The 243,793-nt window shown below is 43.9% G+C and overlaps 1 protein-coding gene and 1 long non-coding RNA gene across 4 annotated transcripts; one reads left to right on the top strand and one right to left on the bottom strand.

Moving 5' to 3' along the window:
- Nucleotides 1-11,160: 11,160 nt before the first annotated feature.
- Nucleotides 11,161-230,452, bottom strand: PREX1 (phosphatidylinositol-3,4,5-trisphosphate dependent Rac exchange factor 1). The gene is made up of 40 exons (XM_083746110.1): nt 229,974-230,452; nt 130,816-130,887; nt 125,168-125,290; nt 119,254-119,358; nt 114,212-114,313; nt 101,174-101,335; nt 93,952-94,085; nt 90,097-90,212; nt 88,784-88,933; nt 84,830-84,977; nt 78,895-78,995; nt 77,641-77,744; nt 76,649-76,698; nt 73,385-73,460; nt 67,304-67,376; nt 62,340-62,482; nt 54,372-54,464; nt 46,042-46,190; nt 45,431-45,516; nt 43,906-44,042; nt 41,099-41,264; nt 38,484-38,671; nt 37,157-37,318; nt 35,574-35,784; nt 34,483-34,759; nt 33,986-34,189; nt 26,710-26,798; nt 26,195-26,277; nt 25,643-25,733; nt 24,932-25,060; nt 22,164-22,205; nt 21,531-21,748; nt 20,077-20,176; nt 19,316-19,459; nt 18,650-18,764; nt 17,781-17,847; nt 16,127-16,314; nt 14,957-15,059; nt 14,081-14,148; nt 11,161-12,668 (listed from the first exon to the last, which is right to left on the bottom strand). Exons 1-40 carry the CDS (start codon nt 230,160-230,162, stop codon nt 12,626-12,628), a joined length of 5,001 nt encoding a protein of 1,666 aa, XP_083602236.1. The 5' UTR covers nt 230,163-230,452; the 3' UTR covers nt 11,161-12,625.
- On the top strand, nt 85,217-94,042 carry LOC310848001. Of its 3 annotated transcripts, XR_014566120.1 has the most exons (4): nt 85,224-85,289; nt 86,684-86,813; nt 93,553-93,806; nt 93,908-94,042. It is a non-coding gene; the product is annotated as an uncharacterized lncRNA (long non-coding RNA). The 3 variants fall into 3 exon arrangements; XR_014566119.1 differs by lacking the exon at nt 86,684-86,813 and having other exon boundaries at nt 85,217-85,289; XR_014566121.1 differs by lacking the exon at nt 85,224-85,289 and having other exon boundaries at nt 86,523-86,813.
- Nucleotides 230,453-243,793: the final 13,341 nt, after the last annotated feature.

Below are 243,793 nucleotides of genomic sequence, written 5' to 3'. Positions count from 1 at the left end.
GTACTGCACTGTGTGTGCCGCTGCCTCCTGACATTCAGGATCCCAGCTTTGTAAGACAGCGACTTCAGCTTCCACCTAGGAAGCCATGACGCAGAGGCCAAAGAGAGGTCAGGTGGTGGATCTGGAAAAGGAGGCTTGTTTCAGGGAAGGGTGAGATGAGCTCTCTCCCACCACCAAGTGTTCTCTCCTATCCATCCAAAGATGCATTTCAGCCAATCAAAAACACTTAAGGATGGTGCAAAGCAAGAATGAAGACAAGGTGTCCCGAGTCCCAACAGAGAGGGCTGGAAGGCTGCATTTGATTCCTGAGCCTGATACTCCCTATCTGTACTCTAAACCCAGTGCCCTTAACAAAGGACAATTCCTGGGGGGGCGCCATTTCCTGGTTGACTTCAGGCAGCAAAATGCCTAAGGCTGGCCCAGCCCACATGCATCTCAAGACTTCTCCATATGATGGTCTCTGCAGGTGACTATTTGTGTCCATGGTAATCTTGGTCATGCTGGCCACATGACCTGGAAGCTGTCTGCGGACAAACGCCGGCTCCCTCGGCCTATAGAGCGAGATGAGCACACAACCCCAGAGTTGTTCGCAACTGGACCTAATGGTCAGGGGTACCTTTAATCTTGGGTAGAAGACAGCCTGTTGTTGTTGTTTTTAGCCAGGTAAATCCATGGATGAGGTGGAGGTTATCAGCAGAGTTCAGTCTAGTTTGGACCGCTATCTAGTCTTTGTAGCCCTAGATGGCTTGATTTCTGTGTGCACAAAATGCATCCTTAGATCACCAGCATTATTTAATGTGGCATTGTCTAAGTAATCCTCAAAACAACCATGGAAAATAGCCCTGTATAGTGCTTGACTGTGGCTGGAGTGAGGAGCAGGATGCTGAACTAAACGGACCTTTGATCCGAACAAGGAGGGTCCTCCTTGTGCTCCCATTTCTTTTAGCCCTGTCTTTTAGCCACTACAGTATTCTGTACAGTCATACCTCGGGTTGAAGTAGCTTCGGGATAAGTATTTTCGGGTTGCAAGCTGCGGTGACCCGGAAGTAACGGAGCGCGTTACTTCCGGGTTTTGACACTCGTGCATGCACAGATGCTCAAAAAGGTGTCATGCGCGAAAGCGGCAACCTGCGCACGTGCTGACGTGGGTTGCATTCGCTTCATGATGCGAACAGGCCTCTGGAATGGATCCTGTTTACATCCAGAGGTACCACTGTACTACACTGTGGTGTTCTCTAGTTGCGATTGTAAGCCTGGAAGGAGAGAGGACTCTTCAGTCTCCTAATCATTGTGCAAGGACCCTTCATATTATTAGTGTCATTGCTTCTAAGGGGGTGTCGTGTGATGAGAGAAGCTGTAGCTGGTGCAGTTTCCCCCTTGTACATTTTGAAAGTACTGGAACCCTCTTATGCTCTGGGCCTGTCAGTTCTACTCTCTGATTTGTAAAGCAATTCTTACAGAAATAGCCAGAAGAACAAAATTATTCCTCATCTCCCCATATTCCTTTAACTGGGTGAAAAAAAAGCTGGATTTTGTCCATGTGGCTGCAGAGTGCCAAATTCCAGGGGCTGTGCGCTAGTTTGGCAACTTTGACATACACAGATGGTTAGCACCATCTTCTGGCCATTCTGGGAGAAAAATGTTATCACATCCTCTCCAAATCTTTAACAAATACCTTGCCAGAAAAGCGGTGAAAAGTCCCTTTGCCTGAGTGTCTACCCTGGCTGGTGCGCTATATTTGTTATTAATTTAGTTAAAATATGTGCATGCCTCCCAGGGTGCTTAAAAAAACACATGATTCTAAGTCATAGGCCCACTGAATGTGGGCTTTTCATTTATCATTTATACGCGGGGAGACTCAGTTATGGAATGTTTGGAAATGGCTACTCCAACCATGAGGAGAATTTTTCAAAAATCCGGAATTTTGGCATATGTCGTAACTGTGCCTTTTATATACTCAATGTGTGCATTTTTCAAAGACGCTTGATTCCACCCTGCAACCTTTGGCCAATTTGAGATATTTAGCTTCAGAGTTTCTGTACCTCTGCAGGCTGAAAATAATCACACAGATATTGACTGCTGTGGGCGGGGAGGGGGTTGAGAAAGATAACCAAGGAGTGAGAAAGATAACCAAGGAAAGATGGTGAACTATTGTAGTGCTTAACTTTGCATGGAACATGTCAAATTCCACCCGCCCTGCTCAGCAGTAGTGCTGAAATAATAATAATAATAATAATAATAATAATAATAATAATAATACATTTTTATTTATACCCCGCCCTTCCCGGTTCAGGAAACTGGGCTCAGAGCGGCTAACAACAAATTTAAAACATTTTTAAAAATTATAAAATTTAAATTTAAATTGAAAGTGGCCAGTTATGTACTGTCAAAAGAGAATGTGGAGAATGTTATCACCAAAACAGGACGAAAAATGACATGGGATTTGTATATAATAAGCATAGGCTAAGGTATATGTATAGATGCAACTGGAGAAAAAAATTGCTGCACAATAATTACTGCAAAATTGCATGCAGTATTTATACTGCATGTTGCAATGTAAATAGAAATCTAATACATCTCATGCAGACTATTCCTATAATTAAGGGGAGCCGAATCTTTAAAGAGTGGCAAAGAGTGCTCTCAAGATACATCTGGCAGGGGAAAAAACCTAGGATTCAGCTCAAATTATTAACGGATATAAAAGAAAGGGGGGTTTTGCGCTGCCGGATGTGAAACTATATTATGAGGCAGTTTGCCTCTGTTGGATAAGAGATTGGGTAAAGTTAGTGAATAGGGAGCTTCTCGATTTGGAGGGCTTCAATAATAGATTCGGCTGGCACGCCTATTTATGGCAGAACAAAAGAAAAGTACATAAGGGATTTGAAAATCATATTTTTAGAGGGCCATTAATTGAAATATGGGAAAAATATAAAAATTTGTTGGAACCGAAAACACCACACTGGCTTTCACCCCCGGAAGTAATGATTGTAAAGACTATTAATATGAGAAGTAATTGGGCAACATACAGTCAGTTATTAACTAAAGAAGATGGGAAATGGAAGGTTAGACCATACGAACAAGTGAAGGACCATGTTTATGATTGGCTACACCATCTTCAGGTGAGTCAGATGTTCAGAAAAGATATTAAAGAAAGAGGCTATGCAGAGAAAGAGTCCAAATATCAGACGGAGATTATAAATAATGAAGAGAAAATTATATCTAAAATGTATAGAATACTGTTAGATTGGAACTTGGGAGACGAGGAAGTCAAATCCGTGATGATCCGCTGGGCAAAGGATGTAGGACATAGTATACTATTTGAGGACTGGGAAAAACTTTGGAAGGATGGATTAAATTTTACGGCGTGTATAATGATAAAGGAAAATGTCATGAAGATGTTCTATAGGTGGTACTTAACACCTATGAAACTATTGAAAATGTATAAGGTGGACAATAAGTGTTGGAAATGCAAGGACAAAGAGGGCTCCTTTTACCACATGTGGTGGGAGTGTGGAAAAGTAAAACAGTTTTGGGAAAAAATCTACATTGAACTAAAGAAGATCCTAAAATATACGTTCACAAAGAAATCAGAAATTTTCCTATTAGGGATACTAGGCCACGAGATAAAAAAAGAAGACTGTAAATTAGTATACTATGCAGTCACAGCTGCAAGGGTAGTGCTAGCCCAGATGTGGAAACAGCAGGAAACACCAACGGTGGAGGAGTGGAGATCAAAGCTGCTAGACTACGCGGAATTGGATAAACTTACAGGAAAAGTTAGGTATATAAGAGACCAAAAGTTCATCAAGGATTGGGGAAAGTACGTAGACTATCTGGAATCTATCAGTGAGGGAAAAACAACGCTAAAGGGATTCAGAGATGCACTGTGATAGACCAGGAGTTATTGTGTAAAGAAAATAGGAGATAGAGAAAGGTACAATGACAATATATGCTAAGAAATGTGTAACCCAAATCATTACTTCGAATGATTTTCGGGCAAGCTAAAGGAAGCCTCAAAAGGGAAGATTAGGTAATTTTGCTGATGTGAAAATTATAATTTTGTGTATCTTCTTTTTTATTTTTATTTTCCTTTTTATTGTTTTTTATTGTTATTTGTCTGTGTAATATTCTTTTTTGTTTATCTGTGTTTTAGTCTCTATTTCCTTTATGGAATGAAGCAATAAAAAGATTTTTTTTAAAAAAATACATCTCATGCAGGTGGGGTCACCTGTTGGTCTGCCTGCTCAGTCTGCTGTCCAGATGATGGGCAACTTCAAGGCTTCCCCCTACTCTCTCTTCATATGGCTCTATCTTGAAGCCAGACTTGGACCAGACAGCCCTTCAAACAAGGATGCCTTTCAAAGAGATTACCATCCTCTGTAGCGCTGCATGGATCTTTGTCACCTTACCTATTCATATTTCTTGCAAAGAAATTAGACAAGGAAGAAATGATAACTTTGACGGAACAATTAGAACTGCTCTTGTACAGAAAGCGCTATTCTAAGGTTTTTGTGTGAGCCCATAGAATCTCTTCTGCTATGTCGACGGGGTGGGGGAGAATACACAACGGCATCAGGACATAATCACACTGCATTAAACTCATGCCTTAGTGAGACGTTTCACAGGCTAAAGTTTTTATTGCGCGGTTTGATGAGGTGTTAGTGATGCCACCAGGGGGCGGGGAGAATGCGTTGTGTGGTTAGATTTATTGTGTGATAAACCATGAAGGAGCCTTTTATCCAGAATAGTGACTTTATAGGCCGCCCCAGGAGGCAAAATTAGTGTGAAAAACTTGGAAAGCAGTTGAAGTCTATTGAAAGGCGAATCAATTAATGTATAATAAGATAATTCCCAAAACCGTTGCTGCCAACGGGAGTGAATGGAAAAGGCATTACATGGCTAATGTTTGCTGGTATCAAGTTCCATTAGCAAAGCCATTGGCCACAATCCAGCGCAGAACCACATACACAAGTCAGATTGCTTTTGGATGGGCTCCATCATGTGTAACTGTACACTGAATTGCAACTTTCATTCTCTTACACGGAAACGTAGGACTGGAAAAGGGGAGTCATTTCTAGCTAATTGACATTTATGTCTCCTTAAATAATTGAGTAAGATCATCTCACCCCTTATGTATTTCATCAATCACTGCGCTGTCCAGGTGATAGCCTCCTACAGATACCATCTTATCAGGAGGTCAATTCAGCACAATGTAGGAATTCAGTGTCATGGCGCCTTCTCTTTCGAATTCCCTCTCTTTGAACACCAGACAGGTGCCATCTCTGTTGCATTTTTGGCATCTAGTGGAGAACTTCTTCTTTTACCATTTTAAGTTGATATCTTTTCTGGTCTACATCTGTAATGGAATCATTTCTCCCCCAGATCCTTTCAAGACATGTTTACTGTTTTAAAGCTTTATCACTTGTTGTTTTTTGTTCTGGGTGCCTTTGAGACTAAGGGCAGGATATACATTCAATACAACAACAACAACAACAACAACAACAACAACACAACAACAATAATATGAATATGAATATGATTGTATTTCACTGTGATAGGACGTCAGAAGAAACCCCATCTCAGCACCTCTGATTAATCTTGAGGCCTAGATTAGAAGACTGTAATACTACTTTATGTCATTGAAAAAGCTACAGGTGCAAGGGAAAGGGAGGTGGGCGCAATAGGAAAAACCAAAGAAATTTCGAACACTAGCCTGTATGTCAAAGAGGCTACATCTACAGAAGCGCTCTCCATACATTCACATACAAGGAGACAACCCCAAACATTTAGGAGTAGCACCCATAGCTTAGACTGGGGTGACTTTGAAACTTGAAGCACCACATTAACAGTAATAAGACAGTCACATAATACCCTAAAATAAACTTTTTCAAATCAACAACATAAAATTGATATCACATTTATATTGATTTGATACCAAGCCATATAAAATTTATATTAAAAGGTTGAACATCTGGGGAAAGGGGCAGGACTTGGAAGTGGAAGGGCACCTGTCACCTTTCTGATGATGTACGGTATTATATTCTTCTCAAAGGAACAGTTCAGCAAAAGTGGAGGAGAGGGATGCAATAGCCTCCTAAGCGCTGCATCATCTGAGTTTTAACATGGAAGGAAGTAGGCAGTGCTTTTTTTCTGGGAGGATGCAGGGGTACGCATACCCCTAAACATTTTAGATTCAGGTAGGTAGCCGTGTTGGTCTGATGCAGTCAAAATAAATAAAAAATTGTCCAGTAGCACCTTAAGAGACCAACTAAGTTTGTTCTGGGTATAAGCTTTCGTGTGCATGCACACCTCTTCAGATACACTGAAACAGAAGTCACTAGATCCTTATATATAGTGGGAGGGTGGTATGGAGTTTTTCTCAGGAGATGGGTGATTGACTCAACCTGTTGACGACTGCAAACATTTTGTGAATCTTTGTACTTTCGTCCATTTACTGTATTTATTTTTACCGATTTGAACTATAAAATGGTGATTTTCTTGAGTCAAAATGAGAGTACCCCTAAACATTTTTTTTAGAAAAAAAGCACTGGAAGTAGGTATTGAAATTAGTATTGAGTTACTCAGTTGTGACTCTACCACGGTTAGGCTTTGCAAAAAAGCATCTTAACATTGGGTGTTTGTGCATAATGTCTGAGAGACCTTTCCAGGAAGAGACCCACACACTGTCCTTCCATCTTTGCTTGAACAATGTAACACTTCATTGAGTGGAAAAGCTGGATGCGGAACCCAAGTGTTTCCTTGGGGCATTAATACCATGTGGGGTTCTAAAGAAACCATGAAATCCAAACACTGTATCCCACAGTGCAATAAGAGGGTAAGAAGACCTTGCTGGATCAGACCCATGGCCCAACATCCTGTACTCAAAGCTGCCAAGCAGACGCCAATGGAAAACCCTACGGTAGGACCCAAGCACAAAAGCACCCTCCCCTCCTTCAGAGTCCAGCAAATGGTATTTATAAGCATTGCCGCCTCTGACCAGAGGCGGAGCGTAGCCATTGTGGCTAGGGCCTTCTTGGTAGTGGCACCCTCCCTGTGGAACACCCTCCCATCAGATGTCAATGAAATAAACAACCTTCTGACTTTTAGAAGACATCTGAAGGCAACCCTGTTTAGGGACGTTTTTAATGACTGATGCTTTATCGTTTTTAATAGTCTGTTGGGAGCTGCCCAGAGTGGCTGGGGAAATCCAGCCAGATGGGTGGGGTATAAATAATAAATTACAGTGGACGCTTGGGTTGCGAACGTGATCCGTGCGGGATGCGCGTTCGCAACCCGCAGCAGCGCATATGCGCATGCACGGGTTGTGATTCGGTGCTTCTGCACATGCGCAAAGTGCAATTTAGCACTTCTGCGCATGCACGGCTGCCGAAACCTGGAAGTAACCCGTTCCGGTACTTCCGGGTTTCGGCGGGTGCGTAACCCAAAAAACCGCAACCTGAAGGTGCTGTAACCTGAGGTATGACTGTATTGTTATCATCATCAATCATCATCATCATCATCATCATTATAGCAGACACTGACAGCCTTAGCCTTCATGAATTTGGGGACAACATCCCCATTATGACAACGAGGGCATCTTTCTTTTTCTTCGCACGCCCTTTAAAAAGTTGTGGTTAAGTAATGGAAAACTGGGTGTGAGGATAACTAATGGAAAACAGAGTGTGTTACCCTGCCCACAGCCCTCATTCTGCTTCTGCAACACCATGTTTTGGGGCCAAGCTACAATCTGGTTTGGTGATGGAAGGAAGATGTTGTGAGGGTGCCAAGCCTTCACAAGCAAATGGCTTCTGACAGCTCAGAGGTTCCCACACAGACAGAAGCCACCCTCTGCCACAAACTGTGTTTGTTTCCCAACAGGAATCAGGCTAGGAGAGCTTCTCACAGCTGAAGTAAATTAACATACCCTGTACATACTGTTTTAATATCTACATCTGGCAAGTGATATATAGCCACATCAAACTGTTGGTTTTTTTTAATTATCAAAATAGCAATTACTGGAGATGTCATGTAAGTAATTTGAAACTAATGAAATAATTCTGATTCCCTCTGCTCAAAGGCCTCAGAGTGCTTCTAAAGCAAGCTTCGTTTTAAGTGGCGTCCAGAAATCATCCAAGCATTGACTTACACACTTATTTTTTTGAAAATCAAACATTTAGAGGGATCTGCACATATTTATTCATTTCAAATACCTCTGCACAGGTGGGAAGCAACTGTCCTGAGTGAACTGCAGTGTCTTTTGACACTTGAGGAGTACATTTTTTAGGACCCACCTTATTTTTGTGATTGTAAGTAGTTTTAAACTTTTTAATATTGTGTTTTGATGTTGTAACCCATCCTGAGACCTGAGGGTGAAGGGCAGGCAACAAACAAACAACCTGGCAAGAGGATGCAGACTGTTGTTTAATGGTCAAAAAATGTTCTTCTCAGCTCTGCTTATTACAGCAATGATGAAAATATCCAAATGCTTGGTGTAGAACTACATTTCTGAGAGAGGAAACTGTGTTTGCTTCTTTAAATCAGGTGCTTAATTCGCCTTGGCTCGGTGATGCCATTAGCATTTAATTATTAAATTATTAAATTTTAATAGTTGGGTAAGTTTTGCTTAAATTGGGGGTTGAAACTTACTGTACATTCATGCTCAGAGCTGCAATCCTATACTTACTTACCACTAAGCTCAATGGGACTCACTTTTAAGTAGCCATGTGCCACTGCAGGTCTCTCCATTGAGCTGAATGGGGATGACATTAATGTGCAAGAATAATGTACAAGGTGTGTATATAATTGCACACAGCCCCCTGATCTAGGCAAATAGCTGTAGATTTTCAATGTAGCTCTCCTGCCGTGAGTGATAAAGATACTTGCAGATCTGGTGAGAAGGGCTTTTCAAAATAAAGCTTAAATCTCAGTAATACAGCTTCTGAACCAAATGCCAGATCTCACACAGTGAGATGTTGAAGACCCATTGAGCTGCTAAAGCAGAGCTGATTTTTAATGCACCCAATCTGCATTCAATCACTGATAACTTTTCTGTTGGGTTGGCAATTCTTTTCCTAATGTGAATTTTTTTTTTTGCCTCCAGCATATCATTCTTTTCCACACAGAGGTTTTGGCAGGACTAGTTTTTGTTCTCTCCTCATGCTCGTAGAAGAATAAGGGAGTGAAAATGTGAAAAGGCCAGCAATCCTAAAGTGGATTATTATATGGGAACTGCTTTTTGATAGCAGTGGAACACCTGGCTTGAGATGTAAAGAAAAAGGTTTCATCCATTTCCCATGTAGCTTATTGTGAGATTGGCTGTGTGTGAAGTCTTCCATTATTTCTGTACTTCTTGAGGGGCCAAAGTAAGGTTGGTGTCAGGAGCTGGCATAGTTGGGACTCTGTCAAGACCAGTAAGTGACTCAGTGCCAATCCCTGGAGCATCCTGACCCTCTCTGCTCCTCCTTCTCACGGGAATAACAGGCTTCATTCGTGTCATTTCCAGGTAGGGCTGGAAGAGATCCCTGACTGATATTCTGGAGAGTCACCGCTAGTTAGTGCAGATATTGCTAAGCATGATTCAATATAAGGCAGTTTCCTCCGTGCTTCGCTCTTGCTGCCAGTTCACCTGCGCCCTGAGTAAACAAGCATTGAAAGGAACAAGGATGAGTGTGGCCCTTTACATACCTTGTCCTCACTCTCCAAGATATGGCGTTTATTAGCAAATAGACAGGCAGCAATATTGGTGTCAAAGGTGGGGTCCCACGGACGTTTTGACCAAGAGGACTCCCCTCCCCCCCACACACACAAAAAGAAAAACACTCCTTGAGCCAGTGGTGACAATAAAATATTGCAGGGGCCCAGGTAAGCTTTGCTCCCCCATAATCGATCACCTGATGCAGTGCACACACCCCAATTGAATGGGAATGCCCATCAGCCTTACAAATATTTTATTGTGGGGGCCAAAGCCCACACAGCCCCTAGGAGTTGGCTCCTATGCCTTGAACTGACATTGGATCAAAGAATGATTGCATAGGGTTAAGGAGAGGCAGAGCTTGTTTTCTTGGGAGATGCAACAGCAATGCTGCATCTAGGAGCCCATCTTGGAGTATTTGCTTTTAATCATAACAAAGAGCGACAGAAATGGGTCTAGTTGCTGAGAAACATGACAAACTATGCTTGACGTGACAAACCATCAGCACGGGTTGAAAATAAAATCCTGAACTTAAATATATGACTCAAGTCTTCACAGAGGTCTAAATGAAATGGAAAGAGCTGAGGTCAAGAGCAGTGCTCACTGGAAGGACAGATCCTGAAGCTGAGGCTCCAATACTTTGGCCCCTCATGAGAAGAGAAGACTCCCTGGAAAAGACCCTGGTGTTGGGAAAGATGGAGGGCACAAGGAGAAGGGGACGACAGAGGATGAGATGGTTGGATGGTGTTCTCGAAGCTACTAACATGAGTCTGACCAAACTGCGGGAGGCAGTGGAAGACAGGAGTGCCTGGCGTGCTCTGGTCCATGGGGTCATGAAGAGTCGGACACGACTAAATAACTAAACAACAACAACAACAAAGCAATATTGAAGATGGATGCAAATCTCTGATTCAGATCATGCTTTTTCCCATCCCAGCATTCAAAGACAGCTTCCATCTCCGCTTTGCACCTAAATACACGCTCCTTGTGATATCTTCTCTATTACATTTGTTCTCCTGCCGCTGAAGCTATTTTAAACCACAATTTTTAAGCTGTAGCGTCCAAGATGCGACAAGCAGGATGGGTACATTTGCTGGGGAAATGCAGCATATAATTCTACTAGTTTCAGCTAGGCCTCAAACTGTAGTTTGCTAAATATATTTGTTAATTCAGCCTTGCTAGAAGAGTTGTGCAGAAATTTCCACTGTCAAGCCTACGGCTGCCACCTAGTGGTTGCTGACGCCACTCCAGTCCTTTTTATTTTATTTTTAATGCACTGTGTTATTTGGAATCAACGAGATTGCCAGAATAAGCCAGGGTCTCAGGCTCATTTATTGTTGAATGTTCATTTTTTCCAGTAACCATTCTCCATCATTTAAAAGTCAAGGCTGCTGCTGCTTTAAATGCCTTCCTCAACCAGAGTAGGAACATACAGTTTTCAATGTAACACAATAAATGAAGGATTGGACTGTTAGGAAACATTGGAGTTTATTAAATGCCCTATTTTAAGCCAAAATCAAAATATCCCTCTTCTGTGTGCTAGATTACAGAAGCAACTCTAAGGAATTTCCATGCATGCCCAACGAAAAGCATTTCAGAGGAGACTATGGCTTTTTAGTCTATTATGATATAGAAGAATGTTAGTTTTGTCTTTATGCCCCTTAATTTTTTTTGTATCTGGGTCAACATGGATGATTCATTTAAGGCACTCACTCCAAAATAATGTTACTTCTGGCCTGAGATTGCTGATATTTTTCATTACATTGTAGCAAGTAATTTGGAAGCAAATTACTCTGCTAATGATAATACTGATCAAACAGAAAACAATTCTAAAACAGGGAAAAATAAAGTACATTATATATACAACCATGATTTCATTTTAACTTACAACCCACTGTAATCTATTTTCTTTTCTTTTCTTTAAAAAAATGTATTAAAGACTACTTAAATACTGCAAGGTTTTAAATAACGTAACAATATTTTCAGTGAACTGAGATCTACTACGTATCTGCCAGCATTATTGGCCCCATTTGAAACAAATACTTCTTAAATTTAAACCTTGTGTATAAGGAAAAAGTTCCAAAACAGATACTCCATTCCACATAAATAAGTATAGTTTTGTCCTTGCTTCAAAAATGCTCAGCTGTTCAAATTACTGGAAAACAGAGCTGTGGTTGCTTCCCCTTTCATCATATCTTTCCATTTCAGAAAGAATCCTTCATTGCTAAATCTCCCTTGTAAAATATTGTTGTATTTCCAGAATACATAATGGACCATTAGTAAAAAGTGTTAATTGCAAACCCTGAACTTTACAGTAAAAGTTAAAAGGAAATTCTCGTAGAAAGTCCTATGGAATGTGCACTCTGCGGAGTAGAGTCTGGTTCATACTGGGCTGAAGTGGAAAATGGCTCCTTTGAACAAACCAGAGATGTGTGCTATTCACAATTTCAAAGTGCAAGTTGGTATGTTTTTCTTTTTTAAAAGAGTGTTTGTGAGGCTCTTGTTCAAGGCCACTAGCCAACACTGTGCAGGAAACTGGATGAGAGTCCAAAACAGCATGACAGGTAGATGATGTGCTTCACTTAGATTTGCTAAGTCCACAATGTCCAGTCAGCACCGCAATCAATTCCTTATCACAGCGTTTTGTCCTCCTGTGATATCCTTCCTGGTACTGGGCAGAAGTCATTCCTCAGTTTCAGAACTCCTGCAGCAACCAACCGCAAAACAGGGCAACCAGGCCTGCCTATATAAAAAGGCAGGAGATGCGTGGAAAGGCAGTTTTAGTGCACCAGACTGCCTAGAAGCACAGAACCCACAACCCTCCTCTCTCTTCTGGACTCAGCACCATGGGCAAAAGGTAGGATCAGTGCTCAGGAAGCATCGCTCTCTGCTGAACGCTTCTGTGATTACAGGACATGGGAGTTTCCTTCACTTCTATAAATCTCCATCTGCAGGGGGTTGACACAACTTGTAGATTCTGTAAAGGCATGACATAAAAAAAAGTTGATGTTACAAAAGGGACGCTAATGGCCAATGGAATACAGTCATACCTTGGAAGTCGAACGGAATCTGTTCTGGAAGTCCATTCGACTTCCAAAACGTTCGGAAACCTAAGCACAGCTTCTGATTGGTTGCAGGAGCTTCCTGCAACCAATCGGAAGGCGCAGAAGCTCCGTCGGACGTTTGGCTTCCAAAGAATGTTTGCAAACTTCTGGGTTTGTGGCGTTCGGGAGCCAAAACATCCGAGTACCAAGGTGTTCAGGATCCAAGGTATGACTGTGCAACAAAAGCAGTTAAAATAAATTTCAAGTGATTTCCATCTAAGGGCAACAGTGACACTGCCAACACAAAGAGGAGGGTGGGAGTGGCGACAGGAAGAGGAGGACAGGCAATCCTCTCCACTCCAGATCCCCTAAGTTTGTAAGCCATGAGTAGTGGCTTTGGTTAAACCATTCTTCAGTCCTCTGATATTGTTTTGGGTAACCTTCCTTCAGTGCTTAAACATCTCTAAGTCCAAAATCCACGTGCTTCTTACTTCTTAAAACACATTTTGACATAAATCATTTTAATGATCAGACTGCTTTTTAAAACACTTGCTGTAGCCCATAGCCAAAGCATTAGCTTATGAATTATCTTTGCTTATCAGTTGTCAGTTCTGCTACTGCAGCATCTCGCCATTCCTCAGGCAGCTGACAATGCCCTGACAGCCGAAAGATAACCATTACAAATTTATTTTACACAAATGGAGCTACCCGTTGCTATTTTTCTAGAAACAGAGGTGCCAGAACTGAGTTCTGGCTGAAAACAAGCCCTGGAACTACCCAAAAGGGCTAGGAAGAGTGTGAGATGACTTGAAGAACAGCTATAAAAACCCTGCTGCAATCTGTAAAGCACAGTATACACTAGATTGGAGCAGTGTTAAAGCCTATGTAATATTAGGGATGGACTGAGTTGCAACAATCCATGTCACTTGTGCTCAACTCAGAGATCCTTTCCTTCCTGGTTTCTGCAGTTTTCTTTCTTTTCTTTTTTTAAGTACAAAGCCCTTCATTTAAGCTGCATGCATTTTGTACATATCTCTATGTAAGAAGTACATTTTTCAATGCATTCATTTGTAAAGCATACATTTTGTGTGCTTCCTAATGAAAAATACTTCTTCTTTTTTTGCACTGAAACTACACAGCAAAATATGAAAGAGCAATCCAACTGGGATTTGTATTTTGATCCTCAGGCAAGTCTGGGAGTATTTGTTGGGGTTCGCCTGCCGTAAAAAGGGAACTGAATGAACGTTTCCTGTTTCCCTAATATCACAGAATCATATGTGTGTATATACAAAAATCTGAAGATGCATTTCTTCAGGTGAAATCCTTGCTGTATAGAGTCGCCTACCGGGGTGCAGTCTGTGGCATCTGATCCATCACTTTCAGATTTTTTGCAGAGATTTCAACTCTTGGTCCCTAAAGAAACAAAAAACATTAGGTGGTGTGTTGGCAGTACGAGCGAGAGAGTGCAGCCCTGGAGAAAAACCCTGAAAGACAAATATATTACTTTTCTTTGAAAGCACTCTAGCTTTAGCTACCAGCTTTGGAAAGCACCAAGGTAGTCCATTAGTCATCTGTGTTTACTTAAGATGAAAGGATTCCCAAAGCACTCTGCAACTGCTCCAGCCCAACACTGTAAGATTATCACAATATATATGCTGTAAGCCGCCCAGAGTGGTGGGGTATTTATTTTTATTTTTATTTATTATTAGTATTATTAGTATTATTAAACAGAATGAAAACAAGAATATGGACACCATGCACAGGACTTTGAGTACAAACATGGTATGGACCACTGCCCCTTTAAGCATAAATATTTGCAATGGGCTTATTTTTCTACTATGCCTGTTTTTGGATACCATTAATGTAATGGACTAGCGGGAAGGTAAACGGCGTTTCCGTGTGCGGCTCTGGCTCTGGCCAGAGCAACGATGTCACGCTGGCCACGTGACCCGGAAGTGTCTCCGGACAGCGCTGGCCCCCGGCCTCTTGAGTGAGATGGGCGCACCAACCCCAGAGTCTGGCAAGACTGGCCCGTACGGGCAGGGGTACCTTTACTTTTACCTTAATGTAATGGAACATACTGACATTCTGCATATGAAAATCTAAGGGTTTAGGACTCGAGCACAATCTACATCCTTTGGATAAACACAAAAATGCCCCGTTTGAAATATTTGCAGTTCCTGTTTTCTTTTTTTGCATTCAACCCTTCATAAAGGCTTACTTGTTTTCTCATGATGTCTGTTGCCTGCATGATACACTTAGGCAGGAGTCCGTGACTTCGAGCCAATATAGCTGCTTGTTCCAAGGACACGCTCAGCGTACTCCTAAAAACAGAACATAAAGAATGTCACTTCCAGGAGTCAAATGCCTATTCATATAAAGTGGTGATCCTATGGTCCCCGGGCCACAGAACTTTTGGATCCCCCTATCTGAGGGTGGATAGAAAGGTCCACTCTCAGACAGGGAGATTTGACCTTGCGCCTACCTACAAACCCTCTTCTACATCCAGGACATCTCCACTCTCCACTCTGATGTCAGATAGAACAAAAAGGAGGCATGTCAGGATGGGCTGTGGATCTGCAGGTTTCAACAGCAGTGTGGGAGAAAAGCTATGCAAACCCTGTAGCTGGTACAGTTTATTTTCAAAGGACAAGCAGCTGCACCTCATTCTACCCTGTCCCTTTGGATTGTTCCGTCTGAGGTTGTTGGTTCCACCACCCACCCACCAGCAAAACCAATTTTCAAAACCGTTCTTTCATTTCAAAGGTCCTGCTTTCTCTGAGTTCCAGTTGAAAGCTGCATTGGTTTATTTCTGTTTTAAATGGCAAATCTTTACAGTTTATCATTATTACTGTTTTTAATCCTGCTTTATATTGTTTTCATGATAGTTTTCATGGTGAGCATTTTAACTTTGCTTGCAAAACGGAAACAAAAATGTGGAACTCTGGACAAATCAAGCGAAAGGTAAAGTAGTGGAAACAAATAATCATGTAAGTATGTTAAAGGTACTCCATGCATTCAAAGTTCAAGCAGGCCAAAGGTGAAGGTATAAACTAATTTATTCCAGAGTCACCTCCTCTGAGAAGCAGAAAATGAACCTAAATAACTTAGGTCCAGTGCTGAAACATGTGTCTGTAGATGGTGCCTCACATGATTTCTCCATGCAAAAACAACAAACCAGCAAACAACACAGAAAACGGGATGCTATATTCTCCCTGACATCCAAGTTTTATATACAGAGGGATTGTTTCTATTTTTGAATGACGAAGCATTCAGTCATGTAAATCCCCACTTGAAATGGCAGAGCCCAGGGATCTCTACCAGTAGGTCACTTTCAAAAAATGTTCATTCCAGAGGAACACAACATTTGTTTTGATTTAAAAGCTCTCACCTTTGCATTCCAGTGCCGCACATTACAATCTGGCAGGCTCCGAGGCGATAACAGAGCTCAGAGGATATAGGCAGCAGTCCAGCCCCTGCCACGTAACTACTGGAATATCCCGACTGGCTGCCTTTTGTGCTGACAAAAGATTTCATTAGTCTGCAAAGCTCATCCATTGCATTGATGGGACGGATAAGCTACAAAAGAATACAAAGGAAGAATGCAACAGTGAAGCATCTGTACCTACAGGCTCCCCTGCCCTCAGTTATACCCAGTCTAAATGCTTATGCCAACAACCATTCATCAGAGCAACTTCCAAAATGGCAAGTCGAAATTGTTGTTTGCCATAGGGGATTTAAGGCCAAACTATACATTACACTGGCACTCCCAGAATAGTTTTCTTTTTTGTAAAAGCAACTATATTAGGGCCAGAGCATGGGGGTGAGTTGGGGATGGTGTCTAAATCTTTCCTTGTGCAACATCAGACGCTATATATACTTTTCCTTGTTTATTTGTTCATTTTTATCAAAAACTATTTTTTAAAAAAACCATTGCACCCCTTGTTTACATTATTAGAGACATAAGGGAAAATTTACAAGCTTAAAATGTTAAGCCAGTAAGCTTTATTTCCCATAGCTATTAGTAGCTTCAGGAGGAAATCTAGATTGGGGCTGCAGCAAGAGTTAAGCCTCTGCCCCCAATCCAAATCAGGAGGCCTTGTAGGTTCTTTCACAAAAAAGAAAGTTACGTGGGGAGGTCCAAACATGGCAGTCTTAAGTAAATATAGTTTGCTCCTTATAAATGGGTTAATGGGGACTCGGGGCGGCATTTTACACAGGCACTGCAACAAACCTAAACTGGCAATTGAGTCTACACTCAACAGGGATCTGTGGCTACTGTTCATTTGTCAAATTTATCTTTTACCTTTTTAAATGTACACTTGAAAAACTTAAATGTGTGAGGAGGTCCAGAGGACATTTGAGAAACTGCAGATATGAACTAATGGGGTTCATATTAGATTTAGGGCTGCTGAAGGCAGATGGACCTCCATCAGGCGTGGCTTTTGCCGCATGAAGTCTGATTGCCTCTTTCTTGCTCCTCTACCATCATATATATTCCAGGCTCTGACTCCAATGTGGATTCCTATGACCCTTCTCCATGCTTCAGCCAAGCATAATCTCACGGTTTTAGTAAAACAGCTAGCAGATCCCATACTCCTGCAGCCTGCTCACCCCAACTCTACACAGAAGGATAGGCAGCCAAGAGAGAAGTGGCTTTGTGACTGCCACATGGGCCGGCCAACCAGCGCTGTGCACAGCCAGCTTCTCCTAGAAATAAGGAGCACTGGTTGCTCCTCACCTCAGCTCGGTTTGGAAGTTTGCACTTACAGCGGTACCTCGGGTTACGTACGTAATTCGTTCCGGAGGTCCGTTTGTTAACCTGAAACTGTTCTTAACCTGAAGCACCACTTTAGTTAATAGGGGCTCCCGCTGCTGCCGCACCACCGGAGCACGATTTCTGTTCTCATCCTGAAGCAAAGTTCTTAACCTGAAGCACTATTTCTGGGTTAGCGGAGTCTGTAACTTGAAGTGTATGTAACCTGAGCGTATGTAACCTGAGGTACCACTGTATTGCACATATGCCAGAACTGTGGTTTCTGTACCTGATCAATCTTCACAGCTGTGGTGTTGGAATCTGTAGGCAGGTTGGATCTCTCAAGGTAAAAAGTCCTGAAAATAAGAAATAAGCTGTATTAGCTTGTGGTCTTCAAGTTTCAAGCAATCCTAGATGTTTCTTCCTAAGGGGCATGGCTGAGGAACAAGTCAACGGAAGGCTAGATGTGGCCTATCAAATATGTTTCTGTGGCCCAAGGAATGGTGCCAGAATTATAAGACTCTTTACTTCTATTAAACATGGTCCAGCTCATAGTCAGAAGCTGTTACTGGCTTCTCCTACTATTTTAAAGGGTTCATAGTGTAGGGTTTCCCCACACAAAATGTCAGGTAAACAACTATGACCCCATTCGCACATTACAATCTTGGGACCAATAAATCATGTTTTATTGGCCTGAGAATGAGCTTTGCCCTCACTTTTCATTCTCCCCTCCGGCATCTGGCTTTCATGCTTATATCCTGGCCTTGTTAATCCACACTATGCAATGCCATCCAAATTCAGAAATGATGGTTTAAAGTGCTGTTTACAAACCAGCATATGAAACCAGAATCAGTTACTAGAACATTTGCGTCCTGTCTCCAATTGCTTTCTCTCTTTCTTTTTGTACTATGTACATTTAAAAGGTTCTCTTTCTTTTATTTAACACCCAAACAAAACCTGAATTAAGAAAATCTCAATTCAAATGTATGGATTTTCTCTCAAATGAACAGGCTCAGATGGCAAGCACCCTGGGGCAGGGACCGGCCTTCATGTATGCTACCATGTAAAGAACCACCCAGACTGATAAAATCCTAATAACAATAATAATGTTGAGTACAAAGGCTGCCAACAAACAACATTCTTTTTATGCCACAATACCTGAGTTTGCGATAATACTGCTGCACCTTCTCAAGAGAGGTGGAATTAATTTGCTGCTGGAGCTCTTCTAGAGAGGAACCATTTGGCTGGGACTGGCCTTCCAGATTTTCAAGGGCTGTAATGATTTTAATGAAAAACATCATGTATTCATTATAAAGCTCACCCGTTTCTTTTATTTCTTCTGTCACCACCACTATTATACAGTGTGAAAGTACACTAGACTTCTTAGAATGCTAAGTGGTTTACAATCCTGATCTTTACTCTCCCTCACCATGGCCCCATGAGGCATGTTGCCATTGCACCCATTTCACAGATGGGGTGCTGAGACTGAGAGTCCAATAACATGGAAGGCCCATGCATATGTGCAGATTACAAAATAAGCTCAATGTGCCTGACCTTATGCTTACCCTCATCCTGTCAGCATTGTGAAACGGTTTTCTAACTGGCATATTTTACCTGCTTCAGATTAGGTTTAAGCTTCCTTAAATTTAATTTACACTGTCTCAGACTTTGCCTTGCAGATTTAAGAAGCTGCCAAAGAGCCAAGAGCTGAGGGCAACATTCATCTTTATCACATAAGGCTCGATTACGAGCATCATCCACCCCAATTACATTATAGTCAGTGGCTTAAAGGGAAAAACTGAACAAACAGAATTTCGCCTGTACCTTTTGTGAAGAGCACAGCATGCAGCTTCAGGCTCCCTCCGTTCTGAAACCGGGAAGGCAGTTTGGAGAAGTAGTAGCTGTCTAAGTAAAAGAAAACCTTCAAAACCTGCCTGTTGCCTTCAACATGGTAGAAGACATGGGTATCTGGGGGAACAAAAAGACAGAAGAATATAAAGAACGTAAAGTGAGAAATTAAGGAAAACTTACAGAAAGGATATGAAGAACAGAGTTTTATGGTGACTGATGTATAAAAGACCTCCAGCGTAAACGGTGGAAGTCTTTTAAAACATTTTAATTAAGACTGATATTTTGCAAGATGGAAATATAAAATTGTATGCAAGTATAGATCTGAAATTGTTGTTTATGGTGAACACTTTTCTATTCTCTAAATTTCTATTTTTAACTTTTCTTTCTTCTTTTATTCTCTTTTTTTCCTTCTTTTTTTTGAATATTGCTTTACAGATGTATAAATAATTGTGTTCATGTGTATATATATGAAATCTGTTTCTTTATTTCTTTTCTTATTTGATAATCTTTTCTTTTTTGTATTTAATAAAATTTAATAAATAAATAAATAAAAATTACATTTAAAAGATTAGCAACGCTCTTGCTGGGTTTCAGCCAAAATTGCAACTTTTGCAGTTTTTAGTGCAAGTCCACAGTCTTTGTGGACTAAGTCAATGGGACACACAGGGGATATGTCAGTGCACTGCAGGAAAAAATACAGGAAAGTAAGGCACAAAGAAAAGGCATGAACTCACTTGCAACAAAACACTCATCCAGTTGCCTGAAATAAAAAGCAACTTTGTCCAGCTCTGACAAAGTGGCTTGAATATCTTCCAGCATGGTTCGTTCCTCTTTCTGATTGAGAAAATAAATAAATTGTTAAGTTAGACGGGCTGCAAATAAGAACACACATGCCCCTTTTCCGAAGGAACTGTGAGAAGAAAGATAGATTCCCCCCCCCCCAAACTTAAACAACACAAGTATCAGCTAAAGGATGTTTTCTGCCACATGATTTTGGTTAAGGCTGCATCTCATCCCATCTTTTACACTGCATATTTAATTTCCCTACCTCACTGTTCTTTTAAAATGAAAAATATTCCAGCAAAAAAGGAAGTATCAATCTCTGTGCAAAAAACATGATGAATATCCATCCTTCCAGCCATAATTTTAGCATCATTTTTCAAGGTATTCCATTTCCATATATCCCATCTATATAGCCTAACCATGCTTCCCTCTTTCTTCTTCCTGCTTTTGATGTGTACACACTTATTTTTTTTGCACACACATTTGATGCAACGCAAGATACAGCTTCTCGCCAGCAGAGGACAGAAGACACCACACAATTTCCCACCCAGCATTGCCTTTCCTGCAGTGCTCTCTACGCAGCACCAGTATTCAACCTTTTCAGACGCAGGGCCCACCTTTTAGTACTACCTGCAACATGGGGTCCACTTTTAGTCTAACCACACATGTACATCTATCTTACTTTTGTCCCAAAGCCAGACAAGACAGGCCTCCTGTACTTTTAATAGTTTCATGGAATAGGGAATTATGGGAGTATGTAATACGGGGGGGGGGGTGTTTTTGTTTTTAAAAGGTTTGGAATGTAAGAATTGATATATTCTTAATCAAACCATTGGTCCATGTGACTGGTGGCTCTCATGGATTTCAAACAGAGGTCTTCCAGACTTGCCTCAAAATGTCAGGTATTGAATCTGGGACATTCTGTATGCAAAGGACACACTCTTCCACTGATCTGCATTTACTAAAATTCCCTCTTAACTATGAAAAGTTAACTCTCTTCCGCTTTGCAGCTGGTCATCTCTCAGACAAACCCTGGACAAATAAAACGGTCGCAATACCACCCACCTCAGATTGGAATGCACGTGGGTTCTGAAGAACCACGTGAATAAGCAACATGCAACCCGTCAAAACAAATTCACAGGACGTGTACATGCCCATTATATTTCTCACATCTTAGGAGCACTAAAGCGAGTCGACACAGATTTTGAACCGAAAGTTGGCCCGGGCCTCCTTCACAGTAGCATAACAGAACATACCCAGGGCCCATTTATGTTTAAAGTTAAACAATAATATACAGCAAATAAAGGCAGTTCAAATTTCTCACAGCCTTAAAATGTATCCAGGACAGGCAAAACAACTTGGTCAGGAGATGGGTAAGAAGAAGACTGTAAAGTTCCTCCCTTACCACAGAGGGCGAGAGCAAAGACTGGTAGTTTAGCAACACCCCCGTGGCCGCTATCTGCTCCAACCACTTCTTGCTGGCTTCCCTGCTGCTCTCTTCATACTCCCCGTTGTTATTGTATCTGTAGTTGAGAGCCCCCAGTAACTGCTCAGAAAACGTGCAAATGGCAGCCACCAGAGCCTGGCAGAAAATCGCGTCTCGTCTCAGCTGCAGCTCAGTGTCTGGGAGAGAGAGAGGAGAACACACAGGAATCAGGAGTTATCATTTGCTTCATGGCATGAGCCCAATGCCCAGCAACGGTCCCATATTTCCTATTCCCTTCATGTGCACTGTGTAAGGTGCACCATAGTAACCCAAGCAACGAAAGCTTCCAATCTACATCCATGTTTCCCCCCAAAGGAATGCTCAGTTTCCCACAACAACACAGAGCACATGGGAACGGAAGGACTGTTGGCCTATAAAAGGGTGTCCAGTTATATGTCATGATATGCAAGGATAATAACTGTTGTTCTGCCAACACCACAGCACTATCAAATTTACAGTGTTTAACGTTTAATGACTTTTTCTCTGCACACCTGTCCCTATAGCACCTAAGGGGTCATTTGCAAGCAGCAGAAAATAAAGGAGCTGCTTTACCTGTACATTTCAGCAATGCCAAAAGCAGCTGGTTCTTGCCATCTAGAAAGGAAAGACAAAGATAAAACATTTTTTAAAAAACAAGTGAGCATAATCACATTCCACTTAGCTAAGTGCTAAGTCCCAGTAAGAAGAGTTTGGATTTGATATCCCGCTTTATCACTCCCCTTCAGGAGTCTCAAAGCGGCTAACATTCTCCTTTCCCTTCCTCCCCCACAACAAACACTGTGTGAGGTGAGTGGGGTTGAGAGACTTCAGAGAAGTGTGACTGGCCCAAGGTCACCCAGAAGCTGCATGTGGAGGAGCAGAGATGCGAACCCAGATCACCAGATTACAAGTCTACCACTCTTAATCACTACACAACACTGGCTGTAAGAGATGTTGAAATACAAGCAGACTTGGGAATGGCACCCCTTAGCCTAGAACAGAAGTTCCCAAACTGAGGCTTCATTTAGTTGGTCTGCAGCTCGTCAGTGAAGAGCACTTATAAACTGAATTCTGTTGAATTCCATATACAGTGGTACCTCGCAAGACGAAATTAATTCGTTCTGTGAGTTTTTTCGTCTTGCGAATTATTCGTCTTGCGAAGCACGGATTCCCATAGGTATTAACAGTTTTAAGAAAAAGGAAACAAACTTGCAAGACGTTTTCGTCTTGCGAAGCAAGCCCATAGGGAAATTCGTCTTGTGAAGCAACTCAAAAAACGAAAAACTCTTTCGTCTTGCGAGTTTTTCGTCTTACGAGGCATTCGTCTTGCGAGGTACCACTGTATTCCAATTGTAATACGATAAAATACAACATACTAAATTAAAGAAGCAATGAAAATGCAATTAAAAATCATGCAGCAATTTAGCGTGGCACATTGCAATTGCTACAGCAGGCAGAAAAAAACTTTTATGTGGTCCATCAAAACTCCCAGCAATTTTCAAGCGGACCATGAGGCTGAAAGTTTGGGGACCACTGATCTAGAAGGCCTTGCCCCTTTTTCTCAGCTATGCATGGGCTAGATATGGTTACTTAATGGGAAGGAGAAATTACTCTGCACATACTCTTTGAAATTTCTTCGTAAGCTTCCAGCATTCAGCAACTGCACCAAAAACAAGTTCCAGGTCAAAGCCCTGACAAATCCTGGCCCCAAGAAAACAATTGTTCACGTGCACAAACTAGGAAGGAGGCAAAAGTCAGACATCATGGGCAGCTCCAAGTGTGCTTAATTAAATCTAAAATACTGTAGCAAACTGTACCTATGAGCCCCACCCTCAATGTCCCTATGCATGCTGGTGGCACTTTAGATCTTTGTGCATTACAAGTTCCTGATCATGGGGAAGCTTCTAAGCATGTTCAGCTCAATGTGTGAAGTGGAGTCAGTGTAACAGGACCAGGGGCGGAGGAAGGGGGTGAGGTGGGTGCGGGCCACCCCGGTTGTCACCACTGAAGGCGGTGACAAAAGGCCAGGCGGCACTTACTGCAGGGCCTGCAGCGTGCCTGAGCCACACATCTCTCCTGGGAGAGACCCAGTGGCTTGAGCACGTGCAGGTTCCACGCTGCCTCCGCCTCTGGCCAGGACACCCCAGACCCCTCCCCTGTTTAAGCCCTTATGTATTTACTCTAATGTTTGAGGAGACTTAAGAAACTTGGGGAAGTGGTGGTCTAAGTCAGCGGTGCCTATCTTTCGTCCTCCAGACATTGAACTACAACTCCCAACACCCCTGAACATTGGCCATGCAAGTTGGGTGTGATAAGACCTGGACTTCAACAACATTTGGTGGTCCAAAGGTTAAACATCCCATCATAAGTATAGATAGCACTAATATTTTGGAATCAAACACACCTGAAGCTACTCTGTATTCTGATTTATGTCTCTTACCTAGTTCTCACCCATAAAGTGTTAAAGACAGGATGTTGGGTGCAAGACATGTCTGCATACCCAGCCCCCAATAACAGTTCACGCCATCAACACATTCATTTGGGTGCCTCAAGGGGGTTCTAGACTCAACAAACTCTTCAGCTTGAAGAAATCTTTGCGTTTCTTAATGAAAGCAGATCACAACTACTCTCCCTATTCAAACTAAAGCACAGACCATTTCCATGTCAGGGAAATGGCTCAACATGGGAACTCCCCAAGTTTACTTCACAATGTGCAAAAAAAAAATGAATGTAGTCAAGGGATTATGACATTATTCGGCAGCCAGGGTGCTTGTCCGGAACTGCCCTAGCACTTCTTCTTCTGATGGAGGATTTTGCTGGGGGAATTCACAGAGTCAAGTTTGAGCAGCATATTCCAATGAAAAATTAGATGGAATCTAACAAAGGAATTATTGTGAGCCTGACTTATGAGGTGTGCCAGTTTCACATATAGAATCATAGAATTGTATAAATTGGAAGGGATCCCAAGGGTCATCTAGTCCAACCCCCTGCAATGCAGGAATCTCAGCTAAAGCATCCATGACAGATGGCCATCCAACCTCTACTTTAAAAACCTCCAAGGAAGGACGTCAAAATATCTCTACTTGGATTGCCTATAGGGAACAAATCTTATCTGTTAGAACTCTCCATCTGTTAAACACAGGCCAATTATGTCTCATCAGAAATGTTTTCAGCTCATGTCAGTACAAAGGGTGAACCCACCCAAAACTAATCCAGTCCAATGAGTAGAAACCCAGATTTGCAATAAAAGTAGCCCAGATCAATCCCTGGTCCCTCTACTACCCTTTTCATAATACTAGAATAAACCAAAGAGCTTTCCCCTAGCAACTCTTTTCACAGACCTTCCACATATTTCTGTATGGTCTCCACAAGGTTCTTGATGCGGAGCGGAAGGTTCCAGGGATCTTCTTGGATGCTGATTTGAATCTTGTTCCTGCTCCGAATTGTGGTTTCTTCTTTCTGCTTAAATTCTGCAGAAGAAGAGGGACTTTAGGCCGGACAATTGAGCAATGCCAGAGTAGTTCAAAACAGCACCTGACTGCATACTGTGCTAATCCCAACCAAGCCCTCTGAAAAGTTGGCTCTGATGAAAAATTAAAGCTGCCCAGAGTGGCTGGGGAAACCCAGTCAGATGGGTGGAGTACAAATAATAAAATTATTATTGTTATTTTATTTTATTAAAATACAACATAACTGGGAGCCTGTACAGAGCAGCAAAACTAACCTGAGGTGAAGCAATGGAAACATATAGATATATTAAAGAAGTCAAATATACAACAGGGCTGGAAACTGGATCTTATGAGGAATTAACGGCTACCACTGAGACCAGCAGCTCAGTGTCTTTTCCTTCCATATGTCCCCTGTAACATGATGTGATGTCAGTCACATTCCAGGTTTTCCTATCCCCACTCTCAAGAAAGGAGGAGCGAATTCACACATCAAAAGGAAGGAAGGAGGAAGGAGGGGAACAGCTGGAGATTGAGCTAGTTGCGTCTGGACCTAGCTGAGAAAAGCAAGATTATCCTGGGCACATGATGTTCTGGCAAGTTTACCTTGTAAACTGTGGTCCATTGGAAAATGTTTTGTTTCTTCAAAAGCCTTGTTTATTACTGGTCCTTTGAGAAGCGCATTGATAGCATCCACCTGCAAAGAAGCACATTTAGTGAGTCTTCCAAAGAGATGTTTTTTGGATTTTTTCCCTAAGGGAAACCATGGATGGTAACACATCCCATCAGTGCAAGAATTTCTGCTTACACAGCTCCTTCCCCCATGTGTGCCCCATGCTCTCCCCAAATCACAATAGCTAAATGAAGCCTCCAAGACCAGAGGGAGTATATTCTTGAACACCAAGTGCTGGGGGCGAACAACCAAAGACAACCGTCATGCTCTGAGGCACTCCAGATGAAGCCAAGTAGATGAGCCATGGCCTGAATGAGCAACAGAATATTTGTTGAACCCCATCACAGAGAATGTCAAGAAAAGAGCATCCCATTGCTAGTCAACATTACTGGTTCCTAAGCATCTGGAAGAGCACGCACTCTAAGAGAGTATGGCAAAAGCAGTGAAGTTCCCTGTTCTACATCATAAGCGTTTGTGTCACTCACCTGGTTAAATAGATGCTCAAGGCAGCCGTGCAGCTTGTCTTGTTTGTCTGAAGGTATCCTCATGTCACTGGGGAGTTCATCACCTAATGGTGGGAACAGTAAAACTTTGGGCTTGTTCTCATGCAAATATATTCCAATGGAAATAATGTCAGGAGCAAATAGCTATCTAGAAATTTAATATATAATGACAACAGCAACTACTTTAGGCTGTGATCAACCACCCTCTTTCTATCTTTCTGAAGGGGTGAAAAGGAAAAAAGGAGAACTGAAATTGCTTTAAGAACCAAGATGAACAAGATGACCCAACTGATTTTTGAAGTTTCTCTTTCCACTTGGACATAGCGTATGACATGGGCTTTTTTGGTTCCATAAGTCTGCAAGGAGGGTGGTTGCTATGGGAACACTAAGAAAACACAAGTGAGCAGCTGAATAATAGACTGGCATCTACTGGAGAATTGGCTTATGGTCCGTTCATTTATTAATGGTTTCATTATAGAAGCACAGCATTCACTCACCTGATCCCATCTCATCACTGCCCAAGTAAGAGCTGTTACTCCGTACGCTGGTGTAGGAAAGCACAGAGTCCCGGTTACTGTTGCACTCACTGGAAAAAAAATGTATAAAAACTAAGAAACTCTTCATATGCAGAATTCCAGCTATGCATAGTTAGCACCTTTTGGGGGGTGTATCCAAGGGCATTCTTTCATTTCTATCCTGCCTGTCTCCAAGGGTTTAATGTGGTGTACAATGGACAATGGCCCTCCTAACTCAACACAGTAAGAGGATACTATCCTTTAGTGACAGCAAACTTTTGAACTCTGTCCTAGAATACTTCATCTTTCACTGATGAAGACAGATTGCAGAACTGTAGCATTACTCTTTGCTACCAGAGCTCATGTCAGTGACTAAGTGTTAGAAGTTCAAATTCTAACCCAAATTTAGTTGATTCTTTGAGCGCAGGGACTTTGTCATCGAGCTTCAATGTTCTAAAGTTCAGATTTAACTTAAAACCACACAGTTTTTTATTAGCATGCACAATGACGGAACACTGTTTTCGGTACCTGTTTTGTGACATTTCCAGGTGTATCCCTGGATGGTCACCAGGACAGTCACTCAGCTATTCTGCTGAGTCTAGACTTCCCTTAAAACTACCTGCCACTGCCACTGCCACCTTCTGACTTATAGAAAGGAGTAGGACTCTGGTTTTATCATCATACTCAAGTACATCCACACAAAGCATGTTGGGTGAGATATACTTGCCATAGAATCCATCCAGACCAGAACAGATTTAAACATAAACATACATTTTTATTAGAGAGCATAATCTGCAGAACCAATAGCAGAATTCGTAAAGAGTTCTAATTTCCTGACCTAACGTAACTATCCTGTCTTCTAACTTTCGTTAGCCATTCTTACTTTTTTACATAGGAGTCAAAATGGGTTGCATGCCAAGAAGCAAGAGTATGCATGAGTCAATCTAAATATGACATCTGTGCAATAGGTTCATTTCAAAACAAACCCCTCTATATTGTCCATCAAGGCGAGCAAGAGGCATTATGAGAGTTCAAGGTCACATTCTGGCCAAGCGAAAACACTTATGGAGGCCAAGACACAGAGCCACTGAGGAGTGTGGCCTGGGGAAAATCCCAAGGACCAGACAGGGAGGTCTGGAGGACCACATTTGGCCTCTGGTCCTGTTGTGCCAGAATGTTAACCAATCAGATGAGACTGAAGGCACCTTCTCTGAATAGGATATAATTTATGCAACATTGCAATCTTTTAAATATGCTCAAAACTACCCCACAAGAGAAGTCTTTTCTGCTCCCATGTTGTTGGTTGTTTTTTTTAATTCCTCCCCCACAACAAACACTCTGTGAGGTGAGTAGGGCTGAGAGACTTCAGAGAAGTGTTACTAGCCCAAGGTCACCCAGCAACTGCATGTGGAAGAGCGGAGAATCGAACCCAATTCATCAGATTACGAGTCTACCGCTCTTAACCACTACACCACACTGGCTCTCTTCTGCTCCCATGTTGAAAATGGGAAATGAAGGTCCAAGGAAGCACAAGCCCATGAGTCTGGTGATACCTGAATTCACATATGTGGGATTCAAGTCTGAAACTCCATACGCTGGGCTACCACAGGGGCCCTCTCTATGGAATGGACCCCTATGAGAACTTGCTAGCTCCTTGGATACAGAGACATACCCAGAGTGTTGGACTAGGACCTGGGAAACCAGGGTTCAAATCCCCACCTGGCCATGAAGCTCAGTGGGTTCACCTTGGGCCAGTCACTGCATCTCAGCCTTCCCTAGGGTTCCTCTTAAGAGTTGTTGTGGGGATTAAATAATGATGAGCAGGAGAATAATACGACATGATATTTTTGTCTGTGTAGATCTGCAAGCTGCTGCATCTTAACAGTTTAACAACAACACAAACAATAAATGCAGTAAGCACAAGATATCCAAGAGCTGTTTCATCTCAATCAAAACGACAAGGGTGAAGGAGAATGCTCCACTTGATTTCTGCTATCAATATATAAGTTGTTCTCAAAGGTATCTATTTCTCTTAATTTCTGAAAGGGATATACTACACTATGTTTAGGAATGTTAGGAAGAGACAAATGGCTATGAAAGATAAACTGATTGTCCGAATCAGATCTCGTGCAACAAACCATGACTAATGCCAGCTAAGTATCTTCTTAGCTGTGCTTTACTCATTCTTGTAAGCTCCGGGATATCCATTTTCTGACCAAAACCAATCAAAACACATTTGATTCCTTCTTGAATTGCTATTATATAGGTTATGTATGCTTAATCGTCTGAGTCTAAAAGAGGTAAGACAGAACAAACTCTCTCATCTTTCATTTAAATTCTGAAACAAGTGACAGCCCCACTGGGAATCTGCCTTTGATCTCACTGTGTCATCTAGGACAGATTAGGCTCAATTATGGAACCCATTAAACAAAACACAGCACAGGAATAAGAGTCATATGAAAAGCTGAATAAAATTACTTCTATTGCATTAATACAAATTCCACTGTGAGTAGGTAGAAAAACCCTGAAGATACACTGCCAGCAAAAGATTAGCCTACCACCCACCAACAGTTTTTCTATGGAACCAAAACTGAGGATTTAAACCATGCAAAATGTGCTTTTTACATGTTCAATGCTCGGCTCTTAGAGGAAATAAATGATGCTAATTCCTGTGACTAGGAAACTTGAAGTGCTAGAAATAGCACTTCTAATTGAATTGCCATGGCCTATTTTCTTTAATGCACAGGTTGCAAAACACGCTGGGGATTTTCTACAAACGTTTGACAGTTTTTGGCTACCGCTCAGTAGCTTTCTTTGTTTGGTTGTCATGTTGAGAGCTCTGCTTCACACAAAATTCCATCTCCTTTGCCAACAACACAGGAGAAATACTCAATGTACCTGGATCACTATGCTCACAACAATCCTAAGGCATGACATGTATGTGGAAATGAACACATGTTTAAGAGGAAGGGGTCCCCTGTTATTCCTCCCAGATCAGAAAGTCCAGTATTGGAGAAAGAGCTACCATCCGACTAGCACTTGAATCACTGCAGCAGGAAAGAAGAAGAGTTTGGATTTGATATCCCTCTTTATCACTACCTGAAGGAGTCTCAAAGCGGCTAACATTCTCCTTTCCCTTCCTGCCCCACAACAAACACTCTGTGAGGTGAGTGGGGCTGAGAGACTTCAGAGAAGTGTGACTGGCCCAAGGTCACCCAGCAGCTGCATGTGGAGGAGCGGAGACGCGAACCCGGTTCCCCAGATTATGAGACTACCGCTCTTAACTACTACACCACACTGGCTCCCCAGAAATACAGTTCAAATGTAGATTTTCTGATTGGACTTTATGCTTCCCTTCTAGCACCAACCAGGGTGATCTGTCAAAATATCACTATTTTGTGGTTTTATACTGATTCATCGTCTTTGGTTTTTTAAAATAAATTTTATATTATACACTGCTCAAGATTTATTTACACAAAGTGGTACATAAACATTTTAAATACCACACAGTTAAATTTTAAAGCTTGAACAGTGTGATATTTCACTAGGTGACATATATGCCATGAGAAGCAGCTGGTCACTTATGCCTGAAGACAAGATTTTCAGAACAAATATGTTGGATCTCAGTTTTCTGAAAAACTGAAAAATAAGAAAGCTGGGTAAGGGGGTGGGGAACCTGAAATTTTATTCTTTTACTATTTCCCCCTTCTGAGTCTTCTGGGAACACAATGTTCACAGACATGAATAGGAAAGGCTTCTCTATAACTGCAGCTACTAGAAGTGCTTCCAAGCTACCTGAAAACCTCTGTGGTTTTATAGTGCTATATTACAAAGGCAGAGGGTGGTGATGGGGAGTGAGGGAACCACGTTTGAGGAACTGAAATGCACAAAGCGATTTTTCAAACAGTCCTTACTTTCTACAGCAGTCTAATAGTAAAGTTGTTCAGTATTTGCTAGACTCATTTCCATAGTGACAGGAGTAGTCAAGAGATATTTGAACAGCCCTGAGTGCTCACTGGAAGGACAGATCCTGACGCTGAGGCTCCAATACTTTGGCCACCTCATGAGAAGAGAAGACTCCCTGGAAAAGACCCTGATGTTGGGAAAGATTGAGGGCACAAGGAGAAGGGGACGAAAGAGGACGAGATGGTTGGACAGTGTTCTCAAAGCTACCAGCATGAGTTTGACCAAACTGCGGGAGGCAGTGGAAGACAGGAGTGCCTGGCGTGCTCTGGTCCATGGGGTCACGAAGAGTCGGACACGACTAAACAACTAAACAACAACAACAAATTTAAGAATATATAAATATGCTCCTATATCAGGCTAAAAAGGTCTCTTTAAAATAGCATTGCCTGCCGAATGGCTGGGTGGAATTTCTGTTCTACAGTACAGGTGCCTTAGTTCCTTATTGTTGTGATCCACAAAGCACTGAATAAAGAGTATTTGAATTTTAGCTCTGGTATTGGATTGAAATCAATTGAGATGAAGAGCCAGTTCAAACTGGTTTGTTTTTTTACTACTATGAAATAACTCCCCCTGCCCCCAATGCCATAAATTACCTCATGTTGTTGGTGTGCCTGGCGAGAGGAGTACTATTGGAGGAAAGCCTTGTGTATCTTGGCCTAAATCCATTTTGTATCCTCTGTATTGCTGGAGCCTCATTTAGCTTATTTGCTCCTTCGATCAGCAATACAGAGGAGTGGGCAACTTCCTTGCATCTTTAGATTCCCGGGTTAGAACAAGTGGAGAGGGACCAAGCTATTCTTCACTTGTCAGTTTTCACCTTTTTTGGGTGGAGGGTATATGAGTCTCATAATGCCCTCATCAAAGGGCTATGATTTAGGCAGCAAAAAAAACCTCTAGCTGGTTGACAGCCCCTTCAAAAACAGCATATTCTGTTCTCTCCTATCCTTCTAATGTATGATCCAGAATTTGTTCCACTTAGGACACAAAACCACAAAGTCCAAAAAAAAAAGCGCATTACTTGAAATCTCTTGTGAGATCTTCCAAACAGCAGTGTTGTGGTTAATTCAGTCTACTTCCATGTGCCTCAGACTGGTGCCTGCTGATCTGAGTAATGCAAAAAAATACTGCTGTAGATGTAATCGTTATAAAGTCCAATTAGTCTGTGTTTTCTGTGGATTGTGTGTTTGTACACATAAGACAACAAGTTAACAGTTCTGCAAACAACAGCTGCAGAACCAGTCTGAAGCTAACAGGCGTCTACTCCTGAAAAACCCACAAAAGATTCCCTCTTCCCAGCTGCGATGCTTCACCGGATAAAGAGGGAAATTCTTCCCTCTGACCTCACCTGACCTGCCTGATCACTGAGGCCCTGCTGTAAGTTGATCCTGTGACTGACATGTGCACCATGTCAAATTGTTGTGAACTCTGGACTGGATGCACTTAAACTCGTACCGTGCAAGTAATGATTAGAGCCTGGCCCACGTCATATGTGCTCTACTGTACATTTGGGAACAGTCCTAAGTATATAAGGAGTGATGATCCATTTGTTAGCAGATTTTAAGCACAGAGTGCTTTTTAAGGAGAGAAGGAATTGGTAAGATTTAAAAACATTTGGATTTTAGCTTGTTAAGGCAGAATGAGATTAGAAATAGACCATGGAGAAAAGCAACTGAATTTGTCTGGAGTGATGGAATGTCCTTCCTACGAAGAGGGACAAATTCCTCCTACCCTGCAATGCAGATGTACTAAATGGTGAGAAGGTATTGCTAGCTAGTAGGTAGCTGTTGCTGTGAACATTCTGTGTCACTGAGGACAGCATTAGTCAAAATGCGACTATTTGGGGTCACTTCAATTCCCCATTGCTTTCCCCTTCATCCTGCATCACTGCACAAAACTTTTAACTTTTGTTCAAAAATCTTACAAGTGGCCTCCCATATGGTAAGTCGTACTAGAATAAAATGTGGTAATGTACAAACAACCAGCAAACCAGAAGGGCAATATATGGGTTATGATTCTGCTCTGTTATCAAAGTGCAAGAACCCTTTGAATAAGAATGTAAGATTGGTAGGTGTCTATATCTATAAGACAAAGGACACAATTTAAAGAAACAAAGGACACAATTTAATAAAGGTTAGCTGTGACTAATCTCCTAATTTAGCCATCATTAACATTTGCTGGAATGGATTCACAGATTGTGGCGCAACAAACATTTTTCTTGTGATGGCATAGAGAAGTAGGCCAGCCAAAAAGGCATCATCTTGCATGTAATAAGCAGTTCTAGCAGTGGTGGACTTTGGGTTCACAAATTTCAGTGGTGCCCTGTGCGATGCTTAAATTTGGCACACACACCCCCCACCTCTCATGCTCCATTCTACATCATTGTTGTGGCGCCCCCTGCAATACCAGTGCCCAGAACCGGTGGGACTACCCTAAAATCGCCTCTGTTTCTAGCTTAGTGCATGTTCTCAAATGCATTTATTAACAACTAGAACCTGAAATACAATTCTGTGGCATAGTCAGATAGAACTGCTGCTCAGATCTCTTTGGAAAGGGAAATTTCAGGAGTTGGAAAGAGAAAAAAGGGTGAATTTCCCCCTGCTCCCCAGGGATTTCCCCCCGCTGTGCCATATAGTCTGCTGGCCCCAAATTTGCGCATTTCATAGCTATATGGGGCGGGTGTCGTTCTGGAGGACGAAAAAAGGGAAATGAATCCTTTTGCTTTGCTGTCCTTCTGAAACCTCATGTATAGAGTGGGTGGTTATGGGGAGTTTTTAGACCTCATGGCCCACATTCCTTCCACCCAACTCACAATCTCTCTTCAAGGATAGTTATAACAAGCTGTCAGGAGTCCCTGGGTCACACACCTGAAACCCTCATCACCCCTCTTTCAATTACCCTTTTCATAACTTGTCAGGGGCTCAGGCAGTTTAGACATTTCTCTTTCTCTCAACTACCATCAGCACCCTGTATGCTCTTAGGATCTTGGTGCCAAGGGGCTTTATTCTCTGTCTCTGCTCTCTCGCTCTCTACAATTTTTCTTTTATTTTACAAATATACTTCTGGGGGTTCTCCAAGGATGCAAAAAACTTATTTTTGGGTGGTTCTTTTTTCACTTCCTGATTGGTACTCCACTATTGCTACTAGATTAAGCCATCAAGCAGAAGAACATGAGCATTCTTGATACCACAAGTTTTAACAGCAGTATGTGATTCATTTGATGATACATGGATGTATAATTCTTCACAGTACCCAAGTGAAATGGCTTCCGAGCAGTGCGCCTCACTGAACCCACCTGTATGAGTCTCTGTAACTCATTGTATCGTGTCCCGAATCTTCCTGGTCCTCCTCAGACACTTTGAAACAAACCTTCTTCATCCCATGCTCGACTTTGTCAATATCGCTCTCTTCCGAGACCAAGGATGTGGCAGGCATCTCCTCCATGGAGGGAGGCTCACATAATCCTGCTGCCGTGGGTTCAGTAATGGTGGACAAAAGCCTGCAGATGTAGAATGTATCATGGTAAGAAGAAAAACCAGCCAAGGGCTCCAGGAGCCAGAACTGTAATCTCTGCTATACATACATGGGGACACCTGTAGGCTGACGCTCTGTGAACCTCCCCATGCTTTTAAAACCTTAATCGGAGGCTCTGCATCACCCCTGCTCTAAGGCATACTAAAGCTAAGCCAAGTAGGGCATTGAGAGTTATAATTCAATCATAACTGATATTCTCTCCTCCCCCCCCCCGATTGAGCACAACGATTTCTAAAGGCAAGATGTTAACCAACTCACTTATTTATCTGAAAGACGTATTGTTTCATTTCTTTAACTGCTACTTCTAGTTTGTTGAAGAGCTGCAAGTAGGAGTCCTGTATCTCCCGATCTTCTTGCTTCAACAGAAAGGTGAGACCTCTCTCCTCCTGAGTAGTTCCTCCATTCTCTTGGCCAAAGCAACCATCATATTGTCCATGTGGGTTGAGGTCCCCATTTTCTGGCGCCAAACATCTCCATGATGGTGCAGCCATGCTGGCTATGCAGTGCTGAGTATATGAGACTGGATTTAAGCTTCCTGTTAAACATTTAAAAATGCTGGTTACGAAAGCACTTGTCTTTAAAGCTTCTTTTAAGGAGCAACCTCAAATTCTTTTATATGTTATTTATTGAACTGTTTTCCAAAAGGGGGAAGATATAAGTGACAGATGGGAAGAAATAAGGAATTACGAAGAATTTCCCTGCCCCAGAAGACCCTTTGTAGTCATCGTAGAGCAATCCTTTAAAATTTACCTAAAGGTTAGAACTATGCTTATGAAATTTATTTACTTATCTGGAATTATCAGCAGGCCAATAGCTGCACTCAAGCCTGTCAAATTCTGTAAATACTGGGGCAAGAACAGCAACCATGAGCTAGTCCTAGACCTTTGGCCTTCCTTTCCCTGTTGCCAGTATCTCAGTTGCTCCTTGTATTATCATAAATTGGCTCAAAACAACATATTATTTTAGCACAGACACCAGTGGAAGACCATTCTTGTTCAATTGCCTACTTACAGCTGCCAAGCCTTGCAGCCATAATTTGCATGGTGATGGATCTCTTGTTAAGTCTTTCAGGTTTCTTTCCCAGTCAATAAACCACCCCTTCTATACAGAAAAGGGGGGGAATTTGCTTAAGGCTGCTTGGCTGTCATGTGCAGCATGATAGTTATGCTCATCCCCACCCACCCTATTCCCACTATTACGCTGTGTCCTATGACAGAGTCAGATGCTCTCATAAAACCTTCAAAGGGGACCAGGCATCTTAGTAGAAGCATTCTTCTTGAATTTGGTCTTGAACAACAGCTGGGTGTTGCTCCAGTGGGTATGCAAAGCTCTTAAGAGATAGTGAGCACCTTGTTCTGGATCTAGGCCGATAATAGAAGGCTTCCGTCCGATGCGAATGCTGAACGACCTAGCCACCGAGGTAGTGTTTTTGGGATACGACACTTCCATGAGGTTAATGTGGCAGTTGGTGGGGCAGAAATCCATGCTGCTCAGAGGGTGAAGTTCTGTTGTGGCTCGTTTGAAGGATGGGCTCACCTTGGTTTTCAACTCATCTGCGAACTAGGGAAAGAAAGTTAAATGTTTCAATTGTACTAGCACACTAATCCACAAACTACTTGCCCCTGAGTTTATGCACTTATAAATAAATCGAACACCCTACCACAGCTGCTCCTTTTTTTTCTTCTTATTTCCACCCACAAAAGAAAAAAAATTATCTTGGTGGCCCTCTATCCAATAATTCACAGAAAATGTATTTCCTTATTAACTACATAAATCTATGTATTGTATGCTTCAAGATGTTCACAGAATCCAAGAGAGACCAGAAATGATGTAGAAATGCTATCCATGATAGCAAGTGAATGCTTAAATCCCATAATGTAAGCTGGGGCTCTGATCCAAAAGACTGTGCATGAAGCTGTGGGTTCTGGATATGTGCTACTCATTTATTTATTTTTTAAACTAGAATCATACTAATCAGCTATTTGATGAGGAGGGTAGATAGGATCCCCTTACTCCTGCTTCCTGTCTGATCTGCAGGCATCATATCTTGGCTTTGTAAAATGAGCTGTGTGCATCCAGTCCGAGTTGTCGGATTGGAAAGCCTGCTTCTGTGTGAAGAAGGCCCTTAACTGGATATGGTGCAAGTGTTTCACAATCAGGCTGTGACATTAGTCTGCAATCTCAATAAAACCAGAAAAGCCATCTAAAAGTTTAAAACACATAACATAATGCACACCTACACCCAGCCAACCTCCTTAAAAGGGGATTTGAAATCTAAAAGCATAATTGTTTTATATATATATATATATATATATATATATATATATATATATACACACACACACACACACACACACACACACACACACAGTGTGTGTGTGTGTGTGTGTGTGTGTGCGCGCGCGCGCGCATATATATATATATATATATTTGCTTTCGTAGATTTTCACGGGTACAGGAATGCAGGTTTTGGTGTCCTCGGGTGTACTTTTACACGGGAAGACACCCGAGGACACCAAAACCTGCATATATATATATATATATACACACACACACACACCCCGCCCATCTGGCTGGGTTTCCCCAACCACTCTGGGCGGCTTCCAACAAAATATTAAAATACAATAGTCTATTAAACACTAAAAGCTTCCCTAAACAGGGCTGCCTTCAGATGTCTTCTAAAAGTCTGGTAGTTGTTTTTCTCTTTGACATTTGGTGGGAAGGCGTTCCACAGGGCTGCTGTCACTACTGAGAAGGCCCTCTGCCTAGTTCCCTGTAACTTGGCTTCTCGCAGCGAGGGAACCGCCAGAAGGCCCTCAGTACTGGACCTCAGTTTCCGGGCAGAACGATGGGGGTGGAGACGCTCCTTCATAAATGGACCGAGGCCATTTATGCTCCAGTGTCATGATGTCGTTATGCACAATGATCTCACCTCTTGATAGCTGGCAACCCTTCTGCTGATGCTCTCCAACTTTGTGTCGCAAATCTGCCGGCACTCAAATTGCGGCATGGTGACCACAGCATTGCTGAGGGACATAAGCCTTCTGCAGTTCCTCACAAATAAGCTGTCATCTGTAGCAAAGGCCTCCAAAATCTAAAGCATTAGAAAACAATTACCTTGTTTGGTTGGAACAGCAGGCCACAAACCTCTAAGCAGATGAAACGTTGGAAATACATCAGCCAGGATCGCACAATTCCAAAGGCAAAAATGACAACTGGGCAGGTAGACACGCTTCCTGGCGTATTTCAAGGGAACACTTTAGAAAGTTAAATTGTAACGCAAGTGGTGACTCAAATTTTGTTCTTTGTTTTTGTGGAACCCTCATTCCACAAAAAGTGAGAGGGAAATCCTGCTGTTTCTGTGGAAAGTAGGCAGATTTCTAAAAATGTTTTGGAAGAGGTGGGGGTTGACTAACCATAATGTAGTAATGAGGTGTTGGGTGACAGGTTTTTCTCTGGTGTGTCCCCCCTTCCTCCCCACTGTGAAAAAAAAAAACCTTTGCCAGCTGCAATCTGCAGTAAGTTAGTCTCAACATCTCTGCAGCCATCTGACTATTTTCTGAGTTTCTTTAGTTTTATTGTTACATCTTCTTTTCCATACTATATGCAATAAATCTATTTGACTTCCCACCCCGTGTTTCATGACAGTTCTTTGTACATATTATTTGGCTGCATATACACTAGTTCTTCACCTAATTTTCCACACTCTCTTATCTTTTATAATGTCAGCTGTTGATCACAAAGCATCCCCTAACCTGGAAGTCATATTTAAGGTCCAATAAATATCCCCCTAGGTACTCCCACTCACTCATTGTCAATTTGTCATCTTGGTTTCTTATTTCAGATGTCATACTGGCAAGCTAGGCATATTCAATTAGTTTGCATATCCGTTGTTCTTTCCCTGGGATTTCTCTTAATTTCCAACTTCTTGCATATACTATCCTTGCTGCTGGTTGTTGCATATAGGAATAGGTTGTGTTCTTGGGCAATTCATTTGCAATTACACCTAGAAGAAATGTTTCTTTCTGATTTCTAAGGAAAGGTAAGTTTAAAGATTTTCTTTAACTCATTGTACACCATCTCCCATTAGATTGTCGCCCATAAACAAAGGGTCCTTTTTCATTGCAACTGAATTTTAATAGACTTCAATATATTTTAACACATTTCTATATACATTTGTAACTACTGAGCTTCAGGGACAGGGAAAAGTAGTGGATGCCTGGTTGATGCATTAAAGAGTAACACCGAATGGTATAAACCTTTGCTGTGAGGCTGAAGGACCCCTTGGGCTCAATGATCTTCTCCAGGACAAAGCTCCTGATCCCAGCAGTGCTGACGTATTCATACACGACGCCATGTTCCAGGTGAACATTGTCCACCGTTAGGCTAATAAGAGGAGTGTCTTCTCTGATGATTAACGGGGAGTCAAAAGTCTGAAGGGCCAGTTCTGCAAACCAAAGTTCAGTCATTAGAAGAGCACAGAGATGGAGGAGGAGGAGGAGGAGGAGAAGAAGAAGAAGAAGAGGAGGAGGAGGAGGAGGAGTAGTTTGGATTTGATATCCTGCTTTATCACTACCCAAAGGAGTCTCAAAGCGGCTAACATTCTCCTTTCCCTTCCTCCCCCACAACAAACACTCTGTGAGGTCAGTGGGGCTGAGAGACTTCAGAGAAGTGTGACTGGCCCAAGGTCACCCAGCAGCTGCATGTGGAGGAGCAGAGACGCGAACCCGGTTCCCCAGATTACGAGACTACCGCTCTTAACCACTACACCACACTGGCTACACCACAAGAGCACAAGCTATAGCATATAAAAAAAATTCTCAGGATCCCTGAAGCAGCACAAAAAGCCATTATGCACAGGAGGAGTGAGAACATGCCATAATTAAAAGGCCCTCTTGGCATTTATGAACACTGCGATCTTACTGAATTCATTAGAAATAAAAACAAAAACCACTCCATCTCATGGGTGTGTCCACTTAGCACAAAGGAGGACTTGACACTCAGGGTCCCTTCCAACTCTACAACAAATTACAGTCACAGGAAGAGGGTGGGTCATGAAACTACACATCTCAGGTGTCAAAGACCACAGTAAAGGCGTGTGTATGTATATGAAGTACAACTCCCATAATCTCTGGCCTCATGAAACCTGGGGTGCATGGGAGGTGGATGTTTAAAGCATTTGGCAGGGACTACAATGCTACCCCTGTTATATGAATACTTATTTGAGAGCGAGTACCACTGAACTCCATGGGGCTCATTTCTGAACAGGCACGATTAGGATTACACTGTCAATCATTCAGCCAAAGCACATGCCATCGCACTGCGAGTCAGCCAAGAGCACACAATGCAAATATGAATATTCAAAAGCTTTTAAAAACGTGATTATCACTGATGAACTTTAAAAGCCCTCCTCGCTTCTGCTCAGTCAACAAAATTACTTGAAATTCTGGCAGTGATGCTTCTGCCAATTATAAGCCATCAGAAGCAATTTTAAAGGTCTTGTAATGTCTTGGGAGAGGGGGCGACACTGCCAGGAAGTACTAGACACAACTGGTGGGGCTGGTTCTCAGACCTCTTGGGATCCTGTTGAGCAAACACTCAATCTCAATTTTAAAGCACGTTTTAATTTCATTCATTATTTTGCTGAAATATGGTGCTATGCAACATCCTATTAAGGTATTAATTTTATTTATATTTGCATCCCACTCCTGCTTGAAGAAACTCAAGGTCTCAACGCTATACTCAGTTTTATCTTCACAATAACCAAGTGGGGAAAGTTCGGCTAAGTTAAGCATACTTCCTTTCAAAGAGAAGCTACATAGGCAAAATATCAAATGGGACTCAGATGTCTTAATACTCTCATCTCTTGCCATCTTGGTCAGTCCCCGTGTTGTAGCTTCAGCCAAATATAGCACTGTCAGTAAATAGAATCCCACAATCCCCTTTTCTCAATAACATTCTCATTAAGAATCCCACAGTTTATCTAGATGTCAGTCACATCCAATTTGGGGTAACAAGTTGAGAGAAAGACTGAGCTGGCATCCTACGTGGCACAAGGGATACAAGTAATTCAGTAAAATATAAAATAAAAACATTGCCCAGTGTGATATATGTCAACCACAAGCAAAGGCACTGTGCAATTATGTTGGGTTTGTGGCTTGATATTGCAGCTGCCAAGTCAATTTCCCTATAACACTGCATCCAGGGGCTCAGTGATTTTCTCTAGTGCACAGCTAAAGAGGTCAATAAAAACAGATGTACTGTTTTGGAGATAAAGTTTGTATATATGAAACCAGTGTGAGAGACCACAAAGGAGGAGATGCAGGAATGAAAAAACATAGGCTTTTGCTTGCGGCATCCTGAGTGATCTACCAGATTCCTCACCCACTGACTCACACTTGTATAGCACATAGCAGGAAACTGGCACAGTCCAGGGAAATGCCCAGTCTCCAGTCCCTGTAATAGGCAACGGTTGAATGACAACCCTTGAAGACTGTCTGCTGAAGGCAAGAAAAGAACCCCTGTTCCAAATTAAACATTCACAGTGATTCAGGTATAAATTATTGTCTCTGTCACCTTGCCTGTGCAGAAAGGCACATCTAGCTCCCATTCTACTGATGCATCATACAAAAATATAAAACTGCATTATAATGAACCAGGTCATTAGTCTATCTAGCCCAGTACTTCAGATGGCAGTGGCTTTTCAAGGTCTCAGGAAAGTCTTTTATAGACCTACTATTTGAGGTCATTTCTAAGAAGTGGGGCCAGGAGGCCTTTTGCATGACCAAGTTATCCCTCCCCACCCCAACCCCACCAGAGGACAGCTACGGATCACTTCCTAGATCATTTCCCTCATTGGCAGGGAATGTCTTACCTTCGTCTTGCTGGCTGTCATTAAGGGGATCATTTTCCTCGATTGTAAAGAGATCTCCTTTACAAGATTCAGAATGACTTCCATTCAGGTATGAGTTGGAAGCTGACTGCCGAGCTCTGTCCTCTTCAGCGTCTTCATGCGTTCGATACACCCATTGATAAAAACCCTTCCAAAGAAAGAAGGGATGTCAGAGAGACATTCTCCCAAGTTTCACTGCACATTAGCTTTTGGATGGATTTACAGGTATCAGCAACCTGGTCTGCTCCAGATGTTCTGGATGAGCATGGCCAATAATGAGATGGGTATGGCCAATGATGGATGGCCAATGGGGGTGATGATGAACATCAGGCAGATGAGAAGAATGATAAACAGGACCAGGAAATGTGAGAAAATCTCATTTAAAATATCTGAAATCCATATAGTTAGAGAGAACATCTGAACAGAGCAACCACAACCCCACCAACATAGAGCCAGAATTACTCAAGATCAAACACCCGGTGGAAAAGGAACAGTCTTCACAGCTCTGTGAAAGGCTTACAATATGGGGACCACATGAACCTCCAAGGGGAGGGAGTTCCACAAGCTGGGTGGTACTGCTGATAAGGCCTGGTCCCACATGACTACCAACCATGCCTCATACTGAAGCAGGATGTGAAGCAAAGCCTCAGATGATGATCTTAATAACTGAGCAGATTCATATGGGAAAAGGCAACCCTTAAGATACTCTGGGCCAAAACTGTGTAGAAATTCTAACATGACCTTTGCAGCAAAAAAGGAGGCCTGGACTGATAGAAAGGGTTAAATCCCCACTCCCAACATTCCACAGTCCAGATCCACCTCACCTTCCCTCTGCAACTATTTAAATGCCCCTCCCTCCACCCATGGCTGCTATTCAAATAACAAGCCTGGCTCATTAAGTGCATAGAGGTGCTTAATGCATTGTCTGGTTTGACCCTGACAGTACCATGATATCCCTTTTTAATATAGCAGATGAAGAGAGAGCCTTGTGATGGAGGAGAATAGCTGTTTTGCTGACTCCTCCCTCTTCTGTGAGTTCCTTTTACTGTTATAAAGTAAAAGTTCCCACTCTATTTATGTAAACATATTTGGCATGGGGTGGGGTAGGGGAAAGTGATTCTTAAAATACGTTTTGGCAACCTGAAAATTATCTCTCTGTTCTTCAGTCCTTCTTCCAGCCACTTCTTGCATTGTGCAAGCACAACATGCAATACTCACCGTCGTGCTTCAGATGTAACAGATTAAGCATGTACTACGTTATATTTAAAACAGCTGCACATGTCCATTTCATTTCATTGTGGACGCAAGGTGGAACAGATGTGTGTAGCTGCTTCCAGCATGACGCTGCACACTGATTTTGTTTAGAACAGCAGCATCATTGAGAAGGTACTACTGAAGGCTGGGATACATTTATTTTCTTTCTTTCTAATACAGTGGTACCTCGGGTATGTACTTAATTCGTTCTGGAGGTCTGTTCTTAACCTGAAACTGTTCTTAACCTGAAGCACCACTTTAGCTAATGGGGCCTCCTGCGGCCACCATGCCACCATCATGTGATTTCTGTTCTCATCCTGAAGCAAAGTTCTTAACCCGAGGTACTATTTCTGGGTTAGCGGAGTCTGTAACCTGAAGCATCTGTAACCTGAAGCGTATGTAAACCGAGGTACCACTGTATAGTGTTTTAACTTGGTCATCTTTACAGTAATTCTGTGGGACTATGACTTTACAGTTGAGGAACTGAAGCAGAGAACTAGAGTGGTCCTGCAAAGCTGTGCCTGAGTAGGGATTGAGACCTGTCTTCCAGATCAGAGTCCACCAGAGTGCAACAAGTAAAGAGGCATTGCATTATCCCCCATCACTCTAAAGAATTTTCCCTCTACTCATCAGTTCCAGTCTTCTATTTGCGGACTGCTTTTTCTTCATCCTGTGGTTCCTGATGAAAACTGCCTCCCTCCAATGCTGCTGTTTGCCCCAGAGGGAACCTGATATGGGCAATAGCAGCTGTAGGGGGGTATATTTTCATTTTGCCTGTAGCATGGAAAAATAGGGGTTAAACCCCCACCACACCCAAGACAAATGCCCCACCGCATGCCACAGTCCCAATCTTGAACACTTCCCCCTGTGGCTTCTCTTCAAATAACAAAAGTCAACGGCATTAAATGCATACAGGTATTTCAGATATCATCTATTTTGGTCCTCAGTGAATACAGATAGGATTGTGCAGAAAAGCCCCAAAATGACATTTTTTGTTGGGATTCCCCAATGTTTAGGAAACACTGGCCTATTGGATAAATTTAGTCTACCCATATTTAGAGCCACAGCACAGGTTTTGGTTTAAGAGGGATAGAAGTGGAGTCAATTACTAAGAAATATAAAGTGCACTGAATTTCGTGAGAAGAATGTTAGCATTCAAAACCAGCTCTGCATCTAGAGGAGAGAGCTCTGCTTTTAAAACTTGGATGCAACAAAAGTCAAGAGATTTTATAAGGGGGGGGGGGTGTTCAGGTCTCAGAACCAAATCTAATTTAGTATTTGGTGTTGTCCCTGCTAACTAGACAGAAGCAGCTTTTTTGCCACCTGAGCAGGAATATTTGAGGCTAAGATAAATTTGCAAAGTTCTGCTTTCATGTGAATTCTAAGCACCCTCCCTCGTTGATGAGGAGATGTAAGTTCAAAGCACACTTATTCAGCAAAACAACTTATTCAGTTGCACAACAGCATGATACAGTGTTTTCTTACCCTCTAGAAGTATTATAAGAAAACAAAAACCTCCCTAACCAGTTTCTCACCAGATATTCCTGCTGCCTGTTCCTGTATGCCGCAAAGTGCTCCAGCACCTCAGTGTAATTTTCATTCATCACGTTATTCCCGCTCACTTTCAAGACACACTGCCCTGGGTGAAGGCCCACAGCACTTGCTACCGATCCTTAAGAGAGAATTGGACAGGAGAGGGGTTTAGAAAGCACAGCTACAGAGTAAGCAATAAAATAAACAAGCTATTTCTGGTCAAGTGAGTGGCAGATATGACAGATTTTCTGAAGGAACCCTAGATGGGCCATTGGTTCTTCTACCGAGTCAGACCTCTCCAGAGTTTCAGGCAAGGAACATTTCCACCCCTAACAAAATATGTCCGGGATTGGACCTGGGACCCTCTTTTCTACCCCTGAGCTACAGACCTTTCCCCCAAAAGGGAGGGAGAAAGGTTAGTTCTTTTACAAATGATCCTACAATCTGTTTAGAAGGCCAATCCTATACCCATTTATCTGAAACTCAATGGGACTTTATTCTGAGTGACCATGCATCGGATTGCACACTGAACTACTTTTTGTTTTAGATTGTCTACATTCAATAAGTTTATACCTTGCCTTTCCTACCAACAGTACTTTAGACATCATAAGACCGGTGGGAGCGGCAAGCTGGAACCAAATCTAGACCTTCCAATGTTAGCGGCTTTTTCTGGAATGAGGAGCCTGAAGTGGAGCAGCTATCCAGACATAGCAGACCAGGCTTCCAGTATTTATACCAGGCATACTAATAAAGAGGCAGCATATTGCCTGCTAATAGTAGGGATTGATGCTGCAGATATTGCAGAACAGTAGCGATTGACCTCTAGGTGCCTCTGTGCCTGACAAGGCCAGCTCCAGATCTGATTACGCCCTCAGCCAGGTTGACATCAATGGCCCTCTACCCAGCCATGAGCTTACCCAGCAAATGGGGCTTGAATTCTGGTGCCAATGCAAGCCCTGGTAGGATTTTGTTCCACTCCGGAGCTCCCAAGCAGAGTTGATCCCAGCCCAAAATGTGACTTGCAGTTGGTGCTGGATTTGGTGTTGAATGCAAGGTCCAATTTTCGGCAAGAAACTTTGCAGCTTGAATTCAAGCCACAGCTACACAGCTGACTCTTTCTTTGCAACTCTGGATTAAACTAAAGCCAAGGCCACAAACAAAGAAAAAAGTATCGGAAGCAAACCTACAGTTCACTCCCAGTTCTTCCTTTGAAGTGACTGACAGGTGGACAGCCCCACCCACCCATCACATGGCCCACGGAGGGTGGGCCAGATGTAGATCCAGCCCACCAATCAGGCCCAGTTCCTCATCTCTGATGTGAACTGTTGAATTTAGCACAATCCACTACATAGCATCTTGTTTTAATGTACCTTGTTAACAATTTTAAAAGGCAATTAGTGTTATCATTAAGACACAGGGCATGATTCATCCTATAGGTTACTCCTGTTTTCCAAGATACAGCTCAGCTACCTGTATACAGCTCCCCTATTCTGTGTTCAGAGCTCATTGCAAATCCCCCTTTCTCACCTCTCCCCACAGCATGAACATATGGTGGTGCTGCTCCCCGAATCTGGAAGCACAACTTTTCACTGCAATCTGGGATTTTGATAATCCTGTCAAAAATAAAAGGGATGTGGATGACAACAGTGCACATGTGGTTATTCTTCATCACTTATTAAGTAATGTATTGGGCTTGGATTCTAAGGGGAATTCTGTGACTATAGGCAAACAAACACAGCTCAGCAGTCAGATGGGGGGGGGGGGAATCATAAGGTCACATGAGAATAAAATGGAATCCAGCAGCTCTAAAAGCTCTTTCACCCAGAAGCAGGGATGTCACGCTGGGGAGTTTTTCATGACTGCTAAATTCATGTTATCCTTAATTCAGTATCATTTGTATGCTAAAGTTATTAACTCTGATGCATGAGGCATACAATGAACATTAACTATAAAAAGAAAGGTATGAGTTGTGATTTTATAATACATGGTTTAATGTGTACGTTTGCTCTCAAGACTGCACTAGAGTGTAGAATTGTAAAATGTTTACGTTGACTTCATTATAATAGGCATTAATATATATTATATTAACTGCTCAGAATCAGCTTCCAAGAGCAACCTGGATTTTTCTGGCGACTTACTCTTTTGCCTTGATTGCCACAAGAAGCCGAAGAGGTCTCCGAGAGCAGAAAGACTGGTTCAAGATGGTCTCCACCTCTTGAAATGGGCGCAGGAACACCAGATCCTCATTCATGGAATAAATCTTCCGCCCAACCTGCAATCCAGCCATCTGAAATGACACATGGAAGTTATAAACCACTCCACGCTTATCATTCCATGCTTTATCATTTAAGTAGCATGTGGCAGACAGTATGTGAGATAATGGATTTATAGCTGCGTTCTGGGCAGCCCAGGAGTTCCTTGGAAGCTTATCAAGTTTTCCTACAGGAGAATGTCAGGTGTTTCATTCTGGGTGTGTTCTAGATCACACAAGGTCAACTGCCGAAGAGTACTGTGTGTGTTTTAGGCCACATAAGGTTGGCTTTTTATTTACCTCTGGTACCCAGATGTTACTGAGCTACAGTTCCCATGAACCCTAACCCATAAAAATATGGTTTTATTAAGCCAGGCGCTGTCTATAAATGTACAGCAGAACCCTTTTTTATGAATCAGGATTACTGAATGTCCTTTCAAAGGGTGAGAGAAGACCTAAACAAATGTGAGTAATGATCTACAGTGGTTTCTGTATTTCCTCTGCTTTTGCTACTCTTTATAAGCAAGCACAGTTATCTGGATAATGAGATGCTGGCTTTGTGCAAGAGCTATCTATCGATTGGACAAGGGCCAACATGCTTTTGGATACAGATCAGCGAATTATCAGACATCTGCTTGTCAATTGTTCCTTCAAAGCATGGCAGTAAACATGCCTCCCAATGGAAGAATGCTTTTGTTGTTGCTCTGTGCTGATATGTTGTGGTTGTATCAATCACAAATCAGTTCCATAATTAAAACATGCAGAGATGAAGCATTGCAATAAACACAGAATTATACTACCATATGGAGCGAGAGTAGGGAACCTTGTTCAGCCCACGAGGCAAAAGGGTGTGGAGTCAGGGGCAGAAGTGGGTGGAGTAACAGGTGTAACTCTTGCCAAAGTTAGAGGTTTCTACCCACATGCACTTATATATTGATCTGGTCAATCAAGAGGCAAGAGCACTTGAGGATGGAGGATTGGGAAGGGTGGCCAAGACAGATGTGAGGGCCAGACAGAGATGTCTAGAGGGCCGCATTTGGCTCCCAGGTCTGAGGTTCCCCAACATGGATGTAGATAGATTTCAAATAGAATTAAAGCAATCTGTAGGAAAGGTCACCAACATGGTGCCCATGGGCACACATTTTCCCACCGTGGCCATATCTGATGTCCACAGGGTCCCCTCCCCCATTTTCCATACTGAAATTAGACATTAAACTGGCATTCTGTTGTGGGCAAGAGAATAAGTTGTGCTGCAGTTTCTCTGATTTGTGAGTTTGATCATGGTCCCAAAAATGGTTGGCAGCCCTTGATCCATGGACAAATGAAAAATAAGCATTTTGCAATTCAGAAAATGCGCAGAATTAGATTGCCTCTTTTTGTTACCATTGAAACCAGGACTGTTTCAAGGCTTGAAATTTTGTGGGGGCAATGTCTCTTGAAATGAGAGAAACAGAATAAGTTTAACAAGTTGACAGTCAGGACTTCAATGTCCTATATACTGTAGCTCCATAAGTAGCAAACTGCTTCAGGCAAAATTTACAAAACAGGAAAAATTTCCTGATTTGCATCATATTTCTGAATTTAGGTTTTCTTGATTGAGAGCTTTGATTAAAAAATCTTTTTTGGTATAGAATAACATCACATCCAATCTTGTGACTGATTAGTTTGGGTTAAAGGGATATATTAGCAGCAAGGGGCCAATTCTTACATGTCCCCTATTTTCCAAAGAAAGAATCAGGATGCAACATTCCTGCATTGCAGGGGGTGGATTAGATGACCCTTGGGGTCCCTTCCAATGTTACAATTCCATGATTCTAGGACATGAGCTGCAGCGTCCAGTTGTGAGTGAGAGATGCAGGAAATAATGGAACATTGAACCCTATGCCTCTATGCCCATCACTTTATGTGTGGTGCATATGAATACAGATGTGCAAACATTTTCATGTGCTGTTTTAACAGCAAGCATCAGATATAAACAGCATGGCCTATGGAACAAGTAGAATACTTAAAAGGCTCAGTTGTGAATTGCAGTCACTCACATTCTTGAATTTCTATTTGGGCCTCAGACACCCAGGGATAATAATATCTATGTTAATGGTTTGCTGTAAAAACTACTAAGTGCTACATAAATGCTGTTATTATCTTCACTGGCACCTGAAGAACTGCAAAGCATGGTCCAGAACTGTTCCAATTCAGATCCATGTAAGAGAACTTCATTTACCCATTGTGTCTGCCTGTCCAGCACAATAAGCTAGCGCATTAAGAAAAAGCATTGCTTTGGTTAAGCTCTTTGTGGGCTTCCAGATAACCATGAGGCCTGCCAAAGTTCCAGTTTTTAGATTAATCACTTGCATCTGCAGAACCTGCCTGTTGTTGCCTTTGGTTATGCAGATAGGAGCAGGCTAATGTTGCTAAGCAACAGCAGTACAGAGAGACAATATTGCATCTCTGGGTCTTCTCTCTCGAAACCTTTGGGAGACAGAATGGAGGGAGATGGGATGCTTAATGCACCCCCATAAAGGAGCTGATTGCTGAAGAATTGATGCTTTTGAATTATGGTGCTGGAGGAGACTCTTGAGAGTCCCATGGACTGCAAGAAGATCAAACCTCTCCATTCTTAAGGAAATCAGCCCTGAGTGCTCACTGGAAGGACAGATCGTGGAGCTGAGGCTCCAATACTTTGGCCACCTCGTGAGAAGAGAAGACTCCCTGGAAAAGACCCTGATGTTGGGAAAGATGGAGGGCACAAGGAGAAGGGGACGACAGAGGACGAGATGGTTGCACAGTGTTCTCGAAGCTACCAGCACGAGTTTGACCAAACTGCGGGAGGCAGTGGAAGACAGGAGTGCCTGGTGTGCTCTGGTCCATGGGGTCACAAAGAGTCGGACATGACTAAACAACAACAACAAAGGAGCTGCACACACAGGTGGATACCCAGACTTCATATGCTGCTGCAGTAGCAAGAAGAGGGTCCCCAGCCTACGGAGAAATCCCGACAGGTGAACCAGTCACCATGATGTCACTCAGCAATGGACCAGCACATATGGAATCATTGGTCTGCAATAGATGCCTAGGAGGAAAGGCTGCAGGTGGATAATTAGCCGGGGGGGGGGATGTCTTGCGCAGGCTTAATTAAGGGGCGCAAAGGGACAGGGCTGATAAATGGGTCAGTGGTACATACCAGGAACTGGTGGCAGAATCCACCTCCAGGGAGGTAAGACCTGCTCCATTCATTATGTGTCCTAGCCAATATGGACCTGCCACTGGTGCTGCGGATAATCCAATCCAACCAGCACCTTATTACTACTCATTTCCCAAATTGTGCCCAGCACTCCCTCGGACAAACTGATAATAGTGCACTGTGCGCTAGGCTACCTCACCTCAGGACAATTTTATTAAGGGGTCGTAGACACACAGTGGCTTTCACCAGTCAATAGCCAAATGTGGTTGTCTTATCCAGCTCAGCTGCACTGAGGGACCATCCTCAGGGTCTGCCCGACATTATTTAGCTCTACCTGAGGTGGAGCAGCAAGTGCTGCCCACCAGCGCCGCAAACTCAGACAATATTCCTAGTACTACTGATTAAGCACAGAATTGGCTTTAAAGAAGAATTTTGTTCCAGATCGGTAGGTAGACCAAACATAATCTACACTACTGCTCACCTGCTTCTTCTTTCCAAAGGATTCAACTCAACATATGAGTTCCTCAAACCCAAAGAACCGAGACAGGACCATATACCATGCTAGAAGGCATGGTATATCCCAGAAATAGGCAAACGCGGCCCTCCAGGTGTTTAGGGACTACAACTTCCATCATCCCTAGCTAACATGACCAGTGGTCAAGGATGATGGGAGTTGTAGTACCAAAACATCTGGAGTTTGACTATCCTATGGATTTATACATGCTTTCTCTCCTCCTCTTTTTTGGCTGTATTTACCCACTAAGATTTACTTGTGTATCCTGATCAATTCATATCCCTCACCATCTGCTGCCCTAGACAGCTGCCTCTCTTCGCCTAATGTTAGGGCTGGCCCTGAAGTAGGTGGTTGGCCAGACCAAACACCTCAACTTAAAGGAGTGAAGAAAAGCACAGAAACAGGACGTTTGTGGCAGAGGAGAAGTCATCCCATCAGATTAGAAGCTTTTGGTTGCCAATGGATCAAGAGGTCAAGGAATTTGGGAAGATGGGGTGCCTACGGTACAAATATGTGAATTCTTCCAGATTCAGAAGGGAAACGGGTAGATGTTACCCAGAACTAATTTAACAAAGCTGAACATATATTAAATCATAGTTTTAAAAGTGGCCAGATGTTTTTTCAGGAAAATAGTATTTGTATAAAAGCCTGTTTGTTCCTAACAAATTCAGAACTGAAGACAAGAACAAAGAGCTGGCTGATATCAATCTGAGCGCCACTTCCAATGTCACATTTTTGCTCCATGAAGAAGTACATTTGGAATAACACAAAACACAAAACAGAATGTCACGAGTGTAAAATCTGCATGGATTTCATTCAAAAAGTCTGTAAACGCTTTTTGCAGTCAACTTCTGAGATGTTTCCTGAAAAGCCCTCATCATTGTGAAATAACATTTTACATATTCACTCTTCCATTGCTTAAAAATATTATGGAAGAATCCTCCTGGCATGATTAGGAAGAATCAGAATGACATAGCAAACAGTAAAGCGATCCTTTGAATGTGTGTTTAATTTGTGTGCCAAGAGATTGCAGAAAAACGGCAGAATGTGGTACTAGGTAAAGAATGCCAGCTTTCTTTAAAAACAATAAAATAATTTCTAGTTCTTGAGGCTGTAAAGACATGCTTGAAAATGTGCAGCAATGCCTGGTGAACTTTCAAAAGCCAGAATAATACTGAATAAAATATCCTCGGTCAAAATAGGGGTTCTAGTGCCTGCCCATCCCCTTTGCCACCAAAACCAGAATTATGCAGAATAATAGGGAGGGGAACCATTTCAGAGTAAGTAAGATAAAGGATAAGTGATTCGGATTTGCACAGTTGGGATAATTTGCACAGGTCACAGAACTTCTTATGGCACAGATAAAGATTGCCTAGGTGCTAAGTTTTAGTTTAGGGCGGACTACCCTATCTATTAGGACACGGATGGCACTGTGTCTAAACCACAGAGCCTTGGGCTTGCCGATCAGAAGGTCAGTGGTTCTAAAAATGTTACATGGAAAAAATACGAGGCATTATATTTACTTCTGTAAAACAAGAAAATCCTTAATAAAAAAAAGAAGAAGGTGGTCAGTGGTTCGAATCCCCGTGATGGAGTGAGCTCCCGTTGCTCAGTCCCAGCTCCTGCCAACCTAGCAGTTCTAAAGCATGCCAAAGTGCAAGTAGATAAATAGGTACTGCTCCAGCGGGAAGGTAAACAGCTTTTATGTTGTTTATTTTAAAGTTATGCTTTTAGCTTCACATTTTTTGTATTGGATGAGATTGTTATCAGGTGTGTGTCTTCTTTGCTGTCTGTTTTGTTGTGTCTTCAGTCTGTAAACCAGGCATAGGCAAACTCGGCCCTCCAGATGTTTTGGGACTACAACTCCCATGATCCCTAGCTAACAGGACCAGTGGTCAGGGATGATGGGAACTGTAGTCCCAAAACATCTGGAGGGCCAAGTTTGCCTATGCCTGCTGTAAACCTTCATCGTGTATAGTAATACAGGAAGGTGGTATACAAATTAAAAGTGAAATGAAATGAAATCTAAAAGCTCAGCAATGAGAATGTGAGCGCTACCACAATCAGACTATTACTATTGGTTCATCTAGCTCAGTACTGACTATAAAGACTGCCGGGGGGGGGGGGAGTAAACAATGCATTTCTATTGGGCACCCTGTTCTCTCCACCCCTCCCTCCCTGGAGAGCATCAGGCCACCAGAGGGTTTTCCAAATGGTCTGCAGCTGCTGTGCTGGCCTGGAACCATATGCCGGATAGCTTTGTAGTATCAAAAAGCAATTAAAGAGCCCAAGAATGCAATAAAAGGCATTACTGCTAGGTTTCAAATCTTCGCGAATTGAGCCGACGGCTCTCCTGTTCAGCAGGATTTGGGTTGGGTTCATATTTAAAGCAGTTTCTTAAGGCCAAATGGGAAAGAAGGGCAAATGGTCAAAGCAAGTTTTTCTTCAAAGGTCAAGACAAAGATTCCTTTGCAAATTGTGTGCTTCTATAGTCTCAAAACACAGAGAGATCTCCCTCCCCACCCCAACACTGAAATATTCTTCTATGGGCAGCTTTCCAAGGAAATGACGAAGGGATTATCTGTCAGGCAGTGGCTTACCAAGAGGCTTGTATTCTGCTAAATCACAGCCTAGTGTAACATTTAAATGTAGTCAGTACTGGTAATTACAAAAATAAAAATAAAATAAAATAAATTCTGTAGTGTGCATTTGAAACTCTAGAGCTAGTATTTGCAAATGGTTCCACTGTTCCAAGGATGTAACACTTTTGCTTAATTTGCCTAGTTCTCCCCTCTTGTGATCTCTAGCACACCTATGATTCTGCACCTGTATATACTGTACCTAGTATCATTTACATACTTTATGTCCCAAAATATTCAGAATCTGCCAAACCTCAGATACTGAGTTTCAAACAAGGAATGCAAATTTAGCAACTTTCTGCAAAACAGGAACATTTGCCAAAAAGAGAGAGCGCTGCATGCATGCAGAATTAGAAATATCTTTGAGTTGTTCCTAAGCATATATGCAACCATCACAATGTACACTGTACGACTACCTCCAATATATAATGCACTTTGTAGACTTTTATATCTGCCCAATGAATGGTGACTTTTGCAAACAGTGAACATCTACCAGCAAAATTACAAGAGTGGATTTATGAAATTTGTCCTTTAAATGTGTTCACATAATATGGGAACAATTGGTGGCTTATGTGCCGTATTTTTTGCACCATAACACTCACTTTTTTTCCTCCTAGAAAGTAAGGGGAAATGTCTGTGCGTGTTATGGAGGGAATGCCTACGGGTGGCATGCCTACGGATTTTCCTCCTCTGGTCGGGTGCGTGTTATAGAGCGAAAAATATGGTACATTTCCCCCTTAATACATCAGACCAATGCACTATGTGGGTGGCAAAGGCAGACAATGCTGGTCTTGAGTTAAGGAGCCATATATTGTCTGGATCAATCTGCCCAATTTTTATGAATCCACTCTTGTCAGTAAGTACATATCCTTTATTGTGAACATCCTGGGAAACTATAGATTGACAGCATGGCTGGCTTTGAAGGTTTTAGCTCTCCTCTTCCCATTCATTTCCATAATCCAAGACCACCGTGCTTTGGCAATGTGCACATAGTCCTCCTGCTCGGTGTCTGTGGTGGCAGTGTTTAAAAGACCACATTATCTGCACATGTTTGTTATAAATGTGCATCCTAGCAAAAAAATCACTATCACACAGATGCTCACACACATGGCTCTATCTTAGAGGTGTCATTTAAACCACCAATCTATTTCTGCAGCCGCTGCTGGTGAGATTTTGAAAGCGGGGAAATGACAAACTTTATTGACCAAAATATACTACCCCATAAGTTGTGTTGAACTTTTGCTCTCTCACTTTCTCAACATCACTGGTGTGCAGTCTTGTGTTAAAGGCAGATAAAACTAGTGGTATTATACAGATGATACTAATTTCGAGTTGATATAAATGCTTTTGCCTTGAGGAATCAACTAGATGTGCCATGGGAGATTGGTGACCAGAAACTCCTGTTGCTGTTGTTTTTAACTTCAAAGCAGCTATGAAGGGCTGTTAATTTGGTCCTGGATAGGAGATGCTTAGCCATTTCATCCTACGCTGTTCTCTGGACCTAAATTCCCTACTCCCATCCCAAGTTATTAGCTCTGCAGGAGGAAAAAAGCCATGTGCAGATGCTTGTTGTTTGATGCTGATCTGAAAACAGCTTCCCTGTGGTTAGCTTCATGTCTTGCAACACAGTATGCCGCTCTGGGCCAGAGGGGAGCCTGCTGTCTTATCACTTAATTAAATTACTCTGAAAGAATGCCATATAAAGGAACTAAACACCTAACATGCACAAAAGCAGTTTCCTGCAACATTAATCACAGAAGATGCTCAGTGGCCTTCTAGATGCTACTAAAACAAAATAACCTCCTGTATGTTATTTTTGGGGCATTTCAAAGCACCTCCTAATGCAGAAAAGGTGAATGTTTACAAATGCCAGGAGGTTTCACCTCTGCGTGTGACCCTCGACGAACAGACTTCACCACAATGGCTTTGTTCTTGTCTTCTATGTCGAAGCCATAGTCATCCTCTTCTGGCAAAACCTTGGAAAGGAGGAGAGAGAAAAAAATAACTTTGACAAACCTGTGAGCTGATTCACCAACCAATGAGTTTGGTCCTCAGTTGTGCAATTGTTGGTTGCTGTTTCAATGGCATGGTTTGCATGTCACATTAAACCATTGTTTAAAACAAACTATGGTTCAACGTGAACGCACAGCTTGCGGCTCCATGCTACTGTAAAGTTCTCATTGCACTCCACTTCTGCTGGCTTGTTGTGATATCTAAACAAGGTCTCATGGTTTTTTTTCCTCAAAACAAACCATAAGCAGTAAGCCAAGAACAGACCTTGGACCACTTGTAGTTGGTTTGGAAAAAGCAAACAAACCACGAATCTATGTTTGGATGTCATGACGAACTAAACTCTGGTCTGTTTCCCAATGATGCAGTAGTGGGGTAGGAACACAGGACGAATACTTCAGTAGTACCATCACACTGAATGTTTAAATTCAACCATTGTTATTTTTTAACTATGATTTAATGTGACATGTGAACTGAGTTAGTGTCTTCTTTCTTCCTGATCCTTAACATAAATATATATATATACACACACACACGAGACCTAACACAGTTGTTCTTGCAACACAACTTGCATTGAAATGCAGGATTAATCTATGGCCACCCAAGATTGAGGACCAAACCAGATACAACAGTGGCAGATAGGTGCTTCACTGAAACATGGATATGAATAGGTCTTATTATAATAGCAAAAGCAGCACAAAGGAGAAAGATGTAGAACTTTTTTGCCCTTCCGCCACTTGTCTCCCCTGAGTCCATTGCCTCAAGCACTTTCCTCCAATCCTGGCTCATTTCCAGCATTAGATCACAGAATGGAGAATTGCATCTGGAGCAATTAACCACAGAGAGCCTAAGGCCCAAGAGGGAGAATGGTTAGCATTGCACTCCCCCACAATCTTTTTACAGTTAACACACACACACAGAGATGTGCACAGACTTCACATGTGAGCAGGGGGCACATGAATAATGGTCCTGTCCCATTTAGCTCCGGCCTCCAGTCTTTTGACTTGTAAGCCAACGTGACTGCTAAGCCCAATGCAGCCCACAAGCCATGTATTGTGTCTCACCTGCCTGAGCCTGGAAAAAAGGCAGGATGCTCAAAAACCCACCAGGTTACATTTGGTTTGCTAGATCACACAGGAAAAAAGTAAACAGTCAGGAAAACTTCTCATAAACATGTCGTCCCATTCTGCCCCTCTTTACTGTCCCAGTGGGGGGCAATAGTGAAGGTTCATGGATACAATAGCAGGGAAGAGGCTTTCTCTCTTTCTCTTCCTCCCTGTCAACCAATCACTGTTGCTAACAGGGTGACAGAGTTACTATGGGCAAGAACCTCCTTTAGACCCTTGAACCTCATCAGAGTATTAGGAAGTATGATGAGGTAACAGGGAGAGAAGAGGAAGACAAAGGAGTGGGATAATGTTCTCTGTTCTTTTCTGCATCTGAGTGAAAGGAAGAGTAATTTTGTGTTTGGGGATGGAAGGAAATGTGGACTTTGAGAGATGCGGGAGCGTGGTGGGGATGGCAGTGGGATTCTCCACAAGCTCAAATCAAAAATTTGAGCAGAAGGAAAATTTTGGCACTTTGGAAGCTCTTTTTGATTTTGAGGTATGCTTCAGTCTCCAAATTCCACTTCCAACCTTGACTAGGAAGAAATTCACTAGCATCTCTAGTCTCAACATCTCTCATTTATGTATGTTTCAACTTCCAACCAAATCCCCCTTCCCTGCCCACCCCCCACCCCCATGTGAGGCTGCTCTTGAAAACTACCTGGAAACTTCCATTTATTCAAAATGAGACAAACTGCATGTTTTCATACAGAAAAGGCTCCCAATGTATTTCTGTATATTTTTCAAGGTATCACTCTTAACCTTTAAGACTGCAAGTGAAATTGATGGTGAGGATAAGCAGGGCATTTCCAGCAGTGGCCCCCATATTATGAAACTCTCTCCATGGAGAATACTAGCAGTCCAGCTCCATAAAAATGTCAGCACAACTCTGCTTCAGTTTTTTGTAAGTAGCTAAGATTTTTTAAATTTCGTGTTAAGGAACTAAGAAGTTATATAAACTGACAAACAAATAATGAAATAATATGTTCTTTGTTTTGTGTTTTTGTCTTATAAATTGCGTAACAGGATTGGTTGAATTTGATAATAAAATTCTAATAAGAAATAAAATTTAAATTTGCAAGATTGCATCAAACCCTTACATGATCTGCTAGGTAATACACATCACAAGAATGTTGGGTTACGGTTTGGGCAGAGGAGTTTGCTACAATTCCGTTTTGCAGTGCTTAGAAGATACAAAGGTCATTATGTACTTGTGGGTCCGTGCTATTAGCTCACCAGTTTCCTTTTGTTGCAGCAGTTCATTATGGCAGACGATTAAGGAAACTAAGCCTCCTTCCTGGCAGGAGTTGAAATATACAAGACAATACTACCTCTGGCTCCAAACAAGCAAGACAATGCCTGAGGCGGTGAAGTTAAGGGGAGACAGTGCAGAAGAAGAAGAAGAAAACCCTGCTAACAAAACAACACTGAGCAAGTCTGTTCACTACAAAGAGCTCACCGCTCATTGGTGAAGCACTAGCCTTACAAGTGGCCCAGGTTTCATCTTCCAGCACAATCCACCCTTTGTGCCCATAAGTTCTGGAGCCAATTGAAACTGGATGGAGGACTCATCTGCTCCAGCTTGCCATTTTTCATTTGGAGAGGCTACAAGGGGATTGCCTGCCTGCCTGCCTGCCTGCCTGCCTGCCTGCCTGACTGCCTGCCTGCCTGCCTGCCTGAAAAAGAAGCATGTCCACAACAGTGTTTTTTCAAAGCAATGGGATGTGAGAGCTGTAATTAGCTCTACAATTTGACTGGATTCATGTGGGGAAAGCCCCAGGAAACCTTGACCCGTGGGCAAGTTAAACAAAGCAAAGTACTTTTAATACTATGTCTTGGTCATTTACTGTGGCTTAAAATAGTTTCAACGAAAATAACAGTTTAACCTCTCTTCACATTTAAAAATGTAAGTTAAAAGGGAAAAGCAATTCGCCACAAGGCCAAGTAACGTTGCTGTTTTTTATCAGGTCTTCCGCCAAGGCATAGGGGTGTTGGGAGATGCCTATGCCCTTAAAAATAAGTTTTGTTGAGTAACCATCAATCTGCTTTTCAGTGAGGATCTACCCATATATCTGTTAAGGGTCTTCTCCTTATGCACAAACTCTGTGTTACATTGCTGTCAGGTTGTCGGGATACTTTCTAAAGCAGATTTCCCCAGCCTGCCATGTTGGCTGGGACTGAAGGGTGTGGCAATTCAAAACGTTCAGAAGGCACCAGGTTGGGGAAGGTTAAGGCAGTGTTTCCCAACCTTGTGCCTCCAGATGTTTTTGGCCTACAACTCCCATCATCCCTGACCACTGGTCTTGCTAGCTAGGGATGATGGGAGTTGTAGGCCAAAAACATCTGGAGGCACAAGGTTGGGAAACACTGGGTTAAGGTAAAGCACCAAAGGACTGGGGCATGATGATGAATTCTGCTATGGAGGAAGGGCCCTGGACATTGCCCTCCTGCATATTAGTTTGAAGCAGGCCAAAATGCCTGGCTTGATCTCCATTGAAATGTAGTGCCGCTGCAGCAGGGGCTGTTCACTAGCCACCTCCCTTGTGAGATTGACAGTGCAACCTATTCACGTCTACTGGGAGGTCAGCCCCACTGACTTAAATGGGACTCGCGCCCAGACGTGATGATGGCCACCAGCACAGATGGCTTTACAAGCGAATTGGGCAGACTCGTGAAGGATAAAGCTCTCAGTGACTACTAGTCGTGGTGGCTATATATTGCCTTTGGTACCAGATGTTGTATGCCTCTTCTTGCAAGCTACCAGAGAGCATGAAACTAAGAGCACTGATGGTGTCGTGCAAGTGGGCTGCATTAGAAGGCCCTTTAGTCTGATGCAGCCGGGCTCCTCCTAAGATAAGTCTATATATTGAAGATTCAGGCACCAGGCCAATGTTGTTGTTGTTACAGTGGAACCTTGGTTCCCCAACAGCTTAGATGCCGAACAAATCGGCTCCCAAACGGCACAAACCCAGAAGTAATTGTTCCGGTTTGCAAACGTTTTTTGGAAGCCAATCGGAAGCCACACCTTGGTTCTCAAACCATTTCAAGAGTCAAATGGACTCCCAGAATGGATAAAGTTCGGGAACCAAGGTTCCACTTTATTTGCCCATGCTTTCAAAAAATAATAATAATTAAAAGTGAGGCTCTTTAATACACTCTGTTTCTGAATTATTATTTTTCTATTGTGGTTTTACCTTGCTGTTTTACTTCATGTTTTATGGTGGCTTATTATTACAGTATTTTAATTTAAATGGTAGATCATAAGTGCTTTCAATAAACACACGCATAAAAATAAACAGGGCTACTGGATACTACATAAGTTGCCGTCTCTGTAGAAGGTCTATTTGTTTCATGATGAAACTTCCCAGATCAACTCCAGAGTCTTTACATTCCAGTTCTGAAGCCATCATTTATGAACAACAAAAGAGATATCCTAACACTGGTACATTTTTAGTATCTGGAATTAGGCCTAAGATTTAATTTTCCTGAACTATGTAGAGAATTTTGTATGTTTTTCCAGCATTTCATGTTTCATGCCAATGAACAGAAACAATTGCACAAGCAAACAAAATTAAGTATTTGTTTGAAGAGTGTTTGCTTCACACTGGAACAATTTGCCTTTTGGCATCTGCACATGTCACTTGGCAGAAAACATCAGCTGTTCTTTCCAGTGTTAGGTCAGAACAGGGGATAAAAGACAAGGGGGAATAGAGAGGCAGTCGATTTCTCCTTATGCAATTTGGCATCTGTTGCAAAAAAAACCAAAAAACATAGCGCATTTCAATAGCCACTCGACTGAGACAATCCATCTTGTTTAAAATTCAGAAGGAACGTAGTGATGGATAAAGGTGCAGATGATGTAATTCATCCTTTCCCAACCTGGTACCCTCTAGATGTTTGGACTGCAATTGTCATCAGCCCCAGCCAGAACAGCTGTGGAAATCACCACATTGGTGAATGCTCCTGCAAGGCAAGGCAGCATCCCAGCCTAGAAACCAAAGAATTCTAACTGTTCCTTCCTGTTCAGGACCCACTGGAGAGGACACACCAGAGTGCACTTTGCCAAGAACCTCTTCAGACGCATAGATGACCTTCAACCTAGATCTGCCACAGAGTATGCAACTCAACAAGGAGCGATCCCTGATGAAATTAGCTCTCTGGTGAAGTACCTACAGTATATGACGAGCACGTTTTCAAACATGTTTGCCTGCAAATACCTGTTTGTCACAGTCTACATTCTAGGACACATGCTTAGAATGTCCTAGATGCACACCTGAAAAGGTACAGTGGTGCCTCGCAAGACGAAATTAATCCGTTCCATGAGGCTCTTCGTATAGCGGTTTTTTCGTCTTGCGAAGCAAGCCCATTGACAGCTTAGCGGATTAGCGCTATTAGCGGCTTTTAGCGGATTAGCTGATAAGTGGCTTAGGGCTTAGGAAAAGGGGGGGGGGACCCCGCAGGAACTCGCAAGACATTTTCGTCTTGCGAAGCAAGCCCATAGGGAAATTCGTTTTGCGAAGCGCCTCCAAAATGGAAAACCCTTTCGTCTAGCGGGTTTTCCGTCTTGCGAGGCATTCGTCTTGCGGGGCACCACTGTAATGTGTGAGGTGGCACAAAATGGGACTTGTGACCCATTTGCAAAAAAGCCTGGCTAAAAATAATTGGTCAATAATTCCTCCGAATTGCTTATTTGAACAGGACTTTTTGTTTGTTATTTAATTCTTTTAATCTGCCCTGAATTGCAGATGGAAAGGCACAGTTAAAGCCTTTCAAATTGTTGTTGTTGTTTTATTAACTGCCCTGAACTTCAGTTCGCTGGAAAGGCAAAAGAAAACTCTTTTAATAGGAACAACAATATTTCCCCTTATATATTGACTACCAAAGATCATTTAAAGAACCTGCAGTTAACTGGCAAAACAGAGCATCAGCTGAAAAGGTTCATGCTTGTGAAACTCTTGTTCCATTTGAAATCCCCAAGAGTCCCCGCTTCACTGCAGACCTTGAAGTAGGCCCTAAAAATCCATTTGTTTGCAAAAGCCTTCTCTTAAATGATGATTATATTCTGTTGCAGTATATGTATTTTAATTGCATTCTTAGTGTTTTATGGTTTTAATTACATATACCATGCATGGGTTTGGCTTTAAAAAGCAGCCAATGAATATTTCTAAACATATATAAATAAATCAGATCTGTAGACAATGCATAGCAAATGAGAAATATGTCTATTTATTTATTTTTTTCAACTTGGGAGGGAAGGGTGGGTGGCCATTGCGGAATTGTTCTTTTAACAACCTCCTGGTATTAAGGGACTCGGCAATATGTAGTATGATACAGTGCACAGAATGCAAGTTTGAAAACTCATTTTCTCTCTTTGCTAGCTGCAATCAGCACTGTGGCTGGAGGGGCAGAGGCAAGGAAGCAGTGGGGAAAGAAACAACACTGTGGATATGCATGTCTGCTTCAATAAGAAAAATACAGAGCAGCAGCATAAGGGCAGCTGAAGCCATCCACTGGGATACACTTATTCTCCTTAATGGACCTCTGGATCCTTTCCCATGCTTTTTCCAGGCACTCTTTACTGCTCTTCCATTTTGCTATTATCCGCAAAGAGTGTCAGGCCCACTGTCAGGAAATAAGCTTGTTTAGACAGAAAAAGAAAAAGGTAATCAAGACTTATAAAATGATCCATTCAAAAGTGAAACAGAATGGAGCTAGAGCTTATAGAATCAGAATAACAGACCTGAGATACCTAGAAATACAGATGTGAATAGAAAACAAGTGGAAAGGAAGTCACTGCTTTGTGCACACATGGTTAAGAAGCACTAACACACAATCAACATCAGTTCTGTAAGTGAAAATGCCCTCACATTGTGTTCCAAAATACAGAGGTACCTCTACTTAAGTTCACCTCAGGTTACGTATCCTTCAGGAAGCAGCACCTCCAGTTGTGAATTCCTCGGGATCCAACCGGAGCTCCGGAACAGATCCCGTTCACAACCAGAGGTACCGCTGTAATCTCTTCGTACTTGTTTTCACTTAAAACTGGTTCAAGAGACATTAACGACCCAATCCCACAGAGCTGCTCATGGATCTATTTATCAGTTGTCAGTATTCCATGACACACTCTGGAATGACCAAAACACATAAGTTTGGATGGAGTAATGCATAGATTTGATTCTCGCTGTATGAAGTCAAGGGGCATAGGGAGGCTAACCACTCCAGATATGTTCCTGAACACGGCCCTGTGCACCCACTATCCATGCAGAAGGCCACTGCTTGGAGAAGGAGAGAGCCTTCTCCCAAAGTAACTTGCACTGGCGGTGCTGTTCCATTCAGTGTGTTGTCTGCAAAGGGATACTAATGAATGAGCCATTAAACATGTGGAAAGGGAGCTTGTTCATGGGGAAAGCCTAAATGGATCGAGTGGGTCACATGCAGGCACCCCTTGCAGAAAGCATGGATATCTAGGGTCAGAGGCAGATGCACATACAGAGTTGGGACAGGACCAGCAGCACTCTTCCTTGTTCACGTGATAGCCAATTCACAGATTACATATGAATCAGACAAACAACATGTTAACATTGCAGGGAGAGGAAACTGCAATATATCTCTTGGCAAAGACATGCTTCTTCCCCCAAGAGCTTCACAATCTAGTCATACACACATACACACACAGTCATAATGATGGGCTTTTTAAAAAAAGAAGTAGTAAGTGTGTCAGAAGCTCTTCCTTACCAACAAGCTTTTAGCTAAGATGTTTTCAATCAGCTTGAAGTCGTTTCGCAATGGCTTGCTCTTGGAACTTGTACCTTCCATCTCCTCATCGGCATGAAAGCGGAAATACTGAGACTCGTCTTTGAACTCGCTCTTCTCCAGAACTTGAAACCAAAAAGTGGGAAGCGGGTAGATGGGTCAGTACATGCCAAGCACAACAGGAATATAAAAGCAACATTGCCATTTAAAACAACAACAACAATAACAAACAAATCACCAACATCAACAGACAATCATATATTCTTTGTTCTTACAACTATCTAACCCACTAGTCTGATCCTCCCAATGCATGAAGTTACATGGTAGGATTCTATATATCCACTTTTCTCTTGCAACATAGATGGAATTGTTTTTGGTTTAAAGGTGACATGTTGCAACTCATTTTGAAGCACATAGCCCCCCCCTTTTTTTTTGTCTCCTCAGTGGGAACTTTCTGAAAGGGCAATAAATAGGGTTTTTTTAAAAAAAAAGAAAAAAGAAAAATCACTGTAAAAAAATCACACCTTGCTTTGCATATGAAAAAGGCAAACATGATTACCAGATGGATGCTAAAGAGCCACGATCCCTTCCCTCTGAATCACATCTCTCCACTCTTAACACCTCCACAGAGTTCTCTGATAGCGCTTTCCCTATCCTGCTAGTCCCAGTAGGACAAGCATGCTCTCCTCTGCAGTAGGTCTGACACACTGTCCCTGCAGACGGGCATGAGTCTAGGCTGTGTGTAGCTGACACAGAATTTGAAATATCCAAGGGAGGACACGAAACAACGGCTGCTTTTCATCCATGTCTTGGAAGAACTCCAGTTAGTAAACATAGGTCCATTGTGAGGTTTCCAAAGGCCAGCCAACTCCATAGAAAGATAAGAAAATGGCCATAGAACTACATTAACTTCTCAGCTGTGTCTCTTCTCCTTCAGCAGTGTTTTGTTTTTGGTTTAACTATTTTCTTGGCTGGAATTCATTGAACCAGAGAGGTCATGTCCTAATATACTCCTTCATCTTCTGGGGCCATGCCACAGGTTGCAGCTATAACAGCTGACGTGTGGAAGAAATATAATAGAAATCTGTAGACGGCTTGCTAGACTTGAAGTCAGTTGACCCATAACCTGCTAGACTTTGGCCACCATCTGTTGTTGATACTGCACCACACTTGGACCACTGTGATCAGCAGAGTATGCACAGGTCCAGCAGAACATCAGAGTTTTCTTGCTTTCCAGTAGTCAGTTCCCAATCTATTCTCAGTTGAGAAAACTCCTTTCCCACTCAGTTCAGACCCTCCAAGTGTCCCTATTTTACAGGGATTTACAGATGTTGTCCCAGTTTCTGATTTGATCCTGGAATGTCCCTATTTTCATTGGAGAAACGTTGGAGGATATGGAACTATGCGACTTCTGAGCCAAGATAAGTAACTATACAACTTTTAGATGACATCTAAAGGCAGCCCTGTACAGTGGTACCTCTGGTTACGAACTTAATTCGTTCTGGAGGTCCGTTCTTAACCTGAAACCGTTCTTAACCTGAGGTACCACTTTAGCTAATGCGGCCTCCCGCTGCTGGCACGTGATTTCTGTTCTCATCCTGAGGTAAAGTTCTTAAACCGAGGTACTATTTATGGGTTATCAGAGTCTGTAACCCGAAGTGTTTGTAACCCAAGCTACCACTGTATAAGGAAGTTTTTTAATGCTCAATGCTTTATTGTGTTTTTATATATGTCGGAAGCTGCCCAGGGTGGCTGGAGCAACCCAGTCAAAATGGCAGGGTACGAATAATAACGTTGTTGTTGTTGAAGAGGACATCCCTATTTTCATTAGAGTAATGTTGGAGGGTATGTCAGTTCAGCTCGAAGTATAAAGTGTTTATTGTCTTATGTACAGGACAAGCATGAACACCCTAGCTACATTAACTTCAAGAGATGCTGGTACATCATGAACTAATCTACTATAATAAAGTTCTTCTGGTCTTAGAAGTAAACCTTGTAAGGATACAAGTATACAGAGAGATCCACTAGCACTTTACCTTGCTAGCTCACCATACTATACTGAACCCATACAGCATGTAGCCTTCAGGTTCTCTGCTGATCCCTTGCACTGAGCAGAAAACCTCTTCTCAGTGAATACCTGACACTCCTGCCAATGATGCAGAATGCAGCCTTGCCTTTGCGCATACACACATTCCTTAGAAAAAGGGAGGACGGATGAGTCATGCTCCAGGTATTTAGCCTTGGACTGGTTCTAAGCCACTCAATGCAGTTGATGGGCTAACTCTAAACAGAATCCAGACATGGGGTCTGGGCTGCTCCAAGCTATACCAACATGGCTGTCGCATGCAACCAGATAGAATCTTACGAGTTGGAAGGGACCCAAGGCTTAGCTCCTGCAATGCAGGAATCTCAGCTAAAGCATCCATGACAGTTGGCCACCCAACCTCTGCTTAAAAACCTCCAAGGAAGGAGAATCCACAACCTATCGCGGGAGTCTGTGCCAAACAACTCTTACTGTCAGAAAGTTTCCCCCTCAAATGTTTAGTCAGAATCTCCTTTCTTGTAACTTGAAGCCACTGCCTTGAGTCCTACCCTCCAGATCAGGAGGAAACACCCATATACTACAAGCTGCTCTCTGTTTTCTTCCCTTTATTTTCTGAGTTCGTCCTGAACAAAAGCACTATATATGAACACACCCTGTGGTCACCTCTCCATTGCTGTAGCATTTGGTCTAACTGAACAAAGAACAGAGTAGAAGGAGAGTGCATGTTTGTGAGTGGAGACAGTTTTAAGTTCTATACCTGGAATAGAGGCCTGGTGCAAGAACGCAGCTGCCAGCCTTTGTTGAGGGCCCAACCTGGAGCCAGTCCTGCCAGCATCTCAATGTAAATGATCTTAGGCAAGACCGATGGAAAGGGCCCCTACCTAAGACCATGGAGGGTAACTGCAGGTTAGCAGGGACAAAATGAACCAGTGGTCTAATACAGTGGTACCTCGGGTTACATATGCTTCAGGTTACAGACTCCACTAACCCAAAAATAGTACCTTGGGTTAAGAACTTTGCTTCAGTATGAGAACAGAAATTGTGCTCCGGCAGCGTGGCAGCAGCAGGAGGCCCCATTAGCTAAACTGGTGCTTCAGGTTAAGAACAGTTTCAGGTTAAGAACGGACCTCCAGAACGAATTAAGTACTTAACCCAAGGTACCACTGTAGTATACAATAACATCATATATAATGAACTCCACCCACTACTGATGTAGCAAAACTAAACCTCAGCTATTACCTGCTTATGTTCTTACTAAAACATACATACTGCAAGCCATGTAGAGCTTTAGTCACAAAGACACAAACACACCCTTGATTCAAAGAGAACATTTGGAAGAGTAAAAATGATTAAGTTTTCACACATGGAGGTTCAAATCGTAGGGTTTGCCTTTTTAGAAGTAGCTTTCTTTTTATAGCTCTCAAATGGATGTCTGGGGCCACTTCAGTGTCTAAAATACAATAGCAGGGGTGGGAACAGAAAAAGAAGAGGGAAATGAATGACATTAATCAAAAGCTGCCTGACAATGGGCTCAGGGTCTGAGAGCTGCACCATGAACAAAGGAAAGGTGTAGGGAAATGGCTGGATGTGGGGAGATCAGTTTTCATTTGGGGGCAGATCTTCACTGCTGAACCGGAAGCAATCAGGACATAGGGCATTGCTTGCAAATTGCATTTGTGTGTGTGTGTGTGTGTGAGAGAGAGAGAGAGAGAGAGAGAGAGGGGGGGGGGGGGCAGGCAGAGGCAGAGGCAGAGGCCTATTCAGTCTAATTTGCTCCCTTACGTGCTTGAAGAGAAATTTTTATCTGTTGCTTGGAATGGACTGGAGGAGCACTGTTGCCCCAGCACAGACAGATGATCTGGTCAAAATCTACCTCAGACTTTACAGAAGAGGCAAAGACAGAATAAGTGAAGTCTGAGGTAAATTTTCAGTAAATTATTATTGAAACAAACTGAACAATAAAAATAAGTTCTCTTATTAATTACCAATTCCTTTCTACCTTGATTTAACACACACACCCCAACCCTCAGAGACTTCAACCAAATGAATTGGAAGTGGTGGCGCTCGGTTTTTACTTCCTGCTTTTACCCCCCTAACAGTGGGTAGGGGGTATCACAGAACGTGGGGATAAGCAAGGCAAAGATACCACATAAATTCACTCGCGTCCCCCAAGAGAGCTTTTTTTATGAGGAACTCCCTCCCCCCCCCCAAAAAATGTGATTTTGAAAAGTAAGAATTTATCTTTTAAATAATAACTATATTTTTATTTAATTGTTATATTTCTATTTTATTTTTGGATCTGACTGCTTCTGTGGGCCCCCTGCTGTGATGTCACGATCCCCAATCCACCCAAAATGTGTCCTTATTTTTTTTAATTGAATGTGGCCATATTTACACTTTAGCCACACCCACTTCCCCACTTTGCGACTCCCTCTTTGCCATGCAGCCCCTCAGAGCGTTTCGCTCTGGCCTACAAGAAGAGCCATGGCCCAACTCCTGGCAGGTCTATCGCCGTCATCAGTCAACCAAAGTTATTTGCAGGCTATTTTCAGGACACACTTTCCTATGGCACAACTGCCCTTTGCTTATGCACAGTGATCGGCGGGGAGCCGGTGGTAGAGGCCCTCCCCTTGGTCTCTTCCAGCTGCATAATCTTCTGCATGAAGCAGAAGAAACCCTACAGGTTTGTGTACACCTTGCAGTTTAATGCAGATGGCAAAATGGTTTGACTGTTAAAGGCTTTTGGCTCTCCTTCCATCTTACAGGCCCGGTTCGGTGGCTGTTTCGTACTCTGCACTGGTGGCAACATTATGCAGCAGAAGGTTCTGCCACATTTCCTGGTTAATGAGACAATGTGAGGTCCCTGTTAATTGGCTAGAAGAAGGGAATATTGATGAATTACCATGGTGCATGAAGCCATTGTTGCAGAATCCAACGCCCAGCGCGACAGCTTCCTCCCTCGTCTGACAGTCTCCCTGGTAACAAGAGAGGACAAATGTTACACCTCAGACCACTTCCTAATTCACAGAACTTCCCCCCCCCCCCCCCAGTCTGTGACCGGGTCCCAGCTCTCAAATTAATGCGGCACTCTTTGCAAAGAAACAAAAGTAAGCAATTAAAACGGGACTCCCTTTGACTGAATCCCATTCATTCCTATATATAGTGCCTCTTGCCTCCCACAGGAATTGGAAGCACAAAGACCAGAGCTCCGGAAAGCAGCTGTTTTAACAGTACAAACACAGCACATTACCTCAATGCAGAGACCTTCTTTAACTGGCAATTGCAATAGTCTGAATTTACTGCCCATTGGCTAAGACAATAAAACACCTCTTTAGAGTAAGAGGCAGCCAAACCCACGATGGAACGAGGGTGAAGACTCCTCATTCAGACTTCCCAAAGGTCAGTTTTAATACAATTTCTATATGACACTGTTGCCCCCCACAGAGAAAACCACGTCTGCTTTAAAAAGAAATAACCCATACCCCTGCCAGTCACATTATTTGAATGAATGTTAGTTTACAATATTTCCAGGAATGATGCAATGGGTGTTTCTGGCTGACCTGGAAAAGCAGACAAAAATGTTTGTTTTGGTGCCTGATTTGTGTGGGTAGTCAACTGAAGTAGAACCACACCAGCATAGCTCCATGAGGCCTTTTCCCATGTGTACCGGGCAATTTTACAACCATTAAGTGAACTCCCGTTCCCCATTGAAAGAGATTCTTCTTCGTGTTCCATCCTCATTTAAACCTGAACATACTTTTCCCTTCCGCGGTGATAGCAAAAGCTATGTCACACAGCTAAGGAAACTTAACTCCTATCCTAACATATTTTGTATTGGAAAAGTCAACAGCATTGCTACAACCTATCCATAAATATTTCTTGCTTAGGTCTAAAAGGTAAAGGGACCCCTGACCATTGGGTCCAGTCGTGACTGACTTTGGGGTTGCGGCACTCATCTCGCTTTATTGGCCAAGGGAGCCAGGGTACAGCTTCCGGGTCATGTGGCCAGCATGACCAAGCCGCTTCTGGCAAACCAGAGCAGCACATGGAAACGCCGTTTACCTTCCTGCTAGAGCGGTACCCATTTATCTACTTGCACTTTGATGTGCTTTCAAACTGCTAGGTTGGCAGGAGCAGAAACCGAGCAACGGGAGCTCACTCTGTTGCGGGGATTCGAACTGCGGACCTTCTGATCAGCAAGTCCTAGGCTCTGTGGTTTAACCCACAGCGTCACCCATGTCCCTCTGCTTAGGTCTAAAATCTGACTAATCATTTTATTTCAGGGGATCACCATCATGGTGCTCACAGGTCCCAATGCTGTGTTCAGGCCCTGCTTGAAGGCTTCCTATAGGCTAATGTGAATGTTCGCTTTGTCAATAAAGAATTAAACACCAGCTGTTTGTCCTCCTTGGGCTGGCTGTGCTCAGAACAGCAACTAGTTCACACAAGAGAACCTCAATCTGATCGGTCTAAGGATCTAATAATGTCTTTTGTTGAGACAACTGTGCACCAAACCTGCCTGTTTTAGTTACTGGCACAAACTGCTGCTATAGAAACTTCTCACCTCATGAGAGGAGAGAAACATAAATTAAGTTTTGGGACTGCTTTGCTTCCCCTTTTTCCGTTGAAGCACTTCCTTTTCCCTGCAACTGAGAGAAGGGGAAAGCGGTTGGGCCACAATGCAAAAAGAAACAAAACAACTTGGTAGCATCAATTCCCTTTTTCGTTTCTAGCTGCTGAAATAGAAGTACTATTTGAAAGGTGAATGGACAACAGCAACTCTCTCCTTGCTGGGGAGAGGTTTGCATTGTGTGCCTGTAGTAGCTGTAATGTGTGCCTGTAGTAATGTGTGCCTGTAGTAGCTGTTAGAACCAATAGCTGCAACAAGTGCAAGGAAACTTAGATAAATGTAGCAGCTGTCATGCATGTAATATGTGAAAACTGAGACTAGGCTGTATTTGTCTTTATACACTAAGACTAGTCCAGTACTGCTTTCAGCTTCAACAAACTCAACAAACACAGAAGCTACTGCTGATTCCTAAAGGACAAACATCACAAAATGCTGCAAGTGTTGACCAGATCTCTTTCTCAATTTTCCTGTAGCACAGGCAAACCAGAGGGTAGTATCAAACTACATGAAACTTTTAGACATTAATATAATTTCTAGGCTTAACTTACATTTCCCCCCCCCATACAATTTCCTGCCCCAGGGCTTTCTGTGAGTTAAACGGGGAAATAGTTCATAATCCGCAAGGGGCCACAATGTCATTTTATCTACCCCCCAAATGTGTTTAAATCGAAGAGGAAATGGTTTTTGACACCATTCTTAAGCAAGCCTTTGGGAATCCAATCTGCTTACAAGCAATTGCACGTAAAGTCTTAGAGCAGATGACTTCTCCAGCAAACTTGGCTTGCAGTCATCATAATGCAGCTTGGACTCGGACATTATTTCTTGCAAAACAGCAACTTTCAGGTCAAAGAGGTGACTAAAAATAAAACATTGCAAATCCTCTCTGCATACTCCAGATACCATACAAAGCCTTCCCAAATGGAAAAAGAAGAGCAAAAACAAAGTTTAAGAATGGTTCAGATAACAGAATTTGAATGGCTTACATCTGAGCACAGCTGGAAGCCAGTCTGGGCCTATGGCTGGAACATTGGCAAAGGAGTTGCAGACTACATGGCAAAAGAGCATGTAACTTAGAAATCCACTTAGAATTTCTGGATATTAAGTGGCATATAAATACTTGGAATAATATTGGCTTGTATTCAATGTTGCACCTATGCCTCTTGTTCTGTTGGTGCAAGGATTTTTCTTTGTATAACAGAACTCACCACAACCACCATACAACCCCTAAATCTCTTCTGGGAGTTCTCCCAAGCCTCCAAAGTAGATATTGGAAGAGCATGGGGAGGAGAGGGAGGGGAAGTTCTGTTGTGCAAGGGTAAATCCTTACAGTAATGGAATGAGTGCAGTAGATACCATCCTAATACTTGTCTCTAAATGTTTAGCCTCAACAACAACAACATTTTTAAATGTTTTTTTCTGATTAAAAATGTGCTGTTGTATTATTTGCAGAGTCTGTATGCCACTGATTGCTAGCTACTTGGAATGTCAACAGGACAGGGCTACTGCCTGCATATTCTGCTGGTAGGCATCTAAGAAGCATCTTATTCTTCTATTCAGTTGTGGCAAAATGTTGCTTTCTCTCCAATGCTTGGCATACAGGACTGACACCACAATCCAAATGAGCTTGATTAGCTTGATCTGCCTGCTAAGTCGAAGGCAGAACCATATAACACCGTTGTAATATAAAGGTATGTGATCTTGTTCTGGAATAGCAATACATGCCCTGCCAGGTTACTCACTTTTTTATTATTAAAGATTAAGCACATTTTAGAACTTAATCCATGAGAAAATGAAAAGGGGAAGCCAGGAACATACATACATATCTTGTTTCCAATAGGAGTGGGAGGCATATATTTAAGGGGAAAGCTGACTCTACAGGCCATGTGGGAACACCAAAGTATCCAGAAGGCACGACAGCAGGAAACCCCAGGAAAGTTATGTTTCCTGCTTCTAGAAGTTACAGGACTTATTACTACACATGCAGCACGTCCATATACATTTCTAGCCACAGCATAGGGGTCATACACTTCTCTTTTGACTAGCGAACTATTTTTCTCTCCAGTATCTATGTAATTTGGGGCACACCAATGCTCTTTTCTAAGGGACGTGGGTGGCGCTGTGGTCTAAACCACAGAGTCTAGGGCTTGCTGATCAGAAGGTTAGCAGTTTGAATCCCTGCGACGGAGTGAGCTCCTTTTGTTCGGTCCCTACTCCTGCCAACCTATCAGTTCGAAAGTACACAGTGCAAGTAGATAAATAGGTACCGCTCTGGCGGGAAGGTAAACAGCGTTTCCGTGAGCTGCTCTGGTTTGCCAGAAGTGGCTTAGTTATGCTGGTCACATGACCCGGAAGCTGTCTGCGGACAAACGCCGGCTCCCTCGGCCTATAGAGTGAGATGAGCGCTGCAACCCCAGAGTCATCTGCGACTGGACCTAACCGTCAGGGGTCCTTTACCTTTTTTTAAATGCTCTTTTCAGCACTTGATTTGAGCCAGGCCAATGGCTATACACTATCCACCATCGACACAGTATTGAATAGCTCAGTCAGGCGAACATGAGATTCTTCATATCAGGGTTGTGGGTTCAAGTACCACCCTGGATGAAAATATTCCTGCATTGTAGGGGGTTGGACTAGATGACCCTTGTGGTCCCCCCCCCCCTTCCAACCCTACGATTCTATGATTCCCTGAAATCCTGGAGAACTATTGTCACTAAGTGTCAACAATATTGACCAAGACTAGCTAACAGTCTGTATTGGTCCAAAAAATAGCGTCATAACTAGTTATTTCTACTCTGGGACACTCACCCAATTTTACAGCCTTGAGAAATTGGAACTTGGTTGAGCCAAGAATGAGCTCTGGCCATTAATGGTCCAACTGTTCAAATTCCAAGTCTTGCAGCTCAGATAGTCTATACCTGGTCAGATGTTGGCATGTTGCTACAACCCTATGCCAAATTTCTCTCTCTTTTTTCCTCCCACATCAACAGTGTGCAGTGGCTGAACATGCTTTCGTGTGTTAGGCTGACAACATGAACTGTAATGAGGACACTCCAATGGGTCAGCTAACCCTACTAAGCCTCTGAATAAGAGGACATTACATAATGCTAAGTTTATGTAATATATTACAACTTCAATTGCCAACATGTTTAATGATATTTGATGCCCATTCTGTGCTAAGTTAAGGTGTGCCTGTCATCTCACATTACATAGCTGCTTTCAAAAGTTCTCTCAACTCTGGCTATATCTTGTACACAAAAATCAACAAGTTCATTGAGGGGGTGAATATGGACGAAAAATTATATACTCAATAAGGCAGAAAGTGTCTCTTACATGATTGCTTCTCTGGATCTTTAGATATTGATGTGGAAATGAAAACCAGACTCTTCCATTAGTAAGTGATCTCCTTGGCTGTTTGAGCCCAAATTACAAACAGAAGGAACAGTTCTTCAAAACTCTGCCAAGCAATTAAATCTAAACGAGTATAGGGCTAACTTATTTGAAAAATGAAAACTTAAGATATTTATTTGTGCTGGATTCATATGAAGGCTTACTCAGAAGTAAGACCCACTATGTTCACTGATACTTACTCTAAGGTAAGTTTGCAAAGGACTGCAGTTTGGGTCAAAAATAATAGTATTTTCCATAGTTTTCAGTATCCAAAAATGGCTCTATTGGAAGCAGATTTGCTATGGCATTAGCCCACTACAGGTGTGTATGGTTTATGGGGTGTTAGGGGAGGCGGAGTACTTCTGGTGGGAGACACACCGTGCTCATTCTCGGGTAGTTTGTCCACCTTTGGTCCCCACCCTACACTCAACTCTCACCTGTGGCTCCTATAAGCTGTAAGCATGCGAAAGTGACCAAACCCTGAGAATGGCTTCGACTGGCCGGCTAAACCAGGTGAGGGTAGCCAATGGGTCTCAAACCCTCAGTGCAGGACTTCCCCTGCATGCAAAGACAGGCTCTGGTGCATTGAATGGATAAGACCAATAATGGGTCCAACATGTGCATGTGATGCAGAGGGAAGTGAGGGGCAGATGAGGCACGTCAACCTGGGAAGGTAGCCCACCTAGGAGAAGGAAAACTCTGATCCTAAACTTCTACTGCCTTGTGGGATATCTTCAGGAGAAGAAAAGGCTATAAACCTTACATAAATCCGGAGTGGAGCTCTTAAGACAGTTGGATGGCACCTTGTAATGCCTCCTTTTGGCAACTCCTGCAGCCAAGCTGGTGCCAAGCATCTTTCTCTGCTTTCCTTTGGACCACATTAGCGAGGCTGATGCTTCAATGTAATAAAACTGTGAAGGGTGCAACAGCTGAAGCAAAACATCAACATGCATATGCTGTCATTACCTGAGCAATCAGCCAATCCACCAGCTTACTTGCTGGGATCACTGACTTGTAGGTCTTCAAGTGGTAGTCTCGGTCTCTACAGAAAGAAAAATGGAAAGCTCATTAACAACATGGTTGTTAGTAACATGAACAATGCCGTTAACTTAGGCAGAAAGAGTAATTATAGAAAGGAGATTTCTCCATGTAACTTATAGCTCCACTAATGTGATCACCACATTGAAATTCTTGGCAGTTCCCATGGACATTCCACGCAGGGCAGGGAATCCCAGGCATTACTAGAATGCTCTCACTGTACTCCGGCAATTCATACCAGTCTTAAATCTGTTGGTATGTATAGCATTTGTTGGTATGTATGTATATTTATTATTAGCTAATAAAGGGTTTTGTTTACAGTTCTCCCTGGATACTAATTTCTACCCACCTTCCTAGTACAGAAAGCAATACTTGTTTTTGCATGTTGTTCGCTTAATGCTGTTGGAGCTGATGTATTCAAAAGAAGCCCCTAACGGTATGCCCCAAGGTCAGTAACGTTTTCTCAGCTGAAGCGATTATCATTTTTTGAAGTGTGTACGAATCATTTGCTTAATGGATGAAATACACATGTGTGGAAGCATGAGTGTGCACACACAAACACACTCCAGCACTACTTTCCCCTGGGGTTACAGTGTCTTCAATTAAACAGAATTCTGATTCATGAAATGCCTTTGTGCTCCAGGTGCTATTTGCATGACAATGATTTGTCACTCACAACACCACATCTGCTCCATAACTGGGAAATAAGAGGTCAACTGCAAAAAAAGGGAGGGATGATTGCAACCTCTTCCTTTTAGCGAGCATTGCAACAAGGCTTGTTTTCCTCATCCTAAGAATTTGTTTTATGTGATCAGCAGCAGTTGGTTTAAGAAACAAACAGACCATGTGCCCATGTATCCCTTTTTCAAGCATGGCTAGCTATAGTGCCCATCTGAAAGCTAAAACAGGGAATCGTTACGTTTCAATACTTCAAATAAGCAGAGAATGTTTTACAAATAATGTTACACATATGAGGAAAGAATGTTTAAACAACATTCTTTGTTGTTTAAATAAGAATTATTTTCTAAGATTACCTCCTATGAATGTTTCACTTTGACCTAGTAGATTGTATCTCAATTCCTGGAGTTCTACCAAATGAAATGATCTGGCACTTATTCCATAAATATTATATATCAGTTGCTTTAGTTTCTGACTGAATTGGAGTACGGTTATGATAAAAGGAGGAAAACATGTCTTACCAAACATGTTTGGTGGAAGTAAGCTGAATTTCAGCAATACCAGCTGGTAATGTGTCTGAGATCTGTGTACTTAAAAAGACTAGCAATTGGTATATGGCAGTCAGGATGCTCAATGAGAAGTAAGATAGAGGCCAATCAAACTGTGGTGTTGCTTGGAGATTCATGGAAATAATTGTGTATGTCATAAGCACGAATCAGTTTCTTGTATCTCACCCTGTGCTCAGAGGGTAGGAACAAAAGAATGACCTACATAATGGCTGTGATGTCCTAGGACAGGGGTGGGGAACTCATGGTCTTCAGATGTTGTTGGACTGCAACTCCCAGCATCCCTGGCCATCAGCTGTGCTGATGAGTGTCTAACAACATCTGGAGGGCCACGGAACCAAATGAAGTTTATTAAAACAATACAAAATACAAAACCTATTGGCACAGCTACTCTTGCTAACTGGAACCTAAAGCTTAAACCGGTTGCTATTAATGTAGAGGACACAGGACTAAGACAGATGGCCTTTGCCACTAAGTGCTCATAACTTATCTTTGAAGGAGAATCCTTCAAAGCTCTACACTGCCCAGACTGGTGACTGGGAGCGGCCGCCGAGACCATATAACACCGGTCTTGAAAGACCTACACTGGCTCCCAGTACGTTTCCGAGCACAATTCAAAGTGTTGGTGCTGACTTTAAACGGCCTTAAAGCCTTAAACGGCCTCAGTCCAGTATACCTGAAGGAGCGTCTCCACCCCCATCGTTCTACCCGGACACTGAGGTCCAGCACTGAGGGCCTTCTGGCAGTTCCCTCGCTGCGAGAAGCCAAGTTACAGGGAACCAGGCAGAGGGCCTTCTCGGTAGTGGCGCCCGCCCTGTGGAACGCCCACCCACCAGATGTCAAAGAGAAAAATAACTACCAAACTTTTAGAAGACATCTAAAGGCAGCCCTGTTCAGGGAAGCTTTTAATGTTTAATAGGTTATTGTATTTTAGTGTTTTGTTGGAAGCTGCCCAGAGTGGCTGGGGGGACCCAGCCAGATAGGCAGGGTATAAATAAATAAATAATAATAATAATAATAATAATAATAATAATTATTATTATTATTATTATTATTATTATTATTACCAGGGGTCATGTAGACTTGCAAGCTACCACAACCCCCAGCAGTGGGGAGTCCAGAAAGCTCCTTGGTTTTCTGAGGCATTCCAGGGTCAGCTAGAGCAAACACAGGTATGAGCCTACCATTAGATAGCTCAATTGGTAGAACATGAGACTCTTTCATCTCAGTGTAGTGGGTTTGAGCCCCACGTTGGGCAAAAGATTCCTGCAATGCGGGGGGTTGGACTAGATGACCCTCATGGTGTCTTCTGTCTCTATGATTCTATGTTGCAGCAGTGGTGACATACACAGCAAAGCTTTAATAGACTGGTAAATCAGCTGGATTCAGACCAGTGTGGTATAACTGAGAAATTTATCATCCATGATGAATGTGATGCCACAATTAGTGCAGGTCCATTGGAAGTCCCTGGAGCATCATCTAGGCTACAACCTGTGGAATCAGTTCCAGGTGTTCCAGGTGTTGCAGTTTGAGGACGTGGAACTACATCCTTGCTCATTATGACTAGTGAAATCTAGGATGAAGAGATTTGCTTGATGGGTCTAGGAAGTGGCTAATTCTTAGGAATCTCGGTTTTGTCTTTTCCCCCCAAGCAATTCTGATGCCCTTATGAATTTGCAATCGTGGTGGCAAAAGCCAAGGGTTTTTTTTTGAATAAGATTCCCAGGGGTCAGAATATGACTTTGTTGTCCCATGTGGCAATCTGCCTCCAAAGATGTGAGCTACCCTGATCCGCACCTCTCAGAGTAACATGCAGAACAGCCTGCATCTCCCAAGCAGACAAGGGCTTTACTACATTTACATAAGGGAAGGGAAGCGATTTCAACTGATGTGACGTAGGCAGCAGCAAGACAGGCAAAACACGAAAGCATTGTGATAATATACTTACTTTATCACCGGAGTGTAAAGACTGTGGAGGCGGCAGTAGAGCCTCACACCCTGCAGAGAGAAATGAACGCAGGCTTGAAATTTCAAAACAGATATAATATTATCTAAAACACATGCGGAGGACCTGCAGCAGTGAGTCTGGCTAATTTTTCTCTCCAGGCATTTAGCGGCACCTTATTGCTGTTTATTTGCTGCACTTGTACTGATTCTTACCCAGTGGTTGATGAAGCTTGTGGATTTTTGTGGTGTTTTATTAAATTACTGTTTTGACTTGTATAATTAGCCTTGAGGATCTTACGGTCAAAATGGCAGGATAAAAATATCGTACACAAACAAACAAACAATTAAAATGCAGCAACAGTTTGCTGACCTTTGCATACCAATCCTAAATGTAAAAACATGTAAGTTTTGCTGACTCTGTATATAAAGACACACAAACATACATGCGCACGCACACTTTAAAGTAAGCTGCTTTCATTCAGCTATTGACCATGAGGTTTTATATTTCTGGTCTTCCACTCTAAAACATCTGACCTTATTTTGACATAGACTGTACAGAACATCTCCGTGTATGGCTACATAAAACTTGCTGCAGCTTCTTCCTGCTGAATGAGATAGTCAAATATTCATGGAGAAAGAGGGGGAAAGGAGTGAATCTCTTTTGGTCTCTTAAAGAGCAATCCAACCCAGAGCAATGGTTTGGGCGGAAGGCTCTTTCTCCCCAGTTTATCCAGTTCAGTCAGCCTTCTGCCAGATGCAAGGGCAGGGGGTCTGCTGGAAGCATCCCTGCCTGTGAGGACCATCTGAAAGTCCTGAAAAGGGCATTCCAAGGGCAGGGTTGAGTTGACTCGGGATCCCCTAGATCCCCATATCTCTCATGCAGTTGCACTGGGCCCAGAATAGCAATTTGACCAGTGCTTCAAAGCAGATTACGAATAAGCTCATTGTTATAACAAACTCTGGCTATGCCACAACGTCAACCCAGAAACATACCTTGGACATGATGTCTTCCAATTCGCTCCTTGGCTTGTAAGTCCCATCATCATAGCGAAACCTGTACATCACCTGCTCGTTCTTGAACTGGTGCTTATCTGAAACTGAAGCAGCAGAACAATAATCCAGCAACCTCTGGAGGACCACAAATCCCCCAACTATGAAGTAATGTATTCTGTTCTTGGGACAATGGCTTGGAAGCAAATGAAGGCAGCAACTACTCTTCTCTTGCTTTTTCACACAGTTAGGAAAAACACCCCTGACATTGTAATACAAAAAAGATTATCAAAGACATCAGACAAGCTTAATCAAATGACTTCCCAGTTAAGAATTGGGTTGAGATCATTTGCTCTGAAACTGAGGCAACTGAAGGTTTGGGACCTGAGGTAGAAAACATATTGGTGCTTTGAAGTGTATTTTCCAACCACGTGCACCTGAGGGATGGAAGAGGAATCCCTGCTGCATAAATGACAAGAGTATGTATGGCTTTCTGCAATAGTAATAAAAAGCAAAAGAAGAAAACTAGCCCATCTTTAAAGAGAAAAACCCTGCAATCTGGCCATCCTACAAACAAACAAACAAACAGGGTACCATTTCACACATTACTCTGAAGCGAGCCCTGTTTTTGCACAAAATATACACTCAGAAAGCTGAATCCAATGATATTACAATAAGAAATGTACCTATATGGCACACAGGCTCGCTGCAGTAACTCTTTCTTTTCGTATGTACTCTGAGTGAAAACAATGCAACCAACTCTAATAACAGAATTCAACAATGGCAATTCACTGTAGTCACAGTTTCAAAAGAATCCGCTCAGTTAACAGCGATCCATTTTGCATGGGGGTTCCAATCTAAGTGCGCCCCACCACCATTTCACCCTCTTCAGGGCCCAAAAGACCCGCACATCAGCGTTCACACATCAGTTGGATGTGCCTAAAATGGTCAGCACCTGTACTAACAACTTTGGGGCCCTTCAGCTGCAGAGGGCCCTAATTCTGAACACACCACACATACCTATGAGTTTGCTCCTGCACTGAAGTATTTAGAGTGAATACTGATTTGTAATGTGTTGATGTTTAGAAAACTCCTCCCGTTAGATAAAGAGAAAAATCCCAAAGTTGAGACATTGAAATATTGGTTGCTGAGGCCTGAACAACATGCGGTTGGTGCTCTTAAAATAAAAATCCATCACTACTTCTCAGTATACTACTACACCCGATATGATCTTTTGCTGCCGTGCAAAGCACTCACCATGATGAATGATGCCATTCTCCAGCAGAGCTTGTCCCAGGTTGACCCCTTCTTCCGGTTTGCTTATCTCCCCAATTTCTATGAGCCAAGATACAAACTCGCTGTAGAGAGAAGAGGAGCAACAAATGCAATTAACTCTCTGTTCCCTTTGGCCAAGAAGATCAACGCACAAGATGTGAACTGTCTAAGTGAAGCAACACATGTCAACACGAGGGTTAGTGTAGTGTAAGTGGCTGGAGTATAGGACTAGGACCTAGGAGACCCCATTCACCCACGAGTAAATAAAGCATAGACAATTGTACAATAAATTACAACAATAATTAAGACAATTAACACAAGATTTCCATGAGATAAGTTGTTTTAATTTACACATTACAGGGGGAAGATGGAAACTCAACATGGGATTGCCATATTGGGTGGCACCCTCGTGTTTCTTATAAGGTGTAATTCTACCCTAATTCTGAACGAATGGCTGCAGTGCAGTGTTGTAATATGCAAACCAGAACTCAAATATGGACAGAATACAAATGAATGCAACAGTGAATGAAGGAAGGAGAGAGAGAGAGAGAGAGAGAGAGAGAGAGAGAGAGAGAATGAGAATATTATTACAGAAAGAAATAAACTTGATGAATGGGGCACTGTCAGTGTTCTGATGGGATGTGGCCGTTTGCCAACTGAGCAGCAATTATTCTACAACTGCGCAAAAATCCAGACCGAACATGAAAAGGATTTCTGAAAGGCAGAGCAATGCAGAGGAAATCTGTGTTCAATAAAAAAGCTGTAACTCTTCCAGTTTGTGTAGGTTTGTTGCTTATCAAAACCAGCATCCATGCATCCAATTACACGGCCTCGGGTGCCCTATTTCAGCCTGTATTTAGGAAGAGTTGACTCATCTAAGCTGCAGGTAGTTCATTAAAAGAAGAAAAGGGAAAGTTACAGTTGCTTCAGCTTGGGTTAGGGGAATGTAAATGAAGGCTTTTCAAAGTAGTTTCTACACCTTTAGACCCGTATGACTTAACAAAACTACATCAGACTTTATAAATTTGGCATAACTCTGCACTGGAATGTGTAGATGATAACCGCCGCTCACCAAATTTTCGAGAGCTGTTGCTCTGGAAGCTGTGAAATACTTTTTAATGCCTTTTAAAATGGTGCTTACCCCTGCTTTACTGTTTTATTGCTTTATGCTGTTGCAAATGGGCTTGCATATAACCAGTGTTTCGTTGCTAATGGCTCTCACAATCAATTTCAATACTCCATGGCAGGGAAGCACAAAACAGGAAATAAAACTGACTTACAAGGCTAGTGTTCTAAAAGTAGAAGAGTAAACCAACAAAGGGGATGGTTGTGAAATCAAAACATTCAAAAGCACATGATGGGAGTGACCAGCTTGCTTCAAGCCAAGATGACTTTATGAGCAATCAGGTCTAGCTAGACTGGGGCTTTGCCTTTGACTTCTCCTCCATACAAATAAAACCCCTGCACACAAAATGGCAAAGCCGGAACACCATTTTCTTACATACTAGTTCTCTATATGAAAGGATTTGGTTTGTAAATAAAAGAAGTTCAATTAATCATCTGAGCTCCACCTACAGTGTGAAGCTCTACAGCTTGACACAACTTCACCACCTCAAACTATGTTTCGACTAGTAAGTCCCAAACCGTGTGCCATGCGAGTGCTGCTTTTGCACTGTGAGACGGATCAATGAACTAACAGCTCATAGGAGCTCAAAGTACCTGGTCACGGCTGGTTAGCCTTGCTTCCTGTCAATCATGCTCAGTCCATAACAGTTACCTGTTGCATCACTACGTTGGATTTCTGATCACTGCTGATGCAAAATCACAGCAAAATTAGGTAAAGGTAAAGGGACCCCGACCATTAGGTCCAGTCGTGGCTGACTCTGGGGTTGCGGCGCTCATCTCGCTTTATTGGCCGAGGGAGCCGGCATACAGCTTCCAGGTCATGTGGCCAGCATGACTAAGCCCCTTCTGGCGAACCAGAGCAGCGCACGGAAACGCCGTTTACCTTCCCGCTGGAGTGGTACCTATTTATCTACTTGCACTTTGACGTGCTTTCGAACTGCTAGGTTGGCAGGAGCTGGGACCGAGCAATGGGAGCTCACCCCGTCACGGGGATTCGAACCACCAACCTTCTGATCGGCAAGTCCTAGGCTCTGTGGTTTAACCCACAGCGCCACCCGCATCCCACAGCAAAACTACCTAATATCAAAAGACTGGTGCATCTCTGCATGAGTCACTCTCCTCTTTCCAAGCAAGTGATGCACTCAGAACACTAACACCTGCAGAAGTGCAGAGGACCTCCGAACACGGGGGGGGGGGGGCGGTCCGTTCTGGGTGTCGGGCGGCACTTGCTGCAGGCCTGCAGTGCGCCTGAGCCACGCGTCTCTCCTGGGAGTGATGAAGTGGCTTGGGCGCCCGCAGGCTCTGCGTTACCCCCAAAGGTCCACCCGCCACCTCCCCCTCAGTTGTAGGGTGGCTGAGTGGCAGGCAGACTCCTCGGAGGCCCCGCAGAGTGTCCTGCCCCAGGCAGCTGGCCCCGCCCCTGGGCGCAGGACACATGCACCGCCCCACGCACCCGACTGGCTTGCTCCACCGCTGTCTGAACACAGCTAATCCTTACTCTTTCACAGATCAAACATTTGCTTTTTAGAGTGTGAGAGTGAAGGGTTTCTTCATTTACAATTGGAAAAAGAAGTGTGCTGAAACACTTAAGCATACACTTGTAGCACCAGGGTATTTTAGTTCAGGCAGCATAGCTGAAAACGTTGGTGCTCGCAGAGAATACTTAAGAGTACATCTGAAACCAGGCTGCTTGAAGGCTGTTTAGCAGCTTGTAAAATGGGGGTATTTCAGCTGTTACAAGGGGTCTGCAAACGTTTTTCTGAAAATAAATGAAAAATGAAAGGAACGAGCCCTATTCATTTCAGTATTGAAATGAATAGAAATTAAAACAAATGAGCTTCCAATGAAAAACCTACCCATTCATTTAATTCATCTCTCATTAGTTTCTAATGTGTTGGAAAATTGAAACACCCTGGAACAAACTTTACAGGCCATAGAAAGCACGCATGCACGCACACACGCACACACACACACGTTGCTCCAGCAAGGTTCAATGAAAGGTGGGAGGTGCTTCAGAGAGCAGTTTGCAAAGCTGCTCTCTGAAGCAACCCACTCCATTAAACTTCACTGGAGTGGTCTTAAAAGGTCCGGACCAGCAGTAAGCAGGATTGCCTCCTCTACCAATGGGGGACAAGGCGATTTTGCTTAGGTCTGAGTTCAGAAGTGCAAAAAAGTTCTGAATTCAGCAGGATCACTCTCCCTTCCCATTGGCTGAAATGAAGAAGGAGTGATCCTGCCTAATGCTGGGTCCCCACTACAAAGCCTCCTGATAACCAGCTGCTTGTATATGAAAAAGTGGTTTGGCTTATTACTGTAACTGTTCGGGGGGGGGGGGGAATTATTTGAGTGTTCTATGGAAGACTTTGCAATTGCTTAAAGGATTGCCCCTAGAAATGTTCCACTGATAATCCATCCCAAATGTGCTTACAAGCTGCCTGTCCAATGTTATTTGTGTTAGAAAAACAACAAAAAAAATTCGAAACTTAGCAAATGGTCCATACTGTTGTACTACTCAAGTCTAGTAGCACTTCATTTAGGAACTTAACCTGACAGCACAACAACGCTCATGAAAAGGAACAAGGGAGGAATAGGGAGCTGGTTGACATGCAGCAGAGGTGTGCTCACAAGGATGCAAAATACGACACGAGAAAGAACTTTTGAGTTGATCCATGAGGAAAGGTTAGTAAGGTCAAGGAAGAAAGGAGTGAGGCTGACAGTTCTGCATACAGACAGAACTGTAAAACAAACTAGAAAAGCACAGTTTGACATGTTTGACAAGAAACTTCTTTGCTATTTTGAGTTCCAAATAGCAAAAAATAAAATAAAAAAAATGTGCAGCTCAAGTCTGAAGTGGAGGGAATGTCTAAGAATAGGTCAGATATGAAATGACAGGTTTGCAATAGTGCATTTTGAAGTTCATTGGCTTAGCCCTGCTGGGTGGTCAGGACCAGAATAGCAGCAGGGCTGCTATGGTTTGAAATCCACAAAGATTTTTCTTCTTTTTTTTTCATGCTTAGAAGGATTAAGAAGCTACGGCTGAAATAGCAAGTTTGCTTCAGGGGAAGCTTAAAGCACACTGATAGCTCACGATGCACATCTGCAACAAGAGTGTGGAAAGGAGCAAGCTTTGGGTTCGGGCTGTGGTGAAAAGATGTGTCTAGCCAGCCACAGATGGACCTCTTTACTGCTGTTGCCAGGCCGGGCTGGTAAAAATGAGCAGCATACACTATGAAATATATAAAATTTCCAAAGCAATGTGATTAAAAAGCAGGGTGGGCAAGCAGTTCTGCCACTATAATTGGCAAAACCAATAGCAGAAACCCTGTTCCTCCCACAGTTATGAGGATACAACACTACGGAGACTTCTCTTCACATTGGTCATGTCCACATGTAATGCTAAGCCAAGCCGCTGCTTAGTGCACATGTGAGGCCTACTGGGTAGGAGACGGCAACCACTTTGTTCTTCACCATTCCTTTAAGCTCAGTTATGCATGTGTCATCTCAGTGGAGTCACTAGGGTGCATGAGGCACTGCCCCACCAACCTCAGTCTGCCCTCAGCCAGTGCCCCACCTGCCTATCACCTCACTTACAACCAATCAGGGGGTGGCTCTGCCTCTCATTGGCTCTAGCTCTACCTACTGCTGATGCTCTGTGCTTTCTGCCCTGCCCAACCCAATGGCTACCAACCACCACAGTGAAGGTTTCATGGCTGAGCTCTCACCTTCCTAACCACAAGCTGTAACTATGGTCTGTTATTGGCTACAGCTCGTGGCTAAAGAGAAGAGCTTAGTCACAAGCCTAAGGTTCAGCAACATGCTAGGCCAAACCATGGTTTAGCTGCTATGCTAAACTAGAAGAACCAGGGAAAAACTAGAAGACCCAAGGTGCTAACCCTGTCAATGCACAGTTGAAAATATCTCTCCTTCTAAGACACAGGCCAGTGTTTGAGCTGTTTCTCTGATATGCTATAAACACTTGTCCTTCCTTCAAGTCTGCCCATCAATCAAGCACAAGGACACAGCAACAGTATGGCCATGAAACTGTTCGGTGGAACCTAACACAGATGGAACAAATGCTCCTGAAAACAAACTTCCTGGCTGATCATTTCCGTATTAATCAGCCAAGCTGGAAAAGTCCTCTGAGATTACTTCCTGTGACTCTCTGGTTCATGTGGGGCATTGAAGCATACTGGTAGTGTGAATATCTTATCTAATCTCTTCTTGTCAAATGCCTCCTGTCTGCATTCTTTTCCCCTTCCACCTCAAAAGTCTTTCCAAGGCTGAAATCTGCACTATTCAAAATTGTTTCCGAATGCCCAGGAAAAATCCTGCATAAATTTAACAATAACCCCATTGTTAAATTTATGCATCTGGGTTTGATATGGAGGCCACGACAATTCTAAGTGAGTCCTGTAAGAGTATCTTTTAAAGCATTTTCTTCCGTGCAAAACAAAGGAAGATCATGGATTGTCAAAAACATTTCCAACCCATAATTCAAGCATGTGTCGTGCACATAATTTCTCAACCTCCCTGCAGATTTGGATTGATGTTTGCAAGTCGTCTTCCCCTACCCGCCCCCCGCTGGAATTTGCTGCCATTGCGTAGTCCAAGGGCATTAAGCAGGAATGGATGATTAATTTTAATAAACTAATTGTAATGGAGGTTAAAGACCCTTCCAATTAAATCCCATCAAAGCACATCTGATTTGGCTTCACAATACTGTCCACAGAAAACCCACAGTCCTTTCCGTTAATTGGAATGAAAAGGCCTTTTCAACCCAAAAGCCACTTACTTGCCAAGAAAGCACTTGGGAACAGTGCTTAATTTTCTTCTCCTGTCTTTGATAAGGCTCACTTTCTTGTTCATCATCATGTGATACAGCTTCTCCCCTTTCTCGGCGATCATGACGTACGCATCCCTCTCCATGCCCAACTTCAGACCTGGAATACAGAAGCAGGGTCTCCCTCAAAAGCTTCTCAGATGAAAGAAAGGATTTGCTCAAAGACCAACAAGTCGTGTTCCCACCCCACCCACCCTTGCTGGAAATTAATTTAATAAACGTGGTAGGGAAAACTTGGGGAACTGCCTAATTTATTACTTCAGCTCAGAAACTGGAGGCCTCTGGATGAAATCCAAACCTATGAGGTATATGATTTTTTTCACCCAATTGCCAACCCATGGAATGGCGGGGGAAGAAAACAGATACTGGAGAAATGGCACTTAGTGGCAGGGATCCACCATTCCTATCCAAGGTGACCTCTCAGTGACCTTGTTGCTGACATGGGCTTCATAGGACTGGGGAGCATTGGCAGGGGTGCAGTACCTCTGGGCCACAGACCTAATTAGGTCTACCAGGCCTCCACATTTGGCCCGAGAGGCCATTTCAGCCAGGCTATGCACACCTTGAGTATCCCTGTCATATACAATGTCAGGTGTAGGAAAGTAAAGACTTGTCAAAGCTAAAAGGGGCAATGACAAAACGCTAACTCTAGTTTCCGGCTAAACTATTTTGAGGCCCAATTGCCACTATCAGTTCCCTCTGCCATAATGCTTACTGCTCATGGTGTCCCCCTGGACTCAGATGTGTGGAAATGTTGTGTTACAATGAGTCTACAGGCAGGACTCTAAATCATGGGTAGGCAAACTAAGGCCCGGGGGCTGGATCCGGCCCAACCGCCTTCTAAATCTGGCCCATGGACTGTCTGGGAATCAGCATGTTTTTACATGAGTAGAATGTGTCCTTTTATTTAAAATGCATCTCTGGGTTATTTGTGGGGCCTGCCTGGTGTTTTTACATGAGTAGAATTTGTGCTTTTATTTAAAATGCATCTCTGGATTATTTGTGGGGCACAGGAATTCGTTCATTTTAATTTTTTTCAAAATATAGTCCAGCCCCTCACAAGGTCTGAGGGACAGTGGACTGGCCCCCTGCTGAAAAAGTATGCTGACCCCTGCTCTAGATACTCATTGGGTCCTGTTTGTGGATCAGCCACAAACTGCTCATCAGACTTTAATAAATGCGTGTTACTAGAACTATTTTAAAACTGCATTCGTATAAAGCTACATTACCCATTATCTGAGGCATATTCCACATTTATAAAATGGGTCGGCTGAAGCAAAAGACACACGTGTGCATTATTTCTGCTTAACACCCACTGCATTTTCTCTTTCACACATACAGACACACTCACAACATACTGCATGCCCCACTCCTCTGCTACTTATCTATGTTGCAGCCACAAAGAGAACTGATTAAAAAAAAAAATCAGTGGTTACTGTATATCCCCCCGCCCCCCAAAAATATGCTAATCCTCTTGGAAATCTACTTAGGTCAACCCTGACTGTGAGCATACCAAAAGCATGTTGAAGTAATTCAGAAGGTTACAGATGTTAGATGGAATAAAGGGGAAGAGAAAAATAATCAATAGGCCAAAAACCTCTCTCATTTTTAGGTTTGAAGCAAAAAGGAAAAGAGTCACCCAATAAACACCCAGACATACTATTTTGCCTGCTTCACAAGATCTTTGACAAATAAAAACTAGAACCATATAATCTTCACCACACTAGAATCCATTCTATGGCACAGATTTCAGATGTTTGATGCTCTGCCTGGAGAAATAAGAATCTGCAATGTTTTGCCTTGCAGAACCCTCATTTGTTTTCATGATCCGATGCCTGGTGAAAAGATTTTGGCAGGGCAAACATCCTGGCTGATTGCCATCTTCCTCCATACCACGATGTTAGTCAAATATACTTGCTGACAAGTTCTGCCAAAGGTAATTTGCAAAGTCAGGTTGGGAGAGAAAGCAGCCTGTGTAATAGGACACATTTGTGGCTACATCATCACATTCCCCAAGTTCTGAAGTAAGCAAAAGATTACAATGCATCCCCTACTCAGCTGGTTTTAGGACAAAGCCAATCTTTCTTGCCTCAGCACTGATAACGGCTTGATGCTGGAAGTGCATGAATCCAGATGGAGGAGCTTTTCAACAAAGGCCTGAAATATCTGCCTCTAAAATCTAACTGATTGATTGCTCTTCTCTGGCGAGTAAAAATTGCCTGCAGGAGACTACGTGAATCCCCATTGCTCTGTGGTACGCTAAACGCTTTGCCTGGAGAAGGTCCAAAGTTCACTCCCTGACATCTCCAGCTAAGCGATATTAGATAAATGATATTGTTTGACTGGATTAGTGATCCAGTTAACTTATCTTGGATAGCAAGGATCAGAGAGATTTCTGTTGCCAGTCAGAGGAGACAATAGACTAGATAGTTTGACTAACAGTGGAAAGCCTACACATGCCCACTCAGAACCAATAGTGGGGCTTATTCCAGGGAAGATGGCATAGGATTGTAGTCTAAGTGTCACAAAGGTTCACCTACTGCCCACCCCACCTTATTGTGAGCCCAAGGGGCTGCTCTCCTCCCTTTTTACTTCAGAAACTTACTGACCTTGAACTCTGAAAATGCCTCTTGCTTGTCTGGATGGAGAATAGAACGGCAATAGGGCTGTATGTAGGAACTACCCTACTGCACAAAGGTAAAATTTACATTCATTGTTCTGCCCACTTTTGCCTCTGACATTGGTCACGACTGGCATGTGACCCTTGCGAGGGTGCCAAGAAGAGAATGCAGTCTTGGGGTGGAGAAGATTCTTCAGCCCTGCTTCCAGAGACTGAGAATCCTTGATGTGCCTGCCTTGCAGGACTTTCTTTCTCTTAAAGGCATCAAGCCAGAAATTATGAAGCATCCTTCATCCATGCAAGGGCTGCTTCCCGTACTGAAGCTGCTTTCATTGTTGTCATTGGCTAGCCACCAACTCCTCACACATGACAAGGCATATTAAAAAAAGATGTTCTTGGATTTCATGTTAACTTGCTACTCTTTAATATGCGCTCCCTTGTACTACACGTCGAACAACTATTATTATAGGTTATTCATAACATCAAAGAATTGTAGAGTTGCAAAGGTCATATAGTCCAACACTGGAAAACAGATTCCCCATAGGAGTGAAACTGTCAGAAAACTTTCTTACCACACTTTGATTATAATTTTTTAGTCTTGCCCAGAATCAGAAAGAATTCATTTGTGCCCTTTATCCAGTCCACCAGTTTCCCCTTCTGGCTCCACATATATAGTAGTCCCCACGTAGCCCCAGATGCAGGCATAAAGGCTAAGTTATGCTGACATAACAATTTTAATCACAACAGTGATTACTGGAAGTGGCAGGGAGCACTTCTGCCATGGCAGGGTTTTTCCACTGACACCTTAAGAATGAAAAGGGAAGGAAAAGATCCAGCAGGATGTTTATAAGATGTTTCATTTGCCAATTTTATTCAAGAACGACACAGGTTCTCTCTTCAGAAGAAAGAGAAATGACATCAACGCTTGAGAAAAGGTCTTATTTTCCTTATGGGTTCTATTTATAAACTGGAGCCTTGCAAATCGATTTAGTAAATACAGAGCTTTAAAATACTTTGGTGCACAAAAGGAGCTGGCAATGTGACTCCTGCAACTATGCTGATGCCTGGGCAACTGCAGTGCCCAAGGACTGAACTGAGAAATCGCTCCTTCGCAAGTGGAAAAAACTCTCTCTCCTTTTGCTGTTATGCATTAAGAAGCCGACCCCAGACACTTGAAGAAACCATAATTGTTCCTCTCTCAGATGGATAACCCCGCAATCGCAGACACATACACAGTCGGTCTCATTATTCACATAGCCCATAAAATAAACCAGCCAATAACTTACTCTCTCTCTGTTCCCTTTCCTTGATGATAGCATCCAGCCATTTCTGTTTGTCCTCTGCTGTCTTGGCCATACAGACGAACCATTTGTTTTTGGCAGTGTTGTGTATCTTCCAGCCATTTGTCACCGTGTAACCATTGCTGTGGTAATCGGCTGCAAATACATAACAGTACGGCCAAGACTGTGAGTGGAAAGTCCTGAGCCTTCATGGAAAAGTAACTCACCTGGCATGCGCACCTGGCAGACCACACTGGACATTTTTCTTTATGTCAGAGCCAGCAAATTGTATCTGCTGTGAAAGCTCCATCAGCATTTCTAAGCTGCTGTCTCCTGCTGGGATACTCTCCGGTGATATTAACGACAACTGAGCCAGGGACTGAAGACCACAATTGCAATGAACACTGGATTTCATTATGCTTCCAAAATGGAAGCATGGCAGTGCAGGCTCTGACCTGTCACCCTCCACATTTCAAGGCATATTCTCAAAGTGACCCTTCAGTAAAACTACCTGCTGATAAGGGATGTTGGCTGATCCTTCTTGGGAGTTTCCATATATTCTAGCAAGCCTCCCCTCCCGTCTACTGCTACAGCCTTTCTAATGATGATTAAGGGCATCCAGATAGACGTGGTACCCTTCCCTTCCTCTCAATGATGAGTGAGACTCAGCACATGCTGAGGCCAAGTAGTGTTGAAACAAGATGCACGCCAAGCTGCGGGGAAGGAAAGGGAGGTGTTGCTCTCTATTCACACAGCAAAAAATGTTTGCTCTAGTTTGTTTGTTTGTTTGTTTGTTTGTTTGTTTGTTTGTTTGTTTCAAATCCAGTGATTAACAAAGTCTTACAAAATGTTTCAAGTCGGTCAACAGACTTTGCAATAGGTATAAAGGACACACAAATGCCCTTTTCTACATTGAGGCATCCAAAGTTATGAGATTTGGCTAGCAAGGTGAGGATATAAGGCCCATTGCCTCTTATTCCAGGAATAGACAGAAGGTAGGACTAGGATCTGCTGTTGCATTCTAATTCCCAATTCTTTAATGATAGCAACAACTACTCCCTCCCTCAAATTAGGCTGCTGCAACAAGAAACAAAAGCAGAAATTGATTTTTGTGTGAAAGGACTTTAAGCTCCATTTTGGTATTGAATATAAATCCCTGAGAGGCACCCTGTTCTTTAATTATGTCTATGTCTGCACCACAGGGGGTAGAGGACTAACAGAGATATCACAAAGCTTGAAGTCTGCCTACTCTTGTTTTATCCAATAAAGAATGCAACTGTCCTCTCTTCTCTCTGAGAAACGGTTCTTTGGTTCCTTACCTGTCCCATCTTCCACATTCTCAACCTCCATGACTTCCGTGTTTATTCGGCCCCTGAAGATGTAGAGGGAGCCATTGATGGACTTGGTGCGTTTGGATGTCTTTTTCCCAGCAACTCTGCAGTAAGGAAAAGTATTGTTAAGGAAAATGTCTGTTCACTATGTAAATAGAAATGTGCTTTTTTTACTATCTTTAATAGTGCCTTCTCCCACAAATATGCATTCATTCTACTTCTTCACCATCCCTCTGGAATGTGCCATTCATCCCCAAGTTTTCAGAATCAAGAAGTGGACTAAAGATTCATTGCACATTTTAAAGATGCTTGTATGCATTTTTACTGTAGTTTTAGCCTATAAACATGCCAAGCAATCTTGTTTCGCAGGTTAATTTAGTGTGGCACAAGTGAACTGATTGATTCATAATGTTGCCAGTACAACCTCAAAATAGAGGGAAGTAGCTGATACCGTATATCTTGCTTTCAATCTAGCTGGCATGCGGGACAATAGGTCTGCCCCACTAAACAAAAAATCTGCATGCCAATTATGTTATATTTAGCTCTTTGTGGGTATGCAACAACTCAATTAACAAATGCATCAATTCCTGCAATGAGGCATGCAGCCTCTGTTGGGCTACACGTCAATAAAAGCTGCACCATGTTGTCAGTTTTAAGCAACATGAAACTGCTTCACTTCCTAAGCTTTAGTGCTCTGAATGGAGGAACCATAGCACAGTATTAGACCGCATGTTTGGGGCACAAAAGGATTTGGGTTCAATCCCTGGCATATCTGTCCAAGACCTTGAAAAGCCAATGCCAACCAGACAGCATTGGGCTACACGGACAAAGTGTCTGGTTTGGGATAAGGCAATTTCTGAAGTTTCTCCTTGCTTTGCTTGAGGGGGAAGTCATTCAAGATTGACAGAGCTACTCTCTTGAAGGCAGAGGAGATTCACCTGGTGGGGCAGAGCTACTACGCTAGCTTCCCAGCAGGTGAGTTGCTGCTGCTTAGCAAGAGGGAGAGGTGAGGGGTGTAGCAGCAGGGAGATTGATGTGGTGCAAACACAGCAGCGGAGCCAATCCAGTGGTCCTGCTGGTGTGTTTGCACTGTTCCAACTTTCCCATAACTTCACCCTGCTCCCTTCCAGTAAGCAACAGTGACTCTGCCCCCGTACCCAATGAGCAGCCATATAATCACTTTTGTAATAATTTTTCCGGTGGTTCTGATGCAAAGACATCGCTTGGTGGCCTTTAGTGTAGAGCTCACATATGTTTTCGTCATCTAACTGCTTGTCACATTCCCCATGACTCTCAGGCTATGTAAACTGCTCTCACTTTCATCTGGCTGACAATAATTCTAACATCCCCATCTTTTGTACCAGGCAAAGACTTTTTTTTATGTGTCTAGGCATCCCAGCATATAATGTAGCTGATTTTGATCAGTGCTGCATGGTTTCTTTGGGTTTTATTGATCTGCTGCGGCTCATACTTCAATGATTTTTCTGCCAATTTTACACTGCTTTCTTGCATTTGTATTATTTTAGCATATACACCCCCCAGAAGATTTGAACTGGGTAGCTTGTAAGTTTAATGCATGGTACCTACATTTATACAGTTTCCTAAACCTGCTCAAGTTAAGTTATGTTGTGACATTTTCTGTTGCGGCAGAAAGTGTGAATAACAGGGGGAAGAATGGCAGACGTCACATGAATAGTTGTGATACAAATGTACAGTGCATCAACAGGAGAAGGCCTGATGTCATAGAGACATGCTGGCAGGGGGCTGATGGGAGTTGGTAGTCCAAAACATCTGGAGGACATTGAGGAATGCTGATTTAGGCAGCAGTCCTGGATGCTACGGGTGCTAAAAGCACGAACTAATCACATAAGAAGAAGAGGACTCTGAGATCAAAGTGAATCTAGCCCAGAATCCTGTTTACTATTTATGACTAAGACCATGGTCTGTTTGAAGCCCCATGGGGACCTTCCTTGGGCAACATGGGAAGGTTGAGGAGTGGTCAGGTAGGAAGAGTGCATATGAGAATGTATCTGCCCCCCTGAACACTTTGAGCATGTGAATGTCTGAATATGCCTACTGCTGTGGATATTTGTGAAAGAGGCCTCAGCCTGAAGGATGACAGGCTGCAAGATAACTAAAAATCAGCCTAAGTGAAAGCATAAGCTCACAGCTGCAACAGGGGAAAGCTGCATCCTATTAACATAATGTTAAAGCTCCATCTCTCAGTGCTGCATCCTATTAGGGTGTCACTTGTTGAGGCTTGCAGCTGGACAGCTACTACAAGTGGGCAGACATTTATTTCCATTCTGGATCAGAATTTAAATAGCAGCCAGACAGATGAACCATCAAAAAATTAAAGTAGCTTTGCCATGTCTAAATATATCCTTCACTATTAGGCAACATGCTGCAGACTCTCCTAGCTTTTAATGAAAATCAGATTCCGGAGAACTGGGCAGTGCTTGCTATGGTTATTAGGGAAATATAAACACAGATTCTTCGGGGAGCTGAAAGTGTCAGAGCCGTCTTATCCGACTCCAAACCAAACTATAGAAAAGTTGCTCACTGATGCCTGCTCTGGACAAACAAGAGCACTCTCTCAAAAGGCAACAGAACATTTTGTTTCCTAAAACTTAGTGTTCCGGGAAAACTGCCTGCAGAAAGGGAGGGGTTTCGTGAACTCGAACTACAAACAGAACCAGGAAGACTCAAAGAATAAGGGAAAGAGTATAGGCAGGATCAGAAAGAAGGGTGAGAGGAGTTGAAGAATTAATTGTAAGGTGCTCATGGTTAGCAAACAGAGTGGCATGTGGTCTAGGGGAATGGGAAAATACCGTATTTTTCGCTCTATAAGACACACCAGAACACAAGACGCACCTAGTTTTTGGAGGAGGAAAACAAGAAAAAAAATATTCTGAATCTCAGAAGCCAGAACAGCAAGAGGGATCGCTGCACAGTGAAAGCAGCAATCCCTCTTGCCGTTCTGACTTCTGGGATAGCTGTGCAGCCTGCATTTGCTCCATAAGACGCACACATATTTCCCCTTACTTTTTAGGAGGGAAAAAAGTGAGTCTTCTACAGCAAAAAATACGGTAAGTTCAAGATAAAGGAGGACATGAGTAGCTGAGTGTGAAAACAAAGGACACATCATGGTAAAACAGAAAAGGCAGAAATACAAAAACTAATCAGGAAATTTGTCAGTATCAACCCTTGCTAACTATGGCAAAGCTTTTGTTAGTGAAGTGGCTGTTGAAATATAAGCTCCCAACTCTTTCAAAAGATAGCAAAAGCTTATATGGATTGGAGGGGTTTTTTTAAGGGAAAGTAACAACAACAAAAAGCATTACTTTCACAAATGATAGAGCTGTACCTCTTCCTTGTTTTATGCACACTGCACCTGTTAGTTTCCCCCTCCCTCCCTCCCTGCATCTGCTTTATTTGCCTAAGGTATTCACTGGAATCCCTCTGCGTTCCTTCACGCCATGCTTGGAAAAACCTCAAAATTGTCATTGGCAATGTGCCCAGCTTCCCGGTGCTTCTGCAAACCCACCTGCTCTGACAAGGCCTGCGGCAGTAAACCTCACCTCCAGCACGGAGCTGACTCTGCAATGCATCATCATTTTAATGACGAATGCCAGGGCAGTAGGCTCTGTGATTCTGATCAGCATGTATGTCTACAGCCCTAGTGCTCAAAATATGAGGTGGGTCTTCCTTAAGGAAGCACAAGTGTTAACTGCCCTCTCCTTTTTCACCCAGAGATAGCATAGCACAATTATGTCCTCTCTCTCTCTTTGTGTTTCAGAAGAATCATGGAACTTAAGAAGCAGCACAGACAGGTGCGCTCACCTGGATTTCCGCTTGCAGTAAACGAGGAGGTTATCAAAGAGAAAGAAGGTTCTCTCCTGGATGTTTCCCGCTGAGATTTTTAACAAGGTGCCTTGGAGCAAGAGCTGGGTGCAGATGTCTGTCAAGTTGGATCCCTTAAGCAGAAAAAAAACACACAGTGTCATCAATTCACCCTCTAATTGAAGTGGTAATCAACAATTCTACTTAGCACTCTTATATATGCTTATCACATCCATCTCTCGAGGGCTGCAAAGTGACATTACTGCAGTAAAACAGATGCTACATGTCCCCTTTTTATGTGGTTTCTCAGCAATCGTCAGAGCTAAGCATTCTCCCGTTTTTTAATAAGCCAGGTCAGGGTTGCCAACGCAACAGCGATGGGTGGCAGTGCACCCACCAATAAGAAGATTCTTGCGGGATCAGAACAGTGGTCCATTCAGTTCAGCATCCTGTTTCCACAGCACCCAGCCAGATGCCTATGGGAAACCCGCAGGTAGGACTTGCACACAAGAGCATTTCCCCCCTCCTGTGATTTCCAGCAAGTGCTATTCAGAAGCATACTGCCCATTAGAATGAATGCAGAGCACGGCCATCTGGGTTTGTAGCCACTGATAGCATTTTGGCACCCGTGCCAAGGTCTTCAAGAATTGCCCGATAAATGTGTCTCAGAAGTTGAATATACCTCCATTCCCTATTGAATTTTGACTGGACCCCAGACTCCTCTCACCTCCATTCTGGGCACAACAGTAAAGGAGATAAGAAGTGTCAGCACACTTTAGAAGCTGAGGGATGGTGCTGGCAAGCATAGGATCTGGGAATTCTGCAGTGAAGTCAATATATACCAATGAAAGCTTCAACTTGATGGCAGTTAAAAAAAAAAGATATCCTGCAAATTCAACAAGACCCAACTGCATCCAACTTTGGGCATGACCCTATGGAAAAGCTGTGTGTCTGCGTGTGTGTGTGTGTGTGTGCGCGCGTGTGTGTGCGCGCGCGTTCTCTCTGTCCAAGCGAGAGAGTAACCTGTGAGGGTGGATTTGTTGTTGTTTAGTCGTTTAGTCATGTCCGACTCTTCGTGACCCCATGGACCAGAGCACGCCAGGCACTCCTGTCTTCCACTGACTCCCACAGTTTGGTCAGACTCATGTTTGTAGCTTCGAGAACACCGTCCAACCATCTCGTCCTCTACCGTCCCCTTCTCCTTGTGCCCTCCATCTTTCCCAACATCAGGGTCTTTTCTAGGGAATCTTCTCTTCTCATGAGGTGGCCAAAGTATTGGAGCCTCAGCTTCACGGTCTGTCCTTCCAGTGTGCACTCAATGGAGAGGTTTGATCTTCTTGCAGTCCATGGGACTCTCAAGAGTCTCCTCCAGCACCATAATTCAAAAGCATCAATTCTTCGGTGATCAGCCTTCTTTATGGTCCAGCTCTCACTTCCATACATCACTACTGGGAAAACCATGGCTTTAACTATACGGACCTTTGTTGGCAAGGTGATGTCTCTGCTTTTTAAGATACTGCCTAGGTTTGCCATCGCCTTTCTCCCAAGGTGCAGGCGTCTTTTAATTTCGTGACTGCTGTCACCATCTGCAGTGATCATGGAGCCCAGGAAAGTGAAATCTCTCACTGCCTCCATTTCTTCCCCTTCTATTTGCCAGGAGGTGATGGGACCAGTGGCAATGATCTTCGTTTTTTTGATGTTGAGCTTCAGACCATATTTTGCACTCTCCTCTTTCACCCTCATTTAAAGGTTATTTAATTCCTCCTGACCTGCTATTTACTGCACACCTCATTAGCCAGGTGTTGTACAGTATGTACACCATATAAATTCAGACACTGCAGTACAACTGTAAACCATGACACAGCATTCAAGGCGATTAGCCTAACATAAGAAAACAAATCATAGCAGTAAAATAATTATAAAGTTCCAACAAAAACAACAGAAGCAAAATTATACTGCTGCTGTTGCTCTTGCTTTAAACGACAAAAGACATTTTCTGAGGGAGCAAGGGGCGGAAATCACTGTCGTCAGGCCAAAGGTTTGCCGAAACAAAATCAAATATTTAAAAGGTAACAGAAAACCAACAAAAAAGGAGGGAAGTTGGACCTCCCAGGGCAGAGAGTTCCACAAATGAGAAGTTCCTGATTATTATCTTAATATTTGGATAAACTGTGGCTTTTGCAAACCATGGTTTGACACATTTAGATCCAGAAGCAAACTATGGTTTGACACTAACAAGGAAAGGAAGCTTTGAATCTCCCTGCACGTGTGGGAGAAGAGGAGGCAGGAGCCCAGGAGCTTGAGGTTGCTCACGCATGCAACAGTAAACCATGGTTTGCTTTTTCATGCAAATGCAGTCAATAGGCATAAGTGAAAAACGGATGCAAAGTTTCCATGACTACTCCAAACTACTGGAATGAAAATTTTACCAGATCCAATGAAACAGCTGGGGTTTTTTTTGTACATTTGCTATGCTTTCCCAAGGGCAGAAACACACAGGTAATCCTCCAAGCTGCAGTGACTAACACCCAGCAAATCACCTGGCGAACACATTTCACAAGAGAGAAATGTGTTGTTTGTGTGCTTGTATGTATATTTCTTGCTTTGTGGTGTGATTGAGAAGGGAGGGAGATGCTAACAGTGACTTCCTTATCTGCTGTTCATACCAGACTAAGGAAGTGAATGAGATAATTTGACCTACTGATGTCTTTCTGGGAAGAATAAAAAAGAGAACCATTGGGGGATTGTGAAACACACATTGTCAGCAGAATAACTTCCTTTCCATTTTCACTGCACCCACATTTGAATCAGTTTCACACTTTCAGCAGCAGAATGGTAATGGGAGGACAAAGTATAGACAATTCAACAAATCTAATAAGAGTAGTAATAATAACCATCATTTATATAGAAGTTTAGAGTGCTGTGTGCTATATATACATCATCTCAAAAACCCTTAGCTAAGAAATAGTAGCTCGTCTAAAACTACTTCATGGCAGAAAGGAGATTTAAACTGGGAGCTTCCTGGTTCACAATTCAGCCTCAAAGCCACTGTGCCACAAATACCTCCCTCTAACTCTAAATAAGTGCTCTTGCTGATATATATATATATATATATAAATAAATGCAGTATATATATACTGCATTTATATACCATATTCTTTATATCCCATATTCTGCTCTAAGGAGCTCAAGGTGACATACATTATTATTATGCCCCCCCCCTTTTGATCCCCACGACAAACCTGTGAAGTGGGTTAGGCTGAGAGTCAGTGACTGGCTCAAGGTCACCCAGTGTTAGGCTTCAGGGAATCAGCTTCCTCCCCCCACCCCTTTGGCAGTAGATAAGCAGAACAAAGGAAAAGGGGTCTTCTTACCAGTTAGAAACTTTAAGGATCACAGTGAGAGAACAAAGAATCCATTTCCTAGGAATGACGGTGCTCCCAATTAAGGGCTCCACCCACTTCCTCCCTGGTCACCCACGTCACTACCACATGTTGTAACCTGAGCTCGTAACCATGTGCTTTCTGTGCTGCCACCTTATCAACTCTTTTTGACCTTGGGCTGAGCAGATGAATGCTTTCCAGAGACAGTGAATCTGTTAACTCTCTCTCTCTCCCAGTGCTTCTCCTCCTAGCTGTTTCCCATCCAGTATTTCCTAGTTTCTGCCTTCTGAACTATGTCCCTCTGCAAACCACTGCTCCAAATCTATACTGTCCTCCTGTTCCTGGGAAGATTCGGGATCCCGATCAAGGGGAGGGGGAGACTTCCACCATTCCACCTCACCCTGACACCCAGTGAGCTTCAGAGCAGAGTGGGGATTTGGACCCTGATCTCCCAGGTCCTAGTCCGACACTCTAACCACTATACCACACTGGCTCCCAACATGTATGCTTGTAGCAAACTGCCTAACTATTTCTCGTAGATAAGGCATAGGCAAACTCCAGCCCTCCAGATGTTTTGAGACTACAATTCCCATCATCCCTGACCACTGGTCCTGTTACCTAGGGATGATGGTAACTGTAGTTCCAAAACATCTGGAGGGCTGGAGTTTGCCTATGCCTGTTGTAGATCACCATGTTAATATTAATGCTCAAGGGTTGTATTCAATGTTAGTTCTACTCAGAACAGACTCGTTTAAATTAATGGACATCACTAATTGGGCTACATTTATTTCAATGGGCTTACTCTGGGGAGGATAAAAGCCTAAATATTAATGATTAAGCTAATGTTAAAGAGGAGGGCTCTTTGGTAGTGGCAGCCTCCCAGAGAGGTTGGCTGCTGATATCTCTGTGGTCTTTTCCACATCAGTAAATAATTTTGTTTCTGTTTCTCCTACTGGGAATGACAAGAGCTGTAGTCCAAAACATATGGAGGGCACCAGCTTGGGGAAGGCTGTGCTAGCACCTGATCATGTTCGAAGTGAGGCAAAAGGAGGAGATGATTAGAGAGAAAGTAAAGGAGTAGTAACAATTTAATTACTATGATTAACCCCCAGGGCAACACACATACCTACACATCTTTGCAACTTGTTTTGCAGACCTTTTAAAGTATTTTAAAAATCAATCAGACTATTATGCAAACACAACATTTGGAGGGCCTTTGCCTATATATTCCTAGGTCACCTGCAGGTTACAACAATTTCAAAACTACATCGACCCAAGATAAACTCCTAATAGAGGCAAACTTATATGTACATTTTTATGATTTTGTTTAATGGTGACAAATGCTGCTTTTACCTTTTGAACTCTTCAAGTAATAGAATGAATTACGGTGGACAGCTCTTTTTTTTGTAAAATAACACCAATAAACATATCAGAAACAGTTTTCGTTCCCAGAATGCTCACTGTGGGACATTTCAACCCTACAAAATCAAGCCTGGTCATGGTTTTGTTTAATAAAACACCACCTCCCATGGATGTCCTGGCAAAATGGCAACTGAGGTTTCAGACTTCCAGCCCAACTTACCACCCACCCCCCTCAAAAGCCCCAAGTCATATCAAGTCCAGAATGGTATTACAACTGAGCCTGGAGTCTCGCTGCACTAAACATGGCCTCAGAGCTTTGTTTGCCGAGATGGCTATCCAAAAACACACACACAGCTGGATATCTTGGGCTGTTCAAGTGGCTCAAGTTGGATGCCAAGAACATCTTTGAAGGGAAAAATGAGCAGGCCTTAAAACAAAACAACAACGGCAATTGTGGAGTACGCCCAATAGTCTGAATATGAGGAAGTTTACATGACCTCTTGAAAGATGGCTTCAGCGGAGGATTCCTCAGCTGGCAACCATCAGGCTGGATAATTTAACTGTCAGGCCCACTGTTCTCCCGGCACCAATACAGCCATGAAGTCATTGAGCAATCACAGCACCATATAGTAGAATAAAAGACGTACTCTTCTCTCCCTAAAGTCTCTACTTCCACTAACAGCCTCTGCTACAGATGTCCAACTTCCATATCCGCCAAGCGGTTGCAGAATCCCTTACTAGCTGGACTGATCAAAGAAATACTTTCTACTGATCAAATACATTTTCATTAATCATATTTTAAAATACGTATGCATAAATTTGCATATGGTTAAAGCAATCACTTTCAGGGGGGTTATTTGTTTTTAGATGTTACATGCATAGACTGTGGCAGGCTCTGTCTTAGAATGAGAGCAGGGAAGAAAAATCTGTGACCCTCGAGGTGTTGTTGGACTTCAACTCTCAACAGCCCCAGACAGCATGATCAAGTAGTTAGGAATGATGGGGGTTGTTATCCAACAACATCTGGCTGTCCATCCTTGAACTAGAGAAATTTCCCCCTCGAAAGAAGAAGAGAATGCCACTCCTAAACTGGCATTTACCAATGCTTCTAAAAGCCATGCAACACTTTTAAAAATCACGTCTGTTTAATTAGGGATGCATTTTCGAGCTTATAAAGAAGGCTTTTAATTGAATTTCAATTAAAGGCTGCACCCCTGATTACTAGCTTCTATCGCAAGAGGCATCTCTGCTAAATTTCCCTCTTTGTCAAGCTTATAAATAGCCAATCATTTGGTCTCCTGTGGTGAAGCATCTCTAGGCAATCAGGCAGGGAATATTCTTTTGCAAATTGGAAAGGTCTTTATTTTCCTTTATCATCCCATCAGTGCAATTACTTATACCAGCTTTCGCCATGTGCTAGCTGGGGCTGATGGGAGTTGTTGTCCAAAACACCTGGAAGGCACCAGGTTGCCAGAGGTTGCCTTGTGCAGACAGAACCCCAGGCCAATAGCATGCACCGCAGTTTCATCCTTTTTCCGTACAAAGAATCATCTAAGTGCCTGTTCTTTATCTCTTTTAACGCTGAACCCTAGGTGATTCTGTTGACCACATTAAAAAGCTCCCCTGCCTTTGAATGTAGTTGATTTTAGCAAAACATACACACACAACACACATATATATATATTCCAAAAATAAATGAATGTTTATGTAAAATAAAGATCATTTTAAGATTAATAAATTTAACTTTAGAATTCATTTTAGAGATAGTGTATATAGTTTTCTACAGGGATTTGGTTTGTTTGCCCTGTTTGGTGCTTGATATAATGGTTCTGATATAATTGGTTATATCATTGATATAATGGTTATATCATTATATTATATAATGGTTGATATAATGGTTTTACCTTTTTTTCTTTACCTAAAATGGTTTTGAAATACATACTCAGATAGAATTAATATTTTCCAATTGATGAATAATCTTCATTTTCTACTTTTATTAGTATCTTATGAATAGTAAATTTTAATGCAATGGTAATTGTTGCCTGTCATAATTTGTATGGAATGCTGTACTTTTAGAAAAACATTATTTGAGAAAACTGCTCTCCTTAAAAACTTTCTAGTGTAATTTTTACAGCCACTTAATCTCACTATACATCACTTAAGACCAATGAGGGAGAAATCCATACATGACATTTCAAAAAAACAGAATGTACTATTTGCAAAAACCTGCCACCATATCAAGCAGCCCAAAATATGCAAATGCACTTGGATGTAAGTTCCATAGTGTTCAATGTGATTTACTCACGCACACAAGCATATAAAGCAGTGATGGTCAAACTTGGCCCTCCAGCTGTTTTGAGACTACAATTCCCATCATCCCTGACCACTGCTCCTGTTAGCTAGGGATGATGGGAGTTGTAGTCCCAAAACAGTTGGAGGGCGAGATTGCAGGCTCATTGTTCCTCCAGCCATCGTACCTCCCATCCTTCAATGTGAGACTGCAGCTGCTCAAGGGCTTCCAGCTTCTCCATCTGCCTCTTGGTCTCATTGATATTGGTGCACACGGCTTTCATTGCCTGTAATGCGTTCTGCACTGCCTGATAATCTGCATGTTTACTGGGTGTCCTCTTGGCGAGCTCCTAGAAAGAAAGAAGAGGGGGAGAAAGAAATCAACTTCTGACAGCACAAGATAGCCTTCAGTGATATTATGGAGATGGGAAATGCAACTGTGGTGTTGAAGCAACATCAAGGAATGTGCTGAAGCAAAGTTGTGTACACATTCAGGGATGGGAAATCTGCATTTGCTGTTTGACTCCATCTCCCATCAGCCCCAGACAGCCTGACCCTTAGTCAGGGATGATGGGAGCTGCAATCCAGCAATTACTAGAGGACCACCGATTCCCCACTCCTGATGCTTTCAAAGGAAGATATTAGAATTGTGGAATCATAGAACTGTAGTGTTGGAAGGGACTACAAGGGTCGTCTAGTCCAACCCACTGCAATGCAGGAATCTTTTGCCCAAAGTGGGGCTTGAACCCACAAACCTTAGATTATGAGTCTCATGCTTTACCGAATATGCTATGAGGCTCAAGACTGTCAAATGATGTCAAAGCACTGCAAGATAAGACCCTCCAACTTGTAAATGTCTCTTCTTCGAGTGCTGAAATGCTTATAATCCTTTAGGGCAGGGATGGGAAACCTGTGGCCTCTCAGATGTTGGATTCTCCCTTCAACCCCAGGCAACATGACCACCAGCAATGTGGAGGTCCAGCACTGTGTCATGTCTTAGCCAGGGGAGTCCTCAAGAGAGGAAGACCAGGAGGCCTTACATCAAGCCCTAGGTCAGGCTCCATCTGGGGGAAAGGAGCCAGGATCCTGTGACGAGGGTCCCAGAGTGAGCTCAGCCTCTGACATTAAGGCTGAATGGGTCCCAAGCCTGAGGGAAAGATGGCACCTTAAAACGCCAGATGGAAACCCAACCAATTGGGAGAAGTGTCCAACTATATGAAAGGTCTCCTTAGGAGTAAGACCTTCTTTTCAATGAGACCTCTGTAGAAAAGGGAGCTGATAGGAGTCCGCGGAGGTTTGGGGATGATTCCAGCAGCTCCAGACCAAAAACCCCAGGGCTTGGCTGAAAGAACTGCAGGAACAATGTCTATGTACCACCTCTCTACTCTGCTTGGGAATGGAAGTCCTGCCTGTGTCAAACCTGACCAAGGGTGACCATGGGCTGCTCCCATTGTGCCTCTTGCATGACGCTTTGTTGTGACTCTGCTGCCCTTGGACCAGCCTTGGGTACTGCTTTTGTTGCTGTACTATTACAATACGATACGATAATCTTTATTGTCATTGTCCCATACAGAACAAAGAAATGGAAAAATAATATAAATAAATAAATAAATAAATAAATAAATAAATAAATAAATAAATTATACCCCGCCCTCCCCAGCCAAGACCAAGCTCAGGGCGGCTAACACCAGGTATAAAAACAATTGATTAAAATACAACTTAAAAACAAGATTAAGTACAACATTAAAATAATAAGACATTCAAAAACCAACAAGCCAACTATCCCAACCTGGTTAGTCCCCTAAAAACTCTGATACCCCATTTTTAAATATAATATACTCCCATAGAGACGCGTTACGCTGCGATTAAAACCAAAATCGAATTGGGATAGAAACTGTTTCTCAGGCGGCTAGAGTTGTTGCTGGCGGGTCCACTGTTTTCTCAGAAGCCCAGGGAGAAGAGGACACTCTGCTTTATGGCCTGCCAGTGAACACATCAGGTTCCTGCAGCCTAGTCTTATTTCCCACCATTCATCCAAACTCACTCTCAAAAACAATAGTCTTGCATCAGCTTGAAGACCAAGACATTCATTATGTATTAGTTTTCATAGACTAGAGTTGAGTTTATCAGGTGTGTGAAGTGTTATCCTAAGCTGCAGGTATATATGGCTAGAGAGGTGACGTCAAACTATTGACATCAGTCATGCACTGGCTGGACCACAAGCCTGTAACATGTGGTAGTGTTGGTGGTTAGTCCCGCATGTTCCCAATGGTTCCAAACCCCAGAATAAGACTACAATTCAGACAAGAGCAGAGAAACTAGGTTAGGTTTGCTATGAAAAGCAACTCTGGAAAGACTCTGGAAACAGATGGTAATCAACAATGACCTGGGTTTGGCAAGGAGCGTAGCCCGTGTCTACTTAAAATTAATCATCTTTTTCAGACCAATAACATTTTACAGCCAACCCCATTTGGATAAAAGATCCTTTCAATAAAGCCTTACTAAACTTGTTCGTTTCCTCCTGGTACATAATAGGGTGTTTAAAATGTGACATTTTTAGCCTGTCTGGAATGTTTCACATTCTTCCAATACTCCTATTTGCTTCTTATATTTAGCTCTGATAGCTTTTAGCTCTGTGACCCAATGGCAAAACCGCTGCACAGCTGCCTCCTTCCACGTTTCCAGAGAGGCAGCTTAAATGGAGTGAGTTTCAATGCAGCTGGAAATGCAGCACCAGATCTGTAACCAGGCTGGTGTATTTTCCGAGCATAAGTAAACAAAAGAAGGAGAGAGAGAAAAGGAATCTACATTCTTTCTGAGTCACGATTATCAACCCCTGTCCCAAAAACGGCTAATTCTGTCAACAAAACGCATGGTGATGACTGCATGTACAGGTTTTGCTTGTTTCATTTTGCTACTCTGATTCTATAAGCTTCTATAACAGACCTTTGTCAAGCGGACCATTAGTGTTGCTCTTTTACTTATTGCTAGCAAAATGCATGTCTTTGTGATGGGCGTGAAGGTTTATTTCAGAGGTGGGGAACCTGTAGCCCTCCAGGTCTTGCTGGCCAACAATTCCCATAATCAGTGACCACTAACCACATGCTGGCTGGGCTGGCGGGAGCTGGAATCCAAAAATATCTGGAGAGCCACAGGCTCCCCAACCCTCATGTATTGTAGATACCTTTAGGGGTGTGGACTCTGCAGAAAAGACACATGCACACACAACTGTGGTATTTCAGTAAGTGGGGACTGGACCACCCAATGTTGGTGCTTAAGGCACTGAAGGTTTCAGCTGGCTCCCAGATACCATCAAAGCAAGTTGCCTACAATGAGCTCTCCTTGTCTGGATCAGGAGAAACTCTTCTTGAACATATATCACGTGGTTATTATTAAACCTTTCAGGCTGCAAGCCGACGACCTGGAATAGGCATACGAAACTGCCTGAACCAAGTTTTTAGGTTCTGGGAAAGAGCTGACAAAATCTGTCCGGAGTCAGATAAAGCTCCCCACCTCCAGCTTTTAAAATGCAGCTAAATTTTGCTAGCACTTTAATAAAGAAAATGAGCAACAGATTGCGAGGCCATGCAGGGTGAAGCCAAGTTACGACTGCCAGGGCATGGAAAAGGTATCACAGTCCATCAACAGTACAGATGTGTCACACTTGGCCTGTGACTATCCTGCTGCCTTAATAGCATAGATGACATGTTTTGTTTGGCCTGAGTCAACATGCATGCTGCACTGGGTCCTTCTACTTCACCTGAGAAACCCAATGTTCATGCCAGTAACCCAGAAGTGCTCACATAACCAGGTGAGCAAAGTGGTAAAAAACAACAACCCAACAACCACTGTCTAATGAGCCTCTAATTATATTCTTCCTCTTAATGCTTAAAACAGGAAAATTAAAAACCTAATGCCCTTCCCCCCCTCCTATAAGCACATTGTAGTTTTGATAATGGAAAGAAATAAACAACAACAACAACAAAGTACAAACGAAGGACTGCATTAAAAAGGTAAAGGGTACTTTTGATTAGATGTTAGGAATGCTCTCTGCTTCTTCAGTGAAAACAAGAGCGCCCTCTTTTATCATGTCTGGTCAGAATCCACTGATTCTGCAGCGATGTAATTTTTACAAAGTGAAACCTGAAGGCTCCTGGAAGCTAGTTTCTATGATAACCATTTCAGGGGGAAATTTCACCCAGCAGCTAAAATCTTGCAAAGTTTGCTTTACTGCTCAATCACACATTTCAAGCAGTGGTTATCAAAAGGTGTGGCGCACCACACAAGTATGGTAAGTTAAAGGTAAAGGGCCCCCTGACCAATAGGTCCAGTCATGGCAGACTCTGGGGTTGCGGCGCTCATCTCGCTTTATTGGCCGAGGGAGCCAGCGTACAGCTTCCGGGTCATGTGGCCAGCATGACTAAGCCGCTTCTGGCAAACCAGAGCAGCACACGGAAACGCCGTTTACCTTCCCGCCGGAGCGGTACCTATTTATCTACTTGCACTTTGACATGCTTTCGAACTGCTAGGTTGGCAGGAGCAGGGACCAAGCAACGGGAGCTCACCCCGTCGCAGGGATTCCAACCACCGACCTTCTGATTGGCAAGTCCTAGGCTCTGTGGTTTAACCCACGGTGCCACCCATGTCCCACAAGTATGGTAGGAGAGGACAATTTAAACATTTTGGTGTAGTACAGTACAGTACAGTATAATCATTCATTCACTGCAGCATATGGCTAGATGTCTTTTAAAAATGAGAGCAAGACCATCAAGACAATCTTAGCTGTGATCCAGAATTGTCATTTAAAGCACAGAGGGACATTTCTTGCTGCCAGCATGAATGGTTCAGCAACTCTGATTTGCAGTTTGAGTCGGGGGGTGTAGTGGACTAGCCCAGAACTCAGTTCCAGGGCAGGAACACAGAGTGACAGAATGACCGGGAGCTTTGCTCAATCTCATTGAAGTTTTCTGTGCAGTCACAAAGATTGCTACAGAACTGAAGCCTGAATCTGGAGGCCCTGATCCACAACCTAAAAAAAGACCAAAAAGAAAATACCCAAGTACATTACAAGGGCTTAATTTCTGTATCTGGTTCGAGATTAAATTATTGGTTGCTGTATCACTGTTTTGGTTTTATTATTTGTTTTCTTTGCCTGCTAGGGATGATAAGACTAAGAAATGTTTATTGGTTTTCAGGAATTATTTAGATACTTTTTCTACATTGTTTTGTAAGTTGCTTTTGTTTTCTCTTTAGTGCTAAGGGTGAGACTGTTTTGCTAATTTTTTAGAGGTGCCCTGATAGCTTTCTGAAGGAGGATTAGGAATGTTTTAAGATTCACTGCAACACAAATGTTTAGGTTTTTTGAGGGTGAAGGTTGGAATGGCTTTGGGTTGAGAATTTTAAAGTGTCTGTGAGCACCAGGAAAGAAGAAGCCTAAGGGATGCTACTGAACTTTAGTTTTGACTTCTTCGTAATTTAAACTTTGGAGGTTTGAGCAGGGATAGGGATTTCTGTTGGGGCTGATAAACACAGTTGTGCTGTGAGTGTGTACTTTTAATCATGGGAGATTCAATCCTGTACAGTGGTACCTTGGTTCTCAAACACCTTGGTTCCCAAATGCCAAAAACCCGGAAGTAAATGTTCCGGTTTTCGAACATTTTTCAGAAGCCGAACGTCTAATGCGACTGTCAGCTATTGTTTCCAGGTCACCTGCACCAATCAGAAGCTGCGCCTTGGTTTTCAAACATTTCAGAAGTCAAACGCACTTCCAGAACGGATTAAGTTTGGCGCTTTTGTTTTTGCTATTTATTTTGTGTTTTTGTTTTTGAGGCTTCTTTGGTTAATTTGTTTTTCTGACTGGGTGGAACCCAGTTCAGCTACTGATTGATTGATTGATTGATTGATTGATTGATTGTGTGACTGTAGAAATGGATAAAAGCCCCCCATCCAAACAATGACTATCATCAGTGCAGGTAAGAAAAAAAAGTAATCCATTTTGCATTGCTTTCTGTGGGAAAGCGCACCTTGGTTTTGGAATGCTTTTGTTTTGGAACGGACTTCCGGAACAGATTGAGTTTGAGAACCAAAGTACCACGGTAATCTGTTCAACTGTGTCTTACAGGAGTTGTTTTTAAAAACAACAGCACTGGAAGGTGAACAGGACCTCTTTGGAAGGAGAACAGTGAGCTTGGGGGGTAGATTAAAGGGCTTTGATATCCTGTGATTTTATACCTGCATACTGGGTTGTGCCAATAAAAAGACTGCTTAAGAGTCCAAACCCTCTCATTGCTCCGAGACTAAGGGTGCACATAACTACATACTTGAGAGAGGAGGTACTGCAAACAAGTATCTGCATCATTTGATGCAGAAAACCTAAGAAATTATAGGTATGCATGCATATTCTGCCCAATTTGATTTGGGCTTCTACCCAAATCAATTTCAGTCCTGCAAACGTCCAATTTTATAGTTAGGCCAAGGTCAGTATTATATGAAATGAGCAAGGAAAATGGTATGGAGATGATGGCCTAGCAAAACTGGTGTGTGGTTATGAGATAGGAGGGAAAGGCAAGATGAGAAAGCAGGCCAGTGGGCAGGAGTGGGTGTGCAAACATTAAGCCCAGTATGGAGAATTAAGCCCAGAGTGAAAAGCTGCTAGCCCAAGGGTTTAAGATGCAACTGAAGTATGCACACACGCACATAGTTTGAAATGTACCGAGGTCCAAACCTGACCTGCACCATCCCAAGTACAAAGCAATGCTCAGGTGGAATTCCTAACAGGGCCGATTCAAAGTGCAAAGAGGCCTTTTCTTGGTCACGCCAGGAGAACAGAAATGAGCACACAGCAGAATGCAGAGGATGGAAAGAACAGAGCATCTTTACAAAACAACATCTTGAAACCAAACCCAGCTCTAGCATTTCCTTGAAGAAAGGATGTTGTTGTACAGAAACTGGTCTTGTTTTCGTCTCACCGCCCTGCCACCGCCCACTTCATTATCCTCCACACCAGATTAAACATCTTTGTTTGTATACTTAAAACAGGGAGCAAGGCACATACTTTTGCTGATGAAAATTACAACAAATCCACAGAAAAGTATTCCCTTGCTCCACCTCTTGAATTTTCGGGACCCTCCCTTCGAGGAAAGCCTGTGAGATACTTTATACAACAGAATGTTAACTCTTGACTTTTTTACTCTGTGTGATGAAACACGGTTTGTTCTTGCAGAACAGATTTATGGAAAACCTAGGACTAATAGCAGGCAAGAGATTGCACCAATCAATCCCGTTTCCTGTCGTCCTCATGAGTGCAGTGGGATTTTTTAACAGCGAATTTAATGAGTCCGGCAGCAGAATGCAGATTCTGGAAATAAATCCAAGCAGAGCATAGCCAAACAAATCCTAGATAAGAGCCTGTAATTCAGTGATAAAATACATGCTATGCATACACAAAGTCTGAGGTTCACGCCATGGCCTCTGCAGTTAAAAGGATATCAGGTAGCACAGGTGAGAGATGCTATTAGAGAGCCCCTGTCAAGCTGGGCTAGATGAACAAATGGTCAAGACTCCAGATAAGGCAGCTTCAGATGTTAATAAACAGAGAGCAATGATAGCCAATGAATATGATTTGTGTTTCTTCCCATGCTTTGGATAACTTTTTTATATTTATCTTTTGCATTGCTTCATTACTATTTCAACAATACTGGTACATGGTGTAGTGAGCTCCTAATTGGTCATGTTTCCTTGTGATAAACCAGATGATGCCTTCGGCTGGAATCATGTGAAAACTATTTCTCCCCATTTTCAGGCTGAATCACCAGATCCTGCTTCATAGAGACTGCTTAAATTAGCCACCCCTGCTCTAAAGATTCACTGTAGGAACAGCTATCTCCCAGGGAGCTTTGCAAGTTGGGCAGACTCATCCAGCTTTGCCCTGCATGGCCCCACGTCAAAAGCCAACTGGAAAATGGTGCTGCTGTTGACATTCCTAAACTGGCCCAAAACCAGTTCCTGCACCTAAAGGAGCCTAGAACAACTTTCAGATTTGAAAATAAGGGATCAGCAGCCTCACCTGTCCCAGGGACAGTCTACGGGATATCTAACAATCTCGGATAGCAGCGGGAAACGGCGCTGGAATAAGGGAATTTCCCACACAAAAAAGGGAAGGTTGACAGCTATGGCCTAGAATGCCAGCACGTCTCTAGCCTGAAGAGGTCACATTATGCTCCTCAGATGTGATGACACAGTAGAAGCCCTGCTTCTCCTGTACCACCGCAGTCCATGTCTCCTAAAATGGGAGGCAACAAGTTTCAAATTAGGGTCCCATAATTGCTTCAAAGTAAATGCAGTCAATTTAAACACACTTTAAAGGAAGGAAGGAAGGAAGGAAGGAAGGAAGGAAGGAAGGAAGGAAGGAAGGAAGGACAATACAGTGGTACCTCGGGTTACATACGCTTCAGTTTACAGACTCCGCTAACACAGAAATAATACCTAGGGTTAAGAACTTTGCTTCAGGATGAGAACAGAAATTGCACAGCAGCAGCAGGCCCCATTAGCTAAAGTGGTGCTTCAGGTTAAGAACAGTTTCAGGTTAAGAACAGACCTCCGGAAAAAATTAAGTACTTAACCCGAGGTACCACTGTATATTCCGTAGATTGGCCTGCAAGCAGAGGTCGTTCCCATCATCAGCTTTCATCCTTGAAGAAGGAAGGAATGAAACCTGTCAGCTTCTGCATACATAAAAATATTGCTCTCCCAGTTAAGCTATTTTCAACAATAAGCCAGTATTATTTTAGGCTGAAAATTGATTTTTAAGAATGAAGAAAAGGCAGATTTTAATTTTCCTATAGGGCTGTGAGCTCACACACAGACTTCACCATAAATCTTGAGTTGGGAAATATTTTAGCACCTTAACCTCTAGCTAATTAGCACTATCCTCTTTTAACAATCCCGAAGGGGGAATAAAGGGCACCTTGTCAGATTTCCATCACACTTCTTATAGGCACTGCTTTCCATTTCAAATTTCTGACACCTACCATCATTAAGGCTTGCAAAGCACCATGCTGTTTTGCATTACCTTTCAAGTGGATTTGGAGTCTGGCAGCTCAGCTCCTGCCTCCAGGTTATCCTTTCTCAGAAGCACAGGAATCCCCCAACCAAGGAGGCAGCCTATAATTATCAAATGTGGCTTTCAAGTGGCTCACATTGCTGCAAGGCATGGAAACCAAAATAATGCAGGCTTGAACTGTAGCCAGATACCTGCAAAGTCCTGGGTGCAAGGGTCAAAAATTACAGCAAGCATCCATAATCCCCACACCACGAAGTCATCAATCAGGTGACTCTGAGGGTGTGCTGCTGTGACCTACATATGCCGATAATGTTAGGGGGCAAGAGAACAGAGGTAAGTGCATTTAATTCCCACCCTAAGGATATGATTAACACATGATCACTGCACCACTACAACCACCAGCCACCTGAGCTCATGGAAGTTGCCCTTTCTAAAGGGAAACAGTTCATTTGGTGCTTGGGTTTCAATTTCCACTATGCATTAGCACAGTGTAGAAGGGACCAGGGCTGGATTAACACTTATGCCAGTAAACTGCTGAAATCTTGACTACATAGCAAGATGCCTTATACAGTGGTACCTCTGTTTACGTACTTAATTCGTTCTGGAGGTCCGTTCTTAACCTGAAACTGTTCTTAACCTGAAGCACCACTTTAGCTAATGGGGCCTCCCGCTGCTGCCGCACCACCGCCACACAATTTCTGTTCTCATCCTGAAGCAAAGTTCTTAACCAGAGGTCATGTTTCTGGGTTAGCGGAGTCTGTAACCTGAAGCGTATGTAACCCGAGGTACCACTGTACAAAGTTAGACTATTGCTCCATCTAGCTTAATATCATCTACACTGACTGGAAAGGGATTTTCAGTGTTTGAGACAGAGGGCAGTCCCATCCCTGCTTGGAGATCCCAGGGACTGGGAGGGGGATGCAGGCAATGTAGATGCTCTACCATTGAGCTAGGGCCCCTTCCCCACAGTTTGTGGTTTATCTGGAGCAAAGCAGCTGTGGCTTTCATTCTCTGATGCACTCTCATGCTAGTCCATATTTTGTCATGGTATGGCTTAGCACTGAATGCAAACCAGGCCTTAGCAAATTTAGGTCACCTGACCCTGAAACCCTTGAGAAAGCTGGATATGATAACTCAACAATAAGTAATGCCACTCTGCTTGTGCTCAGGAACACTCCTTTTTATTCAAAAACCCTGAATCCTAAGTATGGAAAATAAGTTCTAAGGCTTTGCTCAGATTAAGTCCTGAAGGGCTTCTAGCCTAAAACTGAATCCAGGTTTGGAAAACTCTGGTTCTCTTGGAGGGAGGAGTTTACCTGTGACAGAACTGGTGGTTATGACCTTGGCTGAACAAATAAGGAAAATTTTGCCTGTGTATATAAGGCCCTAAAAATAATCTTCTTTATTTCCTTTGCAAGATGGAGGAATCAAATCCTTTGAGGTTTAATATCCCAACTCATAGCTCTGGCCTAGTCTACACATACAACAGAAAGCGGTAGCAGAATAGATTACGGGAGATCACATCTTTTCAGTGCTTTCCTCCATGCCAAAGAATTCTCTGCAAATGGAAAAATAACATAGCTGAAACAGTGCTGACGTAGAATCTCTCCCCCTGAGGTGGTAGATTTGGGGTCCCCACACCTGCAATCTCAAATAACACAGGTCGCTTCCCTACCTCAGAATTCTGCAACCTAATCAGGCTCCCATCTCTGGTCAGCACTAAGAATCTCTTTTTCCCCTGTTTGCTCAACTTTGAGTTTCGACACTCCCATAAACACAACAGAAAGCCAACTATGCAACCCAACCCAATGTGGATATATAAGGAAGCATAAACATTATAGAGGCCCTTGGAGAGGAATGTATACAAACCACATTTATCAAATCCCTATTTCCTCTGGCCTGTTGGCCCATCCTAGAGGTTTAAGAAGTCCTCCGAGTGTCACGCATAATCCCAATGCAAATCCACGGGACTGACAGGCTTCAACTTCCTCTCCAACCTTGAGCCAATGTAAATACACGGAGCGGGGTTATTTCGTACTTGTTGTGAAAGCTGATGCGGCATTTTAAGAAAAGCTAAATTTGTCACAGCCTGACTCCTAGACTTAGCTACGTCAGAACAGATAGGGCAAAATCTCGACTCAAGTATTGCTACTCATTAACGTTAAGAAACATAGATTCATAGAAGCCCAGGTGTAAATCCAAAAAGGCAATTTTGCACACATCACTTGTGTATCTTATCGCCACCCAGCAGTGACGGACCTTGGAGTCTCAAATTTCAGTGGCATCCCGAGCAATGCCAAAATTTGGTGCCCCCCACCCTGAGGCTCCACGCCACTCCCATAAAACTGCCTCTGCATACAGGACCAGTCTACTTGAGATAATACAAACTGACGCAATATTGCTAGCTCATAAGCTTTTCACTGGTTATGCATCTGAAAGCCGACAATGCTCTAACTGCTGTCAAAAAGAGCTCATTTCTTCTTAAGGTGGGTTCTTGTGCATTTATTTTTTTTAAAGAAAGTGCATCTAAGTTATACATACTCATATTTAAAAATAACAGCTTCATTTTAAATAAAAATCACATTTCACCATAGTGGGAAAGGCTGTATCCTGGTACTAACTTGTCAACAGAATTTTACTGCAGATTTCTCCTAATAAACACATTTTGTATGCAGTTTTGACCCATGGACACATTTTTGCAAACAAATATTCCTTATATACGCACTTTTTATGTTATTTGGCCTAGAATATGGCACACTGTCCCCTCATTTTTATAAACATTATTTGGTTGGAGAACCGCATCACAAAATTTGGATAAGTACAAAATTTGAAGGATAGATGTGTTTCTGTACACCTATTTTGTAAACCAGTACACCTTTGGAACCGTGAATTTGACATACTCACTTTTAAATTTTAAATGAACTGAATTTCTCCCACATTCCTACCACCTATACTAATTGTCCTCTGAATTTTAGTAATTTGTATTGGATTTCAATGATACACATATGGTATGAAGTCACACAGAAACTGAACATAACAAGAAATACAAAAACAAACAATAGCAGCTTCCCTCTTCTATGCCAGAAGCCAGATAAGCAATCATATTTATTCCTATGTGTAGTCATTGTTGCCTATTTATTACACTTTCTGTGTTGTTCTTGCAGGGGCCTTATAGACCTCTTTAAAAAATAATACTAATTAACCATACATGGGGAAACTATACTTTGAATGTCTGTCCCTAAAAGAAATATATATATCATTTTTTATTGCCACGTTTTAAAGTACAAACCTTTGTCTCTCCTCAAAAGAGGTGCAATTTAGGCTACAAAAATGATTTCTGCTGAGAGTTACGTCAACTGAGAGGGGTTTTCAGAATGGCCACTTACAGTATAACTTCCCAATCAAATCCATTTCAGAAGTAAACCTCAATGAAGCAAGTGAGTCCTGGTTCGAGCACAAGACGTTACATGGAAAAATTGTCCTGTTGTGTCAGCTGACCAACTCAAATTACCCTTAAGGGCCCTTTAATTTCAATCAGATCAGAAGCTGAGTTCAAGTGCTCTGCTGCTTTGCACAAATGATGATTCCTCGCTTGGCCAATTATCAAACTACAGCTCATACACTCAGCTGCAGGCAGTGCTTTAGAAGCAGGGAAGAGGAACAGAAGTCCCTCCCTCCATGATGCAGATAACCTTCATTGTGATTTGGCCCTGGGCATGGATAAAGGAAAAAGGGAAGAAGCACAGAAATAAGGCTCCTGTGTGATCATGCTGAGAGGAGCTGCACCTCACCACTGATCATTTCTGTCCCAGGGTACAATGCGTGTGAAATTTAATAAAACAAGTCAAGATCGCTCAGTAAGATCCATTGTCTGTTCCAGTGATAATGAACCTGTGGCTCTCCAGATGTTGATGAACTCCAGCTCCCATCAGCCCCTGTCCTCATCGCCAATGGTCAAGAATGATAGGAATTGTAGTCCAGCAGTTTCTGGGTGGTCAAAGGTCACCTTTGGTCTTCTTGAGAACTCTAAGCAAGCATTATACAAGCACATCACAACGGACTAGTCTTCTTCCACCCAAACTTGCAAGTGTGTTAACGTTCCACAAACGCAAGTCGGAACCACGTGCAACTTACAAATCAGTACAAATGCTTTGTTTTGTGTTACCTTCAGGAGCAGTGGGTATTTGCAAATCCTCTGGATTGGAGTTAGGAGATAACCCTCAAGTGGAATGTCTGTGGTCTTTCTGCCTCCCAAAAGCATGCAGCTCTGTAACCAGAAAATAAAAAGAATGTTACCCTTGACTCAAAGCTCCTAGGGACTTTCAGTGAGTTCAGAAAATGAGGATCAGTTCAATGTATGGAAGAAAATGAAGGAACATTTTATTCATTCCTTTCCTTTCCTTAACGGACTTCAAGGAAGTCTCCCAACCAGGCACTGACCAAGCCTAAACCTGCTTGGCTTCATGGCATCATATGGCTTTTGCATTAAGAATTTCAAATTCTACATTGTAATCCTATGCATAACTAAAATTAGATGTGACTGGGCAGACACATTAAACTACAAGATATCATGCTAAACCATTGTTTAGAAGGCTGGATATCATATCATGCAACCGCAAGGAGAAAGTTGGGCAGCTTTTGCTGCCATTTTGGTTTACTGCCTACACTGACACTGAGGTTAATGTTACTATGGGTTTGTTTAAAACAAGCAAACTCCAAACCATGAATTCACTGACATGGACCATGTGAGTTGCCTTTGGCATGGTTTACTATGCAAAGGTGGCATACAAATAAATGATGATGATGGCTTGTTTAAACAAACCATAGTTAGCATCTACCATAGTTTAGGGTTCAGACAAAGCACTAAACTGCAGTTAATGGAAAAGAGAAGTGAAATCTTCTGAGCTCTTCCTCACAGCCAGGGCAAGGAATATGCAAGCCTGAGGACTGCCTGGGATTTTTCACCTAACGCTAAACTACGGTTTAAACTTTAGCACGATGCCTGAACGCAACCATAATGTCAGTGTATGGATCTATACTTTTCCTGAAAAGGAACACCACCGCAAAGACCGCAACCCTTCTCCCCCCCTGTCCCACTCAACTTCACTGCACTCCATTGCTTTAATACTCTTCTCCTCACCCAGTTCATTTCCAGTATCGAAGTCAGGCTTCTACTCTAAGCAATGGAGCAACACCAGGTAAAGCTGATGTAAAGGTGGGGTTTTCCTGGTTTCCATCACATGCTCCTTCGTATATGTGAACAGCAGAACCCACCCACTCATCCTTATAATGTGTCCCTGGGGTGGATGTGAAGGCAAAGATATCCTATCACATCCAATTAATCCCCTAATCTAAATAAATAAGTGGCCCTTTTAGATTCAGTGATACTCTATTATGAGCATGCATGAATAGGATTACACTGCAAGAAAGCCAAGATTCTGAGCAAACTGGTTGGATTTTTGCTAATTAGTTCAATTTGTCCCTTTGGAAGCGGACAACAATTTAAAAACTCTCATGCTCAATATGCAAAAGTATTGACAGTAACATCCAATGCTAGTCATGTGCAGAGTCGACCCATTGAAATAATTCATTTCAATGGGTCTACTCTTGAGTGTGAGTAACAGTGGCTATCACCCAAGATTCCTGCGAGTGCAAGGCCCCTGGAATGGAGCGTAACAGCAATCACAATTTTTCCCCCGCTGCTTGCACTCTATTCCATCTGGGTCAAGTTCTCCAGCTCCACTTGCCAAACCAAATTCTCCAGAGAGACACTAAAAGACTTGGTGAGGAAGATGAGGTTCCTGCACTGCTGTCTACTTCAGACAGCTAGCAGTCTAAGTGGAAGATGGAGCACCTGTTGAGTAATACGATTTCTTCTAACTCCTAATTCCCTCTATCACTCAGATCCTCCTTCTCCTCTATGTGATCATCCTAGCCTTCCCCTGAAGCTCCACAGAACTTCAGAGTGATGCCAGAAGCCATGCTTCATAAAATTGTACTTTTTGGTAAGTACCATAGTTTTTCAATCATGTGTCCATTTGGAACACAAAACAGGTCGCCAAATCCTCTTTTCCTGCCAGAAGTAGTGTCAGAAGTGAATCAGCAGCACAGACTGAAATGCACCCAGACCAGATGCACATTCCAGAACAGCCTGAACGTCCTCATGGGCGCATGGCAAAGCTTCAGTTCCCAGAGTGGTTTTAACAATGGGGGTGGTGTTCCTCTTGAGAGCACCTAGTCCCCCATCTCTGCCACAGACTTATTCTTACTTAGTAAGTACCTGTCAGGTAACAACTGGTGTTTCTCAGGTCCTGAGCCTGCCAGCTTTTGCCCATCTGGGGTTCTCATGAGATCTCCAGAGCATCATCTGACACAGCTGCCCAGAACTGCTTATGAGTTTTGCACAATGAACATTTTCACTCTTCGAAGATGTTTTCACCAGACACCAATAATTAGATTTCCTCTATAGACACAGTCTGGCTTCGATGCACACATTTTTCAGACTGTTTGAGGCTGGCAGTGCTGGCCACTACCTTCCAAAATTCTCGTTCTCATTTTCCAGGGTTCTTGTGTGAATCATAAACCATTCTTGTCCCCCTTGTTGTTTTCTCCAGTCTTGGCCTTTGAATTCAGCACAGAGTTTTCCCACATTTTCCAAGGCAGGTCTCTATTTCAGCCACTGTGAGAGCACCACAGCCAATTCCACTCACACAAGAAACTCTTTTATTTTCTCATTTGACCTCATTAGATGAGGACATTATTATGCTGGGCAGGATTGGGAAAGGGGGGCAGGGTAAAAAATGGGGGGAGGTTGACATAAAGAAATACCAGCCTTCCACATATTCCCTACATACAAATGTCTAACAAAAACTCATTTTTTGCAGAAACAAAACAGCACCACTGTCTACAAACCTTCCTGCCGTGTCAAAAGATGAGGTGACGTTGCTGAAGAGTTTTGTTTTCCACCATTCCAATTAGTTGATGCAGAGAACATTCTAGAATAATGTCTGCACTCAAAGTTTCTCTCTCTCTCTCTCAAAAATTGAACAGAGATGCTTATGTCTGCAAATGGAACAAGAGGAACTTCTCTAGCTATGTTTTGCCAGCAGAACTTGACATGTGATAGCTTCCAAGGAAGGTTCTCTGAGGCGCATTAGCAGCAATCTACTACCTTCTTCTTAGGTATGCTAACAGTCTAGATCAGGGGTAGACAACCTAAGGCCCGGGGGCCGGATCTGGCCCAATCGCCTTCTAAATCCGGCCCGCGGACAGTCCGGGAATCAGTGTGCTTTTACATGAGTAGAATGTCTGCTTTTATTTAAAATGCATCTCGGGGTTATTTGTGGGGCATAGGAATTCGTTCATCTCCCCCCCCCCCCCAAAAAAAAAAATATATAGTCCGGCCCACCACATGGTCTGAAGAATGGTGGACCGGCCCACAACTGGAAAAGGTTGCTGACCCCTGGTCTAGATATTCCAGCATTCTGGAGATAATTGTTGGGGGGATTAGACATGGGGGAAGGGGTTAATTTCTTTCATGGGCACAAATCACCCCATGTATGAGATAAAGCCAGCAGGTGCAAGGTCAGCTAAGCTAGTTACTATGGCAACGGCCCAGTGCCTTCTATAAGGCATGCCAGCACATTAGTCAGTTGGTGAGTCTGTCCATGAGTCGGAGTATGTGTTAAGTCTTGAACCTGCTGGAGCAAGAGAAATACTTCCTACTTGTATATATCTGTATCTGTATCTGTATCTGCAAAGCCTACAAGCTGTATGTATCAACATCCAGAACTGTATTACTGAAGCCTGGTCTTAAGCAGCAGTAAACTTTTTTGGAACTTAAGCTGTCTCTCTGTGGTGACTGAACTGGGGCAGACCTCAGCTATGTGGGTATCTCACCTAAGATTCCCAACAATAATGTCATAGTGATTTACTGCAGGGAATTCTCCATCTATGCACAATACTATCACAGACCGCACACAAGGGCCATGTAGTAGAGACCAGAAGTGACACGTCTTGGCAGATCAAATTAATCAGAAATGGGAAGTATGGCTTTTCAGAAAAGGGAACTGAAAAGAGGGTGGAGAGAAGGGATCAGCCTGTGAAACAAACAGAAGAGGATACCACAAAAGGTGCACACCAATCTTAGTAATAAATTACTGAGGCCCCAAACAGTTTAAAGACAACTGAATCAGTTAGTTTGTTTTCATTATTTATCTTCTAACTCTTAAGTAGCATACAAAGGATGCCCAGACCTGGCAAGACTCAAACATGCTTACCTTCAACAAAGCTGCTATATCCAAATGTCTTTGGACCAACAGGAGCTAACCTAATGTCCTTCAGATGCTGTGGTCCACAATTCCCATCATCCTCAGCCACCATTGGTAAGGGATGATGGGAGCTGTAGCACAACAGCATCTGGAGGGCAGTGCATTTGCAACCCATTTTAGATCATAGCCCTTGAACAAGTTCTAACCAATGTATGTTTTCCTCTTGGCTTGAGAGCAGATTGGGAATGACTTTAAAGAGAACAACTGCTAAAAGGGGAAAGAATGAAGAAGCCCCTTCTCTGCTGGTGGTCTTCTGCTACAGACTAGTATTTATGACTATACTTTGCTTTGTGTGTGTCATAGGAACTGCTTTATACAGTCAGATCACTGATCCATCTACATAAAAAAGTAAAGGTAAAGGAGCCTTGGACGGTTGAGTCCAGTCAAAGGCGACTATGAGGTTGCGGCACTCATCTCACTTCAGGCCGAGGGAGCCGGCGTTTGTCCACAGACAGCTTTCAGGGTCATGTGGCCAGGTCATGTTTAGCTTCTGGAACAACTGAACACTGTGACGGAAACTAGAGTGCACATAAATGTCATTTACCTTCCCGCCACAGCGGTACCTATTTATCTACTTGCACTGGTGTGCTTTTGAACTCACAGGGATTTGAACTGCCAACCTTCTGATCAGCAAGCGCAAGAGGCTCAGTGGTTTAGACCACAGCACCATCCATCTAGCTCCGTACTGACTACACTGATTGGAAGCAGCTCTCCAAGGTTTCAGGCAGGGGTCTGTCCCAGCCCTACCTGGATATGCCGGGGATTAAACCTGGGACCTTCTGCATGAAAAGCACAGGTTCTTATCAGTAAGCATACAGCATTTTTAAACTTTCTATAACTGAGCATCATGTGCCGTTTGGATACCACCAGTGCTTACCAATAGGAATGCTCTCACAGGGGGGATCTTGTTCAGTTCCATCAAGAGCCTGAGTGCTTTTTCATGGTTGCTGCAATATTCCTCGTATACAAAGAACTTGTCTTTCTGCAAGGTGAGGAAGAAAAAAGCACACATAAATGAAAGGCATCCCATTTATCTTTTGCATTTTACTTCAGATTAGTACAAATCAAATTTCCTTTCAAATGTGTACAGATGACGTACACTGGAAATTATGAGATATGAGCAAACGGTTGGAGGTGTCATCTATTGCGTTTTGAAGTTCATGTTGTCCTGCAGCAAGGTTTCTGGGTTGACTTCTTAAATATCACACCTTTCAGTGAAAAACTTCTAAATGAAGATAGGTATGTTTTAAGACACTGCAATATTAGGGCCATGTGTTACAATAAACCCATTTTGCACATTGTTCCAGGTTGGCTTGTTTCATCCAAACCATAGTTAATGTTAGAAACAGTTTGTTGGCATGAATGATATAACAAGCTATGGCTAAATAAAAGCAGAAGCAAACACTTCCGAACACCTCCAACCAGCTGCATGGGGAGAAAGGATGCATGAGTCTAAGCTGATTCACATTACACTAAACAAAGGTTCAGCATGATGTATGGAAATGGACAAAGGACAATCACAGGATGTAAATGAAAATGGAAGAAAAATGATGTGTAAGGGGTGGAAAACAAATTATTTTTATGCAGGCACAACACACACATACACACAAAGTGAGACCCTCATAAATATATGCAAACTCTGTGAGAGATCCAGAGAAACTTAAGTGCATCTTAGTGCATCATATAGTCAAGATCCAAAGATGTTATGTGTACATTGGGGGGGGGGACTACATGATCAGCTGCAGACACAGCTTTTTATTTTTGATGTAGCAGTTTCCAGCGCCAAAGAGACATGTCACAACTCAGTATAAAATACGGCTTGCCTCTTTGTAGGTAGCAACAAATGAAAAAAAAAATGAAGCTGCCTTCTGGGTTCTTTCTCTCTCTCTCTCTCTCTCTCTCTCTCTCTCACACACACACACACACACACACGTCTGAGACATAAACAGCTTACAAGCACACACTCCAGTTTTCTAGCTGAAATAAATTCTCTCTACATACTAACATCAAAAAGCAACTGCCATCGCTGTTACATGATGTACTTTCTGTGTCACAGTTCAAGTTGGCTACCCATTCCCCACCCCCGCTGAATGAAGATCAGACATGCTAAGCCCATTACAAAACACAGTCATCTGCAGATTGGCACAGAAAGTTTTTCAGACAAGCAGTAAAACCGTCTCCATGCCAGAATCAATCAGACATGGAATAACAAACCCTTCCATGGCTGACTGAGATGAGCAAGATAGCTAGCAATCACGCTAGGAGAGTTTCAGTAGAAAAATCAAGAGGTCGTCCCAGGTACTGAATATCCATCTAGTTCCTTGTCACCTGGCATTTGCCTTTTATTTGTATGTTTTATTTTATTGCATTTATATTGTGCCTTTCTTCCATCATGGAGCCCAAGGCAGCAGTGTACACATGGTTCCCAGGCAGCCACTGTTCCAGACACTATGCAGACCCAGACCTGCAAGGTGGTAGTTTCATGCGACTTCAAACCGTACACATCCTAGAACCTAAGTGTGCATATTATTCAAACGCTGCTGAGTATACCTCTATACCACTTTATTACCATATACTACTTGCTTGGAGTTGTATCCCTCTTCTATCAATGGGCCTTAGCTGGAGGTAAAAAGCAATAGTGCCCCAACAGGGGCTGAGTCAGGTTTCCATTTCAATTTCCCACAGTGCCCCAGAATTAAAATGGCTTGAGGAAGAGAACAGTGCTGGTGTCAACAATGGGCCCTGCTAGCATACTGGGGCTTTAGCAGTTGCCAAAGAATGCTGGTGGCTCAACACTGATCCTGAGTTCAGTTATAATAGTAGTAGTAGTAGTAAGCTAAAGGTAAAGGGCCCCCTGACCATTAGGTCCAGTCGTGGCAGACTCTGGGGTTGCTGCGCTCATCTCGCTTTATTGGCCGAGGGAGCCGGCATACAGCTTCCGGGTCATGTGGCCAGCTTGACTAAGCTGCTTCTGGCGAACCTGAGCAGCGCACGGAAATGCCGTTTACCTTCCCGCCAGAGCTGTACCTATTTATCTACTTGCACTGGTGTGCTTTCGAACTGCTAGGTTGGCAGGAGATGGGACCGAACAACAGGAGCTCACCCTGTCATGGGGATTCGAACCGCTGACCTTCTGATCAGCAAGTCCTAGGCTCTCTGGTTTAACCCACAGCACCACCCGCGTCCCATCAGTAGCAATAGTAGTAGTAGTAGTAGTAGTAGTAGTAGTAGTAGTAAACCACCCTTTAGCTAAAGATCTCAGGGCAGTTCACAATATAAAAATAAAAGATAGACGCACAAATATATAGCTAAAGAAGAAGCAACAAAACGATACCACCCCCTCTCACAAGCACATTTAAAAGGCCATCAGCCAAAGACCTGGTTGAAGAGGAGCATTTCCGCCTGGTGCCTAAAGATATATAATGAAGGCGCCAGGTGAGTCTCCCTGGGGAGAGTTTATATGGGGAGAGGCAGCCCTTGAGGTATTGCAGTCCTGAGCCGTTAATCCAGGGATGGGTAATTTGCGGCCCTCTAGATGTGGTCCGACAGCTCCCATCATCAATAGTCATGCTGGCTGGGGCCGATGGGAGTTGGAATCCAACATACAAAGGTCCACACAGCTTTCCCATCCCTGGACTAGCGCAACATGGTGTTTCAAGGCAGCCAGATGCCTCCCAGGAACCCATAAAAGGAGTCAACTTCCGCTGCAGTCAGTCCCCGTCAGAAGTATGCCGTCTCTGAATCTGGACGTTTCATTTCGCCACGGACAAACTGATCTTTCATGAATTTCTCAAATCCCCTTTAAAGGCAGCAGACATCATTGCGCCTTGAGGCAGCAAATTCTGAAAGTAAACTACGTGGCTGTCTGACGTAGTACTTTCTTTTGTCTGTCCCGAAACGACTGCCAATCAATTTCATTAGAAGATCATACATTCCATGAACTGTGAATTCCTTTCCTGTTACCAAATGGAAGGGATCCGCTGTCTACAAAGAACAAGGCAGGATCCAGATAAGCAGCACTGGAGGCCACTAAAAAAGGGATGCTTTTGTTGTCCCTAAAGATTCTGTTTAGTATAATCTAATTACACATTTGTTTTTGCCTCTTCGTTTATCATTATTCAACATTGTTTCTCCATCCAATCACAACCACCAGGGGAAATAAAAGTATCAGCCACAAAAAGATTAAGGAAAGAAGCTGGAAAGCGGCAGGCTCTCGGGTCTTATCCTTTGCTACACTACACATCTGGAATTGCAGCTGCTTATTCAGTTTCAGGCAAATTTGAGCAGAAGGTTGCAGCAGTATAAAGGCAAAGGATCCTGGTGACCAGATGCAGGAAGCTGTATGGCTTTGGGGCGGGGGGTGACGCAACAGAACAGGACAGTTTTTGTTCTTAAAATACCACTTCATGAAGTATAGGGAGAGACAACAGTTCAGCGGCAAGAGGGCTGCTTTTGTATGTATACAGGCTGAAGGTTTCATTTCTGAGAATAGTAAAAAAAAAAGGGGGGGGAGTTACCTTGACCAAAGCTATTTACAGAATTGGCAGTTTATTAAGAAGTGTATGTCAGCAGCTTTACTGACGAGTAAGACTGCAATGCCAGCTACGCTTACCTGGGCATAAGCCCCAATGAATTCAGTTGGACTTACTTGCAAGCCTACATCGTTAGGATTGCAGCCTAAAATATTGCTGAATAATATTCAACTATAGGTGGAGAGGGGACGCGGATGGCGCTGTGGGTAAAAGCCTCAGTGCCTAGGGCTTGCCGATCGAAAGGTCGACGGTTCGAATCCCCGCAGCGGGGTGCGCTCCCGTTGCTCGGTCCCAGCGCCTGCCAACCTAGCAGTTCGAAAGCACCCCCGGGTGCAAGTAGATAGATAGAGACCGCTTACTAGCGGGAAGGTAAACGGCGTTTCCATGTGCAGCTCTGGCTCGCCAGAGCAGCGATGTCACGCTGGCCACGTGACCCGGAAGTGTCTCCGGACAGCGCTGGCCCCTGGCCTCTTGAGTGAGATGGGCGCACAACCCCAGAGTCTGTCAAGACTGGCCCGTATGGGCAGGGGTACCTTTACCTTTACCTTTATAGGTGGAGAGGGAGATCAGGGACATTCTTGGTAGTGGCACCCGCTCTGTGGAATGCCCTCCCATCAATTGGAGGTAGTATAATTCTGGATACTATTGTCTGGAAACCACAGGAGGGAAGAGTGCTCTTGTGCTTGGGTCCTGCTTCCAGGTTTCCCCCAGGCATCTGGGTGGCCACTGGATGCTGGACTAGTGGCCTGATCCAGCAGGACCCTCCTTATGAGCATTATCAAATGCAGGTTCGATCTCAGCATAGCTAAGGATCCATCCTCAAGGGCAACATCGAGTTCTTCTTATGACTATGAGAACAAGAAGAAGAACCATGACTAGAAAGCTTTGGTCTGGACCAATAGGACTCGTCTTACGTTAACCCCAAATAACTCTTTAGACCAGGGGTGGGCAATACACAGCCTGCAGACGCTGTTAAGACTACAGCTTAATCCCTGATCACTGGCCATGTTAGGTGGGACTGAACCTGCTAAGTCTCGGTCTCAGCACAGTCAAGTCCCAGAACCCCAGACACTTGCCCTATGCACATCTTCCGGGTATACTTATGAGGAGGGCACCGGGAAACTGGTTTTTCAAATATCATCCTTCAGCATCACTGAACTCTTTCCATTTGAGAAGAGGTGACACTGGGGTGAAAGGACCCAATGTCGATTTGTCGATTGTGATTGCAGCTCTGTGACTTTGGCTGCATTGTTAGAGGTTAAATTTAGACCATGACATCTTCTGGCAAAACTCAGCTCAATGTATTCAATAATTATATACACGCCAGAGGGTTTTCATCAAGACTTTCCCAGCTGCCCTTCATGCATAAGAGCCACAAGTATGAAAGCTATGCTTTCAAATTACCCAGTGCCTGAAGTGTTTAATTTCCTCTCTGGATGACATTGAGGTTCCTTCGCTGGATGAGGAAATTATCAGTTACATAGTTGCAGGTGCTACCCCTGGAAATCTGAACCTGCACTTACCAAGTGTATCATGGTCACTAACCGTAGCTATCTAAAAACAGAATTTTTCTTATTCGGGAAATTCTCCCCCATTGATTTAGGGCCACTTCGCATGTTGCCGCCATATTTCCAAGCAGGCTGGAGGAATTACAGGATCACATGTGAGCAGATACAACAATCCTACTTAACATGTGGGCAGCTCAATGCAGTGGGAGTCTATGGTGGCCACACAAGCCTGGTGCCTTAAAATGGCCTGCACAACTTATACATCTGTTGCATTATACATGGCCATCAAGGGCATGCAATATTTAATGCAATCTCAATCTTATCAACTGGGTTGTGCTTTATAATTGCTCAGAAAGAGCATCCTGCAGAATGTCTTGAACAATGGGAAATATGCTTGCCAATTTATTTAAGTTTCTGTCTGGCAGGGTTGCTTCTTAATGTGTGATTTTACCAACAGATTTGTTTGAATTTATCACAAAGTGCTTTGGGGTTAAGAAGCATCTCTGGGATGAAAGACAGTCTGGGGGGAAAGTAGACTAAATCCCCTAGGGCCAGAGAGATCCAATTTAAAAAGAAACTAGAGTTTTCCCTCTTTGGTCATTTGCTTTGAACCCCTGTGAGTGTGGTGTGGAAGGAAGAAGAAGAAGAAGAAGAAGAAGAAGAAGAAGAAGAAGAAGAAGAAGAAGAAGACATGAGAAAGTACCTTATCAAAATGATACATTTGCAAATAAACATTTGAGCTCATACTCACAAATTTTAAGAAAACTTCTCCCAGTTCATGCTGAGACTGAGGTTCTGGATGCAAACAATATTCCAGAGCCGTCAGGAAGTCCTTGTGAACATCAAGTATATCTTCTATGTTGGAAAATAAAATCTGCAACATAAAGGAGTATCCATTAATAATAGCTAATGAAAAACATGATAGGGTCTTAAAATATTATTCTGATCCATCCATCCCAAACTATCTTTATTATCCCTGCTATTTGATAATGAAGGGACGCAGGTGGCGCTGTGGGTTAAAGCCTCAGCGCCTAGGACTTGCCGATCGAAAGGTCGGCGGTTCGAATCCCTGCGGCGGAGTGCGCTCCCGCTGCTCGGTCCCAGCGCCTGCCAACCTAGCAGTTCGAAAGCACCCCCGGGTGCAAGTAGATAAATAGGGACCGCTTACCAGCGGGAAGGTAAACGGCGTTTCCGTGTGCAGCTCTGGCTCGCCAGATGCAGCTTTGTCACGCTGGCCACGTGACCCGGAAGTGTCTCCGGACAGCGCTGGCCCCTGGCCTCTTAAGTGAGATGGGCGCACAACCCCAGAGTCTGTCAAGACTGGCCCGTACGGGCAGGGGTACCTTTACCTTTACCTTTATTTGATAACGATGGTTGAGGCATCACACTAAACTGTACCTATTTAACTATGAGTTAGCACAAATGCTGAATTGACAAATTATGAATTGTGATTGCTCAGCAAACCACAAACAGAAACCATAGTTTGCAGCAGGTCTATAAACCATGGTTTGTGATAGCTACGGTTCATTGTTCAGTGTGGCATCTGAGCGGAGTCACAGACCTTAAAACTCTTAACTGTATGGACTCAGGATACTTGAAAAATCACTTGCCCCCATATTCACCTGCCCAGCAGCTGAGATCATACTCAGAAGCCCTTTGTCAGATGCCCTTGCAAAGCCTAGCCTGATATTTCATCTGTTCTCTTATGCTTTATTATGGTTGTTTATGTGTTTTGTTGTTTCTACGTTGCTGTTTATCTTCCTTGAATGCCATTCACAGCAGAAAAGCAGCACACAAATGCATAGGATGTAATTCAATGTCACACTATGACAAACATTTCATTCTGAGCAAGTATTGCAGCTTGCCAGACAGAACTATACCACTTTCCTCCTCCTGTCCACTATTCTGGAGTTTATGTAGACCTCCTGACCTGATCCCGACCCCCCACAAAAAGCCACTAAGACATGGGAGGAAACAAGACATCACTTTTCAAACTTAAAAGGCAAGCAGAGCTAAGAGCTAGACTTCTTGGTAAAACAAACCATGGTTTTGAGTTTCCACATGTAAAGCTGGCAAACCATGACTTGGAGCGTTTTTTCTGCTTTTGTTATTTATCCTCACAGCATTCATAAATTCCAAAATGCACCCCCTTCTTCATGCTACAGCGGCTCTGGAGGTGAAATTCTGGTTGTTAGTCACTGCCTCTCAATGCAGACATCCCAACAAACTAAAGTTAGCAATAAACCACGGTTTGCAAATCCATTTCATCCCATGATCTGAATCAGGGTTTGCCACCTGATCACAAACAACCTTTTGTCAATTCAGCTTCCTTAAGCATGGTTTAGCAGGATGCGTGGTGATTTGAGCAACTGTCCTCTCTAATGCTACTGTTTGTAATATCTGCAATCCCCTTCTCAGCATGTACTGGGCCACAGAGCAGAGGTCAGCTATGTTAATGGGTTCTGATGGGCCTTAATTATCTGTCTGGCACGCACTGCCTTCTGTCTTATCCTCAGCTGCTTGCTTCCTCCTGAAGGTGATCCTCAATCCAGCCAGCTGTCTCAAAGCCAGAGATGGCTTTGTGTTTACCAGGGTGGTTTTAATGAGGAGTTAAAACCTGTTCTGATTGCCCTAGGGAAATCTAATTTGTCATCCTTTATGTCATTAGTATTGTAACTGCTGGACAGCAGAGATCTGCACTAAGCATTTTGTTTGCTTGTTTCAGTTTCAGAAACAAGTTTCAGATTATGAAATAACCAAGGCAGAAGACAGAATAAAGTGTTTGGTTGCCTATTTCAAAAGGCTATGTTCTGTCTGGCAAGCGACCACTCTGGGAGCAGGAAACGATCCAACACGTTGAGATGTTCCTCCATCATCAAACCCATTCAGCACTCTCAGTTCTGTCAATGTTAATCATAAGAGCATTCTGTCAATGTTAATCATAAGAGCATTAGGATGCAATAAAAGTCCTACTGGCCAATGATCTACCTAATCAAACATCCTGTGTCAAAGAGTGAACAGTCATATGTAGGTCACAAGCAGGACACAAGAGTAACAGCCCCACACTATTTCTGCTATTAAGAGATACACTGCCTCCGAACACTGAGGTTCCATTTAGTGATCATGTTTAACACTCACTGATGGACTTATCCCCCAAGAATGTGAGAACTTGTGTGGTTTAGAAACTGAACGAGGAGCAGAGATGCACTTTCAAATCTCTGCTCAGTTGTGAAGTTCACTGTGTGATCTTGACCCAATAGCCATCTTACAGCCTTAAAGCTACCTTAGAGGACTCTTCTGACAACAAAGTGGGGATCTATGTGCAGTGACCTAAAAATGCAGGGTGGAATTCAATGTAGTGTCAAGTGCAGGTACGCACTCATGAAAGTCCTCATGCAGGACTTCCCGCTTTTCTCACCCTGGTCACCCCCTACACTGCTTTTTGTAAACCACTTTGAGGGGCAAGGGTTTCATCAAGCACTATAGAAATTTTATGAAATAAAGAAATAAACCTGTCCTGGTTGTTCCCCAAACCCTCCAGAGCAAATTTATGGGGCACAAGGGGAGGAGAGGTGGACAGTCCTGCTGCCTGAGTGGACCTTGTTCTATGCATGCAACAACTTACTTGAATTTCACCCATAATAAATAAATGGAGAGGGAAAGTATAGTCTCCTTGTAAACTATCTAAACTTGATGTTTCAAAAGGATAAACTAGATACAGAATGGCAGATTCAATAGTAAATATGTACAAAGTCATTAACAAAGAACTGGAACAAAGAACTCTGAATTCGACAGATTTGAAATTGGTTATGAAATCTGGGGAAGCAAATCTTGTGGTCGCAAAGCAGAGCTCACTGAAAATGTCAGCAATGAAAAAAGAAATAGCAGATGAAATAGCAATATTTTTCATCGGCCAAAGAGCAAGGGGATGGAGCCAAATGTAGTGTTAGATATGATGAAGAAAGGGGATTGAAAGAAAAACAGCAAGTTTCATAAATCCATTTGATGAGTCTATGATGCGGGGATACTTAAGGACTACAGTGTACTTGGATTCACTTCAAATAAGATATTGCAGACCTGGAAAAAAAGATGTAGAAAAGGGCAACTGTGAGAAGAGAAGTTGTATTTGCCAAAAGGGCCAGCCCAAGACATTTTGCCACCTGAGACGAAAGTCAAGACAACAACACCGTCCCATTCTACACACAGAAATCAATTGGACTGGTAGTTGATTATTATTTCAACACTGGCAAAGGGACAGCATCTTCTACTTCACTTGAGGTCAACAGGCTAGCTAGGAGTACAGAGGTATCTAAGAGCCCCCCAGCAGGTGTCACCTGAGGAGGGTGCCTAACAATAGAGCTGCCCCTCCTTGCAAAACCTTTTGCAATTGAAGCACTGGCCAAAGGAGTGGGGAGAGGGCCTTGATAACCTTGTATGGAATTGCAAAGGTTAGCCTCTTGCATCAATGACCAAGTAGTGAAAAAGACCCTTTATTTTTACAAGAGCTTCTTAAATCCTCCCTGTGCTTCGGCAAAGAGATAAACCAAAAGCATCACTCTGCACCCACAAAGAGGCCTCAGGCAAAAAATGCATTCAATCAGTAGCGAACAGAAAATGAACTGATGTAATATGTGATTGCGGTGACAGATATATTTAGCACCTTTGGAGGTGATAAATCATTTGGAATAAAAGCAATGGAAATAATATCCATCAGCATTTTATCATCTGCTGCATCTGAAGACCAGAAAAAAAGCTTCACCTGCTGAACCTTTGCTTGTTCTCCAGGCAGCTGAATGAGGCCTGCAAGAAAAATGTTGCCCACCCAACCCAGATCTCACCCTAGAGAAAGAGCCATCAATGGCATGCACAGCTCCTCTCTCCAGGAGAGGAAGCAAGCATGAACTTCACTGGCTGCTGAGCAAAACAGCAACATAAGCAATTTGCAGCATCTAGGGTTGAAATCCCAAGAGAGTCTGTGTGTGCCTTTAAATTATGCACACTGAATTTTGCTGCAGTTCTCCCCTCCGTTTCCCCCTGGATCCTTTATTCTCCTCCCTAGTGAGTAGGACTCTAGGGGAGAGCACAGAGAAAGAGGATAGTTTTCCACCCCCTCTTGTAGCACTAGAACTCATGAACCTGAATGCTAGAAGATTCAAGATAAACAAGACAAAGCACTATAGAACTTACTCCGACAGAAGGCAATGGTGGCCACCAACTTGGATGACTTTAAAAGAGGACAAATACGTGGAGAATGATGCTAGCAATGGCTACCAGCTAGCCATGATGGCTGTGTTCCACCTCCACAATCAGAAGCCTTATGCTTCTAAATGCAAGTTGCTGGAAAGAGCAGGTGGGGGGAGTGCTGGCACACTCATGTCTGACTTGCAGGCTTCCCACAGCCATCTGGTTGGCCACTGTGAGAACAGCATGCTAAATGGGCTCTTGACCTGCACCTTCAGGACTGCGCTTATGTATGCTTCAAAGCATATGGTTAGAAGGGGTATACAACAGGATTGATGATCAAAAGAAGGAAACAAACCACTAGATATGTAGTCAGGATTCACATCTCCCAGCTTGGAAATGCAGGCTTCTAATTTTTTGGTCAAAGAGGAGAGTGAGTGTTATGACCTCTCAAATTCTTCTCCAGCTCAGGTTTTTAATCCAAGCAGAGATGAGTTCAACCCTTCTCCATGAGCCCCTGCACATTTACATTCCTTCAAAGTCCATTCTACCTGCTCACTGACTGTATTTCCCAGGCATGTGGAGCTGCACACCAAGAAACAGAGGGCTGAGAGACCTCCCTTCCAAGGTGCCTTATTGCGACTTCTTAATGCCAGACTAGGAGGTGGGGGTGAGGGTTGGAGGCTCATAGTGGAAGGATAACTGGATCCTGTTGCATCCTTGACGTGGAACACAATAGCATCAACATCAATTTGAACTGGATGAGATCAAGCCAATAATTTTATCAATTTATCCAGAAATGGCTCATTCATCAGTAGAAAACCCAACACTTTGCCTACCAATTTAATATTGACAACTATAGGTGCATCCAGGTAGACCTTCCCATTGGTCCCTGGGAGCAAAGGTTTGCCTAGGGTTGCTACACATTATTATTATCATCATCATCATCATCATCATCCAGCCAGTTTTCAACAACTACTTAACAGACAGAAAATAAGGTATAGATTTCCTCACTGTTGCATCACCATGCTAGGGAAAAAAATTACCTGTTTCTTTCTACCTGCATCTTTCAAAGGTGAAAAATCCCTGTGTATTTAACATAACATGGAAGTCCTTCATGAGCAGTGGCTAACAACTCACTGACCAGATGTATGCAAACCCAACCTGTTGCCATGCTCTAAATAATTCACAAAGAGATTGGTACTCTGAGAGACTTACCTTGATGTTGTCCTCTGTTATGTATTTTTCAGCTTTGTCCACAGCGCTCTGTCTGATTCGGTGGAGAAATGCCTATGGGGAACAAAAAGGGAAAAAGTGGGTTAGTGTCAAACAGATACTGGTAGATGGAATACTGTCCCACCAATCTCAGTCTGCCCTCAGCCAGCCCCCACCAACCTGCCTGCCTGCTTATACCCAGTGCTATTTTTCTAGAAAAAGAGGTGCCAGAATTCACCATGAACTCACCCTTGTTCTCTTAGAATGGCAATGGTGCCCACCTGAAAAGTGCCAGAACCAAGTTCCAGCGAGTTCTGGAAAAAGCCCTGCTTACACCCAGTCCAGGGGGTAGATATGGTGGTCAATTCTTTCCACTTATTCTCAGTGTTGCCCTTGTAGAAGTTAGCAGGGAGGATAATGGGGACAAAATTGGTAGCTTTACTTGCCATTGGCTTTGAATCCACTTACTATTTGAGCTCCCCGATTCCTGAAGTACCTGTCATAATGAGCACCAGCAACCATGGCTTCTATCTTTTGGGGTTTTTAATAGCATCCAACCATCAAGATACAAATATGAGGCTTCTTGGCACAAAGGACAGATCATGTTACATGCTCAAAACTATCAAAACATGCATTGCTTCACTAATGGGACGCTTTTCTTTAAAGTTGTTTGGGTTCCGACTGGCAAGAAGCAACGCCCGTGTCTCTTTTTACTTAGATACCTAGTACCAGCACACCAAAGGACACAATTGTTTGTTTATTCTTTCCAAGGTTTCCCATTTCTTCCTCTAGACATGGAACTGCTCTGACTTGATTAGGCAAGCGAGAGGCCTGGCTCTCATCATGTAAAGAGATGTGTGTCAAGGAAAAAGGGCGAAAGGGCTGAACAAAGCAAGAGTGGGAAAGAGGAGGCACATCCCTGAAATAGAGGCACACTGAAGCTAAGAAGCAGTTGCCCGGTTTTACCCTGATGTTAGAGAGGTGACACCCGTGACCCATAAACAGCACTTGATTGTAGTCTCTCCTCCGCAAACACTTCACTTTCAATGGTGCCTTTGTTTAATACGAGTTCATCCACACACTCTGAACATATGACTGCAGTAAGTGCTGGGTTAGACCATGGTCCAATCCAGTCCTGCATCCTGTTTTTCAAAAGCAGCAGCCAGCCAGATGCTCCTGTGAATCTCACAAGCGGAGGAGCATGAAGGAAACAGGCTTCCCTTGTCATTCATCCACATTACGGGGGGGGGGGGCTCTCCTTTGCTTGTTTCGTAGTTCCTCCAAGGCCTGGGTCAAGTTCTTTTTGTGGGCGTCAATTACAGAAAATTGCTGATGATGATGACAACAAAAACCTGCCTCTCCTGGATCCTTCTTTTCACACCTGGACTGTTCTAATTGATCCCAGCAGATTTCCTCCCCGAAGGCTGTCTGAGTCAGGCTCTTAACTTCTTTCCCCATAGAGAAGTGGGGAAGGCATTGTTTGGAGCAGAAAAAATAACCCTTTTTCTTGACCTTCCTCCTGAAATATCAGTGTATACATAAGAATACCAGGCACTGTGTTATGCCGAGTCAGACCGTTGGTCCATTTAACTCAGTACACTGACTGGAAGCAGCTCTCCAGATTTTCAGGATGAGTTCTCTCCCAGCCGTACCTGGAGATGCCCGGGATTAAACTTTGGTCCTTCTACCACTGAGATAAAAAGGTAAAGGGATCCCTGACCATTAGGTCCAGTCGTGACCGACTCTGGGGTTGTGGCGCTCATCTTGCTTTATTGGCCGAGGGAGCCGGCATACAGCTTCCGGGTCATGTGGCCAGCATGACTAAGCCACTTCTGGCTAACCAGAGCAGCACTCAGAAACGGTGTTTACCTTCCCGCCGGAGTGGTACCTATTTCTCTATTTGCACTTTGACGTGCTTTCGAACTGCTAGGTTGGTAGGAGCAGGGACCGAGCAACGGGAGCTCACCCCGTCGTGGGGATTCAAACCACTGACCTTCTGATCAGCAAGTCCTAGGTTTAACCCACAGCGCCACCTGCATCCCACCACTGAGATACACCCCTTCTAAAAGCAAAGAAGGGTTGTTGTTGTTGTTGTTGTTAACCTATTTCTCCACAAAGGATGCTTATTGGAAGTTTTTAAGGGACTCTGTCAATTCCCTCTCTCCCCTACCCTTAATTTTCCTTTCACACCAACTTACACATTTTTTCATATTCAGTGAACCCCCCCCCCCCTTGAATACTCAGAAACTACTACATTACTAAATTAATAATACTGGCAGCTGACAGAACATTAAGTGACAGACTATTTCAGTGAGAATTAGTTTTAGATGCTTTTACTTAAAATCTAGTGTTGGTTATTGGTTTCTTCTACTCTTGTTTTCTGTTACACAGTAAAACTCGGGTCATGCTTAGGTCTCCCTTCAGATTTCTAGGCTCTGGATAGTTAATAATGAACAAACAAACAATAGCCAAAGGCAGTGGACCAGCTGTGACATTCGAGAAGCTCGTTTGCAATGTCAAGATTAAACCCTAAATAGCATGTAGCGATTATGGGACTAAAACCAAGAAGATGAAATGTTACATCCCTCCTCTTCTCTCTGTAGGGAAGGGAGATAAGAGATAGCAAGTGAAAATGAAATCAGATAAACCCATCAAGGAAAAAATCCGCTAGGATCAATTAAAATAATCCAGGCATAACAGGAGGAGTGTCAGGTTTTTCTGTCTGTCATCATTAACTGCTTTGTATAATTGACTCCTACACAAAGAACTTGTACCAGGCCCTAGAGGAATTGTGTGTGGGCAAAAAGAGATTATTTACTCCCATGTGGGAAAGGTTTTGGGTGCAGTTGTTTTTGAGGCAACCAACAATTGCAAAAGCGATTTTATTTGCAGCAAGTAAATCAAATTTAAGCCTTTTGGCGTGAGAACTTGTTTATGGATTGCAAAGAGCTCACACTACCTGTCCTGTGGGTATATTCCCTCTTGCATCCTGTTGTCCTTTCTATATATACCCTTGACATTTTGCTACCTTTACATTTGACATGATGAAGAGTAGCATGGAACTCAAAAGCTTTACACACACATTACATTTGAATTGTTTTAAAATACAGGGGGTCGGGGGGCATTCAGGTGGCTGGTGCCAAGTTATGTAAGCGTTTCTCCTCTGCAGCTGTCCCTATACAGAAGTTTCTTACTCCTGTTCCCAGACAAACTTGCTTTTGCTCTGGCAACCACAACCAGCACTCATTGGCAGGGGACAGCTCCATGCAATGGTCTTTGATGTGTTTCTAATGAAAGCCACCTTGGGGATCCATCTGAATTGCAAGGTGGGAGAGATGTCAAATAAATATATATAAATTCAGGTCCTGTGAATCATTGTGATGTGAATATTTGTGTGTTCCACTGCCTTCTTCCTGCACCACCACATTCACTGGGGGGGGGGGGGACGACGCATTACAGCACAGTGGTACCTTGGTTTACAACCATAATCTGTTCCGTTTGTACACCAAAACAGGTTGTAACCCAAGGAGTGCTTTTGCCAATGGTGCCTCAAAAAAAATTTGTTCGTAATCCAAAAAAAATGGGTTGTAATCCAAAAAAAAAGTTTGCAAAGCGGGACACGCACTTCCGGGTTTGACGTGTTTGAAATCCAAAACGTATGCAAACCAGACTGTTTGCAAACCAAGGTACCACCGTACTATGGCTGATGCATCTCAATTCTCTGTCTTGGGTGAGACATGTCTTGAAGCCTGGAGTCAAGTCTTACTTAATAAAAGTGGTGGTGTTGAGTGGCTGATTCTAAACTTAAGAGAGTAGGTCTTCCTTTTATGTTAACTATGAAAGTATACATAAGACTCACTCAATCTGGAGAAATCCCATCAGCCTCGGCCAGCATACCGAAGGGCATGACCACATTGGCTACACCTCCACTTTTGTGTGTATGCCCCAGTTGCAAGGCAAACAAGGAGGTTTGTTTTTCTTAAAAACCTGACTGACTCCTGTAATGATATAATATTTACTCGTGCATTACAACTTGCTCCGAAATACGGCCAGCCTCCCAACTGACACAGAGCTAACTCTCTCCCATGTCATGCATGTTTACACAAGGTGTAAATGCCGGAGAAGTCTCAGACGAGTCTTCAAAAAATCCGGGGACTAAGGGCAGCCTGCATAATACATGGCTGTCAAGTACACGATGTTTCGTAAAACATAATAATCAACTTTTCTGCTATTTAAAAAAAATGAAAGGAGTGGGATCTATCTTCTGGAGCACCATTCTTGCACTTCAAACTACATCACTAGTGAAACACAGAGAATAAGGGCAGGATCTTGCCAAAATAAATAAAATAAAACAGTGCTCCTCAAAAGAAAAAGCAAATATCGCACACTAGAGTGAAAGTGAGACAAATGAGAGAAAGTACTAGAATCAGTATGAGACACAGAAATGCGCTTTTAAAATACGTAGTCAAATATGTAGCAGTGCACAAGAAAAATACTACTGCAAATCTTGAGGAATGGCCTTTGGGGGCAGGGCAGAGAGAAAATAAGAAATAACTGAATGAGAAATGAAAGCAAACACTGAAAGAGCTTTTCCAATGCTTGGCAAAGTGTCGTCAATCTAAGTACCATAGCAAAAAAACCAAGAATACTTAGTAGGAATCTAAAATTTCCTAAGCATTTAAGGCTTTTCACAAGCATCACAGCAGTCACTATGATTTTGAAGTTGTTCAAAAGCTTTTTAGCTGTGCTAAGATGAAGGTATTTACCTGCTCTTGATTTCCAAAGCAACCCTATCAATGCTGGTGGAGAGGGGGATTCGGTGGCTGAGCTATCTCTACTGCCTAAGCACAACTGGCTTGCTGCGCTCAGGGCAGGAGGGGAGCAGCTTTACATTTTCCATTTCCATCCTTCCTCCTTTTTTTCTTTTCCACTTCCCCTTCTGTTGCAGATAATGGGAAGGAACTAACTACACCAACTCCATCGGAAGAGTCCATTTTAGGGCCCGTGGCTCCCATCCACCACTCCCTGGCTCGCTGAAAAGCGGCTCCTGTCAGCAGCTGAGGGATCCCACTGCCATCCATACGGCGCTCCAGCGGCGCCGGTGGCAAACCGCTATGTACAGCGCATGTTGCGACGCATTGTATGTAGCGGGTTGACGCCAGCGCTGCCAGAGAGCCGTATGGACGGTAGCAGGATCCTCTGCTTGCAGCTGTAGCAGCAGCGGAGGCATCCCACTGCCGTCCATAAGGTGTTTGGGGGCGCCGGCGGCAAACCACTATGTACAGTACATGTGCGGCCTTGCTACGCACAACACATGCATGCGACACCGCGCATGCGTTGTACGTAGCAGTTTGCCGCCAGCGCTGCTCAAACGCTGTACAGATGTTGGCGGGATCCTCTGCTCACGGCTGCAGCCACGAACGGAGGATCTGCCACATGCAGCTGCGCAATGGCTGCTCGTGCTGCCGCACCCGGGCCAGGGTGGCAGGGCAAGCACCGCACGGGGTGCCTTCTTGTCACCCCCCCAGACATGGAACCCGGGGCGCACCGCTACCCCCCACCCCCACCATGCAACACCACTGCATGACAGATGGCCATCCAACCTTTGCTTTAAAACTTCCAGTGAAGGAGAATCCACCACTTCTCGTGGGAGTCTGTTCCACTGTCAAACAGCTCTTACTGTCCAAAAGTTCTTCCTGATTTGATAATGCTATTATAATAGTTTTAATATAGAATGAATATAATATTTTATGAGACTATAACAACAAAAACAAAAATAATACTATTAATACTTATAAGAATAAGCATGTTGATAATAATAGTATTAATACTAATTCTAATACTGATCTAAACTGCTAAGGTTCTTGGGCTTGCTGATCAGAAGGTTGGTGGTTCGAATCTGCACGATGAGATGAGCGCCCGTTGCTCTGTCAACCTAGCAGTTCGAAAGCACACCAGCGCAGTGGGAAGGTAAATGGTGTTTTCATGCACTCTGGCTTCCATCACGGTGTTCCGTTGTGCCAGAAGTGGTTTAGTCATGCTGGCCACATGACCAGGAAAGCTGTCTGTGGACAAATGCTGGCCTGAAAAGTGAGATGAGCACCTCACCCCATAGTTACCTTTGACTAGACTTAACCATCCAGGGCTACCTTACTATTATTAGCACGGCTATGAATTATAATAGAATGTACTGTAAGCCATCTTGGAGCTGTTTCTTAACTTGAGTGCTCCAGAATACTTTAACCAATAAATAAATCATAAAAATAAATACAATACCCTTATAAGGTAGGCCAATCTGATCATTTCCACATTGTGTGTGTGCTTGTGCTGAACCTAAGCTACTTAATGAATTCATATGTCAAATGAAATTTGGGGTGGTAAGATTCCAATACGCAGAGCTTGTGGCATTGTGCAGGAGTCTGAAAAGACTTATTTTAGAATGAACACTACCACCTTCTCCTCATCGCTGGGATCACTGAAAGGGGCCACCATTCTGCTCAAGGCATTGGCCCAAAGAAAAGCCATATCCATACACACTCATCTACCAAGAAAATAGATGACGGAACATACACAGAACTAAAAAAAAGTATGTAAGTTGAAGCAAATTCAAAACACTTGAGAAATACTACTCCACTCCCCTGTGTATTGCATTAGAACTGAAATTAAGTCTGCTTACAGAAAAGCTTTGATTTAATCCTCCAGGACAAAGTTTCCTTCTTGCTTTAAGTAGCTGAGCTACAATATAATTTCAAATTTGCACATATTGCAATGTATTAGCAGGTTCGAATAAGGTAAGCTCCCCCCACCTGCAACCACACGCACACATATCTAAAAAAGCTTGCAATCCCCTTTGTATAGGATTAGCTTGGTAGAGTAGCATATTATTTATGTATTAAACCTGCTTTCCCCTCTACATATTAACTGTGCTTTCATCACCATACAATAAACAGACAGCATAGCACTACAACAGTGTTTTGTGCTCATCAACAAGCTTTGAGACTTTGCTTTGAAACTTTTCCGGCGGGGTGCCAGTTCACACAGGAACTACAAAGGACTCCCACTCTCCCCATTCTGGTCCTTCTCTCCTCTCCTGAAAGGCTAGAATCCTGCCCCTAGAAACTCTAATGCGCAAGCAGCAATGAAGCCAGAGGGATTTGCCAGCACATAACTGATGGCAGGCTTCCACCCATACCACCAGCCCTGTTTTACTCTCCACAGAAGAAATCTAAAGCAGCCAAGATCAAACAATGGGTTTAAAATAAAATAAAAACTGTGAATTTACAGACTAAGGAGACTGCCAGACACAGATGGTTCCTGCTGTTTTCAAACGTCAATCTTCTTCAGCGTTTGCCAGCTATTGGGCCATCACTCCCTTTCATAACATCAGTTACATCACAATGAAAGCCGCACATGGCAGCGAAATTGGCAGTTCTCTGACTAGCACAGAGGGAAGAACCCCAGAGGATCCAAACAGCATCTATCCCTCCTTTCAATTGGGTGGTCTCGACAGCGACTGAAAGTATTCAGTAGATAGCTAAACCCTTCTGACTCCAGCTGCCACGTCCCATCATCCAGGCAGGATATGCTAAGCATAGGGACTTCCTAATAGGTGGACCTAAGAAGGACCTGCAACAAAATACTGCAATGTGGAATGGTCTTGTTCAGTTGTCGTTGGCTGCCATGCCTTCTTTCCAAACATCCCAGTCCCCCTACCTCTCAATTTTCCATCCCCTTCCCCAATAAATATTATGTGGTCACCGAGCATGGTCAGTCTCCATTCGGCCATTTGGGTGCACTTGAGTTCACTATTTGTATATATGACTTTTCCTAGCCCCAAGTTGTTGTTGTTGTTGTTGTTGTTGTTGTTATGCTCTGCCCATCTGGTTGAGTTTCCCCAGCCACTCTAGGCAGCTTCCAGCAAAATATAAAAACATAATAAAACACCAAACGTTAAAAACTTCCTGAAATCATCATCATCATGAGTTTGACCAAAATGCGGGAGGCAGTGGAAGACAGGAGTGCCCTGGCGTGCTCTGGTCCAAGGGGTCATGAAGAGTCGGACACGACTAAACAACTAAACAACAACAACAACAACAATATACCTCAGTGCGATCAGGATATCACATAGAGAAAGGACAAAGCTCATACTCGAGTCTATGTTGTAGACAGGAAGGACTCATGTCATTCCTCCACTATATATTTATTCTTACTGTATTCTTATTCTTATTAGCTTTTTTCACAAACAGGGACCTAAAGCAACTTACAAAAACGAAACCGTTGTATTTCATCACTGCCCACAGCTGAACATATGAACTGGGGCCTACAGTCCTTCGTACATCATCATCAGAGAATTCAACATTGCTCTTAACAGAGTTAATTAGGAAAGATTAATTTGAAGCAACCCTGACTTTGTTTATTCACAGACAATGCTAAGTGCATTGCTTTTCAGGTCTTCAGCAAAGTCATCCTTTGTTGTCTAGGTCCTGTCATCAAGGTCAATGCAGAGCACGAGGGGGAGGGGGGAGAGGGAGCACTTAAATGGTCCACTGACCTGGACATAACCTACAATCAGCTAACTTGCTGCAGGGAGCAGCCATGTATCTGTGAATCATGCATACCAAATGTACTTTTGAAATCTAGGTGAACCAAACCAAGGTACTGGGAGCATTTTCATCAGGTATGGAGTAGTATTTGCAGCCAAACACCCCTGCTTGCTGTTAACTGCAAATTTCTGTCCAACTCCCACCCAAGCAATGGCATATGATATTTTTATACAGTAAGATAGGATTGAGGTAGGGATAAAGCCCCTGTTTGTTCTAAGGCTCATTCTGCCCCTGTTTCAACCAGGAAAGGGTTAATGAAATCCTCCCAGGTCTCAGAGGAAGAAGATGTTCATGGATACAAGAAATTAATTAGCAATCCAGCACAGATTTGCATCTGAGGAAGTCAGTGCTTGGGGTGGGGGGTGATCTCCAGTACCCTTTAAGGGAGAAGTGTTAAGGCACTAGATTAGTTCAAAATTACTTCACTTTCATAACTGCAGTCTAGCAATGTCTGCCCTGATTTGTTTTTTTTAGTGTCCTGTGTTGGTATGATATTATTATTAGTATCTATTTTACAATATACTACATAAATGTTAGGCAGGCACCCTTGTTCTACTGTTTTAGACACCTGCTAAAAAGCATTTCTATATAAACCAATCTTTCTGCAAGGTTCCTGTGGAAAAAAACAGGCTTGCTTCCGAGTAAATTATGTTTAGGATTGTAAATATGTTCAGGGTGGACTCAAGTACCCAGCTTCTTGCAACTTGGTACCCTCCAGATATTGTTAGACTACAACTCCCATCACCCTTCACTCCTGGCCATGCTGGCTGGGGCTTATGGGAGTTGGAGTTCAACAACATCTGGAGGGCACCAGGTTGCAAAAGGCTGGGTAATTTATGACAGGAAACAGAATGAGAACCCTTTCCTCTCCTTGCTTCCTGTGCATTATATTACTTTCAAAGAACAGCTATAGTGGCTTATCTTTATAAAGAGCTGATCCACCCTCTGAAAAGGAAATGAAATGCTAGATTACTAAGAATTTGATGGCAGAAGCAGAGGACGGATGGATGGACAGACAGACAGACACACAGACACACACAGACACACACAGACACACACACACACACAATATTATGTGGAAACCAATATATTCCACCAAGATTTATTGGTCAACATTCAGATAGGGGCTTGCCCACCATCTTTTGTTCAGCAAAATATTGACTTAGAACACAATCCCACAAGTTCAGTTCTCTTGGGCAAGCGCCGCTGAAATGAATGGGACCTGCTCTAATGCACATCCCATACATTTCAATGGGGCTTCGGCATCAATGCTTCGCATAGGGTGGTTTCGTATGTTCTTGGCTTAGTGACTGTGGTTTATTGGAACAAAAAACCCACCATAATCCCCGGTACAAGATGTAGCATTAAGGCAGGGCATCATGGATTGTTGCCTCTGTGCACTAGTAGGAAGGAAACAAAAAGTCCATGAAGGTACATTCACAGTAATTCATTCACTGTGCTATGTGACCTGGACCACTGGAGTGGTAACTCAATGGCTGGGTAGCACATCTTCAGAATGGAGGCAAGGCAGAGCTCCTTTAGCTGAGAAGTCTTTCAACTCCTGTAAATTCCCCGCATACGAAAAATTTTCATGTTAGGAAAAGGATAGCTAGAACCCTCCTTTATGAACCTCACATGCACTAAAGTCTCCAAAGCCAGCCTTGCTCCAAATACCAGCATCTGATTTTAACCAAGCTGGCCAAAGGGTATTCTCAATGGTGCCATCCTTTTTATGGAGCTTAGAGGCGAGAGTGGCCGGTACGCGGTGTACAAAGCACCATCCAAGCATCTTAGGGATTCCACTCCAGATCTGTGTAGGGTTTACTCCTTAGCCATTTCTTCTCCCAAAGATATGCCACAAAGCAGCAGAGAACTTTCTTAATGTGGACACAAAGATTTATTTTCTCAATGCTGGGATTATGGAGCATCCTCCATCTGGTTGAAGGGAGAAAATCTAAAACCTGATACATTCCTTTCCCCCTCTATGTATTAGATAATGTATCCTTAATATGGTTCATTTGGCTGCAATCCAAATGCATACCGAGATCGCCCTGCTGTGGATTCTTCCACCTCAGAAAACTGGCAGACAACAGCAATCAGTTTATGTATGAGTGTCTGAAAGCTAAAAGATCGACCCATTAAGTGTAAATGGGAAAGCAATCAAAATCCAGGCTACTGTGCAAAAGAAGCTATTATATGAACCTCTTCATTCACTGGTAATATATATATATATATATTTCCTTGCATTGGGAAAGGAGCTTTTCTTGTTGTATATATATAAACACTAGATAGAAACATTCACCACCCGGTACAGCCTTGGTGCACAAAAACTAACACTCGGGGATTTTCAACACAACCAGACAGACAGAAATACATAATTTTATTTGTATGTTGCTTTTCCACAGTTCAAGCAATGCTCAAGGCAGCTTACAAAACCCGGGGGGTGGGGGTGGGAAAATACATAACTGCAACATGACAAAAGTAGTCACAAACAATAAATTAAACATTTTGTAAAAAATACACAACCAAGCTGAACCATTTCCACGTAAATCACAAGATCTAAAATGACCAAAAACCAACAACAACAACAACCACCCCCAAAAAAACCCCAAGCACCCCCCCAACCCAACAGTCTGTTCAGCAGCCTCAAGCTCTTGAAGCTGGAATAAGTCCTAGGCCTAGTCAGGATCCTACAGCCTACATCTTTGCTCTTAGCCAGGGTGATGTAATGACTACAATGCCAGTCCAGAACTGAGGAGATTCCTCTTCCAATTTCTGCTCATCCTTCAAGCTCACTGGCTGATCCTGGGCCTGTCTCTCCACTCACCTCACCCTAACCTACTCTCAGGAGCTCCCTTGAGCTCCTGGGAGATAAGGAAGGGCATCTTCAGCGTCTTTGGGGCTCAATTCAGTCTGACTGTGTTGTTGTGCATCATAGCTCAGGTCCTCAGAGTCAAGACAATTCTACCTGCTCCTTGGTATAAACTCCGAGATCTACAGTCCCTCGACTGAGCAAGACCATCAGGGACTCACCAGGATTGCAGACAACAGTCTCTCCCAGCCCTTCCTGGACACTGAACCCGGGATGCTCTGCCACTGAGCTACAGCCCTTTTACTTTTACCAGGTACTTTATTTATTTATCTATTATATTTATATCCCACCCTTCCTCCCAAAGGAGACCAAGGCAGCAAATAGCAAGTGAGAAAACATCTTCAAAAATCTTACTAACAGCCTGTTGTGCTTGACAAGAATACAGTATGCTACTGAAATTTCAAAAAACAAGCACTTTTGAGTTTCAAATTAATGCCTGGTTCAATGGCCAGACAATTCTGGGTGACAGGAATTTGCAAGGCACATGAATGGCAGGCTTCAAGTCCTTGGCTTTGCTATCTTTGGCTGGTGACAATGGTAGCTAAGTAGCATTCAGAAACCCTAGTACAACCAGAAGGTGAGAAGAGGATCAAAGTCAACTGCCATAGATCCTCTGAGTCTAAATGGACTGTAGGAAGCCAATGACTGGCTGGGGCAACCATTGCAATTTTGGTGGAAAAGGGTCACTAAACAAATACACAGCTTAGCTCTCGCTTCCACGTTGCTCCTCCTTGTTTAAATTGTTTAAATCATTTCCCGGTACCCTCCACTGCTTTTGTTTCAAGGGATTAAAGCAAAGCTATCCTCCCTCTCTTCATTTCTTCCCCGAGTGCCTGCTCTTGCAAAAACACAATCGTATCACATGCTGCCTCAAATGCCAGTTTCCTCTGGGTCAGGGAAAAGAATCAGGCCATTCTTTTTTAAAACATGAAGAGGAAGTTGAAGAGGAAAGAAGCCCGCTAGTGTACATTACAATGAAATGCTAATCAAGAATCTACCCTCTCCAGCATTCCCATAGATTTGGCCTCATTCTGGGAACTCCTGTTGGTTGCTTACTCTGATGTCTTGGCAGGGAGCCCAGCGGTCCTTTTGTGACTTCACAGGCTTTGTGATTCACTGGAGCCAGTCTGGAATCCAAGTCTCATACACCCTATGGGATGCATGCGCAAATTACTGATTGAGAATTCACCAGCGCTTCTTCGGTGCTTCCTTTGAATCAGCACAAGCTTCACACCACTGCAGTAAATGCAACCGCAATTGTACTCATAGGAAAACAGGAAGCTGCCTTATTCCTGAGTCAGATCATTGGTCCATCGACTATCTACACGGACAGGCAGTGGCTCTCCAGGTCTCTTCCAGCCCCATCTGGAGATGGTGGGCATTGAACTTGAGACTTTCTGCACGCTTCACCCATGCAATTGCAACAGATGCATGAATGTGGAAAAAAGACATTGCTCCACATCACAAAATAAACATAAGGAGAAGTGCTGGGGTGAGATTCTACTTCATAATGTTAAACCTGAGTTGAGGCTGTAGAACTTCAGACTGCAAGTTGGGACTCACATGACTGAATAATCCTCCATGCAAAAAAAAAGATTTTCACAATGAAAACTAGAAAGGGGGGGGGTTCTTATCTAGCCTTGTCCCTGAAATGCCAATTTTCTATATCAAGAGAATCTTCTCTGCGTCTGGGAACATGCAATCATGGAAGTCCTGCCTGCATTCTAGTAGAATGATGCTAGAAGCCTTGAAGATTAGAGAGACTAAGTCTGGTTGAGCAGTTCTTCTAAAGCTACAATAGGTAACTGGGTAAGAAAAATACCCACACCCATTTTAGGCACTTCTCCAATTCTAGGGGACTCAAAGGCACACCATTTTGTCACATTCTGGTTGGCCAAATAAACATATTGCCCTAATATGGATTTTGGAATTATTATTCTGAGTCAATATAGCTACGTTTACAAAAAGTTATTAGGCCTTGACTGGAATGCACAGTCAAGTACTCCTTCCCCTTCCCACTGTAAAGGTATGACAACTTTTCTGCTCTGCCAAAGCTACGGCACTCTTTTCTGAACAGTAAGCATAGCAGCTGTTCAGGGCCTCTGTTTTTAGGTCTGTAGAAACCAAAATCTTTTGCCATGAAAACGGGCTACTTGACAGCCACGGATTTTAAAAAGGTAGGGCTATTATCCCACTTCTCCAACTTCAGCATACAGAACAGCCCCTTCTGCAAAAAGCACATTAACTGTGCAGTCTAATAATGTGCCACTGAGCTGACTTGCTGTGTTAATCTGCCTATTCATTTAGCTTTCTATTCTGTGTTCTTTCTGGCTGTCCTTCCATTAGCTGCTGACAAGTAGCACCTCCTTTCTGGCCAAGAAATGAACACAAGGAGTCCCCTTTGATGCTGATGCTCCTCTCCAGCTACCAGCTCCAGCTATCAGCTTCCCCCAATCTTCTCCCAAATGCCGCCCAGAGTGCCCACAGTACATTCCCCGTGAGCTACCCTTTCTTCCCCTGGCCTCCCAGCCTCAAAGAAACTCCAGATAGTCTTGCCAGCCCCAGATCTCCCACCAGAGCTTCCCAGGCCAAGGCAAATAGCTGATTTAACACTTCACTCCCCAATTTGCACACTGGATTGAATGTAGCCTTTGCAAGCCTCCTAATCGCAGCTGTGAGCTCAGCCGAGTGCCAGCCACAGCAAATTCACACACAGCGGTGCTTTTATTTGTAATTAAATATTTAGAGTGGGAAAATGCCCCTGAATTTAATAAAAGCAACACTCTGGGATTGCCAGGGGAGTGTGGTATATCCGCCAAACCCCTCTCAGAATTCCCTACATCAAACTAAGCTTTCAGCCATAGCCAGCTAAATAAATGGTTTCGTAATGAAAATAATAATAATAATAATAATGTTGCATTCAAGGCATCAGCAAGTTTCAGGACTGCACAGTCAGATTACGTCATATGAAACCAAGTAAAAAAATACTTTGATCTAATCATACGTTGCATTTGATTGATTAACTAGCAGATTTGGAGGAAGGGATTCTATTTTTTTAAAATAAAATTTATTAAAATTTCAAAAAAATTACAGAAATAAAGAAGAAAAAAAGAAAAAAAACAGAAAATACAAAATACATAAAAAGTAAAAACAATTAAAAAGAAATCCATCTTTCCAAATCTTGTCTTTCATTTACTTGTTTGCTTGACCTCCTCACACCTCCCTTTTTTGTATTCTAGTTCAATTGATTATTTCAGCAAATCCTTTCCATTCTTGTTTTTATCTTGCTAATTTATCTTAATATATTGTAACTTTACATTCTGACCTGTTAACTATCCATTCTTTCTTAACCTTATATAACATTACTGCAAAAGCCACATTATATCATTCCAACATCCTTTTAGCATTCCTTAATTTTACAGTGTTTCTGTAGATAGTCTTTAAATTTTTCTTCCAATGTTCTTCTACTGACTCTTCTCCCTGGTCTCGGATTCTGCCAGTCATTTCCGCCAGTTCCATATAGTCCACCACCTTCATCTGCCATTCTTCCCGGGTGGGTAAATCTTGTTTCTTCCAATACTTCGCTATAAGTATTCTTGCTGCTGTTGTTGCATACATAAAAAGAGTTCTATCCTTCTTTGGCACCAATTGGCCGACCATTCCCAGGAGAAAGGCCTCTGGTTTTGAAATATACTCAGAGTCGCAAAGTGATTTCATGCTCTTTATTCAGCTCATAGTGGTGAGGAGGAATGAATGAATGTCCCCTCAAAGTATCTGCTTTATATACATTATTTACACAATGGGCTGCACATGATTGGCTAATTCTGGAATTCTACTGTAAGCCAATCAGGTTGTGGATTCACTTCTATCTGGAGCATGATTGGGTGGTTCCTGCCAACCAATCATATTGCTGCATTGTTCTAGGACCAATCAGACTGCTGCATTCTGAATCCTATTGTTCTAGGACCAATCAGACTGCTGCAATTTGGATCCTATTGTTCTAGGACCAATCAGACTGCTGCAGTTTGGATCCTATTCAACTCAGTACATAACACCCCTCCCCTCTAAGTTCCAGTCCTGCCCGGGAGGTCGCATTCATAGTCCTCGAGGTACGCCGGCGGCCTACGTGTGCGTTGTGGCCTGGGGTGTTCCCTGGTCCGGGGTTCAGGTTCTGGCTCGTGTTCCAAGGATGCTGGCTGTGATGGGCCTGTTTGGTCTGGCGCAACCGGCTCGCTCAGTCGTGGTTCTGGCTCCGGTGTCCTTTCGGCCTCGCAGGTCCTCCCTGTATTTACTGATTCTGCCTCTCCTGCTGCCCCCTCCTGCTCTATGGGCCTCACTGCCCCACTGTTCCCTTGGGACTCCTCTGACCCTTCCTCCTCCTGGTTTTCTCCCGGGAATCGTCGCCGTATCTGGTCGCAGTGGCGGCGCCAGCATTGCCCCCCATTCGTTAGCACCTCGTACGACACGGGGCCAGTGACCCTGGTGACTGTGGCAGGTACCCATGCTGGGCCTGCCCCAAAATTCTTTGCGTACACTGGGTCCTGGGCCTTGAAGGTCCGGGGGTTCCTGCCTTCCCCCACCACTACCTCATCCTGAGCTCTATCGGGGTGAAGGCGGTCCAATCTGCTTGCAAGGCGCCGACCCATTAGTAGTTCAGCGGGGCTCCGGCCAGTTGTTGAGCTGGGGGTGCTGTGCTGTGCTAGGAGGAATGTGGCAAGGCGGTACTCCCAATCCCCTTGCGTCATGCGGCGAAGGGTGTCCTTGGTGGTCCGCACCATGCGTTCTGCTTGGCCATTGGTGGCAGGGTGGAATGGCGCCGAACGGATATGGCGGATGGCGTTCTGCGCTGTGAAGGTTTGGAATTCTCCTGACGTAAATGCAGTCCCATTGTCTGAGACGAGAGTGTCAGGGAGCCCGTGGGTTGCAAACAGCCTGCGTAGTACCCGGATGGCTGCGGACGTAGAAGTGGACGGTACCAGTGCGACTTCCAGCCATTTGGTGTAGGAGTCCACCACTATGAAGAATGTTTTCCCCTGAAAGGGGCCAGCGAAGTCCACATGCAGGCGTGACCATGGTGCTCGGGCAGACTCCCAGGACTGGACTGGGGCCCTTGGGGGATCTGGGCGGGATTCTTGGCAGGCCTGGCAGTGTTTGACCCAGGTCTCTATCTCTCCGTCGATCCCTGGCCACCACACATAACTCCTGGCCAGGGCCTTCATTCTTACTACCCCTGGGTGTGTCTCATGTAGGGCTGTGAGGACCCTTTTGCGGAGGGGCTGGGGAACAACAACCCTGCTTCCCCATAACAGGCACCCCTTGTGGGCCGACAGTTCATGTTTGCGGGTTGTGTAGCCAGCGAATTCTGGCCCAGGACTGCTGCTGGGCCATCCCCTCCACACCCAGTCCAGGACCCGGGAGATGACCCTATCTTTCTTGGAATGGTGTGCAACTTCTTGTGCCTGAATGGGGCGGTCAGGAAGCAGCTCCAGCCTCATAACCTCTTGTGCAGGTGCTGGGTCGGGGCCTGTTTCTGGTAGTGGTAGCCTGCTGAGGGCGTCCGCATGGCCCATCGCCTTCCCCGGGCGGTGAATCAGTGCATACTGGTAGCTGGCAAGGAAAATTGACCACCTGAGGACACGAGGAGACAGCACTTGGGGGGTCTGCTTTTCGGGAGCAAACAAGCCAAGCAACGGCTTGTGGTCAGTCACCACGGTGAAGGGCCGCCCGTACAAGAAATCATGGAATTTTTTTACTCCCTTCACGATTGCGAGCCCCTCCTTGTCTATTTGCGAGTAGTTCCGCTCGGTTGCGTTGAGTGTCTGGGAAAAGTATGCTACCGGTACCTCTCTCCCATCCGGGAGTTGGTGTCCCAGGACAGCGCCGATGCCATAGGGTGAGGCGTCGCGTGCTAGCACAACTGGCAGCCTCTCGTCAAAGTGCGCCAAGACCGAGTTTGAGACAAGCAGGTCCTTGACTGCCTGGAATGCAGCCTCCTGGCGCTGGCCCCACACCCAAGGGGCCCGCTTGTCCAGGAGTCTGTGTAGGGGCTCCGCTACCGCCGCTTTGTGGGGAAGGAAGGAATGGTAAAAGTTCAATAGTCCCAAGAAGGCCTGAAGTTCAGTCTTGCTCTTGGGTGCTGGGGCATCACAAATGGCCCGTACCTTGTCCCCAGTTGGGTGGACCCCTTCTGCGTCCACCATAAATCCCAGAAAGTCCACCTGAGGCACTCCTAGTAGACATTTTTCCCGCTTCACCTTGAGACCCGCCATCTGGAAACGGTGCAGAACGGTGCGGAGGCGGTCCTCAAACTCCTCTGGTGTGGGCCCGGCAATCAACACATCATCGAAGAAGGGGGTGACGCCAGGAATCCCTTTAAGGAGCGAGTCCATTAGATTCTGGAATATGCCTGGTGCCACACTGACACCGAATTGCAGCCGCTTTACCCTGAACGCTCCTCTGTGCGTCACAATTGTCTGTGCCTCTGCTGTGGCCTCATCTACTGGAAGCTGTTGATATGCTTGGGCCAAGTCCAGCTTGCCAAAAATTTTCGACCCAGCCAGTGTGGCAAGGACATGGCTGACCACTGGCACTGGGTATGCATGGGCCGTGAGGACCTTGTTTATGGTACATTTGTAGTCTGCGCAGATGCGGACTGAACCATTAGGCTTGACGGGTGTGACGACTGGGGTTTCCCAGGGGGCATTAGGCACAGGCTCCAGCACTCCTTGCTCCACAAGCCAGTCCAATTCCTCGTCTATACGGGGTTTCAGGGCGAACGGGACCCGGCGGGCCTTTAGCCTGACCGGTCGTACTGCGGGGTCAAGCTGTAGAGCAATGGGGGGGCCGTATACTGTCCCAATTTCCCATCGAAAACCTCTGGAAATTCCTTGCATATGGCATCCACGTCCACTTGTAAGGTAGTGTGGTTCACCCCGGTGATGGCTAGCCCCAGTGGTCCAAACCATGCCAATCCCAGTAAGCTAATGTAGGGGCCCTTGACCACAAGCAAGTCCAGTTGCCGCGTCCGCCCTCGGTATTGCACCCTGAAGGTCCCCACCCCCATTGTGGGGACCCTACGTTTCTGGAAGTCCCGGAGGGTGAATGGGGCCGGCCTGAGTTTGGGACCCCCAGTAGGACACAGTTTCCTTAAGGTCCTTGCCGAGATTATGGATAGATTTGAACCCGTGTCAAGCTCCATGCGGCATGGGGCCCCCTCTATCCGTACCTCTACATAAATTTTCTCTATGTTGTGGTAGGGCAACTGGTATACCTGGACGTCCGTGAGCTCCGTCGAGTTGCCTTGGTGCGTTGGGCCCCGGGACCTGGGGCTCTTGGATTGGTCATCTGATGCCTGGCGTCGGGTGGGCCGAGCCCGACACACCCGGGTGATGTGACCCAATTTTCTGCACTGCCTGCACTCTACGTTGCGGAAACGGCAGGTCCTCCTCTCGTGACTTTCCCCGCAGCTTGCGCAGTTCCCTCCTTCTCGTCGAGGCAGCTGTGGTATGTGGGCTGCTTGAGTGTGCTGCTGTACTCGGTGCACTTCCTCCCTGTCAGATCCTGAGTCGTCGGTGAGGTCTTCGTGGTGAACCCTCGGTTGGGATGGCAGGCTCGGCCGTGCCTCTTGTGTCGACCTCTTGGCAGCTTCCGTTGCCAGGGCCTCCTCCAGAGCGACCTGGAACATTAGGTCCTTCTTAGCGTAGAGGCGTCGTTGCAGCTTCTCATCCTTCAGGCCACCGACGAGGCGGTCCCGAAGCATGTTCTCCAGCTCTGAGAAGTTGCAGAACCGGGCGGCTTGGCGGAGAGAGGTCACAAACCCAGTTATGGTTTCCCCAGGGGCTTGCCGCTTTGCGTAGAAGGCATTTCGACGAGCCACCACTGAGGGCTGTGGCGAAAAGTGCCCCTTAAGCTGTTCCATTATTGTTTTGTATGGAACAGTAGCGACGTCTTCAGGCGCAAGGAGAGCCTGGGTGATTTCAAATGTCTCCTCTCCGCAGACGCTGAAGAATATCGCCCACTTCTTGGCGTCTTCTTCATCGGTGACCCCTTTGGCTTCTAGGAGGAAGGTAAAACGGGAGGCGTACGCTTCCCAGTCTCCCGTTGCTGGGTTGAACGGCGAGAAGCTGCTGTCGGTTGCCATTCTGAGTTCCTTGTGTCCCGGAGCTGAAGCCTGGATACACGGTGCGAGGCAGCAGTGCGGCAGGTGGCGGTGCTGCGGTGCTGTGTGTGGCAGTCAGCTCAGCGGGATCCCACCTTCGTCGCCAGTGAAATATACTCAGAGTCGCAAAGTGATTTCATGCTCTTTATTCAGCTCATAGTGGTGAGGAGGAATGAATGAATGTCCCCTCAAAGTATCTGCTTTATATACATTATTTACACAATGGGCTGCACATGATTGGCTAATTCTGGAATTCTACTGTAAGCCAATCAGGTTGTGGATTCACTTCTATCTGGAGCATGATTGGGTGGTTCCTGCCAACCAATCATATTGCTGCATTGTTCTAGGACCAATCAGACTGCTGCATTCTGAATCCTATTGTTCTAGGACCAATCAGACTGCTGCAATTTGGATCCTATTGTTCTAGGACCAATCAGACTGCTGCAGTTTGGATCCTATTCAACTCAGTACATAACAGGTTTCTTCAGGAAGGTATATTTAAATACCTTTTTCATTTCATTATAGATCATCTCCCAGAAAGCCTTAATCCTTGGGCACGTCCACCAAAGGTGAAAGAATGTACCTTCATTTTCTTTACATTTCCAACACTTATTATTGGGCAAGTGATATATTTTTGCAAGCTTGACTGGTGTCATGTACCACCTGTATATCATTTTCATAATATTTTCCCTTAAGGCATGGAGGAAGGGATTCTAATTGTATCTGGTATAAGAATGCAAAAGCATGACATGTTTGTGATGCCAACTTCAAAGAGGCATTGCACTCCTTTCTCACACTCTTGGGGACATGCCAAACACTACATGACTACCCAGGGTGGTCCAACATGCAGCCTAAGGACCACATGGACATTTGAAACCCCTGCCAACCCATGCACTGCCTTCCCAAAGCCAGGCTCTAGGACCCTGCCAAAGCCTCATGCCTCCTTCCCAAACCCTGACAACTCACTTCCCCAGCACAGGGGCCAGGGATGGGGAACTCATCTAATTTTTGCCTTGCTCCCCGCCCCATGTGACAAGGCAGAGTGCAGCCTGCAGGTTCTGTGTCGAAGAACTCACACTCAGAATGAAAAGTTGTGCCACCCTGCTGTAGAAACTGGCAGAATAGAATTGTAGAGTTGGAAAGGACCACGATGGCCATCTGGTCCAACCAATACAGGAATCTTTTGCCCTATGTGCTCTATACATTATCACTTGTGGGGCTGCGCGCACCCTTATGGAACTGTCCAAGGTCAGCATCTGATGCCTGCTCTCTAGTGCATAGCTGTCAGGTGAGTACCATAAACAGGGCCTTTTGTGTGGTGGCTCCACATTTCTGGAATACTTCCCAGGAAATACACATGACCTATACTTTCTTGGCAGAAAAGCTTTAAAGGTGGTGGTGGTGTTCTTGGCTGTTAGGAGAGCTTTATAGGTGCCGGTGTTGTTGTTCCAGCTTACATTTGGTTGATACTATTGTGCCATTTTTTTTACCAAAAGTTCTATCTCCTGCTGCTATCTTTTAAAGTCCTTTTTTAACTGTTATTTTATAGTTATTTAATGACTTGGAATTTTAGTGTGGTGCTATTTGCCATATTTGAGGCTATAAACCCTAACGGTCCTGTTGAAGTTCTTGACTGTTTTCAAAATGGGAAGTAGCAGGCATTGGAGGAAATGAGGATCGAAACCACAGTGTACTGGGAGAGTGGAGTTAACCTCTTCCTTCCTCCCCACCACCCTCCCAATGAAAACAACACCCCAGGACGGATGTTCCCATTGGTGTAAGTAAGAGGTTTTATTTACCCTGGGACTCACAGCACCTTCAGGAGGGCAATTTTTGTCAGGACTACAGTGGGCCAGGAAAGCCTGCTGTTTTCCCAACCCAGACCCCCACCCCACCCCACCCCACCCCAGGGCCTACTATTGTTATTTTAAAAACATTTGCAAAACAGCAAATGACACAATTAATGTTGCATATACTTTGGTCCCAAGATGCTGCTTACTGAAAGGCAGTCTGTGGTAGCAGCTAGAGGGCCTAGGAGGTTAAAATTCCTGCTCAGCCATGAAGTTTACTAGGTGGCCTTGAGACAGTCACCCTTAACTTACCTCACTAGATTGTTGTGATAATAAAATGGGGGGGGGAGGGGGAGAAGCTTAAACTCCTTGGAAGAACTATGGGATATAAATGTACTAATAAAAAATAATAATGTTTCCATCATCTAAAAACAAAAGCATTCATTGTCCCTTAGGGTTATTTGTATTTCTTTAACTGATCAGCTCATTAATTAATATTCACACAATTAATCAAGTAAGATTCCTCTAAAAGAAAACTAACAACTTGGTCTGAGCTAATTTGTAATTCAGAAGCAGAAGTAATCCAAGTTGGAGCAATTTCACAGGTCCCCAGTCTGGACCGAATATATTAATGATTCTGTAGCGAGCAGAATTTTGGAGTGATGAATGATGCTATAAAGCTTGTTTGCCCCTGAGCCGTCAGCACTGTGGAACCTTTCCCAGTGGACAGCTCCAATTAAGTCCCGACATTTTCAATGTAATGCCTGAATTAATTTGTTCAACTGACTGAAACACATTTGAAGGTGTAGGAATATGCAGAGGTTAGACCTGACACTGGACTACGAGGGAAACCGATTCCATGACACCAGTGTTGTGGAAGGGTGCTAGGAATTGGGAGGGCTGTATATAGTTGCTTCTCTGATAGACTTTGAACAAGAACTTCACACAGGGGCCTGGGAAGCTCCTTTGTACAGACTCAGGCCACTGCGCCATCTAGTTCATTACTGTCCACACTGACTGGCAGCAGCCATACCTGGAGATGCCAGGAATTGAACCTGGAAACCTTTGCATGCAAAGCAGATACTCTACACTGAGCCACTGCCCTTCCCCAACTCAGCAGAGCAATCAGGGAAACCCAGCCAGGTGGGTGGGGTATATTATTATTATTATTATTATTATTATTATTATTATTATTATTATTTCATAGAATCACAGAATTTTTGAGTTGTAAAAGGACCATGGGGGTCATCTAGTTCAATCGCCTGCAATGCAGGACCCTTTTGCCCAATGTGGGGCTCAAACCCATGCTCTACTACTGAGCTATCCTAGCTGTCTGCTGGATGACTCACACATCCAGCAAGCCCACATACAGAACCTACATAGGTCACAATTCCAGAACAGGGTGTCTCTGTTTTGAGAAGATGCAAGTGGAATGGGTAGCTGCCTTTGCAACCACTAGATGAGCTCTTCAGGTTGAAAAGGGGTATTCACAGTTAGTTGTTAGGGAGCTTACCAATCGCTTCCTTTTTTCGAATTGAAAACAGGGCCAAAGCACAGCAGAAGAAGCAGAGGGAAGGCAAAACTAGAGCCCAAAGCACGGTCCTTAAAACTGCATTTGTGCTGGATGGAGGGCAGTGGGTACATGTCTAGGGATCAAGGAACTCTTTGAAAAGTTATCTCTCTTTTGCTCTTCCTTTTGATTAAAGGTCCCAACTGTTTATCGATTTTTAATCTCTTTCAGAGAACGTTGCTTACTGATTCTTAATTTCAGAGAATGCCATTACTACATGATTGCCGATAAGACAGAAGTTATATTTTTGCAATGGAAACTTCAGCTAGCTTAGAAAAATGGCAAAAATGGCAGGTTAACAGAGCCAGCTAGAACTGAACCTATTTTGCCAGTGCTCTGCTGTCTGTACCATATTTCCCCCACTCCAGGTGCAATCCAAAGTGCTATCTTTAACCTATAAAGTCATAAAAAGCCATTCATCCTTATATCTGAAAGAGTACCTGTTTCAATGCAAGCCTTCCCGCAGTTACGATTTTGAACTGAGCCCTTGCTCTAGGTGCTCCTTTTGAGGAAAGGTGAGTGGCAGCCAGGAGCAGGGCCTTCTCAGTGGTGGTGCCCCATCTATGGAACTGTGTGTGGCGGTGGGCAGAGTACCAGGCTAGGATGCACCTGCACTCAGTTACAAACTCACTGGGTGGCCTTGGGCCAGTCACTATCTCTCAGCCTAACAGGCTGGTTGTGAGGATAAACTGAAGACAGCGGTAGAACTGCATACCGTGGGCTCCTTGCAGAAAAGGCAGGCAACAAAAGTAGAAAATAAATTAACTCCCTTTCCAAGTCTGGACACCTAGGGGTGGAGGGGGAGAGGGAGGAAGGGAGGATTTAATAGTATTTTAAAGGCATACCTTGGAGATGTTGTGGGTTCAGTTCCAGACCACAGCAATAAATTGAATACTGCAAATAAAGTGAGTCACACAAATATTTTTGTTTCCCAGTGCATATAAAAGTTATGTTTGCAGTATGCTGCAGTCTATTAAGCCAGGCCCTCCTGGCTCCAGGAGGGGGGAAACCTGGCTTTAGACCTAGCCAGCTCCTCTCCCATTGCTAGAAAAGGGGTGGCGGCAGCAAGGGGCTGGGCTGGGTTGCCTGCATCTGCACCCGCATCCTCGTAAGGTGCAATATCTGCGATGTGATAAAACAAAGTATGCCTGCATTTGATTGCAACTGCTTTCTGTGCTGCCTTTTGCTACATGATCTTTAAAAGCAATACGTCATTATTTTTATGATAATCCTGTTTAAACAATTATTCTAAGCTTCCTTTTGACTCATATAGCCAAAAGGAAGGATGGCTTTAAAAAATAAAATCACGGTGTGTTTTCAGGGGGAGAGGAATGCATTGCATACGATTCATCTAGTGTGAAGATCTAACCAGTAGGCTCAAGTGACACGTAAGGTGATTTTTTATTTTTTAAAAATGGCACAGCCATCCTACAATGTTAAGACAAAAGTACCCTCCTGTCTGAATGACTCTTACATAAACACAGTATTGGTAGCCTGGAACTGCTTTTGCCTGTGCTATTGCAGGAAATCCTGGCAGGTCAGTTTAGATAAGACCTGGAGCCAGGAATGGTCTAGATGCTTTCCTTCAAAAGGACACAGACTTATTTTCCATTTTGCAGGTACAGCTGCCCAAGAGGAGTCCTTTCATCATGATCAACCCTTTTTCCTATTTCCTGTGTGCCTGAACAGCCTTGATTTGCTGAAGTCGTTCCTTACTATGCTTTACTGCAAGGCGGTTGGAAGAGGAGGGGGAGATAAAAAGTTGTAGAAAAAGAGTGCATCCTATCCCAGAGCCTCTATAAAAAGGCTTTGCAATGTTCATATTTTAAACCCAAACAAGGTCTCCCTTCCGCAAATACCCCCTTCACACACATCAGCTTTTTTTTCTTTTTCCGCTGGCTTGGTTTCACACATCACAGTTCTGCTAAGATTCCAGAATAGATGGAAACAATGAACTGCTTCTAATTGCAATAGAGGCCAGCTATCAATTGAGTGTAATAGTGTTTTCAAAGAGGTTGGTGTGTGTGTGTGTGTATTTGCATGGAGGATTTAACGATTTTAAAGCTGGGCTGAAGTTACTGCCGACTGCAAGCCCCGCTTTCTGCAGGAATCAGCTCCACTCAAGAGCTCTGGTCTGGAGCTTCCAAGTAGAACCAATTCTAGCAGGGCTTGCACTCCCTTAACTGTAAAGGAGGAGGACATATGGTCAGTGGGGTTCTGCTCCATTTGCAGAACAGAGGATTCTAATTTAAGCGCAGGGCATTAATTCCTGGAGGTGCGGCTGCAGCTAGAACTAGACTTCTAGTTAATTTACAGCAGCTATTCTAAGTTATTCTAAGAACACATTTTCACTACTTTTTCTAGGAAAGCCATCTGACTGTAATACATTTCCTGCAAGGCACAGTTGCTAGTCTATAGGCCAAAAAAAAAAGTGTTAACTGAAAAGGAAGACCACACATTCAAGGAGTAAGTGGCTGGGGATTGATGCCATAATTAGAAAAATGCTTAGCAAGTGTGGAATTCTTTGGGGAATTTTATATTCCCTATCCACCAATACTTGAGGTCAAATGCACATGGCTTTCTGTTGAATGAAAGCTTTTGTGTTTCTGTTCTTTAAGTTTGATCTATTCCAGTCTGTAGAAGACAATTTATCTTTTTTTAAAAATCAGTGTAATTACTGGGAAATCCTAATGTTTGAATTCTAACTGTGGTGTAGGAGTCCTAATTATTTCTGATATAATACACTTTGCGTACTGAATATTCCTTTTACCCAGTCTTATGGTATAAAAAGGAGGAGGATATTTTTAAACCAGAGTGGAGGGACCTGTGATCTTTAAAAAAATGTTGCTAGACTTCAATTCCCAGCATCCCTGCCCATTGGCTAAGCTGGCTGGTGCTGATGTGAACTAGAGTCCAACTGCACCCAGAGAGTCACATATTCCTCATCCCTGGTCTAGAGCAGTGTATAGATTGGTTTAATATCACTTCCCACAATTAAACTGGAAACGTACTGGTTATCTTACGGATTTGTGAAATCTGCCATCAGTGAGCAACTACTGCAAGTCAATGTGCAATGTACCAATTATTTGCACTCTCAGATCAAAACCAGAACTTTATCTGCAGTGCAGAGGACCAGCCAAGGACAGGAACTGTGGAGAAATGTCCACATCCACTTTCCCATTGTCATCTCCTGTGTGACTAAGGTAGACACAGAAGAACTGTTTGCCTCTAAAAGCTACCTGAGTCATGATTGATCATTTTAGCTGAGAAACTGGAAGTTCTCTTCTCCATATCTTTCCTTTACTCCAATACCCATTCATTCATTTTTACTACTACTACTACTACTACTACTACTCAATTTATTCAATTTATATACCACCCTTCCTCCTGAAAGAGCCTAGGGTGGCAGGCACATCAATACTACAACATTTTAAAAAGAAATCTAATTAAGGATAGAAACAGTGATTTGATGGTTGACAACTGCATCTTTCTGCCATCAAAAGACTGGGTTTACAGGAATGCTTTAAAATTCCTCCTCAAAGTCAACAACAGAGGAGACAGACACACCCCGCAAGGGAGGGCATTCCACAAGTGAGGAACTGCCACTTAAAATTGTCACAAAGCAATGCCAATGAGACAGTCTCCCGCGGCACCACAACCAACAAGGCTTCACCTGCCGATCACAGGGTCAGAGATGGTTAATATTGGGGAAGGTGCTCTTTTCAATAGTTAAATGCTTTTAGGGTTTTATATGGCCAACTCGGGTGGCGCTGTGGGTTAAACCACAGAGACTAGGACTTGCCGATCAGAAGGTTGGCGGTTCGAATCGCCGCAATGGGGTGAGCTCCCGTTGCTCGATCCCTGCTCCTGCCCACCTAGCAGTTCGAAAGCACGTCAAAGGGCAAGTAGATAAATAGGTACCACTCCGGCGGGAAGGTAAACAGTGTTTCCGTGCGCTGCTCTGGTTCGCCAGAAGCGGCTTAGTCATGCTGGCCACATGACCCGGAAGCTGTACACTGGGTCCCTCGGCCAATAAAGCAAGATGAGCGCCACAACCCCAGAATCGGTCATGACTGGACCTAATGGTCAGGGGTGCCTTTACCTAGGGCTTTATATGCTAGTACTAACACCTTGAACATGGGCCCAGTAGCTCAATAGCAGCCTGTGTAGCACTTTCAGGACACCTTGTCCCATCAGGCCTCCCTACCGTCATGCCAGCTTGCAACTGGTTGCCACAACATCCAGGTGTGACACAGGTAAGTCAACGATCATGGAGGCAGGAGGTTTGGTCATGAACAGGCTGGTGGTCAGATGCTAGATTGGACAGATAAACCAAGGGAAAGCTAGACACTGAGGCTGCCACACTAGCCTAGAAGAAAGGATATTACATCCCTGTTGTTCTGTGAGGTCAGCTTTCCACTAGGTCATTCGAAACTACTCAGGGCACCAGGGCACATGGGAGGGTCAAATGTTGAATTTACCTCAGACTTTGTTGCAACTGGAAGGTGCAAGTCCCGAAAGAATTCCACACTTGATGAGTATTTTTCCAAGTATAGCATTAATCCCTAGCCACTCATTCCTTGTTTGTGTGACCTTATCTTTCAATTAGCACCTTCTTTTGTCATATAGATTAGCAATGGTACCTTACCAGAGAAGGTATTACAACAAAGATTAAACATGTGTTCTTAGAAGAGCTTAGCTACTGTAAATTAACTACAAGTCTAAATCTATGGATCACCTTCACACTTGGTGACCATGCAGTTAAGTCAGCATCCTCTATTTGTCAAACAGGGCAGGACCTCACTGACCTATAGAACCTAGCCTGGTCGAAGACTCAGAGCTCTTGTGCAAGAGACAACACACTAAAGGCTGGCTGCTGGAGCCTCTCGTTCAGGAGGACACATACACTAAAACCCTAGTTGGTTTGGTTTGCTTTATTTAAAGAAAGCCTTCTACCATTCAGAAACATCATGGCAGTGTACACCAAAAAAAAGAAATAGAATACAAGGTTAAGACAGTGAAAGTGCATTAAATCTATCAGTAAAAGCAGCATAAACAATAACAAAAAAATGCTAAGCTTAAAAAGCCTGGCCGAATAATAGTTTTAAAAGTCTTAAGGAGGTGATTAAAATAACAAATTGTTAGCACCTTCCTAATTTCATGGGGGTTGTATTTCAACTCTCTGCTTATTTATCCTGCCTGTGAAGAGCTCAACAGTTATCTAGGGCAGGGGTCAGCAAGGTTTATCTTGCCTGGGCAGGATCAGTCCCACAGAGATCTCTCCGTGGGCCGGATTGTGCGAGTGCGTGAGCACGGGCACCTGTGATTTTCGGCATGTGCAGATGCAATTTCCGGCACCACAGAAGCAAGTCCCCATGCCACACTGCGCCGGTTTAGCACAGAGCGCAAGCAGGTGGCTTGGTTCAGGGGCAGCTCGGGGGCCGGTCAAACGACCTCCGCGGGCCGCTTCTGGCCCATGGGCCTTAGGTTGCTGACCCCTGATCTAGGATAAGCTACAGTGATACAAATGATATAGGCTCAGTTGAATAGGTGCACTGCATTGAAGGAAGCCGTGCCAAACAGAAGCAGGCAGAAGATTGGGGAAAGGGTGGGGGAATCTCGGAAAGCAAGACTTGCTCAGGCCGTTGCTCGGCAGAACAGATACCACGCCACAAATATGCAAACAAAAGCTTGCCGTTATCTACCACTGAGTGACCACAAACCAGACACCGGAAATTGGCATCCCAAAGCAGAGAGGAAACAGGGCAGAAACAAACAATGCTTTGAAGCTGCAACAAATGAGCAAAAAGATGCTATCCCCAACCCCTGCTTGCTGCATGCACATCTGGCATCGCATTGCAGCACTCGAGGGACCCTTCTCCACCAGCTGGTTCCCCTCCCACCTCCCAAAGTGAGCATGAAGCAGGACCAAGGCTGGACAATTAGAGTAGAGCTCATTTTATAGCTCACGTATTTCATTCTATGCCTTGTGACAGGCAAGACGGGAAAGCATAAAGCCTAAGCTGCATTACCTGCTCTGTTTGGCTGTGGCTTCCTGACCTCCTTTGGAAAGTCTCCCCATGACTATGTTCCTCTCTAGAGGACTCTCAATGAACCTATTGGTTAAAGTATTAGAGGTTTTACTTAGAGGTTTTATTACAATCAAGTGGTGTATAATTTTTTGGGATAAATAAGTTCCAGCAGATTTCAGGCACAGGAGCTAGCCAGGTTCACATATATCAAAGGTGGAGGACCTTCTTTGTGGGCAATCTCTGAGCCTATGTGCCAGAGACTGGGAGGCCCAGAGGCATAAAATGGATGGCGACATTCTAGCCATGCAAAAGCTGGATGCCTCTCTCACATGCCTCTCTCTGTCTCCCCATACTTCATTCAGGGGGATGCTGGTGTCTAAACCAATGAGCCTCTTGGGCTTGCCGATCAGAAGGTTGGTGGTTCGAATCCCCGCAACGGGGTGAGCTCCCGTTGCTCTGTCCCAGCTCCTGCCAACCTAGCAGTTCAAAAGCACACCAGTGCAAGTAGATAAATGGGTGGGAATGTAAACGGCGTTTCTGTGAGCTCTGGTTTCCGTCACTGTGTTCCATTGCACTAGAAGCGGTTTAGTTATGCTGACCACATGACCCAGAAAGCTGTCTGTGGACAAATGCTGGCAGCCTCGGTCTGATAGCGAGATGAGTGCCGCAACCCCATAGTCGCCTTTGACTGGACTTAACCGTCCAGGGGTCCTTTACCTTTACCCCATTCAGGCAAGTAAAGAGGCTGGGCTGGACACATTTCAGCCAGACAAAAGTACCTGAGGAGGGTGCAGATCAGGGCCAGTGAGGGATGTGGCTGAGGGCAAGTCCTAAGATTGTCAAGAGAGGCCAGGAGGAGCACTTCAATCACTGGAACTACACTTCCCCACACAAGGCCTTTTCAGTGGCAGTTTTCCAGTTGTGGAATTTCTTCCCTAGTGAGTTGCGCCTGTCTCCATCATTTTAAACTTCCAGGAGGAATTTGAAAATATTTCTGTTTACCCAGGGGTTTAGTGGCTGACAAATACCATTGCTGGCAACCTCGAGATCATTGGATGGAAGGAAGTGTGTTTTTAACTGTAATTTGCTCTTACGTTTTTAACTGTAACTGCTTTTTGTTTGTTTAATTGTGATTGTTTTTAAAACATTTTTTAAAAAATTGCATTGTTTTTGTTTTATATTGTATATCTGCTCCTTGGGGCGGAAGGGCAGGATATAAATTAATTAATAAAATAAATCCCTTTACAGGCATATATGACAGAATCATAGAGTTGGAAGGGACCCCCAAGGGTTGTCTAGTCCAACCCCCTGCAATGTAGGAATCTCAACTAAAGCATCTAAGACAGATGGGCAACCAATCTCTGCTTAAAAACCTCCAAGGAAGGAAAGTCCACAACCTCCCGAAGGAGTCCATTCCACTGTCAAACAGCTCTTACTGTCAGAATCTCCATTCTTGTAACTTGAAGCTATTGGTTCGATTCCTACACTCCAGAGCAGTTTGTTCCCTTTTCCATGAGACACCCCTTGAGATATTTGGCGATCATATCTCCTCTCAATCTCCTCTTTTTCAGGCTAAACATACACAGCCCTTTCAACTGTTCCTCAAAAGGCTTGGTTTCCAGATCCTTGATAATCGTTGTTGTCCTCCTTTGCACACATTCCAGCTTGCCAGTATCCTTCTTCTGTGTGCATGTGCGTTTCAGCACACAGGTTTGTATCAGTTAAGGCATTTTGTTTTGTAGAACCCACCTCTTTTGCTGAATTTAATTTGTCCCAATCCATTCTGAGCTGTTTTACTTGTTTTCTAATTGTAATGGTTTTAACTGTATTAACCACCCTATATTCTATTGTGATAATAAACAAGTAACTTACACTTTGGATGCAAGGACTCAAATATGTATATATAATCATTTGCTAGAAAAATTTCCCATTTACAGTGGTACCTCAGGTTAAATACTTAATTCATTCCAGAGGTCCGTACTTTACCTGAAACTGTTCTTAACCTGAAGCACCACTTTAGCTAATGGGGCCTCCTGCTGCCGCCGCGCTGCCGGAGCCCGATTTCTGTTCTTATCCTGAAGCAAAGTTCTTAACCTGAAGCACTATTTCTAGGTTAGCGGCGTGTGTAACCTGAAGCGTATGTAACCCAAGGTACCACTGTACTTCCAACTGAGGAGCATAGTGCCATTTTCTTGGTCAGATATAAAGCTTCTGAAATCAAACCACGGCACAGCAATGATCACTTTCAGAAGATGACCACATGCACCCTTATGAATTTCAGCAACTGGAGCAGAAAGAGTACTTTAAACTGTAGACCCTTTTGTCCCTCTTTGAGAGATGCACAAATAGCCCTATAGTGCTTCTTTATTTATTAAAGAGAGTGGAATTTGCAAGGCGATGCAATGCCACACAATCTTAAAGGTCAGTGCAGGCTTGACTGGTTCTCGTTACAGACCTGTAACGAACGTCCTGGAGGAGATAACTTGTTCCACACTGCCAACATCTGAAAGCTATAAATAGGGATCCGAGGGAGAAAAACAAAAATAAAAAAGATCACACTTACTGACCCTGTTATGAAGTTTCAAACTTGGAGAACATTTCAAAGCGAACCAAAAAAAAAAAAAAAAAAAGGCCACCCTATTTTCTCCCCCTTTAAAATATATTCCCTTTGAAAATTCCTCCACCCTCCATCTGACTTTCTCTAATTATGTTGAGGAATAAAATTAATCTTCCCCTAGTTGTGTATGTGTGTATATCAAAGCAGAAACAGAATGAAAACAAAAAGTTTACAAGCAAACAAAACAACAGCCAGACCCATTTTTCTCTGGAGGTTTTTGGAAGCCTTGACTGAATATGTACAGCGACAATGACACAATGCTCCCTGTTCTAGCTGCAAAGTTCTACCTATGAACTCTGCAAAAGCTGTTTCATAACAGCATCCTGCACACAGTTTCTGCCACTTTGAAACCTTCCTGTCTCCGATTGCCTTATCTCTCCCGGTAATTCTAGAGCGCAATGGTTAAGGTGGAAAATGCAGGTATGCTATAACCAGTGCTTTTTTTCAAAATAAAAATAAATGTTTAGAGGTACTCTCATTTTGACTCAATAAAATCACCATTTTATAGTTCAAATTTGGGGGAAATAAATAAAGTAAAAATATAAGGTACAAAGATTCACAAAATGTTTAGGGGTATGTGTACCCCCTGCATCCCGCAAGGAAAAAAAAGCACTGGCTATAACTCTTGTTGGGAGGATCATTAGCTCAGTGGAAGGTCACCTGTTTCTCATACAGCCAGTGCCAGGCTCTATCCCTTGCATCACAGGTTAAAAGGATCTGGTTGCAGATTATAGGGAAGACCTTTACTTGAGACCCTGGGGAGTCATATAGTAGTAAAGACTGGGTTAGGAGAGTGAAAAGCCTGCATGCTATATGCTTAGCTCCCTATTTCTAGGCTTATGTTCAGGGCTGAACTAGATGGGGTGGTGGTAAATATGTGCTTATTTTCACATGCCTACTCTGTTCAGATATAAAGCAGGATTGAGTGTGTCTTATTTTAACAGTTAAGGAAGTATGCAGAGGACACTTCCCCAGTTATCACATACACAACATAGCAAGCGATGAGAGATGCAACTACTCCCATCCCTTGTTGCCTTTGCCAGTTCATGACTTGTTCTTTCCCTCCCCTCTCTTTTAAGAAATTGCAGGTTATTAAAAAGTTTCAGAGTGAAAAGACCTTCTCCATATTTTCCCTGAATACCTTTTTTCATGGCAGCCAATTCTGCAGCAGAAATTGAAACCATCCACATTACTTAAATTCTCTTACGTAGGAAAGCAAAATTGGGGCGGTGGAAGGTGAAAGACATATTATTGGGTTCCCTTGTGCAAAACCCACCCCCCATTTAAAAGGCTTCTCCAGATTTTTTTTCACCATGCAGATGTGTGCAAAGAGCCTTGTCACTCTACTTCCCTACTTTTGATAGCAGAAGTGAAATTGAACAAGGTCCCTATAAGACAGGAAATGAAAGTCATGCTATCCCTCTCTGTGTCTGGTGTGTATATATAGTCCTTCAAAAAAGACGAAAAAAGTGGGGGTGGGGACAGCACACTTTTGCTTTTCTCTCCCAGCCCTCCTCCATCTATATAGCCTGTGTGGATTGGCTATGCGGAACCCGTAGGATCACAGCAAAAATAAAATGACTATGCTGCACTGTGCAGAATTATGCATCAGGCTTTATGTTGCAAGGAATTGGAATAGATGACCTGCAGGATCCCTTCCAACTCTTGCCATTTTATGATTATGTGAAAAGAAACCAAAACACTGTATTCCTCAGAATTACAGAATCTGGAATGAAAACTTATTAGAAACAAGAGGTACTTCTAAGCAGTTGATTAAGTCTTGTTAGACTTCTGAAAGCCCTATTTTTGTTTTATGTTTCTGGCCCTCAAGAGTTGCAGAAGTAAGTTTGAGTATGTGAGAGCAACAAATGCTGCAGGATCAAAAACAGGGATTTTTGTAGCAGACATTTCAAAATGTGTGCTTTACACATATAATCTCTATATGCACATTTCAGCATTTTTAAAGAGTGTTTTAAAGAACTCACTTAATTTGTCACCATCCGTTTGTTACATGCTCACCCAATTATATAATTACACACAGCTGCAATTATACAAAGTAATTACTGGGCTCTTCTTAACAAATACAGTTTTGTTTTGTTTTTGTAATGCTGAAGTTACTCTCAGTGGGATTCATTTTTGCCTTCCCCAGTGGTTACCTATGCAAATGTTTATCCAACACAGAAGTCCTCCTATCAATATTGGTCACTAGCTTGGATGTTCTCTCTTTCTACCAGTAATTAAATGCTGGATCAATATTTAAAACCTGCAGAGTGAACTAGGCCAGTGTTGGAGATCTCAGACAGCTTTGACCTCAAACCGCAGAGGTAACTGTTCCTTCCCCTTTGACAGTGCCAGATGCTTATTATCATAGTGTTAATTTACACAGCGTTCATCGTGTCGCTTCCGCTACTTAGTCAATTATTGAACATTTCAGGTAGGCTGGGAGCTGCTCTTTGCTATTTGATCCCTTACAACTGAGACTGCTGAAAGGCCTTATAAGTTAATGTAATAGCAAAACTCCAAATTTTAGGATTTTTAAATCAAGAACAAAAGAGGGACAGATTTCAATGATGCTATTTTGCCACACCTCTTAACCCAATAGAGCTTCCCTGCAGCTAGGTACACCTCTAAGCAAGAAATAAGGAAATTGGCAGCCTTTAGGGAGCTTCACATTTACAGCCAATCTTTTGTTTTTAATTGTATACAATGACTTTAATTAGGGACTAAAACGTACAGAGAATGTCAGGGATTTGGTGTCTCCCCACCAATATTCTCAAATCAAGATCGCTTACTTATAGACCCCATTTCTTTATTTCGTACTGCTTCCTGAAACCATCTCTCCCAAGTACATAAATCCACATGCCAAAACCACTTGAAACGAATTACTCATCAGTTATCGGAATACCCCCAGGCTGTTCAGACAGAGTATTTTCGACTACATTAGAATTTTATTGTATTTTGGCGCTACAGTGTGGTTTTTAGTTTTCTCCCAGTCAACTCTAGTTATTGTTGTCTTTCTCATTTGTATGATTGCTGGGAACCAAGCATCACCCAAATTCCGTAAACCCCATTATGATTTGGCAGTGGCATACCCTGGATATTTGCTGAACTGATCTTATCATGACTGTCACCAGGAGAAAAGCAGGCAAGAGGGTCATCCCTACATCCTGTCCCATTTCAAAATGTCAGCCCTAAAAAGTCTCCAGATGATGAGATCACAGGTCCCCTTTTTCAGAAAGGGAAAGCACCGCAATGATGAAGAATTTATTTTATCATTCTCCAAGATATGTCTGCCTCCTCTTCAGGTTAGCGTGTAAGGCCTTCCTCATTTACTGAGGTGATAATTGCAATGGAACAAGTCAGAGCCTTTTCAGTTGGGGCAACCGCCATTTTAGGTATTAAAATGGTGCCATCATTGTAAGCATTTCAGTACCAACTAAACACTCTATTTTTTGAGGGGGAGGCTTTTTGAAATACAGTACAGAGGCGGTCATACTGTTAGGCAGCGTGAAAAAACCAGCGTCAATCCACCAGCTGGAGACTCCATCAGGGGAAGACAAATAGTCAACTACAGCACTGTAATCTGTTGGTTCTATATTTACAGAACCTGGAGGGTGGCCATTTTGATTTCCTGCCTCAGGTCTTGGGCCCTCTCCAGTGCTGATGGGTTTCTTTTTTTCTTGTGGTATTTCGGAACTTGGTTTGTGATTGTTTTTAGTTGACTACTTGAGTCCTGTAGGTATCTCTTTTATCTTTGGTTCATAGATTCAGATATTTCTCAAAGAGAAGCAGATTGTACATTTTAAAGATAAACAAGTAAAGTCCCATATTCTAAAATTTTGAAGAAAAAAAAGAGCTGATGCTTTGCTCCTGTGCTGGCTCCACTATTGACAGAGATTTGGCAGGCCTCTGTGCATTCCTGGATGAACCACAATTCAAAAAAATAAAAAATAAAAAAATAAAATTCTACCCTAGACAATATCATCACAACCAACCAAGATTTATGGGCCCAGAGAACACAAAAGATACTAAAGCCACTAATTCATATTCATTACTCAAGTCTATAATTCTTAACTCACTGGATTTCCAAAAGCATTTGGTCTGTTTGTGTGGCAACCTTTTCAATGGGACAACAGAAGTTTTTCTAAACCTGCACAATATTAGGTTCATGGTAGAAGTACTCTGAATTAATTAGTTCAGTTAATTAACTGGCTGAAATATGACTTTGAAAAAGAATTTAGAAGGGGGAAATTCTTTGTTTTTCAGCAATGCTTGCATATATCACTGTGGGCGCCATCTTGGAGTTGGCATCCCCTATTCTGTGAGAGAGAGAGAGAGAGAGAGAGAGAGAGAGTAGGCAGAATTCCTCTTCTAAAACAGCACTACTTCAATTAATCTAACTCTTATAATTGTAAGAAGTTGGTAGTGAAGCCAAACAGGCCTCATAGAGTTCATCCCCTCTCTAACAAGAAAGAAAATATTTTAAGATATACTATAAAGCTTTCATAATGTTTAAAGGGTTGAATTTCATAACTTCTAAACAGTTTAATTTTTCTCTCCAATGTCAAGATACAGCTTTTTAAATAAATAAATGAATGAAAATGTACAATCTCTTTGATGAGCTTAGAGCGGGGAAATAACCTCTGATGTAGCTTTAATAACGCCAAAAAGAAACCAACATATCAGGAAAACAAACTTTGCTTACAACTGCACTTTAGCCAAGAACTGGCGAGAGCTACAAAGGGAGGTTCCCTAGCCCAGCAAAACAGAGAAATGCTTGAAACGGGATAAAATAATAAAATGATGACAATGACACAAAGTCAGAGCTCTTTAACCAAATCTCATAGCAAACCTTTATTTTATAAAATGTGCAAGATGTGTGCATCTGGGTGGGGGCTGGGAGTTCTCCTTTCCAAGGGCGAGTTCTGCAGAAAAAGAACCCCCGAAAAACACCTCTGCAGTTTTGGACCAAAAGCTGCAGTTTGTGCATGGAATTGGCTGTCACCAAGAACTGGTGCATGGAATTGGCTCTCCTTCTACCCCCCCCCCAAAAAAAAACCCCTGAAGAGCAGTTTTTAGCTTTAAACACAACTGTTCTTTAAAATGAAATGAAATGAGTGAAAGGGAAAATAACATGTAGTATGTTTGCAATTAAAAATATAAAAAGTAGACGACTGAGGCAGTGGCGTAGCGTGGGTTGTCAGCACCCGGGGCAAGGCAAGTAATTTGCGCCCCCTAACCCCTGGATTTTAGCACTCTAATGTGAGCGCGCCCTCCCAGATGTTGCGGCCGGCCCCCCTGCACCCCCCCACGCTACGCCATTGGGGCTGGGGGCGAGTGAAGGAACCAAGGCCCCCCCCCTTAAGGCTCAGCAGGAATTTATTAAATTTATTATTTGCGGAGCCCCCGCGGGCCGAGGCAGCCGAAGCCCCCTCCCCTCGGGCGCCTCCCCGCCCTCTCCTCTCCTTGGGCGCTCCGAGGCGCTCCAGATCCGGGCTTGGCGAGCGCCTCTCCTCCCCCCAGCCTGGTCCGGGGGCTTCCAGCCACGCTCCGTCCTCGCCCGCCGCCCCCGCCCCCCCGTGGCTGAGGCTTGCACTGAGAGCCGGAGCCAGCGGCGCCCCCTTCCGCCGGGAGACCCTCGCCCGCCCGCCGGCTTCCTTCCTCTCGGAGGGTTTGGCTCCTCCCTCCCAGTCGGCAGAAGCAGCCGCCGTCTGTGGCTGGGCCGAGGGGATGGCGGCGGCGGGGGTGTGTGGAGGCTGCCCGTGCCCGGCCAGGCGTTGGTGGCGGCGTCGGCGCTGCTGCAGCGGCTGCTCCTCCTGCGAGCAGTGAGTGGAGCGCAGCCGCGGCGGCGGCGCGCTAGGGCGCAAGGCTGGTGGTGGCGGCGGGGAGGCCGGCGGAGGAAGGAACTTGTCCCTTCCCTCTGGACTTGTGCCCCCCCAGATGTTGCGCCCGGTGCGGCCAGCACCCCTGGCACACCCCACGCTACGCCACTGGACTGAGGCAGTCTTTTTATGATTCAATGATAAAAGAAGTAGGGACTATACATCTTGGTGAATTAATAGAGTTGGGCCAGGTTTTTTTGGGGGGGGGGTTAAAGCAGATTCTACCTCCAACTGATCCTAGGGCGTCACTCCGCAAACTTGTACAAACCTCAATCACTTAAATTCAACAGACATTTAAAACTTTATCACTCCCTTCTGCATCATTACTGCCTGTCCTTTTAATGTATGATCTGAGCCAGTTATGGTATTCTCTGATGGTAACTGAATTTTTATTTAGGGTAGATGGGAATGAGAAAGAGGTTCACCAACAGCTCTTGTATATGAGTCACTAATTGATAAAGAAGGGGTGTTGTTTTATTGGCCAATGTGTCCACATGAAACATCATCAAGGAAGGCTTTCCTTCCTACAGAGCCCAGGAAAATGCAAGCCTGCTTTCCCTGTCCTCGGCTGACCAGGAGATGCTGGAGATGCTCTGAGCTACAGCTCTTCCCCAAACATGTCTCCAAGTGGGGCAATTCCAAGTGGGGCAATTCCACCACTGACAGATACTTCCAACAGTAAAATATTATGCATCTTTACTCAGATGCATCTTTGTATATGAGTCACTAATTGATAAAGAAGGGGTGTTGTTTTATTGGCCAATGAGATCCAGACAATCAGATTCCTGAAGAGGAATTCCAGATTCCACTGGAGAGGACAACTATGCGCTTTCTTAAAAGATCTGCCAGGTGAAGGAATGTGATATAGAGCCTAACTACTCCACTCCTGCAAAGTATCCACCAGCTTAGGGGAATGCCAGCAGCTCATATCCTTTTGACAAAGAAAGAAATGCTTTTTTGCCAAAGGAACATTAGCTTTAAGTGACCTGGAAGCATCAATCTTTGCAAAACAGTAACCATACAGCTCTAAATAGAGTCTCCCAAAGCTGGAAAATATTATTATCTGCATGTTCGCTGAAAAACTTTGAGAAAGGCCACTCAGGCTGCAGACCAATGTAATGTAAAAAGAAAGAGCTCAAAGCCCTGAGAACAAGCTGTCAGCTTATTCTTTTCCAGAGACAACACTGAACACAAGTGGGTGAGCCTTGCCATCTCAACTTACATCTTCTCCTGCCTCTTCTCCCAGGTGGGCAATCCTGCAGTCATGGCAGCAGAGACCAAATGGGCAAGCATGGAAGGTCAAGAATGATAAATCAGCTTTTGGTCTGCTGGTTCACACTCCACTCCTATCTCTTTTCATAATACATCTGTCGATGCTGATAATGACTGGGTGGGCTTTGAACCCATTCATCCAATACAGTATCCAATACACTCACTTTCTCTCAAGAGATTCCTTGTCTGGTGGTCGGCAGGCTCTTTTTACTCACTCTAGGTAAATGGACTAGAAAGCTAGGCACACTCGTGTAGCGCTAGGGAAAGATTTAAAAAGTAGCTTATCTTTTATTGCTTGAATGTTATTATCATTTCTGCAGCTGCGTTTTTATTATAAGTTGCTTGATTTTATAGTTAGTGATTGAACTATAAAAGGGTCTTTGTTTGTTTTGGGTTTTTTTTGCTTTGTTCTAAACTGTTACTGTGATTTGGGGGTTTAATCCATTTTCAATCAATCAATTTTTCCCCATGTTGTACATTGTTTATTGGCAGAGAATGGAGTATTATAAATCTCAAAAAAAGAGAAGCAAACTTGAAAGGAGAATCAATCACTCACATCAGCTCAGGCCCGATAACATCCCTCACGCATGCCAGCTGTAAATTGAATTCTGGGGGAGGGGGATTAGAAGACTCACAGCAATTAAATTACAACTAGGGATTAGCACAAACACTTTCTACCTTACTAGAGCTTTTAATGTTGGCCTCCTGTCATGCTTTGTCATATATGTCTTCCAAGACTGAATGAACAAACTGCTCATACATCACCACTACAGTAACGTTTGCTCAAAATAGCTATTTTATTAGTTATCTTTACATTTTATTTTTCACTTTTATAACCCACCTTTCTTCCATCATGGAAGTCAAGGCAGTATTCGGTCCTTTCCAAGGAAGTCTCCCATCCAGGCTCTGACCAGACCCAGACCTGCTTAGCTTCAGCAAGGTGGTAGCCCCATGTGTCTCCAGACCATACCCTGGTCAAGCATATGAGTGAGGGCCAAACCAATCAACTCCTACAAATACGGTTTTGAATTCTCTGCATTTGTAAGCAAATGCTCTGCTTGCGACTCTTTTCAAGGTCATCACCAGGGCTCATCACGGTGAATCTAATCAAAACGCACGAGGCAGCACTTGAGATGACAAGATGCATGTGAGAGGCTTAATCACTGCAGCCTAGTATAATGAAAAGATCCTTGGAATTAATATGAAATGTTACAGGGAGTGGATGTAAACATTTCAGATGGCAGGTCCTCAAGGTCCAGAGGAAAGCCGTTGCCCTAAGTAGTTCCTAAAACACTTGCTTTTCCAGAAACATCAGCCCGGGATCACTCCACTTAAAAGAGAAATCATAGTAGTGCGGCTGGTGAAGAGAGAGCCAGCGCTAGCTCTCCTCTTACCTGTTTTATCTGTGAGTGTACATCCTGGAAAGATGGGGAGGACCAGTCAAATTTCCTTCCTAAGTAATGGCCGCTAGGAGGACATGGCTCCTGTAGGAATGGGCAGTGCCACGTTGCTCCCCTCCCAACAACACTATTACTGCCACTTACCAGGATGGTGGTATATTATTATCTCAGCTACCCCTGCTGAGATTTCCCCTTTTACCGAATTAGTAAATGCACCTTGTCCTCTTTCACATTTGGCCACCCAAACACCCACAACAGCTTGCTCCCAGACAATCACTGAAATTTCCAGGGGGTGTTTTCAGGGTATACCTTTTCTTAAATGGCTTTTAATTGCTAACTGCTGCTTTAAATATTTTGTCGTAATTGTGTTTTGATCATTTTAATTGTCAAGGCATTGCTGTTTGATTTAACGTTTTTACGGTTTGTAAGTTTCCTTAGCTGTGCTGCAAATGGAAAAGTATGGCAGAAATGCTGGAAATAATGGGTTGGATCCAGGCTTAGCCATGCTCAGAGTAGACCGTTTAAAATCAAATGAAGAACAGTCAGTCATCAATAACTTATAACTCCATTGATCTCACTGGGTTGATTCTAAGCACGGCTTAGCATAAATTGATCATATGCCAAGCGCCATCAAGCTTTTTGCGTAACATATTGTAGCTACCAAGCTGGAAGGTGTACTCTTATTATTATAGTTTTCTTTATTAATTTGTAACTCATCTTCCAGAGTAATTTACAAACGTATCCTTATAAACAGCTAAATAATTTTAAGAGCAGTACAAAAACAAGTGTAGGCTTAATAACAATGCAGAATGAACATGTAGACATAGACTTTTTCATCCAGCTGAAAGCCAACTTTTTTAGCAGGCTCTGCTCCTCTGCCTTAAACAGCAGCTCAATCGGCAGTCTTTAGCTGATTATGATGTTTGTTTACGGCCATGTCATGGAGAGCTGCTGATCAAGCTCCTTTTAAAAGCCCAAGGACAGGCCAAAGTGGAGATTTATTGCTGCTCAGTTTTTCAGTTCCTAAAAATAAACAAAACCTACACTTTAAAAAGAGTTGGTACTGGTGTGCTTTAATTTTGGGGTTGCTCATTCTCTCAGACTCAAGTATATAAATATACTTAACTGCAAAGATTTCTACACATAAAACTCACTTAAGAATATCTCCAGACTGGTTACTGTTTTGCAGAAGAGATTAAAACTCACACCATAAATTTAGGTTTCTGCAATTAAAGGGGATTAAAGCAAGCTGTTGCTCTAGCAGAAGAAATCCACTTTAGAATAAGAATTAGACTCTATATGGTTTGGAAAGTGTGGAGTGGACAAGTGACTACCAGGAAGATGTATAAACACCCTGCCAGAAAATCAGGATGAACACAGGACAAACACTCATTGTTGTATAACCTCCCCATAAACAAATGTTCAAAAAAGACTGGACACAGTCTAACCACCGCATAAGCTTTGTGCAAGCAAATGAGAATGACTACTCAGTCAATAGATTGTCTGAAGGAAATCAAATAATTCCACGGGAAGCAGCGGGTTAAAACATGTATTTCATAGTTTTGCTTTATTTGGCGCTGAAAACCCTTAATTGGAAAGATGTGCAATCTTGCCACAGTTTAGCCTGAAAAAAACGAATACAGTACAGCTTTCGAGAGCAGGGGAGGGTGGGGTGGAGAAAAAATGCTGTTACAAATATATTCATTGACTGGAAGCCACAGCATCCCCTCCGGGTGAATACACCCAGGCGAGTTGTGCTGCAGTTTCACTTGAAAAGATATTTAGATTGATTTATAATTGCGAACTAGGGATTGTATTAAGAGCTTTGAATTGATGCACTAATGACTGGGGTTCTTGTAATGAGCAAATGCAGCTGCCCTTGACAATGGCCCACAGGTCTCAGTAGGCTACAAGCGGAGCTGAACAATGAGGTTAGTCTTAAACGCTTACGTGTATTAAAAAAGAAGAAGAAGCAGAGATTTGTTGCCAAGCCTGTTCCAGAACAGGAAACTGTTCCCCAAAAGATACACGATGCGAGGAGGGGTGTTGCACAGAGGTAAAGAGAACAGAATCCTCTTTTATGCAACATGATCATGCTGGTGGAGAATCAGGGAAAGAACCAAACTAGTGGTGGCATTAAACATGCTATTGCAATTAACGGGCGCATGGTTTTTGTTGTTTTAATGTTTTTTTAAAAAACGAACCCAGCTTTGGGGAGTCCAAGCAGTATCCAAAACGCAAGGGGTGACAAAGGAGAATTTAACCCTTTCCCCCTTACTGTAGTCCCATTAAAAATCCTTATTCCGACCTGCAATTACATCAGTAGAGAAGCATGCATTGGTGGTGGGGGAGAGTATGGAAAGGGAACAAATAGCTGCTTTATACTGAGCCATACCATTGATCTATCTAGCACAGTATTGCCTTAACTGACTGGCAGAAGCGCTCCAGGATTTCAGACAGGAGTTTGAAAAAGCAAAGCAGATGCTCTTCCACTGAATTCCTTTGCTTGGGAATATGTACTGGGAATGTCACTACAGACATGAAGTATTTTTTATTATTATTCCTAGGAAACTGCAGTTCAGAGAAGGGGAAGGGACCTAGGTATCTTTTATTCTCGATGCCAGAGCAATTAAACTGGTATGATATAGATATAAATTGTTATTTAGAAGTGTAGATTGGCCCACCATTTCAAATCACTGCAGCCCACTTCTTCAAATGGCACCCAAGACACTTTGGTGCTAACCTCCTGCTACCTCGCTCCTCTGGGGGGGATGCGGGTGGCGCTGTGGTCTAAACCACTGAGCCTCTTGGGCTTGCCGATTGGAAGGTTGGCAGTTTGAATCCCCGTGGCGGGGTGAGCTCCCGTTGCTCTGTCCCAGCTCCTGCCAACCTAGCAGTTTGAAAGCACACCAGTGCAAGTAGGTAATAGGTACCGCTGTGGCTGGAAGGTAAACAACGTTTCCATGCGCTCTGGTTTCCGTCACGGTGTTCCATTGCGCCAGAAGCAGTTTAGTCATGCTGGCCACATGACCCAGAAAGCTGTCTGTGGACAAACGCCAGCTCCCTCGGCCTGAAAGTGAGGTGAGTGCTGCAACCCCACAGTCACCTTTTTTTTACCTCACTCCTCCTTCTCTCTCTCTCTCTCTCTCTCTCTCTCTCTCTCTATCTCCCAGTAAACACTGGTGACTCCACTTCCGAGAGGTCACATTAGCTGCATCACCCCACCATGCAGTCTATTATTGGTTTTATCTTTCTCATTCATTCTCAACAGTTTTCGGAAATGGCCTCCCAAACAAAAATCCAGTACTACTAAAAATTAAGAAAACCTTGTAGAAACACTTGAGACAGCGTTCACATTTGCCTGCATCATCTCATAATTTTGTTTTACTCGTGTTTCACTTATCCATTTCATAAGCATTTCTTTTCTGGACCTTCTCTCCAGTTTAGCTAGCGGCAGCAGGCTGAGCGTGGGAACTCGTTTCCAGAGGAAGCTGGGGAAACCACGAAGGGCAAGATGCCATCCCACAGAAAGGATGGAGGTGAAAACTATCGTGCTTTGGATCAAAGGTGCTGAAAGTGCTGCGCACACAAATTCGCCCAGAGTGGCTTCTTGGTTCTGTCACCCTAACAACAACTGAGTGACTGCCGTTCTGGTTAGCCAAGAGATACCACAGTGGCATGGGTAGAGAAAGGGAAGCTGCCTTAAACTGGGTCAAGTCACTGGCCCATTTGGATCAAAGGGAGATCTTGAGTCGGTCATTATCTCTCAGCCTAACCTAACTCACAGAGTGGCTGCGATGACAGAAAGAGAGGAAAAACCATTCATGTTGCCTTGAGTTTCTAAGGAAGAAAAATTGGCAAAAGCAAGAATGGCCAAAGTAAGAACCACATTATGCTAGGATACTACCCCCAGAGCCGTTGCCAGCATGTTCCCTTGGTGCCAATTTACACATTGCCCCCTTACAGACACACTCTTGGCATCTTACAGAAGGCAACCACCACAATCTGTGAAATCCACAGTCTACTTAAAAAATTGCACTTCCTATACAGTGGTACCTCGGGTTACATATGCTTCAGGTTACATATGCTTCAGGTTACAGACTCCACTAACCTAGAAATAGTGCTTCAGGTTAAGAACTTTGCTTCAGGATGAGAACAGAAATCGTGCTCCGGCAGTGCGGCAGCAGCAGGAGGCCCCATTAGCTAAAGTGGTGCTTCAGGTTAAGAACAGTTTCAGGTTAAGTACAGACCTCCGGAACAAATTAAGTACTTAACCCGAGGTACCACTGTATTAGAAAGCATTCGCACACCTTGTTGTCTCTGGTTTACATATATTATGCAGGCACGACTGGTGGTATTCCGTATAGTACTACTAAGGCATTCCTTTCCCCTGGAAATGGTTCTGCAATGTTTTGGAAGCTGCCACACCTCTAATTTAAGGTTAGCTCCAGAGGCTCTCTTGGCACCAGAACCCCTTCTATTTACGACTGAGCTTTTGACGTGGCCTTAAATATACTCATGAGTGCCCAAAGGACAAGCACATTTGAGGACAGCACAAGCCACTACATCTGCTTCGGCAATTAGACCTGCTCTGCTTTGTGCTGCATGCTTATGTAAGGAATAGGGGGGCAAAGGTCCTGGTGGAGAGCCCGGGGCCTTGGCTCCAGTCCCACCCTTGGAGCAGCTCTGAGATTTGTGAAATTTAATGGCAATTAAATTCTACCTGTGGCAATAGCAATCTGGGCGACAGGAAGAGCTGATCTTAGAAAGTGAGCCAGGCAACTCCTACATGCACACATGCACACTGGGTGTAAAAATATGGCTTCAGCGTTATTAGTTCATATCTTAAAGGATAACCCTGCCCCTTATATACCAGTTGCAGAAAGGACAAAAATGAGAGCATTATTATTCCTGTTCATCCCATACACCAAGAATCCCTCTGCGGCATGTTAGAAACACACACAACTCTAAGAATACTTTGGGTGTAAGGCTGCCTCCTAGGCACCATTACTTGGTGGTATGCTGTATTTATTATGTTTAGACTGATTTCCAAATAAATATTTTAATTTTAAAGTTTTCTAGTCTGCCACTTCCTGCAAGGATGCTCAAGGCAAGCAATAAAAACAGAATAAAACAAACATAATCCCTAAAAAAAAAACTTGCAATATACAGTCAAATTGATAAATTAACCATTTTCTGCCTGTTTAACAGATCTAACAGGCGCAAAAGTAACAAAGGACGTAGCCGGGGGTGGGAGGAGAATGTGATTAACCTAGGGCCTTTTTAAAGAGTACAGTCTTCACCAACCACCCGAAGCAGCATCGGGATGCTAGGCAAGGTATTTCATAGGTTGGGTGCCACAAAAGAAAAGGCCCTGCTCCTAGCTGACACCAGCCTCACCTCCCTAGTTCATGAGCTTTAGATGACGATGGGCGTGTGTGAAGATAAACATACAGGAAAATGATTATTTCCAATATACCCAGGTCCTATAGTAACTATTGAAATTTTGAAGGTTAAGAGCGGGATTATGTATATGATAAGACCAAGGTGTGCATAGGGTTGGACTACAATTGTGTATCATGTATTAGAAGGCATATTTAGCATTGGGGGAGAACCTCTGAAGCTGGAAATCAGTGTTGCCACCACATTTGAGAGGTCTGTGAGCAGAATGTGCTCTGGGACCCATCACACCATGAAGCTTCTGAGGTGGCAACACATACCTCTTCTTTCCTTCCTTTGGTTTTTCCTAGCTCATGGGGAGTTATGTTCTGAGGCACCGCACGTTTAACTGAAATCACATATACTGGAAACACCCATTTCAAAAGCCTGAAAACAACCTCCATACCTCTGAAACCCCTAGAAAACCACTTTTAAAAAACCAGCAGTGCCTACCAAATGGTAGCAATCACTCCCTCCAGGCCTCAATGGTCGGTGCAATGGCTCCTGAGATTGCACTTGCAAAGGCTTGTGGGATTCCTAGGTGCTGTTTTCATGCTGCTTTTGCCCTTTCTGTACTCTTTTAGGGCCGTTTTTGCCCGTTTTTCTAGTCACTTCTGGGTTTGTGGCTGTGCACGGCTGCGCACATACTGAATGTGCATAAAATGGTTGTTGCCTGTACAAAATCGTGATGTAGCAGGACCAGGGGCATTCTGGGGAAATGAAGCCCTTGCGGGGGTGGGGTGTTGTGCTGCAGCCTCAGACAGCACATTTGCTATACACTTTACCCACCATGCAAAAAAGCAAAGGGAAAGGTGATGTCAGGAACTGGCAATAACCTGGATGAGCCATAGCATTTGTCTAACCATGCCAAGCACTGGCTCCAGGCCTGCTGAAAATAAGCCCAGCCACAAGGTAAGCAGCCAGAGGAAGGGGTTGTTGAGGGCAGCAAAAGGGTTCGGTCCTCCCCTGCCCTCTGCTTCTCTGTGCAAAATTATCTCCCTGCTTCAGCTTCAAAGCTAAGTTACATTCTTTTGCAGTCTATTATGAAGCACAGTCTAATACAGATCTGCTGTAGTAACATGTAGTTTAGACTCTTTACATAGCACCTTTGAGGGCTTCAAAGAAGTAATATCAGTAATCCTTACGACAGCCCTGTAAAGTAGGTCAGTACTATTATCCCTGCATTGTGGGTGATGGAACAAATTAGCTTGTGCTAAGGGTACTTCAGTGAGTTCATAACAGAGGGTGAAACTTTAACCAGGGACCTCGCGCATTTGGCCATTACACTGTGCCACTTCTCAAGAAAGAAGATGAATTGTTTTCTTTTTCTACCTTGTCTTTTAAAATCCTTCTTGTATTTTGGGTCTAGTGAGTGGGCTCCTCTTCAGTTGGCATGGCTGTTGCATCTGTTTCATGCCAAATGTGGTCAGCAGAGATTTCTTTACGTTACATTAGACCATGGGTAGACAAACTAAAGGTAAAGGTACCCCTGCCCGTACCTTTACGTACCTAAGGGACGCAGGTGGCGCTGTGGGTTAAAGCCTCAGCGCCTAGGACTTGCCGATCGAAAGGTCGGCGGTTCGAATCCCTGCGGCGGGGTGCGCTCCCGCTGCTCGGTCCCAGCGCCTGCCAACCTAGCAGTTCGAAAGCACCTCCGGGTGCAAGTAGATAAATAGGGACCGCTTACCAGCGGGAAGGTAAACGGTGTTTCCGTGTGTGGCTCTGGCTCGCCAGAGCAGCGATGTCACGCTGGCCACGTGACCCGGAAGTGTCTCCGGACAGCGCTGGCCCCTGGCCTCTTAAGTGAGATGGGCGCACAACCCCAGAGTCTGTCAAGACTGGCCCGTACGGGCAGGGGTACCTACCTTTACCTAGACAACTAAGGTCAGTGGGCCAGATCAGGCCCAATTGCCTTCTGGATCCAGCCCACGGACGGTCCGGGAATTGCCGTGTGGATCGCCAGCATGTGTGCGTTTCCCCCCCTCTCCCTCACACGGCGGCGGCAGCACCTCCTCCCTCCCTCCTTCTGGCTTCTCCCCGCCCTGCCTAGAGGAGGAAGGGGGCTGGGCTTTGTTGGTGCCAGCAGTAGCAGCAGTGTTCGAACGGCCGCCATTTTAAGCAGCCCCTCTCCAGAGCCCTTTCATGCGCCACTCATTGTCCCGCCGCCACCAGCCTCTGCCAGTCGCAAGACACAGGTAAACAGCCACCAGGGCTTGTAGTGTTCTTGCATCATCCCCCCCCAAAAAAATACAGTCTGGCCCCCCACAAGGTCTGAGGGACAGTGGACTGGCCCCCTGCTGAAAATGTTTGCTGACCCCTGCATTAGACAGTAAGAACTTTGCAACTTGGAAGCAGTTTTAAAAACCTTCTTATTCTGAACATCCCCAGCAAGACAGACCAGATAAAGATCAACCCATTTCCTGTGATGGGCAGAGCAGTTGTCTAAAATGTAGAATACAGCATAGCAACAGAAGAACACACACCAATATCTAGCTACCATTGCATCCTTGCAACCAACTTATGTTCACTAGTAAACACCTTTTGTGTAACCTAGTTTAGCAACTCTGACTGGTACTGATTGGTTCCTTGAAAGAGGCAGCAGCTTCTTCCTCCTGCCAATCTGTACCGCTTTATTCATTTTCACTGACTGCAAGTGTAGGTGTGTGCTTCTCCTTTCACATGATTTGAAAGCAAATGGGCAAATATCTGACTATATTCAACAAGACTTGCATGTCACTCTAAAATCTAGAGCATTAGAACTACACAGAGGTTTTACATGAAAGGCTGGAATAATCAAATTTTGCATTCCTAAGAAAAATGTGCCAACAATATCCAGTCTGCAACCCTTTTTTAAGCGGTATAATGAGAAAGGTGGAAAAATAACACGGCTTTCACAAGCCACTCAAGGCTCATTTGGTCTTCTCTGCTTCTCCCTCACACACACCCTTCCCCACCCCAATCCTCCCACATTAGTCATTTTCCTCCATTAGCTGCTTCGTGGGCATGTTTGGGATGAATTTGCAAGGCTTGAAATCAAAGCCGTGATCTTCTAACTCATTTATTCTTATGCAGCACCACTGGATTCCTAAATTATTCTGCTCCACCTTTGCCTCTTTACCAAGACCAGAACATCTAGGAAAGGTTAGCACTTGCTTTCTAGGCTTCCATAATTACAGCTCTGTTCCTGCAAAACCAGTTTTTTGTTTTTTAAAAGGGTGGCAAGTGCCTTTATCATGCAGGTAGGTCTAATAGCAACTTCAGGAGAAAGGGTGGAGTTGGAGCAACAATGCAGGGTTAAAGGTTAACCTCATGCTTCCTCAACATTGCTGCTGTGATTAAATTAACATAAGCCTCCTCAGTTACCTGGGGCAGCAGAAAAATATTGGGGTATCCAATCTCTATGTCACATTGACTTGAGCCCTACACCCACTGAAATCAACTTAGGGGTGGTGGTCAAAGATCTAGCCCAGGCGTCAGTAAACTTTTTCAGCAGGGGGCCGGTCCACTGTCTCTCAGACTTTGGAGGGGGACTATTTGGGGGGGGATGAACAACTTCCTATGCCCCACAAATAACCCAGAGATGCATTTTAAATAAAAGCACACATTCTACTCATGTAAAAACACGCCAATTCCCAGACCGTCCGTGGGCCGGATTTAGAAGGCGACTGGGCCGGATCCAGCCCCAGGGCCTTAGTTTGCCTACCCATGATCTAGCCTCCAAATACTGCATTTCCTCTTGGGTGTTTCCAGGGGATGTGTTCAGGTAATAGATGATGGGAGTAGACAAAACACAGTGCAGCAACAGATCACATCCAAGCCATACATTTCAAATACTCTCATACCACATTGAATGAATGAATGAATCAATGAATGAATCAATGAATGAATGAAATCTTTATCGCTAAAAGCTGTAAGCCGTCACATTAACAGTCATGGTTTCTCCCAAAGAATCCTGGGAACTGTAGTTGATTATTGGTGCTAGGAATGTTAGCTCTGTGAGGGATCTCCTAACATCTCTCCAAAATATACCTAACCGGTTAGAGAAATTTGCACAGCTTGGAATTCAGTCACACAGAGTGGAATGTGTTTAAGTTGGAGAGTGCCTATCCTAACACAGAACTACAAAACTAAATGAACATGCTTCTTATCGAATGGATTTGCATATCCTGGAATACTAGCAGTCATCTCACAGTACACTATTGAGCATACAGTTTGGGAATGACTGGTTCAGATCTTCAAGTAACATCATTTGCATAGTTCCTAATCAGGAGAGGGCAGGAGGATAGGGCATGTGTTCCTAGAGAGCAGTTGCACAGTTGTCTGTCACAGACAAGCCATACGAAATAATTACTACTTTGCTTCACAACGGAGGTAACGCTGGCATCGTCACAGCCTCAAGTGACAGCAGCTATGCCAAACGTAGGACTTCTTAAACAAAAAAACAAAACCAACCTGCAATCAAGCTTTCTCTACAGTGACAGGATTGCATAATGAGAACTCTCCTAATTGTGCAAAATCTGCCAATAAGCACAGGGGCCATTAATTCATCAGACGCACAAAGGATGTGATGTGCGGTTATCAATTTCTATAAGCCACCGGAGGAGGTAAAACGATATAGCCTCACTTCTCCTGAGGATGCACGACCACCTGTCACTGCCCAGGCACAGTGAGGTCAAATTCGCCCCTGGAGTAGGCTAGATAAGGCTACTTCCAGGATGAATGTGGACCTGGATTAAGAAATTATATGGAGAAGCAATGCAGGATATGCAAGCTACTAACAGCAGGAAATGCCTTATTAAGGGACAAATAGCAGCTTTGGAGGGGTGGTTTTAAAGGAAAGTAGTACAAGGGTAAACACCCCATCTTCCACCCCACAGTCTCAGTCTGGATCACGTCCCTCTGGCAGCTGTTATTTTAAAAAAGAAAAAGGGAATCCCAAACATTGGGTTTAAAATGCATTTAGCATCTCATATAGCTTAACCCTTCATTTTCTCCTAACATGTACAGTTGTTTATGCAAATTTTGTCTAACATGCACACTTCTGCAAAGCAATTTGCTCCAATATTTTTGCATGTTATTTTCACTAATATGTGCATTTTTAGGCATACTTTACCCTACTATATGCATTTTTGCACGTTACTTAGCTGGAGAACAGCACTGCAAAATCTGGAGGGTGGCTGTGTTTCAATTCATGTACAGTGGTACCTCGTTTTACAAATTTAATCCATTCCAGAAGTCCGATCTTAAACCAAAGCCATTCTTAAACCGAGGTGCGCTTTCCCTAATGACGCCTCCCACCGCTGGTTGCCCTTCAACTATTCAGCTTCTGTTCGTAGAACAAAGTAAAGTTTGCTAACCAGAACACCTACTTCTGGTTTTGCGGAGTTCATATACCGAACAGTTCGTTAACAGGGCTGTTCGTAGACCGAGGTACTACTGTGTTGTTTCAGAAAGTGTAAAATAGGTAATATGCAGTTAAATGCAAACTGATTTCTCCCACCCACAGTCCCTGACCATGATTCTTTGACTGGGGCTAATGGGAGCTGCACTCCGAACATCTGGAGAGCCAGAAGTTTCCCACCACTGATCTACGCAGCTAACCAGATTATGGAGACAGTGGATTCTGTTGCAAACCCACCGAACATAAAAGGCTGCTTTGAAATATTGCCCTGGCTTGTATACATTGTTCCCATATGGATTTAGTGGCAGAGATATTGGAACTATTCAGCTATGAGGTTTCTCACCAACAAGCTTATTTTCATTGAGAACTCTGGAAGGGATGGCATAATAATCTGTCCTTGCGAGGCAGATCTCATGGACTGCAGCAAACACCAGGGGCGCTTGTGATGGCTTCATAACTGCTTGGCACCAGCGTCAAAACAAAAGTGGCCTTTGAAAAACAGCAGTAAAAGCCTGGGGAGGCCTTTTCCTATGCTTTTCCTATGCTTACCTTGATATGATGCTTGAGTGGCCAGCAATGCAAGTTAAGAACGTTAAGAGCAGCCTTCCTTAGTGAAACAGATCAAAATTCTATGCTGACGTACTGGTCAACCACTGTATTTATACCACTACTATACCACTTTAACAGTCATTGACAATTTAAGGAAGCTAGCCTTAGAGCTACAATTCCCAGCACCGTTAACATAATACAGTTCTCAGGATTCTCCATGACTGTTGAAGTGATATAACAGCGCTTTGGAGACCACCGTCTCCAGCAGCAGCGGCCATCTAGATGCTTCTGGGAAGACCATGGGAAAGGCAAAAGGCAACAGCAGCAGGTATTCATTGGTACCAAGTGGTTGGAACTCTGCACATCCACTTTTCAGAGAAAGAAGTGGATTCGCTGTCACCTTCCTCCCTCCACTATCTCTCCCTTCTTTGCTAGAGTTTCAGGCTCTGATTTCATAACAACTTGCTCAGCTGTGACTGACCAGTGACGTGGGAGGGAGGGCATCTCAATGGGACAACTCAAGATGCAGTTCAGTGTGTGACTTGCTGACAATATCCCAAAGCACATGATGAATTGTTTTACTAGGCTTACGAAGCTACTAACATGAGTTTGACCAAACTGCGGGAGGCAGTGGAAGACAGGAGTGTCTGGCGTGCTCTGGTCCATGGGGTCACGAAGAGTCAGACACAACTAAACGACTAAACAACAAGAACTGTTCAGTGCTTTTGCCTTAGCACTATAAACACACACACACACACACACACACACACACACACACACTGTTAACTTTATCCGGCCATCCTCTTACCCTTCATTGTAATTTGCTTCGGCAATTACATTACATTTTGAAGCAGACTATCTAATACTGTACTGTCGGCTCTCGCTGGCTGTGGTTATCCAGGATCTCAGGCATCACCTGCTAGGTGCTTCCTTCAACTAGCGATGCCAAAGATTGGCAAGGTTTGGACATTCAAAGCACTGAATGTTTCCCCCAGAAATGCATTCATTAAATTTCCAAATTGCTTACAGGGCTTGGTAGGAAATTACAATGGGATATGTATATCCAGCAACGGTGCAGTCCTAAATGTTTGTTTGCTTTACACTCCAGCATCATTTAATCAATAACTAAACTCTCATCTCCTTTAATATAATTTTCTAACCATTTGGTATGCTTGCTTTGATGATGGAAGCTAGTTTTTTTTTATTAAAAAAAAAATTAACTGCAGATTGCATGCTTTGGCTCCATCACAAGTAAGTTAGCAACACTGACAGACAGCAGCTTACATTATACAAATAACTCACTGACAAATGTTAACAGTCCCCTTCTCAGCAATGAGTACTCTAAGCAGGGAGTCTCCTTTGCAGCAATGAGTAACCTAAATGGGACTGTCACAGCAAAAATCCTATTGATAAGGCAGCTCCTTCCTGCAACTCCTCTCTGGAAAAAGGACATTGACCACCTCAAAAGCAAAAACAGCACAACACGATTTCCCCTATGGCAGTTCAAAAGGCAAACAGGGAAAATAAGCCACCTGCTAAATTCTACCTCTGCTACACCCCACAAAAGAAACAAGGTAGGGTTAAGAGGGGTTATTTGGCAGGAAAACTGATAAAGTGGATAATGAAAACCAGAGATAAAAGCCTGGGAAATAGTGCCTTTGCTCCTCTTCAACAAATCTCATGCTATTTTGGTGATAGCAGTGGGACTTATTTCTGTGCTGTAAGGACGCTACAGAACACGAGGTGATGTTGCTGAATTTTCATATTATTAATAGTTGTTCAGAACTTGGTTGACAAAGACCTGAAGTGCATATAGTGCCTTTTCACCCCAATGAATTGGAGGAGGAGGAGGAGGAGGAGCAGGAGGAGGAGGAGGAAGAAGAAGAAGAAGAAGAAGAAGAAGAAGAAGAAGAAGAAGAAGAAGAAGAAGAAGAAGAAGAAGTAGTAGTAGTAGTGCCCATTTTTGCCCAAAGGAAAAACAATGAACGTATCTGTTCTGGTAGGCAGAGCCTGAAGAAAATGCTTGAGAATTTCACCCCACTCCCCATCAGCAGAAGTTACTATGGACACATACAGTGTTGAGCCAATTGCAATGGGAGGCAGAAACCCTGAACTTTCACCCTCTGACCTAAATCAAAATACAACAACATTGAAGGGGGCCTGTGGCAACCCTGCTAAGAAACAAGACTGATTATTTCCAAGTGTCTCCATCACATGGGGGTGGGGGGAGAATGGGGGTGGGGGAATCAGTGGAGGGGGGGAGGGAGAGAACAACCCACATCACATTGTGCACGTAATTTTCAATTTTAAAAAATTAATAAAAAGAACCAGCTGAGCCTATCTAGGCAAGAGATCAAGAAAAATTCAAGCGGCAGACAATGCACTTCCAAGCCAAACAACAATCAGACTTCACAGAGGCTCCCTCTCAAGAGTTTGGCCTGGGGAAGTAACCCCCTCTGGTAGAAAAAAGGCAGGCCGGCTTGGCAGCATGGAAACCGAATAAAGCTTCCCTTTGTGGCCCTGTCCAGCAGGGAAGGACAAAAGGGCCTCTGCGGCTGATGCAAGTTTCTGAATGACAAGAGTCCTCCGACTACCCCACCCCCAAATCTCACCAACAGTAAATCCCAGGAAAACTGAGTGTTTATTCATGACTCTGGCTCTGCAGATTCCCCCCCCCCCCCCGTTTCTGCCTGCATCCTCAGCTACAGAGCATTTGACAATATCTTCTTTTACCTCACTTCTTGTCTGCTACTTCCGCATTTAATTGCAAGTTCATGGGTATTAACTGCCCTGTATAGCTGAACTTAGTAATCTTCACTTGAAGGCTTCCTTTCCTTAGAAAGGCAAACAGCTCTTCCTCTGTCCCCGTTTCGACTCCCTGTCTTTCTCTGGGCACGGAGGCAAGCGTTCCCCATCCTCTCTCTGCAATCTTTTTGTCCCCTTCCCTTGTCCCTCTTTCTCCCCCTGCCCCCCTCCAAATGTCCGTTATTGATTTAATTTGTCTTGTTAAGGCAAAAGCTGCATTTGCTGAAACTGTCGATTATACAAGGCATATTGGGGCTTAGAAAATTAACCACTTGTCTCAAAAAAAAAAAAGAGGGGAACAAAAAGCTTTGTTCCAGGCTGCTGCTGGAATGCTCTTCCCCCCCTGTGCAGAGATTTGGAACAAAGCAATTATCAAACATTGCCCCAGTGCATGCTTATGTGCCAAACAGTAATTCAGTGGTTCGGCAGCTCAGATTTGAATTGGACAACAATGCATTCCCCACAAAGGAGCAGAGATCAAGGAAAGGCCTTTTCGAGCCTTGGCGGAATGCTGTTAAGAGTAAAAAGCAGGGAAACTTCTAAAGGGATGCATCTCATATTGCAATTTCAAGAGTACTGTTGCAAGATACTCCCACCCATACAGAAAAATAAATGCAGATATACTGCCTAAAGCACAGCACATGCAACTGGTTTGAAGACAAGCCCCATGAATTCATTGCAAGGATCGTTTTGTAGGAAAACAGGCCATTATTGAGGCAGACCACTAGCTCACCTTGCTCAGTATTGTCTGCACCAGCTTTCAGCACCATGGTGCCTTCCAACTATTTTGGACTACAACTCACATCAGCTGCAGCCAGCATTCCGAATTGTCATGATTGAAAATTGTAGTCCGAAATATCTGGAGGACACCACATTGTGGCAAGCTGTGGCCTGTGCTGACTGGCTGCAGCTCAGACAAGGGTCTTTCCCAGGCCTTCCTGGAGATGCCAGGGCAGGTGCTATGCCACTGATGAGGTTTGTCTTTGGTCTGGATGAACAGAGGATCTTTCAGGCAATACGTCTCCTAGACAGTTATATAGAATTCAGAGTGCTGAAATCACAATATAAAAAGTAGCTTTCAGAAATTGATGTAGGGCTATCCTACCAAGAGCATTACAGGAGATACATAATGGCGTCGCTTTACGTGTCACTAAAGAAACGAGGAATTCTGCAAAAATTCTCACTCCTGGAACATTTGCTATTGAATGCTCTCTAGTGCACAAAAGCTCTTCTACCAGCAAAGAATCATAATAAATAACGAAAACTATATAGGGGAGCATCTCTCATAAAACACAGCACCAGGATTCAGGCTGGAACATTATTGAACTGGCTCCAAGCGTATTTCCAGACCCAATTCAAAGTGTTGGTTTTAGCCAATCTTGAAATGGCTTAGAACTTCAGTAAACACATGTTCCTGTATGTGCTTACCCGGACCCTAAGATCACCCACATAGGCCCTTTTAAAGGTGCTTCCTTTTTCTAAAGTATGGGAGAGAGGCAACAAGAGAGGACCCTTTTCAGTAATGGCTTCTTGCTTGTGAAATGCTCTCCCAAAGAGAGTCATCTGGTTCCCCACTACCACCAATATCTATGTGTTGCCTGGTGAAGGCCCTTCTTTTTCCCCAGGGTCTTTAATTTAATTAATTTGACATCATTTACTTGTTTGTGATTAACCTGAAGGTAATTTGTCGGGGGTTTTGCCTGCTGGAGAAAAGACTCTGTAGCTTTTTTAGTTTTGTTTGGTCATGATTGCAGGTTTGCACATACATTTATTAGCTATACGTGACTACAGCAGGTATTTTAATTGAATTATTCTTGTGTGTCACCTAGAGGCTTTGGCATAGGGCAACTAATAATTTTCATAATTGTAGCAATAATAGTAGGAAGCAGACGTCTGGGATACATTCCAACACCATCTATCCTCTCTGGTTATCTTTCTTCTTTTTCTCCCACTGAAATAAACCAGGCAGAATATATATATCCTCCAACCATAATGCATAGCAATATTTTAAACATAGAAGTAACATTTGTCTTTTCTCCTGCATCCTTCCTTGGCAAATCCATTATTTGCAACTGACAGTCTCAGGAGGAGTAAAGACCAGGAAGGCACCTCAATTACTTGGTCAATCTGGAGCTCTCCACACCACCAAAAATATGGCTACACTCCTAAATGGCATGCGCTGTTCCTGTCTGGCTCATGTTCCTTGCTTCCAAATTTATATGGCTGAAATCTTGATACAGATAAAATATGCTTCTAGGAAGAACTTATAGCAGAGGCATGTACTGCCCTGAAGAATCTACTTAACTTAAAAATATACTGTACTTTTCAGTCCCCATGTATAAGACCCCCCCAGCCCATTTTGGGGGACTCAGTTTTAAGAAAATAAGGGGAGATGGCCCAAAGTTGTTGAGCCTCTCCCCTCACGCAGCTGCGGGCAGGAAACACTCCCTAAATCGTTTCTCGCGCGTAGCGGCATCAGGGGAAGTTGCGCTCTCATCAGTCATCTGGTTGGCGGGCGCGCAATGTCCCCTGATGCCGCTGCACGCGAGAAATGACCCAGGAAGTACCCCCCCCCCATGCACAGCGATATCAGGGGAAGTTGCGCTCCCGCCAACAAGCTGGCTGGCGGTGCACAGCTTCTTTCCCCCCCCCCCAAAAAAACCCGCAAGACTTTTTCTTCTGTGTGAATCCAAAGATCTCACAAATGTATCCTTTTTCACTGCCCAGGGCTTTACCATTTAGTTGAGCAATCCTGTAGATGTTTCCTCAAAAGTACATCCCATCGGGATTAATGGGGCTTGCTTTCTACAAGGATAACAATTGAAAAGAGACTGGACGAAAGCGAAGCAAAAGCTCAAGAAATGACCCAAGAGCAGTGAGGATTGTATAGGATGGTGGAGGATGCTTAAGAAAGGGGCCCATGGCTCAGAATCAGAGGCAGAATAACCTCTGAATGCCACCCATTGGGGATCAACAATGAAAAAGAGTCACCACCTTGTTGGCTTCTGGTTGACCAATGTGGAAAACGGGATGCTGGTCTAGTAGATAATCCTTTAGCTTGATACAGAAGGGACCTTATGCTCTTATGGAGCGTACATTCTTTGTATGCCGAAAGTCTCTGATACAATCTCTGGCATCTCCAGGGTTAGGCAGCATCTGATGGGGAAGTCCTCTACCTGAGACCTTGCAGAGTCATGGCCAGTCACAGTAGACGATACCAGGCTAAAACAACAAATAGTCAGCACTAGTCTAAGACAGCTTCCTACGTTTCTATCAAGGAAAGCCAAACCTGGTGGCTGGGAGCTGCCAAGTGAACTAAGCACTCTTCCAGAATAAAAAAGCGTGACAGCAGGAACAAAACAAGAGAGCTGGATGGGATATTGAGAATGGCAAAGAGACACCGAGTTGGCTTTGGAGAGAGGTTGGCATAGGGGACTGAAATGGATATGGTGTGAGCTGATAGCAGGCACAGAGAGTCCAGGGCAAGAGATCTCAGAGTGACATGATGACATCCAGCCCCAGTGCATGCATTGTTAAAGAAATTACTTTCATTTTGGAAGTGACATTCAAGACAGCTACACTGTCTGAAAATCGAGATTCTATTTGTTTCTCTATATAGCTTGCAAAAGCCCTTTGGTGCAATCGGTTTATTGACTGCACAGTGCCTTCTTATTTGTTGTGCAAAACCTGCCCATCTTCCCTCAGGTCTGCGTTCCTCCTGCAGGGGTGTCCTCTTTTCCTAGCTCTGAAATTCTGCACCTGGGAATGTGCAATTCTTCCTCCAGCAAATGGGTTCATTGCTATTGTGACTGCTGCACTGTGACTATATGGAAACAGAATGTTGCTTGTGATGCAACTAGTGGCATGTGACACATGGACATATATTTGAAAAATGCTGACCCCTCTCTCCTCTAAAGCACCAGCCTGCCATTTTGTGTACCTTTTGTTTTAAAACAAACACACAAACTTTGCAGGCTGTGTCCCCCACTCTATTCTCCTGTGGTATAGAATGCACATCTAGGCAAATTTAAACAGGAGAATAACAGAAGCACAGTGATCCCTCACACCTAATATGTATGCATGGGATACCTGGACCTTGACCTTTCCCCTACAATCTGTAATTGGATTAAAGGCTTTCTGAGGGATCGCACACAAATGGTGAGGATTGGGCCTGTTACATCTACCTCTCTGAAGCTCAGCACTGGCATCCCACAAGGATGCGTGCTGAGTCCCTACCTGTACTCGTTGTATACATATGACTGTATTTCATGTGATCCATCCACTGCAATTATTAAGTTTGCAGATGATAATGGGTCTAATTACAGGTGGAGATGAATCAGCACATAGGGAGGAGGTTCAAAAAGTCTCCACATGGTGCCTAGAGAATAACTTGCATGTAAATATCAGCAAGACAAAGGAGATAGTGTTGGACTTTTGGGGGAAGAGAGGGGAACTAGGCCCATTGTATATCGGAGCGGGGGCTGTGTGGAGAGAGTCTCTTCCTTTAAATTCCTGGGAGTTTACCTTAGTAAAGATCTCACTTGGAAAATCAATACAACCCAGATGGTTAGGAAGGCCCAACAGAGACTCCATTTCCTTAGGGTCTTGCGAAAGAACAATGTCAAACAAAAATTGATCATCTCCTTCTATCGGGCCACAATAGAAAGTGTCCTTTCATACCGTATTACAGTGTGGTACGCTGGTTTGACAGCCATGGACAGGAAGTCCCTACAGAGGGTGGTGAATACAGCACATGATATCATGGGCTGTCCCCGGAGTTCTCTAGATGACATCGCAAGAGACCGCTGCCTCAGGAGTGCGAGGAAAATTATTAGGGATGACTCACACCCTGGCCAGCACCTCTTTAATCTCCTACCTTCGGGCAGGAGATAAAGAAGTATAGTCAGCCGCACCAACAGGTTAAAGAACAGTTTTTATCCGTGGGCTGTTGGGCTGCTGAATGGAAATAAATAGTGGTGCAATTGACTTCCAACAAGCACACAGAGCGCAAACAAGACTGAGTGTATGGGGGGGGCTCATTTAATTTCACTGCACACAGGTGGTATAGTGAAAATAAAGGTTTGTATTTATTATTTATTATATCAAGATACTGCCATTGAAAAAGAGGCTTACTAAAATTCAGTTTGGCCAACTGCACAGGTGAATTTCTTGCAATCATAGGATTCTGAGATGTACGGATAGCTACTCATTGCTATTTCCAATAATTCCAGTGAGTATCATTTTGAAAACACTTGAACATTATTGTGGGCAAATGCATGAGTAAAGGAATTCTGGAAAATAACAAAGCAATCAAAGTAGATGTAATAATAATAATAATAATAATAATAATAATAATAATAATAATAATAATTTATTTATACCCCACCCTTCCCGGTTCAAAAACCGGGCTCAGGGTGGCTAACAACAAATTTAAAACACTTAATTGTAAAAGCAGCATAAAATACAGTATAAAAACATGAATAACAAGGAGGATCCTACCCTGAAGAAGTGTGAATTTGACAATGTACCACTACCCACAGGTCCGAAATGTGAGATGCTCTCAAAAGCCAATGACCAGGCATCTGCTGCACCAGATCATATCATGCTAGCAGATTTCAGAAACAGACTGTAGAAAGCAGCACCATCTGGATCAGCTTTGCAACCCCATCCAGGAAGGCTGGCTGATGGAAATGCTACAGATGTATTTATAAAGTTGGTGGGGGTATCAGACAGAGGGAAAACAGTGTGTAAGGGGGGGGGGGGAGAATGCAATTTGTGGTTTTCCTGTTCGTGGAGCAGAAGGGGCAATCTTGTGTGAGCTTGCTCTCCTGACAAAACATGGCTCACATGAGCAGACCACTTGCAGGAACTATTATTTATTCTCCTAAATAGTCAGTTGCGGTAACATCCCCGCCAGCTCTGGGAAGTTTGAGAATGTAGGACTTCTGGCCAGGCTTTGGGTGGACATCAAAGTGTTGGTTCATTAATTTTATTCTACTGCAATGTAACCCTATAACCTTTCCCTCCCCTGCTGTCACCCCCTCCCACCCATAAGACTCCCCAGTGACAATTCAGGTTAGAAGAAAAGACTGATCTGCACAAATAGAACTTTCTTTCCTAACAATTCTGGGTGAGAAAGAAAGAAAGAAAGAAAGAAAGAAAGAAAGAAAGAAAGAAAGAAAGAAAGAATAGGTGGCCCGCCACTAGGCTCTGTCCCCACTCACTTTATCCATGTGGCCCCTGAGAATTTTTCCTGATGGAATGTGGCCCTTGACACAAAAAAGGTCCTGCACTCCTGCCCTATGGCAAAGTAAAAGTACAGCGGAGTTTTTGTCAAACAGCAGGTTCCATTAACAGGCATTCTTAACCAGGTGGCATCCCTCTTTTCACTGATATTTAAGAAATAATTGCTAAAGAAAAATAATGGTGTCATCCTTACTCAAATAGCACTCAGGTGGCTCCAGAAAACAATGTGCAATGTAGATGAAAAACAATGTGAACTCTGAGGTTTGCATGATTAAAAAGTGTTTACATAAACAAAGCAACCGAGGGGGCAATAAGTTCCAAAACAAGACAATGAGGAGTAGACAAGCCAATGAATACTGAGCATCAGTTGGGGGGGCAAACGGTCAGTCATGAAGATGGAGTGGGATGCCCTACTTGAGCTCCATAGAGGTCACAGCTGGATTAGCCAACATGGTGTCCTCCAGATGTTGCTGAACTACAACTCCCAGCATTCCTGACCATTGTCTCTACTATCTCGGACTGGTGGGTATTGCAGGCTAACATCTGGAGAGCACCGCATTGGCTACCCCTGGCTTATAGTATCCTGGAGGAAAGAGGGACACTGCTAGCTGACTGGAGCACTCCAGCGAGGAGGCAAGGGTGCACTGCATCATTTAGTTGCAGGTTCCACTTGCACTTGCTAATGCAGAAATACAGTACCCATCAGCGACAGTGCACGCATGGGAAAAAATTGGCACTTCATCATTTAGAGGATATGAGAGGTTCGCAAGCACATAGAATGCCTACTTCATAACAGTAGCTTTGTGGGTCCCCGAGAAAGGGAGGGGAGGACGGTGACTGTCTTCTGTCGGAGCAGAGCCAAGTCTGACAGCTTTGCAAACTATGATCACAAATACAGAAGCTGTGGAGCCCACTTAAAAGTTGTAAACAACATATTACTCCAGGAATATTTGGGTCACTAAAAGAGAATCAGTGTACCTATTTTGTGCTGCAATGGCATGTGCATTCAAATGGCTCAGCAACAGCTGATGGGACATGTAATTCTGTATGCCTCTAGTAAACAAAGCAAGGTATTACAGTACAGATTACTTTCCCTGCATTGTGGAAATGCATCATGATAAAATCCTTTATATGGCAGCAAGAAAAACATCTATTTTTAATTGCTATTTAATAATGCATGGAATATAAAATTATGCCTAAATACGGGAGTATTAAATCAAAGCCTTATGGCCCTAGAGCAAATTCCCACCATAAGCTAGAAATACTTTTGTATCAGTACTAACCAAAGCAAAATAAGCCCCTTATACCACCTTGCCTGACCTAATTACACTATCATTTCCAAGCAATTCTTCCAAGTACCTTATCTAACCTCCTCTTCACTAGCTTGTAATATGTTGGCTCAGCATCTGAATTACCATTCAACTCTTTACAGAGGCAATCAGAATATCTCCTAAACTAATGCTTAATAAAGTCTAAAACATTTCCTTCATTCTTCACCAATATCTGTTGTGACACTTACCAGATTTAGCATTGAGATCCTACGCATGCTTACTCAAAAGTTAAAACTTATGAGTTAAATGGGATTTACTCCCAAGCAAATGTGTATAATACTGCAGACTTGGAAAACTGATACGCTGAATCAATCAACTGGAACCAAACAGAGACTTAAATCTTTCCAAATATTCAGTAAAACCCACAGCCTGATTTGAACCAACACCTGCCTCGTTCTATACCTGATGTTTAGATCATACTGATTTTCCATAAAATAATACTTTATGGCAGGGCTGGGAAACCTACAGCCCTTCAAATGTTTATTGACTCCAACTACCATCAACCTTAAAGTTCGTCAACACATGCTCCCCATTTCTGCTTTATGGTATGCACTGATTTGCAATTTGATCTTTACCAGACTATCATCATGAGCCAACCGGCCAGTGAAGAAGGACTGTGTAATAAAGTAAAATATAATCCATCAATCAAATCAAAAAGAAGTAGTATTCTAAAGAGAACATGTTCCTCCTGCAACTGGTTAGCAACCAATTATAGGGTTGTGGTCTTTTATAGGAAATGCCTGTGGCTGACATAAGTGGACTGGTGGGTATCAACACTGCAAAGGAAAAAGAAAAAAGAAAGAAAGAAATGTCCCTAGCAGGAAAATGAGAGTTCTCATGGAGTTAGCTAATATTCTCAAGGTGTTCAACCTCCCTCTAATGTAGTAGTTTTCAAAATGTGGTGGGTACAGGGCACCTGGTGCAGGGGTCACAAAGATCTAGGGAAAGATATGATCTCTCAGCAGGTGAAGTATTTCCCCTCTTCGTCTGACAAGACTTGGATGGGTTGGTGGATGTCTCTGTCAGAACGCCAAACTACACATTACATTAGCACGTACCTGTGCCTTTAAGAGGATGCTGATATCCTCTAATATATCAGTACATGCCACAAACTGGGCAACCCAGGCCTCATCCTGAACCCTGTCCCTCCCCTCTGGAGGAGGGACAGGGGGGCTCCACTCTGCAAAGTCAATACACGATGTCCCCAAATCCAATACAGAATCCTGCCATTATACTGCCATTGTAAAAGTATAATTCATTTTTGGCAAACTAACAATCTGCTCTAACAAGCTGTCCACCTCCTCCCCAAATTAATATGAGCCAAAATTCAGCTCATAATATTAAGGCAAGTAAGAACATAGGTATGGGAAGTGCATGAGAACTAGCAGCAGGACAATAAATCAAAATATGAAGAAATGCATCAAGGGGCGAAGGTAGACCCAAACTCATGGTCTGCTAACTCAGCATTAGCAGAAGTGCCTGTTCAGAGGAGGAAAACAAGCACTTCTGTATTGGTAGTTAACCAATGGTTCCCTAAAATAAATGGCCTCTGTTACTACCAATTAGAATGGAATAGATAATATATGCTGGCTAGCGTGACCCACTTAGCTGTGTGTGCAACACATCTCCCTTCAAAGAACATTAAGAGGGTCTCTCTCTCTTTTCCCATAACAGCACTAATCAGCCTCCACACTCCCTGCTCAATCTATCTGTAGTATCTCTGCGGTCATGTGGTCCCATGTCAGAGGAATCTTACAAGCACACAGACAAAAAATATAAACTGGTATGAGAGCAAAATTATGTGAATGGAATTATGGCATATTCCATTGACAGAAGGCAGGGTTATTAATTTTTTTAAAAAAAACAACAACCAAAAAACCTTGTGTCGTTTGGCTGAGCAATTTTGCAACATAATAAAAATTTATTTTAGCGGACAGATGAGCCATATTTGGGGATTCTAATTCCCCCATGTGATTAGAATTGCATGATAAAGAGCAAGCGCAAGGAGTAGCTCTGTCCCCACCCCATCACTATTTTTTTCTAGCTCTGCACAACTTGGAGTGTGCAGTGGGGAGCCTGTTGCACTCTTGACTTAGAACCCCTTGAAAATCAGGATTCTAAAATGGCATAGGCAGCCTAGCAAGTGATCTCCAGCCTTGGGTCCCCAGATGCTGATGGGTTCCAACTTCCATCATCTCCAGTCCGGTCAAGGTTGATGGGAGCTGGGAGTCTGGCAACAACTAGAAAGGCTCCCAACTTCAGTGGTTATAATGTGAGGGATTACAATGCTTGAATGGAGCTACAACAGCTGATCTTGTTGCTGTGTAGACCAATTCATTGATAACATGCAGATCTTCTATAACATGGGTAGACAAACTAAGGCCCGGGGGCCAGATGCGGCCCAATCGACGGTCCAGGAATCAGCATGTTTTTACATGAGTATAATGTGTACTTTTATTGAAAATGCATCTCTGGGTTATTTGTGGGGCACAGGAATTCGTTCATTTCCCCCCCAAAAATATAGTCTGACCCCCACAAGGTCTGAGGGTCAGTGGACCAGCCCCCTGCTGAAAAAGTTTGCTGATCCCTGTTCTACATCTTCAAACCATTCTTAAGTTTCAAACTAAAAATGTAACTCACAGAAAGCCTATTCTGAATACTTAGTAGAAACACAGTTTTCCAGTTCCCACCTTCACCAAGAACCCTCCTTTTTCAACATTTGATCCATCGGGCAGCCATTCATCATCCAAAAAGATCAGAGCATAGGTGGAAACTGGAAATTACCGGGCTTCAAGATGAAACGGAGGCACAGGTGTATTCTGAAGCAAACACTGGCAGGGAAGCAAGGATTTGTTCCTGGCAATTTCTAGCACAGCTACACTGCAATGGCCCAAAAATGCTTTGGGGAAATTTCCAAGTAATGGGAGGAACTGGTAAGTTTCACCTTGGGCCTCTGTATAAAATAGGGGGGCTGCAGGGAGAAAATGATTGAGACACCCCAGGTTGAACTACGAGACTCAAGACAAGCAGTCTGCCAGGCTTGTGATTTTCAGTGATCCCTAAACTGCAGGACCAAGCAAATCAAAGGAAGATCCCTCCATTGCAGGGGGTTGGGACTGGATGCTATGATTCTGTGAGTGAGCAGGCACAACTCTCGTGCAGTGCACTTTATAGACCTCATGGAAGGATTAAGGGAAGTGGGGAGGGGGAGCCTGCAAAAAAAAAAGTGGTTTGCCACATAATTAATATGGTGAAAGACAGGAAGAAGCAGCATATGGCAGCATTTTGTGGCAACACATGAAGCAGACACAGCCAACCCTTTATTACTAAATAACGTACTACAGGCCGCTAGATGGGGCTGATGGGACTCATAGCCCAAACATCTGGGGGGCACCAGGTTGGTGAGGGCTGATGTTTTACATGTGTTAGCAAGGTGATTTGTTTTATTAATGCCACAAGTTTTTGTTCTAAAAAAAAAACACCAAGGCAGGTGTCCCATTAACGCAAGAGGGTTACATTTAGGTTATTATTGGATTTTGTGGTTTTCTCTCTTTGTGGCTGCCCTCCTGTTTCCCTCCTTCAGATTTAGCTATTTGCCAGCAACATCAGCGCCGTTTTCCTGTTTGTTTCGAGAAATTGCTGTGTGCTCTTTGGGTCTCCTCATTTTCCTCTAGTTAAAAGAGCAGTGGGACACCTCAAACACCTATTCAAAGAATGTCCATGGGTGACACCAGGATGCATCAGGACACCCCATCTTCAGCCACTGCTGGGAGGGGAGAAGGGGAAGAAATACACTGGGTGACAAATAATGGTTTGCTATTGAAGCTACAGGGTAAGCCCTACAGATCTGCCACCTCGCCCCTCCCCATATGGAATTGACAGCTGATGGAAATGCAGTGAAGATCCTACAAGATCCAGAATTCCTTATAAACTGTCTGCTGCCCCACCCGGTGTCGGGCAAGTCATGGCATTTTACTAACAACTGTAAATTGGGACAATGTGGTAATAAACTGATAGCTCAGTTGGTAAGAGCATGGTGCTGATAAATAACAAGGTTGCAGGTTCAATCCTTTACGTCCAACTCTACAATTGTACGATTCTATGATCTGACATAAGGGATGTGGATGGCGCTGTGGTCTAAACCACTGAGCCTCCTGGGCTTGCCGATCAGAAGGTTGGCGGTTCGAATCCCTGCAACAGAGTGAGCTCCTGTTGCTCGGGCCCTGCTCCTGGCAACCTAGCAGTTCAAAAGCACACCAAAAAGTGAAGTAGATAAAGAGGTACCACTCTGGTGGGAAGGTAAACGGTATTTCCATGCGCTGCTCTGGTTTCAGTGTTCCGTTGCGCCAGAAGCAGCTTAGTCATGCTGGCCACATGACCTGGAAAAACTGTCTACGGACACCAGCTCCCTCGTCCTGTAAAGCGAGATGAGCGCCACAACCTCAGAGTCATCTGCGACTGGACTTAACAGTCAGGGGTCCTTCACCTTCATGATCTGACATGCATTTTGACCATTGGTGGCTGAGAGCAGGCTAGTTGAAGTGGCGCAAGACAAGTCCCAGGTAAGACCAAGAGCTTAAAAGCTCTTTGTTGCTGGGTTCACTTGCTGTGAAAAGAGCTTTTAAAGCTCTCAGCTTTGCTTGCACTGGCTCTGGGAAGGCTAGAGATGCTCTCGTGAGAATCTGCAGGAAGTCAGATTGTTGGAAGATAGATTAGTAATGAAGACGATGGTAATGCAATAGCTGTTATATATGCTTTCCTCATCTTGGAATTATTTTTACATAGCCTGTCTCTTAAAAATGCAAGCATGGTATAGTAGTTAGCTGTGTCGGATTAGAACCTGGGCGATCAGCACTCAGATCCCCTCCTCAGCTGTAAAGCGCACTCCACAACTTGGGGCCAGTCACTGTCCCTTAGCCTAGCCTACCTCACAGGGTCACAGTGCAGATAAAATGGGAAGGGGGAGACCCATAAACACCACTGTAATCTCTTGGAAGGAAAGGTGGGATATCAGCTGCTTCAGCAAAACAGCACTCTACTCAATAACACCTCTTCAACCGTGTTGGCCATGTCCCACCTGAGACACTCCCTTGCCTGTGCGCACCAAACTAAGAGACATCTTAACTCTGGATGGGGCACATGATTGGATTCAAAGCTTCTCTGCACATGCAGAGCAAGATCCTAAGAAAGTGAGTAAGAAGTGGCTGAGTGGTAGCAGCATGTATATTATTAGCTCCAGACAAAGTACGCATGGTTGCCCTTCATAATTCGTTCCAGGCCTAGGAAACTGGCCTCTGCTTTCATAGTTGGAGCTGCACATCAATGGACTATACATCTAAAGCTATGGCGACAATGGAAACCCAGCAGAGACGAATATTAATAGCTGGCAAAAGTCCCGAGTAATTCAGTACCTTAGTAATGGATATTCCTATAGAACCTAAGCCATAAAGTTGGAGGAGAAGAAAAAACAGGAATTTAAACAGAATATATGCTTACAGATTGAGAAATCTCAAATAAGAGGACAGTTCTGGGATCTACTGTGGGTCTGAGGCAGTGTCTGGGGCAGCAATACATTATGGAACTGGCTGCAGGCAAATTGTAATGCATCCCAGTGTACAGATACCCAAAAAATCTACAACCACCTGAAATGACTTCACTCATTTCCCCTTGTTGTCCCTTGTGACTGAAACTGCCTCCTGGTGCAACTCCATGCAACCAGCTCCCTTGTTCACTTATGCCCCTCCTCAAAACCTACCTCACCCAGGAAGCCTTTGAATCATTTCCCTAGGCCCTACACCTTATTGCAGGGGTCCCCAACATGGAGCCCACAGGTGTTAATATCTCCATCAGTACCTCCATAAATGTCTCAGTAAATATCCCCTCAAAAATCCACAGTCGGCTGGGAGAGACCCCGTATCTGAAATTCTGGGCAGCTGCTGCCAGTCAGATGGACCAAATGGTCTAAGTTAGTATAAGGCAGATTGCTAGTACAGTCATACCTCGGATCACAGACGCTTCAGGTTGCGCATTTTTGGGTTACGGACACGCCGAAACCTGGAAGTACCGGAACAGGTTACTTCCGGGTTTTGGCACTCGCGCATGCGCAGAAGCGCTAAATCATGCTTTGCGCATGCGCAGAAGCACCGAATCGCAACCTGTGTGTGCACAGATTGGCACTGTGAGTTGGGGACGCTGTGGGTTGCAAACATGCCTCCTGCACGGATCACATTCGCACCCCAAGCATCCACTGTATGTCCCTGAACAGCGTCTGCTAGGGTGCAGTAGTGGAAAAGGGCAGTGTCCTAGTTTTCCGGTGGCATCTGGTTGGCATCTGTAGGAAACAAGATCCCTGACTGGGTGAACCTTTGGTCTGATCCAGCAGGTCTCTTGTTATGACCCCATGTTCCGTTAGTTTCATCCTGGTAGCAAACAACACACTATGAGCTTGTCACCAGGATATTACTACACTTCCTTTTAACAGTTTGTCTTTCTCTCTTCTGTTAATATGGGGTGGGAGAAACAGAGTTTTGTTATCCAGCTGTTGGAAAATGCAGGTATACTTCAGGCGCCTTGTAACTCAAGAGCTGACCTTTGAGTATTACCGCATCTGGAATCATGCGAGTTGAAAAATACATATATGACGTTACGTATCTTTCCAAAACCAAAAGAAATCATCCAGCAGCTATTTCTCATATTTATAGTTTCCTAACTCCTGACTTGTTTTGCTTCAAACTAGTTGAGAGTGTGTTGGCTAAGTTGGGAGGTCTGGAATGCAGGAATATGCCCATCTAACGAAGATCTCATTTCAGTGCTGATTAAAGAAAGATGTGGTAAGAGAACTTGCTGTAGAGTTGTGCTTCTCATCAGAATCTGAGACAGTTTTTTTAAAAGAGAGAGAGAGAGAGGAGTTTGAAATAAATATTCTGACCTCGCCCAATGAAAATTTCTCCAGTGAGAATAAGCAGCATTACTAATTTGTCGCAGCAGACAAGATCCTAGCAGGAGAGAGAAAGAAGCATGTTGAGATCATCAGCACAGGAGTGGGTCTGAGTGCTCTTGTTGATTTATTGTTTGCTTTATAATCTTACGTACCCATCCTTCAGCCAAAATGGTTCCCCAGCTAGTTGTGCAACCCAATCCTACCTGTGGTTTCCTGCAGGTAAGTCCCACTGACCCGAGTGGGAGTTATTGCCCAGTAATTTCACACGGGGTTGCAGCCAAAGTGACTTTGGGGCATCTCTGTCCTGCCAAAATCCCAAGGGAAGTTTCTTACATCTAGGCCCAAGGACCAAAAACTAAATGACCTCTCAAAACTTGTTCTTTAAAAATAACTGTTCTGGGAAGCCCTCGATCAGCAAAAGGAATGCAGCATGCAGGAAGAAAGGGGTTAGCCTTTCTCCCTGCACCACAGTCTTTTATTTGATCCAACTCTGTAGCACATCATGTTTTCCCAGGCAGCACACATTTTAAGGAATTGACCCTTCAGTGTAGCAGCACCTGCAGTTTGGAGCTCCGTAGCCATTGATATTGGGCAGGAGATTTTGCTTTTTTCAGCACCCGATGAAAACTCTTTCATCTAATTTAAGCAAGCCGACAGAGACAGGTACATTTGACATGCACATTCTAATATGTAGCTTTATTTATAATGTATCAGTACGACACCCGATCTTCGCCAAAAGGCCAAGAAGCAATATATTTATAATGTGTATTTAAAAAAAAAAAAGTCAATTTTGGTGGAAAGAACAAGCTAGCATTTATTTATTTTTTACACCTGGCATTACTGGTAGCTTTAAATGTATATTTTATGTAAACGACTTCAGAGATTTTGATAATAAAGTGGTATATGAACAGGGTTATATAAAACAAAAGTAAAATCACCCATGTTAGATACTCTGAGCCAAGGGTAGGTCCATTTTTGGTGTGAAATACATCGGGTAAAAAACACACCAACTAGCATAGCCACTCTGTGTGTTATGAGATAGAAGTAGGTACAGGTGCGTTTTTTAAAAATGTGATCCTGCATTTAAAGCACTGTGCAGGAGCATTTCACGTATTTGTGAGCTGTGTTCTGACGCTGAGAGCAGGATCCTTGACTAAGAGAACTTCCAGCCTGGTGTTGCACTCTGCAACATGTTCTTCACACAATAGGTAAAGGTAAAGGTACCCCTGCCCGTACGGGCCAGTCTTGACAGACTCTGGGGTTGTGCGCCCATCTCACTCAAGAGGCCAGGGGCCAGCGCTGTCCGAAGACACTTCCGGGTCACGTGGCCAGCGTGACATCGCTGCTCTGGCGAGCCAGAGCCACACACGGAAACACCGTTTACCTTCCCGCTGGTAAGCGGTCCCTATTTATCTACTTGCACCCGGAGGTGCTTTCGAACTGCTAGGTTGACAGGCGCTGGGACCGAGCAGCGGGAGCGCACCCCGCCGCAGGGATTCGAACCGCCGACCTTTCGATCGGCAAGTCCTAGGCGCTGAGGCTTTAACCCACAGCGCCACCTGCGTCCCTCTTCACACAATAACAGTGATTTATTTGGCTTTAATGTGTTCTGCGATGCTTCCCTAATGCAACACTGCACGTTGTTGCAGTCCGGAGAGACTACAGCACAACAAAAGCAGGACAAAAACAAACCAGAGCATTTGCGGTACGAAAACTTAACAGGATTTTAGCAGGAAGTTATGGGGTATATATGCACTGACTGGAGATGAAGCAGTCTGACTGCTCCAAAATTCTGCAGGCACGAACATTATTAAAAGCAGGATCGTGTGTGATTGCGCTAGTATCATCATGAGCCCAAATCACCATGAATTAGCAAAAAAACGGGTACCTAGAAGGGACCTAAGCTATGGAAAGTCTCCTACTCAAAGATCTTCAATCCAGATGTGATACCTTTGGGAGGAAGAGTGGGATATAAATTTAATAACTAACTAACAGTAACTCCCTTAGGTGTGCCTAGGCTCCACTTTAAGCAATTACCTTGATGCGGCTGTGTAGTTGGGCCCCTCTCTTAAAATCAGACCTATCCCCCAGAGAGGCAGAGAAGATTGAAAGGATTGCATCAAGAACAGTAACAGGATTAGAGAACAGCTGCAGAAAGGTTGCAAGCATTGATTGATGTGTAAATGTGAAAGGAAAAGAAGATATTTTCAACACCCTTATCCAGAGGGAAGGAAAGCTTCATTAAAAAGAAAGGGTGGTTGGGAGTAGCTATAATCCATTTTCTTAAAAGTTCACTTCAGTTCTTACTGGAGGGCTACAAAGAGGCATTTGTAAGTCGGTTGTTTTCTTTTAGTTAAACCTGCAAGTTTCCTGAACCTATTAGGTTCATTTCTGAGGTCGTTGTGAAAAGGGTTCAGAGAGCACTTTGTTCCATTTTTGTGAAATTTCTCATGAAAGTTTTCAAGTGATGAAATTTGGGGCGGTATTCCAGCATAGTTTCTTCATGGGTGATTCATGTGCATAAAGGGGGAGGACATGTCCCTGCCACACCCAATTTTGTGAATGAAATTTCGCATGAATTGTAACCAGGAAAAGCAACACAATAATCCCCTTGATGAATTCACCTTTAGCCTCTCCTAACTCACAGGATCATTGTGAGGATAAACTTGGCTAAGGGGAACGATGTATCTGAATTCCTTGGAGAAAGGGTATGATTAAAACATAGTAAATGTATTTTTTGAATGCAACAGAGAAATGAACATGCTCACTTCAGTAAACTTCTGCAAAACCTGCACGCACCATTTGCAGGGCCAGGCATGGAAATGGATGCTCACACCAGCAAAAGAAAGCAAACCTCAGGCACTGTGGTACTCTTCAACATTTCACATTCTAAGTTGGAATTAGGAAACCATAACTCTTGAGACCGGATAGGGGGCAGAAGGAAAGAAACACAACACTATTGTCCAAGCAAGCTTTAACAACTCTGAACAAGAACAAACCATTCCAAGAAGTGTGTGTGTGTATTCCAATCATTTGTTGGCCTCTTTACTGCAAACGCAATCAAGTCTCTGTCATTTAATGCCAACAGTTATATCCACACATAGCCCATGGGAATTTGGCAGAGACCACCAATTTGTTTCTCACAGACTGCCAAACAGCTGTCAGAATTAAGGCTGCAATCCTATACACACATATATGGGAATACGTCCCGTTGAACCCAGTGGGGCTTACCTCTGAGTAAAAGGTAAAGGTAAAGGTACCCCTGCCCGTACGGGCCAGTCTTGACAAGACTCTGGGGTTGTGCGCCCATCTCACTTAAGAGGCCAGGGGCCAGCGCTGTCCGGAGACACTTCCGGGTCACGTGGCCAGCATGACATCGCTGCTCTGGCGAGCCAGAGCCGCACACGGAAACGCCGTTTACCTTCCCGCTGGTAAGCGGTCCCTATTTATCTACTTGCACCCGGAGGTGCTTTCGAACTGCTAGGTTGGCAGGCGCTGGGACCGAGCAGCGGGAGCGCACCCCGCCGCAGGGATTCGAACCGCCGACCTTTCGATCGGCAAGTCCTAGGCGCTGAGGCTTTAACCCACAGCGCCACCTGCGTCCCACCTCTGAGTAGACACATATAAAGCTACCCTTTATACTTCCCCTTCTGCTAAATAAGACTTTGCCTGCATACATGCCATTTCCTTGGTTTCGTTTTCCATGAATGGGAGCAGCGCCAAAGGCGTTGAGCCATTGGTTCAATCTAGAGGATGAATAAGGCCCCCAGGCTTCTCTCCTGCAGACCATGTTCCCTCACCAGCCCTGCTCTGCATCCACCTCAGATCCCTTTGCTTTCCTGGATTGTGTCCTTCAGCTACATTAATGCCTCTTCCTTCGATGAAGAAATTGGGGGGTGTACAAACCTCCAACTCTTGCTTGGCTGGAATTTATTTATCTATTTTATTCCACAAAACTGATGCACCGCTGGACTGTAGCAAAACCTCAAAACGGTTTACAAAACCAATGAGGGCTGCTGTACCAAATGAAAGGTCACACCTGTTATTCCACCTACTTTTTTGCCTTTCCAGCTTGCAGAGCTGCACATATTATTCATTCACTAGATTTATATACCAGTTTCCTGCCAAGGCACTCAAAGTGGTTTGCAAAGTGGTAATGCTCTCTGAAGTTCATGTCAAGTCCAAGAAATCCCAAGGTTTTGTTTTCCAGCAGAATTAAACTGCTCCCTGGCACCACATGCTGCTCCACATGCTCATTCAATGGCCACATACCAGACCCACCTGGACACTGAGAATTCCAAGTGCTGCTGCAGCAAGTAGATTTCCGCAAGCTTGCTGCAAATTTCACTTCCTCTGACAGCATCCAGTAAAGCTTTGATTCCTGCTTTGCAAACCAAAGGTTGGGGCTTTCATTGTGCAATGGCTTGAGAAAGATGCAAAGTTTCTTTGTCGAGCAAAAGATTAACTCCACCCAGCCTCCTTCCAGGATAGGAGCAGAGCCCAGGAGACAATCTCATTCAAACAGCCTTCTATAGTCTTGCTGCAAGGTCAAGATTCACAATAAGCCATTTAAATTTAAAAATAAGAATGAAGAAACAAATGGGAACAGAGCAAACCTAAGTGTAAATTTCCCTGCTAAGTCTCTTCAACATCCGGTTAGGCTTATACCAGTTGATAAATATTTCCCCCCCAGAATTATAAATAGAGGCACATTTCACTGCTACACGCAAAAAAATGTTTACTTATACAGTTTAGGAAAGCAGCAACAACCAGCTTTCAGAAGAGCTTTTTCCTGCATGATCTGGGCATGCCTCCAGTTTTTTATGCAAGGATGCGATGGCATCCTCCTAACTATGCAGCATCCCTCCATTCAATGCCACAATTGGTGCAGAGCGGGGCGGGAGCAGACACTGCCGCAGTGGAGTTCATTTGAAAAAAGCAAAACCAGAACAAATAATCATGCAGGGATGCAGCAGACTACCTCTTCATAGACAGGTGAGTAGTGGTTCTGAATATATGTGAGTGCATCCCAGCACTTCATGTGGGAAATGCTGGCTTAGGTAAAAATTGGGTAGCAGATCTGGCAAGTCTCAGAGATAAGCAGAGGCAGGGAAAGGAGCCTCTGTGAGCCATGAGCAAGAAGACAGCTCCTCTTTTCCAGGGGGCTGTGTTGTGGGAGGAGATCTGGGACCTCCCAGTGACCCGGCAGTGGGCGGAGGGATGCTGCCCATGTCACTGGAATCCCAGCCGCATCACGTTCCCCCCGGCTGACCAATCGGGTTAGCCAGGGGGCATGGCAACTTGTCGTTTAAACCGCAGCGTGGCTGAGGAGCGGCCTCCATTCGTCTCCTTTGTTGGATCTCCCAGCCTGCCCACCCTCTCTGCTTGCGTTGCTTGACTATGGCTTTGCTATGACTATTGCCGGTCGCCTGGTTGTTGGAATTTTTCCACTTGGCAAATTGGCACCAGCTGTTTGGTTTCCGCCTACCTAGTATCAATCATCACAACTTTGTAAAGTTAGGCATTGGGTAAGCCTTGTTGTGGGAGGAGAGGCTGTTGCCTCCACCTGCCCCTCCACACTAAGGGTATCCCGTTAAAGGGATCCAGGGATGTGGTACTTGTCCGAAGCCTGGGCGTGGGCTAGGGCTATGCCACGACCCCATCAGCAACCCTGGGGGAGTTCTTAATTGATGGATATCATAGGGCTCCCCCTATCGGTGGTCGACCCTTTAAAGACTTCCTGCAGATGGGCAGGAGTCAGTATATAGTCTTGCTTCATCCAATTACCTAAGCCAAACCATTCACATCTGTAACCAATAAAGTTGTGGCCTTATTTATCCCATTAACCCAACATATTTGCGTCTGTGTGTTTATTTCTGTGGGAACTGCGGGGCCCAGGGCCTTACCACGCAAACATCAGAGTAACTTTGTAAAACAGTCAGATTATGTATCCTGGCTTAATCATGCTTCCCCCATTCAAAAGATCCATATTGATCCAGGATAGAAGTACTCATAGTTTCCTGAGCCAGCTTAAGTCAGCTTTGTACTTAAACACTAGGCTGGTAGCCATAGCTAACAAGATATTGCATACAGGCATGTGAGTACAGGAGGAATGAAGTGCTCTGTCTCTTCTCTGCACCCAGCACAAAAACCAGCTGAGCTACCAGAGGACAGCCCAGCACAGAATGATGCTGTGGGGAGAATCCTTTCTCTGCCAACCACTAGCAGGTAGTTAAAAAAAAAACAACTGCAGTCATAGTTTCTAAAGGCCAAGCAACCCAAATCCAGACAGTAAAACCAAGACAGATGTTGAACCTCTTTGTAGGACATATTCAGCAGGTAAGGGTGTTTAGCAATAGATGCAGACAGGTAACACCCAGGAACCATTGAGCTGCCTCATATGCTTCTGTCTGTGTGTGGAATATACTTCAGGACTCAAATAAAATAGCTGGTTCACATACTGCTTGACTTATCATCATCACCAGCTGGCTCTCAGCCGAATGTCTGAACTGTCTTCAGTGTGTTTGGGATTATACGCTTGATATGAAAGCTCTTTGTAGTCTTTGATCTTTAGTGTCTCATTCACCCCTTGAAACAGCAGTCATAAAGTGATGAGCATCTATGTGTGAACTGGCCGAGAAAGAAAGCAGAGTAGGTCAGAGCAACTCTGTCCCAGAAGGCTAAAGCAAACTGTGTTCTAACTCTTCCCCCTGTATTGCTTGCAAGACAACCTTAACAGAAGTCATGAAATGAACAGCAAAAGCTTTGGATACGTGTTGAATATTCCAGCATCTCCAAGACCTCACTGCACAGGGCTAGAAAATACTTTCCATGGTTTGTTCTTGGGTTACAGTCCATGGTTAGCAAGGAGAGAGTTTAACAACAAGCCTGAGTTTAGATGATGCCCTAGGCTAAGCCTGGACTTAGCTCAGCAGAGCATGGCAGTAAAAAGGACTGGGAGTGGCCATGAGCTCCTCTCCGAGAGTTTGCATGTTTACCTGGTCCCAGTAAGCCACAATTTGGCTAACTGTACCATGAGAACCAGGCCCGTGACTGAGACTTTGGAAAGTCAATGCCGATCAACAGGCAACATTATTCTTCAATGGACTTTTCCTTCCTAACATGTGAGGATGGTGGCAGGCTTTCAAAGCAAGACAAATGGGTCTCTGTCATGAGCATCTATTTTGCATTGTTTGGTTTCTGAAATGTATCTGGGGAGTTTTGTGTTGGTTTCATTATGTATCTCCTTGAGACACTTGTGTAGAAGGTGATTAATAAAATAACAATAACAATAATGTTGTGGTGTTATTTATTCTTTATTATTTTACTACTACAGTATTTCCCACAAGCTGCCTTGAGAGTATTTATCCTGAACGGTGGCTGAAACACCAGTATAAGAGCAATCTAAGAAGCAGCTTATCTTCGACAAAACATTGCTAATTCCTGCTCAGTGCCCAGGAATCTCCTATCTGATTGAGTGTTCCTATATATCAAGGTGTTTTCCTCGGTATCATTCAACTCATTCATTTGGTATGCTGCCGCTTCCTGGGTCATTTTGCTAGTCCTGATGCTATACGTGACTCTAAGTGTCTCACTTTTCAGATCCATGCATGCTTTTACAAATGTAAACAACAGCTTGGGGAGGAGGTTGATCAGGACTAAGGATGGGGCTTTATCCCTTCCACCCACACCCTGGTCCTCATGGTGGGGGGAGGAGGGAGACCACACATTGCTATTTGCATCCTACTGTAAATATCAGCTTCAAATGGGAAACAGCCATCAGGAATACAACACAATAGAGCATTTTGAATCAGGCCAAAACCCCATCTAGTCCAGCCTTCTGTTCTCCCAGCAGCCAACCAGATAGCTTTCAGGATCCAGCTGCAACACACACAACCCCATACCACCCCAATCCTGACAGAATTCCCAACATCTGCTATTTTCAGTTTCCAAGAATCTTCAGAGAACTTAAAGAGATGTGCTAAACATCATGTGTTGCTTGAAGCTTGAGAAAGAATCTTCATGACTATCTCATTCCCACTGACTTCACTGGAACCGAAACAGGGCAAACTTGCACTGGATTGAATGATTGGGAAATATTGTTAAGGAATTTGATAAGATATGGTGGGGAGGGAAGCATGATAGGCCTGTTATTCTTCAGGACCCACAGCTGAATAAGAGAAAATGAGCAGGAGGGTAGGTCTTTTCTCCAACACTACTGGGAAAAGATGAGATGTTCCCGAGAAATACATGGGAGGGCATAGTTGCAATGAGTTGCAATGTTTTGATAACTACTCAGAAGCAAGGACTTTGCAAGGGGAAGTCAGGGGAAATCCAGGCATCAGATGCACTGAAAAAGACCTGAAGATTTAAAGAGGCAGTTCTTTTCTTTTTTCAGTTTCCTGATTGGGGTCCTCCTGGATGTGGATCTGCCATTATAAGGTTCAACATTCCCCAGTGATACTTGCACATTAAATCAAACCTGTAGACTGATCCTTCCTCAGAAACAAGTTCCTTCGATTTCAATAGAGCACAGATGGCAAACCTCACACCCAGGGGGCTGAATGTGGCCCTCCAGCCCTTTCTATCTGGACCTCAGGACTCTCCCTGAGCCACACGCCCTTCAGAAGCCACATTCCTCACCAGACCTGCTTTGCTTCAGTGTTTTTGCATGGCTAGAAAATCTCAGTGAAATCTAGTAATGCTTCTTGCTTGTCTGGGTGGAGGATAGAAAGGGGTGTATATGTGTGGGGAAATGCTGTGCACTGCACAACAGTAAAGTTAACATTCACTGCTCTGCCCACATTTGCTTCTGGCTTGACCACCACAGTCATTTACTTATTGCATTTATACACTACTTTTTCTCCAAGGAGCTCAAGTCAGCATGTAGGGTTCTCCTCCTAATCATTTAATCCCCACAAGAACCATTTGCAGCAGGTTAGGCTGATGAGGAGTGAATGGCCCAAGGTCGCCCCAGGAGCTTCATGGCCAAATGGGGATTTGAATCCTGTTCTCCCAGGTCCTAGTCCAACACTCTTACCACTACACTGGCTCTCCTGTGGCCCCCAGCAAGTTGTTTAGAAAAGAATGAAGCCCTTGAGCTGAGGAAAGAGCAACTGCAGAGCTAGGGCGCCTACATACTTGTAAAAAGATATATTTTGTACATTTCTACCCAACTCTTTGGCAATGCAATCAGGGCATGTAGGGTAGAATGTCTAGTGCTGCAATAGATACTTAGCTGATATTAGATGTTACATAGGATGTGTGGATTCTACTCAAAACAGCAAAGTCCTACCTTCTCATCTCCCCATATAACTTCCAGCCAAAGATACTTATTATGTTGTGACCTCCATGCACCAAGAGTTTCCCCACCCACTTCACTTTGTCTGCTGCTTCTCCTCGAGAAGTGGAAAGTCACAACATGGTGTCATCATCACCTTCACCTATTGTTGCAGGAGGAAGAGGAGACTGGGAGGTGTTAGTTTCGGAGACAACCATATACCTTCTGTGCTGGCCTAGGTCTTCCTGGAGTCAACGAGGCTCACTTCTTTGCAAGCGTAGCAACAAGCATCAAAGACATACCATGAACAGTTCAAGGTTTCATAATAGCAGCTTCAGACAGAATTATTCATTTAGGACATTTAAAAAAATTACTTTTCTGTCCCGTCCCCCTCTTTGAAACACATCTGATAAAACTTTAGACAGCTACAATTTTCCAGTGTGCAACGACTAACCATCAGTGGTGGGTTCTCGTCTTCTTTACTCTTTAAGCAATAATGATTCTATGACATACAGTAAGATACAGATAAGCTGCGGTTAGGACTGAAACTGCCTCTTGTATACAGCATTGCTTATAATATTTGTGGTTTACATAAACAAACGTGGTGGGCATAGGTGGTAAATGAAACTTTGCAAAAGCCCTAAAACAAAAACAAAAAAAATGCCAGTTAATGCAAGCTTCAGAAAAGCTGCAAACAGTTCCGAGTTTCACTAACGAATAAGGGCACATTCTGATAATATTTTTAAAGTGCTTCATTTCATTGCACAAATATCCGCGCCTTACAGGAGAGATACATACCCAAATGGTGTCTGGAAATTGCAAAATGTCAGTTAACTGCAGGGATGGATAAGAGGCCAGTTAAGGCTGCCTTGTTCTGACACAAGATCTACCCACCCTGGAAGAGTGGCAGATGAAGGTGATGGACTATATGGAATTGGCGGAAATGACTGGCAGAATCCGAGACCTGGAAGAAGAGTTGGTGGAAGAAGATTGGAATAAATTTAAAGACTATCTGCAGAAACACTGTAAAATTAATGAATGTTAAAATGATGTTGGATTGAAAATAAGTGGTATTAGCAACAAAGTTAATAAGAATATGCAAAAATGAATTGATAATGGATGAAAATATAGAGTTATAATATGTTAAGATATAGAGTTAAGATAAATGAAAGAGGGTAAGGATTTGCTGATTTGATTATGTAAATGGGAATACAAAAAGGGGAGATGTGAGGAGGTCAAGGAAACAAGCTAATGAGTTTAAAGTTATAAAAAATGGATTTGTTTTTTTATTTTTTTCTTATCTACTCGTTTTTTGTATTTGGTATTTTTATTTTTTATTTTTTATGTATTTTTGTATGTTTTCTTTTTTATCTTTTTCTTTTCATATGTTTTTCTTTTGTATTTTGTAAATCTATGTCTTTGTAAAATCTCAATAAATATTCTATATATAAAAAAAAGGCTGCCTTGTTCTGCATATTGCAGTGGTGTGTGCCACAAAAGACAAATTGTCTTAGAATCATAGAATCTTACGAGTTGGAAAGATTATCTAGTCCAGCCGCCTGCAATGCAGGAACCTTGGCTAAAGCATCCGTGACAGAAGGCTATTCAACCGCTGCTTAAAAACCTCCAAGGAAGGAGAGTCCGCTGCCTCTCGAGGGAGACTGTTCCACTATATTGTCATGTAGTGAGTGCCATTTATCATGCTCTTTGGTGCCGTGATAGTCAGAGCAAGGGACAACCATTGGGGATAAGGGTTATCAATTGAACCAAATGGCATTTGGGAACATGCATCTCTCCAGCCTGGCAAAGATACTCCAATCATGACAGCTGAAGTGGACCCAAGTATTCAACTAAAGTGGAAATGGAAATATAAATAGCTACTTTCGTTCAGGTAGGCGGGGGCAACCTCAAAGAGAAATTTGCAGGCACAGTGTGTTTCTTTGACAGTACAATCCTAGATTCAGGTAGGTAGCCGTGTTGGTCTGACACAGTCGAAATAAATTAAAAAATTGTCCAGTAGCACCTTAAAGACCAACTAAGTATGTTCTGGGTATAAGCTTTCGTGTGCATCCACAGGAAAGCTTACACCCAGAACATACATATAGTAGTTGGTCTCTAATGTAGTACAGCACAATTTTTTTATTTAGTACAATCCTACACACGTCCACTCAGAAGTAAGACCGGGTAAATGTCCATACATATGACTGCCACCTTAGGCTTCAATCCTTTACTACCTACTTGCCAAGCTGCTCAGAGTTATGCTACCTGCTTGTGCCTTAGGGGAAAGATGGGGACAGCAGGCTGCCTCAGCCTTTAGAGGCAAGAAGATGCTAACTGGGGCTACCTTGCCCGGGTTCTGGATTCCCTTCCTGGCCAGCGTTAGAGAGGGAAAGTAGTTGCACAAGTAATAATGACTGGCCACCTTCGCAAAGGCAACTGCACAGGCGATCATTATCCTATAGTTTGGCCATGGCAGCTCAACTAAGCCAAAGAGCCTGGGGGAAAGTTTCACTAAAGCAATTTGCCTACCCACTACTATTATCGATTTCATTTATGGATTTCACTCTCCACCGTCCTCCAAATTCTTTCTAAAAGACATTTTCGATAAAGAGAAGAACATAAAAAGAGCTTTTAGAAATCAATTGTGGCACAAGCTTTAGGGCAAAGAGCAGCGTTTTAACAAACCTGACAATTTTACATTGCTGTTTTCAAAGGAAAAGAGATGGAACCTCAAAGTAAAAAATGCACATCTTAAATGAATGCCTCCAAAGAGGTGGCAAGGAAACAAGCTCCATGAATTCACAAACTCTTAGTTTTTCAGATGAGAGGGAAACTGCAAGAGTAGCTAACACAGAAAATGCCAGTGGCTGGAAGCATGGCTGCATGTGGTTTTAAAGCAGAGGTGGGGAAGCTCCACATGTCACTGGACCGCAACTCCCATCATCCCTGACCACTAGCCATTCTGGCTGGAGCTGATGAAGCCCAACAACATCTGAAAGGCCAGAGGCTTCCCATCCCTGTTTTAGGGGGTGGAGGAAGACTGGATGCAAAGGAGGTGCTGTTTATTGTGTGAACTAGTCGGTAGAGAGGTGACATGAGGCCACAGCAACTCCAGTCTCCAGCATGGGAGCTCCAAAGCTTAACTACTCAGTCATGCTACTAATTCTGCTCCAGCTGCCTGGTAAAACAGCTGTTGAACTCATTGAGCACAGCACAAAACGCCGTCTCTAGCAGGTGGAGCAGACAGATGCCAAGCAAAGCTCAAGCGCTGGCATGCCAAAGCAGAGAATTGTGACAAAGGTTCAAGGGAAAGGTTATTGGGCCGGATGCTAAGGACCAGGCGTTTCCTTTCTGTTTAAAACCCATGCACAATCCTCATTTCAGATTTAATATTAGGTGCTGTTGACAATACTTACTATTTGCATAGTTTTTCGCGGGGTGTTATGAATGTTTCATTTATGTTATCTCAATAATGCTTACGGCAAACCTGCGAAGAATATTTCCCCTATTGCAAAGATGTGGCAGCTGAAGCTAAGAGAACAGTTTTGTCAAAGATCATAAATTCATGGCTGAATCAGTGTTTGGACCCAGGACTTCCTGGCTCATAGCTCACACCCATGCAAACGAATCCTAAGCTCAGAAGGAAGTACAAGAACCTTGAAAGGTCGTAGCTCAGTATGCAGAAGGTCCCACGTCCAAACCCTGGCATCTCCAGGTAGGTCTGAGAGAGCCTTCCTGCCTGAAACCATGGAGAGCCACTTCCAGTCAGTGTAGACAATACTAATCTAGATAGAGCAGTAGGTCTGGTTCAGTATAAGGCAGCTTCCTATACTCCTATGTTCCTGTAAGCTCTACTCAATTGAGTGTGCTAAGGGTTCCAGCCTTAGACATTGCTCTATACCAGCTCTTATTACGTTTGCCTACAGAAAGATAGGCAAAGGGTGGCACTTTGGGTTAAACCACAGAACCTAGGACTTGCCGATCAGAATGTTGGTGGTTCGAATCCCCGCAACAGGGTGAGCTCCCATTGCTAGGTCCCTGCTTCTGCCAACCTAGCAGTTCAAAAACACGTCAAAGTCCAAGTAGATAAATAGGTACCGCTCTGGCGGGAAGGTAAACGGCGTTTCCGTGCGCTGCTCTGGCTCTCCACAAGCAGCTTAATGGTCAGGGGTCCCTTTACCTTTTTACAGAAAGATATATGTTGACATACAATTCAGGCATCTGCATTTGAACTTCTCTACCTGGAGATTCTAAGCTTCACTTCAGCTGCACATGCACGTGTGCACATGCACACACAGCCTCTGTAAGACTGTGAAATGCATTGCCATTCCAGGTCCTGCAGCATCCTTGCACCACAGTGCTGCTGCTGCATTGCTCCCCAAACCTGGAACATAGAAACATAGGAAACTGCCTTATTCCAGCTGCTGCCTTTGGCCCATCTAGCCCAATATGATCCACTCTGACTGGCAGCAGCTCTCCTCGATCTCAGGCAGGGATGTTACCCATCATCTGCTACCTGACCCTTTTAACTAGAACAGTCCATGCTGGACTGTTCCTAGCAGCTCCTGTGCCAAAGCATGACATCAGCTGGCATCTGCATTGGCCATGAAATCAGCACAACTGACTTCGCTGTCATACAAGAAAGGGGGGGAGTGCCTTGTTGAACAGAAGTCTCTTCCTGTGCACCTTCCTGTTCTTAATAAACACTAGAACAGACAAACAGCTGCCTGAAGCATAATGCAAGCTCTGCATCCCCAAGTTCTATTCTTGGAATCTCTGGTTAAATGATCCCACATACCACAGGTAGAAAGGCCTCTACCAGAGACCCTGTGAAGAAGCACTGCAGCAAGATGGGCCACTGACTAGACTCAAAACAAGACAAATTCATATGCATGGCAAGTGACTAATCCCCCTCCCCAACCTAACCACGCTTCTGGCTGTCGGTCAGGATTGAAAAGCCTGCCACAGCTTAGCCCGTCCCACACTCATTTACAAGTCAGAACTCTGCTTGTGAACACAAGTTGTTCCACAGAACTGGTATTCCCAATGTCACCTTGGGAACACCTAGCCACCCAACACCTATAAGGCTTTTGCTTTTCTCTGAAGCTCAAGGGATACAGAAACTAAAAGCTGAGCCCAGCACTACCTCCCAATGGATCGAGCTTCCAGATGGCTTGTAAACGCTGCAGAGGTGTGGGCAATATTCACACACAGACAAGTGCAAAGGCCAGCTTGGTCTACCCCCTATTTCTTTGCCATCCCAAAAGCTGCCAATCAGCTGCTATCAGCATCTTGACATCTGGCCATCAGCTGTGGGGTGGGAGGGATTGGTTCCTACTTAGAAAAGCTTCTCATTTCCCAGAGGAGGGAGCCCTGGTGCTGTTCCCCCGCCCCTCACTTTTGCATCAGTCACTCCATTGCAGCGTCTAGTTCATCAGCTGGTATCTCATATCTTCAGCCCTAGAACGAGAGCCTACTGAGAGGACTGTACATACAGCCTACAGAAAGAGCTGCCTGCTCTTGCCTCTAGTACTGCCCATCCCTGGAACATAGCACCCACGGTTGCCCCAGAAAGAATATGTCCCTTAGGTGGAAAAGGGTTCCCCACCCTTGTGATCAAGTCTCTTAGCAACGAGACATGCAACAGCCACAGCTTGCCCAAGCCAGACTTTCGCCTTGTTTACATTCAACTAGCAAAAGCCAGGTTTTCGAGATGCATGCACATCTCTGCAAGTGATGGGGAGGAGACGTGAATCACAGGAAGAGGTTGCAAAGGGGAGAGAAGGGGGAAGGAACCGTGACCGCCATAGGGGAGGAAACACTGTAAAGCTTGAGGTGGCATTTCAGCATTTTAAGCCTCTCGTGTGCCCTGAAATAGTACCAACCAGAAGGCTACATCCGTCAAGAGATCCTCAGCCAATTCAGGGCACAGAACAGAAAAGACTGCTGTGCAAACACGGATTAAGTGTCCAACCCCAGTACAAAAGTGGTTGGAAGTAAATGACCAGCACTAATGAACTGCACATTCTTTCCTGTCATTCAAAGCCCCAAACAAAAGGCTCTGGATTTTGCACTGCTAAAAAGGCAGAAGTGGAGGAACCTGACAAGCCTCCAATAGGAGGGCGGGAAACGGCCTCAGCCAGAGTTTTAGCATCATGACAGTGAATGGTTTCGTAGCAAGAAATAATTACACTTTGCAAATATGCTCAGGGAATAAAAGGAAATCGACAAGGAGGGGAGCTGTATATTTGGTGATATATTTTGAAAGCTTCTTAAGAAAGGGACTAAACAAAGCATACGGATAGCTGAACCTGAAGACCCTACTTAATAAAGGATCCAGAATATGCCTTAGACCAGGTCAGATTATATGTTCCTGTAGGCCAGTGTTGTCTCATATTACTGGCAACGGGTTGCCAGTCTAAGGTCACCTGATCCCTGACTCCTTTAACAGAAGATCCCAGGGACTGAACCTGGGAACCTTGTGCATGCAAAACAGGTGTCCTACCAGTGAGTTGTGGTCCCTTCCCCAAAGCACACAGATGTCGTATGGCTTCCCATACCTTTTATTTGCCTTTAACATTGTAAAATAATAGATGGCACCTATCGTTTAACATACCTGCTGTGAATGTGTGGGTAAGAACAACTACCCAATTTTTAGGAGATTCATGAAATGGAAGCATAAACTCTGTATTTGTGCATAAAGGGGGCGGGGCGTTAGAGAAAGAGACTGTATAGAACAGGTAAATGATTTTAGAGTTACACAAGTCCTATCTGTAAGTACTTTTGGAATGTGCACTGTAAGGGTATAAAGATTTTGTTATTCTATTTAAAATCAGATGGGTACTAGATAACACGGAGGAAGTCTTAGGATAGCTCTCTGGATACAAAAAGTTGCATCATTAATTTCCATGGGTCTACTCTATTAGTAGGGCTAACGTTGGCTACCACCCAAATTACTTAGTTTTTCTATATGTGGGCCCTTATTTTAGTGTTAGAAAGTTTGTGTATTAGTGTATTTTCCTGCCAATGTTGAGATTGGCTGGAAGTTTCTTTTATGTTTGTAGTAATTTGATTCCAGAACGCAAATCAAAACAAGGCAGGGGAAAAGTGTGGAAAAAGAGAATGGTGACACCTGCTGATGGAGGGAAGGGCTCAAAGAACACAAAGGCCATACAGTTTATTACTTTTTTTAGCCAAAACCCTGGCATTCTCTCTGTTCCAATGAACACACTCAATACCAAATTCTACCCTTTGGATCTCTCTGTTTTGGAATCCCACAGAAATCCATGCACTTAAAACTGAATGTTATTGGTCTGCCAAGCTGTAATACTGTTGAAATGGAGCACATTAGCCAATACTTTATTGAAAAAAAGAAAGGCCACAGTTCCACACTGTTCTTTTGGCCTGAAGATTAAAATCTGGCTTACCCTCCACATTTTACCACACTCGGTAATGCTAACCAATTTAACACACCGAGTTATGCACTCTGCAAAGTGCACTCAGTGACAACAGTAGGGAGGGTTTTATCGTTGCTTACGACAGATTAAAAATGCTACTTAAATTCAGGACTGTGTGTGAGTACTGCATTTCAGTGAACTGTCAGGAACTGTCAAGCCACTGTGCAGGAACTGTGCAAAAACTACAGAGGAGTCTTTCAAATCATTTCCCAAGGAAAGGAGCCAGCAGCACCCTTGGTTCAGTGTTTCTGCCTGTTTTTGTTCTCTTAACTCTGTAAAGGTTCTTTAATGTGGGTCTTTGCACTTCCTTTGCACTCCCTCCAGCTGCTGCAAGGCTCCTGCAAAGGAGATCAGCTGCAAAGGCACCAGAGAGCCTGCAAAAGAACCACACACAAACTCACACCCTGCTCCACCAATCCCTTGCCAGAGTCAAAGCTGATGATGACACATGGTCAGACAACTGGCACTCCTGAGGTACTTAGAGGTGGCCGGGCTGCTGCAGCAGCAGGAACAAATGGCAAAAGGCAAACTGCTATTGAAAATGAGTTGCCTCAACAGCTCAAGACTTCCTAATGGGCATTGGAGGAGCTCCTGATCAGATACAGAGGAGGAACTGGGGTGGAGGGCTTACAAAGAGTCTTCATTCTTATACAGTGGTACCTCGGGTTACATACGCTTCAGGTTACATACACTTCAGGTTACAGACTCCTCTCACCCAGAAATAGTACCTTGGGTTAAGAACTTTGCTTCAGGATGAGAACAGAAATTGTGCAGGGACGGTGCAGCAGCAGCGGGAGGCCCCATTAGCTAAAGTGGTGCTTCAGGTTAAGAACAGTTTCAGGTTAAGAACGAACCTCTGGAACGAATTAAGTACGTAACCAGATTACCACTGTATGTCACCTGTAAAGGTAAAAAACGTAAAGGACCCCTGGATGGTTAAGTCCAGTTAAAGGCAACTATGGGGTGCGGCGCTCATCTTGCTTTTCAGGCCAAGGAAGTCAGTGTTTGTCCACAGACAGCTTTCCAGGTCATGTGGCCAGCATGACTAAACAGCTACTCGTGCAATGGAACACAGTGATGGAAACCAGAGCACAGTGGTTTAGACCACAACGCCACCTGTGTCCCCTGTCACCTGTGCCAGGTCTGAACCCTGATATCCCAGGCAAATTTTGGAATGGCCTTCCCCAACCTGGCAATTCCCAGGTGTTTTGAACCTAGGCTGATGGGAGTTGTCCAAAACATTGGGAGGGTACCAGACTGAGAAATCCGTTCCACTTCCCAGTGGGGAGGAGTTGCAGTGGACCGCGTGGCCACCAACTCCCCACCAGGGGCGGGGGATTTTGTCCCCCGTTGCCCGCGGGATCCCGGCCACGTCAGAGCTCAGCCAGCCAATCTGCTGGCGGGGGCGCGTGGCCGGGGCAGTTTAAACTGAGGAGCGAGCCAGAGGACTTCCTCTTGGCTCGCTTCCTCAATCACCCTCCCTATTTGCAGGTTAGGCACCGGCCTTACTATGGACTTTAGTTGGTCGCCTTGGTTGTCCGAGGGGCCTGGTAGGAATTTTTTCCACTTCGCAAATTGGCACTGGCCACTTGGTTTTCGCCTACCTCATAGCAATCGTTGCAACTTTGTTAGGGTTGCGGTTAGGCATTGTTTGACCTTGTGTGGGGGAGGGGAGGTGTGGCCATCACCTGCCCCTCCATGCTGAAGGGTATTCCGTTAAAGTAATCCGGGGGTGTTGATCTTGTCCAAAGTCCGGTCAGGGGCTAGGGCCTTGACATGACCCCGACGGGAACACCAGGGGGAACTCGAGTTGGTTTGCATTGACAGGGCTCCCCCTACCGGTGGTGTACCCTCCTGGACTTCCTGTGCAGCGGGCGGGAGTCAGATATTGTTGGTTCCAATCAATGCCAATCAAAGCCAATACCACTCACAGTCTGTAATTCAATAAAGTTGTGGCCAAATTGCCCAATAACATAAACCTAATATCTGTGTCGTTGTGTGAGTTATTTTCCAACGAGGGGGTGGATGCGGGGTCTCGACACGCAAAGGCTTTTCTACCATTAAGTCTTTGGGGAGCTCTGTTTCAATCTGAACCTGAGCCAGTGAAAAGGCCAAAATAACAGCCATGCTGCAAAACAAGCAAAAAGCAAACAGATGCTGCTGCAGTCTAGCAACTTGACCAAGGAAAATTGACAAGTGAGACAACACTATACCGGTGCAAGTGCTCATGATCAACGTCCAACTTCACCATGAATTGTGCTCTTGTTGGTTTATTTATTGGCCAAGCAAAGGTATCAACTACTGGTGCCTTTGAGATTCCATTTCTAAGTTTGTAAAGTGGTTTAACTCCATTAAACATGACCCTGAATGTGTAATTCAAGCAACCAGCTCAAGCTGGAGGTAGGAGGATTCAAAATACAGAATACTTCTAAGTCAAGCCCTCTCAAGGGAAGTTCACAAAAAAACCTGAAACGAAAGATTGGAGGATGAACCTCAGGTTGCCCCTGTCCTGTACCAAATTTCTCTTGGGACCATAAATAATGAAAAACACAACACAATGTATTTGGTTGTATCTACCTAAGCTGCATCCAACTGAAAGAAGACTTAGGGCTGAAATTAACGAACATAAGTTAGTCGTGTCCATTAATTTCAATGATTCTACTCTGAGCAGAACTAACACTGGATCCAACCCACTATCTCCAATCACAGTTGTCCACTTTAATATTGGCATCACATCGCATCTCTCTTTGGTCATGGTGCTAGGCCTCAACATCAGTTTCCTCCTTGTAGCATGTAGCATGGTTCTTTCTTCCCATGAAGACTGAGATACTGGAATGAATGCTTAAATGCACACTCCAGACAAAATTATACCCCCCCCCCCGTTCTTCTCAAGAAAACTAGGACAAGGAAAGGCATTTCAAACTCAGTGCTTTAGTCATATTTATCTATTTTTTGTGGCTCCATGTAGACCTGAAGGGACCTTACAAGAACTCAAATTTAAAACAGTAACATAATCCTTGTAAAACAACTGACCAAACTGATTTGTAGTATTGGGGTGAGGGAGATGGGGGAGTGCGCATTTTTGCCAAAATAAAATGTCTGAACTGGACCAGTCCCGCCAAGAGAAAATTGTATAATTTCTTTACATGGCTCCCATCGTCGTTGCCATTGTTAAACACAAAAACAATTAAGATGAAGCTCAGCGTCCCTCATTCCAATCTTAACTGGGGAGGGGGGCACTCTATGTGGTTTGGGGAGGGTACACACAAGAGGTCTCCTGAGGCACGAGCTGAACAGCCCAATATCAGCTCTGAGCAGGCGACCGTAAAAACCACAGGACGCATCACACAGCAACACTGATCATTATCTCCCTTTCGAAAGCGGGCCTTTGCTTTTATAGCCATCGAGACGAGAGGCCGTTAGAGCCGACTTTATTACAGAGCAGTCATTACTCAGTTCCCCTTTAATCTGAGAAACCTGCCGCACTTTTTTTCACAAAAACTTAATTAACAAAAGCTCGTAACACGGCATGAGGTAGGGATTATTATCTGCCCCATTTGGCAGGTGGGGAGGGGGAAATCTAGCCTAGGCCCTTGGCAACACCACCCAGGAGTCCGAAGTTGCACATCCTTCCATGATCAAAGCACTCCTGTGCCCTTTTGGGCCAATGTGGTGAATGGAAGAGCATTGAAAACATCATAAACTAGGCCCGTGGTGGTTATTATAAAGCTAAGGAGGCCTTATCAGTCCCCAAAACACAGAGCTCTGCAAGCTCTATGGGGCTTGAGAGGTCAGGGCTATTAACATCCAAAGACACTATTTGCTGCATAAAGGAAAATTAAAGCCATCGTGCTTAGAACTGCAAAGGATGATTTCCCTAGCAGGGAGAATCCAAAAAATAAAAGGCATAAAAATATCAAGGAGAAGGAATCATTTCCAGTCTGGGAACTAGAGGTGGTCTGCAGCTGGTAGGCCTTGGGTAGAGGGAAATGCTAGATTTTATAAAGTTCTCACAGTTGCTTTGTCTTTGACTTCCTCATTCACACCCTCCTTTAAAAATAAAATATCTGGACATCTGGTTGTTTTTGCACGATTCCCTAACCTTCGCCTGCAGCTCACTCCAAATAGCATAAGAGTCCAGATGGATCAGGCCAAAAGCCCATTTAATCCAGCATCCTGTTCTCACTTGTGGCCATAGGACCCAGGCACAACAACACCTCCCCAAGCTATGATTTGACAGCAACTGGTATTCAGAGTCATGCTGCCTCTGATAGTGGAGGTACAGCCACTGTGGCTAGCAGCAATTGTAGCTAGTAGCCTTATCCTCCAGGAATTTCTCTAATCCTCTTTTAAAGCCACCCAAGCTGGCGGCCATCGCATCACTGTTTCTGGTGGAATCGAATTCCGTTGTTTAATTATGAGTGCTTACTTGGAACTCAGGTTTATTTGGATGTTAACCCCATCATGTTCACGGGGACCCTGGCACCCCTAGTCTTTTGTGGATTTCTGCTCAAAGAACCAAATAGGATCCAAATGCCCAGCAAGTACAGAGTTATGCAGCCACGGCCACCATCTGCATGTGCAGGAATGAATTAGCTTTGGGGCTGATTGAAGAATAGCAATCAGATGTTTCAAAGGAGTGAATTGCCTGCTTTTCCCCTTCATTTCCTACATCCAGGTTGCTTTCCGCAAGGGAAATGTATGAGTGGCCTCCCACGGCTAAACTGCTTCCTAGAGACATTCCCTCCCTTTGGCTGTGTCTCTTTCCCCGTGCCACTAGACACAAGGGAGCGGTGGAAGGGAGGAGGATGCTGTTGCAGAAGGAAACATCTTGAACTAAGAAAACAAGCACCGGCTTTCAGAATGAGAATACACCAGCCCAGCTGCCTTTCAGACAGACACCTTGTGGCAATTGCCAAGCAAATGCATCTGACCGACAACAGCGACGAAAACAGGAAGGCTCGCTCGTTTAGGTCTGCCCTTCTCTTTCTTTCACCACCTCCCTCCCTCCCTCCGCCTTGCAGGAAAAGAAACAACTTGTTTTTACACAAAACAGATGGTTCAACCTTCGCCGGCAAGCTGAAGCTTTATTATCAGCACCTCCGGAACCTAAAAAGAAGCACAGGGCAGAGCAAGGCCCAGGAAACCATCACCCAAAAGCAGCCGGGCCAAAGATTTCTTTTAGCAGCCACAGGAACCAATCACAGACCAGGATGAAGTTTCTGAAAAGAGATTCAAACATGCAGATGTTGTCACAGATACCAAGAAGCTAAATATTTAGCAGGGCGCCTGGAGATAGATAGATAGATAGATAGATAGATAGATAGATAGATAGATAGATAGATAGATGCCAAAAGGATGTGGGTATATTTTATCTGATGGCAGTATGTGTGCTACACAATAGGTAGTGAAAGAACTTCAGATTCCACCACAAAAGACTCCCCACCATAAGAATTAGACAAGGATGCAGCTACAACTAAAACATTGTTCAACTCAGCTTTTAAGAAAACGATACTATTATTTTTATTTGTTGTTGTTGTTGTTATTTATAATAATAATAATAATAAATTTTATTTATATCCCGCCCTCCCCAGCCGAAGCCGGGCTCAGGGCAGCTAACAACAATAAACAGTACAAAAGTATAGCACAGACAACACTCTAAAATCATTCATTATAAAATTGATATGTATTAGTCGCCTCACAATATAGATTCTCTAGTCAACGTACAGCGAGTTGCCAGGGAGGTGAGGAACAAGCGACAAGCCTGAGTTTGGACATTATGCTAAGCCAAACCATAGCTTTGCTCCCAGTGGTGCAACAGGTGAGGGAGTCAGCAAACTAACTGCAGTTTTCTCCCTGTGCACCAGCACACTTGCTCTTTCATGGCAAGTCACAGTTTGGCAGCATTACGTGCAGACAAGGCCCCTGACAACACAATCCTATACATGTCTAACTCAAAAGTAGGACTCCCTCCTAGGTAAGCACATCCTAAGTCAGGGTTGCAAAGATCACAGTAAAATGTAAGAGATGTCCAGAAACCGTAATTTTAAACAATATGGTAAACTCAATCCTGGTTGATTGTCCCCCCCCCCAAAAAAAGGTAAGAGGATCATAACATTCTCTAGGCTTTGTGATTTAGGATATCACCAGATGTTTCCACTGCAATAATTACTATCCCACATCTAACTGAAAAGCATCTTATTTCCCCGCTAATGTTGACATTAAGACGTTTGTCTTGTTTTCTTTTTTATCTCTTCCTTGTTTCGCAGATTTCTTTATCTACGTCAACATCTGGGGCTGCTGCTTCTCCTTCAGTATTTTAAACCGACTATATAAAGGATTTTGGAGTGTTAATGGAACGCTTTCAACCAGAAGCATCACCTATAGGGCTATGCTCAGGCTTAATAATAAAGTTCTTCCCACACATGTTTTATATTATAGAGGAAAGGGGCCTTAGCTGAAATCCTCATGAATGTAATATCTCCTCTCTTCTTGTAGAAATGGGGCTGACAAAGAGGTCTGCATGTACCATTCAGGGCAAAAATGCTTAGCTGGCTTGACTGGTGGCAGAAAAATCCTTTTCTGTTTTTCCAAATGTGCTATTACAATCAACTTGTCTTTCTAGCCCACTGTACTTTCTATCTGGCCGCACCTCAACTGCAATCCATGCTGAGCCCCAGGATACATAAAACACACTTAGGTTGCGATCCTAAACATGCCTACTTGGAAGGAGATCCCACTGTAATCAAAATACCCCCTCCCAAGTACACAGGGCTAAAATGGGGCTGTTGAGCTGCAATCCTAGCCATGCACAGCATTTTAACAACGCCCGGGGGGGGGCGGGGGAGTGTTTAAAAAATAGTGTGGGTTTTTTTTAAAAAAAAATCTATTCAGTAAAATAAGCTTGAAAGTATAATTTATTTCAAGTTCTATATACTAATTGTGCACTTATTTCTATGCACTATGTATAGTAAACTGAACCATCCATGGACAAGAGAGAGGTGAACAGCAGGGCTGGGAAACCCCAATACACAAAAAAACAGATCCATGGGACTGAGCATGCTCAGGGCATATGGAATTGAAAAACATTGAGAGAGAGAGAGAGAGAGAGAGAGAGAGAGAGAGAGAGAGAAATGGAGTATCCAGGAAGAGAGCATAACTGGCTGGCGCCAAGAACAGGAGCGCCTCCACACTGCAGCATTTTTGTTGCAGGTTCTGCTTGCACTGAGTAATATGCAATACTTTTGTTAGAACAAAATTTCCCTTTCTGACATACAGGCTAGGATTCACAGAGTCCTTCCATCCCTATGGAGAGCTTTCTTCACCCTTCCTTCCACTTGCACCTGCTGAAAAGCTCCTCCTAAGAGTCAGGAGACCCCCTCTGAAGCAACAGACAGTGTAGCCTGAGAAGACTGGAGAGGGTTTGGGGTGGGGAGCAGCAGTAACCCCCTGCCTTCCCAAAAGCACCCAGAACTGAATCTCACTCGTGCATCCTTCTGTTTGGATGCCATCCATCCAGCTGCTGAGAATTCAGCAACAGGCATTCAGTGAAGCATGTCAAAGATAAAAACCACGATACAGCCTTTCAAAACTCAAAATTTTACAATCCAAAACAATCCAGCATGGACCTGCTTCTCAGCACTGTAAACTGTTGATCGTTCTGCAAATAAGCCTATCAAATATTTTATTGTAAATAAAACAAAAGAGACTTTAATAGCATTTCACTGCTTAATGCTCAGAAAAGCACTGTGACAAGTACTGTGGCTTTTGGGGGAAATTTTTTAAAAAATGTCCTATTCTGTAATTTCCAAGATGCTCTCTCTCCTCCAGCCCCTCCTCTCTCACCCCCCGCCCCTTTTGACCCACAGAAGTAAAATAAAGGCTGTGGAATCCTTTATACAAAGCAAATAAAAAACAGGGCCTCTGTGTGTGAGGGGGAGAACCCCCACCAAGCACAGGGGGAAAGGTCTCTAGGCACACACAAAAGAAAACCTTTCCCTTAACTGCTCCATAACCACATGCTAGTCTTCCAAGGAAAGTTCCCTCCTTAAAAAAGAAAGAAAAGAAAAGAAAAATGCTCTCAGTAACACAGTCTGATTTATAAGCAAGCCTACAGCATCAAACACAGAAGAGGATTCTTTTACATTACCACGGAAGCCCGGAAGCCCCTGCAAAGCTCTTGCCTCACTAGGCATTGAATTTGGCTGTTTGCTCCTTTTAGCATTATTTATGGAGAGCACTAAGTGAAGTCTGGAGCTTGAATGGTAAATATTTAACAAGGGGGCACCAGCCCAAACCACAAAATCCAGACACACATCACCAGCCTTCAGTTCACACGAGGATGGCAGGCTTGCACGAGTAAAGAAAAGCTTCCTTGCACTGTGTTCATCTATAAGCTTTACGTTAGTTAAGCAGTGCTTTTTTAAAAGAAAATGTTTAGAGGTACTCTCATGTTGACTCAAGAAAATCACGTCATTTTGAGCATCTGAGCATGCGGCAAAACCTGGAAGTAACCCTTTCTGGTACTTCCGGGTCGCCGCGGGACACAACCTGAAAAGATTTAACCTGAAGCAAACGTAACAAGAGGTATGACTGTACTGTTGACCCAATAAACATCCAGATTATTTAATAACTCTCTCCCGAGACATCCTAGCATGCACATACACACACAGATGAACACGAGAAGCATCCTCTCAGTTAAAAGAATGATCCTACAAGTATCTATCAAACTGTGACATGTCAAAGTTATATGTGCTCAGCTCATTCCTGGCAAACAACCAATAACCAGTAGCCTAGCCTGCGGATGACAAAAACCACTCAGTACTTGGGACAGAAAAGCTTGGGTTTGGTTTGTCTGGGGTGAGACAGCAGTCTTGATGGTTGAGCGACATGCGCTTTTTATAGCAGCACATTCCACAAAAACAGAACTTCAAGAACACAAAGCCAGCAGCCTCTGTAATTGGGAGGTTTGGAAGATTACATACTCTTTGTGTTCAACCATAGATAGAGAGAAACCAGGACTGAAGTTGGTGTCAGTCCTTAAAGCAACTATAACTTTTCCAATCAACTGTTATGTCAGTGAGTTCGTGGTGCTAGACCAGGGGTCTGCAACCTTTAAGACAAAAAGAGCCACTTGGACCCGTTTCCGAAGAAAAAACAACTTGGAGCCGCAAAACCATTGCAACATTTAAAACAAATATAACACTGCCTATATTGTTTCTTACCTTAATGCTATATATACAGGATCGTAACGCACACACCGCCCCATGCGACGTCACAGCTAGTACAGCGCCCGCCACAGGGGGGGAGTGTTGGGGCACACAATGCGCCTCCTCCCCTCACTAGTATCTGCCCCGGAGCCGTGGCAAAGGTGTAAAAGAGCCACATGCGGCTCCGGAGCCGCGGGTTGCAGACCCCTGTGCTAGACAGTGGGGACAGAGAGGAAGAAAATCCTTTTCTACACAGCAACCCCCAGCGGACGTGGTCTTACAAACAATCTGAGGAAAACAGAAGGGGCTACCTACTCTTAAGGGGCAACTTCATCCAATATCAATTGTATTACTCTTTCCCTGTTATTGTGCATGTGTGAATGTCATTACTGTAATGCAGTTTTAAATGTACTGGCCCCATTTCTAAATTGACTGAGGCCATAAAGCAGAAGTAGGAACTTGTGGCCCTCCAGATGTTGGTAGGAATACAACTCCCAACATTCCTGACCATTTTCCATGCTGGCTGGGTGTGATGGGAGTTGGGATCCCAACAAACCCACCCCTACCAAGAAGGTGGACGTACAACTGCTTTTCAGCCTTCCTGCGATTTTGTTTTCTATTTCCTTCATAGTGTGTCACGACCTTATTTCTCTTCAATGACCATGGCCATCTAGCAAGGCTATTTTCTCCACCACCCTACCAAACCAGCTCAAGATATTTTGCAGCCTGAAGCAAAGGGCATATCATGCCCACCATTCCCTGTACAAAAGCTGCCTGGTCTGGCAGTTGAATGTTACCTGAATGTTGGGGATGGGTTAGCATCCTCCATTACATCCAAGGGTAAGGTTAACTCAGAGAGTGCAGAGCAGGCTGTGGCTGACACACATGGTCCTGTCTTCCAGATGTCAAAGAAATAAACAACTATCGGACTTTTAGAAGACATCTGAAGGCAGCCCTGTTTAGGGAAGCTTTTAATATTTGATGAATCAAAATATTCTTCTGGAAGCCACCCAGAGTGGCTAGGGAAACCCAGCCAGATGGGCGGGTATAAATAAATTATTATTATTATTATTATTATTATTACTACCGTATTATTCTTCACCCTGAGTCAGCTACCTCACTCTAACTAACGAAAGGGCCGGATCTGCATTGCATGTGTGTTGCATGTACAATGCATGTGTATCAGAAAGGACGGTACTATGAGCAGGTACACATACACATTAATAGTTTAATATGCACCCATATTAATTTTTAAAGTAACACTCTGATGCACTTATAATTGGCATGCCTTTCCCTACCACCAGGCTGTCAGTTTCACTGAGACACATGAAAGATGTTGGGAAAGTAAATGGACTGTAGGAGGGTGGCACCACATGTATCATGATGTGGTAGTGTCTACATCTTGTCACAGGGCAGGATCCATGGTAGACAAGTGAGGGAGTGGTGTCTTCAGACTACTAGCTAGTAAAGGTGTGTAGTGACATTTTAGGGCACTGGTGGGGGATCTATGGCCTTTCAGATGTTGCTGGACTAAAACACCCATCATCCCTGACCACTGGCTATGCTGGCTGGGACTGATGGGAGTTGGAGTCCAACGACAGCTAGAGGGCCACAGATCCCCATCTCTGTTTTAAGGAGTGAAAAGCAGAACTTGTGAACAATGGTTATACGTGTTACCTGAAGCAAGAACAGTCTGCAGTGATCACTAAAGAACTGTGTAAAGAAGTACCGGTGGCTGAATTTACTTTTCTCCTCTTTCCTACTCCCTTTTGCTTTCGTGTCATGCTTTTTAGACTGTCAGCCTGAGGGCAGGGACTGTCCTGTGTCTTTGCATGCCTTTCTAGTAAATTTTATTATCATTAATATTGCTGAAAAGCAGAGTAAAAACGCTTCCAATAAACAATAACCCTCTAAAAGATGCACATTTCCTGATGTTACTTACATCCATTGATTTCAGTGGGTGCACCTCAAGTATGTTGCACATAACCCAAAATATTTTATTTCTACCCCACAGAATTGCAATGAAAATATTCAAAACAAAACAATGGGATACAAAACACATATAGCAATAGAAGTGACAAAAGCCTTGGCAGAATAAACAAATCTTTACCATCTGGTTGCAAGAAACAGTGCCAACCAAAGTTCCCAGCAGAGGGAATTGTGGTGCCACTACTGAACAGGCCCTGATCCCTGGCACCAATCAGCTTCAGTGGCACTTAAGAGCCCAGGCAAATTCATATGGAAATATGTGGTTCTTCAAATACACTGGGTTCTAAGGCACCCAAGGATGGGGAATCTCAGGGCATCCAGATGTTCTTGAAGTGCCACTCCCATCAGACCCAGGATGCCCAAAGATCAGGGATTATGGGAGTTGTAATCCAACACTATCTGGAAGGTCACAGGGTCTCCATCCCTAAACCAAAAATTAGCACTAGCACTTAAAATGAAACGAATGGGTAGCAAATGCAACTGATCCAAATCAGTGCAATCTGGTCAAACTGCCAAGCCTCTCTGACGTTGAATTGTGGCAGCCAAATTTTGCACTGCTTTAAAGTTTCCCAACTGTGTTTGAAGGCAACCCTACGTAGGAAACAATACAATTGTCTTATCTAGATGTAGCCATTGTGCATAAACACACCAGGGTACTGACTCTTCAAGCCTGAACAGCATATGATGTCAGTGCAGAACGGGCACGATGCACTCACAGAAAAGCTATCCCAGTGCATGATTGCTGTGCTACTAACAAAGAAGCTAGAAAGCTAGCACAACTGCGGATGTTTGCAGGCAATGCTCACAATCGACAGTTCCTTCTCAGAGCTTTGGAACAGTGGGAGGCCAGTGTTAGCCACAAAGGGGTTGTGTTTTGTGCAAAGGGAGAAGTGTGGTGTAATGCTAATGAGTTCCAAGTGCCATGGCAGCAAAATAAATGAGAACTACCCAGATGGGAAAGTCATTTCCTGAAACTTTTCAATTTGCATGGGGAAACGAATTACCCCCACATGGACGGACAGCCTCCCACGGCAATCACATATCTATATTTACTATTATGAAGCAATAGATATACGTTCTGAGGGAGAAACCACACTCAAGCAAGGAAGGTTGCTGGAAGCCAAGCTGCAAGAGGGAGAAGAAAAATTAACTTTCAAATTAAAAGCAAAAGGGTCTCTAAGAGAGCCAATTATTGTTTCTGGGGGGGGGGGGAATACAGAAAATGCAAAATATAAAGCGCACACAACATCCTATACAACATCTTCCAAGTGAATGATGTCAATAGAAGCTTCAAAAAACAGCAGCCACCCTCAGGCTTAAGCTTAAGACAGGAAGTAATTTTATCACTTTGTTCTTTTTTAAAAAATCGTACTAGTGCTAGGTCACTGTTGTTTGCAAAGGGCTCCCTCTTTTGCCAGCTCAGGCACCTTCTGAACTATCTCAGGAACGATCATCTGTGTAAACATCTTGAAAGCCTTTGGATATTGAAAGGGAGGATTTAAAAACCACACCTAGCGTCTGCCAACAAGGCTCAGTTTTCCCAGCATGGGCTGTTGCCACTAGCCAGCCACCGGGAAGCCCACGGGTAGCAAGCAACCACCTCAGTTCCAAAGAGCGTCTGCTGCACGTTCTGGAAACCCGCGGGACGGAAGCGCTCTCCTGTCTTTGACAAGCTCAGCTTGCAAAAACATCCACTCGTTTTCCACTAGCGCAGGAAAGCTCCGCTGCGTCCTCTAGTTGCATGCCGGTATCCACCACAGTTCCCAACACTCAGCTCCTCAAAACAGAACATGCAACCCCATCTCAGTGCGCAAGAGCGGTGGGCCATGCATACGGTACTGCCTTCAGGCAATGTGACTGTCCAAGGCACGGCACCCTCCCCCCCCAAAAAAAAACACCAATCCTGAGCTGGGTTCCCCCCTCCGCGCGCGCCTGAACCCACTACCCCCAACTCCAAGCCGCCGGTGTGCAGGATGGGGCCAACTCTCAACACTCCCAACTCTATTGAGGAGCCACCGATCCCTTCTGCCCACCCAGAGGGAGTCGATCCTCCAACTCGCGAGGCAGCAACGCAAGCCTGCGAAGTTCCACTCCTCACCGGAGACTCCTCTTAAGTGTGTCCGCGCCGTGCCGGCTGGGCAGCCCAGCTTCACGCAGGGTGGAAACGACCCTTTCCACGACCTAACCCGACCTAACCGTCCGGTTCGGCCCGAGCGCGTCCACGGCGCGCCGCAGTCGCTCAGCTGACCCTCGTCCTCGCGCCCCTCGGCGCGACCTTTCCTCTGCCCCCGATGCCCCCCTCCCGCCCTTGCCACTCACCGACTGCAAGAAGCGCAGGGTGCACACGTAGTCCCTCTCCGTGCCCAGGATCTCGTTGAGGACGCAGAGCCGAAGGCGCAGCTGCCGGTCCGTATCCTTGGCAGGCTCCGAGGGCGCCGCGCCGGGGCCGGGGCCCGCCGCGACCGGGGGGGCCGCTGCCGCGGGGGCCGCTGCCGGCTGCGCTTCCATGGCGGGGTGGCTGCCTCCTCGCCTGCCTGCCCGACTGACTTGACGGACTTTCCGAGCCGGCTGCTGCTGCTACACACCACGCTCTTTTCACGCTCGGCGCCCGCCTCCGGCGCCCTCCATCCCCGAGGCACGCGAGACGCACGGCAAGGCGAGGGCTTCCCCAGCCCGCCGCCTACGAGCTCCCACTGGCAGCCGGAGCGCCGCTCAGGGACATGCCGAGGACAGCGGCGGCGGCGACAAGCGCAGCGCAGCGCCAGGGGCACTGAATGGAGCGCGAGCGGGGAAGGGAAGTCCCGGCGCCCGAGAGAGAGGGGGGGCAGAGCGCGAGGGCTGGGGGCGTGGCGAGGGCAGCCAGCGGGAGGGGGCGGCGGGTCGCGCGGCCAGGCGACGCCGGCCCCCGAGGCGAGGGCGGCGCTCCGAGGCAGGGGGCGGGGCGGGGCGCCTTGGCGGGACAAGCCCAAGTGCAAAAGCAGGAGTTGGGAGACTGCGGCAGGCGGCGCGGGAGAAACAAAGGCAGCGAGGAAGACTCCCGAGCGTGGCCTGCGCGCGTCACCCGGAGCTGCTTTGCACGCAGCCAGCCCGTTCCCAAATCCCTGCAGCAAGAGGGAGCGAGCGGCGCGCAAACTTGGGCTGTGATCAAGCGCCCTGTTGCTGCTCCGCCACCTCGGGGAAACGGCTGCTGGATGCAACCCGTCGGGGAGAGATTCCCACATCCACCCCACCCCCGATTGAGCCCATGCGCGCTTGTTTGGTTGGGTTTTGTTTGCTTCTGCCCACGCATCGTGAGAAGCAGCGGCCAGCAGCCGGCGCTTGCTCCTGCGGCAGAATCCCATTTTGCGCGGCGAAAAGCACAGTCTGGCCTGCTGCACGCGGTGGGGCTGGGGGGGGGGAGCCCTTCCCGACAGGGGTGTTCCCACGGGTGGGTGTGCGCAAGCCGCGGAATTGTACGCCAGCCAGCCATGGTGTGTGCCAAGAACTCGCTACGCAGAAAGAATATTCCTGGAGGTGTTCCCAGGTGGAGTTTGTTGTTGCTTTACGAAGTCAGGCGTAGCGATTCTTCGGCACACCTGCAACCCACAGAGATCTTTTATTATGGCTGGCAGAAAGGGTTGGAGATGGAGTCTCCAGCACCATTGACATAGGACGGTGCTGGACTACAAAAAATCCCATCACCCCCTGGCTCTTGGCGGTGCTGGTTGGGGCTGATGGGAGTTGGAGTCCAAACGGCAAGTACTTTCAAGCTACGGAGCTTGCTTTCACTAGGGGCCGTGATGTCCACCAATTTGGATGGCTTTAAAAGAGGATTGGGCAAACTCATGAAGGATAAGGCTGTCAATGGCTACTGGCCACGACAGTGAGGCTCTGCCTCACTTCTGAATACCAGTTGCTGGGAGCCATAGGAGGGCAGTGCTCTTGTGCTCAGGTCCTATGCAGGTAGGGCATCTGGGTGGCCACTGTGAGAACCTGATGCTGGACTAGGTGGGCCATTGCCCTGATCCAGCAGGCTCTTCCTAGGTTCTTAACAACTGGGAGGCCACAGGTTCCCCATTAAGGGACCCACCAAGCATGAGCCAGCTTCTTGCTTTGTACCTGGGCCAGACACGTTAGAGGCAGCACACACTCATTATCAAGCTACCCAGTCCCTCCACCAACAGACAGAGCTCCAGAGCATCCTTGAATGGTGATGCCTCCGTTCCCCTACCCAGATCATGTTCCCTTCTCAGAGCTACAATTTCCAGAGTGGTATAAACAAGTCAATCCCTCTTTCCATTGGGAATACAGTGGCACCTTGGGTTACATACGCTTCAGGTTACAGACTCTACTAACCCAGAAATAGTGCTTCAGGTTAAGAACTTTGCTTCAGGATGAGAACAGAAATCGTGCTCCAGCGGCGCAGCAGCAGCTGGAGGCCCCATTAGCTAAAGTGGTGCTTCAGGTTAAGAACAGTTTCAGGTTAAGTATGGACCTCCAGAACAAATTAAGAACTTAACCTGAGGTACCACTGAGCTTTGCAGGGCAATAATGGTTTCCTCTTGACTCCTACCGTTCCCAGGATGCTTTGCGGGATGCCGTGGCTGTTCAAAGTGGTATGTTACTGCTTTAAATGTACTGTGGTACCTCTGGTTGCGAACGGGATCCATTCCGGAGGCCCATTCGCAACATGAAAAAAGCACAACCTGCAGCAGCGCTTCTGCACATGCACAAACGACGAAACCCGGAAGTAACCCTTTCCGGTACTTCTGGATCGCCACGGGACATAATCTGAAAGAACGTAACATGAGGTATGACTGTACATATAGCAAAGATGGGGCCTGTTTTTGTTTGTTTGTTTGTTTGTTTGTTTTGTTCACACTTAATTTTGCCTTTACTACTGCACTATAAACACCTGTCAGGTACTTGGGAGAGCGTTTTGGCGGCAGGCCCAAGCAAGTAGGAGAAGGCTATGAGTAAACCCTGAAGAACAGGTCTAATTGGGCTCTCGATGTAATTGTTCATTTCCTTTGCGTTTGATTTCATTTAACTTTTTGTTGCATTCTCAGTGACGCTGCAGCATTCAAAATTAATTCATTTCATCTTTGCCTCGGGTTAAAAAACAAAGCAGGCACCCAGATTTGTTTTTCTCCCCTATTTGGGCCAAGTGCCAGGTATCAGCTGCTGTGAGATTCTGGCATAATTTCAGACAGAGCCTTTGCAGATTTGGCTTCTGTTTCTAAGATCTATCCACCCCAGAGTATACCTCCACCCTGTTACTGAACCAGAAACCTGTGTCTTCTAAAGCAGATGTAGCTTACTTTATCAGCTTTGCCTGGATGAAAGTAGGGTAGGGGGAGAGATGCAACTTGTAATTTAGGAAATGATGATGCAGGAATAAAGCCACTCAGTCAATGCTTCTTGAGCAACACGTACACTACCATTTCATGTGGATATCTTTTCTGTTAACGTTGCTGCTGAGTAGCTCCCAAAAAAGACCTTTTATGATTTTCAGTTCCAGAATTAGGAGCAGTGTCCTGGCACTATGGTGGTTTCGTCTTGGGAATCCATTAATATTGCTGAAGTGCTGTCATCGGTGTCTGGAAGTGTCAAGTGTCAGCAAAAGTATGCTTTCATTCTGGAATTTATATTAACTTATATATAAAAAAAAGTCCTTAAGTGTAAGTTTCTGTGGAAAAGTACTTGCACTGTCCTTTTTCTCTTTCTAATCCTTTCTCTAAAGACCTGAGGGTGACATACATTGTGCCCCCTTTTATCCTTCTTCTTCTTCTTCTTCTTCTTCTTCTTCTTCTTCTTCTTCTTCTTCTTCTTCTTCATTTCTACCCCATTCATCTGGCTGAGTTTCCCCAGCCACTCTAGGCGGCTTTCAACAGAACATTAAAAACAGAATAAAACTTCAAACATTAAAAACTTCCCTAAATAGGGCTGCCTTCAGATGTCTTCTAAAAGTCGGATAGTTTCCTCGACATCTGATGGGAGGGCATTCCACTGGGCGGGTGCCACTACCGAGAAGGCCCTATGAGGTAGGTTAAACTGGGAGATACTGATTGGGCCACGGTCAGTGAACTTCATGCTCACTGTGGGGATGCAAAATAGGTCTCCTTGGGTTGCTCACCTTACATAAGAGCATGGAACTAGGAGGGGTGTAAATGCAGCACCCCCTCCCGCAACCCCTCCACACTCTGTTTATGCTGAGAAGTGGGAAACTGAGCAAATGAAAGCAATTGAAAGAGGACAGTGGTTACAGCAGAGATGGGACAGATCCCAAGAAGTTTGGGGATCCTTTTCTTATTGCCAACTTTACACTGAGGGACGTGGGTGGCACAGTGGGTTAAACCACAGAGCCCAGGGCTGGCCAATCACAAGGTCAGCGGTTCGAATCCCCGTGGTGGGGTGAGCTCCCGTTGCTCGATCCCAGCTCCTGCCAACCTAGCAGTTCGAAAGCACGTCAAAATGCAAGTAGAAGGTAAACGGGAAGGTAAATGGCGTTTCCGTGCACTGCTCTGGTTCGCCAGAAGCAGCTTAGTCATGCTGGCCACATGAGCCGGAAGCTGTACGCCGGCTCCCTCGGCCAGTAAAGCAAGATGAGCGCTGCAACCCCAGAGTCGGCCACGACTGGACCTAATGGTCAGGGGTCCCTTTACCTTTACTTTACACTTGCAGGGTGACCAGATGCAAAGTGGAACAGGGCTCTCTTGCACCTTTTGAGAGCTGTGTAGAAGAGTATGTGTTGGCTTCTGCTGCTTCACATGCAGGGATAACAAGCTGGACACTTGACGAAATTGCTGCTTCAATGTGACTACTAAGTAGCAAGTACCTTCCTCCAGCATCCTGTTATGTCTTTGATCTACATAAAATGTGGGAGCAATAAACTTGCATGTTGTGCTTGTTTATGAGGAAGGGTTCTTAGGGTAGCAACAGCATAGGAACTTGCCGAATTTGAACCTGAGGAAGAATCACACACAGAGGCAGATTTCTGTCTGTACATTTATTTATGGTCTGCATAAAAAATAAAAAATAAATTGTAAGCATCGTCAGTGTTTTCAGATGGCCATTATTAACCTGGTGAATGCTCCCCATAGTTCCCCTAGTTAATCTACATTCCTCAAAGGTGTAAGAATGATTCCCTCCTCCCCTTAAATACAATAAATTTAGCTTAAGGACCCACTTAATCCTTTCTTTAGTCTGGAAATTTTATAGCTTGCGCAAAAGCTATTTCACTTTAAAAGGGAAAATGTTTAATTTGCCAACATGAGGTTTTCAGCTGTGAAAGTGTCTGCGGCCAGCAATCATGCTCTGCTGTTGAAGTGCACAGTTCATTGCAACTGGCAAGTCAGCTTGTTTTCACTTCTGTTTGCTGTGTTAAAACCAACGTTTTGTACATTTTTAGGTATTGGTTGCTGTTGCCGCAGTGCTGCCAGAAAGTGAGGGTGATAAAGCAAAGCCTTTTATAGGACTAATGTCTTTTGATGAGACTATGAAGAATTTCAAGAAAACGTATCCAATGAAAATATTGTCATCTTGCCGTGCAGCTCTCGTTTCAGTTTTCCAGAATTGCTCTTTGTTCTTATAGGGGGGAAAGTGGTTGCCAAATAACTTATTCCACTGAAAATATTGCTTTTGAAAGAGCAATTGTTTGAGAGCCATTCTACAAAGTGGCCATCTTGTCTGTTACAACTCTGAATCAGGAAAACCATAAATTTCATTGGACCAAGTTATCAGATTGGAAGTGTACATTTTTGAACATAACGAACCAGCACACTGTGTTTTATAAAAACACTAGAAAAATGACCCCCAAATATATGGAATTTGAATTGCTGTGCCAATTGTTGCTCTTCTCTGTATGCCATTAGCTCTTGGCCCTTTGCCTCCTGGTGTCATAACCCCTTTCCTTAGTGTAAGGTTTTTGTAAGCACTGGAAACCTGTGATCCTCCAGGTTTTGTTGGACTCCAACACCCATAAGCCCTTGCCATAATGGCCAATGGTCAGGGGTGATGGGAGCTGTAGCCTAGCAACATCTGGAGTGCCGCAGGGTCCTCACCCCTAGTTTAGTACTTGCTAGACATGCAAATAGAACTGTGGGAGGTGGGGATTTGCTGGTGGCTAATGTCACAGAGACTGTAATACCTCAACAGTGATGGCCAAACTTGGCCCTCCAGCAGTTTTGGGACTACAGTTCCCATAATCCCTGTCCACTGGTCCTGTTAGCCAGGGATGATGGGAGTTGTAATCCCAAAACAGCTAGAGGGCCAAGTGTGGCCATCATTGCTCCTAGAAGCAAGAAACAGCAGTGGCATGTATTCTTACATGCAGCTCCCAGGTAAAAAGGTCATAGGGAATAGGACATGTTTTTTTCAGGTTCCTTCTCGCTTTCTCTTTTCCACCCATGCCAGCAAAGCAGTTCTGGAGGAGAGGGTGAACTGAGGGCACTTCCAGAGTGACCAGCTTATTGAGCATTCATCCCGACTTGTTTGCAGGGAGATTAGACAACTGGCTGTATAATGAGCATTCACCCCGATCTGTTTTCGAAGAGGTTAGACAAAATCGCATCAAAGCAAATGTTGACCCATCACTTTCCTTATCAGAAAGAAGCCCAAGATCTCCCAATCAACCATAATTGTACAACATGATTTTTTTAGCATGTGATTGAATCCAACCCCAAAATAATGACAGTCTGGAAGTGCCTGGACAGTCTAAGGCACCGAGTATGAACTTGTATGAAACACTCAATTATTTGAGGGCAGCAGCCTTCTTTGAACTATGCTGGAGAAGCATCTAGCACAGATTAAGGTAGGGCCTTTATGCAGTACAGTGGTACCTCGGGTTAAGAACTTAATTCGTTTTGGAGGTCCGTTCTTAACCTGAAACTGTTCTTAACCTGAAGTACCACTTTAGCTAATGGGGCCTTCTGCTGCCGCTGTGCCGCCACCACACAATTTGTGTTCTCATCCTGAAGCAAAGTTCTTAACCTGAGGTACTACTTCTGGATTAGTGGAGTCTGTAACCTGAAGTGTCTGTAACCTGAAGCATCTATAACCCGAGGTACCACTGTAAGGAACAATTAAAATACCAACAATAACCTAATTACTTGCATGTTTATATGAGTGACTCACATCATGCCCCTTGGGGAAAGTATTATTGTTATAGAGTGTTATTCAATAAACATTAATGAATAAACATTAAGTTAGAGGCCTTGAAAATTTATTGTGCAAAGTGAAGACAAGCTGAGCTACAGTTAGAAGCCAGTCCATTTCAGCTTGACCTACGGTTGCATAATAGGGCAGGACTATAGAGAGATATGTATATAATCTTATGAAAGAGGCAGGTATGTAGCCAATTCACATGACCAAACTGGCATGTCATACTGGCAAGAGAGATTTACAGAGATATTGCTGTATGTATACTGTACACTGTCTTGGATTTATGTCATGATTTTAAACTTTCGTCCACTGAATGTTAATACTTCTATGTACTGGCTTCCTCTAGAGTTCCTGGATCTTGAATTTGGAGTGCAGTAAGCACACAACTTACATGGGTTTGTGTTTTGGGGATCATCATCGTGCCAAAAGGCAAAACTGTACAGTGGTACCTTGGTTTACGAACTTGGTTCCGAAAATCCATTCTGAAACCAAAGCGTTCTTAAACCAAGGCATGCTTTCCCATAGCAGTGGGGGGACTCAATTTACAAATGGAACACACTTGGCAGGAAGTGAAACATGTTCTGCTTCCACGGCAAAGTTCACAAACCAAAACACCTACTTCCGGGTTTGCAGCATTCTTAATCCAAGTTGTTCATAAACTAAGCTGTTCTTAAACCAAGGTACCACTGTATAGTCAAAAGCCACTGGGTTCAGTGGTGGGTGGGATTGCCAAAGTCATTTTTCCCAGATCCCTGCCTCCTTTCCGCTCTTTTAAACATATTTTTTGCAGCACTCTTAAAGCTGAATGTGGACAAGTTAAATGTGTGTAAGTTGCAGGGTTACCATACATAAACTGAGCTCAAGCAGTGCAGTTACTCTTGTTCCCTTCCATTTTGAAATGTAGAACTGAACTTTGGGTGGGAATCAGACTAGCTGAAAGTATGGGAATAGGGAATCCTATTGAATTCACTAGGTCTTACTTTTCGGTAGTTGTGGTTAATATTGCACCCTAAGCGGCACTTAATTTCCATTTAAATCAATGGGTTGTATTCAACTAATAACTTCTACTTGAGGTAAACCCATTGAAATTAATGGACTTAAGTTAGCCACATCCATTAATAATAATAATAAATTTTATTTATATCCCGCCCTCCCCAGCCGAAGCTGGGCTCAGGGCGGCTAAAAACAATCAAAATAGTCCAACATTCTAAAAACATTCATTATAAAATTAATTAAAATCAAATTAATGGAACCATCAAGCAAAATTCTGTGCAGATTGCCAGAGGAGGGGGTCAGGCTGCACCCTGACCAAAGAACTGGTGGAACAGCTCTGTCTTGTAGGCCCTGTGGAAAGATGTCAAGTCCCGCAGGGCCCTAGTCTCTAGTGACAGAGCGTTCCACCAGATCGGAGCCACAGCCGAAAAAGCCCTGGCTCTAGTTGAGGCCAGCCTAACTTCTCTGTGGCCTGGGACCGTCAAGATGTTTTTATTTGAAGACCGTAAGTTTCTCTGTGGGGCATACCAGGAGAGGCGGTCCCGTAGGTACGAGGGTCCTAGGCCGTATAGGGCTTTAAAGGATAAAAACCAGCACCTTAAACCTGATCCTGCACTCCACCGGGAGCCAGTTCAGCTGGTATAGTACCGGATGAATATGATCTCGCAGCAAAGACCCCATAAGGAGTCTCGCCGCGGCATTCTGCACCCGCTGGAGTTTCTGGGTCAGTCTCAAGGGCAGCCCCACGTAGAGCGAGTTACAATAATCCAGTCTGGAGGTGATCTTGCGTGGATCACAGTGGCTAGGTCAGGGCGAGAGAGATAAGGATTAATTAATTTCAATAGGTCTACTCCCGTGAGTATGACTTAACTTAATACAACTCAGTGGGAGTTAAGTCATGCATTGATTTTCACTAACCATTATTCAAGGCAAGATGGTGTATGTGTAGGTTTGTATGTATGAGCGGCATCCAACTAATGCATGCCTTGATTGCAAGGATATCTGCTTACACAGTGGAACTCCCATCTCCTCCTACTGTGCATATGTTTTAGGGGTTCTGCCAACACTCCAGATTTGGGGAGGGTTCAAGGCACGCACAGGGAGGAGGAGGAATTTCCCACTGCACAAGTGAAAATCCTTCCACTGAGTGGATGCATAGCATGGCTGCTGCCTCATGTGGTTTCTTTTTGACTTCTTTTCTTGGGTGCCTCATGGTATTCTTGAGAATGCTAGTGATCTGAAGATCAGTGCAGAGCCTGGTGTATAATGAGGTGGAAAGAACATAATTGCAAGTGTGCTCATTAATTTGAATGTTTATTTAAAGCCTCTTTTCTCTTTCGCTCTCTCTGGAGCAAATCTGAAGGAAAGTGAGGACCTGGTTGATAAAACAGAAAGAACGGGTTTCATAAATGGAAGTCCTGCTAGATCAGTAACATGTAGTGAAACCAAAGCGGTTCCTCACAGGAAGGGTGACTCTTTGGCTGAAGCAGAAGTTAGGCAGCATATGCATCCTGCCTGAAGTCACATGGGATGCCCAAACCCAGATAAACTTGAAAAGAAGTAAAAATAATAATAATAACAAAAAGGACCCATGGAACATTAAAATATTCTAAACCTTTCTCCTGGCTTTTATCTTTCATTTTCACTTAGCTTGAAACTGAGGAGGGGTGAGCAAGAAAAATGTTAATTCTGCCTTGGTAGCATGGGGGTCTGCAGGGGAGCTTGCCCCCCACCCTAGGAATCCTAAATGTATTTGTTTATTTTAATGTATACAGGCACACACAAACGCAGCTAGCCAACAAGAGACTCTCTGCTCTGCAGTGTCTTCTGGAGGGGAGACTTCCTAGACCAGCAGGCAGCTCAGACATAGGCTGCTTGCTCTGACCTGATGATCCCACTTCTGCAAATGTTACGAGATCTGGAAACCGTAGAAATACAGTGACAATATATACACAATGGAGCTTGGGTGCCCTCTGTGATGAGGCAAGGATGTTGGGGGTGCTGCTGGGACTGGCCATGTTTTCCGAGAGGATGGGGGGGAACGCAGTGGTCAAAAACAGAAACCAAAAGTAACCTGGCAGAATAGAAACCAAAAGGATCTGAGTAACAACGAAGGGCAGTGCCAAAGAATGCTCCAACTACCGCACAATTCCACTCATTTCACACGCTAGCAAAGTTATGCTTAAAATTCTACAAGGAAGGCTCAAGCAGTATGTGGACCGAGAACTCCCAGAAGTGCAAGCTGGATTTAGAAGAGGCAGAGGAACCAGAGACCAAATTGCAAACATGCGCTGGATTATGGAGAAAGCTAGAGAGTTCCAGAAAGACATCTACTTCTGCTTCATTGACTATGCAAAAGCCTTTGACTGTGTCGACCACGGCAAACTATGGCAAGTTCTTAAAGAAATGGGAGTGCCAGATCACCTCATCTGTCTCCTGAGAAATCTCTATGTGGGACAAGAAGCTACAGTTAGAACTGGATATGGAACAACTGATTGGTTCAAAATTGGGAAAGGAGTACGACAAGGCTGTATTTTGTCTCCCTGCTTATTTAACTTATATGCAGAATTCATCATGCGAAAGGCTGGGCTGGATGAATCCCTAGCCGGAATTAAGATTGCCGGAAGAAATATCAACAACCTCAGATATGCAGAGGACACAACCTTGATGGCAGAAAGTGAGGAAGAATTAAAGAACCTTTTAATGAGGGTGAAAGAGGAGAGCGCAAAATATGGTCTGAAGCTCAACATCAAAAAAACGAAGATCATGGCCACTGGTCCCATCACCTCCTGGCAAATAGAAGGGGAAGAAATGGAGGTAGTGAGAGATTTTACTTTCTTGGGCTCAATGATCACTGCAGATGGTGAAAGCAGCCACGAAATTAAAAGACGCCTGCTTCTTGGGAGAAGGGCAATGACAGGCCTAGACAGCATCTTGAGAAGTAGAGACATCACCTTGCCATCAAAGGTTCGTATAGTTAAAGCTATGGTTTTCCCAGTAGTGATGTATGGAAGTGAGAGCTGGACCATAAAGAAGGCTGATCGCCGAAGAATTGATGCTTTTGAATTATGGTGCTGGAGGAGACTCTTGAGAGTCCCATGGACTGCAAGAAGATCCAACCTCTCCATTCTGAAGGAAATCAGCCCTGAGTGCTCACTGGAAGGACAGATCGTGAAGCTGAGGCTCCAGTACTTTGGCCACCTCATGAGAAGAGAAGACTCCCTGGAGAAGACCCTGATGTTGGGAAAGATGGAGGGCACAAGGAGAAGGGGACGGCAGAGGACGAGATGGTTGGATAGTGTTTTCGAGGTTACCAGCATGAGTTTGACCAAACTGCGGGAGGCAGTGGAGGACAGAGGTGCCTGGCGTTCTCTGGTCCATGGGGTCACGAAGAGTCGGACACGACTAAACGACTAAACAACAACAACAACAACGATACTTTTATTGGGAAACAGAAATTTGGACACCAACTTCTTTTCCTGCCATGGTTGAACAACCATCATAGCCTTGTCTGGATAACTTATTTTTGGGAGTAATGGAAGCTAGTGAAGAGAACTTTTTAGCACACTAGTAGAGAAGTATGAGAAACCGGCAGATGAAGTGGTTGTAGAACTTAAAGCAGCTCGACCAACCATTCTACAGAAAAGCCATGCCAGTCATCGTAACCAATCCACAGAAGAGTTGTGTCAGTGGCCCATCTACATTCAGTGATGAAAACCAATCAGTTTACGGTTTACGGAATCTACATCCATTTCAGATGTACCACACTGAAGAAAAATACTTCCAAGGCCATGGAGATTCCATTCAGTAACTCAACACATCTGAAAAATTAGAGGATAAACCTGTTACAGTGGTACCTCAGGTTATAGACGGATCAGGTTACAAACGCTTCAGGTTACAGACTCTGCTAACCCATAAATAGTACCTCAGGTTAAGAACTTTGCTTCAGGGTGAGAACAGAAATCGTGTGGCGGCAGTGGGAGGCCCCATTAGCTAAAGTGGTACCTCAGGTTAAGAACAGTTTCAGGTTAAGAACGGACCTCCAAAACGAAATAAGTTCTTAACCCGAGGTACCACTGTACTTGGTATGAGTTTTGGACAAAAAGATACTCATTTCAGATGTTCTGCTCTAAGTATGGCTAACTCCAGATACAACCCAGTGTGAGAACTTTTTACAGAGATTTATGTTCTAGCATACTGTGTGAACTTGCTATAGGTCGCTTCCTGTGGACAGCCATTATATCAGAACTGTATGTACCAGACATTTGCCATTTACACTGCCTGTCTGCTGCACCAGCCAAGGCAAGCTAGTTTCAATGCATGAAAGGAACATACTATTTTTCTTGGGCTCCTCCACATACAGCTTCATTGTCCTCTTCTATAGCCACACCCTTTTAAGGGAGACCTTGATATTGGAAAGTAAATCCATACATTTTAATCTAGCTGTGTGAATGTATTCGATTTAATCCTGAAATCTGTTGCTTTGAACTCGGCACATTTTCACTATGAAAAACATTTACTTGAACCATTTGCCAACCTCACAAGAGGCAGACTAATGAGGCATTCTGCCTTATTAACTGATTTCCAACTTTCCTTCTGCAGGTATTGCCCTTCGGAAAAATGAAAGCAATGCTGTTAAATTTACGATATCACTCAGAACACGACAAAGCTTTATCAAACCTGTCGTGCTCTTAAATGTCACACAAGCCTTAACAAGATAAGTCACAGATAATAAATTAAATCGTGTACAGGAGGCTTGGAAAATCTGCCGCAGAAGGAAGCATATAAACACATACCGAGCAAAACAGGATATTAGATATTGTTAAGCAGTATAAGGAATAAAGCATAGCAGATCTGTCATTCTTAAAGCTTTTTGCAAGTCCCCCTGAGGACTAGGCACGCCTGCATAATGCATATCTATAATGCAGGGGTGCCTAGTCCTCAGAGGGGCCAATTCATTCCCCACCTAGCAAATTTTCCTGCCTTCCCCCACCCAACTCCCCACTGATTTTATCAGCAGCAAAAATAATCCTGATGGCAATGCGAACCACTCACTCCCCAACAATCAGATTGATCATTTGCTTAAAAAGTTGAAATAATTTAAATCTATTTTAACTTTTCTATGTTTCGAAGTATGGTTGTGACAACTCTTTCTTGATTTTACTGTTATAAAATTTGTTAACGAAATGAGTATAAAATAAATAGAATAGGTCTTCTTTTTATAAATGAAAGCATTCGTTTTCAAAAGGTTTTCTTAGGGCGAAGGTTTCTGTTCCTGCTTTCTGGCAAATTCAAGAGATATTCGAACCAAAAATAAAATATTTTTGTATGGTTTTCTGAAGGTGAAAATATAGCAGGATGTTTTCACTGGGGGCATTCAGGATGCAAGCATTTCCTCTCATGGGCTGAAATCAGTGTGAGCTATCACCTCATTCACACTAATCAGGAATCAGTAGGACTCTTGTGGAGTTACTCAAATAATCTGACACCAAACCCACTCTGTTGTGTCAAAACTGTCTGTCTCTTTCTGTTGCCCCTGATCTTAAAACTTAAATCTGTCCCATCTTGATCAGGCATAATCTCACTCCAATAGCTGAACGTGGTGTTAGGTGAACATGATCACATAACAAGCTGAAGATGAGTTGGCGCCATTTTCAGGATGTTTATTTTCGTCGGATTGCACAACCGCTGCTCACATGTGTGATAGTGACACTTGCATAAGAGGTTTGCGCAACCCTTGCCCTACTACAGAAATCAGCCCAAGGTGTAATAGCTGCAGTCAAACTCAGCTGTAGATACTGCTCTGTATTACTGATAAGCAGATACATCAGATAAGCAGACCCACCCTCCGAGAGTAGGGTTTTGATCCCAGCAGCACAGAAGAGATCTTCTGTAAATCTCTTAAAGTTCATTCAGGTTTCTTAAACAAATAAGAAAAGCAGAACTCTTTCTCTTGCATCCTGGTACTGCTAAAAGCTATGTGGTCATGGAAAAACACCATTATG

This window comes from Podarcis gaigeae (assembly GCF_964106915.1).
Source record: "Podarcis gaigeae genome assembly, chromosome: 6".
In the NCBI taxonomy this organism is placed as follows: Eukaryota; Metazoa; Chordata; class Lepidosauria; order Squamata; family Lacertidae; genus Podarcis; species Podarcis gaigeae.
This window is presented reverse-complemented; position numbering and strand designations above follow the sequence as displayed.

Excerpts from the sequence above, each read along its gene's own strand:
- PREX1 (XM_083746110.1), bottom strand. The coding sequence starts at position 230,162 with ATGGAAGCGCAGCCGGCAGCGGCCCCCGCGGCAGCGGCCCCCCCGGTC. Across the intron at positions 90,213-93,951 it reads TACTGCAAGCGGAAATCCAG|AGTTGCTGGGAAAAAGACAT; the intron begins GTGAGCGCACCT and ends TCCTTACTGCAG. Across the intron at positions 25,061-25,642 it reads AATGGACCACAGTTTACAAG|AATTTAAGCAGAAAGAAGAA; the intron begins GTAAACTTGCCA and ends CTTCTTCTGCAG.